The following is a 267,895-nucleotide window of genomic DNA, read 5'->3' as shown; positions in this document are numbered from 1 at the left end:
GAGATCATGGAGGGAAAAAGGACCCACATGTGCAAAAATGTTTGTGGCAGCCCTTTGTGTAGTGGCAAGAAACTGGAGACTGAGTGGATGCCCATCAATTGGAGAATGGCTGAATAAGTCATGGTATATAAATGTTATGGAATATTATTATTCTTAAAGAAACGATCAGAAAGATGATTTCAGAGAGACTTGGAGAGACTTACGTGAACTATGCTAAATGAAATGAGCAGAACCAAGAGATTATTATACATGGCAACAACAAGACTATATGATGATCAATTCTGATAGACGTGGCTCTCTTCAACAATGATATGGCTCAGGCCAGTTCCAATGATCTTGGGAGGAAGAGAGCCATGTGTACCCAGAGAGAGGACCGTGGGAATTGAGTGTAGAACACAACATAGATTCTCACTCTCTCTGTTGTTATTTGCTCCATTTTGTTTTCTTTCTCGGTTTTTCTTTTTCTTCCTTCTCGATCTGATTTTTGTTGTGCAATAATATAACTGTATAAATACGTATACATATATTGTATTTAACATGTATTTCAACATACTTAACATATATTGGACTATCTGCCAGCTAGGGGAAGGAGTCGGGGGAAAGAGGGGAAAATTTGGAACAAAAGGTTTTGCAAGGGTCAATGTTGGGACTTTGTATATGTATATACTTTGTAAATAAAAAGTTTTAATAATAAATATTATATATATATATGCTATGTTATGGAAATGCTTGTTTTATCCCATAAATTAAAAAGAAAATAACTAAAACATTTTTTAGAAAGAGTGGCAAAAATATACAGAATAACTATAGAAGGAAGATCTTAAACATCACCAATAATTGTGATGGTATATTTACTGATTTAGAGCCAGGTGTCCTGGAGAATGAAGTGAAGTGAACCTTAGGAAGCATTATGAACAAGGCTAGTAAATGGGGTGGAATTCCAGCTAAACTATTTAAAACCTAAAAGAAGATACTGTTAACAGTGCTGCACTCAATATGCCAGCAAATTTGGAATACTGGCCCTTAGATTGGAAAAGATCAGTTTATGTTCCAATCCTAAAGAAGTACAATGCCAAATTGACAATGTCAAATTAGCAAACATATTCATTTCACATGAACAAAGTTATCCTTTTTCAGATTCTGCAAGCTAGGCTTCAGCAATACAGGAAATGGAAATTACCAGAAGAGCAAGCTGGTTTTTGAAGAGGCAGAGGAACCAGAAACTAAAGTGTCAATATTCACTGGATTGTGGAAAAAAGATAAGGAAGTTCCAGAATACCTCTACATCTGCTTAATTGACTATTTTTAAGCCTTTAACTGTGTGGATGAAAACAAAATATACAAACTTTGCAGCTTGTTTATCCAACTGAGACTGAGCTCATCATCTTCCTCCCTAAATCTGTTCTTAACTTGCATACTTCTCTTGAGGGTACAACCATCCTTCTAGTCGGTTAGTTTGGAGTGTCAGTAAAACAGCCAGGAAAAAATGTGTACCTGGGTGACACAAGATTGAAACTGAGTTAAGAGATTAGGATTGGCTATAGTGTGTGTGTGTGTGTGTGTGTGTGTGTGTGTGTGTGTGTGTGAGAGAGAGAGAGAGAGAGAGAGAGAGACAGAGAGAGACAGAGACAGAGAGAGACTGAGACAGAGAAAGAGAGAGGGAGTGGGGAGATAGAAGGGGCAAGAAAGGAGAGAGACAAAGACAAAGAGAGGGAGGAAGAAAGGAGAGAAAGAGACAGATGGGGAAGGGAAGGAGGAAGGAGGGAGAAACAGAGATAGAGACAGAGAAAACACACAGAGAGAGAAATAGAAGAAAGAGAGAGAGAGAGAAAGAGAGAGAGAGAGAGAAAGAGAGAGAGAGAGAGAGAGAGAGAGAGAGAGAATAATGCCTAGAATTTCTATACTACTTCAAGACTTACAGAGAATTTTACATATATTATCTCACCATCCTCAAAATAACCCTGGTTATTATTATCCCCATTTTACAGATGAGGAATAAAGCAGAGTGACTTGCATAGAGTCATAAAACTAGTAAGTGTCTGAGGGAGGATTGAGCTCAGATTTTCCTGAACCACAGTCTAGCACTCTCTGCTGTGCACTTGAACTTCTTAGGATCAATTATAGAAGAATGATAATGGAAGTCCTGGGAGCTGAGATCACCAAGTGAAGAGAGAAGAAACATGGATCTGGTACAGAGGCTTTAGGAGACAGACATCTATGCTTACGAGGCAGGAGATGGGTAATGGGAGACTGAACAAATCAATGAAGAATGAGGAGTGTTTATTCAGGTGAGAGGTGAACCAGGAGAGAATATCGTCATGGAAAACCCAGAGAGGAAAGGATATCTAGGGGGTGAAAGAGTAATCGACAGAGTCAAAGGCTTCAAAGAAGCCAAGAAGCATCAGGAGTGAGAAATGGCCATCCACTTTCATAGCTGAGAGATCACTGTGGACAACTAGATGAGGTGATGGAGAGAGCGACCCTGGGTTCAAATCCAGTCTCAGACATTTAACAGTTACTTGGTGTGTGATCATGGGCAAATCACTTCATCTCAATTGACTCACAAAAAAATTTTTTTTTAAAGAGAAAAAGATCATTGGTAGTGATCTTTGGAAAGAACAGTTTCACTGAATGGATGTCCATCAGTTGGAGAATGGCTGAATAAATTGTGGTATATGAAAATTATGGAATATTACTGTTCTGTAAGAAATGACCAACAGGATGATTTCAGAAAGGCCTGGAGAGACTTACACGAACTGATGCTGAGTGAAATGAGCAGGACCAGGAGATCATTATATACTTCAAGAACAATACTAGATGATGACCAGTTCTGATGCATCCTCAGCAACGAGATCAACCAAATCATTTCTAATGGAGCAGTAATGAACTGAACTAGCTATACCCAGAAAAAGAACTCTGGGAGATGACTAAAAACCATTACATTGAATTCCCAATCCCTATATTTATGCACACCTGCATCTTTGATTTCCTTAACAAGCTAATTGTACAATAATTCAGAGTCTGATTCTTTTTGTACAGCAAAATAATGTTTTGGTCATGTATACTTATTGTGTATCTAAGTTATATTTTAATATATTTAACATCTACTGGTCATCCTGCCATTTAGGGGAGGGGGTGGGGGGGGGGTAAGAGGTGAAAAATTGGAACAAGAGGTTTGGCAATTGTTAATGCTGTAAAGTTACCCATGTATATATCCTGTAAATAAAAGGCTATTAAATAAAAATTAAAAAAAAAAAAAAAAAAAGGAAAGAACAGTTTCATTTGGATAATAAAGCTGGAGGCCAGGGGATTTAGAATCAAGTAGGATGAAAGGAAGTAGAAGCAGATAGAGCAGCAGGCATAGAATCAGCATTGCTTGAATTCAAATCCAGCTTCTGACACTTATTAGCTGTGTGATCCTGGGCAAGATATTAAACTCTTTTTGTCTCAGTTTCCTCAGCTGTAAAATGAGCTGGAGAAGGAAAAATCAAACCAGTAACCGTGCCAAGAAAACCCAAATAAAGTCATGAAGAGTTGGACAGGACTGAATAAGAAGAACCAAGGAGAGTACAGATACAAGATAGCAGCTAGTGAGGATAGTAGGAACATTCAGAGTCTTAAGGATTGAGGAAACACAAGCATGTGTGTATGCTACAGGGAAGCAGTCAGTAAAATAGTGATTAAAGATTAAAGAAGGGAGATAATAGAAGAACTTACCTCAGCAAGGAGAAGAATCATCTCTTCATGTGAAACAAAAGTGAAGGAGTAGAGAGTAGAGAAAGACATATGAGTGATATGAGAAGAGAAGAGAGTGTTCTAGATGGATGTCCTTGATTTGTTTAATGAAATAAAAAACAAGGTCTTCAATTGAAAGAATGGGAGGAAGATGCATCATACATCATCTCTGTGTTGCTCAGCACATCAGTCTTGTCCAACCCTTCATGATGCCATTTGGGGTTTTCTTGACAAAGATACTGGTTTGTCATTTCCTTTTCCAGCTCATTTTACAGATGGGGAAACTAAGGCAAATAGCATCATGTGACTTACCCAGGTTTCAGTCCCTCAACAACTATATTGCCTCCAGCATGGATCTCTTCTCCAACAGATTTAATTCAACTCTTTTTTAATGTATTCGGTACTTCCTCTGTAAGTTCTTTAGGGACTGGAATGTGAAGTCTGGTAATTCCATTATACTTGATGGAGAAAACAGTTTGTTTTAATGATTTTTGCAAATCATTTCCATTTTTTTCCGTTTCTAATCTGTTTTTCTGTTTTCATCCTCAAATAGTTTTGGAAGAATTTCATTTAGCTTGCTATCTAACCAAGCTTGATATGTCACTGTCAAGATTTATATGATTCTAAGGTCATGAGACAAGGATCCCATATTTAGAGTACTAACAGTCAAATTAAAGTTTGTTGATGGTCTAAAAGCAATGTGACTTAGCGCCTATTGCCCAGCTTGCTGGCACTGTTACTGTAGAAATAGAGGGAGATTATATAATAATGAGAGATTTAAATTTTCCCTCTGTTTCATGGGTTTCTATGGAGAAAATAATTTGTCACCAAGTGACCAGCCTGCTGGTGATATATCTTTCCTTCATTAGCTATGGTGATCCTTGGAAAACAGATTTAGTCTGTTCCCAGGGCCATCTTCTCTATCATGTGGAAGATAAATTAAATTTGTTCTGCTTTACTCTATACGGCAGGACTAGGAGCAGTGGGTGAGAGTTGCCTAGAGCTATATTTTGGTTCCTTTGTAAGGAAAAATTTCCTAATGATTAGAGCTATCCAAATAGGAGAACTTTTTTAGGGGAGGGGGCAATGTGTTCTCCATTTCCCGAGGTCTTTAAGCAGAGAAGAGAATAGATAATCTCGTACAGAAATTCCTATTTAGTTATACATTAGATGGTCTAGGGGAAAGGATATCTACAATGAAAAGGGCAAGGAATTTGGAATCATAGTCATAGACTTTACCAAACTGCCATAAGGGTTCTTGACCCCCAAAGGCTAAGAATCCCTGAGTTAAAAGGAGATTTCTTTCTCTCCTATCACAAGACAAATACCTACTTCCCTGAACCTTCCTCTTGAACCAGCTTTGCTGTCTCTGTGCCAAAGTGGAGGAGCCCCTGACCTCCCACAGATGTTTGTTCTGTAACTTGTTTGCTGCTGGCCACCTGCCTATATCACGCTCCTTAGCAGCCAGTCCTCCCCAAGGTGGAATCATGAGCCCAAAGGGACTCTCAGGCCAAGGCTGAGCATGGGCAGCAGGGGGCGCCTGAATATTGCTGATGGACAGCTCCCCACTTCCATCTTTCCCTATCCCCTCTCTTCCCAAGAAAACAGTCCTAGGGAGAAAAATAGAGAAGCTAAAAATCATCCTGTTTCCAGCTGTTCCTGCTTAGATAGCTCAGCCAAAACAACTAAATCTAAATTTTTTTATTTATATTTTATTTTTCCCAATTACATGAGAAAACAACATTCATTTAAAAATTTTTTTGACTTGCAAATTTTCTCCTTCCCTCTTCTCATCTCTCCTTGAAAAGGCAAGAAATTTGACATAGATGATACATGTGCAGTCATGAAAAGGATATTTCCATATTAGCCGTTCAACAGCTTCATGTAAAGAAACAGGTTTCCCTTTTATAGGATGCTTTCTGTTGAGGTTTCTGGCTAATACCTCTATGCTGCTGGGCAAATCTTTTCATTTCTTCTCTTCATCTCTTCATTTGTCAAAAGACACTTTAGAAGTATTAAAAATGATTTAAAGAGAGGGTAATAGATATAGATTTGGGGTATGTCAGCTTAGATGGGAAATATCCATTATACATACATACACATACATAATGTATATAGATATTTATATATAAATAATATGTATATAAATGTGTATATATGCATATTTATATATATGTAATGTATATTTCCCAGGTCTATTCCTATTATCCTGTCTTTGAATCTTATTTTATATGTCTGAGGTGAGTTCATAAATAAAGAAACAACACTAATATAAATAAATAAATATAAATGAGTGTGTATGTGTACATATAGAGATATGTGTGTGTTTTATTTTCACTAATCTTGGGTACAATCAATTATTCTCAGAAAGGTTTCAAAGACTTTACTAGAGGCAGGGAGCCAAGATAGCAGAGGAACTAACCAAGTTCTCCCCTAAACACCTCCAAATACCTTTAGACTCTGAACACGTTTTAGAAAGTCAGAACCCACTAAAAGATGGAGTAAAACAATTTTCTAGAGCAAAGAGGCTTGGAAGATTGGCAGAACGGTCTGTTGCATGAGGTAGATCTGGAGCACAATCTCAATGCTCCTTGAGCCAGCAGCACAGCCGGAGCCCCAAGAAACCAGGGGCAGGCAGTGGGGCCTCTGAAACTGCGGAAGTGGCGGCGATCTCCAGCCAACGAGCCAAAGAAAACTCAGCAGAGAAGGTTGGACACACGAGGGTGAGGGGAGCCCCAGCCCAGGACTGGGCTTTGGGAGCCACTGGATCAATAGCAACAGCAATGGACAGTCTCCAGATCTCAGCCCACAGATAGGAGGAGGTGGCCACAGCTGGTCAGAGGGAAATTGCAGGGACCCCGTAAGTGGCACTGAGGCAGGAGTCTATTGCTTTACCCATGCTCAGTTCTGGGTCGCAGTGCAGGTCCCTATAGGGATCTATGGAAATAATTACACAAAACCCGTGAAGCTTGGGACATTGCACCCTGTATAGAAGAATTGTATATTTAATATACATTGAATTACTTTCTGTCTAAGGGAGGGGATGGGGGAAAGGGAGGGCAAAAAATATGGAACACAAGGTTTTGCAAGGGTGAATGTTGAAAATAATCTATGCATGTGTTTTAAAAATAAAAAGCTTTAATAATAATAATAATTTTACATGGATTGGAGGATATTTTTAATGCATATAGATGCATCTATGTCAGGAGTGACAAACATCCAGTTTGCAAGCAGTATAATGCTCACAACATCATGCAGTCTGGCCCTTCCAAGGCAACAGCAGGTGATGGTGTTCTGAAAGTTTGGTACAACAACCTCCCACTGTTTGAGTTCTTCAAGCTCATAATTTTGTATGGTCTGTGAATGATGTAATAAATATCCAAATGGCCCTTGGCAGAAAAAACATTCCCCATCCCTGATCCGTGGTATGTAGCATCTCACCTTGCATAGCCCTCTTAATACATAGTAGAGGCTAAGAAATGTTTGTTAAATTGAATTAAAAATTAAACTGAGTTAGTGGCAATAAACTTTTTGTGTGACCATATATAGTTTTGATTTCTTCCTTGAAAAACTACCACTTACTGTCCTTTGACCATTTATCAGTTGGGGAATGACTCATATTCTTATAAATTTGACAAAGTTCTCTAAGTATTTGAGATATGTGGCCTTTATTTGAAAAAAATTGTCTATAAAATTCCCTCCCCCCCCCCAGTTTCCGCTTTTCTGCTAATAATCTTGGCTATATTATACAAATTTTTAAAATGTAACAAATTATCAAGTGTTTTCTATCTCTTGTTTATTCATAAATTCTTCTCCTATCCAAACTCTGATAGGTAATATGTTCTACTTGTATTATGATATCTCCTTTTATATCTAAGCCATTTCTTGATATATGATGTAAGATTTAGGTTTTTAAATTGCAGGTCATGACCACATGAGGTCTCATAACTGAATGTGGGGTTGTGAAATTATGATTTATTATCAGTAAGTGTTTGATTTATATACCTATTTTATGTACCTTAATTTTTATACCTATATTCCTGGAATCACATAAAAATTTCTTGAGTTAAAAGGTCTCACAAGTGGAAAAAGTTTAAGAAGCCCTGGTATAAGATATTACTCTATACCCAATTTCTTTCTGAATGTTTTCAAGTTTTCCCAACAATTTTTCCCAATTAGTATATTTTTATCCCCGTGATATAAGGGAGAAATGACAAATGTCAGAGGAGATGTGAAAACATTGTGACATTAGGAACTAATTCAGTCATTTTAGAGAGTAATCTGGAATTCTTCCCAAAGAGTTATTAAACTGTGTTTACACTTTAGCCAGCAATACCAACTATTAGTTGGGATTAGTGGAAGAGGAAAAGACCTCCATGTTCTAGCAGCTTTCTTTGTGGTGGCAAAGAACTGGAAATTGAGGTGATATCCTTCAATTTGGAAATGGCTAAACAAGTTCCGATATATAATTGTGATAGGACACTACTGTGTTATAAGAAATGTTGATCTAATTGTTTAAAAAACACATGAAGACTTGCAGAAAATAATGCAAAGTGAAGTAAGCAAAAATGAGAACATTATTTATAGTAATAGCAATATTGTTTGAAGAATAATTGTGAACAGCTAAGTTATTCTCAGTAATATAAATACTCAAATCAACTATAAGGGAATATAAAGGAAAATGATGTTCAACTCCAGAGAAAGAAGTGATAAATAAAAGTATACATAAAGAGAATTGTATAAAGATGTTTACACATATTGTATTTAACATATATTTTAACACATATAACATATATTGGATTGCTTGCCATCTAGGTGAGGAGGTGGGGGGAAGGAGGGGAAAATCTGAAACACAAAGCTATGCAAGGTTTTATAAATTAAAAAATTATCCATGCATATGTTTTGAAAATAAAAAGCTTTTTTAAAAAAGAAAGAAAAGAAAAAAATAAAATTATGCACAGTATGGTTTTACATATATTTTTTATAAATCTGCATCAAATGACGGCTATCTCTAGTGCACAGAAGAAAAGGAGGAAGGGAGACTTGTTTGGAATTTGAAATATAACAAAAATAAATAAATTTGACTTAATTTAAAAATAATTTTAGTACATAATTTAGTTCACTTTCTCAGTTCTAAGCATAAAATTACAGAATTTTAGTATTAAAATATTTTGGACCTTGGAACCGCAAACTTCCCATTTTATAGATAGTAAACTGAGGCTCAAATCTACATCAGATTTCTTTCTGATAAACTACACTGGCTTTCATCTCAACTCACCAAACACTGTGGTAGAGAAAAACAGTTTGTATTTATCTAGGAAGAATTCCCTTCAGTGGATAGAGCACCAGCCCTGAAGTCAGGAGGATCTAAGTTTAAATCTGGTCTCAGACACTTAACACTTCCTAGCTCTGTGACCTTGGGCAAGTCACTTAACCCCAATTGCCTCAGCAAAAAAAAAAAAAAAAAAAAAAAAAAAAAGAATTTCCTATGCTTCCTCAAGATTACTTGAATTTTCTTTTTTTTTTTTTTTCCTTAATAGCATTTTATTTTTCCAAATACATGTAAAGATAATTTTTAATATTCGGTTTTGTAAAACTTTGTGTTCCAAATTGTTCTTCCGCCTTTCCTTATCTTCTTCCTCCCATACATAGCAAGCAGTCTGATTAGATTAAATATGTGCAATCCTTTTAAACATATTTCCACATTTGTCATGTTGTGCAAGAAAAATTAGACCAAAAGAAAAAAAAACACAAGAAACAAGCAAACACAAACAAAAAGGTAAAAATTGTATCCAAATGGATATTTGCATTTGGATATTCTACTGACGTTTCCAGCCCCAGTCTATTGGAATTGCCTTGAATCACCTACTTAGTGAAAAGATCCATCACAGTTGATCATCACATAATCTTGTTGTTATTGTATATAATGTTCCTCTGGTTCTGTTCACTTCACTCAGCATTGATTTAAGTCTCTCCAGTCTTTTCTGAAAACATCCTGCTCATCATTTCTTATAGAACACTTATGTTCTATAACATTCACATCGCATCACTTATTCAGCTATTCTCCAGTTGATGGGCATCCACTCACTTTCCAGTTTCTGGCCACTACAAAAAGGGCTGCTATAAACATTTTTGCACATGTGGGTCCTTTGATCTCTTTGGGATACTGATAGTAATGAGACAGCTGGATAAAAGGGTGTGTACTGTTGATAACCCTTTGATCATAGTTCCAAATTGCTCTCCACAATGGTTGGATCAGTTGAATTTTCTTTAGCATTGCTATAGTTTGGGAAACAGAACCCTCAAAAAGGCATTGTGTATTTAAAGGTGTTGATGTCTGTCATTATATTGATGATGTCATGTTGATTGGGCTAGGTGAGGACATAGTGACATAAACTCTGGATTAAGTGTCCCTTCATATGAGAGTCAATGGGTGGGAGATAAATACTTTAAAATTTTTGGGGTCCAGCCCATTCAGTTAAGTTTGGAGGATGCTACTGAATAGGGAGGATTCAGTTGGTTCTCATTCTAGTACATGATAAGCTACTAACACTCCCCCATTGTCTACAAAGAAAACTCAGATGTTTATTGAATTTTTCAGGTTCTAGAGAATCCACATTCTGCGCTTGGACATTTTGATGGCTTCATTTACCAAGTCACTAGCAATCTGTCTCTTTGGGGTAGAACCAAGAATAGGATATAAAGTGAGTCATCCATCAGTCTTTATTTGTACTTCTCTATGATCCCATGGGGCTTATGGTTTTGGAGATCTTGATCCATAGGACCTGGTTTAGTAGGACCTTTGATGCATGTGAAGAGATGGCCAGATTAAATATTAGGTTTTTGGAGCTATAAATTTCCTAAATCATCCACTCCTATCACATTTGAAAAGAACTTTCTGACCACTTTCTGGGCCTTTGTTGTTAATCAAAGGATGATGTAGGGTCTTAGTATCATTCTTTATCCAGAAATTCCCACTATGACTTGGGTGATGCAAAATGGTTTCCTCTAATAAGATTGATAGATCATAGGAAGCTTCCATTTTAAAATATGTGATATATTCAATAGTGTGCTCCCCTGAGCTCCTTAGAGGCTACTATAATTCATAAATAGATTGTGACTTTTACAGTCCTAATCCCAATTCTTTGCTTTCTCTGCTAGTCCAATGAATTCCCACTTACAGGGACTTATAAGGAAAAGCCAGTTTGCCTGGTTTATTGACATCCCTGACAACTTTGTGTGAATAGACCTTGACAGTCAGACTTGAATCCAATATTAGGGGATGACTTGAGGGATAAAATTCCTAGTAAATCCTTTCTATGAGCCAAGATATGAAGTTTGAGGAATATAGTAGATAAAAATCTTCCTCTGTTCTGATTCATGACTGGAGGGGGAGAGTGACTTGGGGTCTGAAGTTTGGGGATAAAAAAAGTAGACAATCAAAGATTCTTCCTTTCTGAGTCAGAAGCAATGGAGGAATTTTGACATGGTTCCCACTATACACACAGTTATCAGTGGAGTACCTCTCAAAGTCATCAAACCTTTTCCATTGAGTTAAATAATCAGACACCCTAAAGAATGGCAAAGATTGGGGATTGGATTCATTATCACCCTAAAGTGAAGGTTATGAGACTATGTTGGTAGGCACTGGACCATACTCTTAGCTAAGAAGAAAGCAGATAATTTTGTTCAATGATACCTAATTCCAACTCCGGCTTCCTGCCAATTGGCACACAAGTCTTTAAAAGAGTAGTATATCTGTGATTCTTGACTTCTTGCTGGCAAATTAATTATATTGGCTCTCTTCCTTCATCCCTGGACAAGAGATTCATCCTTACTAAAATTGACATTTATTTACAAAATGGGATTTCTGTTCTAGTTAAGTCCATAACCACATCATCCCTCATCAAAGTTCTTACAGAACAAATCCTTCTTCCTAATGGACCCCCAAGCATTAGTTCCTCTTGTCAGGGAACTCACTGAAGCAGGCTCAATCATATTTAGTGAATTTGTTATTTTCTATATTACCCATAGTTAGCTGTTATTGTGGAACACTAGAAAGGACTTTGGAAAGAAGAGGTCTATCTTCATACTCTTGATTTTGGGGATTGACCATCATACCTCTTAAAAGTTGTATCTGTGATGAACTAGCACTATTCTGTGAAGGTGGAGAACTCTCAACTCCAGTGGTTTGTAAGTTTTGGCCTCCAGGAAGACATACCTGATGTAGATGGACTGCTTTTAGAAACTGATTTATCAACAGTTGATTGATCCCTTTAGCCATTCTTTATGAGGATCCCTAAACAGAGTTGCATAGGCCTTAATATTTTTCCCTCAAGAGAAGATTCTGTTCATACTAAGGAACTCTTTTAGGCTTTATTTAATTGGCAAGCTTTCTCCTCTTCCCCAATCCTTCACTCTTTGGTGTTGGTTCAGACAACTTCTTCCTAGAAAACACTTGGTCTACCTGTCAACTCTGCAGAGAAGGGAGGAATTTATGGCCAAAGAACTAGAGAACATTATAAAGTGCAAAACAGATAATTCTGATTATGTTAAATTAAAAACATTTTTCATAAACAAAACCAATGTAGTAGGAAGCAGAAAACTGGGAAACAATTTTTATAGCCAGTGTTTCTGATAAAGAGGCCTCATTTCTAAAATATATTTAAAAAACTGGTTCAAATTTATAAGAATACAAGCTTAATAACAATAATAATGATAGCTAACCTTTACATACCATACATAACATTTATACAGATCTTAGGGGGACCTTACAATGTGTTAGGCACTATGCTGAATGCTTTACAATTATCATCTCAATTGATCCCGTCAATAACTCTTAAGAGATAAGTTCTATTAATATCCCCATTTTATAGATGATGAAACTGAGGCAAACAGAAATTAGATTATTTGCCCAAGGTCACACAGTTAATAAGTATATTGGCTTGAACTGAAGGCTTTCTGACTCTAAGCTAGTCACTGTGTGTATCCACAGCACCAATATTGTCATTTCTACCTGAAGAACACGGGGACTATGGCAATAGCTTCTTAATTGTACTCTTTTCCTCATTTTCCTTCTCCAATCCATTTCTACTCAGCTGTAATTGTATTATTCTAAAGTATAAGTCTTACCTTGCCACTCACCAGCTCAAGAAGCTTCAATGTCTCCCCATCATTCCTAGTATCAAATATAAACACCTCTGTATCCACTTGACATTTAGTAAATGCTTGATAAATGCTTTTTCATTAATTCTACACGGCATTTAAAATCTGTCCCTGACCTAACTTTCCATTCTCATAAGATAGAAATTTTCTTCATGCACCTTTGGGTCCAGCCATATTATTATATATTTTTTTGGTCTTCCAACTAAGAAACTTGGCTGTTCCTCATGTTTGAAAGGTACATGTTCTTCACGTAGGTCTTTAAAAATCTCTTGTTTTCTGCAAAACTCATCTCCCGTGACATCTTCTACATGAAGGGTTCTCTATTTTCCTAGCTGCTAAAAAATTAGGGGGTGGGAGGGGAGAAGCAAAGAAGAGGAGGCATAAAATCTACAATCCAAGGTTCAGGTTTCTCTCGTCATTTTGCTCCCTTCTCCAATTTGTCTGGTGGCTGCTCCCAAGAGTTCTTGTAAATAAGGGATTTCATCATTCCCTGAAGGGTCATGTCAAAGGACTGGTGATCACAAGGACTGAGTGAGCTTAATCAAGCACAAATATCAATCTTAATGGCAAAGTAGAATGCAGACAAATATGAAGAAGGGATTGAGGGAGGTCCTAGCAACTCCAGGATTGGGGAAAGCCTCTTATAGGTGTCTGAACTGAGACTTGAAGGAAATTAGGCACTCCAAGAGGTAGAAGGTGAGGAGGAACATTCCAAGTAAAGGTACTCAGAGAAGAAATGGAATGATGAGGGCTAAGGCCCTTCTTCCTCAAGGTCAGCTCCTAGGGCACTGGGTTCTGGCAAAGGGAAATGAGGCCAAATGAAACTATTGTTGATGAAGAATTAGGAGACACTTAAAATCTGGCCATGAGTCAAGGTTAACAATGACAAAGAATTGTGGTTAGCAACCAATTAAAAAAAAAATCCACCACCCACCCCCTCATCCCAGCACCAACTGAAGGGCTCAGAAACATTCCACTTAATGAAAACAGTCCTTGTGGATTAGCTTTGAAGTTTCCCCCAACGCTTCCTTCCTCACAGCAGTCTCTGGAAAGCTGAAGGAAAACTAGGAACATTAATAGATGAAGTTTCTATTTTCAAAGATTGAGAGAAAATCACACCATGAAAAACAAACAAACAAATAAAAAACATTTTAAGGGTAGGGATGAGAAAAAAAAAGCAAAAGGTGAGACTCCAAAATGTCCCCACTAATAAGGAAGTCTAAGATTTAAAAACCTAGTTATTGCTGCAGGTCATTAATAATTCAATAACACTGATGATTCACAAGAAAGGCCACTTGCAATTAACCTTAAGAATCAGCTCTAGTCTGAGGAAATGTTATTTCATGTCACTGGGTGGAACAGTTCTGGCTGGGAAACATTTAAAAACACAGTCTCCATCAGCTTTGACCTAAACCATGCTGTTTTCAGATTGTAAAATGAGTCAGTAGTGTATACTTCCTAAGCATTCAACCTTTCAGAGCGATAGTTCCTCTGTGAAAATCTCAGTTTCCACATCTGTAAAATGGAGCTGATAACTCGACCTGCTTATATGGTTATTGGAAGGCCTGAATGAAATTATATATATATATATATTTAGCCCTTCATAAAACTTCAAAAGTATTTTAGAAACATTAGCTATTATTAAATCAATGCCTGATCAAAAAATGGAAAGGTTTGGGAATAGTCACCAGTTACTGACTCAAATGTTGGAGATAATGTTGAATTTTCATCTCCACCCTCTACTATGATTGTAAGGGACCCCAGTATTCAGAGGGAGGGTTGAACAGTGTAGGACCAGTGTAGGAAGGGAAATACCAAAGGACCCTGAATCCCAGACCTGAAGCCAACACATAGAACTGAGGTCTAGGTGTGGATAAGATTTACCCTTAGCAAAATTGTGAAATAGATGGAATATATTTTTGACTTTTTCTCAATTTTCTTTCTTGGATTCCCCCACGCCCAGTGCCTGCCATCTGTCATCTTTAGCTCCCACACACCCAATCCCCTCAGATTACCCACTTGGTCACCTCTCTCCTATTTTCCATTCCAGGATTTGTTTTTTCCCAGGTGTCCTTCATTTCATTCTCTTCTTTCTCATCTACTGCAATCCCAGTTACTTCATAGAATATCAGGAGTGAAAAGAATCTCATTCAATATAATTCACACTTAAATAGAAATCCCTTCTTTAAATAGAATGCCTGTAATGAAGAAGAATCCATCATTTCCCAGGGCATCCTTGGTAAAAAAAAAAAAAAAAAAAAAAAAGAAAAAAAAATTAGGGGGTGGGAGGGGAGAAGCAAAGAAGAGGAGGCTAAAATCTACAATCCAAGGTTCAGGTTTCTCTCTGTCATTTTGCTCCCTTCTCCAATTTGTCTGGTGGCTGCTCCCAAGAGTTCTTGTAAATAAGGGATTTCATCATTCCCTGAAGGGTCATGTCAAAGGACTAGTTGGTGATCACAAGAACTGAGTGAGCTTAATCAAGCACAAATATCAATCTTAATGGCAAAGTAGAATGCAGACAAATATGAAGAAGGAAATGGGTTCTTGTGTAAATTGGCTTGAGTCAAGTTTTCCTTTTTTGAAGGCCACTGTTGGGAAGTCACTGGGAGCTGGGACAACAAAGCAAGACTAAACACACATTCTTCAGATAAAGGAGTCAGCTCCAGAATTAAGGGGTCATATGAATGATAAAAATCAGTCTGATATAGTAGCTTGATTTGGATTCAAGTCTTGTCTTAATCACATACTAATATCAACAAATCATTAACTTCTCAATGCCCCAGCACTTTCTCATTCCCTCCTATATCCCTCCATCATCCTGAGACTGTCTTCCATTTAGACTGTCCATCCATCCATCTATCTGTCTGTCTGTCTGTCTATCTATCTATCTAATTTTGTATGTATTTAGTTATTTACATGTTGTTTCCCCTGGTAGAACATTAACTCCTTGAGGACAGAGTTCATGTTTTTGGTTTTCACATAGTAATGGAAAACCTTCATGAATACTGGTTGGTTGACCAACCAACTAGGCAACTTTCTAAGACTATAAACTAGAGATGATTTGTAGTGGAGGAAGTTTAGATACCTTATATTAAATTATAGGTCTGGTATAAAATGAATTATATCTCATACAATTGAATCAGTGGTACAAAGGATATGAGGTCTCCCTTGATTGATAATCTATTAGTTACAAAGAAGAATCTGACTCAGTAAAGTAACTCAGATGTTCCAGAATTTCTCTGAAACATTAATGTTAAAAACCTACAAGATTCTATGATGGGGTATAAAATGGATAATTTTGACAACATTAAGTTAAAAAGGTTTTGTACAAATAAAAATAATCTAGCCAAGATTAGAAGTAAAGGAGAAAATTGGGAGAAAAATTTTATAGACAGTTTCTCAAATAAAGGTCATATCTCAAATACATAAAGAACTTCATCAAATTTATAAAAATATGACTCATTCCCCAGTTGATAATGGTCAAAGGATATGAACAGCTGATTTTTTGATGAAGAAATCAAAACTACATATAGTCATATGAAAAGAATGAATAGAAGAGATGATAGATTTTCTATTCTATTCTTAACATCATTGAAGAAGGTCACAAAGAACCTCTACAAAGGGAGGGAGTCAAACATATGCTTTAGGAAAGGCCCTGTGGTTTCTCTTCCTGTTTCTTCCCCTCTTCTTTGATCAAAGGAAAGAAAGAGAGCCTAAGCCTGAGCTGGGGGAGGTATGGCTCTCATTCATGGCAAGATGGCACGATAGGATGTTTCCAAATTAAACATGAATGTACAGGAGTGGGAGTATTCAAGGTTCTTTCTGTAGTTTTGAGTAAGATCACACTGAAAGCACTTGATGTCACCAAGAAAATTCTGAGCTTCTCAGTAGCCGTAATGAAGTTTGCCATCTTTCCTTCTAAAGATTTCCTTCAGTCACTTTTATTTTTTGCTTTCTTTTCTGACTTCCCTCTGTAGGCGTAGTCTGAACATCAGATAAACTAATTTTTAATCAGTCTCTTGATGTAGCACTTCTATAGATCATAAGATTTGGAATTAAAAGGTGCATTAGAAACAGCTAAGTCCAATGCCCAAATTGCAGACAATTAAGGACACTGTGGCAGAGAGACTTGAAGAGGATTGCCTCACGGACCTATGGATTTATGGAAACTGGGCTTTAAACATAGGTTTTCTGAACTTAAATCCAAGGCTTTCCCCACTGTTCCAACTGCTTCTAGTCTTCTCTTCTAGATAAAAGAGATAAGTCATGATCACCCCTCCAAAAGCTCAGAATTTTTGAGTTGGAAGTGACCTTCGAGGATATCCAGCCCAATTTGCATTTAAATAAAAACATCCTCCAACAAATGACATATCTAGTCTTTCCTTGAAGACCTGTTAAAGGGGACTCACTGCTTCCCAAGATAGTCCATATCATTCACAGATGGCTCCCTTTGTTGAAAATCTTTCCTTACAATGACTTCCTGTCTACTTCTTATATTTCTGAATCTAGATGGTGCTGAACAGTCTCTTCAGAGTACCAGGAGGAAAAGTCTACCCCAAATGAGTAATTCTTTTTTTTTTTTTCAAAGCAAAGGCATTTAATGAAACTGCAGAGTAAGATCTGCAATAGAACATCCCCCATAATATGCATAGAGCACTCTCCCACAAGTAGATTCTCACCAGTGGATATAGTACTTAAGTAAGTATAATGACCTACAGCAATCACACAAGAAGGGCCCACATGAAAGGACAGTTGTGGTGTGGGGACAACTCATAGCTCCAATGATGCTTCTGGTCATGGCATCAAACTTTGCTTATTAGACAGGACAGTTGGCACATGACTCTACTGGACTCGCCACAGTTTCTGCTGTGAAGGGCTCTGACCGTTGCTCTTTGTTTCTATGTTGTCTATATTCATTTCTGTAATGTTCGGGCTGGCTTTCTGGAGGACCTCGGGATCAACCCTTGATCTTAGTGCAGGAGGCAGGAGAGCCACCACGAGGCTGGTCAAGGATGGAATGTCTCATTTCCAGTCCTTCTCAGCCCTTAAATATTCTATTACAATTACATCATTACAGCATCCTGATTATGTGTGAACTAGAGAACCATTACATCACCATGCTAAGTACTAAATATATATAAACTAGAGAACCATTGTCTCATCAATTCCACTGAGTTAACATGTTGTTGTAAGCATCCTTGTTTCAAGTATCCTTCTCCAGAGCTCTGGCCCTCTACACATTTCTTCATAGCCAGCTAAACCACCTCACCTACATTCACTTAAGATATGATGGCTAGAACCTCTCCATGATAAGGGAAAGTGATAGTTCTAGAATCACAGGCTCTACATCTCCCCCTTCCCAGAAGGAATATAGGCAGAGTGTCCCCAGGTAGGATCAGGTGCCTTCAGATTTATACTTTGCTTGGATTCCAGATAAAGCTTTTTTTTTTTTACACTTAATTATCTAATTTAGATTTCAGACAGCCTGATGCTCTTGCAAGTTTCTGAATTAGCTGATAATGAATTTAAGCCTAATCTGAGCAGTGAAGGTCAATGTTCTCTCTCCACCTCACCCCCGATGCTTTCATTATTGGGCATATCTGTCAGCAGAAAAGCTGCTTTGGTACCCTATTTTGCCCACTGAAAACCCCAATTTCCTTACAAATTCTAGTTAGTCTAGGATACTAACTGAATGATTCTTAAACTACAACCTCAATTTATGCAGAGAAACAACTTTTTGAGGTATCAGGCCATTGTCCACAGCTTGGATAGATGACTGAGACCTTGATATTTGTTAGGGACTCATGATAACCTTAGATTGCCAGCCTCCCTCCCTCAGGAGATATAGCACTATTAGAGTCTGGCTCATTCTTCCCTCCCTTGCTGAATGAGCCTGGGTAACCTAACAGGCCTTTGGGATGCACCCAAATGCCTTTTGAAGGTCTTAGATACTGTCACTTTTCAGTTTTCCCATCTGTCCGTTAAAGTAATAAATCTGGTGCTTTCTCCAACTGTTTGAAGTGTTATAAGAAAGGATGAGCTCATGTTTAGACTAAAATCTTCTCCAAAATAGCCTTTATATTAAAATCAATGCCATGAGTGAATAAGATCATCACTCAAACACTGGAGACAACGGTAATGTCTTAGAGGGAAGATGGCCAAGGTGATATCAGATATAAGACAATTAAATTGCTGTATGCAGTTTTAAAGCTAGAGAATTGTATTAGAGGGAGCAGCAGAAACCAGAGAGGAATGTTCTTCCTTTCTGGGTTTATCTCACATATTTGTATGAGGGCTTGTATATCATGGTGACAGGTCTTTCTAAGAGTGCCAATTAATAAAAAGACAGAACAGCCTTATTATATATCATGTCCTAGAGTGACAGTTTTGCCTCCCTCCCCTCCCTCAGGGGCTGTCATGAATTACAATCATAGGGTTTAGAGTTGAAAAGAACCTTGGAGATTATCTAGCCCATAGACTAGAAAACCTAGACCCACAGAGAGGAATGAGAAAAGTATTTAAATATCAGATTTTCTGAAGAAACTGAGATTCATTTCCTTCAAAGATCTCTGGTAGTTTATAGCATCTAAGGCCATATCTTGCTATGATTGTTCAATACCAAATCATCCTGGATGCCAGACCACAAAGATACTGGTACTTCTGTCTTACTTCACTATCATAGCTTCCCACAAAGATCATTTGCAATGGGAAACCAGAGAACAGAACAGCTACTGCACAGATACAAACTAACATAACAAAAAAACAAAAACAAAACAGCAAAAAAAACCCAGTCCTTTGGTTCTTGATTACCTCTAGTATAAAATCCAAACTCCTCTATTTACCATTTAAAATCCTACACCTCCTTCCACCCCCTCCCCCAGATGGCAGGTTGACCAATACATATTATATATGTTATGTATAATCTATGTATACATGTCCATACAGTTATTCTGCTGCACAAAAAGAATCGGACTTTGAAATAGTATACAATTAGCCTGTGAAGGAAATAAAAAATGCAGGCGGACAAAAATAGAGGGATTGGGAATTCTATGTAGTAGTTCATAGTCATTTCCCAGAGTTTTTTTGCTGGGTGTAGCTGGTTTAATTCATTCTATAATTTCTTAATAATGCTCCCTATATAAAATACAAAATGGATTTTTAGATATGATTATGTTCCTGAATAGTAACATTAAAGTGTGCTTTCATCTTTCTTTTTAGGTTCTCAAGCAAACTCTAGCTCTGTAATATTATTCAGTAATATTACCCAAGAAGCCTCCACAACTTGATACCTTCCAGACACAAATTAGAATCCTTTGGCGTCCATGATAGTGGTCACTTAAATTGGTGATTACTTATGAAGTTTCAGTGTAGTATCATTCAACAAGGATTTTCTTTTCTAGGGCAGGGCTTCTTAAACTTTCCCCACTTACAATCCCTTTTTACGCAAGAAATTTTTTTTTAAGCCAAGAAATTCTTACACAACCCTGGATATATAGGTGTATAATATAGGTAAATGAATCCAACATTTACTGATAATTAATCATAGAGAAACTTATTTTAAAACAATTCTTTGAAATACATATAATTTTACCATTTATTAAACATGAAAGAAAATTTGCATACTAATGAAATGGATAGAGTTGTTTGTTTTTAGATTTATTTTTATTCAGTTATGTGACCTCATGTGGAGTTGGCACTCACACTTTAAGAAGCTTTGTTCTACCTGTCAGATTGGCTAAGATGACAGGAAAAAATAATGATGATTGTTGGAGGGGATGCGGGAAAACTGGGACATTGATGCATTGTTGATGGAGTTGTGAACGAATCCAACCATTCTGGAGAGTAGTTTGGAACTATGCTCAAAAAGTTATCAAACTGTGCATACCCTTGATCCAGAAGTGTTACTACTGGGCTTATATCCCAAAGAGATTATAAAGAAGGAAAGGGACCTGTATGTGCACGAATGTTTGTGGCAGCCCTCTTTGTAGTGGCCAGAAACTGGAAACTGAGTGGATGCCCATCAGTTGGAGAATGGCTGAATAAATTGTGGTATATGAATATTATGGAATATTATTGTTCTGTAAGAAATGACCAACAGGAGGATGTCAGAAAGGCCTGGAGAGACTTACACGAACTGATGCTGAGTGAAATGAGCAGGACCAGGAGATCATTATATACTTCAACAACAATACTAGATGATGACCAGTTCTGATGGATCAGGCCATCCTCAGCAACAAGATCAACCAAATCATTTCTAATGGAGCAGTAATGAACTGAACCAGCTATACCCAGAAAAAGAACTCTGGGGATGACTAAAACCATTACATTGAATTCCTCAATCCCTATATTTATGCACACCTGCATTTTTGATTTCCTTCACAAGCTAATTGTACAATAATTCAGAGTCTGATTCTTTTGTACAGCAAAATAATGTTTTGGTCATGTATACTTATTATGTATCTAAGTTATATTTTAATATATTTAACATCTACTGGTCATCCTGCCATTTAGGGAGGGTGGGGGGTAAGAGGTGAAAAATTGGAACAAGAGGTTTGGCAATTGTTAATGCTGTAAAGTTACCCATGTATATATCCTGTAAATAAAAGGCTATTAAATTTAAAAAAAAAAAAAAAAAAAATACTATATGATGACCAGTTCTGATGGACCTGGCCATCCTCAGCAACGAGATCAACCAAATCAGTTCCAATGGAGCAGTAATGAACTGAACCAGCTGTGCCCAGAAAAGAACTCTGGGAGATGACTAAAACTATTACATTGAATTCCTAATCCCTATATTTATGCACACCTGCATTTTGATTTCCTTCACAAGCTAATTGTACAATATTTCAGAGTCTGATTCTTTTTGTACAGCAAAATAACGGTTTGCTCATGTATACTTATTGTGTATCTAATTTATATTTTAATATATTTAACATCTACTGGTCATTCTGCCATCTGGGGAGGGTGGGGGTAAGAGGTGAAAAAATTGGAACAAGAGGTTTGGCAGTTGTTAATGCTGTAAAGTTACCCATACATATAACCTGTAAATAAAAGGCTATTAAATTAAAAAAAAAGAAGAAGAAGCTTTGTTCTAGGGGATACCAAAATAATATACAGATCCTCTCCTCAAGAAACCTCCAGTTTTCAATTTTAAAAAAAGGCATTATACCATGTGAACAGACAACTAACAATACCAAGTAGTTTATGACAAGTGCCAGGTGAGTGCTACTGACTTCAGAAACTATAGATTCAAAAAGGGAAAGATCCTTGTTTTGACTATAGTAGGTGATGGCCTGAGAAAACTGTCATGGAGGAGGTAGAATTTTATAAGGAAAGTAGGATTTGGAAAGGAGATGAGAACTCTTTTCAGGCAGGGAAGAATGCCAAAGAGCCCAGGGGAAGAAGTAGAAAAGGGCATGGTTGAGGAATAGTGAAAAAAACAACAACATAACAATTTGACTGGAGTAGATAGTTCATGTATCAGATCCATTTAGAAAAGTAAAATGGAGATGTCTTGTGGAGGACCTCTAATGCTCTATTTTCAGGTATGAATTTTATCCAAAGGACAGTGGGAAATCATTGAAGATTTTGAAATAAGAAAGCGTCACAATAAAAGTGGTTTTTTAAAAAGATCAGTCCAGAAGGTATGGAGTTCTTAATCTTTTGTGTCAGGGACCCCTAGGTAGTCTAGACCTCCTCTTAGAATAATTTTCTTTTAAAAAATCATAATTGAAGGAAATATTAAAGTTCCATCAGAGGTGGTAAAAAAAAATTAAAATGTGGGGTTTTTTTCCAACTATGTCCATAGATCTTGAAATCTATTACCATTAGGGGTCCAAGAACCTCTGATATAGAAACTGAATAAGCCATAAATGAGTTTCCTAAAAAACAAAACATCCCCAGAGCCAAATAGATTTATAAATGAATACTGCCAAACTTTTAAGGAACAATGAATTTCAATAATGTGTTAACTATTTGGAAAAAACAGACAAAGAAGGAGTCCAATCAAATCTCTCATGACACAAATATGGTTTTGATACCTAAACCAAGGAGAACAAAAACCGAGAAAAAAAGCTATAGTCCAATTTCTCCAATGAGTATTATTGCAAAAATGTTAAATAAAAAAAATAACAAAGAAGGAGCAATATATCACAAAAAGCATGCACTATAACTAGATAGAATTTATGCCAGAAATGCAGGGTTGGATCAATATTTTTAAAATATATAAGCATAATTGATCATATCAATAACATAAACAGCAAAAATCATACACATATCAATAGATTCAGAAAAAACTTTTAACAAAATGAAGAACACTCATTCCCATTAAATACCCATTACTATTTTAAAACTGCACAAAACATATCTCTTAAAAACAGTAAAAGTATATGAATAAATGGAGTCTCTCTTAAAATAATGTCTTTCAAACCAAGAGCATTATCTATAATGGGGATAGACTAGAGATTTTCCCAATAAGATCAGGGGGAAACTCTTGTATCCTAATATGATGTCATATTCATTATTTGTGTTTTTACTGTAATTCTTTCATATGCTCTATGAGTTCAAGAAACCACAGTCTTACCTAAATTTTCTATCTGAGAGTCAGTGATGTTTGTATATACACACTATACATGAGTTAAAGTCTCTGATTCTAGCTGGGTAATCCTAGGCAAAGTCATCTCACTTCTGGGGCTTATTTCCTCATTGAAATAGTACTTATATTACCCATTTAAGAATTTTTGAAAGTGCTTTGTAAATAATAAAGCATTTTATAAAAATTTTAAAAAATCAGGAGAAGCAAAGATGTCCGTTATCATCACTATTATTCATATTGTATTGGGAATGCTAACTAAGCAATAAGAAAAAAAAAAGAAATTGAAGAATAAGCATAAGCAATGAGGAAGCACTCAGTATAGATTGTAAGATGATATACTTTGGGGAACCCTAGAGCATCAATTAAAAAGTAGTTGAAACAATTAACAACTTTAGCAAAGTTGTAGAATATTTATAAAATAAATCCTTATAAATCACCATCATTTGTATATGTTACCAATAAGGAAAAAATAGGATAGAAATCCCACTTAAAATAACAACAGACAATTTAAAATACTTGGGAGTATACTTACCAAGACAAACCAAAAAACTATGTGAAAGCAATTATAAAACATTTTCACACAAATAATGACATCTAAATAATCAAAGAAATATTAATTGCATGTGGTTAGGCTGAGCTAATATAATAAAAATAACAATTCTACCTAAATTAATTTACTTATTCAGTGCCATACTGCTCAAACTACCAAAGAACTGTAGATCGGGGTGGAGGGGGTGGGGGGAATAACAAAAGTCATCTAGAAGAACGAAAGATCAAGAATGTAAAAGGATCAATGAAAAAAAGATATAAAGGAATGTGGCCTAACAGATCCACAATTAAACTATATTATAAAGTGTTAACCCATCAAAACGGTCTGGTGATGGTTAAGAAATAGTGATGGAGGGGCAGCTAGTTGGTGTAATGGATAGAGAGCCAGCCCTGAAGTCAGGAAGACCTCAAATCTAACCTCAGACACTTAACACTTCCTGGCTGTGTGACCCTGGGAAAGTCACTTAATCTCCATTGCTTCAGCAAAAAAAAAAAAAAAAAAGAAAGAAAGAAAGAAAGAAAAAGAAATAGTAATGGATCAGTAGAATACATTAGATACACAATAGTAAATGATCATAATAATTTAGTGTTTGATAAACCCAGCGATCTAAGTTTTGTGGGGCAAAAATTCACCATTTGACAGAAAATTGCAGAGAAAATTGGAAAACAATTCAGCAGAAACTAGAAATAAGCAGTATCTCACACACTCAAGGTAACAGCAAAATTGGTACATGATTTAGACAGAAAGAATATCATAAATAAATTAGGGAAGCATGGAAAAATTTACCTGTCAGATCTATGGATAAGGTAAGAGTTTATAATCAAACAAGAGACAGAGAAAATCATGAGATGTAAAATATTAAATTAAAATTATTTAAAAGTTTTTGCATAAACAAAACCAATGCAGCAAAAATTAGGAGAAAAGGAAGGTGGAGAAAGAATGTACAGCAAGTTTCTCTGATAAAGATCTCATTCTCAAATTTAGAGAGAACAGAGTCAAATTTATAAAAATTAGAGCCAATCCCCAATTCATAAATAGTCAAATGATATGACCAGGCTCTTTTCAGAAGAAAAAGTCTAAGCTACTAATAGTCACATGATAAAATGCTCTAAATTACTAATAAGTAGAGAAATGCAAATTAAAACAACTCTGAAGTACTACCCTATCAAATTGACTAGCATAACAGGAAGGTAAAATGTCAAATGCTAGAAAGATTGTGAAAAAATAGGTACACAGTGCAATAATGGTAATGCATTACTAGTAGAGTATTGAACTGGTCCAATTATTCTGGGGACCAATTTGGAACTATGCCCAAAGGACTATGAAATTGTATATAACCTTGACCCAACAATATTACTACTAGAATTGTATCCCAAAGAAAAAGGAAAAGGTCTTATATGTACAAAAATATTTATAATGCTTCTTCTGTAGTGGCAAATAATTAGAAATTGAGAAAATACCCATTATGTGGAGAATAGCTGAACAAATTGTGGCATATGATTGTAAAAATATATTATTGTGCTATAAGAAATAATGAACAAGATGACTTCAGAAAAAATCTGGGGAGACTTATCTGAGGTAAAGTGAGCAGAATCAGAAGAACATTTTATACAGGAACAGCAATAAAGTGAGGATGATCAACTATGAAAGACTTGGCTACTCTGATCAAGATAATGATTTGAACCCATGATGAAAGATGCTATTTACCTCCAGAGAGACTAATGAACTAACTCTGAGTACAAAGAAAAGCATACTTTCCCCCCTTTTTTTCTTTCTTTTTTCCCCCCAATATAGTTAATATGAGGGAGAAGTTATTAGTAGGGAAACAAGTTATAAGTTAGCAGGCTATTGTGATAGTCCAGGTGTGAAGGTAATATATAGATAAACTTTCTCACTCGAGTCACTGACTTAATCAACCAATTCTACCCCAGAAATCTGTTAGAATAGGATAGTCACTTTTTTGGAGTAGGTATAAATTGAAATCTAAAGCAAGTCTCAGTTTACAAATGGAATGGTTGACTTACAGAACTTATTACCCCCAAGAAGTTGGGTTATACTTACTTATAAGGTTGTAGATACAAATGTAGGAGGGACTATAAAATCTGTCTCTCATTTATAGATTCCTTTCCCTCAATTATCAACTGTTTTCTCTGAGCCTTAATGTCTGAGCTAGGAGGAACTATCTCTACCTTCTTTTCTTGCTTTTGGAGAGCAATAAGTAACAGCCCAGGTAATTGCAAAACCTGGACCATGGCAGTATGGGAGGTTGGAAATATAAGGGGCAAGGGAATAAAGCTATTTGGGGGATGCTGATTTGGGCAGGAGGCAATAGTTGTAGTTCTAGGGGAAAGAGAAAGTCAATGATTAGGGGTTACAAACTCTCTACAAGCCATTATGAAGTGAAAGGCAAAGAGTGAAAGCAAGTTTCTTAGTCATCTGAAGAAATCTTTTGTATTAAAGATGGAGCTGTGAAAACCAGGTGTTCAATCCTAAATTTCAGCCAGTCTGGGAGTATTCTGACCTATGGAAGTGCTTTAACATGATTTATTAGAATTCCATCATAATCTCTTTCTAACTCACTTATCTAAAGGCTGGCACTATCATATGAAGATAAGAGGCTAGGGAAAGAACAATATGGTATAAAAGAGAAATTGAATATTGGAGGGTAAAGAACGAACATAATAGCAGAGCAATGACTCAGGGGAGTGAACCCTAAGTTCTTCCCCCTTTCTGGAGCCCCATCAAGAATAATAATGTGAGTCATGGGAGAGTAATTCCCAAGGGAGAGCACTGGTCTTTTCCAAGGGAGAATTTCTCAATTCCTTTGGGCTTGATTGTATGTTCTATATCCTTTACTATTACTACTACTTCTTTTTCTTCTTCTTTTTCTCCTTCTCCTTCTTCTTGTTGTTGTTCTGCTACTGCTGCTGCTATCTCTTCTTCTTTTAAAGAAAATATTGTATCCTTTACTTCTAAATAAAACTGATACTTTGAAGCTTTGTGAACCCATGTGGTCATAAGAGGAGTAGATGACTGCTTGTGGGTTAGTGAAGATATTGAAGTTCCCAGTTCCATCCAAGTGGGAGCATCACAGTCAGGCAAGTGTCAGGAAGAATTCTCTGACACAAGTTATAGAAATATATACAAGAAATATTTACATAATTTTTAGATGAGATGTCATAATAGGTTATTGAGGAAAACTAAGTAGTTGGAGATGTCCCTGATATTTAGAGATTCATATCAAACCGTTTCCTCCAACATGATGTCCATTAGTACCCTTGTTACCTAGGTGTATTGTACCTCTATTAGTATCCCTAGGATAGGGTTTGGGTCTGGCATTTACTAGATTGGTTAAGGCACTTCCATTTTCATTAAGCCCGCACAATCTTACGGTTACTGTGTACAGTGTGTTGCTGGTCCTGCTTGTTTCCCTTAGCATCAGTTCGTGTGGATTTGTCCACGTCTTTCTAACGTCAGATTGTTCATCGTTTTTTATAGAACAATAACGTTCCATAACTTATTAAACCATTCTCCAGCTGACGGCATTTCTCGTTTCCCAATTCTTTGTCCCACGAACATTTTTGCACGTGCGGGTCCCTCTCCCTCCTTGATCGTTTCCTTGGGATCCGTCTCCACCAGCTCCCCCTGTTTGGTCCCCGCCGGCAGCTCTCGGGACTCGGGCCCTTTTCCAGCAGCATCAGCGGGGAGCCGGTGGCCACCAGACGGCACCTGCCACGGACTCCTTGCGCCCGACGGCCCCCAGCTAGCAGGGAGCAAGGCACGCGGAGGGACGCGGAGGCAGCTGCGCCCTGGCCCGGCTCCCGGGGCGCGGTGCTGGGGGGAGGCAGGAGGGAGGGAAGCAGGGAGCGCGGCCCGCCCCTTCCCCCCTTCCCCAAGGCTCTCCAGCCAGCGCAGCCTTTAAATCCGCTGGCGCTCCCCAAGTCCGCTCCGAGGGGAGGAGACTGAGCGCGGGGCCGGAGCCGGAGCCGGAGCAGGAGCAGGAGCCCGGATCTGGCGCTGGCTCGTCTCACTCAGGTCAGCGCGCGGCCGAAGGTCCGGGACATCCACGTGTGTGGGCAGCCCCCCTGGCGCTTCTGCCCGCGCCGGAGCGGGGGAAGCCGGGGCCGCCCCCCGTGCCCCGCTGAGGTGGGAGCCGCAGTCCTGGGCCCCGGCGCCTCTGGGACCCCGGCTTTCCCCAGACCCATGCCTGGTAAGTGCCCCGGTGGCTTCCCAAAGAGGGAGGCGCGGCCGTGCGGGGATGCTTTCGAGCGAGAGGCGGGCAAGGACCCTCACGGTGTCCCCCCACTTGGCTCGGGCGAGTGAGTGAAGGGCACTTTTCTGGAAGCCACGGCTTTGCCCTCGGGGGTATCTGCAGGGCTCGCTGGGGGGGCGTCCGGGCCCACCCCCTGCCTCCCCTCCCCCAAGGACCCTGCGCCTGCTTGGCCTTGGGGTGCGTGTCCGGGGCCGCCCAAAGTGCCTGTGGGAGTGCAGCAGCTGGGGAGGCGGCCTGGCAGGAAACTGGGAAGGGTCCGGCTGGAAGAAAAGTTGTTCTCTGAGCTCACACATCCCTCTTGTAAGAGGCGACTCGCCAGGATTCAGCAGATTTCTACCGTCCTGCGCCCGGACTAGCGGGTGCGCAAGAGAGGGACTGGGGGAATCTCCTGTTCCTACAGGGACCCCAACTAGATAAAGCGTCTCTACAAGTTGGCCTTCCTCGCTTCTCCAGGTCAGAACCGCTTTGAGGGAGGGTGAAGAAGGAAATAAGCATTTGTTAAGCCCTACTATGTGCTGGGCACTGGGCTGAGAGCTTTACAAATATGACCTCATTTATTGTTGCTGTAGAGGACCATGACATCATGGAAGGGATGCCATGGACTGCAAGTGAATTGGATTTAAGTGAGGGAGGGCTGTGCAAGGTCTCGGGCCTCAGTTATTACAGCTGAAGAAACTGAGGCAGAGGGGTCACCCTGCTAGCAAGTGTCTAAGGGAAGATTCAAATTCAAGTCTTCCTGACTCCAGGCCCAGTCCTCTGTGCACTGTGCCATCTATCCAAGACTTCTTTAGGTACCAAGTATTCTAGATCCTAATTGGAATCGCTGCAGTGACAGTTTGACATTGGTGTTCTCGGCAGGAGGGACAGATGTGATTTGGAGTGTGGGGGGGGGGGGAGTGTTACAGTGCTGTTGTCTAAGAAGTAGAAATCAGCCCCTTCCCAAGAAATGACTCCTTTGGGCTGGTCCTAGGATTAGGAGAACAGTGTGTGTGTGTGTGTGTGTGTGTGTGTGTGTGTGTGTGTGTGTGAGACAGAGAGAGATAGAGAGAGGGAGGAAGTGTGTGTGTGTGTGTGTGACTGGAGGATCCAGAAAGGACAAGTTTTAGTCATATCCAAACAAAGTCTCCAAGACTGCCAGTGTTAGACATTGCCACCCACCCAGGGGGACAGTTTGTGTTAAGGAAATGTTTAAGTGCTTATTTGTCTATAGCTAGAGCTCTTCAACTGTGTGTGGAATAGCTGTCATTTTTATAGGCCTTTACATAAATCAAAAAGTTTCACACTACAGCTCTGTGATGTAAGTAAAACAAATAACCCCTTTTTTGACTGTTGAAACTCTAAAGGAGTCAAGATAATAAGGATGTAATGAAATTCTGACTTGAACCCACCTTTGAGAGTCTAAATTCAGTCTTCCTTCCTTTGCAAATTGTCTTGTATTTCTTTCTTTCTAAGGTGCTTTGAGTCCTTTGGGAGAAGCTTCTGATTTAAGCTCTGGAGAGAAATACTCTAGTCTGAAAGCTAAAGGATAGTTCTGAGTCTGGGAAAGGAAAAGGAAGGGTTATTTTGATTGGTGGGTGTGCCTATAAAAACAAAAAGGCAGACAATTAAGTCCAAGTTCATTTTCATTTTCTGAGCATTTTCTGAGCCAGGAATGAACTACATACAGAGAAGTCATTCTATATCCCATGTATTTTTGTAATGTCAGCACTTAGTAGAATGTTTTGTACTCAGTAGGCACTTAATAACTAGTAATTTGAAAAAGATTTAGGATTTGCAAAATGCTTTACATAGGCTGTCTTCACAAAAATCCTTATTTTTGTTTTATAGATGAGGAAATCAAGGCTGAGAAATTAAGTGACTTGGCCGGGAGTACATAGTTAATAAATGTCTGATGCAGGATTTTAATTTGATTTTTCATAACCTTAAGCACTAAATCCACTCCAACACCTGGATTGATAAATGTTTGCTGTAATTGCTTATGCATAGCTCAATTTTTCCTTCTTATTAGTAAATTCAGGACCACTCCAAATGCTTGGAGATAAGGGCCATTTATTTGTAGCTGGGGCATTAATTTATTTTAACCACTATGTATTAGAAGGAAGACATGAACCCAGGTCTTGGCTCTAAGGTCAGCCTCTCCATCCACTATACCATAGAGCCTCTCAGGAATCATTTAATACCAGAGATTGGCTGAGACCAACTTCCCCATGAAGGGAAAGAGATCCACAAAAGGAAAGGCAAGGACGAGCATCTATATTTTGCCTGGATTGTAATTCCTTTAAAATACAATCATTGACTATTTGAGTGTTTTCTTGCCCCCCTTCTTTTTTCTTTCTTTCTGTCCCCCCAAAAGAAACATAGACACATTTTCTGTTTGCTGTGACTCAAAAGGCAACGTTAAGGGCATTGGGAAGAGAGTTTTTTGAGAATCTTATTTGATTTTTTTCCTTTTCAACTCAAAATCCTGTTCCTTGCTTAGCAATTTGGTGGCCGGGCAAGGCTGGGTGGTAGAGACATGGGAGAAAATGTTAGAGAAGATCCCCTGGGATGAAACGGAGGGAAGGGGCAGTATTTGAGCTTAAGGAAATATTTTGGAACCTTAGAGCTCTTACTTAAAAGTGAGCCCTGCCTGATTCTGTGTGGCCTTAGCACAGGTAACCCTAGTGGCCGGAGGAGTGATCGCAGGGCTGCTGTTTCTGGTTCTGATTGGGATCATGGGCTATTGTCTCTGGAAGAAGCTGTGCGTCGCCCCTGCCTATGAGGAGCTGACTGGAACGCGGTCTCTTGCTGGGGGACAGGAGAAGCAGCCTTCTCAGTCAGCAGTGATCCAGCCCAACAGGTGAATGGTCTTCAGCCCTCCTAATGGCACGGGAATGGAGAGGAAAAACAAGGGAGGAGGGAAGAAAGCCTAAATAAAGCAGACTAAGGGAGTAGGCCGGAGTATCTCTGACCTGCTGTAGTGAGTTTGTTGTCCTGGTCATTTGGTTTGGTTTGCGACTTTGGTATTTTCCCCCTAAAAGATGAGGTCTTGGATATGAGTGAAGAATATAGAGCTTTGCTTCTATTCCTGAAAGAACGAGATAAAGAAAAAAGAAGCATTTATTAAGTATTTACTGTGTGCCAAGCACTAGGAATAAGTAGAAGAAAATGAGTCAGTCCCTTGCTCTCAAGGAATTAACACTCTAATTGGAGGAAATAAAATATTTATAAGAGTTCAGCTTCAGGGAAGGTGGCAAAACTCAGGGATACTTAAGGAGCAGCAAGTCAGATGGTGGTTTGGGTCTGAAGAGTCTGGAGGATGTAGTGATAATAATAATAATAATGATAAGCATCATTTATATAGTGCCAGTCTTGCTAAGGGCTTTGCAAATATCTCATTTGATTATTACAATAATCCTGGAAGGTATTATTTTCCCCCTTTTACCATTAAGGAAACTGAATTAAAGTGACTTGTACAAAGTTAACACAGATATTAAATGTCTGAAGCTGGATTTGAAATCAGGGCTTTCTGACTTCAGTCCCTGTGCTCAGTCCACTGTGCCACCAGCTGTCCCAGTAGGAAGGCAGCTGGTCAAACCTCAGGGTCTTTCTCTTTGATTTTATTTGGACATTCCTGAGGAGTTGCAATAGGAGACCCTGAAGTAGAATCAATACTGCCTATTTACATATTTATTTCTTCCACGGCCTCTTCATCCTCCCCTCTCCTCCATTCTTGTTTTATGAACCTATTGCCTTCTTTTATTCTGGTCATTTAATTTTTTCCATCTTTACTTGATTTTGTAAACAGGACCAAAGGTATCCCATTTGTTGTTCCTCCCTCCTTCCATGGCAGGGATTGGATTACTCTGACCAAAGGAGAAAGAATCCAGGATGAGAGTGATCCATACATTGCCCCAGAATTCCTGCCTCGATCATCTTTTCATTCACTTGGTGAGTAGACTGCACTCAGGCTCTATTCAATCAGTAGACTTTTATGATGTTCTCTCTGAATACTGAATTCTTTGATGGTGGCCAGATAGATTAAGGTTTACATCCACTGTGATCCCGATCCTCATGGATTTAGTCTAATAAAGTGATAAGATATAGACCAAATTAACTGTAATGCAAACATTTTCTTTTTTTATTTCTTTTCTTTTAAGTTTCAGCTTTTTATTTTTAAAACATATGTAGGGATAATTTTTCGACATTGACTCTTGCAAACCTTGTGTTCCAAATTTTTACCTCCCTTACTCTCATCTCCTCCTTTAGATGGCAAGTAATCCAACATATATGTTAAACATATATGTGCTAAATGCAATATATGTATACATATTTATACAATTATCCTGCTACACAAGAAAGGTCAAATCAAAAAGGGAAAAAATGAGAACGAAAACAAAATGCAAGTAATGCAAAAACATCAGAGCATTGCCAAAATACTATTGATTGTCTGGGGGGAAGATTGTAGCTACTCAGAAATCGAAAGGGCTTCATGGAAGAGGCAGCATTTGAGTTGGGCTTTAAAGGATGGGCAGCCAGACACTGAAGGGACTGAGAGCATGCCAGGCATTGCGAACAAAGTAAGACACAGAGGGAACAAGATGTTTTTAAAAGTATTTTATTTTTCCAAATATATGCAAAAGTAGTTTTCAACATTCATCTTTTCAAAATCTGTGTTCGAAATTTTTCTCCTTTCTCCTTCCCCAAGACAGCAAGCAATCCAACGTGGTTAAACATGTGCAATTCTTCTAAATACATTTTCCCATAAAATGCTGTAGAAGAAAAATAAGATTAAAAGGGAAAAAATATATTAGAAAGAAAAATAGGTCAAAGGATATGAACAGACAATTCTCAGATGAAGAAATTGAAACTATTTCTAGTCATATGAAAAGATGCTCCAAGTCATTATTAATCAGAGAAATGCAAATTAAGACAACTCTAAGATACCACTACACACCTGTCAGATTGGCTAAGATGACAGGAAAAAATAATGATGATTGTTGGAGGGGATGCAGGAAAACTGGGACATTGATGCATTGTTGGTGGAGTTGTGAACGAATCCAACCATTTTGGAGAGTAGTTTGGAACTATGCTCAAAAAGTTATCAAACTGTGCATACCCTTTGATCCAGCAGTGTTACTAGTGGGATTATATCCCAAAGAGATTATAAAGAAGGGAAAGGGACCGGTATGTGCACGAATGTTTGTGGCAGCCCTTTTTGTAGTGGCTAGAAACTGGAAACTGAATGGATGTCCATCAGTTGGAGAATGGCTGAATAAATTGTGGTATATGAATATTATGGAATATTACTGTTCTGTAAGAAATGACCAACAGGATAATTTCAGAAAGGCCTGGAGAGACTTACAGGAACTGATGCTGAGTGAAATGAGCAGGACCAGGAGATCATTATATACTTCAACAACAATATTATATGATGACCAGTTCTGATGGACCTGGCCATCCTCAGCAACGAGATCAACCAAATCATTTTCAATGGAGCAGTAATGAACTGAACCAGCTACGCCCAGAGAAAGAACTCTGGGAGATGACTAAGAACCATTACATTGAATTCCCAATCCCTATATCTATGCCCACCTGCATTTTGGATTTCCTTCACAAGCTAATTGTACAATAGTTCAAAGTCTGATTCTTTTTGTACAGCAAAATAACGTTTTGGTCATGTATACTTATTGTGTATCTAATTTATATTTTAATGTATTTAACATCTACTGGTCATCCTGCCATCTGGGGGAGGGGGTGGGGGGTAAGAGGTGAAAAATTGGAACAAGAGATTTGGCAATTGTTAACGCTGTAAAGTTACCCATGCATATATCCTGTAAATAAAAGGCTATTAAATTAAAAAAATATATATATATATAGGAAAAATATGCTGAGGCAAAGGGAAAATGAATCAGCCCGCTGGGGATCCTGTGGATTATCAAGAGAGCATGAATCACAATGGGATGTCTTTGAATGCTTTGAGAACTAAGAAAGAGCAGCTAGGGGAGCACACTGGATAGAGCACCAGCCCCGAAGTCAGGAGGACTTGAGTTCAAATTTGGTCTCAGACACTTAACACTTCCTGGCTGTGTGACCCTGGGCAAGTCACGTATGCCCAATTGCCTCAGCCAAAAAAAGAGAGAACTAAGAATTCTGAAAGCAAATTTTTTTTTTCACTTTTTCAGAAGTAATTGGCAGAACAGAAAAATGTAAATTTATGGTGATTGATTTCACAGAAACAAGAGGGAGTGGCAGATTAGAAATGCAGATATACAGAAATCAGGGACAATCTGGGAGAAGAGAAGCAAAAATCAATAGCATTAAAATAAAACATTTCTATATAAGCAAACATCAAAGACAGGAATGCACAGAAACAACCGAAGGATTTCAGATTTCCCAGAAGCATTCACCAAAACAAAAACTTGAACATAATGCGAGAAATAATACAAGAAATCTTCTCAGAACTTTTGAACCCAGAAAAGGAAATGCCAGTTGAAAGAATCTACAAATCGCCTCCACAAAGAAATCCTATGCTGCAAAATTTCAAGATATATAATGATTAAAATTTAATAATTTTAATGTCAAACAACAAATTCTGCTGGTGATTTGGGAAAAGACCTTTACATATAAATATTTTGCATTCACCTTAGTGGGTTCTTTAAAATATTTACATTTAAATAGAATTTGGAAAACTTTCTATGAGCTCAGATGGCTCAAGGCTTCACTGAGGAAAACGTCATTAAGTAGAAAAGAAAGAACTTCACATATACTTCCAAATATGTTTGCTATCAGTTGCTTTTTATCATAAGAGGAAGGATCACAAATTGAAGGGTATCTCTGGAAATTACAGGGCCATTCTAGGAAAGAGGAATAGTGTGAGTAAATACAGAGTAAAAACAGGAGCTTTGAGTGGAAAAATTTGGTTGAAACATAAGGACCTTTCTTCCTTTTTCTTTTTTAGGCTACACTTGTGATTTTATTATTATTGGGAAATCCCAGTTAGGAAATTCCCTCCTCCAGAGCAAATCAGCAACTGTTCTGCAACTGGTGATCATGGAGAGATGCCAGTAATAATCATGATAAAGTGATTTCTCCAATGTCACATGATTAATATATATTATTAGATGGGACTTGAACCTGGGTTTACAAACCTCCTTGGAGGCCAGGTCTGGGCCTAGACCTGACTACCTGTGTATAATTCTTCTGACTTCTAAATTCTGGAGCTGCCTCCTTTATCCAGTACAGAAATTGGATCCAGAGGCACCTTTCTGTCAGGCTCTGACAATTTACAGGTCTGATGGATGTGGAAGCCTAAAGCTTCTAGTGCCCACTCACCCAGCTCACTTAGACTGGTTTCCTTGTTGAAAAACAAAAGTAATCTCAGGATAGGTTTTCCATCTATGGGTGTTTCCTTCTTTTGAAGTCCATGATGTGTCTGTTTCAGGGGGTGCATATGTGGTCGGGACAATCAATCCAGAGCTTTACAAGTTTCCTGAGGACAAGAGTGAGACTGACTTCCCTGAAGGCTGCCTGGGGAGGCTGTGGTTCACGGTGGAGTATGAGCAGGAGGCCGAGAGGCTCCTGGTGGGCCTGATCAAGGCCCGGAAGTTGCAGACCCCCTCCCCATCAGAAACTTGCAGTCCCTTGGTGAAGCTCTATCTGCTGCCTGACGAGAGGCGCTTTCTGCAGTCCAAAGTGAAGCGGAAAACATCCAACCCACAATTTGATGAAAACTTCATTTTCCAGGTACCGACTTCCCTGGGGAGCAAAATAGAGGAACCTAGAGATCCATCCTGGAAAAGTTTCGGGCTTGTTTGAATAGGAGCTTGCTTCCCTTTTTGTCCATTCCTCCCCCCCCCCGACCCCCCCTCCCCACAGAGTCAGCTTTATCACTTGATTGCAAAGGAATGGACCCTGTGAGGGTTCAATGGAGAAGCTTTAGTTCCCCATGTATGCAGTGGTTCATCTGTTGTCCTCAGTACATCAATAAGCATTTATTAAGAATGTTTGCATTGGGGATGCAATAAAAGGTGGGGGGAGATGGGGGATGAAAAAAATAATTCCTGCCTTCAATAAGCTCATATTCTGATGGAGGAACCAATATGTAAATATAGACAGAGATTACTAAAAGTAATCTCAGGAAAAGGCACAAAGTAGACGAAAGAATAGGGTAGAATGGCCCTGATACACTATTGCTTGATTTAAAAAAAAATTCTAAGTGTCATTTAACATAATTAATAGGCACGTGAGAATTTTTTTCACTTGAATTACAGTATTAGAAATTAAGATTAGTATTATAAAAATGTTGAAGATAGGAAGGCCCTGAGATCCTCTGTTAAACACCATGAAAGTTCATATGCATTAATCAATACTTTGGGTGTAGTTATCAAAAGGAGCCTGAGACTGGACTAGAGATTTCATTGATCCCCGGAACTCTTCTCTACTAATACAAATTGACATCTCTCTGCAATTTATAGGCTTAAAGGATTATTTAGAGAAGGTATCAGACCTACTTTGTATAGCCCAACTCTCCTGAGTATGGCCCAGACAGATTAAAATGTAACAGGAACTATTTAACAAAATAAATAATAATACAATAAAGCATAAATAATATTATGTTTTAAAACTAAGTTAAAATATAGTCCACAGGGATCCTGCTGTATGGATTACTGATCCCCATTTCTGATGAGTTTTGATACTGCTGGATTAAATTTGGTACAACTTGCCCAGAGTTAGTTTTTGAACCTGGCCAATGAGGGGATTTGTTGTTTGTTTATGTGAATTTGTTACAAGATTGTTTCTACTTGCTTCTCTCCACTTTTCCTTCCCCACTTTTAATGGAAAGAAGGTAGGTGAAAGGGAGAAAAAAATGATTAATTGAAAAACCAAAGCAATTTTCCAGACGCCTCTTTGGCACTTGACTTGGTCCTGGGTCTCCATCCCCTAAGGTATCCAGTAGAACAGTCACTCGGAGGGTGCTGAAGTTTTCAGTGTTTCACGTAGACAAGCAAAGGAAGCATCACCTCCTGGGCCAAGTGCTCTTCCCACTGAAAGATGAGATGCTAACAAGCGACAGTCGGTCCATTGTCTGGAGAGACTTGGAAGCAGAGAGCCTGGAGGTAGGTGGCTAATTAAAGGTTAAGTTAATTAAGCAAATATCACCCTGTGTTAGTGCAGCAACTTCTTAGGTTATGGCAGGATTCCAGTAGAACACGGAGGTAGATTTGGTAAAGATCACTGAAGCTTGGGAAAGACACCTTGCAAATCATTTAGTACAACTCCTTCCTTGATGGAGAAGGAAACTGAGGGCCAGAAAGATTTTTTTTCAATGATTTACCCAAACTCAGATTCCTTTGACTCTAAATCCAGTGACATTCCCAGTGCACTATGCTGCCTTGGACTGACGTGTAACTGATTGCTAGAGGGAAGAAGTGGCTGTGTCATAGGAGCTCTCCAGCTAGGTATCCAGGCAGTTAAAAAAGCCCTTCCTTCAATTTGCCTTTTTAGAGTATTAAGAATTAGTTTGGTGTAAATGGAAAGGAACATAATTAGAAAACAATAAAAAAAAATGAGAATTGCAAAATTACAAAGAACAATTTTGGCTCCATAAGAGAGACATGAGAGGACATCTCTCCCCTATGACTTTACAGAGGTGGGGAGAGGGCTTCATGAGAATATACCGCATCTTCTCTTGTCCTGGTTGTCAGGGTAACATAATGAAAAAAAAATCCAACCCCCAAACTACAGATTTTCCCTTAAGGGATAGTCTTGTAAAACAGCATCCACCATGGATGAGCCCAGGAAACCATCTGACCATTGTGCCGTCTATAAAAGAAAATATAAGAAACGGTGAAAAAAGTCAGCAAACATTATCTACAACATCTATTTCTCAGAGAGGCAGAAATTCTGTAAAGAATATAAAGGCTTTAGGAAATCGTCCAGAAAAGGATTGCTCAGATGCAAGTGTTCTGACTTCAAAGTCTGCTTTGTTGGCCTGATTGTGATCAGGACATCATAGATGTAGAGCTAGAAGAGATTGAAAAGATTATCTATCAATCGGCAGTGTCATAATAAAACACCTACTATGCTTCTGACACTGCTCAGTCCTATGAATCTAAGATAAAAGTAAGAACTTTAAGTTTTATTCAGGGAAACAACATTTGCACATATAAGTATATATAAAAACAAAGAAATCATACGCATTATATGTAGCCATATTGGGCTAAAGAGAGACATGAATATGGGGGGAGGGCGCTAGAATGGGCCTCATCTAGAAGGTGGTCCTTGACGTAGGCTAGGAGGGCTCATGGGGGAGGGAGGGAGGGAGGGAGCACTCCGGCCAGGGTGGGCTGCCTCCCTGTCTGGGGTAAGTCACTGGCTGCTGGGGAAGGCCGAGGCCTCGGTCCGGGGGAGCCACTTGCTGCGCCTGCGGGTAAGTCTCTTCCCTGAAGCCGGCTGTTCATTCTGCTCTCCACAGCCCCCTTCCGAGCTCGGGGACATCCAGTTCTCCCTCAGCTACAACGACTACCTGGGCCGCCTGACGGTCGTGGTGCTGAGGGCCAAGGGCTTGAAGTTCCGGGAGGACCGGAGCGTTGCCAGTGAGTTCTGCCGGCCTTTTGCCGAGATGATGCCCCCCCCCCCGGGCTGTTGGGCAGCCTGGCGAGGCCTACGGGCCGTCTCTCAGACTGCTCTTGTCGCCGGCGCTCGTCATGAAAGGAAATGTCCCGGTTCAGTTAGACATCGGCGGGGAGAGGGAGTATCTGTCCCTGTACACGTTCTGGACCCCCAGAAATCTGGAGCCTGTGGGGCAGATAGGCCCAGGTTCAGAATCCCTGCCCTAAGGGACCAGCTCTCGGCCAGAAAAGTTGCCTCTAACAAGGTGGTCCCCCTTCGGAATCTTCTTATTCTTCTCTCTGCCAATTTACACGCTGGGGGTGGGGGTGGGGATCCCTTTCCACACCCCATTTCTTCAGGTCCCACGCAATCGTAAAGCTCCGCAGGCAGAAGAGACCTCAGAGTGGGTCTAGCCCAGGCTTTACCCGAGCAGGACTTTTCTGCGCCCCTCCCGATTCTCGCTGCCAGACGCTGGGGGCAGAGCCCGGCCCCTGCCCCGGCCCCTCCCGTTTCAGGACGGCCCCGGTCCCAGGCTAAGCTCTCCTCACGCCCGACCCGGGCAAACGCCGCGAGGGTTTGGAACCTCCCCCGTCCCAGCCCGGAGGTTTCTCAGGCCCAACATCCCCGGGCCCCCCCCCCCCGGCTCATCCGGAGATGCAGTTTGTTACTCCCCTTACGGAGGACTCCGACGCCCCCTGGTGGCCCCCGGGGGCCCCGGCTCATCTCCCGGGACTCGGTCTCTCAATCTGCGAAGTGAGAGCGCTGAGGGAGGCGGCCGGTCCGGGAGGGCCGGGCCCGGGGTTGGTGGGAGAGCGGCGCAAAGATGGCGGCTCTGAAGGCGCCCCCTGCCGATGGAGGAGACAAGTACGCGGGTGATGGGAAATAACCGGGAAGATGTTAGCTGCAAACCAATACAGTCTCCTCCTTCTTTATCCACCCACACGGGCCGGGAGCGCCCCGCCCCCGGCCCAGACGGACGGTCCCTGGGAACGCGGCGGGAGTCTCCAAGTCTCACATCTCCCGTTTCTTCCGGGCTAGTCCTACCCAGAGACGCATCCCTACACACGCACGCGCACGCGCACGCGCACACACACATACACACGCACGCGCGCACACACACACACACGTCCTGTTCGGGGAGAGCTGGGCCAGGTCCGGCTTCGCGCAGCGGACACCGGGGTGACGGGCCGTTCCTGCCCCGCCCATGTTAGGGACGAGGAGCCCTGGGCATAAGTCCATGAGTGTCCGGCCCACGTGCGACTCTGTCAGACTTGGGGATTCCAGCCTCCCGCGCTCTCCGCTGCGCCCCCTGGTGGCGGAAGTGCGCGTGCGCAGACAGCATCTTACACGTCCCTGATCACGGTGCCTTTCATACGGGTACTTGCCATCATCTTTCTGAGGAAGGGCCCTTAGATTTTTCCAGATGCTCCGCGCCGCAGAAAAGAAGGCGGAACTTCAGCTGCTTTGGGGGGGAGGGGCAGACCCCCAAGCTCCCACAGCGCTGAGTAGGGTCAGAGGGCAGCCTTGACCCCAGATCTCCCCGCCTCCATGTCGATGCTCCATCCGCCCTGCCACGGAGCTTCCCCAGTCTGAACTGCTTCTAAAAGGAAGCGGGGCTTCTCTGAGCTGGGCTACGCCGAATTGGGCGCTCCCTGTGCCCTTCCCGCGCCATTTCCCATCCTCCTTTCACGCCTGTCACTCCTTCCTTTAACCTCCTCCGGGAAGCCTTCCCTGACCTCTGGGTCACTACTTATCTCCGCTCCCCCTCCCCGCAGCCTCCCGAGTCTCCCCGACCCTCCAGGAGCCGCGGGGAAGGGCCCAGGGCGGAGGGATGGCGCGGGGGCTCCGACACTGAGGGCTGTCTCCCTCTTTCTCCCTTCACTTCGGGTTTGGGAGGTTCAGGGAAGCAGGGGGTGCCCCCGGACCAGGAGCGCTGGGGAGCGGGCCGCTGGTGGGGTGGGCGCGGCTGCCGCCGTCCCGAGACTGCTGGCCGCTTGGGCCAATGCGTGCCGGGGCGTGCGATGTTTTCAGATACGCCGAAGCCTTGTCTGGGACGGTGCTGCTCTCGGCAGCCCGGGAGGAAGGGAAGGCCTTTCCCTAAGACTGGCTGGAGGGTCAGGCTGGAAAGCCCCGGGAACAATTACCCCGCTTCCTTTGGCTGATGGCCCCCGGCTGCGCGGTGAGGGGGCCCAGCGTGGGGGAGGGGGGGAACACTGGCTTGGCCAGCTTGGGAGCTCTTGTGGCCTTCCCAGGGAGGAGAGAGGTGGGGTTGGTTCTCTCTGTAGTCTCCCCTCCGCGGTTTGCCAGTGATTCTCCCCCGGGTTTTCTTAGGCGTGTCGGTCAAAGTGTCGCTGATGAACCACAACAAATTCGTCAAGTGCAAGAAGACTTCGGCCGTGCTGGGCTCCCCCAATCCCGTGTATAACGAGACCTTTAGCTTCAAGGCGGATTCCGAGGAGCTGGACACCGCAAGTCTGAGCCTGACGGTGCTGCAGAACACAGATGGGGACAGTAAGGGTTTGTCTTTCTGGCCCAGGCGGAAAAGACCTTCTAGTAGCTGTAGTAGCAGCGGCAGGGATGATGATGATGATAGTGAGGATAAGCATTTTGCAGCCTCTGTAGTAGACGCTAGATGCTTTACAATTATTCTCTCACCTGATCCTCACCACCATCCTGTAGGGCGTTCTCTCCATTTTACCCCTTGAGGGAACTGAGACAGAAGGTAAGTGGCTCTCCCAGCATCACCATCTCCATGCTGTCTCCTGCACCAGCTCTCATCAGGAAGCAAGGCCGGGAGGACGGGGGTCTGAGGAAGGATAGTGCCCACCGTTAGCAAAGAGGGGCCCTCATTGGCTAATTGAATTTTGGAGGACTCTCTACTATGAGTATTCTGTAGAAGACAGGGCTATAGATAGCGGAGTCCAAGTTCAAAGGTTGTAGCTGATGCCTGTTTTCCTCTCTGTGGGGAGAGTGAATTCGCTACTTCCTTAAAGCGAAGGTGAGAAGTAACTCACATGGGTGGCTGCAGTATCCCCAACACTACAGAGAGAATAACTAAGCTGTTCCCCCACCCCCACCCCTCTTTTTCATCCAGAAAGCCACCAGCTGGGCCGTGTGGTAGTAGGACCCTTCATGTACACAAGGGGGAAAGAATTGGAACACTGGAATGAGATGATCAATAAGCCCAAGGAGCTGGTGAAGAGATGGCACGCGCTGTCTGGAAGCACCTAACTACTCCGGCCTACAGGGACAGCGACTTCCCTGCTTAGAAACTGCTCCTCTTCCTCTAGAGATCCGGGACAGGAGGACAAGATTTCCCCGAAAGCTAGCAAAATCTCAGTCTGGTCTCATAGTGGAGCGTGTACCCACGGGAGCCAACTAATGGGATAAGGGAAGACGTCCTCTCTAGTTCTGACAAATAGAATCTCATCTTTCCTTAGTTAGCATAGGGAAAATCCTAATCAAACGCTCTCTTCTCCCTTTTCTGGAACACTCCTACGAGTCCTGTTTGGGACCCTGATCACTCTAAAGCTGGAGTTGTCAGAATTTCAGACACTCAGACTGTCTGCTGAATAGTGTACAAGTCAGTGGGAAAAACAGTGGTTTTCTCCCAAGATTAAGTTTCTAACAGCACGTGTGAACACTTTTTTGTAGTATGCTGGTCTCTCTGTATTCAGCACAAAAAGGACTAGGAAGAAGCTAAGAAAATATAGCCCAGTGTATTTAAGCCATCGTATCAATGACTGCATATGGACTGGAGCAGCTGATCACAGGAAGAGATGTATGATTTATCACTTGTTTACTTGAAACTCCTGAGAACCCTACCTCTGGATGCGGGCCTTAGGGATCTTAGCCTGAGACTCATCCTAGCGACAGAGTGACCCCAAGGTGGAATGAAGTTCCTTGATGACAAGAACGTCTTCTGAACTAGTTGGAAGATAATCTCTTTGGAGCAAAGAAATCTTGTTATAAGCATCAGCGCTAGAGGGGAAATCTAAGCTGGTCATAGTAGATTTGGACATTGTGACACTGAGATAGGGGACGGGACTATTACAGTGTATAACCTTTACTGTGAGGGTTCCCCAGGCAGATGTTGTTCAAAATCTTTGACTTTTTGTGCTTTCCTATACATTAACTATTTTAAACCATTGCATATTCTCATACTCTTCTGGTCATTAAAACACTTGTGAACCAAGACTGGTTGTCATTTTCTTTATTATAGTTAGTAGAAGCCACCCATATTGCATGTTTTTGGAACTTTGTTTGGAGCAGGTTCAAGTCAATGAATATTTATTTAGCTCACACTGCATCTGTGAATCAGGATCCAATGGAATGACCCAGCAAAAATGGCAATTCAGTTAAGATTTTCTAACACTTTGTGTTAATCCAACTAAACAGCAAAAGCATCTTTGATATTTACTTGAAGTGAGGTCTAAGTACAGTTTTATTTGTCACTTTTCTGTGTTGCCAAGGAGGGAAGAAAAACAGGAGATAACAATGGAAAGCTGGGATAGGATATTTTTATTTTTACAATTTTTTATCCATTCCATTGTTTTATACCTAATATTTTCAAACAAATTTTAAGTCACCATCATAGATGAATTTTGTATTAATCATTGTGCTAATTATCTCTAAAGAGTCTTTAAGAACAGAGAAGATGGCACAATACTTGTCATAATATTGGTAAAAATAAGTTATAACCAACCCTTCAGACTCTATTGCTGTTTATTTCTAAGAATTAGCCTGACAGACATAATTGGTTATTTCTTAAGCTAGATAGGGGATGAAATCTGAAATGGAAAATTTGCCTGTTTGAAGGTTCCTATCATACTTATCTCTCCATCTCAGTGACTGGAACAGCGGCTCTGGATTCCGGAAATGGTCCAAAGGAGAGAGATTTTGTAGATTGGTTCAAGGCTTCCTGAAGATGTAGCATATTTCTCTGCATCCAGTTAGAAGGAAGACTAATTTTGTGGCTTTTCCCAAACCAAAACCACACAAGGCTAAGTCTAATTCCTAAGTCTAATTCTAATTCTTGCTCTGCTGCTATTTCCCTCCATCCTATATTTCTATTTTTAAGGCTCAGTTTTTTTAGGAACAAACTTTTCTGCAGGATTACTTTTTGCTTTTAAATACAGTCTTAGTACTGTCTCTTCCTTAAAGCTTGTTATTATATTGCTTTGGTTGAAAGACAAGTCAAAAGTCATTAACTCATGAAAAGTGGGCCAAGAAGCTTCTGGGTCTCCTCCTTCATGTCTTTGGGAGTAGCATTAATAACAGGCAGCTGACATCTGTTCAATACCTATTCAACATATGAAAGAAGAAAGGGTTTCTATCAACATAAAAAGACTGCAAGGTAGTTAGGCTCTAAGCTGGCATGTGTAGCAAACACCCTTTAAATCAACTTTTTAGTTGATCAGTTTAATCAACTTTTAGCAGCAAAAGAGATCCTAGTGATCTATAACTAACTGTATACTTATAACTATATATACATATACATATATAGTTAGAGTTATATATATATATATGTATGTATATATGTATATATATGTAAACTTGTAGTTTTGACACTTTAGGCAAAAGTGTAATTCCACATTTACTGATAAAAAGTCAAATATTTTTTCTTCTCTGTGTGACAATTTGACACTGATTGCTTTGAAGGATTTAACTGATTCCACTTCTACCTGGAAGCGAAGAAGCCATTCTTAGCAAACATGTTTTTTGGTGTGAAGGAATTGTTGTAACTGATGACAAACCAGGTCCAAGACCTTTAGAGAGAGTGAAAGGAAGCTAATATGGGAAATTACATTTCTTGTCACAAGCTTTCTCCCTATAAATCAAAGCAGGGGTCAGTCACTTTTCACCTGACAGGAAGGATGGCTTCTAATCATCCTATGAATCATAGTTTGTGACACAAGAAGCCTACTAAGATACCACTTAAAAAAAAAAAAAAAAGTTGGGGGGGGGCGGGGAGGTGGATAGGGACTGTCAGGGTAAAGAAAAAAGTTTTTATAGGAAGGAGGAGACTGGAGAGTGTTTAGAAACAACAGGGAAGGAGCCAGTTTCCTGATAAGAGAGGGAAACAGAGATTTAAAGGGAGAGAGAGAAAATGATGGATGAGTAGGCCCTTGCTGGAGGAGGGAAGGAAAGAGGGCAGCCTCAACAAGAAGGGCCATCTTTTTCTCAGGGTACAAGGGAGGAGGGGACAGGTGAAGGGGCAGAAAGAGGGCTGAGGGCCAGAGGAAGAGAGCTCAGGAGGGATGGGCTCAGTTCTTTCAGACCTGGTAAGAAGCCTGGCCCTCTTTGCCAGCTGAAAGGTGGTACTGGCTTAGGGGCGAGTCCCCACCGCTGCATCCTTTAAAATCTCCCCAGACTGACTCAATCCTGTTCCCTGGGCCGGCTGGACCGCAGCATCTCTGTGCAAACCACCCTCCTGTTCTTTCCCACCACAGAGATAGAGGGATGGGCCCACTGAGGGTCACTGATCCTGGGGACTCCTGAAGGAGGAAACCCCCTGCACCAGTGCAGGTCAGCACCCTGGCTGCAGCTCATAGTCCGAGAACTGCCCAGGGCGCGGCCGGCTGCAGTGACTTGCCCAGAGCCTCGTAGGGCTCAGGAGTGGCCCCTCTTCCCCAGCCAGCTGGCTTTCTGGCCATTATTCTCAGCTGCCTTCTCAGGAGAGAACCTTCTTCTGAGTGAGCGCTCATGGAAGCCAGTAGAGAAAAACAGACAATCTCTGCAGAAATGCCCGCTCTCCTGATAGGGGATGGGGGTGACGCCAAACAGTTAAGGAGTAAACACAAAGCACACAGAGAGAAGCCGAGTCATGGAGGACAGGCGGGCTCTGACAGCTCTTATCTTGCGGAGAGGCCATCCAAAGCTCCCTCTTCTCCCCAGTTCGGCAGCTCCAATCTTCTCATCATTATTACCCAGCTTGCTCCACCTCTGCTTCGTTTTTCCCTTCCATGTAATTGTCATTCTTTAGAAAATCCCTACCCCCATAGGAAATGGCCATTACCTTGTAGTAATTCTAGCTGTGTGACCTAGACGGGTCACTTAACATCTTTAAAACTCAGGATCTTCATCTGTTAAGCTAGGATAAGACCTGGATCATCATTTACTCCACAAGGTTATCTTGTGGGAAGAAGTGTAAATTATAAAGTGCCACACCGACATGTGACACTGTAATTATCTACATTATATTTCAGCAGGAAAATTGGGAGAGATGATGGGAAAATAATTTATTCTTCAATAACTACAAAGTTTTATTAGAAAAATAAGAATATGCTCAAATTACCATTTCTGGAGCCTGCAAATTCTTTTTGTTACATTTTTGGGTTTTGGGTTTTTTTATTTTTACTATAAACCCAAGCTAAAAAGCCATGTTACTCCATTTCAGAAAACAATAATTTCATTTAATTTCTCCTCCAATTACTGACAGTTTGTTCTTCTGATCACTTATACAATTATATTCATGCTTCAAAGTTGCTGTGAAAATCTAGCAGATAGAAGTCTTGTTGCAAAGGGTAGCTGTTTTCATCTAGAATAAAAAGGCTTTGAATTTTCAGTGTGTAGACTCTTTCTCTGCTTGCTAGCAACGAGTGGCACAGGTCTGCAGCAACCATCCCATATGTGATACCTGAGGAAGGGACTGCCAAAAAAAAGAGACCACAAATATAACTTTTTACAGTGACACAATCATCTTCTACCATTCCTTTTTGCTATGCAGCAAAAGACTTTGATTTCCTTCCCTTCTTTTCAGCCACAACAACAAAGACATGGCATCTGAGAAACCAATTACTTCATTTCTCTCAAAGAAATGGTATCACTTCATTGTACACGGCAACAGCAAGATTATACAAAGATCAATTCTGATGGACGTGGCTCTCTTCAACAATGACATGATTCAGACCAGTTCCAATGGTCTTGTGATGAAGAGAGAGGACTGGGAACTGAGTATGGACCACAACACAGCATTTTCACTTTTTGTTGTTGTTTGCTTGTATTTTCTTTCTTATTTGTTTCCTTTTTGATTTGATTTTTCTTATGCAGCAAGATAATCATATGAATATATTATATTATTATTTGCCATGTTTAACATATATTGTATTACTTGCCATCTATGTGAGGGGGTAGAGGGTGACAGGGGAGAAATTGGAACAAAAGGTTTTGCAAGGGTTAATGTTTGAAAAATTATTCATGCATATATTTCGAAAATAAAGCTTTAATTAAAAAAAAAACAAAAAAGAATAGGTGATTAACATGTATTACTCTGTATCAGGTTGCTTGCTTTCTCAATGAGGGGAAATGGGAAGGGAGGAAGGGAGAGAATTTGAAACTCAAAGCTTTACCTATGATAAAGTATTAAAATTGTTTCTACATATAACCAGGAGAAATTCAAAATTTTTAGTTGTTTAAAAAAGAAAGAATATATGACTCTGAATAATTCCAATTTTAAAACTCAAATTATTAATATGTTGTATTATTGCCTAATTCCCAAGAGTCATCTCTGATGACAAAGAATAAAAAGGAAGAGGGAAAAAACCAGTGTGAGAAAATTAACCAAGCCACCAAGGCAGCCTGGCAGTTTGAGCAATGATTCCCTGTACCTACAACATATCATGTACTCTTGTCTTTATTGAGCACAGAATTGGAGCTTTTTGGTTTAGTTTTTAAAGCCAATTCCAATCTGGTTCTATTCTACCTGTCCAGCCCTCTCCTCATTGTTCAGGTTCCTTATGATTCCTGTGTACTGGTTCTACTTTGCAGCTTCCTGCTCTTAGGTCCATGGCTCAGCAGCTCAGAAAGTTCTCTCTCAGAGTTTCCCATAGGTGACAGCGAGCAGAGTTGGACATACCAAGAGAACAGCCCAGTGTACATGAGGTTGCCTCTCTTTGACCCAATGTCTGCCTTTTCACTTTTTTCCCCCTTTGCTGAGGCTTAGGGTTAAGTAACTTGCCCAGGGTCACACAGCCAGGAAGCGTTAAGTGTCTGAGGCCACATCTGAACTCAGGTCCTCCTGACTTCAGGGCTGGTGCTCTATGCACTGTGCCTCCTACCTGCCCCAATGCTGTTACTTTTAAAAACGGAGAATTTAAGCACTGACCAGAATGGCTATTTCTAAGTTAAAGACTTTGACTGAGTTTACACACTGAGATGAGTTGAGGATTAAATCTCATTAACTTATAACTCCTGTGGTTCGATCAAACCTTCCTTCTTTATGAATGCTGGAACAGAAGCCGAATAGGATGAGACTCTTAATTCATGTTTGCTTGTTCTAAAATAACAGTATCCCTTTTCACCTGTCACTGACACTCACCTCTGATGAGAACTAAGCTTACCAGTGAAGAAGTTAACTGAAATAAACTGAGACTATGGAGGCATACAAAGCTTTCCAGATCAGAGGAGATCTGGTGATTACACATGAACTGGAGCTTTTTACCAATTAAAAAAAATCTTGACTGTACAAAACGTGATCATGTTGCTAGATTATAGTAAACATTTCACTTGTCCAGAAACCTCTATCGAAACATATACATAGATCATTAAGAAATATTTACATTTTAATATTGGATACAATACCTACAACTCTGCTTAACCAATCAGGTGGAATATTGAGAAGAATCTTCTGCATTATCTCTGATCCTGCATGAATTTGAATTTCATTCTTGCCATCAGACACAGTCATTAGTGCTGCTCTGAAAAAGGAGACATAACAGGAGAAGCAAAAGTCAAAAAAGGAAGCTTTGAAATGAAAGCAGTTTCAGCAAATTAATGGCATGAAGCGTCACTTTCTAAGTCAGACTTGATTTTAACATGTTGACAACATCAGAGAGTGCTCCTATGTCACCATCTACCTTTGGTTCTTATGGAAGAGCAGAGGAAAAACCTGTGCCTTTGGGAAAATGATACCCATGTTAATATAATAAGTAAGAGAAAAATGAAACAGTTTCCAAGATCAAGTTCCAGTCTCCTTGGAAAATTATACTGTTGGATTCAGTTATTCATTAGTGGCACTAGCAGGAAATATACAATTGAATAGGTAATTTTCTACAGAGAAATGTTTTCATTAATTAGCATCCTGTTGCTCTGTAAGACTGGGGATAATCCTACCAGTGTGAAAAGAGTAAACCCTTGGATGTTTAGTGACTTTTAAGGGCCAAAGCAGACCAATTTAATATAAATCTGCTATACTCATTTGTCAGTGAATAAGGTGATCCCCACACATTTATTAAGGACTTGCTAGGTGTTGGACACTGTGCTAATTGCAGGCAAAGAAAGACAAAGACACTATCCATGCCCTGAAGGAGCTCACACGAATGGGAAAGATAACACACAAGTAAATGCATACACAGTGCAGCTAATCCCAGAGGGAAGCCACTGCCAAGCAAGAGACCCAGGAAGCCTCCTGCAGGGCACAACATCCTGGGAACTGGGACAGCCAGAAATGGCAGAAATGGGAGATGGCGTGCTGGGTTTGAGGACTGCAAATAGGCCAGTGTGGCTTGATTGTGGAGCACTCATAGAAGGGAATAAAGGGAAAGGAGGCTGGCAAAGTAGGAGGAGGCTGGATTGTGAAGAGGATCATGCGGAGGAAGGGGAGAGTGTCAGGAATTCACTTTGGCAACTGAATGGAGGAAGAACACAAGGAAAGAAGGCCTGGGGAGTGGAGGGACTGTAGAGGTAAAAGCCTGGATGTGGAGTGAGTGGGAGTGAGGAGCTGGCTTTAAAGTTCTGGCTGCAGCCTAGACAAGGAAAGCAACATCGGGGGAAAGTCCCCAAATTCTATTTCTTATTCTCCAGGCTCCACTCCCAGCCTTGGCTGTCTCCTCCATCCTGCAGCCTTCTCTCCCACTGCTGGATTTTGTGCAGAGCCTTCACTCTGAGCTGGGTCCATTCCTGCCACTCATCCTTGTCCGGGGATCATGGCCATGACTCAGCCAGGTAGGTGGGCCTTCTCAGCACCTCTACTTGGGAAAGGGCCTGGGGGTCCAGCAGGCTGAACAAGCCCTGGCAGTGGGACATGGCCCCTGAATGGCCCATGCTCTGCACTTCCAGCAGGGGTGAGACAGAGAGATCTAGTTAACTTTATTTTTTATTTTTTTTTAAATAACTTTTTATTGACAGAACCCATGCCAGGGTAATTTTTTTACAACATTATCCCTTGCACTCACTTCTGTTCCGATTTTTCCCCTCCCTCCCTCCACCCTCTCCCCAAAGATGGCAAGCAGTCCTATACATGTTAAATGAGATCTAGTTAACTTTAAAAAAAAAAAAAAAAAGACTACAAGAGGGAGAGCTTTTGTTTGTTTTTTTGGGTGAAGCAAGAAGAGGGAGAATTCTGGGTCCCATGACAACCACACTGAGAACGAGACATTGGAAAATGGAGGACATCCTCATGATCTCTCAAACCTCTGTAAAACTGGAATGACAAGCATGAGATAAAGATACCAACAATCCAAAGGAGGCAAAAATCCAATTAACTAACAACGAGAAGCCTAATAAGCCCTAACATGGGTTTTACACACCCTCCCTCCCCCACTGCCCAAAGTTGGGGCACCCAAGGCCACACAAGCTGACCCACAAGTCAGTTATATTTCCTCCCTGAAAATACAAATGGCAGAAGCTGGCTCAGGCCAGGGCAGAGTCCAGCCAGAGAAAGGAGAGCAAAGGGAGCTAGGGCAGGAGATGTGTATGGCTGGGTGGCATTCCATTAAACCCAAGGAAAGGAGCCCAGCATCCAGGGATGGTGGGCTCCTTGCATGGGAGAAAGCTCCTGGTCCATAGGGAAATGACTGTCAAAGGGGAAGGAGTCAGAAAGCGGTGGGATGGGGGAAAGAAAAGTGCCCAGCTAAGCCCTTTGCAAACATCTCATGTGACTCTACAACAACTCTGGGGGTGGGGAGGAAGTGCTAATCCTATCTCCATTTTACAAATCAGGAAACTAAGGTAGACAGAAGTGACTTGCTCACAATCACACAAGTGTCTGAGGCTGCATTTCAACTCAGATCTTCCTGACCCCAGGCCCAGGGTTTTATCCAATTTTTCACTTTGTTGTCTAGTGAGCATTTGGGAGAAAAACTGACCAAAGATCTCAGAGGAAAGAAGAAGGCAATTAAATCCCTTGAGCAGAAGCAAATAAACCAAGTATTTTCTAGAATTTAATTAGAAAGAAAAAAGAGACTATAAATTTAGAAATAATTTAACAGGGCAAATTCCTTCAGGCTCCAAAAATCAACCCTGATCCTGAAGCTACCCAAAGTTCCTCTGGTTCAAGGTGGCTCCAAGCTACACCTGGTTCTCTTGCAGTCACAAAAGAAGCCAATATCTTATAGTCCCAACAAAGCCAAGAGAGGGTTGGCCTCCCTCGATAATGAATCCGGACGATCCGTCCAACAACACATAAGGCTTGCTCTGTTAATGAGGAACTCTCCTGATGGCATGCCAGATTTGTCAGAAAGTTCTGGCTATTTGCTGAATCTCTTCTCTAGCCAAGAAGAAGGGACGGCCCCAGTTTTATCACCAATCCCTCCCACCCCACACTCCCTACCCCTGCCAGACACCGTCCTGCACTTCACATAAAACTGACTGGCACTTGCAGATTTGTTGAACTATGTGGGAACTCAAGACTGGGATAGTATTTTTAGCACTTAAAAAATAGAATATAAAACTTCCCCCTAAGTATAAAGAGCAACCCCATCTGTCACATAGTTGCTTGTTTATTGATACTGAATAGAAAAAAGAATTTTACTATCTGGCTCAAGCCTGATTTTTTAAAAAAATCTTGATATATGGCTAGATGCTAAATTCATCAAAAACGGTGATTCTAAAACTGTGCTGTGAATATATAATTTATAATGAAGAAGTTAAATCCATTTCTGTGCTCTTACATTCTTTAGATTTAAATGGATCTCAGTGGCTAGCATACTATTATTAGAAAACAAATTAATGTAATATATTTTTAAGGAGTCTGTTTATTTGAACAGAGCTGAAATTAAATGGCTTTCTTGTAAATTATATATGCATTACTTTAAACTTTAAACTGGGATTACTTTAAATTGTTACTCAATATATTTATGTATCCATCCCAGAATCTTTTGTAAACTTTAGATAAATCTGGCAATTTTAAATGAATTCTTTTTTGTAATGGAATACATCTTACAATATTGGGCTTCTGATTTCTGTTTATAGATAGGTGTTAGACAGGTGATGGATATTGGTGATAGATGAAATTATGAGTTCTCTGTTCTAATAAAAGATTCCATAAGGTTTGAGTTGACTTTCATTATCTTACCTGTTTATTGGCAAAATAAACTGGAAGTTTGTATCTAGATCAATTTTGTAGGAAACTTCTACAAGTGACTTGAGCTGGAGAACAGATCAAAACCACAGGACTGCATCAGAAGTATGTAGAGGAGAGGAGACAACTACTTTTTACTTTGTGTCTTTTATCTGTAAGATCTACTTATCAAAGGGGACTATCCTCTTCAATTTTGTCAATGCTATCAAAGGGGATTGCCCTTTCTGATTTTTGTCAACCATTTTCCCTTTTTTTTCCCTTTCACTTTGTGTCTCCCCTCATAAGTTCTAAGAAATCCTTATAAAGTATTTTTCTTTGGTCTAAAAGAGATGGCCAAAAGACCATTCTTTTTAATAACCTATTGGCCTTGTTAATAAAATGGTTAAATTGCTCCCCCCACCAAAAAAAAAAGAAAAAGAAAACCTCAAATTAACATTATCTATGTTGTGCTGTCTTTTTAATTTATTTTGTTAAACATTTCCTAATGACCTCTGAATCTGGTGTGAGCCATACTGTGAAGGCCTGCCAAGTTTGATATGCCTGGTATTTCTACTATTAAACTATTTCTGGATTCAAGATAGTCAACTTTAGCAGCATATGCAAAAACAGGGCACATTTTTATTAACAAACTGGACATCCTGGATTTTTTACAATCTCACTTTCTGCAGGTGTTTCCTGAATAATTTAAAAATCAAAGAGAAAGAGGGTCATGTGTTCCATAGAGAAATAAAAATTTTAAAAACTGCATGGCATTATAAATTCTAATTTGCAGCTTTTTAAAGTATTCTTTCTTGAATATAATTCCTTAATTTCAGTTCTTTACAAATGATTTTTAGTGTTTTAAAAATGTAAGGAAAAAGGAAGGGAGGAAGTGAAGGAGAAAGGAAGAAAATGTAAAACTCAAATTTTTTTAAAATGTTAAAAATTATCTTTACACATAAATGAGGAAAAATATTTCTTTTAAGAAATGTAAGAAAAAATAGTATATTGTCAATCCTTAACTTCCATAGATGTAATATTCTTATAAAATAGTGCAAAAGCAAAAAAAATGTGAATGTTGATAAATTGAACCTATGAGAAATAGGTTCCCGCAACCATCAAAAAATGTAATCTTTTGCTAGAGAAAGCTGAAAATATACTTTTCTGCATACAAATCTTTATAACAAAACATTAATTCTGATACATGTACTTTTCCTTACACAGTAACCATGAAATAATTCAGAAAATGCAGTATACAAAATAAAAGTGGTAACAGGCAAAACATTTTTTCTTGCTAGATAATTCCTTAGAATTCCATAACTTTTTGTGCTAACATCTCAATTAAAAAAACTGATTTAAGACAATATTAACTTTTTATAAAACATGAAATCTACAGTACCATAAATATCATACGGCAAATAAACTTCTTAAAACTAAAACATTTTTACACCTGAATCTTACCTTTCACTGTGTCAGAAGGCAACGTGAGAGCACTGTACTGTATGCTATACTAATGTCCACCCCTCTATCTTACTCGCTCTCTGAAAATCCAGAGAGAGGTTGCTGAGACTTTAGTTTTTGCTGTCAAAAGATGCCAGTCTGGCAAGATGACGATATCACAACCAACACTAGCGGATGGTGCTGCAGATCATGAAGGACACCATAGGTCAATCAGATCAGCAGAGATATAATTGTAACACAAAACTTGAGTTTTTAGGGCAAACAATAAAAATATGAGATGCACAGAGAGTTCTTTATTTTACAGTGGTAGGGTGGACAAGAAAAGTGAATTCTCGAGGTCATGGACCTCAAGAAGAGCAAAGTGCCTGAGAATTCTTACACACACCTACCAAAAGAACACCCAATAATGTTTAGTAGAAGTGATAGAGAATTTCCACAACTACGATAATATGTTTTCAGTATCATTTCAAACAAAATACATCAAAGCTATCCAGAGTTCCCTTTTTGCAATGATGCCTAACTTAAGAAAGAGAAAATTCACAAAAATGACTCAAGGGTCTGATGTTTTAACATATTAATAAAACACATGAAAGTATCAATCTAGTCAAAAAGTCAGAAAGGGAAAAAGTCTAGTGACTAAATCCCCTTGATATTGATTTTTACCATACCTCTAAAGGCCATTACTATATGGAAAATTCAAATCTACTTTAAAGATTAAACTTATGGTGACCCAAAATTAACTTACAAAAAAGTAACAAATAATAATTTTTGTACTAAGTAACCACTAAGAAAGAGAAGGAACTTTGATTTACTACTTTATTTTCCCCCAGTTACATGTAAAACAATTTCTTACGTTTGTTTTTAAAACTTTGAATTCCGGATTCTCTCCTTTCCTCCCTTTCCCCCCCCCCCCCCCCACTATTGAAAACGCACCTGTAAAATTATGCAAAACATTTCCATAAAAGACATGTTTTGAAAGAAAACAAAGAATTCTGCCCCCCAAAAAAGACCCGCAAGAAAAATAAAAGTTAAAAAAAAAAAAGAATGATTCAATCTGTATTCAGATTCAATCAGTGCTTTCTCTAGATATGGATAGCATGAGAGAAGGAACTTTGAAGAAAGATTATTCAGCATGAGAAGAAGGGAAATAATTAAAGTGAATGAGATGAGATGAATCTAAGAAAAAGAAAACCACAACAGAGTATAAAGGCAAACTTTTCCTAGTGGATTAGAACTTTAGATGAATAAGATTCCTTAGGTTGCATTAACGATTCATGTAGTCGTGTTCCAAAGATACTGGAAAAATCACATATTTGCCAACTGAGTTACATTACCATGAATCACAAATAAAAACTGATAATTGGATAACTATTAATACTCCAATGAGTTAAAGTGGATTTAAGATCTTAAAAGTTCAGAAAAACATCAGTCTAAAATTATCAAAAGTCAAAATCAAACATTGGGAAACAGCTGACCTGATTTTAGATAAACCTCTCTTCTCTGACCTCAGGCCCTGTTGGAGTAGAGGCTCTCATAACTATTTATTGGGTCACTAAAAGTAAAGTCTGAGTTGGTCTTGGTATTCCCAGCACAGAACTTGGAACGAATAATCCATTTAATAAATATTTAACGACTGATAAGTCTTCCCAGTCAACTCTGTTGACCACTTTTTCTTCTGAATATTTTATTACATTGCTGTCGAGATTCTCTTTCTACCTGTCTAACCACACCATGGTAACCTCCTTTGTGTTATCATTTCTCAAGGATATTTTTTTTTCTTTTTGCTCTAGACCTACAACTTCATTCATTGGTGCAGGAAACTTCTTCCTCCAAGGCAGACTGGCAACTCTTCAGCCTCCTAAAAGTCTGAAAGAGTGAGTTCCCTGATCAGGACACTAAGATGTTAGGTGGTCTGTCCAAGGTGACAGAGCTACTCCTCAGAAGTAGGACCTGACCTCAAGCCTTTCTGCCTTCAAGGCTACTCCCGTTCCACTAGGTAATACAACCTTTTCAGAGAAATTTAAATGATGCATAATTGTAAAAATAAAGAGGCTAACAGATCCTAGAAGCAACATTAGCCAGGAAACCAACAAGTAGAAGGAGACAGCTTATAAGAACAACAATCTATTTAGAGCAGAAGTTTATTTGAAAGCACAGAGTATGACTTAATATGACAATCAGTATTGCTTCACAAAACTGTGAGAAGAGGTACAGGAAAAAACAAATTTCCAAAGGATTTGGTTGAAACCCAGTGAAGTCTTATCACTACAAGGGCAGTTGCAAACAAAAGCAGAAGGAAAAAAAGCAAACACATGTGAAATGGTGCAGATCACCAAAACCCTGATGGCAAAATACACTCATCAGCAATAATAATGTAGCTGCCAGACCATGACTCCACTGCCTCAGTATATGACGTATTGTAGCTAGGAACAAATTAATTGACTGATAACAAATAGCACATGAAAAAAAAGGTTTGAAGGCTATTGATTTAGTCTGCATAAAATCTAATAGATCAGTTGTGCCAAGCACTGTGCTAAGCTCTGGGGATATAGAAAGAAGCAAAAGGCAGTCCCTGCCCTCACAGAGTTTATAATCTCATGAGGGAGACATACAGTCACATACAATGCATGTATATATAGAATAAAAAGGGAGTAATTAACATTCCACCTAATATTTATTAGAATATAGCTTTCATTACTGATATACACACAATAAGTTCATCCCATTTAAAATCTGGAATGGGAAATAATTATGACCATGTGAAAGTCAATCAGTTTCATGAGACCGACTACACCACAGGGATCTCTTCTACAGAGGAAGCTAATATAGACTAAAGGCTAAAACTGCATATAATTTTTCTAGCATTCTGGGCCAAATCTCTAGCTCTGTGAATGCACACACATACATAATCACATACAATTAATTTTGGGAAAGATCAGGAAGGGAGATGGCAGAGGGGTGAGCCTTGAAGGGAGAGGTTGAAATTAGGGGGTGAGAGGCTGAGGAGAGTATTCCAACATGAGGGACAAGCCTGTACCAAGAGGCATAAAATGGAACAAGGCACAACAAGCATGACAATTTGCTGGGAGATATATGCAGATGAGTAATATGGGATAAGTTTGGAAAGGTAGGGTGGGGCCATATTATTAAAGGCTTTAAATGCCAAACAGAGGAGTTTGTATTTTATCCAAGAATCAAGAAGGATTCAATCCTCTCTACAAGCCTCTGATCTTTCTTATTTCTTACTTCTGTACTCTATTTTCCAATTCATTCTTCATTATTTTCGCTTTTGCCCATCTATGCAAAGAAGTCATTGTTACACATATTCATTTAATTTGGAGAGAGGCAGCTACTAAATTCTTCATAGAATCCCTTTATTTTCTTGTTCTCTGTAATAAATACCAAAACATTCATTACAATTATCCTTTTTGTAGCTTTGGCTTTTTTTTTTTTTCAAATGCTTATTTCCTGGGCAGTCCAATATGACAGATTTGAGATGGGGGTTTTTTTTTTGCCTTTGGGCTTCTGAGAAAGTCATCTCTGCCAATATCTTTGTTGAAGGAGAACCTGTGAGCTTTCCTTCCATTTCCTCCCCTTTATTCTTTGGCTTTATTCACAGAGACTGTCAAGAGTGATATGATTCTGTTTCTCCAGACACAGACTTACTTGCTCACTGGACAATTTGGTGACTTTCACATGGGTAGTATGAGCAGCTAAGTTACCATTTGTAACTGGTCTAAAAACAATAGGATTGCTGGGCTCCATTTCACCATAGTGACTACAGAAAAGGGAGTAGAATGCACAGATTTGAGAGTGGAGGTAGCCCAAGATTCAGGACCCAATGCTCCATGTTTTTGTGAGCCGTTTCCCAGCGGGCTGGTCCCTGGGAGGCCAACGTGCCCTGCTTCCAGTGTGGCACTCTGCAGACCGTCAGAGCAAGTGCGTGGCTGGCAAAGCTTGGGAACCCAGCCTCACAAGACCAGTCAGGCCAGGACAGGCAGTACAGGAGGAGGAGCTGGGCCAGCTTAGCTTCCCTAACACGGATTTCTGATTAGTGCCTAACCAAGGAGAGGTCAGAAATCTAACAAGCCACAGTGGTGACCTTTCCAGCACAAAATTAAAAATTAAATCCATATGCAAGTGACCTGAGCAAGATCTGTGGGATGGGGGTGGCAGGACCTTGGAGCAGAACAAGGGGATTCATCTTGAATCAGCTCCTCATGCAGGGACCCAGCTCTGTCCTGCTAACCCATGAGAGATAGCCCTGAACATAATCTCTAACAGAGAACAATTTCCAGAAGTCCTATCTAAGCTCCTACTTAGGCACAGAGGGGGTCCTAAGGCGCCATTACTCACGGCCAGGGGGTTCTTCCTTTGCCTGGGAGAGAGGATCTCAGACACAGATCACCAGAACAGGCCATGTCTCTCCCCCAGGGGAGGGGAGGGGACAGCCAGTCCCTGGGAGAAGAACAAGGCTGCAGCAGCAGGTTTCTGACCTCAGTGGCAGGACAGGAAGTAAGAGAGAACAGAATCATACAATACCACCAGAAATGGGGCAGAGTAAGGCTGGAGGAATGAGCAAACAATGAAAGAATAAAGAGCTGATGATGACGCCAGGTATATCCAAGACAAAATTCCCAAGAGGAGAATAGCTCCAGGATATCTACAAGCAAACCCTCAAAGAAACACATGGCTTGTTTACAAGATCAGCTAGAATTCCTAGAGAAAATGATGCAAAAATGAAATATGATATAAATGAGAGTGATAAAAACCTGTACAAAGTACAAAACTGAACCCAGGTAACACTCTCTAAAAATCAGAATGAACCAAACAGAAGTTAATGACTCTTTAAGATGATAAGAAATAATAAAACAAAACCAAAATATTGGGAAAAAAATTGGGGGAAAAGTAGGGTATCTCATAACAAACACAATTGAGCTGAAAAAGAGATCAAAGAGAGATCAGTTGAAAATCATTGGGCTACTGGAAAACTTAGATATCATATTTCAAGAAATCATGAAGGAAATCTTCCCAGACATATTAGAAGAGGGCAAAATGAAAATAGAATCTACAGGTCTCTTTCTGAAAGAAACAGCAAAATGAAAACATCTAGCAATATTCTAAACAAGATCCAGAGCTTTTTGGCTTAAGAGGAAAAAAATACTGTAAGCAGCAAAAAAACCCAAAAAAACAAAAAAAAAAAAAAAAAAAAAAAAAACCACAGTCAAGATTCACACAAGATTTTGCAGCTATCATTACAAGGGAAGGGAAAGAACAGAGCATGATACAGACAGTCCTTATTTTACCTAAGTGCAGACCTCTACATAGAGGGATTTTTACATAATGTGAATTTGCCCACAGATGTGGAGAAAGAAAGGAGAAAGAAGCATAATACTATATGGTAAAGTTTACTTAGGTGTTTTTTTTGGAATTTATATTTTTTTAGAATTCTTTATGTAAAGCTGAATTTGCTTAATACAAATTTGTGTAAAACAAGAACTGTTTGTATTCTAAAAGGTAAAAGAGACAGGCCTACAACCAAGAATAACTTACCCAGCAAAATTGAGTAAAAAAATACAGGGGGAAAATGGATCTTCAATGTAATAGAGGACTTTTAAGCTTTCTTGATAAAAAGAACGGAGCTGAGTAGAAATTTTGAAATGCAAACAGAAGATGAGTTAAGAGAACCATAAAAAAGGTCAATACAAGGAAACATTAGAAAGAATTTTCTTAAGAACTGTTGGGCCCTGAAACCTTCTACCCCACCTGTGTCCATGACCCCTATAACACAATGCCTTGGCTAACAGTACAAACCAGAATTGAGTTGAGGCACCCAGGCGTGTGTTCTGCTGACAGGTGTGCATTAGGGATTCCAGAAAGAGAATTATGACACAGTCATGCATCGAGTACGTGCCAAAAACGGGACAAGCACTCTCCTCCATTGGAAGGACTATTGCCAAGGCATGTGACCTGGGGGAAACGGAGGATGGTTGTGGGGAAGATATAAGGGACAAGGGATGAGGGAGGGGGAGAGACATCATGGGAGACATCATGAGCTGTACCAAATATAAAGTGTGCCTGCTGCAGCCTCCATTGGGTGTGGTAACTGACTATCTCATCTCTTGTATCCTGAGACATAGGAAGAGTCTTTGAGGCGACTGAGTAAGGAAAGGTACTGCCCAATTAGGAGTAGCCTAACAAGAACTCAATGATTGCATTTTAACGGGGAGGAGGGAAGGAGGTAATACCAGATTCTCTCCAGAACTTGGTCATCAGGAGCCAGAAAGGAGGGAAAATAAAACCAAAGACCTGAAATTGGTGTTGTTATATAGTGAGGTTCTTGAAACAAAGGAAAGGGAGGGGTGAAAAGAACACATCAGGAAGAGATGAAGGGGAATTAATCTCACATATCTGTGCAGGCAGAAGTTTATACAAACATGGAAGTGCTGGGAAGAATGGGTGTCACATGAGCCTCACTTTTCTTTGAACTGGTCAAAAGAAGGTATAGATAAAAATAAATATATACAAAGAATTTGATATAGAAAGAAATCCAATTCAATAAGGAAACAGGAAAGATGAGGGAGTGGGGAAATTGAGAAGAGATTAGTCTTAAGCAAAACAAAGCCCAAGATCAGTATGGACATCATGAAGAGAGATTTAAAAGACAAGCAAGAAAGGGCAAAAAATAAGAAAAAGTGTAAAAGAACAGAATGGAGGGAAATAAAATTAGTGATCATAATTATGAGTGAGACAAACTCATAAAATGACAGTCTGTTGCAAAATGCAGAAAACAGAATAAAACAATGTCATTGATAAGAAACTCACATAGAAATTACTCACAAATGAATTAAAACTCACTGTGTCCTCAGCATAATTTTTTGAAATAGGCAGAAATTTTAGACAAAGCAAAAATAGACAAAAAAGGTAAATAAGGAAACTATCTTTGTTGAATGGCACCATAGACAATGAAATAATTTTAATACCAAACATACCAAGCATGTGCCAAATAGCAAAGCATCTAACTGCTTAAAGGAGAAGGTAGGGAAATAGATGGTAACACTATCATAATGAAGAATTTGCTAAATGTATCCCTTTCAAAGGTAGATAAAACTAATAAACAAATAAAGGAGAAAGAAGCTGGGGATCTGAACATAATTTTAGAAAAGTTAATTATGATAGGTCTCTGGGGATTATTGAATGGGAAAAGAAAGGAGTATAATTTCTAAGTTGCACATTCAACTAAGAAAATTAACCATATATCAATATATGTAAAAACCTCACAAACATATGCAGAAAGGAAGTAGTATTAAATATATCTTTTATTGATTACAATGCAATACAATTACATTTGATAAAGGGGTACTAAGAGAAAGGATTAAAGAAAATTTAATACCCAGAAGAAATGGATCAAAGAATAAATCATAGAGACAAATAGGTAATAGGCAGAGAGGTGACACAGTAGGTACAGCAAAAGAAGTCAAGAAGATCTGAGTTCAAGTTTAGCCTCAAATACTCTCTGGGTGACCTTGGGATAGTCCCTTAACCTTGTTTGTCTCAGTTTTCTTAACTATAAAATGGGAGTGATAATAGCACCTACCTTCTAGTATTATTGTAAGGATCAAATGAGAAAATAACTGTAAAACACTTAGCATAGTGCATGGTATATAGTAAATATTATTCACATAAATGTATATTATTATTATTATCTTCATTTAAGGTAATAACAACACTGAGGCTACATACACCAAAATTTTGGGGATAAAGAAAAAGAAGTCCACCAACAAAGGAGAAAACAGATTACTGAATTGGTTATGCAAGCCCCTCAAAAAAGTCCCCCCCCCAACAATCCAGAAAACCAACACATTTCTCCCTCAATTTAAAACCAAAATAGAAATCCTTAAAAAAAAAAAAAAAAAAAAAGAATACAGAAAATTGAAAGCAAAGAAACCAATAAATTAATAATAGGAGCTTTAAAAAAATTAACTCATTTTACTAAAAATAAGTAAGAGGGAGACCAAACCACCAGTATTAAAAATGAAAAAAAAGAATTCATAACAAATGAAAAAGAGATAAGAGATATTATTGGAAATGATTTTATCCATCTATATGACAATCAAGCCTACAATTTTAGTGAATGAATATTTACATAAAAATAAAATACCCATATTAATAGAACAAGAAAAAGACAATTTAACCCAATATAAGGAAAAAAAACTGAATGATCTATAAATAATTCAATCTTTCCCCCATTCTCCCCCCGCCCCGGGAAAAAACAACTTAGAACCCAGACAGATTCACAGCTAAATTCTTTCAAATGTTCAAAGATAAATTAATTACAACTTTAGACAAACCGTCTGAAAAAATGCCAGATCCCTTCTATGACACAAAAATCCAAAAGCAGGGAGAGTCAAAAAAGAGAAAGAAAACTACAAACTAATATTCCTAATTGACAATGAATCAAAAATTTGAAAATACATATATTTATAAAGTGGCTATAACAATGTTTTAAAAGATTATATACCCTATGTAACCCTGGGCAAATCACTTAACCCCAAGTGCTTTAGCAAAAAATAAAAAAAGACCAGATTACATTTATACTATGAATGCAGGGTTGTATTTGTAGTAAGAAGATATGAAAAAAATGATCATAATCGACCATATTTATGAACAATAAAATCATCTAATTATATTAACAGATATAGAAAAAGTTTTTGATAAATTACATTTCTGTGAAAACAATAAAACCCCATCAATCTAACAAAACCAAGCACCAAAATTGTACATAATGGACATAACTAAAATAATTCTCAGTGAGACCAGGGGTAAAGAAAGGATGTCTGTTGTCACTCTTCTATTTGATATAATGCTTATGTGTTATTTATAGTAATGAGGTAAGAAAAATAAATTGAGGGAATAAGCACAGGCAGAGAAGAAACAAACATTGTTTTCTGCAGATGATATAGTAGTTTACTTAAAAGAATCTAGAGAATCAACTAAAAATTAATTGTAACTCCATCAAAATTATAGGATATAAGATAAATTCACATAAATCATCAATATTTCTTTGTTACTATTAAAATTCAGCAGGAAAAGTGAAAAAAGGAAATTCCACTTAAATAACTACAGAATATATAAAATATTGGGGAGCCTATTTACCAACATGCACATAAAAGCTACATGAATATAAATAACTACAAAACACTATTTTACAGAATTAAAAACTGACTTAAATAATTGGAAAAATATTATTCATAGGTAAGCCATGACAATATAATAACTGAAAATACTACCTAAATTAATTTACTTATTTAGTTCCATATCAATAAAACTACCAAAGACTTTTTATAAAGCTAAAAAAATTAATGAAGATTCATCTGGAGGAACAAAAGGTGAAGAATCCCAAGAAAATTCTAAAAAAATAAAATAAAAATAGAATTAAGCAATACCAGTTCTCAAACAGTATAAAACAGTAATTCTTGAAACAATTTGGTACTGGTTAAAACTAGAGTTCTATCAATGGAGCAGATTAAAAACACATATAATGAAGCAAATAATCTTCATAACTTAGTGTTTGATAATCTCAAAGACTCAGCTATAGGGGCAAGGACTTGCCATTTTATAAAAACTGACAGGAAAATTGGACAAAGTAGGATTGGGAGAAAAAATATAAATGCTTATAATAAGTGGCCAAAAAAAAAAAAAAGAAGAAGAAGAAGAACATATAATCATTTTAAAGAGGATGCAGTGCCATTCCCATGCCACAATGAGATGTCTAGAAAAGGGTTTGGAGGAATCTGGCGCTAAATAATTTGCAGATAATCTTCTGGAATGGGATTGGATAAGAAGCAAAACAGCAGCTTCATTGAAAGATACTGAAAGTGTTATAAAATTGGCAAGGCAGTTTCACAAAAGTGAGATGCTGTTTCACCTATATAAAGGTTTAAAAAATTATTTCAGACCTAACAAAGGTTCTGTATCCATTAAACTAACCAATATATTCTGTAATGTAATATCGTTTTATCTATTCTGAAAATAAAATAAATTCAAACTCTTAAGATGTTTTATGTTCCCTACAATACTTTGGCAGTGAGCATAGAAAAAAATTTTCATTTTGACTACCAACCCCCTCTTCTTTCTACATATATGTATTTTAATTATTTTTACACATTCTAACACATTTTACACATTCTATTTTCTTTTTGAAATGGATGGAATGTTTAGTTATAGTTTTTGGTTAGATACAAGAAACTGGAATCAATGACTCCTTAAGATTATTTCTTGTTCTATCATTCTAAATATAGTCTTTTTAGATAACTTGTTTTTTGGCTTTATTTACCTGTAGTACAATTTCACCATAGTAAATGGCAAACAGCTGACACATTGCTTGTATATTTTGTTCTCATCTATTTCTAATTCCAGTCCACATTTTCCACATCCTGAATATATAATGGTGGAGAGACACGTAAGAATATCTTCCAGAGAAGTGCTGGCATCTAGGACAAGCTGCCGGCTCTCATGGGTAGGAACAGGGAACATTAATGCTAAAATCTGGGCTTCTATTTGAACCACTCCTATAGAAGACAAAAAATTATATATTTAGAATTAGAATTGTTGCATTCCCTTAAATTGTCTAAAAATATCATGATGGCTTCCTAATTATTAGCTCTTTGAATTCAACTCTTTAATCCCAGAGCCCATAACACAAAGCTAGAAACTACTTAGAAAGTAGAAAAATGTTGACTTCACCTATCCAGTTCTACACTTTTAAAATGTTGCCCCTGAAAATTTCCATGCAGTGATGTACCAAGTGATCTAAGTTCTAAACTGTTCCTTTGGATGACTGAAAGGGAAAATTGCAAAGATTCAATGAGAACCATAGCATTTAACTTTTTAAGAATGTCAGTTATTTTAATATTCTCCATTTTTTTCAAATAATTCTAATAATCTTTTTTTATCTGCAGAATATATGAAATCTTGAAAAAATCTGAGAATATGAGACACGAATCAGCTAAAAAAATGAGTTATTAAAATGTTATAACTATAAAGTTTTAAAAAATAAAATGCAAAATAATATATAGTACAAATATATATAATTATGTAATAAATATAACCATAATAGTTACAGATATATTACAAATGTAATAGCCATAAAGTTATTTAAATTTCAATCTTAAGACCAAAATAGTCTGATTTAACTTTTAATTACATATTGTGCAAAATCTATGAATACTGAGGACTGTGGGGACTGAATGTGGTTATTACAACACAGTATTTTCACCTTTTTGGTTATTGTTTGCTTACTTTTTGTTTTCTTTCTTGATTTGATTTTTCTTGTGCAGCATGATAAATGTAGATTGTACATATTTAATATATTTTGGATTACATACTGTCTAGGGAAGGCGGGGAGGAAGGGAGGGAGAAAAATTTGGGAGACAAGGTTTTGCAAGGATTAATGTTGGAAAATATCTTTGTATACATTTTGAAAATAAAAAGCTATTATTAAAAAAAGTTATGAATACTTTTGTTAGTATTAAATTTGTTTGTTAGTGTTAAATCATAAAGACACAAGAAGATATTCCCCAATTTTTCACCTTCTATTTCTTCTCTTATTTGGAATAATAAATATAGGAATATTTTTCTTAAAATTTCTGAAAAGTTCAGAATAGTTTCAGTAATATGTAGTTACATTTAAGATGTCTTAACTGCCCATACTGTATCTATGCCAACTAATCCAAAAATATTTTCTAAATAATGTTTATCACATATCATCTAACTTATAAGTAATAAAAACATTTGAATAATATTTAAAAGATAGGTAATGATTGATAGAGAAAAACAAAAAAATGTTTTTCCATGTCATATGGTTCAGTATATATTTCTGTTTGTTGGGGGTAATTCCAAAGAACAATACCATCAATTAAGAGATTCTTAAAATGCTTTTGATGATGAATTATATATTAAAAAAGAGAAGTTCAGGGAGCAGATACTTACAGACATTTTTTATAATAAAGAATTTTCACATATCATAAATGATCAATTCGAATAAAAGCATCTAGATGGTTCAAGTGATTTGAATAAGCTAAAAGATATCTGAAATTTATTATATATAGTATCCAGATGATGGGGTAGTGCCTTGTGTAAATATTTAGCAGAAAGCAGGTTAAATTACTGAAAAGTTCTCCAATGATTAGTGCACCAATTTTTTATTTAGCATTTATAGAAAAATGGGTTACCCATGGTTGAAGCTATACAAAATATGTGTATTGAAATGTAATGTCCCAGGAAAGACAACTTAATCTGAAGTGCCTCTTTATCAGTTAGAGTATTCAAACCTCTTGGGGCCCAGCTAAGACAACTGTAAAGCAGCTTAAATGTACTGTTCCATTCAAATCACAGTCAGCATTAAGAGGTCATTAGTTGTGCACATGTTGTGCACATGTTGTGCACATGCACAGACACTTACCCGAGCGCTTCTCTTCCAGAAGGGCAGATAAATGTGAGATCTTCATAAGGTGACTTTCTCTTTTTTGGAACTTGGCTTTAAAGTCAATTGCCCTCATGTCATCCTCAAAGAGGCACTCACAGGAAGACCATGGGGTTGTATGCAATTCTAGATGTCCTGATGTGGAATTGTACTGAGTAAGGAGATACTTAAATTCCCAAAGATGATCTTAAGGCAAGAAAATAAAAAAGTCAATGTAAGGAAAACATTCAAGAACCAGAACCAATACTAAACTCTTCAATTCTAGGGTTATGCATAACTGCATAAAGTTTTAGAGTTTTCAAAGTTCTACACATATAAAATCTAATTGATCAAACAGACAAGGTTGTAGATTTATCCCTTAAGACTCAGGCGTCCCTTGCTCAAAGCTAAGTGGCCAGGAGGGAGCAGAGACAATTCAGAATCCAAGCTTTCTGTGTTCTAGTTCAATGTTCTTTCCACTACACATACGATCTATTATATAATTAAATGTGTGAGCTTTATTTTGTCATCAAAGTAAAGTGTCTTCACTCTTCAAAAAGTGTTCTTTCAAAGATGACTTGGGCTTCCAGACAAGATGGCTATCTGTGCTCAGCTCTCACACATTTGCTATAGTTCTATCATGGTCAGAAGCCCTGAAGTGGGAGTCTGTAGCACCCTGATCTTACCAAAGGAAGAAAGAGTCGTATAAGGAACTCAGGTGACCCCTTTCACCTGTGTGGAAGGAGGGCAGCCTTGGTGCAAACTCTGCCTTTGGGGAAGGACCAGGAGACTACATGTGGATCCAAAATTCTGGGAAGGCATCTAGTCTCAATTCCCCTAGAATGGACCTTTCTAGGTTCTGTTACAGTCGCACTGCCATCACTGACCTCAGTCCAGCAGAAGCAGCAACTCCTGATTAGTTGAAAGGAACCCTAATTTGTTGACTATCTGAAAGTATTAGTTCAAGGACCAAGGAAGCAAATTTTAAATTTGTTGACTATCTGAAAGGGTTTGACAGACCCCAGGATTCTCTGAACCACACTTTGAGAAACACTGATCTAGGGCAAAGAGAAACCTGAGCTCCATAATGAGAAAGAGGCCACAAAAATAAGTGAGAGGCAGAATTCAACTCTAGGTCCTCTGAGTTCAAATTCAAGCTTTGTCCACTGCACAGGCTGCCTTTAAAAAGAGGAAATTTGATAGGGATAAACAAGCTCTTCAATGGGGTAAAAAGCAATTTCATAAGAATCAGATCTGGATAGGTCTGGCAAGAGAGCAATGTGAAAAGGAGAAGAATAAAAAACTGATCTAGGCAGCCAAAAAAGCTGATATGAACTTGGTCAACAGTAAGAAAGGCGCAGAATCCAGGGCTAAAGTGGCAGGAGTTTTGCTGTCCTTTGCTGCACTTAGACCCACGACAGACTATTCTGTTCAACTCTGAATGCTCCATTTTAGGAAGGACTCTGATAAGCCAAAGGGGATTCAGAGCAGTACAGCCATGAAAATAAGATGGGATTCTAGTAATGGCACAGCAGGACTGGTTAAAGCAATGGGGATGTTCAGCCTAGAAAAGGAAAGACTTATTTCAAATACCTGAAGGATCATCAGATGAAATATGGTCAGGGCTTGCTACCAAAAGCAATGGGGTTAGATTGGTTACGTGGAATTGGGAGCAACAGCCGGCAGTAGGGAGAAATGTGGGCTTGATGGAAGGAAAAGTTTCTTAAAAATGAGAATTTGTTTAGGTACCAGATGGGCTTCATCGATTCTGAGGGCTCTTTCAATGCTGAGTTTATGTGATTCTGAGCTAGGCAAAATTAAATTCTAGCTAATGAATCCTAACAGCATTTTTAATAGCATTTCAATTTATGTAAAGCGCTTTACTATGCTCACACTCCATGGCTAACGTGGATGAGGAAAATGGAGGCTTTGACAGATTTGGTGAATTGTCTAGAATCACAACAATTAAGTCTTAGAGCTGGACTCCAATGGAAGTGTTCCGACTGCAAGGGCAGAGCTACTCCTGCCCCACATGCCACCGTGGTTGTTCTGCGCCATGCGCCGCTGTGGTTGGTTGTTCTGTCCTACGAGCTATTGTGGTTGCTTGTTCTGCCCCACACATCGTGGTGATTCAGTTTGTTCTGCCCCACGTGCCGTCTTGGTGGTTAGAGCTCCACAACTAAACTGATGGCTATTCTGCCCAAGAACTCTTTTATGCTGCTAGTCTACCCAGCACCAGGACTTTTAATCATTAGAGTTATTAATCAATAGAATCATTAATCAATAGGCATTTTAATGAGCAGAATCAAGTTCTGGGTAAAACCAGAGAAAAATAATTAACCTAATTCTGACTCTCCTGATCAACTCTGCCCTAGCGACAATAGTAGTTCTCATTGTCTTTTGATTACCGCAACTCTACTTATACCTAGAAAAATCTAGACCCTGTGAATGCGGGTTTGACCCCCTAGGCTCTGCCCAACTCCCATTCGAAATAAAATTCTTCCTAATTGCCATTACATTTCTCCTATGTGGCCACGCGGTGCATGTACTGCCCAAATATTTGTTCTCAGGCACGTTGAGTTGTTTCTGAAAACTAAATGGCAGCAAGTTTTTTGAAAAGGGCCGTACATTTTAAATCATTTTCCCCTTCTAAACAACCAGCTCTTCTACTTTTTTCTGATCAGCAATGAAACTTGATACTGTATATGCATAGGAATTTGTATTATTGGAGTAAAGCAGAAAAGAGTTTGTAAGAAATTCTGAAAATGAAAACATCTTCACTATGAAGCCTCAGAATATAACATGGCAGACCTGCTTAGGTAGGAAGCTCTCTTGAATATGTTAAAGATTAAAACTTTATGATATGAGCATGATGTCTTGTATAGCAAGTACTTTATAAATGCTTATTAAATGAATATTGGGGCAATATTTGTTTTTCAGCTTTCTGATATTTTACTTTTTAATATTAAACTAAATTGTATGCAAGTATACAAACCCTCTTCTGGAGAAAGGTTTGTGGATAAATAATGCTAATCCTTGTTATCCTTAAAAGAATGTCCATCATGTGGTTATCTGCTTTGTGAACTGATTACATGATGAACCACATTTTGGAAGCATCTATTAAACTCATGGTCTGGACTTTTAAGTTGGGATCAAATATGGCAGATATTTGTCTAATTTCACAACTGGCAAACAACTCTCATGACATACCATGGACATTTGATCTTAACATAAAAAAAATTTAATTTTAATGTCTAACATTCTAGGTATTTCCTATTAATCATTAAAAGATGGATCAGAGGCTTATATTTGTATAACTCAACAAGGTGTAAGTTCAGTTTGTGGGGACAGCCATTAACCCTTTCCAGCAGGGACAGTTGAATGATACAATGATTTACAAACTCTTTTACTCTAGAGATCACTTCAGTGAGTTAAAGGAAAAGACAGATCACCTGTACTGCCATTCCTACTTATTATAAACCAAAAAAATGTCACCAGAATTAAAAAGTAGAAAAGTACTGTTCTATCAATGAAGTATGAATGATTTTTAATATAATTCATTCAAGCCTGAACTGAAAATATAGGTATAGTTCCTATTTTAAACATGACTACATGTCAAAAATCACTGGCTTTGTACATGTAAAAAGTTTTTTACTTTTGTCAGAGAAGTAATACAAAGGGGCATACTGGGTACATGGAACTGTAGAACAAGGTCAGCCATTCTGGAAAACAATTTGGAACTAGGCTCCAAAAGTCTCTAAACTCTATATACCCTTTGACTCAGTGGCACTGTCATTAGGTCTATACCCCAAAAACACCAAAGAGACAGCAAGATGATGTATTTGTACAAAAATATTTATAGAAGCTTTTTCTGTAGTAGCAAAGACCTAGAAACTAATCGTCTATTATCTGGAGAATGGTTGAATAAATTATGGTATATTTCCATATATTCCAGAGGACTGCTGTTGAAGCATGCTACGCTCCATCTGAAAGGTGAGATGATTACTCTCCCAAGGTATACAGCTAAGACACATATACAAAATGTATCTGGCTAACAGATGAATTTATTTTATTTAAATATATTTGTTAAGGATTAGAGGGAAAAAGTTTTAGGGAAGTAGAGGAAGGGAAACTGCTAGTGCTTGAGTTCCTTCCCTTCCCCCCCCCCAAAAAAAAAAGAAAAGGTCATTAAATACATTTAGAAATGCAGAGTTCAGAAGGAAACACAAGCAGAATAGCAGTGCAAGTAACAAGCCAAATACTTTTTTAAAAAGCAAAAGCAATATGTAATAGACTATGTAATATATGCAATAGAAATATATATAACAATTTTACAATTTCATATATAATGCTCTTTCTCTATTCTATTCTGTATGAGGAAGGGTTCATTCTGTAAGTTCAGAATCAAATTTTTTTAAAAAGTTAACACACGTACTTTCAAAGTAGCATATTGTGACAGAATATAAAGACATATAACCAGTTTATATTTTTAGCACATTGCACCTAAAAATTAACTGGCTGATATAAATTTCATAGCAGTATTGTAAGTCCCTATGTAATGCCAGAGAAACTGAGACAAGAGAAAGATTAGTTTTTAATATTTTAATAGTGGAGAATTTGGGTTAGCCAAGACTAGCTGAAGCCAGCCAATTGAATTCAGCACCGAGCAATTAATTCCAGAGACTTTTTATAGGGGTCCAACTATCAGGAAAACAAAGGCAAAAGAGGAGGGAGGTAAGTTATAACTTAATCCTGACAAGTTGGGGATCAAGAAGATTGGGAGCAGGAGACAGAGTCTAGGGCAGGAGATAGTGAGCAATACGCAGGCATTTCAGATAAGCCACCTGGAGTTTTATGATTCACTAGAATATGAGAGTGGCCAGAGCTTAATGGGATAAGAGAGGGAGGTAGGCATAATAATTTTATTCAGGGTATAGCATAATGATTCAGGCAAACTGAGGCATTACACCTATAAATGAGTTTTTTAATTTTATCACATTTCTGAATAATGAGGATTTTTAGGACACATTTTTCTACTTCAAAATTAAAGAAATAGGGCATGTTTATAGAGTATTTGTATTTAATGCATTCTGAACCTTATGTTCCTCTTTAACTTACATCGGATTATTAACCATTCAAATTGTGTTTTAAGTTTTTTAAAAGTCTGATACATTACCCCTTTTCCTTTGAAACTCTGAGTACCAAGCTGCTCCAGGACCCCATAATACAAGTATAAAATGTTGATCTTGGACCTGTTCTACTGTCAAAATAATTTTTCTTTGTTTCTGTCCTCTGTAACCATATACTGCCTCTGAAAAAGCAAAAGATTATTAATTTTATTTGACCTAATTGAAAATTTTCTCATTTTCTTAAGTTTGTAACTTAACTCAAATGCAGATTAGGCAAGGGACAACTAGGTGGCACGATGGATATAGCACCAGCCCTGGAGTCAGGAGAACCTGAGTTTAAAATCAGCTTTAGACACTTATTAAGTGATCCTAAGTCATTTAAACAAAAGAAAAAAATTTTAAACTAGATTATAGATGTACTTTCTCACACTAATGCACTGCGGATGGAGGTGAAATTTAATTAGTACAATCATTTTGTAAAGTAATCTGTAATTATGCATATAAGGTGACTAAAACATTCATATCCTTTGACCTGGAGAATTTATTCCTAGGCATTTACTCCAAGGAAGACAATGACAAAAATAAAGGCTCCATATACACCAAAATATTAACACTAGCACTTTTTTTGTGGCAGCAAAGAACTAGAAGGATGATCCATTTTCCAACTCTGGGCATTTTAAGTGGCTGATCCCTGTGCTGGGACCACACTGTTCCCTCTTCGGTAGCCAGTTTCATTCAAATCTGTGCCAAGAAGCTTTTCCTGGTCCTCCTTACAGTTAGTGCCTTCCCTCTGAGATTCTAATTTATTCTGTATTTATTTTGTATGTATGGAGCTGTTGGAGTATGGTATTTAAATACTTAAAACCATTGGCATTTAAGATTGTGAGTTTCTGGAGAGAAATGATTATATTCTGCTTTTCTTTTTATCTTCAGAACTTAGCATAATATTTGGCATATAATAAGTGCTTAATAAATGTTTGATGATTTGACAACTTAGAAATAAAGTAGATGCAACTGATTAGAGAATGATTTAAAAAACAAACAGAGGGATATAAACGCAATAAGGCTATTACCATATGCTATAGAAAAACACAAATATGATGAATATAGAAAAGCATGAAAAGGCTTACATGAACTGATACAAAGTAAAGCAAAACAGTAAAAGAATACAAATAACATCAATATAAACTGAAAGAACACAAAACACTTGGAAATGAAATGTTGCAAAATTGCAAAAAGTAAATTTGACCCCAAAGAAGAGATATAGAGAAACAGAAAAAGATGTTTCCTTCACTCCTTTGCAAATGTGTTAAAGGGAACATAACCATTGCATACAAGAGATTTTTTTGGATGGATGTTTGTCTACAATTTTTTCCTCTTTTTAGAAAAATCTTTGCTATAAGGAAGAAAGAAGAAGGATACAAAGGATAATCTAGGCAATATAAAAACAAAAGATATCAATAAAAAAATCTATTTTAAAAAGACACATTTCATTTTCAGTTTTTATTTCCATTTTTAAGGACTATTTTCATATTATGAGACCATCATAATCTAGATTTTTATCATATGCTCGAAAATTCTTGATTCTTGAGAAAACACCATTATCAATCTTTTCAATGAAGGGACCACAAGATGACTTACCTGTTAGTACTGTGATACTGACAACTTTTAATATTGAATGGACTAATGTGTTTGGCTGAAGCTGGTCCAGTTCTACATACTGTATACTTTCCAATTTCTGAGGATGTCTAAAAGGGAGATCTACAATGTAGGAATGCTTTGAAGAGATGTACCCCAATAAATCTTGCAGTACTGTAACACTGACTATATAGGAATCTAAAAAAAAAAAAGCACAAATGATGAAAATATCAGTCTACTTAGAGAACTCTATTTTGACTATGAAGATTAGACAAAAAAAAAAAATTGGCATCTAATTCTAACTTACCTAATTCTTCTAATTTACCACCAGATTCAAAACTTCAGCTATTTTTTAATTCTGTTACAGTTTCTTTTAATTCACAATCTGGCTCAAAATTTCGGTTACTTTTTATTGTTTCTTGACAATTTATTATTCGTTTACTCATTAGGCATGTCTCATCTCCAGTGTTACCAACCTAGTTGAAACTCTTTTTATGCTCCCACTAAAACTATAGCAACAACTTAATTGGTCTCTCTGCCATAGTTTTTCTAGTCCCTCAATCTATTCTATGCATCACCACCACATTACTAGCCTTAAAACCATCAGGTCTCTGTTTACATATCTTCAATGGCTATTCCACTGGATAACATTCAAATTACTTTGCCTGCCACTCAAAGGTGTCTATTAATCAATTCACTCTGGAGTAGTCTACTCACGATGTCCGAAATATGTTTTATGCCTACCTGGAATCTAAATCCTTTGCCTGCTTCCTTTGCCCCCAAATCTTATAATACCCAACCAGTTGAAGTCTTTCCCCTCTCATGACACCTTTCAGATCCTTCCAACCCACAATGGGTTTTTTCTTTTCTTTCAACTTATTGTTCTCATCATTAATATCTTTCACTCATCAAGTGATATATATTGCTTTATGATATACTGTTGTCTTGTACTATTTTTATATATCATATGTAACTAGAACTTAAGTTACTTGTGGATAGGAACTATGTACCAATAAACATTTACTGATGATTTAAATAATATTTTTGATATAAATTACTCACTTCATGATGCTCAGCTTTCTAGAATGAACCTCAACCTATTTCAATGGATAGTATATAAATGACTGAGGGAGGGAAATGATATAGAAATACTTATGTTATCTTAAAGGAAAGACAATAACTAAATTTCATTTTTTTCAGATATCCTCATTACAATGTCTGAATACTGAGTACTCTGCGTTTGTAATGCAGAGTTAAAATCATCTGTTTTTGAAATGGAAATATTTAAATATATCTTTAGGTTTATTTTAGTTAGTGATAGCCTCAGATCTAATTTAAAAAGTCAAGCCAGGTGAAGGTGTTCTGTTTTTTCTTTTTTTTTTTTTTAATGGATAATAAAATATAGATATTTGATAAGTGAAGCAAAACATTTATTTGTGGTTTTATAATAAATTCCCAGGTAATCATCATAACAACAATAGCAGCAACAGTATTATCTGTATTGTACATAGCAACAAGATAATACAATGATCAATTCTGATGGACATGGCTCTTTCCAACAATGAGATGATTCAAACCACTTCCAATAATCTTGTGATGAAGAGAGCCATCTACACTCAAGAGAAAGGATTGTGGGAACTGAGTATGGATCACAACATAGCATTTTTACTCTTTTTGTTATTGTTTGCTTGCATTTTGTTTTCTTTCTCATTTTTTTCCTTTTTGATCAGATTTTTCTTGTGCAACAAGATAATTGTATAAATACTCATGCATATATTGGATTTAATATATATTTAACATGTATTAGACTATCTGCTATCTAGGAGAGAGGGTAGGGGGAAGGAAGTGAAAATTTGAAACACAAGGTTTTGCAAGGTCATTGTGGAAAAATTACCCATGCATATATTTTGTAAATAAAAAGCTTTAATAAAAAAAAGAAAGAAAGAAAGAAAAACCAGTATTATCTGGCATTTACTTAGCACATTAAACTCTGGGACATATTTTACAAAGGTTTCTCTGGCTAAGTTATGTATACCTTTCCAAGAATCAAGCCACATAATTTCACAATCAGGTTCAAAATCTCAGTTACTTTTTATTGTCTTTTGACAATAAATCCAGAAATAATGATAAATGCATTATTATTTTTAAAAATGTTTTCAAATAATAATAAGGCAGCAGAACCTCTACTGAACATACCACAATCACTGTCTGCTATTACTAAAGGCACTTTGAATAAATATCAATTATAACTATGTAATAGTGTAGATAATCCTATGAAATGTTCTGGAGATAGCCTTTTTAAAAAAAATCCCTTGGAATAAGCTTGTTTAGTTGCCATTTCTTTCTCATGAAAACAAAATGAAAAAAAAAAAAAAATCCATGACATATTCCAATTAAATGAACATTTACTGTTAGGGATGCTAAGAGAAGGGGATTCCTGAAAGAGCTGTGGATATTGGATTATAAGACCACTAAATTCTCTTCTAATCCTAAAATCCAGTATGGTTGTTTTAAGTAGAGCTGGTTAAAGTGTTTTTGTTCAAAAAAAAAAAAAAAAAAGTTTTTTATGACTAAATTTGTATGAGGTCACTAATTATAAATCATGAATTTCAATAGAAACAAATAAAACAAAACTGACAAAAAGGAGGTGAAATCCAAGATCACAATTAAAGCTGCCTGAAAGTGGGACTACTCTGAGAGGTAATGAATTTCCCACACTGGAGGTCTTTGAACAAATGTCATATAAGCATATGTCACATATGTAACAGATAGAATTCTTTTCCAGAAATGGTATGAATTAGATGGCTTTGAATGTCCCATTATGTTTCTATGTTTCCAAAACTCATGCTTGCAAATTATATTATTATAATTACTTTCACTCTACAACAACAATGCATTTATTTCTAAATAACATTAAGGACAGCCAAAAACAATTCATTCATAGTGCTGCCACCTGTAGGGAAATTTTATAAAATTGGTTTTTCCTGAATAAAGAATAATTCAGAAGGTAAACTTTATTAAAACCTCCCATAATCTTCTAGTATTTCCTTTCTTATTTAAATAAAAAGCCTTAACTATTATATCTTTAACTAAAAAATAGTACAAATTATTCCTTAAAAAAAAATTCTGTAGGCTACATCCCCTCTTCAAATTTTGTTTATTTAAAATAAACAGTGCAACCTACAAACAATGTTACATTTCTTTCTTAATAACTATGTGCTTCAATAAAATCCTACTTCAAAAAAATAAATAAATAAAATCCTATTTTTACATTTAACTGGAGATTAACTTTGGAAATTCTAAGGCTTTTTTTTTTTTTTTTTTGCAAAACAAAACCCCCCTGAAAAACAAACAAACTAGAAAGTCTCAATAGAGACAGACAATATTTGTTACTAAAAATGTACCTTACAATGAGCCTCAAAGAGGTTTTTCCCATGATAGGATATGGAGTAATGAATTTTCAGCAACAATTAATTTTTGAAGAGTGTGTATAAAATTGTAAAAGGGTTCCTATCTCTATTGGTGGAGGGAATACTCACACTGACAAAAATCATGAATCCTTGAAAGTACTGTGCTAATATACTTAAAGGTCTTATTGGGGGTAGATGAGTGGAAGCAGCAGCACTTTATTTAGGGTAGGTTAAATCTGAACTAATTTAGTATACGTAATAAAACTATTACTAGCTCGATCAAGGCTCTGTGAATTTTTGAACTTCTTTCTCATATACACACACACTGTCCCAAATGACCTACTGTAGGTCTTTAGTTTTAATAGCTTAAAAATCTTCCCTCAGAACTTTGGGACATCCTATAAATTTTGAAACCCTCTGATCAACTAATTCTAATTACTTAGCTTTGGAAACCTAACTTTGAAAAGTTTACACAAAATAGAAAAAACAGTCACAAACTAAGATAAGGTGCAGTGATCTGCATCAAAGGTCAATAACTTGCTTTTTAAAAAATTAACACAATTATCATGCTGCACAAAAAAAATCAGGGGGAAAAATGAGAAAGAAAACAAAAAGCAAGCAAATAACAACAAAAGGTGACAATACTAGATTGTGGTCCATCCTCAATTCCCACTCTCTCTGGGTGCAGATGGTTCTCTCCATCACAGGACCATTGGCACTGGCCTGAATCATCTCATTATTGAAAAGAACCACAACCATCAGAATTGATCCTCGTATAATCTTGTTGTTGCCATGTACAATGATTTCCTGGTTCTGCTTATTTCACTTAGCATCAAGTTCATGTAAATCTCTCCAGGCCTCTCTGAAATCTTCCTGCTGATTTCTTACATTCCATAACATTCATATACCACAATTTATTCAGCCATCCTCCTACTGATGGGCATCCACTCAGTTTTCAGTTTCTTGCCACTACAAAAAGGGCTGTCACAAACATTTTTGCACATGTGGGTCCCTTTCCTTCCTTTAAGATCTCTTCAGAATATAAACCCAGTAGTAACACTGCTAGGTCAAAGAGTATGCAGTTTGAGAAGTTTTTGAGCATAGTTCCAAATTGCTCTCCAGAATTTTTGGATCCTTTAAGAGTTCCACCAACAATGCATCAGTGCCCCAGTTTTCCCACATCCTCTCCAATATTCATCATTATCTTTTCCTGTCATTTTAGCCAATCTGAGAGGTGTGTAGTGTATCTCAGAGTTGTCTTAATTTGTATTTCTCTGATCAATCGTGATTTGGAGCACCTTTTTATATGCTACAAATAGTTTCAATTTCTTCATCTGAAAATTGTCTGTTCATATCCTTGACCATTTATCAAATGGTGAATGTCTTCAACTCCTATAAATTTGAATCAATTCTCTATATTTAGAAATGAAGTCTTTATCAGATCCTTCGGATATAAAAATGTTTTTCCAGTTTATTGCTTCCCTTCTAATCCTGTCTGCATTAGTTTTGTTTGTACAAAAAAAATTTTAACCTAATATAATCATAATTATCTATTTTGTGATCAATAATGATCTCTAGTTCTTCTTTGGTCACAAATTCCTTTCTCCAAAGATCTGAGAAGTAAACTATCCTATGTTCTTCTAATTTGTTTATAATATCATTCTTTATGTATAGATCATGAACCCAATTCAACCTGGTTTTGGTATATGGTATTAGGTGTGGATCTATGCCTACTTTCTGCCATACAAGTTTCCAATTTTCTCAGCAGTTTTTGTCAAAAAGTGAATTCTTATCCCAAAAGCTGGGGGCTTTGGGTTTGTCAAATACTAGATTGTTATAGTCATGGGCTATTTTGTTCTGTGAACCTAACCTGTTCCACTGATCAATTTCTCTATTTCTTAGCCAGTACCAAATGGTTTTGATGACCATTACTTTATAATATAATTTTAGATCAGGTACAGCTAGGCCATCTTCATTTGCTTTTCCTCTTTATTAATTCTTTTGAAATTCTTGATCTTTTGTTCTTCCAGATGAATTTTGTTGTTATTTTTTCTAGGTCAGTAAAACAATTTCTTGGGAGTTTGATTGGTATAGCACTAAATAAACAGATTAGTTTAAGGAGTATTGTGATCTCAAGGCAGTTTTTAAGGCAGAGTATATCCAAAAGTGAATAGGCAAAAACAGAATTATATATTTTACATAATCTGCAAATTAAAGAGTTGAAAAAAACAATATAGTTTTTAAAAATAGCATCCCATAAATCCTTAGAACTTATAGGATAAAAATTATTCTAATAACTATGGAAGTATTAAATCACTAAAACGATATAATATATTAAGCCATATTTTTCTTTGTCTTTTTTTAATATTCTTTCTAAAAGAAAACTGATTCCAACAAATTTGCAAAAATATTAATTTCTATCTACATCAACAAAAATAGAGCAAAAAATGATAGTGAAGTAATTTATTAACATAAATTTTGCATTTTTTAAAATTCTGATACACTTCACAAAAAAAAAAAAAAATACCACATCCAAATGAACTCCATATTCCTTGTAAAAGTTAGTTTATCTATTAAGAGTTATATGTGTCTAATGCATGCTGGTGGAGTTGTGAACTGATTCAACTATTCTGGAAGCAAAGTGGAACTATGCCCAAAGGGCTATAAACTCATACAAACCCTTTAATCCATCAATACCACTACTAGATCTAATTCCCAAAGAGATTAAATAAAAGATGGGGAGGGGGGGGAAGGAAGGAAGGCCCTATTTGTAAAAAATGTTTCTAGCACCTCTTTTCATAGTGAAATTGAGCAGTTAATCATGAATTGGGAAATGGCTGAACAAGTTGTGATATATGACTGTAATGGAATATACTGTGCTATATGAAATGATAAACAGGCTGATTTCAGAAAAACCTGGAAAAACTTACATAAACTGATGCAAAGTTTAGCGAGCAGAACTAGGAGAACACTGTATACAATAACAGCAATATTGTATAATGTACTGCAAATGACTTGGCTACGCTTAGCAATGTAAGGCTTGAAGACAATCCCAAAGGACTCATGATAAAAAAAATGCTTTTCACATCTGGAGAAAGAACTGAAGGAAGTCTTAATGCAGATCAAAGCATATTATTTTTAACTTAATTTTTTTTTGGTGGGGGGAGAAGGATGACAGGAGATTTTCTATCTTCTTTCACATTATAATGAATATGGAAAAAAGTTTTGCATGATTACACATGTACAACCTGTATCAAATTGCTCACTTTATAAGGGTAATAGGAGGGGAAGAATTTGGAATTCAAAATTAAAAAAATAAAAATTAATGTCCAAAATTTTCTTTACATGGAATTGGAAAAAAAAATTATGAAAAAAAAAGTTAGGTGTCTTTTAACCCTGACAGTTATGGTACCAACACTGACTAAATCTTGTGACCAAGTCCCTGTAACATTTTTTTAGCCACTTTGTGTTTTAACCACACAAAGAATTTGGCAAACAAACCATTATATTCATAATATGTCTTACATTCTTTTGCTTGGACAGATGAGCAACTTCCCAGATTCAATAACTGAGTGGTAGATGTAGATTGCAGTACTGTTTCCCTGTACCATTGGTCATCATGTATAGTGACATCTGGAAAAAAAAGAAATCAAAATCATTTGAGAGCATTTAGAAATTCTCAACCACTTTTCAACCATGCCTTTCAAGAAATTTGTTCTCAATCAAGTGAGATCACATCAGAATACTATTTCTGGTCACAATCCTTCTACCGTATCTCCCATTCTTTCTTGCCAAGGCTACCTCCTTTTCCTTGGGTCTTTGATTCTATTCCTCCCATCAAATTTAAGTTGCCTCTTTGATCATTTTTCAACTTTAATCTTTAGTTTTTCTTTATCCCTTGGTCCCTTACTATGTCTAAAATAACCTACTCCATAATCCTTAAAAAACAAGTAAAAATCTCTCCATGACCACATCAGATGGCCTTTTCGTAAGCCTCATTTTATTTGACTTTTAAGTGACTTTTGAAACTGTTCAATTCTTCCTTAACCTAATAAAAACTATTTATTCTATGCTGGTTTTTCTCTTACCCAGCCATGAATAGTTCAGTTTCCTTTGCATGATTATAATCTATCTCCCACCTTGAGAGTGCCTCTGTTCTCAAGTCTTCCGTACATTTTCTCTAGGCGATCTTATTTATTCCTATAGTTTCAACAAACATCTCAATGCCAATGACTTCCAAATATTTACCATCCATAATGGTACTTGTAATATCTCATGGTGGTCTTTGTCAGGGTCAAATGAACTAATATACAAGTCTTGGGAAGCCTTAAAGATGCTATATAAATGGAAGCTATTATAATTACTGATTAAAATTCTAATTCCTCTGCCTGGGATTCGAGATCACTTAAGGCTATTTTTATATTCTTATTTGTCTAGGCTGCTCTTTTTCTAGAACATACCCTACACCTTTCCCATCTCCTTGCCTTTTCTTTAAAAAACTAAAACACAAAACATGTTATTGGTATTTTTTGCTTTTATATCATGTTTCTGGAAGAAAATCCCTCCAAAAGGAATCTTTTGTACAAGAAAAGCAATTAAGCAAAAACATCAAATGCAATGATTTCATCTGATAATAAGTACAACATTCTGGCCTGAGAGCCACTAAGTTCTATGCCAGGAGGAAAGAGCTATGTTTCATAATCTGTTCACCAAGACCATCACTGATTTTTCAATTACTTGGAATTTTGCCACTTTGGTGATTTTTTTTTAAAGTCATCATGTATATTCTTTTGGTTTTGCTTCTCTTATTCTATATCACTTCATACAAAGTTTCCCACTAATGCCTCTCCTCAAGCCTTCCAGCATGTCCCAAATGTTTTCTTTTATCCCTTTATGGCAGAATTTCAAACCCTTCTTTATAATTCTTTTCAAATGCCACACCCTACTTCATTTATCCTCTCCTGATCTTCCCAACTAGCAAAATCTTGTCTCCTGATCTTATTATATAAAACCATTTGGTATTAAAATTATAGAACTTGTGTAATATTATGTATTAGTTATTCATGTTTGTGTTTTTTTCTCCTATTCTATGGGCTTTATAGTGGCACAGATCATTAGAATTTTGTCTTTCTACCAAAATTAAGCACTGTTCCATAATGTAGGAACATAAATGGATAGAGAGGAAGTATGTTGGACTCAGAACAGAAAGGTGACGGAAAATGAGTCATCAAGTTCATATGGGCGGAGAAGTTTTTAATGAAATAAATAATTGCTAGTAGCACAAGGTTATTACCTGTTAGTAAAATTATGTCTCCAGGAAATACTGTTAGCATGCGAAAGGCAGCATCACGCCACAGTACAACCTTCTTCTTAATTTCTGATTGGTCAATTACTGTAATAGTTGCCAAAGGAACTTTACAGCCAGAATTTGGTCCTGTTTTTATGTGTATTTCCTTCACATGACATGGATGTAAGGCCATAACCAAACAATTATATCTCTGGCTTTTGCAAACACAATTTTTCAACAGTGATGTTTTGTTTAAGAACTTGCCAAAGCTAGATACACTTTTTTCAGGAGTTGCTCTGGAAGAGATTTGATGGGTTTCTTTAACCTTCTTGGATCCCTGGAGGGCTTCTGATACAGTGCTTGAAGGACCTGACTTATCTTCATTTGTTCGATTTCTTTTCATAGAAACTTTATGGAAAGTATTTTGTTGAGGACAAATTTTTCTTGTGCTAAATGAATCAATACAAAAATCATCTGTGGACTGTTCATTAGGAGTTTTGAAAAGTCCTTGAGATGCTGTATTTTCTTTGATTCCGTTGCTACAGTTTAAGGGAGTGCTGTTGTTTGTTGTCTCAGGACGATTAGGACTAAAAAGTTCAAGGGAGTTTGCCTGATTTGGTGCATTCACAAAATTATTGGAATTTTCTAGTCTCACTTCCCTACAACTTTCCTTTGATTCTGGCTTAATGCTCAAAGTTTCTTTACTTAGAAAACTCTGTTCTTTATCCAGGCTTTGGGCTAGAAAAGCTTTCTTGCTTGATGTCATAATAGTAAGAAATTCAATGTCTGCTGATGTACTGAAGCTCGAGAGCTTCCTTATTATCACTCCTTTATCTTTAGGCTCATCTGTTATTTGGGGAGAAGAGAATCCCAGAGAATGGTTGACTGTCTCATTATTTTTTAATGGCATGTGATCATTTTCTACAACTTCTGGTTCTATATTAATCTGCTTAGTACTGCAGACCAAATCCCACATATCAGAATAATCTTGTTTTATTGGCTGGGAATTTTTTTTAAAAAGATTTTGCAAAGAGAAATTGGATTCAAATTTTTCCTGCTGGTCCATGATTTTATTATCATCATCCACAGGATGATGATATTTTCCTTCATTTAAATGCTGTTGTACTCTGCTCTCAAATCCAGGTATTTGCTCATGATAGTAGGATGTATCAATTATCCTTGAAGGATCACTATTCTGGGACTCTATACACTGTGTTTCTGGAACACATGTTAAATAGTCTTCATCATGGCAAGATCCAGTCTTATCAGAGTTCAGGATATGTTCTTTAAGAGGAACTGGAAGACTTACATGATGGTCTTCAAGATGACCACACTTGCATGTTTCAGCACTAACATTTAAGGAATGGGGATGATAAAAGAACTGAGTAATTTTCCACGGATTGGCACTCGTTGCTGAATAAGTTTGTTCTTGCGATACTGCTATATTTGATGGAATAACTGGTGCTCCAAAGAAAACATGGATTTGAGTGGGTTTTTTACTCATGATTTCTGAGGGAAGAAAATGAAAATTTATGAATGTGTGAATTCATTAATGTTATCATATTAATTTCAGAGTCACAAAAGCAAAAGACAATTAACTATAAATTTAAAACAATAGCTAAGATTAATACATAGAACTTTAAGACTGCAAAGGGTTTTAACAAACATCTCATTTGATCGCAACTGAAATAAGAAATATATAATTAGTCATGTTTATTGCAAGACTTTCAACTTCTTTTCAATGTTTCTCACCATCCAATCAACATATTTAGGCTTAAAAATAAAATAACCACTAATATTAATTTAGAGACTCTTTCAGCAGGTAAATAAAATACTACTTGCTACATTCATCTAATTTGTTCAGCTTTATGATGCACATTTCGATCCCATTTTAATCCTCATTCAACCCTTACTTAACCACCAAATATATAACTTGTTTAATTAGTAGAAAAATACCTATTTATCTGTGTTATTTATGATAACCCAAATGGTTCATATCCTCTCAAAATATGACCCAAACAAAAAATTTAGAACCTTGCATAAATGTAATAATTGATATTTCCAAATCTACATAACTTCATTTTTGAATTATCTGTTATTTTGTGTGCTTCTTCCCTGATTGGAAATCTTTAGTGATTCTTTCTCCATTTCTCAAAGGTTAAGATACGATTACTTGGCTCCTACCTGTCCTTCTAGCCTCTGCTTCTCCCTTCATAAATATCATGTTCCAACCAAGCAGAAATCCTGTTTCCTAAACTTTTCTCTTGATCTCATGTTTCCTATATTTCTCTGATTTACTGGCATGGTATTTATACCCATTATCTTCTGGACCCCTTCATTTCCCTCCCCTGCCCCTAGCAGGTCATAAATTCCTTACTGTCAAGCTTTCCTTTTTTTTTTTTCTTGGCTTGGATTTTAATTTAATTTAAAAAACAAACAAACAAACAAAAACAAAGTTCTCTCCCTTGAATCCAAGAATGAGAAAGGCTGTTGAGTCCTGCAGAAAAGAGCCAGGATTAGGGACCCAGATCAGAGGGGCTTGGTTTTTCCCTGGCTTTCTCCTTCGGTGCGTATTCTTGCTCTCAGTTAAAAGACCCTTCCTAGTCAGCCTAGAGGGACTGATGAAGCAATCTTACCTCTAAGGCTCCTTCTCCCCCAAATGGAAAAAACATAAAGCTAATCAAATGTATGTACAATGGCAGAGCTGGGGCCTTTTATGGAATGCCTCGGCAACCCCAGGAAATTGACAGGATCAAGAAAGCCCAGAGCAAAGCTGGAGACCATTAATGGTCTTTGTAAAGAGTCCTTCTAAGCCAAGTCCTTGCCCGCGCTAATCAGAAGTGCTCCCGTCCCACTTAACCAAGGACAAGGCAGATCCAAGAGCCCGCCATATGCCTGGAGGAAGGACTATTTGGTACAGCTAGTCTGGAGATTATTGGGCCACAAGGACCAGAGGCCCCCAGAAAACACTCCCACCTATCCACAAGAACACAGAAGGGCTTTAAAGACAACAGGTCAGTAGGCCACACTGAGTGAAGTCCTTAGACAAGTCTGGCCTTGGGGCTGAGGGTGGGGTGTCCCTGAGTGCTGGATATCTTGACTCCTTACAGACCAAAGAGGCAGGACCCCCAAAGCTTTATTCAGGGGGAAGCCCTGGAGAAGCTCCAAGAACTCCTCCAAGACCTCCCCAGCAGTCCATCAGGCCCCAGCTTCACATCCCACCCACGGCCCAGACTGTCACCCACCAGAATGTTGAAGACCATGCCTACAAAGGCAGCCGAGATGGCCGAGCCAGAGCGGGCACAGATGTCCCCCGGGCGAGCCCCAGACAGTGTTGCTGACACTGATGGAACCTAAGGAGTGCAGGACGTTCCCCATTCCAGTGGTCGCCACACTGATCCAAAGGGCACTGACAAAAGCTCAGGAAAGCAAAGAGATACCTGGGAGGGCAGTCGCTGGGAGGCAGCAAAGCAGGGAACCCAGGCAAGAAAGGTGCCCCCCAGAATTGCTGGTGGCCACCCCGATGGGAGAGATGCCCTGGATCTCGGAGTCCACAACCTACAGTCGTGACATGGACCCCGGGGCTCCTGAACAGGTGGAGGTCGTCCTTGTCCAGGTCCCTAAGAGGCCCTGGGAACAGCAGCAGAACCCCTCTCCCCCAGCCTCTAGAAGACTTTTAAGCAGAGCTTCAGTCAAAGCTTTATTTCTAAAATGTCATCTCTTCCTTTGGCCATTAGAGGTCACCAAATCATCCAATAAAAGTCTTCAAGTTCAGCCTCTGAATAAAGGCCCAGAGAATCAAGGTGGTAAGAGCATGTCAGGAGGTAGGGAATTAGGTCACTGATCTGCCCAAGTCACATAGACAGTAAGTAGCAGAACAGGATTCGGGACATAGCTTCTGATTTTAAGCCCCGTGCATGTTCCACTCACTGTACTGCGGGGCCTCAAAGATGTCACTTGAAATTGATTATTTTGGGGCAGGGGTATGTACATATAACAAATACAAGCCAGAAAACTTGAGGAGTTTCTGAATTTTTTTTTCCTAATGAAATTCAATCAATTAATTTATGTTTTTAAAAGGTTAATAAAAGTTCCAAGATTTTGATATATAAGGGCAAAAAGTACAGTATTATTTTTACTACAGCATTATCGTAACCATTTAATGACTTTCTACTGGGGGAAAGAGAGAGACAGAGACAGAAACAGAGAGACAGAGACAGAGAGTTTTTAATATGATTTTTATGATTATGTCTCATTATGAAAGGTCCTGCTCAGTTTACATAAGCTGTTAGATTATTACACCTGAAGGATCAACAGGCTTCAAAAGAGTATTATTAATAATGTGTGCAAGATAAGAAACAAAATAAAAATCCCAATAGAAAATACCTTTAAATCAGAAAGGATCAGAAAACTTCATTTTCATTTTGAAAAGGGAATGATGATAAAAGAACTAATCTACTTTATCACATCTATAAAACTAAAATCTTTATTAGAATAACCTACTCAAAAGTATCCTTAATGAAAACATGGGAGAGGAAAAGGTGAGCTTTCACGGACTCTTTTCTTTTCTTTTCTTGAAGCTTTTTATTTTCAAACCATATGCAAAGATTATTGTTCAATACTGACCCTTGCAAAACCTTATGTTCCAATATCCCCCCCTTTTCCCCCACCTTCTCTTTTAGATAGCAAGTAATGCAATATATGTTAAACATGGTAAAAAAATATGTAAATCAAATATAGGCATACATATTTAAACAATTATCTTGCTACACAAGAAAAATCTGATCAGAGGAAGAAAAGTAAGAAAAAAATAAAATTCAAGCAAACAACAAAAGACATACTATTGCTATTTTCTGTGGCAAATGATACTTTCATAACCACACAAATGACCAGAAAGTCTAAAGATGAAAGATCTCACTTTATTTGCTGTTTAACGAACAACCAAAAAAATTTTAACTTAGTAAAGACAAACACAGTCTATATGGATATGAATCACAGAACATCAAGACCTCTGAACAATCAAAAATGATGACTCCTATGCAAGAAATAGCACAAGATATGTCATCAAAGATATTGCATGAGTTGAAAGGAGTATGTAGTAAAAATAAGGGATTAATATATGTATGGTTTAAGAGTTAAACAAGTATTTAAAAAATATTAAAATATGTAAAAAGAATCCCCTGCCTAGATCTACTTGGAAGGATTTAATGGAACAAGATAAGAAGGGATGGATGTGTTATGAACTATTCTAATGGAGTTCCCACATCAATTAGAGCATATTTGTTATTTAAGTATCATATTAGCATCATATCATTTTTTTGGTCTCAGTTTAATAAGTGGATGGCTGGCTCATTTTTATGAATAGCCTCTTTCCTTGAAAATATGTTTAAGTAAAAGAAATATTTTATGGAACATTAGAACCCATAGTGGGCTCAGTGGCACCAGGCCTGGAATCAGGGAGACTCAACTTGAAGAGGTCTCAGATATTTCCTAGCCGTGTGACTGTGGGCACCTCACCCTGTTTGCCTCAGTTTCCTCATCTGTAGAACAAGCTGGAGAAGAAAATAGCCAACCAGTCCATTATCTTTGCCAAGAAAACTCCCAAATGGGGTCACAAAGAGTCTGACAGAATTGAACAACTAAACAACAAAAATCCACCTTCTACAATGACATTTTTTTGTTGTTGTTCACACTTTTTTTTTATTACAGCTTTTTATTTACAAGTTATATGCATGGGTAATTTTTCAGCATTGACAATTGCCAAACCTTTTGTTCCAACTTTTTCCCTCCTTCCTTCCCCCAGATGGCAGGTTGATCAATACATGTTAAATATATTAAAGTATAAGTTAATTACAATATATGTAAACATGTCCATACAGATATTTTGCTGTACAAAAAGAATTGGACTTTGAAATAGTGTACAATAAGCCTGTGAAGGAAATCAAAAATGCAGGTGGACAAAAATATAGGGATTGGGAATTCTATGTAGTGGTTCATAGTCATCTCCCAGAGTTCTTTCACTGGGTGTAGCTCTTCCCTTGTATCTCAGCACTTTCCACTATCTCTGGAAAGCATTTAAGGTAAGTGATGAAAACAGAAGACAGAAGAACTTAAGTTCTTTTTAAGTTCTCCAAGTGAGAAAGAGCCTAGAAAGAATGTGCTTGACAACATGGAGGAAAATAGCAAATGGGAGAAGTTAGGGAGGAAGGGAAAGATGAAGAAAAGGAGGAGTGAGACAAGGGGACAGAGAATGTCTCTGCCAGCCAAAGACTCCTCATAATTCTTCTGGGGGCCTGCACAACCATTCATAAAGTCAGAAAGGTCCAATAATGCTATGGTTTTCACTAAACCCAAGAACAAACACCCCTGATCATGAAAGGAAAGAGTTGGGAATCTCACTCTTATAAAAAGGCACTTTGTCCTCTTCTCCCTCCTTACTTTTAAAGTGAAGAGAAAGTAAAATCAGAGTTCATGGTTACTTAGGAGTCACTAGGTTCAATAGGGTAAACTTTCCCAGGCCTTTGTACCATTAAGTTTTTACTCAGACTCAGTATTTTCTCTCTACTTCTGTGCATTTTTCGGAAAGGAAAGAAAAGTGCTTTTTCATTTCTTGGCATATCCAGGGCAAGCTGTTGCCAATAACCAGCTTTAGCAGACCATTTTTATGTTCTGGATTATTGCTCCATGTATGATTTCAGGTCACTGAACTTCATGTCCTGAAAGGGGAAGTCCAGAGAGTAAAAGAGGTGACCTTCTTTTCCAAGTTGCTTGTTCTCCAGTACCAAAATCTTTTATGAATGATAACAGCCAAAGGGCACCAGATTCACCTGCCACTCAGGAGACACTTTGACAATAGTCTAGTCCCTGTGTCTTCAGCAGCCCAGAGATGGGCTAGGAGAGAGAAGTATTTTGTGGAATTCACAGTGTTATGTCTGAAGAACACTTCCAAACAAAACAGGATGACAGTCTGTTCAGAAGGAACAGATCTGATTCCGCTTCTACATGAAAGGGGCCGTGACACTGTGTGGAGGTACATGCCGGGAAGCCCAGCCACCAGGAAGGTTAGAGTTGGTGGATCCCTCCAGCTCTGGTCTGAGCTGCCTTAGGAGAAGCCAAACACATGTCCACAGTGAGCCTGGCCTCAGGAGTGAGGGCCCGGGAAGGCCAGTGCAGCACCGGTCAGGAGCAGCAGTGGTCAAAGATCCTGTGCTGGTCACAAGCAGCCCACAAGCAGCCTCTGCACTTCTAGCCTGGGGAGGAGAGGGTAGAGATGGGAGACAGGCAGGCAGAAAAGTGGGGCAGGGGAGGGAACGGACAGACTGGCAAAGACAAAATCAGAGAGAGGGCAGTCACATATACATGTTGTCTTGCCACCTCCCTGAGGTTAAGGACTGCCTTGCTTTCTGTATTTTCTCAGGATGGAGCCCAGCACAATAAATGCCCTCATTTATTTACATAGGAGGTAGGATCTGAGTTTTCTCATAAGGATGGGATTTCAAGAGGCTAAAGGGACCCCAAAGGGATCACTGAGACATACTGTCGTGCATAGATAATATCACAGGAAAAATTGAATGGAAAAGAATGTGGGAGCAGAATATATATTAGATAGGGCAGGCTGGCATGCCCTAGAGGAAAAAACCAAGCTCTTCAAATGATCCCCCAAAAGGTCCATCTTTTTGAGCCTTTTATTCCACTGGCGTTGCATGGTTCCAAGGCAGGGGAGTTCAGAAATGCTCATCTTGTAATTCTAACCCTGGGCCATGTCCCAAGGTCAGTGTAATACAGGGCAAGCTCCACCCTCTCTGAACATCAATTTCCTTATAATCTCTCTGCATTTTTACAGTGCTCCTATGTGCCAGGCCCTGTGCTAAGGGCTTTACAGGTGCCATCTCATGTGATCCTCACACCCTAGGAGGCAGGTGCTGCGGCCATCTCCATTTTTCAGAGAAGTCACTAGCTTGCCAAAGGTCACCCAGCTCCTAAGTGTTTGTGGCAGAATCTGAGTTCAGGTCTTCCCACCCCCAGGCTCAGGGTTCTGTCCCCTGGGCCAGCTGGCTGCCTCCTCTGTAAAATGAGGGGCTGAAACAAATGGCCAATAAAATGCTCTCTGGCTCTGGAATGATGACCCTATCAGACATCAATCAGGATCACACAGGAGTCATTGGAGATGCAGGCTCCAGAGAAGAACCAAGGACCGATGGTCAGAGAAAGATCTGATCAAAGAGGATGGGCTGGTCATGGGCAAGAGCAAGATTGTCAGTGGGCAGCCTGTGTGTTTCCTTGGTGTCCTCACATGTCCGCAGCAGGTAGGGGACCACTGAGGGCCATGTGTGAAGATCCAGACAAGTTGGCCCAGAATAGGCAGGAATGGATAGTCCGGGAGCCCTGGGAACATCTGAATATCAGCACTGGACAGTGTTTCATACCTTGATCTTTTCCATCACCAGGAGACCTTGACCAAAGCCCTGGAAGAGCTCTCTCCCACCCGGATCTCCGCCAAGACCTTGCCTGTCCTTTCCTCCCCATTATCTACTCTCCAGACCCCAGGCCAGGTATTCTTCCCATCCCACCCTTCACCAGCTCCCTCTGCCCGGAGTGCCCACCCTCTCCCTCACTGCTGAATCCCCAGCCAACTTTTAAATCCCCTCTGAACTCTGCCGACAGGGCTGCCAAACTGTGCATATCCTTTGACCCAGTAGTGTTTACTGGGCTTATATCCCAAAGAGATCTTAAAGGAGGGAAAAGGACCCACATGTGCAAAAGTGTTTGTAGCAGCTCTTTTTGTGGGAGCAAAGGATTGGAAAAAGAGTGGATGCCGATCAATTGGAGAATGGCTGAATAAGTTATGGTATATAAATGTTATGGAATATTACTGTTCTATAAGAAACCACCAGCAGGATGATCTCAGAGAGGCTAGAGAGACTTACACGAACTGATGCTAAGTGAAACAAGCAGAACCCGGAGATCATTATACACAGCAACAAAAAGACTATATGATGATCAATTCTGATGGACGTGGCTCTCTACGACAATGAGGTGATTTAGGCCAGTTCCAATGGTCTTGTGATGGAAAGAACCATCTACACTCGGAGAGAGGACTGTGGGAACTGAGTGTGGATTACAACATGGCATTTTCAACTTTTTTGTTATTTGATTGCTTTTTGTTTTCTTTCTCTTTTTTTTTTTTCCTTTTTGATGTGATTTTTCTTGTGCAGTATGATAATTGTGGAAATCTGTATAGAAAATTGTACATGTTTAGCAGATATTATATTACTTGCTTTTTAAGGGGGATAGGGTAAAGGGAGGGAAAAAAATTTGGAACACATAGTTTTGCAAGGGTGGATGTTGAAAACTATAATTAGAAAATAAAAAGCTTAAAAAAGAAAATAAAAATCCCCTTTGAAAGGCTGTTCTCCCTTCAAGGTTTTGCTTGGTCCTCCCCAATCTGGAATTACCTTTATGTCCCTAACTTTCTTTTTAAAAATTTAATTTTTTATTTCTTTTCTTTTTTTCATTTTTAAAAATTCCCTTAACTTTCACATGGCACTAGGAATAAAACTTTCTGGTATACTTAGAGATTTAGAACTAGAGTGATCTTTGGATGTGTCAAATCGCTTTATTGTACTGAGGGAGTGGTCATGTCTTATCTCAGATTTGTATCTTGCCTGGCACCTGGGCACTCTATAAACATCTGATCCTCTTGAGTCCTTTGTGAAGTGGGTTGGACAAGCACTCTTGCTATTTTGGAGATGAGGAAGCAGATTCATGGAGGTTACAGGACGCTAATGCAGAGTCAGCTGATGTTGGAATCCATGTTCTTTGTCTGACTCCCAGTCTAAGGCAATTTCCACTTCATTCCTCAGTGCAACTAAGCCAAGCAATCTGCCCAAAACACGAAAAAATTGAATAGCTTGTTTCTTTCTCAGGTTCACTTAGTGGGAAAGTTATATAAAATAGGCAATACAACCAAACCTTCAAACTTCAATATAAACCAAACTTCAAAGGATGGTAAGAGGAAGATCCCAAAATATGATCAGATTGTATCTAGAACATACACAGAGCTGACTGATCTAGATGTGTGAGGTAATATTGTATTTAAAAGTAAAATTTATTAAAGGTAATTTATATTATCAATGAACTCTTAAGTTCTAGTGATAATGTGATTTCCCCTTTCATTTTATTCTATTTAAGGAAACAAGTGAACTTTGTGGAAGAAAAAGTTTATACTGACTAACAATTTTATCATGACGAAAAAATAACATGATTAATATAGTGTGTTTGACTGCTGATAAGCCAGCTATATCTGCAGAATCTCTATGTTTTGGGTATGCTCAAAGAGTTAATGCTCAGTGAGATACTAAGTGAAACTTGTTAGCACAGGGCCATTATCCTTGTTAATTATTACACCATTTCACAATCTGTAAAATGTTGCTTCACACAGAAAGACCAATACAACTAGAACCCTTTATCTTTAGAATGGTCAGAGTCTGATTGAAGGGTCAAAGATCTATTAAAACAAGATGAACTGCATCAGCAAGTTTTACCTTTTCAGAATACAACTGAAAATGCTGTTATCAAATTTGTTCATGCTTTCCTTTCTACCAACCAATCATAAAAATTCACTCTGACTTGATCCCTATTTCCTATTGAAATAATTATGAGATTACAAATATATATGAATATAAATGAAGCCCACTGGACAAAACACCCAATAAGCACAGGGAAAATCCATATCTGCTTTAACTGATGACATGATTATACGTCTGCCCAATGAAGTAAAAAAATATAACTAAGCTCAGATATTGAAACTAATACTTACCTATTAACATTTCTAGTCTGATATCTGATGAGCTGGTTTTTCCCAGCCTTTGTTAATTTGAAATTTTATTTAAATTAATCAGATTTAACAATTTCTGCACATAAAGAAAAAATATACAGAATGTGTATTTCACTGGCCATCACAGTTTTATCACTGCTAACAACATGATTCCAGAATCTAGGGGATTTTGTCCTAATCTCGCGCTTCAGCCCCACATGAACTGCCTAATAAACGTTTCACACTGGATGTCTCATGGACAACCTGACTCAGCATATAAATCAACAAACATTTATTGAGCACCTATTCTATTGCCAGACACTGAGAACATAAAGAAAATGGGCATCCTTGTTTTCACCCCTGATCTTATTGGGAATGCATCCAGTTTCTCTGCACTCTTTATCCCTATGCTCTCCAGTGTTTTTAATAGGAATGAGTGCTGTATTTTGTCAAAAGCTTTCTCTGCATCTATTGAAATTATCTCATGATTTCTGTTAGTTTTGTTATTGATATGGTCAATTATAGTACTAGTTTTCCTGATATTGAACCAGCTCTGCATTCCTGGTATAAACCACTTGGTCATAGTGTATTATCTTTTATGGAAAAACTTTTGCATCAATATTCATTAGAGAGATTGGTCTGTAATTTTCTTTCTCTGTTTTGACTCTTCATGGTTTAGGTATCAATACCACATTTGTGTCAAAAAAGGAATTAGCAAGATTCCTTCTTTACCTATTTTTCAAATAGTTTACATAGTATTAGAATTGTTCTTTAAATATTTGGTAGAATTCATTTGTAAATCTATCTGGCCCTGGAGATTTTTTTCTTAGGGAGTTCATTAATGACTTGTTCAATTTCTTTTTCTAAAATGGGACTGTTTAAGTAATTTATTTCCTCCTCTGTTAATCTGGGCAATTTATATTTATACATTTCAGTTGTTTTTAAGGACAAAAAGAAAAGCAAAAGATAGTCCCTGCTTTCAAAAGGTGCACAATCTAATGGGGGAAGACAATATGCCAACAACAATGTATAAATAAGATATATACAAGATAAATTGAAGATAATAAACAAAGAAAGCATTGGCATTAAGTATGCTGAAAACTCATCTTTTTTTCTAAAACTTAATTCTATCTAATCATATTTTCTTCAGAGAAAGAGCTGAGCACCTTATCTAAGAACATCCTTGATATTTAAAAGCATTTGTTAAGCAATTATTACGTGGCAGGCACTATATTAAAAGTTGAGGATATAATAAGGCCAAAAGAAAAAGGATCCCTGCAATCAGAGAGTTCCCATTGTAATGGGAGAGAAAACTTGCAAACACTTAATGTGCATACAAAGTACTAAGCAGCAGGGAGTGGGGGAAGTGGCAGGCCTGTTGCAAGAGCAGGATTTGAATTGTCTTAAAGATACCAAAAAGTGCTGGTAAGGAGGGAGAACAAATGAGGCAAGGAAAATAGTTAGGGGAAAGGCAGAGTTAGGAGACAGGCCAGTGGGGGTTGGATCGTAAGGTACAGAGAGGGAGGTAAGACAGATGGGAAAGAACCAGAATGTAATGGGCTTTACAAGATCCAGCAAAGAGCTGTATTTTTATAAATATAGGGACTATTTGTAAAGTGATTAGCATAGTGCCTAGCACTGTATAAAAGCTAATTACCTTTTCATTAGGGCACAAGAGAGGTCCTGGGAGAATGGACAGGACTTGGCCACAGACTGGAGATGTGAGGTTGGGACTGACTTTGCCAGAAACTGGGAAGTTTGGAAGAGGGGAAGAGCAGCCCTCATCATTTCCCACCCACCTGCACCCCTTTGACTTCCTCACATCTTTCTTTATCCCCTAGACTTCCAACTTTTTTATGTCTTGTCTTCCCTCATTCAATTGTGAGCACGGGCCATCTTTAGCCTTTCTTTTTTATCCCAATGCTTAGCATAAAGATTGGCACACAGTAATTGCTTAATAAATGCTTACTGTTTTGGAACATCTAGTGAGGGAGTAAATTCATTCCCTTCTCTCCCATCATGTGGCTACCACTCTAGTTCATTCTGCTACCACTTCTTTTAAAAAAAATGTATATACATTTTCCTCTTCCAAACCCTTCTACTCACCAACTAACAAAGCAAGGAAACAAAACCCCAGGTAAAAGCATGTAAATTAAGCTGAACAAATTCCCTGCATTGGCCATGTGTAAAAATGATGTGTCTCAAGCTGTAGTCTGAGTCCATCAGCTTTCAGTCAGGGATGGCTTGTTTCATGTACAATCCTTTGAAATTGTGACTGGTCATTATGCTGATCAGAGCTCTTAAGTTTTTCAAAATTGTTTGGCCTTATATACGGCTATTATTGTAAAAATTATTTGTAATGGGCTGAAGCTCGAGTTGATGCACTGAGGTCCCAAGCATGTGAGGCTAAATAATAACTGGACCATACTCTATTAATATATATGGTTGGAGAAAGAATGGCCCCAGACCACTTTTTGTGCAAGTCCTGATGTGTTGTATAGGAAATGATGATTTTGGTGGGTGGAGGCAGAGGGGCGGAGAGAAGCAGAGAGAGACTGCTGGCTGGCTTCTGGTCTGGTTGGCTTCTTGACTCAGCTGCACACATTGTGATCGTGAACCCCTCCCCCCTTTTACCTCTGATCCCCCTTCACTTCAGATCCTTCTTCACCTCTACTGAGAATGAAGATTGAAGATTTTCCCTTAACCTGAATTCCTGACTCTGGCTGATTTTAAAATACACGGTCATCACAATTATTCTTTTCTCTATATTCTATCAGTTCACATATCTTCCCATATTTTTTTAAAACCATCCTCTTTAATATTTCTTAAAATGCAATAGCATTCTTCCACATTCATATACACCATAACTTGTCAACTGTTCCCCAAATGATGGACATACCCTCAGGTTCCAGTTCTTTGCTACTTCAAGAGTTGCTATAAATATTTATACACATGAGTTTATTTCCTTTTCCTTTCATCTCTTTGGGGTATAGATCTAATACTCCATAGTCAACAGTCAGTCACTTCTAGTTTGAACTACTACAATAATCTCCCAGTGGATATGATGTGGGTAATGTAGACACCAAATGATATCAGGCACCAAAAGCTTAGGTAGAGTCATATGAAGAATTCACAATGACCATTCTCTTTGGCAAAAGGTAGACTCATTTAGGGAAAAGGTTATAGACAAAATGCAGGGATATAATACACACCAGGAATGGTAAACATGTAGTATAGTGGGAAAGCATATGAAAGACAAGTTCCTCAGTGGAACTTGCCATTTACCAGTAGAACCCCATGAGGTTGGAGCAAGCCCTTAGCTGGTGGGCTAAATCTTGAAAGGGACGCAGCACCACCCCAAAAGAGTTAACTGTAAGGAGGAGGAGTGGGGCTGAGAAGCAAGGTGGAGTTAGGGGAGATACCACATGGCATGAAGAGAGGTAAGGAAAAAGACACCTTGAGACAAAGTGCCAGGGAGGACTGACCCAAAGAAGGCAGTAGCCATGATGGCCCATAAGTAGATTTTATAGGGAAATCTCAGCGACATTGCTGAGATTTCTGATGCCATGGCAAAGTGAGACTGCTCAAGAACCCTACAGAGGGTAAAACCAGAGCAAAGCTGATCGCTGTGGGTGCCTTCTCCCTGCCTGCCTCAAGGATTATTAACTCTCTGCTAACCACCCCCAACATTGAAAACCTTATCAGGTCTTCTGCCTCAGTGTCTCCAGGGCTGTATTCACTAGGCCACAGAGTTGGCTCAAAATATCAGCACTTATTAATATACTAAACACATAACTACTTTTCCCAACTGCAGGACACAGGGACAAGTCAGTTCAGGGTGCAGATTGTCTGCATCTGGGTCAAGCCCAGAATTCAAGCTGAGCCAGTGCCAGGGTGCTTCTGCCCAATCCAGGGCCTGAGCAGCCATTCCTGGACCATAAGATCCTCCCAGTGTCTGTAGCCCAACATTGAGGCAGCTCATACCTGAGCCTCAGCAAAAGATAGGGCCAGGGCACTCTCTGGGAAGCAAAGCACCTGGGGTTTTGTGGAAGGAAAACCAAGAGCATTATCATTATTTGCATGAAGCCTTCAGGGTTACAAGCAAGGGGCAAAGCCAACTCTGGGTTTGGGGCTATTCAAGGAGAAGGAGGTCGAGAACAATCCAAGGTCAAAAACTAAGCTGAACTACCAAGAAAAGAGCCAAGACCCGAATATTTGAAGAAAGCAAGACTGAGTCTTTGCTACAATGTCCAGAATAAAGACCTACTCTTATTACCTATGTGGGTGATGACTCAAGCACTACCTCCCAATAGAGAAAAAAGCTCAAAGCAGGGAAATTCTAGAGACAGGGAACAAAGACAAGAGATCAAACCAAAAAGAAGAGGCTAACTCCACAATTCCAAAAGAGGCTGGAAGAAAATGTCCTGGCCTCAAGGAGAACAAGAAATGCAACAGAGATACAAAATATAATGTTAAAGAAAATGATGGGCAGGGGAAAAAAGGATGCCAAGGAGAACACCTTTAGGACAAATTAAAGTAAACCTTATCCCAAAATTGACCTCCCCCCAAATCAGAACTGGCTAAACAAAAAGAATGACTCCCCCTAATGTTATACCACAGTTCTCTAACTGTCCTGACTCAGTTTCCCTGCACTAGTTTCCCTTGTCTCAGTTTCCTTAACTGTTCTGTCTCAATCCCCTAAGCTGTAAAACTCCCTCTCTGGCCCATTAAGACTGAGGACCATTTGCTCTGGGGTTATAAATTATTAATGAAAGCAAGATAAACAAGAGAGTAGACCTCCTGACTCTTTTCTGTCCTCAAGAATTTACAATATCCCTCTAAAATATTCCAAGATACCTCACTGACATCTTTATTTCTGTGTATTCAGACATCCTTTCTCTGGTTTTTAAGATTTATGGCTTCCCCTATCCTGACAGAAGTTTCGAGCCCCTTTCCCTCTTCTTTGTTTCAAAAAGGTATTTAAGGGTTTGAAATTCTCCCATTCATCCCTGGAGGCTGGAGGCTGGATTCTTTGAGATGACAGTCTCCTCCAGCCCTGGGACCAACATGGATCCCTTGTTCCCAGTATATCTTTATCTCTCTCTGACTGGATAATTTGAGACGAGAGTCCTGTCCAGTCAATTATGCTCTCCAATTGATAAAATATTTAAAACTCTCTAATCTCTCTCCTGCCTCAGTTTCTCTGGCATTACACTAAGACCACAAGAAACATACAAACAGGGGGAAGATTCTGGGAAGATGGTGCAGTAGGGTTGGTAAATTTCAAGCTCTCCAGATTTCCCCAAAATAAATACATTTGTGCCTTGGCAGGGAACACAGATTGATGAAAAACCAAGAAGACTTGGAGCAGAACAGGGGACCTCTAGGTACAACCTGAGAAGATCTGAAGAAAGACCCCAGGCCGGATTTACCCATATGCAATGCAAAGCCCTCTAGGCTAGCTCCCCACAAACACCAAGTGGGGAGTCCCGAAACTTCCACCTCCCAGACAGCTAGAGGAAGTGGGGTCTGAGTCTGGAAAGATTGAGGGAACCCTGGTTGACTGGGAACGCCAGGTCCAGCTGGGATGCAGGAATATGGCCCTGGACAAGAAGGAAGCAGCACCCGTGAGTGCAGAGGCAAGGGGACAGGGACTCTGCAGGCACTAGCAGGAGGGTGGAGCTCTTGGTTTGGGGCTCCAGGTCAGAGTGGACAGCTGAAGGGAAGCTTGAGACACCATCCTCCCGCTCCAAGATTAGAGGTGCTTACACTAAAAACCTCTTATTTAAAGAGAAAAAAAAAAATGAACATGCAAAGGAAAAAACCCATCATCAATACTTATTATGGGAACAGAGAAGATTGTTTTCATCTTCAGAGGACCCTTAAGGTTTTTACTCTTTTCAAGTTTCTTCTACTCCAAAGAATAACGTGAAATGGCTCCCTGATCAGTGAGAATTTATAGAAAAACTCAAAGAAGAATTTAAAAATCCTATGAAAGGCATTGAGGAAAAACTAAAAACTAAAAAACACCCAAGAAAAATAATGATGAAAAAAAAATGTTAACTAATTAGAAAAGGAGATACAGAGTCTCTTCTATAAGAAATGACCAGCAGGATGATTTCAGAAAGGCCTGGAGAGACTTACATGAACTGATGCTGAGTGAAATAAGCAGGACCAGATCATTGTACATGGCAACAGCAAGATTATACGAAGATCAATTCTGATGGACATGGCTCTTTCTAACAATGAGATGATTGATGCCAGTTCTAATGATCTTGGGATGGAGAGAGTCCACCCAGAGAGAGGACTGTGGGAACTGAGTGTGAACCACAACATAATATTCTCACCATTTTTGTTGTTCTTTCCTTGCTTTTTCCCCCCCTTTTTGATGTAATTTTTTTGTTCAGCATGATAAATGCAGAAATATGTATAATAGAATTGTACATGTTTAACATACTGGATTACTTGCTGTCTAGGGGAAGAGGTGAGGGAAAAGAAGGGAGAAAAATTTGGAACACAAGGATTTGCAAAGATGAATGCTGAAAACTATCTTTGCATATATTTTGAAAATAAAAAGCTATTATTAAGGGAAAAAAGAAGGAAAAAAATGTTCTTTTTTGACAAGAGAGGAAAGTAGAAATAGAAAAAATCCATCAATCCCACCCTCAACAAAATCCTTTATGGAAAATGTATAGAAATATTATTACCACATTTCAACACCCCCAGATGAAGAGAAAAAATTTCAAGAAACAAGAAAAAAACAATTCAAATACGCTGAATTATGTTAAACATATTGGATTACTTGCTGTCTAGGGGAAGAGGTGAGGGAAAAGAAGGGAGAAAAATTTGGAACACAAAGATTTGCAAAGATGAATGCTGAAAACTATCTTTGCATATATTTTGAAAATAAAAAGCTATTATTAAGGAAAAAAAGAAGGAAAAAACATCCTTTTTTTTGACAACAAGAGGAAAGTAGAAATAGAAAAAATCCATCAATCACCACCCTCAACAAAATCCTTTATGGAAAATGTATAGAAATATTATTACCACATTTCAACACCCCCAGATGAAGAGAAAATTTTTCAAGAAACAAGAAAAAAACAATTCAAATACACTGGAGCTGCAATTAGAATTGTATAGGACTTAGCAGCAGCCACAATAAAAGACTGCAGGTCCTGGAATCATAGCTATTGACAAGTAAAAGAACTAGACCTGCAGCCAAAAATATCACATCCAACAAAATTATCTATAATATTTAGTGAGAAAAAATGGATATTCAATGAACTTGCAGATTTTCAAGACTTTCTATCAACGTAGGGCCAATATCAAAAGATCAGTTTCAAGGAACTCAACATGGACAAATTGTTTGGTATTTTTACATGGGAAATGTATATCATTTAAAAAATTATTATTATAGCTTTTTTTTTACAAAACATATGCACAGGTAATTTTTCAACAATGACCATTGCAAAACTTTCTGTTGCAACTTTTCCCCTTCTTTCCCTGACCTCCTCCCCTAGCTGACAGGTAGTCCAATACATGTTAAATAAGTTAAAGTATATGTTAAATGCAATATACATATACATATTTATACAGTTATCTTGCTGCATAAGAAAAATCTGATCTATGGAAAGAAAAAAAACTAAGAAGGAAAACAAAAATACAAGCAAACAGCAGAAAGAGTGGAAATGGTATGCTGTGGTCCACACTCAGCTCCCACAGTGTAGATGGTATACTATATGTTTAAGACTGACATCAACAATATGGTAGCTCAAAAGAAAGACTGGGGCAGAGTTAATGTAAAAATAATAATGTTGTTATATAAATGAGGTGCAGAGAAAGAATAGATATAGAGGCTTTAGAGGGCGAAGGAGGGACTGTAGTTCTGAAAACCTAGTCACAAAAGGAAGGTTAAATAGGCAAGCAAAACTACATATATACCATGAAGTATATAGTATTCTTCAAAAATCTATAAAGAAATAAAGGAGGAGGGATAGGTGTATGGGGAAGCAAAGAGTGAGGGGAAAAGGAATGGATCCAAGGATGGGAGGAGGTTAAAAAATAGCAAGGCAAGTTAAGGAGCAGAATTAAAACAAAGAATCACAGAGATAGGAAAAATAATGTGTATGGAGGGATAGGGGGCTTATGGGAGGCATGTGTGTGTGTGTGTGTGTGTGTGTGTGTATGTGTATTTATATATGTATATATAAATATAATCTTTCCTAACTATAGCCTTCTTGGAAAGAGTGGGGAGGACTGAAAGGGGGGAAAATAAAGTAAAAAAGGTGCATAGCAGAGAACAAAAGAAACAGTTACAAGGAAGTAAAAAAAAAAGTAGATATTTGTCAATATGATTTATTATACTAATATATACACTTTCTTGATCTGGTAATTTGTTGTCACATATTTTGAATCCTCCCTGATGTTCTCCTGGGCACATGACAATGTTCTCTTTTGTTTTATTTTATTTTGTATTCCTTTTCTATTTTTTCTTTTTTTAATTGTTTTTTTAAATAAAAACAATAGCATACAAGCAAAATCAAAGCTAAAAGTTCCCTGTCATTGATGAGTATGTAAAAAATAAACCCCTGTTAACTTGACTTAATTTGTAACTTTTTAAAAAATATAATTAATTTGGAAAACAGTTCAAAAAAAGATAATATGAAAAATCATAAGAACACCTGAAAATCATATATCCAAAAATGTCTGGATACCATATTTCACAAAATCAAACAAAAATATTCTAGATTTAAAATTGGAGGGCCAAGTAAAAACAGAAAGAATACATTAGTTATCTCCTGAAAGAAACCCCAAAAATCTCAGAGCCCAAACCCAGAACTTCCAGGCCAAGTATTTTAAGTACTCTACCCAAGCCAATTCCCCATTTAAGAACCAAAGGGGCACAACCAATTGGCACCTACTTCTACAAAGGACAGAAGATTTGGGAATATATTTCAGAAACCAAACCTGGCAAAACTGAGCATAATTCTAAAGGGAAAAAGTGGATCTTGAATGAAATAGAAGGCTACCAAGCGTTCCTGGGAATAAAATTTTAAAATGCAAAGACAAGGATCAAGAGGAATACAAAAAAGTAAATACTTTCATCAATTGGAAGGAACCATAGAGTGATGAATGGTTTGCATTCTAACAGAGAAAAGAAATGTGTCCTCTCAGAAGTCTAATGTCTAAGGCAGTCATAGAGGAGGGCAAAAAGCCCGGTGAGGTGGGAAACATTATGTGTCAGTATTCTTAGGCTGAAATGCAGTGGATGTGTAAGGAAGTAAAGAAGGGGAAGGAAAAAGAATTTGCTATTTTATATAAGAGGTAAAGAGTATACAAATACAGAAAAGGAGTTGAAGAGAAGTGACAACTAATGAAAATCTTATCATCTGAAGTAGACAAAGGAAGGCTAAACACAGACACTGACCCAGACACACACACACATACACACACAGACACAGCTAGACACACACCTAGAGAGACAGACGCATTCACAGGCACACACACACACTTAGACACAGACATAAACACCTAAAGACACAGACAGACACAAAGACACAGAGACAGACACATATACATAGATTGACACAGACAGAATATTAATAGATGATGAAGAAATTATGGTGAGCAGTCACAGGTCAATAACTAGCCCAAGATTACCCAGCTAATAGTATTTGAAGGCTATATGTAATTGAACTCATATCTGTCTGATTTCAAGCAACAATACATTTTAAAAAAATTATATCCAACAATTAGGTTGGATTTTAACAGGAATGCAGAGTTCAACAAAGACAAACTATAAACTCTGTTGACCATGTAAATAATAAAAATAATTAAAAATCACATGAATATATATGCTGTTACAGGTTTTGTTATTTTTAAAATAGAATTCAACATTTGTTTCTCTTAAAAACAACAGGAAGTACAACATCAGATGAGGCATGAATACCAAAAGAGATTCAGGGTGGGAGGGGTGGAGGGGAAAAAAAATGACCTATATGTACAAAAAAAATATTCATAGCAGCTCTCTTCCCAAGGCAAAAAAAACTCTGGAAATTGAGGGTTGCCCATTAATTGAAGAAAGGTTCAATAAACTATGGTATGTGTTTGTATTATTGTTCTATGGAAAATAATGAGCAAGATGCTCTCAGAAAACAAAACAAAACAAAACACCTGGAAAGTCCTCCATGAACTCAAGCAAAATGTACTATAAAGAAAGTAATAGCAATGTTTTTGGACTGACCAATTTTAAACAACTTCACTATTCTCAGTAATACAATCAACCAAGACTACTCTGAAGGACTTATGATGAAAAATCTTATTCATACACAGAGAAGGAATTGATTATGTCTGAACATGGATTGAAGCATTCTTTCCCTTTAACTGTTGAATTTTTCTTGAGGGTTTTTATTTTCATTAGGGTGGGAGATCTATGCTTTCTTTCACAACTTGACTTTTATGGAAAGAAATGTTGTGCCTAACTTCACATGTGGTTTCTTAACTGTGGATAGGGATAAGAGAGAGAATCTAAATGCAAAAATTTTAAAAACAAATGTAAAAGAATTTTTTTTGTTTTGAATGTAACTGGGGAAAAATATTTTTTGAAAAATTGGCTTTCACAATCCTGTGTCGTTGTCCTTTTCCAAATTCAGGGGTTCTTATATCATGAAAATGGAAGAGGAATCAAACAAATATAAGATTTCAGCCATAGATTTAGCCATAGGTTTCCTTATAGGCTGACCAAGATTTTGTTGCTCAGGAGGGGGAAAAAAAGGATTAAAAAAAATTACATGTATGCTCAACTTTAATTGTTTGTTTCCTTGAAATATTGAAATAAAAGGTAACTAGTTCTTTACTGTTCACTAATTGTGTATTAAAGAGAAATCTCAATCAGCTAACTGTAAATTTTTGATTTACTATGTTTGCTCTTTTAATGCAAAGTCACAAATACATTTGTTCTCATATAAGGCAAAATGTTTCCATTGTGAAAATATGCTAATGTACTAAGCAATAAAAAATAACTCTGAAAAACAAAAACAGAAAACTTTGGAATAAACGGACACACATAACTACTATTTCTCTAAAATCAAGAGTAAACATATGTAATGGAGAAAACCCAGAGGCCTCTAAAATAGAATCAAGAATAAAGTAATATCCATTATCATCATTATTAGCTTATATAGTTTAATAATGCTAATATAGCAATATAAATAAGACATTAAGAAAAAGTAAAAGAGTAAACAAAATCTTTGAGTTTTTGTACATGAAATAATGTATAAATTAAATAATTTCACCTAAGTATATAACTGCATCTACATAAATCATCAACACTTCCGTATATTATCAACAAATTCTAACAGGGAAAAGAGAAAAATTCTACTCAAAATAACTAGAGTTTATAAAATATTTGAGAGTTATACTGTAATGCCAAAGGTCCCTTTTAATGGGGTGACCAGTTCCTCCATTTGTCCTATTTTGTATTCTGCCTTAAGGTTATGACCATCCCCTCTTAATGGTTGAGATAAAGGTGTTATAGACATTCCTTAATGTCATTACAATATCAGTAACCTCCATCTATGAGGCTATCCCCACCCTAGGTCTCTGCATTATGTTATTGTTCTTGTAATTCCATAAAAGGCTTGCTGTCCCGATACTCTGGGCTAGACTCTTTGAGATGATAGTCTCGTCTAGCCCTGGGATCCAGTGGTCCCAGTATTTCTCTCCATTTAATAAACTATTGAATTGGTCTCTAATCTCTGTCTTGCTCAGTTTCTTTTGACATTACAATATATCTTTTAAAATATAAACAGGAACTATGTGAATCCAATTATAAACCAGTATTGTAGAAATGACAGACCTAAATAGAGAAATGGTCATTGATCATGGATCGGCCATGACAATATAATTAAAATGTCAATACTACCTAATTAAATTTACTTATTCAGTGACATGCTAAGCAGACCACCAATGGATTATAGAGCTAGAAAAATAATATGGGGGAAAAATAGTATCTTGAAAAATCCGAAATATAACAGTAATCACACACAAAAAAGGCTCCCTAATGAGGGGGGAAAAAACAGAAGAGAGAATGTAACAAGTAAATGGGAAGAAATCTTGAATGTGAGAGCCAGAGAAAAAATGTAAACGGGTGGATTTTCAGAGAAGGCATATAAGGGAAAATCAAACAGTGGAAGTCTAGCTGGAGCAACAAAGAAAAGAAGCTGTCACAGATCACAAAGAATGAGTAGGGAGGGGACAGAAAATTCAGGGTATTTACTCAGAAGTCTCAGCTGTTGGTTGTTTTGTTTATTTTTAACTGTATCTTCACTTCTAACTTCTGAGGACCTTCCTGGGACAAAGGTGGTAGAAGCTTCTGCTTATGATTTTAAGTTTTTGAATTGTGATGGCCAAAGTCTCAGAGAAGCTCCAGGGCTTCCATGACTCAGCTCTATCCCAGGATCCTGCCAGAGTTCCTACATCTGGCAGCAATTCTGACTAAAGCTGAAGTTTGAAGGAGGTGATAGTTTACTGATGGATGGTTATAGGGCAGATGACTCTCAAATGGATGTCACAGCCCTCTTTTCAATACTTAATCATCCAGTATTTAGTAAATTCCCACTATGTGCGAAGTGCTAGGAATTCAAATACAAAAAGTAAGATTATATTGTCCATAGATTCCATAGAGCTGATTTTCAGAATTGCAGAAGTCAACAGAACAGTTGAAAAATGTCGATTTAAAGGCTGTTACTGATTTGATCTGAACCCTAGTTATGAATCACATTCTTTTCATTGTTCTTGGGAACAAGGTCTAGTAATTACATTTAGGCTTTATATTTTTGCTTAGTATTGAGGACTTTCACTGAAATATTTTGCAATTCATTTGTGCCAAATTTTGACACTAACTGTAGTAGCACATAGACCAGGGGTCCTCAAACTATGGCCTGCAGGCCAGATGCGGCAGCTGAGGATGATTATCCCCCTCACCCAGGGCTATGAAGTTTCTTTATTTAAAGGCCCACAATATATGAATGTTATGAAATACTATTGATCTGTAAGAAATGACCAGCAGGATGAATACAGAGAGGCCGGGAGAGACTTACATGAACTGATGCTAAGTGAAATGAGCAGAACCAGGAGATATACTTTAACAACGATACTGTATGAGGATGTATTCTGATGGAAGTGGATTTCTTTGACAAAGAGAAGATCTAACTCAGTTTCAATTGATCAATGATGGACAGAAGTAGCTACACCCAAAGAAAGAATACAGGGAAATGAATGTAAACTGCTTGCATTTTTGTTTTTCTTCCCAGATTATTTTTATCTTCTGAATCCAATTCTTCCTGTGCAACAAGAGAACTGTTTGGTTCTGCACACATATATTGTATCTAGGATATACTGTGACATATTTAACATGTATAGGACTGCTTGCCATCTGGGGGAGGGGGTGGAGGGAGGGAGGGAAAAAATCGGAACAGAAGTGAGTGCAAAAGATAATAGGGTAAAAAATTATCCTGGCATGGGTTCTGTCAATAAAAATTATAATTATTAAAAAAATAAAAATAAAGGCCCACAAAACAAAGTTTTTGTTTTTACTATAGTCCGGCCCTCCAACAGTCTGAGGGACAGTGAACTGGCCCCCTATTTAAAAAGTTTGAGGACCCCTGACATAGATTATAAATTATCCAACTAGTTAGTTCTTTTATTCCACAGTACACTTGCATTTTTTTTTTTTAAATAGCACCTCTATTCCATTCATAGTGAATAGAAGAAACTATGGGAAAATATGTCTTTATGGAAGCACTCTTCTATTAACTTAGACATGACTGATACATATAAATACATGTTTGTTCCTCGATTTCAGAATAATCAGAGAGAATTTTATTTAGTTGTTATACTAAATTACTGGTGACTAGGAATAACTAAGTTTTTTTGGGGGGGTGGGGGTGGGGGTGGGGGGAGGTAACTGGGATTAATTGACTTGCCCAGGGTCACACTGCTAGTAAGTGTCAAGTACTTGAGGCCACATTTGGACTAAAATTCTTCTGACTCCAGGACCCATGCTCTATCCACTGCATACCCAATCGCTCCTAAGTTTTTTAGAAACAGGATCTGACAGAATCCCTAACTTTAGCTGGTACTTTATTATCAAATCTGAATTAACTTGTCTATAAAAATAAGGTTTCTTAAAGAGGTTAGATACATTTGAACTAATAATATTAGTATTCATTCATTTATTAAGCAATGAATGGGTCTTAGAGAAAAAGTCCTTTATCCCAATATATAGGAAAGCCTTCAGCGTTGTCTTGTTTTGTTCAGCACAAGAGATTCACACTGTAAAGACACTTTGAATGCAATCAATGTGGGAACACCTTCAGCAGAAGCTCAGATACCTTCTACTCTAAAGAGTTCAGAAATAGAGAAAAACCTTATAATGAATACGGGAAATTTTTATTGAAGGTTATTCATTAATAAATATCAAAGAATTCAATCTAAAAAAGAAACTCTGTGAATTAAAATTTGAGAACATTTCCATAATGTGCCCCTTTCTATCCATCCACTCCATCAGAGTTCCCACCAGGGAGAAGTCCTTTGCATTGAACAATGAGAAAGTGTTCAGAGTTCACAGTGTTTAAACATGAGATTGTAAAACTAAGAGTGACTTTGTCAATATAATGAAGCAGCAGGGCATAAATGATCACTGAACCAAATCCAGGATACCTGGGTACTATAATATAATAACTTAATAACAACTTGCATTGATCCTTTTTGAGCAGGGAACGTCCGGATCTGTGATTTAACTGTTGCCTGGAGTGGCTAAGAGCAACAATTCCCTTAAAGGTACCTGGAACCCAGACACAACTTGCCCAGAGTCACATAGCCAGTATGTGTTTGAGGCAGAATGTGAACTTCTTGAGCCCAAAGTAAGCTCTCTATCCACTCCCCTATGCTGCCTTTCCTAGCATTAAGTGCTGCTAAGTGCTTTCAGAGCCATGACCTTGTCAGTTAGCAAAAAGATAATTATTCACATTTCATAGGTGAGGAAACTCAAGCTCTGAGAAGCTGTCACATAATTTTGCAGCTACTACGTTTATGAAGTGGGTTTACACAAAACGTTGCTGCCTCTTGGCTTCTTCATATGTACTGTTTGCATTAAGATCCTATGATGCTGAGGCAGCTAGGTGGTACAGTGGGATACAGCACCAGCCCTGAAGTCAGGAGGACCTGAGTTCAAATTTGACCTCACTTGATACATCCTGACTGTGTGACCCTGGGAAAGTCACTTAACCCAAACTGCCTCAGGTAAAAAAAGATCCTATGATGCTAAAAATCAGTGAATAAAATCCTACTTTTGCTTTCAAGGAACTGATTCCAGCCCTTTCCATGCTTTCTTACCCTGGGATATCCCTCCACCATGGGGAAGTTGGGGAGAGGCTTCCTCTAGTGCCTCTACTATGAAGGGGGAACCACGTGGGCCAATCTTCAAACCCCTCTTGCTTTTCCTCCTAACTTTCCAGACTTAAAACCATTTACCCACAGGGGGATTCTCTCCCTCTCCTACTTTTCAGCTCCTTTTTGGGTGCTTTTCCCCTTCTAGAATGTAAGCCATTTAAAGGTAAGAAAAGATAAGCCTGCCTTCTGCCTCCCCTGGTATGCCTAATATAGTCAGTGCCTGGCACAAAGTAGGGACTTACTGACTTTTTCATCATCAGGCCCTGAGAGTGCTGCATTTCAAATTACTTGATTTTGCAGTGTTGTTTGTATAAACTGTTTTGTTCTGCGCTCTTTGATTTTGTGTCAGCTAATACGGGGGTCGTCTTCTCAGCCAAGGAAGAATTTATACTATTGTTACTTAGCTATCAGGAAGCAATTTCTGAAATAATGGCATATTATGTGCAATAAAGAGTTTTGTTTTTTATCAATCACAATAGACATCTAGTCATTTAAATTAACTTGATTTTTTTGGAACAAAATCCATTTAGAAAGTTAGAAACATCTATTCTAAAGTGCACAAATGCTTAGTACAGCATTATTAGGCTAATACCTGGTTGGTACAAAGTTTATAGTCTTAATTGCTAACTTTACCCTTAGTCAAAGTGGGTCCTCCAGCATAATTACCCTCTACTGTGATATCTTTAATAAACAACTTTCATGTAATTGATTTTTCTGTTTTCAAGGTGATTAGAATTTTGAAGACTTTATTATTATTATTATTATTGCTTATTAGCAAGATTAAAGCATGCTGAGGAACATCTTCCATTTATCTGAATGGCATGAATTAAATCTATAGATTATTATAATGGAACGTAATTTGGGGATCATGATATATTAATCAGTGTTATCTCAAATATTTGGATCCTTAGAGTACATAAAGCAGGAATTTGCCTACAGCAAGTACTCAATATTTACTGGATGAATTTTACATATAAATAGTTTCTTAAACACTTATGCTTTATTTTTGCCATTTAGGATGAAAATAATAAAAACAGTAATCTGCTAATTGTTCTTTTAAAGTTATATAGAACAATCCAAGAATCTCATGTTAGGGCCTATGTCATCAAGGAGCTATCAAAACATGGAAACATGGTGGACACCAAGCACTTGGGATATGGCTGAAAAAAAGTGTGGCATATGAATTTAGTGCATTATTGTAGCGTAAGAAATTACATATGAGAGGAAACTCTGAGAAATATGGAAAGATATGAATTGATGCAGAAAAAATTAAGCAAAGCTATGTAAATATATACAACTACAAAAACAACATTTATACTGTTCAATCTTGGTCCCGGAAATCCAAAGATGAAATGATGAAATACTGCCTTCTCCCCTTCCCCACCTCTTCTCTTGTTATTTCTGTAGAGAAATGAGGAACTATACATATGGAATGTGGTATAATAAATGGTCAGTGTTTTGTTGGTTTGATTAAATTTTTTTTTTTTATTACAAGGTAGAGTTTCAATGGAAGGAAAGGGTAATAGTATGAACAAATTAGGAGACTAAGAGATAGTTTCTCTATCAGATTTTTGGAGGAAAAAAAGAATTCATACCAAAGAAGAATTAGACAACACTATGAATTACAAAGCTGATAATCTTTATTACATCCCCACCCCTTTCCCTAGACAGCAAGTGATCCAATACATGTTAAATGTATTAAAATATGTTAAATTCAATATATGTATATATATTTATACAGTTATTTTGCTTCATAAGAAAAATCAGATCAAGAAGGAAAATAAAAACTGAGAAGGAAAACAAAATGCAAGCAAACAACAGAAAAAGTAAAAATGCTATGTTATGGTCCACTCTCAGTTCCCACAATCCTCTCTCTGGGTGTAGATGGTTCTCTTCATCACAAAATTTTTGGAAATGATATGAATTATCTCCTCTTTCTAAAGAGCCACGTCCATCAGACTTGTATAATCTTGTTGCCATGTACAATGATCTGGTTCTGCTCATTTCACTTAGCATCAGTTCGTATAAGTCTCTCCAGGCCTCTCTGAACTCATCCTGCTGATTGTTTCTTATAGAACAATAATATTCCATAACATTCATATACAATAATTTATTCAGCTATTTTCCACCTGATGGGCATCCACTCAGTCTCCAGTTTCTTGCTACTACAAAAAGAATAGCCAGTGTTTCTGATACAGGCCTCATTTCTAAAATATATAAAGAATTGTATCAAATATATAATTTTTCTTAGATTTTTGCAACTTACTTTTCTGTACTCTATTTGATTTTAACACTAAACAGCTCCAGGGAATTGTGTATTCTAAAATAGTTCATCTGTTTTTAGCTTGTGGCTGTCAAGGAATCCTTACTGTAGCCACTTTTTAAATTTGCTGCCACTAAAACCCAAGTATCTCATCTTGTTAAATTTGTGTTTAAATATAAATAGTTTCTTAAACAATGGTGTAAGATATTTCCCATGAGTAAAGTGATGAGTTTTGTATAATTACAACATTTCTATTTTGGTTGCTCAGAGGAATTTTTTTCATACCTCTGTAAAACTAGAAGACCAAACAAGATGTACTCTAAGGTTACCTTTTAGACCTAAGGTTCTATAATTTTAGTTGTGTGATCACCTGATAGTGAAGGTCTGAATTAATAAGGTATTGCCATGAAATGCTAGCAAAATATGAACACAAAAACACAATTTTGACTATTCAACATTTCTTGTATACTGAAAGAAGGCATAAACCACATCTCAAATTTTCAGATGACAAAAACTAAGAAGAATGGATGACTAATATATTAAGATAACAGAACCTAGCCTATAGAAATGAGTGGCAAAAATCTAAAATAAAAAAAAAAAAGGATGAATGTCAAGAGCTATTCAAAATTCAACTTTGCAAGTACTGAAGGGAAATGTGTGACTAGATGGCAATTCTTGTGCAGAAACAAAACAATACGAACAAATGTAATTGAACAGGATACCAGGAAGCCAGAAAAGTTACTGGGATTTTAGAAGCAGAAGGTCCAGAAAAAGAGAGCAGATTAAGCTCTAGAATGGTTAGGTCAAATATGGAACACTGAGTTCACTGAAGGTCACCTAATTTTAGGGAGGCCCCTGACAAGTTAATGCATATCCAGAAGAGGGCAATCAGTATGGTAAAAAGAGTGGAAATCACAAAGTAAAATTATTAGCTTAAAAAGGTAGGATAGTTGGGGCCACTAGGTGCCACAGTGGATAGAGCACCAGTCCTGAAGTCAGGAGGAGCTGAGTTCAAATCTAACCTCAGACACTTAACAATTCCTAGCTGTGTGACCCTGGGCAAGTTACTTAACCCCAATTGCCTCAGGAAAAAAAAAAAAAGGTAGGGAAGCTTAACTTGGGGACAAAAGACTTAGTGGGGCCCATTATAATTGGATTCAAGATTTGAAAAGCTGTTCTTTGAGGGGTTAGACTTGTCCAGCTCAGCCCCAGGGGCAAAAAGTAGTAAAAAAATGGGCAAAGTTGAAGAGAGGTTTCAGATCACTGTAAGGAAAGACTTCCTAATAATTAGAACTGTTCAAATTAGAATACACTGTCTCAGGAAAGTAGTGAGGACCCCAGTACCAAGCAGAGGCTGGATGAGCACTTATCAGAGTTATGGGGAAAAGATGTCTGTTCATTTACAGGCTGAACTGTGAATCCTTTTAAACCTGAAATTTTAAGTATTTTATTACAGTTCATGAATAATAATAATAATACCAGCTAACTAACATCTGCATAATGCCACTACCTAGAAAGCTATGCTATGCCTGTGAAGTAGATGTTACTACCCATTTTGCAGATGAGAGAACTGAGGCAGAAAGCTTAAATGCCCAGAGTCCCACAGCTGGTTAAGTACTGGAGGCCACCTTTAAACTCAGGGCTTCCTGAGTGCAGCCCTAGTGTTCCATCTGCAAGGCCAGGAAGTACTCCCACTAGTATTCCTTTTATTATACTTAAATAGTATTTCAATCAATCTACAAACTTAGTTGTGCTTGTGGAAGGTAGAGATGGTGAAAATAAAAACAAAGGAAACAAGTTAATGGTACCTCATTTGTAAAATGAAGAGGTCCTTTTCAGGTTTAAATCTAGGATCTTTGAAAAAATGTTAACAGATCAACAATCTATCCAGTTGGGTTTACAGGAATTCAACTTCTTTGTCATGGATGTCTCAAGCAGAGTAGTGAAGTCTATGAACGCTTCCAGAAAAATATTTTAAAATAATTAAAGAAACTGCTAATTTTTGGTAAAAGATTAGTGAAAATAATTCCCCTCCCTTCCCCCCCCCCCCCCCCCCCCCCCCCCCCCACGGCAAGTCTCTCTGCAATCAACCCACAACTCCCTTGGGAAAGCCTAGGGACCCCAGGGTTAAGAATCCCTGACTTAAGGACAGTAACTCTAAGTCAGAATCTGTCATATGCTTTTGTAGAAAGATCTGCCAATAAAAAAAGGATAACGTGGAAAGGGTAAAAAGAGGCCATGTCAAATTCTGTAAACTACCAAAGATGTACAGGGTGAAAGGACACTGGGTGTGAACCAAAAAGTACAGTAAAGAAAACATATTTACAATCCTGATATTGCAAAATGGATGAAAAGGATAACTGACCTTGCTTTGTTTATTCTGGATAATTTAGGAAAAGATTTCCAGTATGCTTACATGTAATCATCAAATAAAGAGATTCCCCAAACCAGCACAAACCAGTGTTATCTTTTTTTTTTTTTTTTTTTTGCCAGAAGCATTTGGTCTGGAGCTACAGGAAGCCCTGATAGCCCACGACATCTTTTCCACCTAATATTGACTTTCTGCACTTATTTTGGAGATACGGGGAACTAACTAGAGTGGGGTGCTGGAGTCTTCCCTGTTCTCTCACTGAGAGGGATGCAATGCAAGGCTCATTGCTCCCTAATGAGACACATACAGAGCTGTATAAACGTCAATGTCCCAAGGTCTCAAGTTTGGCTCTTTACTGGGCCATCAAGGTCTGTCAGATCTGACCTCTGGCACCAGGCCCTCAAGGCCCTCCCCCAGCCATTACTTTCTTAAGTCTTTCCAATAAAACAGCAAGTCAAGCCCTGATTTGTACACAACACTTGCTCCTTTCAGAGGTATAAATGTTGATACTAAAAATTTAACAGCTGGCTCTGGAAGGTTTCAGCTGGTTCCAATCTACTCTGAGACACCTTCATTGGATTAATTTCCTATGACAGTTCTGATAAAGGTCACTTTCCTCCTCAAAACATTTTCCCACCCAGCATTCAAGAATCACCATCATGTCCTCTGAACTCACTCTCCTCAAGGACTCCAGTCAGTGTATGTAATTAGTGCCATTATCATTATTACCTCCAACAGCTACTGTATTTTGTTGTTTCTATCAAATAATTTAAGTTATTCCTTCCACCTGGAATTTCTCTCATTATCCACTCAACCCAAAGAAATTTTGTCAAAAATGATAATTCCATCTCAGGCAATTTACCATTTAGTGCCATACCAGCCAAAGGATTATTTTTAGAGTTAGCAAAAAGAATGAGATTCAGATAGAAGTCAAAAAAACCAAGTACTTCAAGAGAAATAATGGGGAAAGAAATGGGGATAAAGAGGGTCTAACAGTATAGTTCAAACTAGATTAGAATTAGTAATTATTAAAAGAACTTATTGGTACTAGTTTAAAAAATAGAGAGGCCAATTAGTGAGATTAGTTACACAATATATACTAGTATACCATTTGATAAATCTGAAAAGACCTCAATTACTGTGGCAAGGCATTATTTAGTCATTTCTCAGTTTTCTCTCCCCTCATTCACAGATGAAGCTGACACAAAAAGCTTAAGTGATTTGCCCAGGATCATATGGCTACTGAGTGTCGCTGGATTTGAATTCAAGTCTTCCTGGCTCCAGCCTTGGCGTTTTCTCCACTGGACCATCTAGTTGGCCTATGATAAAGGCTATTCAACAAAAATTATTGGAAAACCTGGAAAGAAGGCTACAGAATATAGATATACACCAACCCTTCATACTATGTACAAAGTGAGTTCCAAATGGATTATATGACTTAGCTAAAAAAGGCAATATTGTAAACAACATATAAGAACAATGAAGGAAATAATTCACAATTTGACTGGGGAAAGAGTTTATGACAGAACAAGGGAAAAGGAAATATTACAATGAAGGTGAAATGGGTAATAATTCTGATTACATAAAAATTTTAAAGTTTTATTTATATAAATTATAGCTAAAACGAAGAGCAAACCATTAATTTTGTTTCTCTGACACAGGTCTCATATCTAAATATACAGGAACCAATTTAAAATTTAAAAGTAACTTCCTCAAAAGATAAATGGTTACAGATATAAAATGGCAATTGTTGAGGGAAGAAATCCACAACATATGATCCTAAGAAAAAGAAATACTCTGAGCCATTCTCCAATTGATAAATAATCCAAAGATATGAACAGGCAATTTTCAGAAGAAATGAGAGCTATCAAAAGTCACATGAAAAAATGCTCTAAATCACTATGGATTAGAGAAATGCAAATGGATTAGAGAATGCAGTATCAGGAGCTAATATATAAATATATATATATATAAAATTTTTTTTGACAGTATTTCTTTGGATTGAGTGGATAATGAGAGAAATTCCAGGTGGAAGGAATAACTTAATATTAATAACTTAAAATTAATATACATATATAAATAAATTAGCTCCTGATAATGCATTCATTGAGAAATGCTAGAATAGTTATTCTTGTGGGCCTTATAACCTTATAGATTATCAGTTGTAAATTTCTTGTGGTGTGTACAATTGATTTATCATTGCATTTACTCCTCCCCTTCTATTCATCCCACAAAACCATGCATTGCACTGATAGAAAATTGGTATTTGTTGGATAAATGGACATGGCTATTCTTGTAATTGTGTCAGCAAAGTAATTTTTAATAACAACTAAGAAGTAAAGCTGACATCAAAACAGTACCATTTACTTAAAAAGAAAAAAACTAAACAACTTAAAATCTAGCATATTCAAATTAATAATATAAAGAAAATGCCATCTTCATATTTTAATTATCTTAATATCTTATTATCTTAGAGGGAGAAAAAGAATTTGGAATTCAAATTTTTGAAAAATCAATGTCAAAAATGAAATTATTTATGCTTTATACTTAAAGTAGTATTTGCTATCTCAACAAATAATTTTTCTAAAGGTGATATTAGTTATAAGTGATTTGTGGCCTTGAGGGGTTCATTTTCTTTGAGATCCCTGTCAAGGACTTCTAGACTTCTATGATTTCTACTTCAATCTTATCATCCACTCTCTTATCATTCTTCAAATCCTTTGTAAGCTGGCTTTGGACCTTATTTCCCAATTACAAGGGCTCCTTTCAAAATGATCAGTGATTTCATCTGTCAAACTCCATGATCTCTTCTTGATTGGCATCCCTGTATTCCCATCTCAGATGACACTCCTGACCGGGTTTTACGCCTTGATGTTCTCTTCTCCAGGTCGCAGGATACTTAGCTCCCTCAGGTTTTCCTTCTCCCTGGCTCTTCTCCTTGGGTCTCTTTTGCCGGTTCATCCTCCACAGCCTGTCTCCTAACTCTAGTGTCTTCAATGTTCTATCTTCCAGAGGTCTCTCAACTGATGACCACGGGCATCCCCCTCCGATTGTTTTGGCAGCTGTCTAGTGAATGGACTCAAGAGCCCAAAGGTTTGAGACAGGAAAACCAAGTAAGAGACGCTCCTCCCTTCTCGGCTGCCCTATTCTAATCCTTTCTGGTTGGTCTGCCCGCTTCCAATCTCCCCATCACAGAGCTGCTACAGAGTTTTCCCAAGGCCAGGTCTGACCTTTACACAATCAACTCCAACGGCTCGGCTTCCTTAAATACAAAATCGATCTCACATTTAAAGCCCTTTACAACCTGGTCCTAATCTACCTTTCCAGATATATTGCACATTGTTTCATGCTCTCCACAGCTCATTCTTCCATCTGTTCATCATACCTGACATCCTATCTTCTACAGCTTTCACTAGCTCACTCCCATATCTGAAGTGAATGAACTCTTTCTTCAGTTCCTCTGATTGAAGAATCTCTGACTTCCCTCAAAACTTGGCTCAAGTACCACCTTTTACACAAAGCTTCTCTAACTATTAGTGCCCTCCTCTTGTCAATGCCTTCTATTGATTCTGTATATATTTACTACACAAATATAAACACATTCCTCCAACTGAATATAAATTCAGAGAGTTTATGGATCTGCTTAATTTTCACTTTTGCATTTGTATTCTGTACTTAGCAGAGTACCTGGCTCAGCTTAATAAATGCTTTCTATAGTAGGCATAGACCCACACCTAACACCATATACCAAAATCACGTTGAAATGGGTTCATGATCTATACTAAAGAATTATATAAACAAGTTGAAGAACACAGAAAGTTTACCTCTCAGATTTGTGGAGGAAGGAATTTGTGACCAAAGAAGAATTAAAGATCACAATTGATCACAAAATAGGGAATTTTGATTATCAATAATATTAAGTTAAAAAAAAGTTTAATAAAAGTTTTTGTACAAATTTGTACAAATAAAACTAAAACTAATGCAGAAGGGAAGCAATAAACTGGGAAAACATTTTTACATCCAAAAAATCTGATAAAAGCCTCATTTCTAAAATATATATAGAGAATTGACTCAAATTTATAATACTTCAAGCCATTCTCCAATTGATAAATGGCCAAAGGATATGAACAATTTTCAGAATAAGAAATTGAAACTATTTCTAGTCAAGTGAAAAGGTGTTCCAAATCATTGCTGGTCAGAGAAATGCAAATTAAGACAACTATGAGATACTACTACACACCTGTCAGGCTGGTCATTATCATCTCCTGTCATTTTGGCCAATGTTGGAGGGGATATGGGAAAACTGGGACACTGATACATTTTTAGTGGAGTTCCAAATGAATCCACCCATTCTGGAGAGCAGTTTAGAACTCTGCTCAAAAAGTTATCAAACTGTGCATGTCCTTTGACCCAACAGTGTTTCTACTAGGATTATATTCCAAAGAGATCTTCAAGGAAGGAAAGGGACTCACATGAGCAAAAATGTTTGTGGCAGCCCTTTTTGTAAGTGGTAAGAAATTGGAAACTGAGTGGATGCCCATCAGTTGGAGAATGGCTGAATAAATTGTGGTATATGAATGTTATGGAATATTATTGTTCTGTAAGTAATGACTAGCAGGATGATTTCAGAGAGGCTTGGAGAGACTGGCTCTCTTCAACAATGAGATGATTCAAACCAGTGATGAAAAGAGCCATCCCAAAGAGAGAACCATGAGGACAGAATGTGAACACAACATAGCATTCTCACTCACTCTGTTATTTGCTTACATTTTGTTTTCTTTATCAGTTTTTCTTTTTCTTCAACCTTGATCTGATTTTTCTTGTGCAACAAGATAACTGTATAGATATGTATACATATATTGGCTCTAACATGTATTTTAACATATATTAACATATAATGGATTACCTGCTAGCTAGGGGAGGAGGTAGAGGGGAAGGAGGGGAAAATTTGGAACAGAAGATTTTACAAGGGTCAATGTTGGAAAACTTACCCATGCGTATGTTTTATAAATAAAAAGTTTTGATAAAACAAATAAGTAAATAATTGTTTTCTGAGTCGTTGAATTCAGTGACTTACCCAATGACACCTAGGTTACTTCCTATTTAGACAACATAAAGGACATACATAATCTTTAATAAAGTTGACCATGGGTTCTCAAAGATATCAAAAAAGGATGGCAAAAAAGTTGGAAAATTTGGTTCAGAAGGAAGGAATCAGAGTGGTCACAGACCTATAAACTGGAGAAAGATCTTATCTTAATATATTCAAGAATATTCTTCTTGGGTAAAAAAAAAATAGGACCAAAAAAAGGAGATAGTAGTGGTAGTGGTGGTGGTGTTTATGCCATGATAAGATGAACTTCATATTACTAAAGGAAAGAGGACAAAATTGGTTTTAGGTTTTATGTCCCACAATTTTTAACATAGATCATAGTAGTATATTTTTATTAAATAAAATTATATTGTCTAATTCAATCCTGACTTCTTGAAGAATATTCCCTGTATGCATCAATGGTATCACTTAAGTTTTCTACAAAAAATCCAAATATGAACCAAAGAATAGGATTTTGCATGACAGGTAACATCTCATAATATGCTTTAAGGAGTTTACTGATAATTTCTTGGTAATCACCTGTATTATGGTTTCTCCAAAATTTTCTAGTTACTCTAAAAATATTTTTTCACATTCAATGATCCTTTCAAATGTTCACTTTTTATCACTTCCCTTATATATGGTACCCACAAAAATCCTCTTTTAAATTTTAAAATTTTAGACTCATGAACTGCTGAAAAATCTATATTTAACATAAAGAAAACTGATACAATTTTTGTATGTCACCTGAACAAAATTTTAATTTAAGCCAAGTTTAATGTACAATTGTAGTAAGAAAACTTTTTCAACTTTTGTACAAACAAACCAATGCAGACAAGATTAGAAAGGAAACAATAAACTGGGAAAAAATTTTTACATCCAAGTGTTCTGATAAAAGCCTCATTTCTAAAATATATAGAGAATTAACTCGAATTTAGAAGAATTCAAGCCATTCTCCAATTAATAAATGGTCAAAGGATGAGGAATTTTCAGCTGAGGAAATTAAAGCCACTTAGAAATATAAGAAAAAAATACTCTAAATCATTATTGATCAGAGAAATGCAAATTAAGACAACTGTGAGATACCTTTATACTCTCTCAGATTGACTAAGATGACAGGAAAAGATAATGATGAATGTTGGACAGGATGTGGGAAAACTGAGACACAAATACATTGTTGGTGGAATTGTGAACTGATCAAATCATTCTGGAAAGCAATTGGAAAACTATGCCCAAATGGGTATCAAAATGTGCAGAGCCTTTGATCCAATAGTGTAAAGGCTGAAACTCTTGAGTCAATGCACTGAGGTCAGACAACCCAGCATTTAAGGCTAATTATCAATTGGACAATACTTTATGACCATGTGCTCGGAAAATGGCCCTTCCCACTATCCTGTGCTGGCTCGATAATTGGTATATACAGAGAATTGTAGGAGGGACTAGGGGTAGAGTAAAACAAGCCAGGGTCACTTCTGGGCAAGAGATGAAGAAGGAAGGTTGCAGAGATTCTGCTTCCATCCAATTCAATCCTACCTCTAAAGACAAAGAATAAAGGACTTTTGCTTTAAAAAAAAAAAAAAAAGCCACAGGTAATCCTAGAGAACTTCTAAATCTAGCTCTTTATACTATTAACTTCTTGATTTTTGATAAAGATGCACTGGCTCCAGCAGACAGTTTTTATAACCACCAGAAGGGCAGTGTCCAGTGCGAGCGGCTCCACTATCTTTAGATAATTGCCAGGTGATGTGGAGAGACCCAGAAAGTGGTGAATGGAAGAGAGCAGATAGATTAACTGCTTGAAGAAGAGGGTTCGCTTGTATCTCTACAGAAGAAGAAGGAATCAGATGGGGGCCAACGAGTTGTATTCACCTTGTCCATCACAGACCCTTGAAATGAAGGAGAAGACCCGAGAAACATTGGGTGGTTCTGTTGCTGACCATGCCCACCAATGAAAGAGCCTGGCAGTTATGGCATTTGACTCATGAACATCAAAAATTGTTGGACTTCAAAACCCTCAGGAATCATTGGATTTTCTGAGAAATGATAAGACTGTTGTAGGACTTCAAAATCTGCTGGAATCATTGGATTCTATAACACATAAAAAGACTGTTGCAGGACTTCTAAAACTTGTGGGGATCATTGGATTCCCTGACACATGAAGCAATGGACAATAGATTGGTTTTGGACTATCTTGGTTGCTGAAGGAGGCGTGTATGTGATTTTTATTTATATATCCTCCTTCTAGGACTTCTGGAAATCTTTTACAACACCATGTTGATTTATATTGGTTGTTATATCACTACTTGCATGTACAATTCATGTTTGTTACACCACATCAAGCCTGCACTAACTGTGAGGAGAGTCACTACTAATAGCCTTTTGCATTATTGCTATGTGCTTGTGTAATACCTCCCATGCTGATGGGTTTGTGCATACCTGTTTCTAATAAGACCCTTCAGCTCAGAAACCCGCTAGTAATCTCCACTTTCCTTTGGTGCTTTTCATCTCCCTTCCTGAAAAGTCAGGGAGGGTGTGATCATCTCCTTTTTAGTGCTTTCACCTCCCTTCCTGAGAAGTCAAGTGGGGATGATCACCTCCTTTTTGGTGTTTTCACCTCCTTTCCTGAGAAGTCAGGGACGGTGGGACCAACTGTATTCCAAAACAAAAGAAAGCAGAAGGTGTAAAAGGGCTGAAACTCTGAGTTGATGCACTAAGGTCAGACAACCCAGCACTTAAGGTTAATTACCAATTGGACAATAATCTATTAGTATATGCTTGGAAAATGGCCCTTCCCACTATCCTGTGCTGGCTCGATAATTGGTGTATACAGAGAGGACTAGGGGGTCACTTCTGTGCAGGAGATGAAGAGGAGAGGTCATGTAGATTCTGCTTCCATCCAATTCACTTCTACCTCTAAAGACAAAGAATAAAGATCAAGGATTTTTGCTTATCCTGACTCCAGCTGATTCTAAGGTATCCAGGGTGCTAACGTGGTCATCACACAATAGTGTCTCTATTGGGCCTGTATGCCAAAGAGAACATTTAAAAAAAAGGGAAAAGGACCCACATGTGCAAAAATGTTTGTGGCAGTCCTTTATATTGTGGCAAGGAGCTGGGAACTGAGTGTATGCCCATCAGTTGGAGAATGGCTGAATAAATTATGGTATATGAATGTTAGGGAATATTGTTCTGTAAAAAATAATCAGCAGGATGATTTCAGAAAGGCCTGGAGACACATGAACTAATGCTGAGTTCTATGAGAAGAACCAAGAGAGCATTGTAGGCAGCAATAGCAAGATTATACAATGATCAATTCTGATGGACCTGACTCTTTCCAACAATGAGATGATTCAGGCCAGTTCCAATGATCTTGTGATGGTGAGAGCCATTTACACCCAGAGAGAGGAGTGTGGGAATTGAGTGTTGGTCACAATATAGTATTTTCACCCTTTTTATTGTTGTTTGCTTGCATTTTGTTTTCTTTCTCATTTTTTTCTTTTTTCATCCAATTTTTCTTTTTTTTTTATTAAAGCTTTTTATTTTCAAAACATATGCATGGATAATTTTTCAACATTAACCCTTGCAAAACCTTGTGTTCCAATTCTTCCCCTTCTTCCCCTTTCCCTTAGATGACAAGTAATCCAATGTTAAACATGGTAGAAATATATGTTAAATCCAATATATGCATACAATACAATTATCTTGCAGCACAAGAAAAATCAAATCAAACAGGAAAAAAATGAAAAAGAAAATAAAATGCAAGCAAAAGACAGAAAGCATGACAATGCTATGTTATAGTGCATACTCAGCCCCCACAGGCCTCTGAGTGCAGATGGCTCTCTCCTTCACAAGTCTAGGGGATGGGGCAGAAGGAAAAGGAAAAAAATTTCAGAACATAAGGTTTTGCAAAGGCGAATGATGAAAATTAATTATGAATATGCTTAGAAAATAAGCAGCTTTAACCGCCCCCCCCAAAAAAAAAGAAAAAATTTTTTTTCAGGATAAATTGATTTAACATATATCTTCTCCTTCTACAAAACTCCTCCCAATTCCCCAATGGAATCAATTAATTCATTTGAAACCAGTGTTTTTTAATATGGTGGCTAACATCTCATTTACATATAAAACAAAAGAAAAATACTGACTTTCTGATTTTAATGCTTAATAGTTCCTATGAAATATTTCATGATGGTGATGATCAACTAAAAGATTTGATTCTTCTCAATGATCCATGTTCCAAAGCTATCCCAAGGCACTTTGGACTGAAAATTCCATCTATGTCCAGAAAAAGAACTATCAAAATTGAATATAAATCAACACATGCTATGGTTACTTCTTTTTTCTGTTTTTTTTTTCCCCTTCTCCTATGAGATTTTTTTCTTTTTATTCTAATTTATCTCTCCCAACATGAAGGAATATGTATTAAAAATAAACAAATAAGGAAAAAAATGAAATATTTTATGTTTTGAATATATTTTAGTATCTTCCTGCAGAACATTCAAGCTTTTAAATCCAGAAGCTTAACTTGAATTCTAGACAAGTTAACTCTGACAAACAAAATCATTGAGGTAAATAAGGATTTAAGGATGAAAAGGTTACATTTGAAATAAACTCTTTTCCCAGAGCTACCGCCTGGATATCTGAGCTCTATGACAACTTGAACCATTCAAGTTTGTCGTTTTCATCAAAATTCCAAGTTTTTGGAAGATTTAGCAGAGGTATTTCTTCACTATGTAAAACAGGTATATCTTATTACTGATAGAAAATTTGGATGGTAATATACTATGTTTAGATTTGCAAGTAATCTTTGATCTATTTAAACAAAAATAGCTATGGAATGCCTCCTGTTCCAGTCCAAATCACATAAATGGCATATAACAAAATTTATACATTCAGCCAGTAATCAATCTAACAGGTAAGCTGTGGGGAGCCGCACTAATCTACAGCACATAAGGCCAACCTTGAATAGGTTGAATCTCCTAATCACATTATACCAAAGACTCCTGAATAGGAATCTCCTAATCACATCCTAACTTTGAATAGGCAGATATCTAGGCATCCCTAATGGCATCATAGAGCTTCCTGCCACCTGAAACATCTGAGCAGCTCATCCTTGGGCGGGATACCAACCCTTTGTCTAGGACCCCAACCCTGTACTGTGTTTGAACAAACCCTGCCTTCTTTTCTACTGCTATACATATCTGTACTATTGCACCCATTAAAATGAGGCTTGATCAGATGGATTTGTCTTGCTTCCATTTTGCGCGTCCCCTCTCTCCTGCCCTTATCTCTTTTCTTCCAGGGTCCACACACTCTGCCTCGCGGGCCGAGGCAGTAAGCATCCCAATCCTTATCCTGATCTTCTACTTTACAACCAAAATGGAATTAATATGGTACTTCACACATCTGAGTAAATTTCATTTTTGAGTAATCTTGCATTCATGATGACTAATAAGAATATATATCAAGAATTTAACACCATACCAAAATCTATAAAATCAAGAGTATTGGAAAAAAAGAGAATTAGAGAAACAGTAATAATGTGAACCAGATGATGCCCAATATTCAACTGATAGAACACTCTACTATTTATTCCAGGTTTCATATTCAAAGTATGAATAAACATGTGCAACCATGTCCCAAAGCACATCACCCAGAATTTCATCTAACATGCAAGGAAAAGCCAACTAATGACTTCTTAATACTTTCCCACTTCTTGCCCCCTAAAATAAACCACATTTTGTACAGTCTGATATTATACAATTTATACCCAATTCACATTGCTTAATGATGATTTTAGAAATTCCCAAATGAATTTCAAAATTTGGCATCAAAATGTAAATCTAATAAAACACCCAAGAAATTTCCAGGGGTAGAACTGTGTTAAAAAGAAGAATCATAAGATATTCAACATGGCAAGCACAAATGAAGTAACAAAAACAATGAACCTTGTGGTGTTTTTCTTCTTTAAAATAATAAAATGGTTCTCTCTTAGAGTAGGTTTCTTGGGGAGGTTTTCTGGAGGCAGCCTTAGTTTCCTAGTTAAAAGTAATAATCACCCAAAAGCAGCCAGATTAAAGTTCAGATCTTTTATTGCAAAATAGCCCGGTTAGTTTTCCTTTTTCTTTTTTAAATTTTTTTTAAAATGGTCTCTTTTATTGATAAATTGAAACCTAAAACATGATCACATTTTAAAAAAAAAAAACTTAATAGGTAACTTTGATCTCCCTTTCTCAGGTTTATTTTGAATCGATTGTCCACTGTGGGCAGGCAATGGCAAAGTTTCATCCAAGAAGACATCTGTTAATTTAAGTCTTTCCTATGGTGTAAGAAAACCTTTCCTCATTTGACATTTTAAAGCCAACACTTCAAACAAAACCAATTTTTAAGCAAAACAATCCCTTGTATCGGCTTATTACAAATTTCTTTTATAAATAACTTTCCCAGGCATGGAAAGATTTTTATTAACTAATGCTAAGTGAAACAAGGAGAACCAATAAAACATTGTACACAGTGGGGAAACATTACTTTCTCCCTCCCCAAACTTTAGAAACTTTATTTAAAAAACAAAGAAATGAAGCTGGAGGAATTAAAAAGTACCCGTCACTTTACTCTCTTTAACAGACTGCTCAAAGTTTTAAGGACCGCTGCAGGGTTTGCTTAGTACAGTCACAAGCTCACCCTATCATCAGCTTTTTGTGGGCATATGGATGAGGTTTTCCTAATCACTTATTCTCTCCTTAGTAATGTCTATATTCTGGCTTCAGTTCCCAGGTATTTCTGTGGGTCCCCTTAACATTGTAAATGCCTATTTCTCTCAAGATTTCCTTCAGGTATATCACAGGCTGTTTGGTGATATCCACTAAATCCTTAATATTGTAATACTGATGTTTTTCAAAAGCTGAAAACAATATGTCCAAAACCTGTTGCTTATCAGCTCTAGCACGCTTTCCATCTTCTTTCTTTTTCTTCTCATATTCAATATTGTATTGATGATTAGCCACAGGTTTAAAATTTGTTGTAACAGCTTTGTCCAGCTGCTGTAATACTCTTACAGGTTTTGAAACTTCTTCTATTTGTAACCTCTTCAATCTCATATAGTTTTCACTGGCAGCAGGTCTGCATTCAGCACGTTGTACCACTATTCCTTCCAATGAAAGTTTATCTGAGGGGCTCTCTGTAAAGACTGTCAATGTCTGTCCTCCCACACTTTGCAAGAGAAACGGATGTTCTCTGGGAGCACGAACAGAAGCAGGTTTTCCACCAATATCATGGATATTTGCAAGTTCCTCATTCAAGGTAAAAGATACCTCAGTCCTTCCTTGATTCTTTGCAATCCTCAGCTTACCTACTTCTCCGCCTGAAGCTTTGGCCCATTGCTGAGACAAATACTTAGGAACCTTCACGAGCCACACTCCGGTGTTTTGTTTGGCGCTGGTCAAGTTGAGCTCCCCGCGCTGGGCCATGGCTCAACGCCGACGCTGTCACCGGTGGAGTAGAAGGGAGCGCAGGTTCGGAGAAGGAGGTCCGGAGTGACGTCACGGGTGTCCCTCCAAAGCCGGGAAGGGACTCCGGTTAGTTTTCTCGGTGGCCTATCTCTCTGCGCGCTTCCAAGAGCTCTTGCAGGTCCTTTGCCTCTGCTCTCCTCACCTTCCAGCCAGCACAAAGATGGAATGAATCTCTCGTCTCCAAGAGAGGGCTTGTGGGCTTCCTCCCAGAGTGTTCCTCTGCCACCTCTGAGAATGTTCCCAAATAACTAACCTGAAGCTCTAAGAGCTTCAATATATATGATCTCCCAAAGGTTGACTCCTCCCGAGGGAGGGATTAACGGAGGTGTGAATTCAGATTATGTCATCCTAAACCCCGAAGTGTGAACTCTAATGAGTACTTAAATATTTATTGCTTCTATGAGCTCTCTAAAGGTGTCAACACAAGCATTATTGTCAATCAGTTCTACTAAGTACTTGTTTGTAACTGAAGAACCAATCACTACTGAATGGGTTATCTATATACAATTAGAACACCAACCCGTCAGATCAAAAAGCAAAATTTATACAAAACAAGAAAAATAAAAATGAGAAAAGGATATAGAATGCAACTTAAAATTCCAAATGGATCTATTTTAGCAAATCATTGATGCAGAAAATGGGAAATAGATGGAAAACATCTACACTAAGTATAATCATGTCATATAAAAGTTTAATCAATGTAAATCATTGCCATAAAGAAAGCTAAAATGGCCTAAAATTTGCTTTGGTCAATAAATACCTGACTCACTTGAATCCATGTAGCCACTTTAAAACACTTATTAGATATTGGCCAATTTTGAGTAATTTGAACTCAGAAGATAGCAAGAAGCAAAAGATAAATAAAACAAAACTAGAAGAAATGTTTGGGACAGAGAAACCCAACGGAATAAAGTCATTCGAAAAGTATTTTAGGATAAAATTAGGAGGGCAACAGGTCAAAGATCGAAATCTCCATAATTATCTGTATAACCAACTCTTTTCACAATAAATAGTCAACCATATTTGGATTCTAACATCACAGTTCTATATGTACTTATAGAGGAGGTATGAATGTTACTGAAAAATAGATAGCTTAGAGCAAAGGTATAAGATGAAGTACATGCTGAAGATGACACATTTTGAGGATATTTTTAAGAAAAATTTGTAAGGTGTCTGGAGAAGGTAGTAAAAAAAAGGCACTAGGGGAAAACCTCTTAGGTCTTATCATTACTCCTCCCTACCTCCCCCCCCCCTTCAAAAAAAGTGAAGAGAGGAAGGACACTAATACCCACCAATCAATCTACCTACTTTCCTATTTATATAAGTACAAGAGCATCTATGATAAAGTTATTAGAAGGGAACAAAGGAAGATTTTATGCAAGTGAGATTTCACAATGAGCCACATCTTTACTATTTTACAATGAAGAGAAAAACAAATACAAGATCCTACTATGATTGTTTATTAACTATAAAAACAACCAACCATTTGATTCCATAGATATTTCAAAATGATTTTTAAAGAGTGTCCTTCAACAAGGGATATCCATGTATCCATCTTGTTCAATGACCTTCTAATTACTAATATCATGCAAGATCTAAAACAGTGAGAAAACTGCTCTCCCAACATATTTGCTATGGTCATAAAAGAGATGTAGGATAAATGAAATGCCTGCTGCCTACAGGAAGCTCTGGGATACTGCTGAGCCTTCTGGATGAGATCTATCATCACTTGGGAATTTAATTTAATTTTATACACACAAAAAAAGTGGATTCATTATATACTTCAACAACAATACTATATGATGACCAGTTCTGATGGACCAGGCCATCCTCAGCAACGAAATCAACCAAATCATTTCCAGTGGAGCAGTAATGAACTGAACCAGCTATGCCCAGAAAAAGAACTCTGGGAGATGACTAAAAACCATTACGTTGAATTCCCAATCCCTATATTTATGCACACATGCATTTTTGATTTCCTTCACAAGCTAATTGTACAATATTTCAGAGTCTGATTCTTTTTGTACAGCAAAATAACGGTTTGGTCGGGTATACTTATTGTGTATCTAATTTATATTTTAATATATTTAACATCTACTGGTCATCCTGCCATCTAGGGCAGCGGGAGAATAAGAGGTGAAAAATTGGAACAAGAGGTTTGGCAATTGTTAATGCTGTAAAGTTACCCATGCATAAATCCCTGTAAATAAAAGGCTATTAAAAAAAAAAAAAAAGTGGATTCATATTGTCCTGATTATGGTATGAAGCTGAATTCCTTCATTTTTCAATTATTAAGCATTCATTAAGCATCTTTTATGTGTCAGTCACAATACTGCCACAGTGCCTACAAAGGCAAAAAAAATCTGTCTCTGCCCTCAAGAAGCTTATACTTCATTGAGTGGGGAAAACCCACAGGAATACAGAAAATTAAGTACATAATGAATAATTTAGAGAGAAATGACATAAGCAAATAGGGAAAGCACAAAAGACTCAGTAGGAGATGGTGCCTGAGATGAACCTTGAAAGGAGTCAGCTATTTTACAAGGCAGAAATGAGGAGGAAATGCATTCCAGGAATACAGCAAATTCATGGATGCAAAAGCACAGAGTAAGAAAAGGAAGATCACATACAGGAAACAGAAAGCACATTAAGACAGGGAAACAAAATATATACCATGGACAGTGTTTTACAACAAGCCTGGAAAACCAGGTTTAGATCTTTAAAAGTCAGATGAGTGGATTTTTTACCAAGAGGAAAATACGGGCTTCTAAGGCAAGCAAGTGACATAGTTCTGCATGAAGCATGAGTTTAAAAAAGAGATAAGTTGATGGGAAATAAATTAGGACACAAGTGCAACAGACCAGAGAACAGGTTTTGGGGTCCAGAATCAGTGTGGCGGCTATATAAGTGAAGGAGAAAAATGTTAGATATATTGTCTAGAGAAAATGTATTAAGCTTGATAACCAATTGAACATGATAAGTAAGAAAAATGAAAGTCAAGATAACTATTAAATTGGGAATCAGGATGACTGATAGGATGGTGGTATTCTTAATGACACAAGAATATTAAAAATAGGGGAGGATCTGGGAGAAAGATGATGGTATTCTTTTTAAGAACAACTACAAATGGGATCTAGTTGAAGACACCCAACTGGCATCTGATAGTCCTGGCCTGGAATTCAGTAATGAGACAAGAACTATTCGAACAAACTACAAAATCTGTCCATTAGTATATAAAAACTTGGACAGATATAGCAAATAAGACAATGAACTGAGTCTAGAACTTAATAGAAGAAAAAAAAGTGAGCTAAATTGTCTTTGGGAAATTACAAAATTGTTTTAATAAAATATCTTTAAAATACCAATACTCTATTGATAGTAGTATTTTAAAAATCATAAAGTCACAGAAAATACAACAAGGAATTAGAAAGAATCAGAATAAAATACGATTAAGAAAGAAAATGGGCTGGTAACATGAAAAGTGGCAAAGTCCATGCACAGTCTATGTGTATGTCACTCTATTCTTGAAGATTTACAATGTAGGATAGCCCTAGAATGATGATGGGTAGTTTTCCTATGACAAATTTATGGGCATTCATAAACAAGAGGGATACAGAATAGGTAGGATTGGATGAGTTGGGCTCTGAATCACTGGAGAGAGTATACAAATACATTAATTACAGATTCATTTGAGTATCTCAATATAAAATATTTCTATAAAATGGTAACAAGAGATCACTATACTATTGTGTATTTTTTTGTAGCTAATACAATTAAAAATTTAATTGAATTCCTCAATTTCTTTTTATGTATCAGACTGATTTTCCTAATATATTCCACTCCCTCTCTCAAAACGTTTTTATGGACAAATTAAGTTCCTTGGCCTTCTTGTTTCCAAAAGTTAAGTTAAAACTTTGACCATCATAACTATATTTTCCTGTGAGAAATGGATGGGCATTATTTTGTTTTACCCAGTTGTGACAATTGAATTGGAGAAATGAAACTCATATTAGAAAACTGAAACCAACAAGGATGTCAAATAATAAAGAGTAGAGGTTATCTCCCCCCCAAAGAGTATAAGAATGGAAGTTCCTTGAGGGCAGGGAATGACTATATAAAGAAGGGTGGTGATTCACGTGGTGTAACTTCTGTTTAACATTAAATTAACAGGGAATCAGAGGAGGGACTTGCCCTTCAAGATAAGAAATAAAATACTATCCTAGGAGTTTCAAAGGTGTGTTTACTAATCTAGGTACCCAATCTTTCTTTGTGTGCCTGTGTGTTTTGGAAAAAAGTTTCATTTTATTTTGTGTGTATTAATGATATGTAGTAGTATAATTGCAAAGATTTTAATTCTAGAATGTCAGAGTTGAAAGGGACATTAATTTATCTTTATTTTACAGATGAGGAAACTAAAATCTAAAGAGGTTTTGACTTAATTACACAAGGTCATAGGTAGAAGCAAAGTTCAGACTGAAATTCATTTCATTTGTAATGAATATGTTAGTTATATCCCATACTTGAGTACATCTAAAACATAGGAAAATCTTATAAATTTGAAAATACTGTCCTTTTTTGAAAAAGTTATTCGGAAGAGTCCTTTCAAACCTACCCTTACCTGCTTTTAAATCCTCTACTTTTCTGAGTTTTATCTCCAGATTTTTTTTTTTTTTTTTTTTTAGAAAATACCTTTCTCAGGGATCTATGCTTTATTCTGTTTTTTTTTTTTTAAAATAAAGCTTTTTTATTTTCAAAACATGGACAATTTGACAATATTGACCCTTGCATAGCCTTGTTTCAGATTTTCTGAAATCTCCTCCCCTAGATGGCAAACAATCCAATATATGTTAAACATGTTAAAATATGTTAAATCCAATATGTATAAACATTTATACAATTATCTTGCTTAGGCATCCATTCTTGCAAGAATTTAAAATAAATCTTTCCTTCATTCATCAGTGAGTCAGTGGAGTTCTTGGTGAGATATTTTGTTTCTTACATTCCTGTGTTTGCTTTTATTTTTTGTTTACTTCTTGATTTTGAAAAGTACACCTACTATTTCCATATATCTTTGAGGAAAAAATAGTGGATAACCTTTGGAAAGATTTAAGAATTAGGTTTTTCACTCTTCAGTTGAAGTAGCTGTCATTTGCATTTGGTTTATTATTCCTATCACTCCAAGAAAGAAACCCATATCACAGCAAATTATTTGCTTTGCAAATACTACAAACCTCCCCCAAAGGTAAAGAAATGAAGCACTCAAGGAAGGCAAAATAAATATAGTAGAAGGAGGGGGAGAAGGGGGAATAGGCCTACAAAGACACCTACCAGGTTAACAGCTACAACAATGGGGCCATTAAGAGAATTCTTACTAAAAGTACATAAAGAAACCAGAGTGAAAACAAAAATCAAATAAAGGCTTAATATAGCTGGACAAAACCTCACTAAACCCCACAAAACCCTGCTTACAGGTAAATCAGTGTGGGACAAAACTAAACTGCAGAATGTTAAAGGTCAGAAAAAGGGAGAGAGGTGGAAGAAACTAAGATGAGAAAGAAATAATTAGATGATGGATGGAGAGATAACAATGAAAGAAAAATAATTTCTGTCTTTCTCAGAAAGAAGGCCTATGGGAGAATGGCTGAAGTGACAAATGGAGGAATTTAAATGGTTAGGAAGGTGAAAATCTCAATTTAGGGGTGGAAGGGGAGTCCAAATTTTCTATAGGGGAAAAAGATACTTTATAAATGGGAAATGGGGATTTTACAATGGATATAATCTGTAGGGCAATGGGGGAATCTCCCTTTCAAGAGTACTGAGACTCCAAGACAACATCCTTCCTCAGAAAAAGGGAAAGCTGAGCTCTTGGGGAACTGTGATACAGAGATAAATGGAAAAGTATGGCTCCCAAAAGAGACTGTATGATAAATAGGGATAAATAGGGTGACATGATCATAGAGAGGGCAAAGGGCAGTAAGGAACTGCTCAGGTAGAGGCAGGTGAAAATTCCTAGTAAGAGAAAATGTCTTTATCCCAAAGAGATCTTAAAGAAGGGAAAGGGACCTGTATGTGCAAGAATGTTTGTGACAAGCCTCTTTGTAGTGGCCAGAAACTGGAAACTGAGTAGATGCCCATCAATTGGAGAATGGCTGAATAAATTGTGGTATAGAAATATTATGGAATATTATTTTCTTAGAAATACCACGATTTTACAGAGAGCTGGAGACTTATCATGAATCTGATCTGTGAATAGAGGAATGGAGTTTGCATATGAACTAACAATATTTTGATGATAATTTATGGACTGCTTAAATGAATAACAAATAGGTTCCAATGGGAGAAATGAGGAAGAGAGGAAGAATCTGAGATAACTAAGAATTCTGCTACATAGATCAATGCTGTAAATTCCCATGCATTTATTTCTCCAATAAGAAATATTAATAGAAGAAAATGGCTTTCGACAGAATACTTAGTTCTACCTCTCTAATTATACTTTACAATTTAACTAAACTTGGTATTGCCATCTTAGAATGAGTAGTAAAGAATTGGATAAAATTTGGAATTTATTCCTAAAACATGCATTAATAAATAGAAAAGGCACTTAATAATTAAAAGATTGAGAAATGCCGAAGGAAGGTATAGTTCTTACCACATAAATATTTATATGAACTTGTCAAGTAGTAAAGATAAAATATTAAAAATAAAAAACAAAGGCACAATTGGGATTTATTAATAATTGAAGCAAAGTGTAGTAATCCTAACAATAAGTGTCATCAATAAGATTCAAGTAAAAAATGAAAAAACAAAAGTGGGATTTATTACTTTTAGATATTGACTTAATTAACATAAGTTATCAATCAGGGAGTAAGACAACAAAATATAGAAGTCGATTTCATCCTGAACAAACGATATTTGTGGAAAAGACAAACTCTTAATTCAGATTTCCTAGAAAATGTATTATAAAGGAATTCTTTATGTGAATTCCAAGTCTATAATGTTTTAAAAATAGTATGTTAGTAAGTTAAATTAAGAGAGGATGGGAAATGAGGAGAAATGTTCATGCAAGACAATCCAAACCTGCAACTTTTCTTTACCTATAGCTCAATCTTGTTTTGTAAAGTCTCAAGGTATTTTTTAGATCTTTACTAGTTTATCATACACCAATAAATAAACTCTAAAAATAACAACAAGAAATATTTTTATAGCAAGCAAATTTTGCAGAGTATTACAAATATTTTATTTTGATCTCATATAATCTAGGAGGTAAATAATATCTCAATTTACAAACAAATTGAAATAGATCAGGTTAAATGACTTTGGCTCTACAGAGAGACCAATTTTTCAGTCTCGATTTGAAATTTGGTCAGCACTCCATTTACCTAGCTGTCATTCTGGCTGCCTCCATGCATAGGCAAAAAGAAGAGATACTAAAATTGGACTCATTTTATAGTCAAACAAAAACCCATATAGAAATGGTTTTTGAAAAGACTAATTGATAAACCTTTTGTCAAAAGATCTAATTGAATAAAAAGCAATGAACAAAGTAAATTCACACTGCTAGAAGAAAGTAAAAGAACTACCAAAATGTATGTTGATATGGTTTATGATGTGGGTAGCACTAAATGACATGGTTTGAAAACCAAAAATATGGCTGATATAAACACCAGATGATGTAGACATTAAAAGTTTAGGGTTTGGTCAGTGAAGAATTCACAATGACATCATTCTTTTTGGCAAAATCTAGATTTATTTAGGGAAGAGGTTAAGACAAAATGAAGGGATACAATGACAATGGGAATGGTGAAATAGGAAGCAGAGTGGGAGAAATAATAATAATGATGGAAAGGGCAAGTTCCTTAGAACCAAAAGAGTTAGTTGGTTACAGGAAGGAGAAATGGGGTAGAATGCATAGTGAAGTTAGTCTGGTTGTTTATGAAGAAAACTAGAGTGTTGGAGGTCTAAGTTCTCATGATTAAGCCACAAATTTAGCAGGAGAAGCTGAAGATTTCTCTTTAATATTTAATGCCATGTATACTTATTTTGTATTGTAATTTATACTCAATATATTTAACATGTATAGGCCATCTAGGGAGGGGTGGGGAAAGAAGGGAAAATTGGAACAAAGGTTTGGCAACTGTCAATGCTGTAAAATTACCCATGCATATAACTTGTAAATAAAAAGCTATTAATATATATAAATAAAACATTAAAAAACAACAACAACAACATTTAATGTCAGGGGAACTCCTGTCAGAAAGCACATATTTAAGATGTTTCAGAGTCTCACTTGGATACCACTTGTTACCAAGAAAATCAATCAATTAGGTATTAGTTACCTGTCTCTTGGAGGTGTGAACTCAAAGGTTGACTCCTCCTCTGAGAGAGTGGGATTGTGGTTTCTGACTTGTGTATCTCATACTGAATACTGCCTAGTGAAATCTCCCAAAAGTGTGAACTCCATTGAGTACTTAAATACATTAGTAAGCTAGAGAATTTGCTAAGTACCATGCTAAATTAGGCAAGTGACTTATCACTTTGTAAGGATTTTAACACTTAGTTATACCTCAGATTCAGTTTCCTTATCTGTAAGGATAATACCATACCTACACCTAGAGTACTTTTGTCACAAGACTGTATTGAAGGTCAATGGAAATAACTGATGTAAAGCACTTCACAAGCTTTTAAAATAATGCTTACTATTCCAATTTCAGACAATGCTGATCAGCTGAACAGTGAACAGTATCATGCCTTATGTCACAGTATCTCAATGTGAGGAAAGAGAATGGATAGTGGAAAGCAGGGTAGAAACCCAGCTGAGGGGCAGACAGAGCCTATGAGTGGTAGCTGAGCCTGAGATGATGCTGAGAAGCTCCAGGAGTGGCCTCTGGTTGGCATTTGAAGCCCTTCATCCAAGCTGATTCTGGCCAATACCAATACTGCCCTGCTAAGCCATTGCATTACACTCAAGGGCACCCTGTTTCTGTAGCAATGTACATTGCCCTCCCATCATAACAACTATCTGAACTCATTCTTCAGATTTTTTATTCCCAACCCTCCTCTCCATATTGAAACATTTTCAACCCAAGACCCAATGACATCCTTTAATGCCATTTCTCACCCAACCCTGTCTACCCTTCCACTGTGTTTTCTAATACCTGTTGTACAGGGAACTAATTTCCACCTTAAACCTCTTCTTTTGCTCCTTCTCTCCCTCAACATTTGCTACTCTTTTCCAGCCCTGACACCTTTCACACACTTAGCCACTGGCTTGCTCACTAGTGCATGTGGGGTGAGAACACTCTTTGCTCTCTTCAGATTCTCCCTCTTCACCACCACTCACAATTTAATCCTCAAACACTGATTCTCCAGCCCCAGTCCAGACTGGGGTAGTCTGCTGCCTCAGGACCCTCTTCCTTAATGAATTCAGAGGGGCTCAGTCTTTCTGCCCACCCCAACTCTCATCCTGGTATTTTCATACTGATATTTCCTCAAATACCCCAAGACCCAAACTATTCTTCTGCCTCCACTTAGTTCCACACTGAGATGGTCATACCCTTCACCTTGGCATCATACTTACAAATGTTCTGCTTCACTTTGATAAACTTTGAAATTAACTTATTTTTACTATTGTTCCTAAATCCCCTTCCTCATCCTTATTGCGACCTCCAATTCCTCCAACCCTCAATTTTTTTGGTCAGGCCATCATCCCTGCATTAGCTTCACTCCCTTCCCTTCCCTCCTTTGACCCTCTGATAAACCAGTCCAACTCTATACTGTTCTCTTCTCAAGTTACCAGTCACCTGCTCCCCTGACTTATGGAAGCTCTTGTCCTGCCAAGCCTCAGCCTTAAATTACTCCCACCATCTGCAGCCTTCACTCCAAAATCACAAAACAGTGTTCACTGATCCTCTACAAGCCATGTCACCTCACGAGGGGAAGTCAATTCGTTTACACCTCCCTGACTATCCCTCTCCTGAGGCAGCCCTCTTCCTGCCCAGCTGAGAACCTGGGCCTCTATTTCACTGGGGACAAGGATACCACTCCGGGGCAAGCAGCCTTCTCCATTCTTCTTCCCTGAGGTCACCTGAGGTGGCAACTCTCCTTCACCAAGGCAAACCTCTCTACACATGGGGGAATCCACTGTGTCCCTTCTATTATCCCCACTCTCTGACTTTCAATCCCCCCAATTTGCAGGCGGCTGCCCAAGGGACTGACTATAAACACACTCCCATCCTCAAAGTAACTTCAATCCATCCCTTTCCCTCTCTCCTCATTTTTGTGCTTGTCTAGACTTGATGCTTCTCCTTTTTTTAATAGTAGCTTTTTATTTTCAAAATCTATGCAAAGACAGTTTTCAACATTCATCCTTGTAAAATCTTGTCTCATTTTTTCTCCTGTTTTTCTCCCTTATATGGACTCTTCCTTGTGGATCCCATTTCTGTACTTTCCCAATTAAAATATGGATTGGAGAATTTTCTAGATTGTTGTAGAGAAGGGATAGCAGCAAGCTAAATTCAATTGCTTCTTCTCACTCTGCCACCTTAACTCTGTCTCCCCCTTCTCAGTTTCCTCTGCTGAATCTTTATCCAGGACATACCCACAAATAGTCTGTGACCTCCAAGGCTTTGTTCTGGGCCCTCTTCTATATTTAACTATTTTGTTTGGTAATCTCATCAACTCCTATAGCATCTCAACATGGTTGATTCTCAGATCTATTTATTCAGCCTTAACTTCTCTTCCTGAACTTTGGTCTTATATTTCCAGCTATCCACTGAACATCTCAAACATCTTAAAATGAAATGGGTAAAACTGAAATATGTATCTTTGTTCTCCTCTTCCCCTCCTAATTTCCCCATGACTGTTTTGGGTACTACTATCCTCCTGCCACCTGTGACAGATGTTTGAGGTCAAGCTCTGTACAGTTTTTTTCCTCTCCTGACACTATCCTGGTACAGGTCCCCTTGCCTCCTCATACATGGACTGGTCTCCCTGCCTCTAGTTTCTCCCCACCTTCAGTCTGTCCTCTACTCAGTTGTCAAACTAAAATGCAGCCCCCCAACTCCATAAATACTTTAGTGGCTCCTTATCTTGCAGGATTTATATATAAAATCCTGTTGATAGTCAGAGCCCTTCATAATCAGGCTTACCTGTCTTTCCATTCTTCTTACACCTTACTTCCCCTCTTCCCCACATTCTCTGTGTTCCCCTGACTTTACTTCTTGTAGCTACTCATACATCAAATTCCAAGTCTTTGCTCCAGGCACTTTGTGTCCTCCAAGCCTGAACTCATTCTTTCCTTGTTTAATGCCTCTTAGCCTCTCTGGTTTTCTTCAAGTTCCACCTAAAATCTTACCTTGTATAAGAAGCCTTTGCTAAGGCAAATTAATGGGTAAAAGTAGAAGAGTTAGCAGAGATAAGAAATAAGAGATATACACAAAATAATAACAATGAACAGGAGTAAAATTTATCAGGAAAAAACATTAGGATTAGTAATCATTGATCTCAAAATTAAATTTTAAAAAGATTCAATCAAGACAGAAATCTATATTATATGCTAAACATTTTAGATATATGTGTGTGTGCCTATATAAACATACATATGTGTATATATGTATATATACATACTTACATAAACATATTTGAGTTTAACTGCAGCCTACCTGAGAGAGCATGGGGAGAAGGAAAAAAGAATAAAGTAAAAAGTGCACAGCAGAGAACAAAAGTGAGCAAAGAAAAGATGGACAGTTATGAATACAATATGTTAAAAATAAAAAATTTTTAAAACCATCAAAAAGAAAAAAAGAAGAAGAAGCCTTTCCTAGTCCTTCTTAACATAAGAGTCTTCCTCTGAGTGCCTTATCCTTGTCAAAAGCGGTGTTTGGGGAGAACATAACTGACTCCATTTGGTGAGATGTTTGCTATTATTATATAAATGGACTGACTGTCTCCTTCAGTACCTCCCTTTCCCCAGTGATTTTACTGTTAAAAAAAAAAGACTGAATAGTTCTCAAGAAAAACTCATCCCATTTCTCTTTCTCTCAGTTGATAAAATCTTAATAGGAGCTAATTTATGAAATGACTGATAAAGAAGATATAGTTTTCTTCAATCTTAAATAAAAGGCTATTTTTTAATGAGACTTCTGTTTTTTAATTTGGTTGAATCTCTAGGTATAGCTAACAGTTTATTTCTTTCAATAAATGCTGGTTGAATGAAATTAAATAAAACAAATCCTTAAAATATTTTTTCAGTTTGGATTAATATGTAGCTTGAAACATTTATAACTAATATTTCTTTTTGTATAGGCTATAGCTATAAAGAAATATTGACTTGGACATAAAACTTTTCTTTTAATGAACTTTCTTTAAAATGTACTTGAAGAGGTCTTCAATATTAGGTGTGGTCAGCAGAGGAATTGATAAAAATTAATCCCTGAGGCAGACAGGGAGAAGGCTCTGATAAGAGATCAGTTTAGCTCCAGCATTCCACCCCCCTGGGGAGGTGGTTCAGTCTGAAATCCAAGTTTTGTCAACTCTGAGACCCACCCTCTGTAGGGGTTTTGGATAGCCTCACCTTGCCATGTCCTGTCAGAAATGCCACAGGCATGTCCCTGAAATTAAATTTTCCTTATGAAATCTTTGGGCCATCCCATGGCTTCTGACTCCTTTGGGTCAGGCCTCTATGGCACTCTGCCTCATGGTATCTTTCTCTTTATTGTCCCCCATGACACATGGTATCTCCCCTAAATCCACCATGCTTCCCTACCCCACTCCTCCTCCTTACAGCTAACTCTTTTGGGGTGCTATGTCCCTTTCAGGATTTAGCCTCCCAGCTAAGGGTACGTCCCAACATCATGGGGTGCTCCCTTTCTATTGGATAATTATGAGTTGCACCAAGGCACTGGGTCTTTCAAATGCTCTCCAACTCTATTTCATATTCACCATTCCCAACATCTATTGTACCCCTTCATTTTGTCTGTAACTTCTTCCCTAAATAAATCTACCTTTTGCCAAAGAGAATGGCCATTGTGAATTCTTCATGACTGAACTCCAAGTTTTAGTTTCTACTATCATCTGGTGTCTACATCAACTACATAATGCTGGTGCTCAAACCACATCAGTCTGATGTTCAAAATCCTTGGCCTTCTTCTCGTCAAAAGGTAAAGCTATGTGTACCCCAATATTTTTTCTGTCCCTCAGTTCCTGCTTTTCAACTAAGGTAGGGAATGACCAGAAGCCCAGCAAACACTTGGTGCTTTGAAATCCACTGGCCTTCTCCTTTACCTAAATTATTTAAAATCTCATTCCTTCAGGTAATGGGAGCTTTTTAGGGGAGACCCAGTGTTTTTTACTCCAAGCCTTGTTGATCACTTAGCAAAACTGGAGGTCACTGCTTGGACTTATACAGGGGATGCCCTGAATCAAGCCTTTTGGCCATTTTTGGCCATTTTTGATGAGGAGCCTACTTTTCTGGAACACTAAATCTGTGGACGATGGTTATGAGGCTAGGATAGGAGTGGGAGAGGATGCTAGAGTATAGGATTATTTGGGGACTTTTAGGGGTTTATGTTCTTAATACTGTGAAGGGAACTAGTGTAATACCTGGCCACTTAAGATTAAAAAGTGTGCTTTCTGTATTGTTCCTGTCTCTGTGGTTCTGTGTCTGCCTGTGTCAGTTGGCCTAGTCTTTGTGTTCAAACTAACCTGTGTTTTTCTTAAGTTAATCTTCTCTCCCTTGAGGAAAAATTCCTTGTTCAAGACTGTCCTGATTAGACCAACCCTGGGTTGGTTAAGATCCCCGCCCTTGTGGTTAAATCCAGCCTCAGTTTCTCTCTACATAGGGACCTTCTGTGTCCCCAACTTCCCAAGTCCTAAAATCCTTCTCTGGGCCCTGTCCTACAGGGTAGGACAACAGGACAGCTGTTAATCCTCTATCCATTTTGTGGAATTTAGCACTAGTCTTTCACCAAGCTATCCATCTGAAAAAAGGGGGCTCTGGCACTTTAAAACTCCTCGTCAGCCTATATTTACAAGATATTTTTATAAGTGAATATTTGTTTTTTATTTTTCAAGTTTGTGTAAACTTTTTTTCAAGTTTTTCATTTTTCAAGTTTAAGAGTAAAATTTTCTGTAACTCTTAGATACAATGCTATATCAAGGTTTGTTAGATTTCTGGTTAACTGCAAATTTTCTGAAAATGGTTATTTCAAAACCCATTCAGCAATTTAGCTGATATTTATTGAATGCATCATCAATCTCATTGTTTACTCATCAAATCAGCCCTGAGATAGTTTTAGGCACAATGATTGCAAGCTTTTTTTTTTTCTTTTTTTTTTTTTTTTTAAGATCTAAAGCCTCTGATATCAGACTGGACTATTTGAGAGAAATTTTTTCTGGTATTATAACTAGTATTTCTTATATTTGAATCCAGGTATGGATATGAACCAATAAATCAGAAAACCTACCATCCTGGAGAAATGCCACAGAACCTCAGAAAGTGAATGTTTTTTCATCTGGATAAAAGGGAGTTTGAAGGATCGTTTTTTTTGAGCTCTACTTGAGGTCAGACCCTTCTAATATGATTCCCAAAATCATGTTCCTTTCCATAGGAATTATTCTCTCCTATTCCTGAGTCTGGCAAGGGGGCGGAATTCATCTGTGATTTTCACACCTGAAGTCAAACAGCTAATGATGCTTTGTTCTGTCCCTTTTTTTCTCTTATAGCAAATCTCTATATTCAGAGCAAGTGGTCAATTTAAAAGCTATGAGCAAAATGCAAGTATAAAATATTCCCGTTTTCCATGTGAACATGTGCAGTCATTAAGTAAATGACTGTTTTCCTGCACTAGGTAGGTGAATATTTGGTACAGTCATTTGTCTGTTACTAGAGATATATCATATTAGAAACATATTTGTATAAGGCCTCTAAACCTTTCAAAATGTAAGAACATTTAGCTACTGGATGCAGTCTTTAGATTGTGAGATGCAGCTGTTATTCTATGCATTGTAACTTAAAGTAGAGAATTTTAGTAGTTTTTTTTTAATGTAACTTAAAGAGTTTTTGTTACATCCATGTAAAAAAGTCAATTCTATTTAAGCTAATAACATCTATGTGTCCTGTGAGTCCATGACACAAACATTTTCTTATAACTTAATTGATATGCACAAACAAAACCATAGGAAATTGATTTGCTGATGCAGCAACAAAAAACCTGCATTAGCCTTCTTACTCCACTTGATCTCCAGGCAAAAGACTTTTGATTAACCCATCCTAAGTGGGGAGATCTGGAAACCCCACCATTACTGTACCCAAACATAAAGTCATGCTATCATGCCAAAACCCCCAAGGTTCTATTTCCCAACTGATGGCTGGGGCAAAGAGACCCCAGAAAAAATGCTACCCCAGAGTCTGAGTGGGCCCCCAGTAAAGTGCAAACTGACTGTACTAATCTCTGTTACTGTGGCTCTGGTAACTAACTTTGTACCCCTATATCACTAAACTTTGACTTGAGTTCATCTCTGTAACACTCCAACCTCAGAGACCACAGTATTTCACTCCCTGTTTCTGGACACTACTTAGCAAGTGTTCCAGGATTTGGCCCCTAAAATTTCAGTTGGTCTGACAAATGCCCTTCTCTTTACAGACCCCTCACCCACTTTTCAAAAGTTTCTGTTTCTGTAACAAATTAAAATAGTAGGTTAAAGATGAGATCTTCAATGTTAGGTGTGGTTAGCAGAGGAATTGATAAAAATTAATCCCTGAGGCAGACAGGGAGAAGACTCTGATAGAGATAACTTTAGCTCCAATGTCCTACCTGTTGGGGACATCTTCCAATGTGAAATCCAAGTTTTGTCAAACCCCTGAGACCCACCCTCTGTAGAGGTCTCCAGCAGTCTCACCTTGACATATCCTGTCAGAAATCCCAATAATGTCCCTGAGGTTAAGTTTTCCCTAAAATCTATGGGCCATCCTATGGCTGCTGCCTTCTTTGGGTCAGTCCTCCACAGCACCCGGCCTTGTGATATCTTTTCCTTCCCCCCCTCCCCCCAAGCCATGTGGTATCTTCCCTAACTCCACCATGCTTCCTGATCCCACTCTTACTCCTTATAGCTCTTTTGGGGTGCTATATCTCTTTCAGGATTTAGCCCACCAGCTAAGGGCTTGCCCCAAGTTCATGGGGTGCTCCCTTTCTCCTGGGTAATTGTGAATTTTACTGAGAAACTGGTCTTTCATATGCTCTGCCACTCGAGTAAATTCATATTTACCATTCCCAGTGTCTATTGAATTTCTTCATTTTTGTCTGTAACCTATTCCCTAAATAAATCTATCTTCTGCCAAGGAGAATGGTCACTTGAATTCTTCACATGACCGAACCCCAACTTATGGTGGGTACCATCATCTGGTGTCTACACCAAGTACATCATGTTGGTGCTCAAATAACATCATACTGACTACCCTATTAAAAAACATTACATTTTAAGTACAAAGCTATTATACATTTCTAGTTTATATCATTCATTTATATGACTTTACCTTTTAAAATAAATTACAAAAATATAAATTGTAAGTCAAATGTACACACACACACACACACATACACACACACAATAATCAAGTGAAAGGAAATTCTTACCTTAACTTTCAGATCATAAGTAGGATTTCTACCCAAGATTTATCAGTTGATATTTAGTATATATTTCACTAAAAATGAAAAGATATTTCTTTTTATTTACTTATTTTTATTAAAGATTTTTATTTACAAAACATAGGCATGTGTAATTTTTCAACATTGACCCTTTGCAAAGCCTTCTGGTTACAAATTATCCCCTCCTTCCCCTAACCCCCTCTCCCCTAGATTGGTCCAATACATATGAAATGTGTTAAAATATATGTTAAATTCAATATACGTATACATATTTGTAGTTATTTTGCTGCACAAGAAAAATCGGATCAATAAGGAAATTTCTTTAACAAATGATGGTAGTTCTTAACCAATATATAATTGCACTTATAAAAAAGTTGTCAATAACACTAGTACATTTGTAAATAAGGCCTTTCTAGATTTCCCCCCAACTTCTGGAGCTTGTGCTTCCTCTTCAGCCACTTTCCATTTAACTATTTTGTATTTATTCTCCTTATATGGATTATGACAATTCAAATGCATATTTCTTTATGTACTTATTCGCTTAATCATGTAAGATTCTTGAGGGTATGGATTGTTTCATTCTTAAACTTGTGTCTCCACTGTGTTTAGAAGAGCTACTTAATAAGTGCTTGATTATGAGATCAGTGGCTAATCTAAATCAGTTAGGCAAAGTACCACTTAGCAACATTTTGAGAATACTGTTAAAATTAAAGAGTTTGTAATGCACATTTTTGCTGGGTAAAATACTAATATAATGCATATAAGTTGATGATTTAGTATTTGTTAGATTAATAATGACATAAATCATTGTACTTCTAAGATGCCTAATTTACAACTAAGGAAGAACTTATCTAGTTCTATGAGAAAATCTTTCTTTTAAGAAGCAAAAATACAAAATTAATGCTATTTTGGTATCAAAGATTGTATAACATTTATAAATATGAGAAGAATGCAAATAAACTGAAGGGAAAGACTTTCTTTCTTTTTTTTTTTTTTTTTTTTTTTAATTTAATAGCCTTTTATTTACAGGATATATACATGGGTAACTTTACAGCATTAACAATTGCAACCTCTTGTTCCAAGTTTTCACCTCTTACACCCCCCACCCCCTCCCCTAAATGGCAGGATGACCAGTAGATGTTAAATATATTAAAATATAAATTAGATACACAATAAGTATACATGACCAAAACGTTATTTTGCTGTACAAAAAGAATCAGACTCTGAAATATTGTACAATTAGCTTGTGAAGGAAATCAAAAATGCAGGTGGGCATAAATATAGGGATTGGGAATTCAATGTAATGGTTTTTAGTCATCTCCCAGAGTTCTTTCTCTGGGCGTAGCTGGTTCAGTTCATTACTGCTCCATTGGAAATGATTTGGTTGATCTCATTGCTGAGGATGGTCAGGTCCATCAGAACTGGTCATCATATAGTATTGTTGTTGAGGTATATAATGATCTCCTGGTCCTGCTCATTTCACTCAGCATCAGTTCATGTAAGTCTCTCCAGGTGAAGGGAAAGACTTTCAAGAGATATTTGATGTGTTTTTAGCCAAATACGTTGCTAATCATACAGCTGAAATTTTACAAATTATCATATAACCAATACAGTATCCCTAAATAAGAATGTAATGGAATTGTTGTACTAAGGATTTCTGAATTCTAACAGGAAAGGACCTCAGCATTCATCTAAAATAAATCTTTAATTGTGTAGATGAAGAAATTGAAATGTTGAGAAACTAGATGGGCTGGCTAAGACCACAAAGTGATTTTCTATAGAAAGGAAAGGTGCAAATCATTTGTATTAAACGTGAATTTCCTGTAGTTAAATTTATGGACTTTATAATGAAAAACTTCAGTGGGAAAAAACAATAGAATTGTCTACAAAGCGTCTGTCTTAAGGTTGGTCCCCTCTTGGATGATCTTAAATAGATTAACACAATGAAATGCATTTTTCCATTTCACTCATAAATATGCCAGTGGCTCCCCTCAGTTTCCATGTCATCTCAAATTATTCATTCTGTCCATCAACGGCATCTAAAATTTACCTTAAATCCAATTTTCTCAACACTAATATTCAACTTCAGAAAAAATTATCTCCTTCCTCTCTCCCCTATGGCTGACATCATTCCTCCATCTGAAACCCACTCACATTTTCAGTCCGCGTTTTGATCATAATCTGTTCATCCAACATTCCCTAACTACACTATGGGATCAAAAAAGGAGCTCGCGTTCCTGTGTATGAACTGTCTCTCTCATCAATCACTAGCTTGCTAATTTAGGCTCTCAACTTTTGCCGCCTTCACTCCTCTGGGTTTCGCTTTAACTTCATTAAAGGCCCAGAAACGACCGTTACTGAATGCGCTCGAGTTCGGCAGACTCCCCTTTTAATTACTTGCCCCGGAAGGGATACCCTGCGCGGGCCCAAATTCCCAGCCAGATTTACTTAGTCTTTTATTTTTTGGTTTAGGTGACACTTTGTCCCCCCCACCCCCCGGCTCCCTGGGCTACATGACTGACTGACGGCCTCCGGTTGAGACTTGGGCTGGCAGCCGGGACCACTCTGCAAATCCCTCTCCGGCCCCCGGACCAAGCTGACTTTGGAAAGCGGCGCCGGTGACCTTGCCCCGCCCCCCCCCCGCCCGCCCTCACATCCGATTCCCTGCCTGGCGGTCGGCCCCCTCCCCCACCTCCCGGTCCCCTGGGAGGATGAAGGACCAACAGCTTTGGACCTGCCCGTACTACTTAGTTGCCTCGGTGCTCTCCTGGATAAAGACATCCGTGAACGGCTGGGGGCCAACCTAGGGGACTGTCTGTGTTTGGGGGAAATGGCATTAAAGAAAAGGGGCGCAAAAGGACCTTTTCGGCTCTAATTGATGTCAATAAAGCCGATTATTAAATGGAAACACCCCCCCCTCCCCCGCCACGGGTTTTCCTTCACTAAAGAAGCGGGCTTTATTTTCCGGTTTAAATCCCTCGCCCGTGTCCGGGCTTGGCAGGCGCCTAAGAAACACTTTGCTTCCGCTCATTTCCTTCAGGTTTGGGGAACGCTTGGGCGGCAAGAAGCAGCCTCAGACGCACAGGTCCCGGCCCGACGCAGGAAGGGCCCTGGGGGGGTTACGCGCCCCTGCGCCCCAGGCCCGGGGGTGTACGGGCCGTCTCTGCCCCGGGGGCTGCGTTAGTTGACTTGCCCAGGGTCACACAGCGCGGCCTTCCGGTGTTCGAGCTCCAAGACGCCCCAGCACGTGGCCTCTGCGCAGGCCAAAGAGCTTCTTCCGCGGTTGGGGGGCGGGGTCTCCACTCGGCCCCTCCGCTCCAAGCCTCCCGCCTCAGGACTCCCCCAGCCCGGGGAGGGGGGGGGGGGGAAAGGGGAGAGCAGGCTCGGGCTTTAGCCCCGCCCGGACGGTTCACTGACCTGGGAAACCCTGGGCCTCGGAGACCGGGAAGCTCCGGGGAGGGGGGGCGCCGTCCGGAGGAGACCAGAGGAGAGCCAGGAGGAGGCGGGGACGGAGGCGGGGCCCGCCCGCACCCGGCAGCGCCCGCCCCGCACCCGGCAGCGCCAGGGGGAGGGGACGCGCTTTGGGCCGCGAAGAGCGCCGCGATCCCCGTAGCCATCCCCGGGCGCGGCCTGAAGACACGCCCCCTCCTGCGGCCTGCTCCCGGCGCGCAGGTCCGAGAGGGGGGCGCGGTCGGGAGCGCCGCCGGGCACGAGCCGCGAGCACGCGCGTGGCTCGTCACAGAGGCGGCGGCGGCGGCCGCCGTGGCGTTGGGGGCCGGGGCTCCCCCAGCACCACCCCACCCCCCCCCGGCCGGCAGTGGCGCTGGGCGCGCGCGCCCCCGCCCTTCCTCCTCGTCTTCGCCCCCGCCCCCCCCGCGCTCCTGCCATTAAAAGGCGTAGCTCTGGCCGGCGTCCCGGAAAGCCCTTCGTTCGCTCCCCGTTAACCTGTGAGCCCCGACCGGGGAGAAGGCGAGCGCGCCAGCGAGGCAACCTCGGCTCCAGTGGCCGCTCCCTCCCGCCGGGCCCCGCCACCTCCTCTCCCCGCCGCCCGCCGCCGCCGCCGCCGTCATGTTCCGGTACCTCGGGGAAGCGCTGCAGCTGTCCCGGGTCGGGGCCTCGGCCGCCGCCGCCGCCGCCGCCAGCGACCCCGCCGCCGCCGCCCTGCTGCTGCGGGCCCGGGGCCAGCCCGCGGCCGCGCCACCGGCCCCTCGACGCCACTACAGCGAGGCGGCCGGCACCAGGGATGACGATCCCAACTTCTTCAACATGGTGGAGGGCTTCTTCGACCGCGGCTCGAAAATCGTGGAGGACAAGCTGGTGGAGGACCTGAAGACGCGAGAGACGGAGGAGCAGAAGCGCAACCGGGTGCGCGGCATCCTGCGCATCATCAAGCCCTGCAACCATGTGCTGAGCGTCACCTTCCCCATCAAGAGGGACAACGGCTCCTGGGAGGTGATCGAGGGCTACCGGGCGCAGCACAGCCAGCATCGCACCCCCTGCAAGGGCGGTGAGTTTGGACCCCGCGACCCCTCCCTCCTCGCCGGTCTCCTCCAGCGGTGGCCCGAGAATCCGGGGGTGGGATGGGACGCCCGCTCAGCCCTTTCCGGGGGTCCGAGAATGGGGGGTGCCCGCTTAACCCTTCCAGGCGTCTGAGGGCGAGATGGGAAGCGCCCTTCCAGCCTTGTCCTCAGATGGGGCCGCGGGCGGGACCGATCCTCCCCCGGAAAGTTTTCCCCCGGGGTGCATCTCTGTGGGGCTGTTTGGAAGTGAAGTGTAGACGGCGACGTGTAGACAGGAGAACCAGAAGGCACCCCCCTGGGATAGGGGAAGGGGAGGCAGGGGTCCGGGGTCACCTTTTCAGAAGAAAACTTCTTTCCCGGCTGTAACTAAAGGACGGTTAGCCAGCATTTCATAGATTGCCAGGGTCCGGTCTGTATGCGTATTGCACCTAGGGGTACCCTTAAAAACGAAAGACACTCGTCCCCGCTGCTTAACCAAGGGAAGTTAGAGCAGTGAGTTGAATTTCGGATGGTTCCCTCTCGTGTCAGTTGCCCGGAAGGTGTCGGAATCGATTTGTTTTTTACCGGGCAACCCCCCCCCCAAAGTCTGACCATGTGACTAGCCCCGGATTCCATCCACCGGGGTCTTGGGGGGGGGGGGGCGGACCTTCCGCCGGGACCCCTTTGTTGGCTGCTGCATTCCTCCTGCCACCCTGTGCCATTGCGCCGATTGTGCTGCCTCGGGCACCCCCAGATGCCCAAGTAGGTGGAACTGGTCCTCCCATAAACAAGTGCTGGGACGTCCAACCTAGAGGCGCCTTGCGGCCCGCGGGCCAGCCAATGGAATGAAAGAGCTCCGGGGGGTGTGGTAAGGGCGGGGCTGGCTCCTCGCGGGAGGCTGAGCACCGGGGGCCGGCAGTTTTTGTTCTTGGAAGCCGAATTCTCCCGGGCTCCCAGGCTCTGGGTGAGCGCACGTCCTCGGCTGCCCGCCTTGCCGGAGTCTTCTCCTTAACGATTTGTCCCATGCCCTGAGCAAGAGAAGGGGGGCGGCCGGTTGGGAAGAGCGTCTTGGGTGAGAAGGCCAAAAAAGTGTTTGTGATGGGGAAATGAAATAGAGCTGGAAGAAACTTTGGGCCCGCCTACCCGGTCCCTCTTCAGACTGACCCTAACGAGGTTTGTTATGTGGGCCGTGAGTAGGAGAGGTGCAGGGTCGGGGCTCGTGTTTATTAAAGTTGGCCGCCATCTGAATGGGCTTCCCAAGCGGACTTAGAAAGTTACCTTTCTCCTGCAAAGAAAACTTGGGCAATTTGCTGCGGTCCTAGCTCAGGAATAGCAGCTGCTTTAGAAGTGCCTTTTAAACAGCAGTTCATTAGCTTAATGATTTCCAGATTTTTACTTAATAAGTCTGTATTGATGCCACGTATGTGTGACCTTGGTAAGTAACTGCCACCCTGGGTCTTAGTTTCTCATCTTGGGGAGGAATGAGCCACTTGGCTTAGACAGCCAGCACCGAAGAGACGCAAACTCCTCTAACTCCAAAAGGGAAACCCAGAGGGTCTGAAGTGGTTTGTCCCCCTCAAGTCACCTAGGTAGTGATGGTGGTCCCCTTGAAACAAAGGGGAACAATTTACAATAGGAAGCAATTGGAACTTAATGCAGGCGTCACATCTTCTTGCTGCGGCAAAGTCCTTTAACACCGAGTGTTTGGCAGCAAAAAACTGATGACTTTATAGTCAAATACTTGTTAAGAAGGAATCTAAAGTAGGTAAAAGTCACTGAAAACTGAAAAGCTTAACAATTCTGGGAAAGCTCAGTCTCCACACTAAGACTTAAATATTTTTACGAGCAAATCACTATGATTTAAGGAATTACCTCTTTTGGGGTGTTTGTGAACCCCTACCACCTTTCCCCCAAAGAACAAGGGATTAGATCTTTCAGATGGGCTCCTATTTTTTGTGGAGTTCATCTGGAGAGGCCATATGTTTCAGTGATTGCTGTCAGTTTAAAAAAAATTGGGGGCTTTCAGAACAAGTTGAATATGCTGTGATACAAGTCACAGGATAGATGGAATATAAAACTTTACTCGGTTTATAAGATATAATTAGTTCTAAATAACTTGATTGTTCATGCAAATTAGATTCACTTTCAAAGTATGACAAGTAGTAACTCACATTTAGGGGCAACTTAAGGTTTGCAAAGTCCTTTTCACAAATAGGTCATAATATTTGCCCAAGGTCACCGCACTAACAAGGGTGAGATCCAGAATTTAAGCTCCAGGCTCTTCTGACTGGAAGGTACATGTTCCGTCCACATTACATTGTCTATTGGAAATTTTAGAAAAACATTCTGCAGAGTAATATTTTGATAAAGCATTTTTTGAGCCTCAAACATTTCTTCCAAGGGTGACTACTTTGACATAACTATCTAAATGTTGGATTTATAGGATTTTGGGCATATAAATCAAAGTTATAAGAAATATTTTATTTTTATTTTATATTTTGACATAATCAAAGACATTAGGTACTTGCTTAAGGCATCTAATTCTAGTTGTTTTAAGAGAAAAGCCACAGATTCTTTACAATTCTGCTAGATAAACACATTATCTTGATTCTTTTGTTATTCATAATTTAGTTTTCTTATCTAATCGGGAAACCCAGATTGAGCCAGAAAAGATCACGAAGGTCATCTAGTTTCTTGGTGTCACATCTGGATAGAAATAAGGTGCCTCAAAATTACACATAAGGTTCCCTTAGTCTTATTGACGTAGAAAATACAGTTCATATGTTTTTATTTTTAAATGAATAGAGCAACACAATGAAATCAAGATAGGAAGTACATTTCAATCTAGTTCTGGCCTCTGCAATATTGACATGTTTAATCTAGTACAATTCCATTCTGCAGTGGAGCAAAGTGAGGAACAGAAGTTGTGACTTTTCCAGTCACAGTTTTAGAGGCAGGGTTTTGAGCCCTGCTCCTGACACCCAAATTTGGTGCCTTTTCTAATAATAGGTCACTATAATAGCTTATAAATTAATTAAATTACTTCTTATATGCCTCTTTAACCAAAGAAATTCTAATTAGTTTTCTTTCAGGGGCCCTTTTTAATATGTACCTTGTTTTCCAATCTCAACATAAACACGAATATGCCTAAATTCTTTGTTCTTGTTAACTAACTTGCAGCCAGAATGCAAAAAAGAGAACAGAAATATGACAAGTAAACAAGTCTTTTAAAAGACTTGGAAAAAAGTGTTAATACCTTTACAAAAGGAGAGATTGATTCACATTGGAGCTAAAACTGTATTCTCTGCTCCCAAAATGTTTCTTTAGAAGTCATTCAACTTGAAATGTTGATGTAACTTAAAATTTCAAGAGAGGAATTCATTTTCCTACCGGATCCAGCTTACCCTTATTAAAGATTGTACTCTGCAAGGTTCTTTGAAAGAACGTTGATCAAGGCAAACTCCCAGATCATGTTTTTTTTTAAGGATCCTCCACCTAATGCCAGGTTATGTGTTCTAATATTGGTAAACTTGGTTATGGGTCGTTGCCTTTGTAAACAAACAAAAAAAACAGCTTTTCCTGTGACTTCTGATGTCGTTTTTAAAGCGTTCATAGGTTTCAGGATCAGAAAACCTGCTCTGTCCCTATGAAAAGCACAGGTTCAAACAAAAATTTTTATAAAAAAAAAAAAATTAAGACCCAACATCTCTATTTTTTTTTTTAATTTTTAATAGCTTTTTATTTACAAGTTATATGTATGGGTAATTTTACAGCATTGACAATTGCCAAACCTTTTGTTCCAATTTTTCCCCGCCTTTCCCCCTCCCCTAGATGGCAGGATGACCAATACATGTTAAATATATTAAAGTATAAATTAAATACAAAATAAGTATACATGACCAAACCATTATTTTACTGTACAAAAAGAATCAGATTCTAAAATATTGTACAATTAGCCTATGAAGGAAATCAAAAATGTAGGCAGGCAAAAATACAGGGATTGGGAATTCAATGTAATCCTAGAGTTCTTTCCCTGGATGTAGCTGGTGCAGTTCATTACTGCTCCATTGGAACTGGTTTGGTGGAACTGATTGCTGAAGATGGCCAGGTCCATCAGAATTGATCATCATATAGTATTCCCAACATCTTTATTTATATCAGAGGGGGTAGACACTAGGTAGATATATGACCCATGAATCATTTTGTATCACTTCTTGCAGTAATTTGCTTTTAAAATTGTGCGTATGTGCATATATTTGTTTGTATGTACATATGATTCCCCTGAAAGGTAAACATTTAATGCACACTCGTCTGTGTAAAGTCAACCTAACAAGTACATGACCATAGCTAATGCTAAAGTGAGGAGCATCATACTTTAAACCTTAGTACCAAAATAGATGTTTTTGTTTAAAAAAAGAAAAAAAAGCTATTAAATGTTTAAGAAGTGGGGTGTATGTATAGGGAGCAGTGTCCAAACTTTATTTTATAAAAGACCAATAGTTAAATTGATTACTTGATTATCACAGAAGTGACAGGTCCTGTGATTCTTTAAGCCAGTATTCTTTCTATTGTTTTAATTATACTGATTTTTGGTTAAATTGTTTTCTTGGTTCTGCTCACTTCAATTCAATATTGCATAGAATTTTCCCTGTAGTTTCTATGAATCAATATTAGGTCTCATGCAATAGAAAAATATTACATTATACTCATATACCATAATATTTCCAATTCTTCCAAAACTTTTATTTCCAATTCTTTAAAAATTAATGGCGCTGTTATAAACATTTTGACTTATGTAGGTTCTTTCTTGACTTCTGGCAGTAAATATATATAATATATAATAATGCTTAATAATCTCGATTTTAGGAGTATGGTTTGAAATTTCCAGAATGATTAAATTAAGTTATAATTCCATTTTCTTACTTGAGATAAATTTGAATCATATCTGATCAATCTCTCATAAATTGCTGGAATGGAATATGGTAATTGGCATATTCCTACTACATTTCCTAGGAGGAAATAGGCAAAATAATGATTTTCTTAAATTTTTTTTCATTCAGTGTTCATCAAAATCTCTAAGCCAGTTTGCAACATTTGCTCCTTCCCTCTCTCCCTACAACCCTCCATCCAGAAGTGAAGAAAGAAACCTCAAAGATCTGTTATTCAGAAAAAGCTGAAGTTTACACTGTCACTTTATTGTCCCCATTGTTAAGAAAAAGAAGTGTAGGTTTAATGGTTTAATTCTGCCTCTAGAATGATAGTGGCACTGTCATAAGTAATACTTCTTCATATTAAAGCTGAAATGACAGTTTTTTAAGAGCTAAGGCAAAGGACACTTTAAAAAGTGTTTATTGCATAATTCTTCCTAGAAGCTATGGTACTTGTGTTGTCTGTTAAAGCAATTGGCAAGTAATTGTATTTATGCAACAGATTTTCTAATTGAAACGGCCACTTTGGTTGTTCAGGTAAAATCTATGGACCCAGAATGTTTTTTATCGATAGAACATAAAATTCAGGATTACAAAGGAAATCTATTGAAATCCAGTTATCAAAAGATACATATTTTTTTTATTATAGCTTTTTATTTACAAGATATATGCATGGGTAATTTTTCAGCATTGACCCTTGCAAAACCTTCCGTTTTTCCCCTTCTTCTCCCCATCCCTTCCCCTAGAATGGTAGGTAGTCTAATACATATCAAAAGATATTTTAAAAGTTAAAATCATAAGTTTCAGGATCAGAATACCTGCTCTGTCCCCATAAAAAACACAGGTTCAAACAAAAAAATTAATGTAACAATATGTTTTAAGACTCATTCAGTAAACATTTATTAAACACCTGCCAATACCAAAGCAATATGTTAGGCATCATCCCCTAGCTAAGAGTAATTTTTAAATAGCTTCCTTTCTCCCTGTCTACCCTCACCCACCTAAACCAAAGCAATGTGTTTTAGTTAGTTGTGAACTTGCTGTTCTTTCTCTGAGAATCACACTATTCTCTCTGGAAGTCTTTGAGAGTTTCCAATTTTTCAGAATTACTTCTTTGCTAGAAGTTGAGTAGATGTGACCCAAATAAGGTTTAGTAATGCCTGTCCAAGCTCATTAGGAACACAGTGCTCTCTTTCTCTCTTTTTGTTTCTTCATGAGCAAAAAGTAGAGAGGAATACAGCTTAAAATGCATTTTATTTTTGAGTTCCAGCCAAATTTTAATGAAGGGACAGGAACAAGTGAATAAATCATGTGACTTTGTGATAATATTTTGCCTTACAAGTAAGTATTAACGTTATTAAGTCTACATATAAACATATGTAGTTTTGATTTCTAAGTTCATGTAGATAATAGACATTTTTTAAATGATTTAGTAATTACTACTTTACCATTCCCCAAGGATCTGTAACTTGATTATAAGTAAGCATTCTACAGGAATAACAATGGCAACACCTCAAAATTTTAGATTTTCTTTGAGGATTGTGGCTTCCAAATTCATCACCTTCATTTGATCTCTTAGATATAGATATGCCAAATACAGCCAGTCTGGGTCTGACAACTATCAGTATCACCAGGTTCTTACTGGTTAACACATGACTGCCATAATGAGGCATTAGACCAGAACTTCAGTGAAGGCTTTATTCATAATAAGTAGAGTCTAAAAAATACTCATTGAATTGGGCACAATTGAATGAGCAGAGCAGGGACCACAACCCTGGGAAGCTAGGCAGAAGAGTTTCTACTGAATAAAATAGGCTAGGGTAATTTTTTTCTAGTTTCTTGTCTTAATGAACTGTAGAATCTGAGGTGAAAGGGACTCGGGAGGTATCTGTTGGTCCTACCTGCTCTCATAAATGGTCATACAGTTGATTCTTGGAGATCTAGTTATTAAAGAACAGGCTAGCCCCTGATGGTCCTTTTGGATAGTTAATCACTGTGGGGAAGTTTTTCTTTATAAAAATAACTTTCTGTGGTTTCCACTTAATTGTTCTTAGTTGGGACTTGGGTTTTGAAAGTAATGTTTTTTACAAAGATTTATCTTGACAGTACCCTGGTTCTCTGAGGTACTAGCAATAAGAGCCATAATAAAATTGTAGAAATAAAAGTTGAACATCCATAGTTCCTCATTTTACAGACAGGAAGCCGAGTCCTAGAGTTAAATTCTTCAAGATAATTCGGCTAGTGGGCAGACAGGACCTTGGAACTTTTTGCACCCACAGTGTAGCAGACTCCATGTTCTCCTTGTGGGGCTGAGCCTCTATAAAGTCCTGGATATGAGGTAAGAGCACCAGGGAAATATTTGAAAGTATTTGAAAGAGTCAAAGAATAGAAGTTGATAGTGAGAGACTGGAAGACTAAAGGGATCCTAACAAGAAGAGCTCATTTGGATGAATGAGGTGAGCTTTGTGCATACAGTGTTGCAGACTGTATGCAGAACATAGCCTAAATAGGGGCTTTGAAAGTAGTTTGAACATCCTTGGCTAGAGATTAGATTTGAGAATCATCTGCTTAAAAGCAAGATTCATACTCTTAAAAGGAGGAGAAGGGCCTTGAAACAACTCTTCCAAGCTTTTTAAACTTTATTATCAAAACATGCATAGTAAGTTTTCAACACCCATGTAAAACCTTGTATTTTTTTTCCTCCCCCTTACCTCTTCCTCTAGAGCTTTTTTGTTTCTTGATTTGGAGACACATGAACAGGCGGCCATTTAGATGATGTGGCCATCCAAACAAAGAATCTGTCCAGATTCTGTTTTGGTGTGGCTACCTTTGACATGCCTTTCCTGGTGGGGTTTCTATCTGAGCACCCCATATCTAGGATCTGATTGCCTTATACTTGGATGACGGGGTCATGTTAACTTATTTGTAAGGAGTCTTGGATCATTTAATCCAGTGGTTCTCAACTATGGTTGAGGGCCCTGAGAACCTTTGAGGTTAAAGCTGTTTTTATAATATTGAGACGGATTTACCATAAATAAGCTCCTTGCGGGGGTGTCCTCAATTGCCAAGAGTATAAAGGTGTCCTGAGATCTAGTCCGTGCCCTCATGTCCTGGGTGAAAAAAGTGAACCAGAGTTTCCTGGACATGGCTCCAAAAGGCAGAGGTCTTGTCCCAAGAACCACTTGGAGCAGTGCAGTGGGCTCTGCTCCTGCCTGCTCTGCCTTCCTAGAGCAGATTGGTCCAACCAGCCCAGGGAATCCCCATGGCCCCATAGTTTATGAGAATAATGTGTGCCCCTTGGGCCATGGTGTTTTACCTGCCATGACCCCAGCCCAAAAAAGACTGGAGTAGATGCTTATTCACATGAATAGAAAACTGTGCCAGGAGGTCAAGGATAAAAATGCCTCCTGTACATACCAAGTAGATGCAGATGCCCAGGGTTGAGGCTGTAACTAAAGAAGCCAGGTACATGCAGTCAAAGGTTGCTTTGCTGAGATATTCCAGGAAGCATGGAAAAGCTTCCTCTATGAACCCATGCAAAGGAATATAAGCAGGATATATAATGTAGTAATGCAAATAAATGTGAATGCTGTGAGATTAAAGAAATAAAACAGACCTTTGGCTTTGTTTATTGCATTCACCAAGTTACTATATGATTCATCATAAAAACAAATGCTAGCTTAGGGTAGGGGTTTTTATGACTCATAACCAGTGAAAGCAAGAAAAATTCAAACGGCCCACGGTTTTTTAGGCACTGATTTTTTTTTTTTTTTTAATGGGCAGTGAGTTGACATTTCCCCTCAATATTACAGACCCCCTCCCCGATATTAACACACTGATTTCCATTTTTTCCTTAAAGTTGTATATATTAATTGTCTTTTGGAACTCATCAGTTATATCATTAGAGGTGTTTTTTGTTTGTTTCATATTTCAATATTTGAAATCTGGAAATATCGCAGAAGTCATATTTAATGTTATCAAGGTATATTGTCTTTGATAAGTGAATTATAGAATTTAAATGACTTTTTGCAAAGGGACATAGGAAGGGATTTCAACCTCAGACCCCAAGTCCTCTGAGTCACCCTTTCTTGTTAATATTTCTTTGTACTTTGCTTTTTGATACAAACTTATTTGGGAATAGTTTTTTAAATGGAAGGCTTTAATTATAACGTTCTAGGGGGGAATGTATGTATGTGTAGTTTTGTTTGTTTGTTTTTTTTTTTTAACCCTCCTTTACTTTAAAATTCCATTTACCTGTGTTTCTGGTGTAAAGTAGACTCTGGATATGGGCTCCAATGCATTGGGTCTAGCCCTGTGGAAGGAGACAGCCTTTTCCTCTATCTCTCTGGCTCATGCCTCTACCCCAAAAACCAACCCCGAGGTGGCACAATGGATATAGCACCAACCCTGAAGTCAGAGGACCCGAGTTCAGATGTGGTCTCCGACACTTAATACTTCCTAGCAGTATGACCCTGGGCAAGTCACTTAACCCCAATGGCCTCAGGAAAAAAGAAAGAAAAAATCTTAAGAGTTTGGCTAAGGACTAAGTTCTTCCTCAAAGTGATTAATAGGGTCACTTAGAAAATAGGTCATTGAGTACATAAAGTAGTAAATACATTTGTTACATACATCAAACATTCCTTCTTTTAAAAAATGCTCTTGAGAAAGATAAAATTTAAATATTCTCCTACCCCACTGGGATGATGGATGTGAAAAATTTAAGGGGGGAAGTGCTTTTTGAAGCTATTAATGCTGTAGTCTTCTCCTGCTCCTTGCATTGCATTTAAGTTCTGACTGGGTGTGGCTGGTAAAACTTTTTTAACTTTGTAAATGAGAGTAGTCTCATCCAGTGGAAACTTGAGTGTTTTCCATGGTGATCCATAGTACAGTCATAGTTGGTTTCTGACTCATAATTTGCAGGCCATGTTCATGGGTATTTTGTTTTTCTGGTTTTGTAGTCTTTATGTCTCTGTTGGTGTGGAGAATACCTATATTATCATTTGGAATAACTTGTTCTTGGTACTTGATTTATGAGCATTGCTAAATAAGTAAATATTTGAATTTCTCCTGTTTATGATTTACTGTGCACACTAGAAATACAAAGCTTACAAATTTTCCAAAGAACATTGGCCTTTGCCTATAGGATAACTTGTGATTATGCTGAATGAAGAGGCCGATATTGTCTAGATAAGAGTTAAATTATGAACTTAAACTTTAGGATTGATGACGCCTTTGTACCGCTTACATCCTGATAATAAAATGTGCACAACACTTCCCAGTAGCCAATAGGTTTATTTACATTGCAGCTGGGATTTGTGAACTGGTCCATCACCTGACAAAAACCCTGAACTGACTTTATAGTATGTCCATCACAGAAATGCCTCTGTTAGGACATAATTTGTTGTTGGCTGTAGGCTATCATTTGTACATCATAGTAGAAGATGATTTCTGCTAGTTTACCCCATTTCCTTTTATACAAAATCTAATCTATACATGAATCTGATCTTCTGTTTTGTTTCAGGGGGGAAAAGACTTTGCAGAAGAATTTGGATGCATTCTTTTTCAGACTTCAAGGCATAGTCAGTGCCTCAGTATTAGTACATTAGGTCTTCCAGTGCCTAGGGGCTAAAATCTAATATACATCTTTAATAGAGAGCTGCATGATTTTTAAAGTTAGCTATACAACTACTTGCCTACTCACCCAATGATCACTGACAACAGGAATGTTTCTGGGTTTGGTTTTTTATTTTTCTTTAAGATGAGACTCTTCTAACTACTAAAGTGTGTTTTTTTTAGCCTTTAAATTTTTTTTTTTTAAGCCCTTGCTTTTCTTCATGTTTTGGGCAAATTCTCTGGCGTTTTAAATTGTTTGGCAAAAACAGAATTGCAAATAAACATAATTTAGGCATCATTTGACATTTGAAATCATAATGCTGCTGTTCCTGATACAGTTCTCTCTTATACATGTATTCAAGATTTTTTTTTTACATAAGCTGAGACGATTTGGTGATCATAAAGACTGACAAAAGAGAAACGTTAACTAGTTATCATGAAGGTGTCGTTAAATAATGTCTGACATAGAATCTAAAAAGAGTGGACCCTCCAGATGGTCCTCATTGTGGATAATATATGAATTGTATGGAGTGCTTATTCTTCAAACTGACTAGAAAGTCCATTTCTGTTAGGCTGATGGGCTAAGCCTATCAATTTATTGGAAATCACATCAACAAAACAAAGATGCTTTCTGGTGTAGATAAAGGGTCTTGGGTCTGTGTAATTAATGAGCTCCAACATTCTCTGACTTGGCGTGCAAATATAATTGAGTGTTGGCCTCCAGCTTAGGCCTACTTTTGAATGCTGTCTCAGACAGACATTACTAGTGCTGCAAGAACAGGCCAGCCTCCATCCCAGACTCTTCTCAAGGGGCTTGCCTTGCAACAGAAACGACTGCTTCAAAGGATTTACAGAGTGACATCTGAGAGTAAATGCAGAATGGTTAGGAAGGGCTGTCATTTTTGAGGGGGGATAGGGCTATTTGAGGCTTAGAAAGATGGTATCCTTCTGAGGTAGAGACCTTGCAGGCATGAGTGACAGCCTCCTGCACAAGCACAGATTCTGGGCTCTGAGGACCCTGGGGGATTTACTACATACCCAGTAGAGAATAACATTCAGGAATGCTCAAAAGAAAGGACTTTAATTTTTGCTTTAGCGTAAACTTAATTTTAGAGGCAATATGGATTAAGGGACTTGCTTGGTCATAAAATTAATGTCTGCTGAATTTGAATTCGGGTCCTCCTGATTATGGGGATTTTGTTCTCCATTGCCACACACGCCTAACTGCCCCCAAATAAGCACTTTTATTCAAAGCCAGAAAAGGTTTTTTTAACTGTTCCCCCAATACCTAGAGCTCTGGCAGGAAGCAAAGAATTGGCAGTAGAGGATAAGTATGATTGCCAGCATACCTTGTACTTGTAGATACAAGTATATAGTATAGATATAGACATTTAAGAAGGGAATTGTATGCTGAGAGGACACTATTTCTATTGGTCTCATTACCATGAAAGGCATTGTGTTTATGATGTGTCTGATTAATATAGTAATCACTAGTGAAAGTACTTTTAAAATATTTTTTAAAGGCTGAAATCAGTAAGGATTATTTATTTTGTTATGTTATGGTCATATATTATAATTATTTATATGATAAGCACTGTGCTAAATGCTAGGGATATAAGAAAAGCCAAAAGGTAACTTGTGTTGTCAAGCCTAACAGACAATAAACAATAAAAACGCACTAGTATTAAGAGGAAGTGATGAGAGACAAGACATGTGAATTTGTTTTACTTGACTATTTTATATTTGGGTTGGGGGGGGTGAAGGGAGAGAAAATATTAGTTGGAAGGAGGTTGTTTCTATGTTTTTGTTTTGTTTTAACTTACCAGTAGATGCTTCTTTAAAACCCATTTTTATCCTTCCCATTCTTATAGGTATCCGTTACAGTACAGATGTTAGTGTGGATGAAGTAAAAGCCTTGGCATCTCTGATGACTTATAAATGTGCTGTGGTTGGTAAGAGAGCTTTCTTGTTTATGGCAGGATGTTCTAAAAGTGCTCTAAGCTCTCAGAGAAAAAAGTGATGTCTGAATGTTATTTTTAATAAGACACTTTAGTAAGGAATTGCTTTTAGAAGCATTATTAATTTTTGAAATTATTAACTGGCTTTTGAGGCAAAATGTTTCCTTCTATTTAAAAAATGATTTTTAAAATATGGGTAATCTACCTTAAATTATACAGAATCTATCTTTTACATAAAAATTTAAACCTCTTGAAAGAATGTACTACTTTTCAGTAGGACTGAATTAACTAATAACAAATTTGAATTCTGATTAAACAAGTAAGCCACATAAAATAAGAGACATTATTGTATTAGAAAGTATAGATTTGACAGGACATAATTATTCATTGATCATTGATCAATTCATAGGTCATTGATATTTAAGAGAAAGATTTGACATTTTGCATTTTTATTCCCAAGTATTCAATTTGTCTTTCTTCCCCATCCCCATTTTGCTTTCAGATGTGCCATTTGGAGGAGCCAAAGCTGGTGTTAAAATCAATCCCAGGCACTATTCAGTAAGTTCCACCTTTATGTGTATGTAAGGATCAGAATAATGTGTTCTCTGTGCCCTTCTGTGTTTGTTTTCCCATCTGATTTCCCCTTTCCCCACAGGTGAGATTAATGAACCCTATTGCTTAAAAGACAAATGGAAAAACAAGTAAATAAGTTACTCATTTGGTAAATTGCCATTTAAAAGGTCACTTTCTTGATAGAGCTATTGACCTTTTCTTCAGTAAAGAGGGAGATCCTCTTTGGATCCCACTGTTTGGATATTGGATATTGGATACCACTATTTTTCTGTTGAAAATATTGTTGCTTACATAGAATTTTCTTAAAATAAATTTTGAGGTGGGTTTTTTTGGGGGGGAGGTCTTTCTCAGATGCTATATAATAAACAGCTTTAAGTTCTTTTGTATTAAATTTTATCAAATTAAATTTTATCTTTCAGTTCTGAGGCAATCAGAACTCATTTCTTTTCATCCCTTTGTAAATTCATACAAAGTTATCCCCAAACCAACATATTAGTTATTTAAAATGTTAAGTCTATGAAGCAGTCTCAGTTAGCCTGGGATAAACTGCTCAGAGATTACAATGTAATTTCTCAATAAAGAGCCCCACAAAGAGACATGGCTTTTTTTAGGGTTCTGACTGCTTTCAATTGACTATGTATATGAAGGTCATACTACTTTTAAGGTCAAATATATAACAGCCAAAAATATGTTTCTTTTTAGGATAATGAGTTGGAAAAGATCACAAGAAGGTTTACCATGGAACTAGCAAAAAAGGGCTTTATTGGTATGTATTATAATTATTTCTTGCATAGTGGCCTAGGCTTTACCCCAAACCACTTTTCCTCACAACAGTCCTTAGAGGTGGATAGGATAAATAACATGATCTCCATTTTACATATTAGGAAATTGAGGTGAATGAGCTCTATTTTGAGGCTCCATTTGTTCCTTCCAGGGTCATGACGCCTGCTTTTTCATTTCTGTCTAAAGTATGCTTCATATTTTAGGTAGTAATCTTAATATGCTTTAAGAATTTAGTCTGTAGAGGCAATTAGATGGTGCAATGGATAGATTACCAGCCCCTGAAGTCAGGAGACCTGAATTCAAATGTGTTCTCAGATACTTAAACATTTCCTGGCCGTGTGACTCTGGGCAAGTCACTTAACCCCAATTGGCTCAGTCAAAAAAAAAAAAAAAGAATTTAGTCTGTACTCTGAAGGACTTGTGATGAAAAATCCTGTCCATTCCCAAAGAAGGAACTGATTGCATCTGAATACAGTTGGAAGCATTTTCTCTTTTTTAAATTTAGTTTTTCTTAAAGGTTTTTGTTTTCATTAAGGTGGGAGATCTTGTTTTTTCACAACTTGTATGGAATGTTTTGCATAACTTCACATGGTTTCTTAATTGTGGGTGGGAATAAGGGAGAGAACCTACAGCTCAAAATTTAAAAACAAATGTAAAAGAATTTGTTTTGAATGTAACTAGGGAAAAATATTAAATAAATTAAAATTTTAAAAAATTAATATGGTTATTTACTTAAATGCTGAGAGTTGTGCCTTTTTCCTGATAGATATTCTAATAATGCTGCTCTCTAATATCCATTATGGACACTAGAGAAATGAAGCACAATTGTTTCTCCCATTCAGACATAAAGACATTCCATTAAAAGCATTTATTCTGTCCTTAAGGAGCAGATATCCTTATGTACAGAGTGTATAAATGAAAGTACTTTTTGTGAGAAGGCTCAGAGTCTTTGGGATGGATCAGGGAAGACCTCATGGAGAAGACAGCACTTAGCAAAGTCTTAGAGAATTTAGGGGACTCCAGGTGGCTGGATTGAGGAGGGAGAGAGCCCCCCAGGCAAGGGAGGTAGCTCATTGGAAGGCATGGCATGACTACATCTCAGACTATGGGGGCAAGATAACAGGATTGCAGATGTTCTGAATTCATAGAAGCCTTTTTGGAATTGGGGAGAATGACCCTGAAGCGACAAACTGATTCCTAGGGAGGCTAGTGCTGCTCTTGACAAGAAATAGGGAAATTTGGAAGAGAATTGGGTTGGAGAAGAAAGTTAGAACACTGTTTTGGACATGTGGACTGGTGTGTGCAGGACATCCTGCTCAGATGGGGTATTGTGAGGAGCCTAGAGCTCAGGAGAGCCTGGGATGAGAAATTGGGAGTACAACACAATATAGACAGTATAGAGAGAAGATTGGTGAATTACAATTAATTACACACTTAATTACTACAGCTGTTGCTTTACCATCTTCAAGGCATATAAAAATAGTTTTGACCCTTTTAGAAATAATAATTCAGTGGAATTTTTTATTTTTAAAAATTGTAACCTTACTGTTTCTAGAAACAAATGAAGAAAACCTGATAAAGATGGTTACTTGGAAGTAGCCTTTGAACCATTATTGACAGACTGGGATTAAATAAGAAGTTGGTCCTTGTACCTGGGGTAAAAAGCGTGGTCTTAGATGGCACCTCTTTGTGCTCATGGCTTTTCAGACTGTCACTCTGTATAGCCTTGGGGCCTTTCTGCATTAGCAGAAGGGAGTTTTTTACTGGGAACTTCCCACACCAAGTTGAAAAGAGGACGGTAAATGAGCACAGGGAATCTTAGGAGATAGTGGCAAATGCCTAAGGGTTGTCTATATGTCTCCCAGTTAATTCTGGGTCTGTCTTGTCTTTTTAATTCTAGGGAAATTTTACTTTAATTGATATAAATGAATTTACAGAGAAGCCCCACCTCTCTGGATTCTACCTCTTCTAAAGGTCCTATCTCTGACATAAAGGTTACTCTGGATTTTTCAACCCTATGCTAGGGGCTCTGAGTTATGGGCTTGGGAATAGACATTGGCATCTGGGGCTCAGCCATGCTGAGTAAGAGAGAAGCTTATCATTAGAGACTTGATTGGCCACCAGTTAAATTTTTCCTGGCCACAGTATTTATTTGTAAAGTGTTTTGAAAAGTTTAAAGCACTATATAAAAGTTGTTGTTTATGGAAAGTCAAGGAGTGACTTCAATCTTCCATCAATGATGGGAGTGTCTACAGTGATGAAGTACTCTTTAAGAAAATAAAATTTTCTTTTCCTAATCATAATGTTCCTTATTTCTATTAGTGGTGGTACTGTCTAGTCACCCACATTTGAAATCTCATCTTTGCGGTGCGGTATAAGTTGCCATTTAGTCTGTTTTTGCTATATATCTAGTATTTGTACCTTTCCACTTAATACTTGAAGCAGCTTCTTAGTTATTGTCACTGGTTTATCCTTTTATTTCCATTTTCACTTGGCTGCTAAAGTGATCTTTTTGATTCACTGATGAGGCCATGTCATAGCTGAGAACTCCTGTGGTTTCCTAACCTGGGATTAAAGGGCTTCCACAACCTGGCTCAAACTTTCAGCCTTGTTTCCTTCAAGACAGTTTTTCCACACAAATCAGAATTTGAACTGGTCCCTGATGTCAGATATCCCTGAGTATTCTCTTAAGATTCTCTGCCATGTCTAGATTGTAGGCTCTATCTGTGGAAGAAATCTCTTGGTCATAGAGTACAGAATTTTGAAAATCATTACTGGATAAACTTTCCTTAGGTTACCAGTTTCCAAAGAATAAGAGCATAATAAAAATGTGCCTAAAACTCTTGACATGCATTTTTCAGTTATTTAAAAAAGTGTTTATATTCTTAAAGACATTTTCTGTCCCTATGGTGAGTTTATTTAATAAAACTACTTAACATGGTCTCATTTTTATACTCATAATAACCTTAGTAGTAGTGTGGATGGGTATTAGTTAAACATGGGTAAGGGGGTCTGCTATGGTACCAGTAAGTTTTAAGTATTTATTGCCTTGTTTGTTTAGCTTTCTGGTAGGAGATCAGGGGCTGGAATACCTTGACTTGTCCCATGTTCTTTCTACTGTATTTACTTGTCAGCCATTGGTTTGTTGTTTGCCTAATTGATCAACACACAACATATTTTTCCAAAAGAAATAGAAATACATTGCTGAATGCATTAAAAAAATTGACTTTCTGAAACAGTAAGTTATGGCATGTCATTATATGGTATGTTCAAACAAATTTTTAGGCTAAATTGGCTTTTGTTACAAAGTCCATTGATTTGGGTTGAAGATTGATTGCATTGTCTTTTGCAAACAGGACCTGGTGTTGATGTTCCTGCTCCTGACATGAGCACAGGTGAAAGAGAGATGTCCTGGATTGCAGATACTTATGCCAGTACCATAGGACATTATGTAAGTACCAAAGAAATTAGTTTAGAAAGGTTTCATTTTATGGCATATAAAATTTTCTTAGAAAGTTGTGTGTTTTGGTAGATGTGCACAAATCCCGAAATAGTCCCTCCTTCCTTAATTTTCCTTAATCTCTTTCTCTTTCTTTCAAGAGGGTAGTCTTACTACGGTACTACATTACATGTAGTAATTTTTGTACTCTCAGTGTAGGGGAAAAGATGTGTTTGTGTGGTAGTGGTACTTACCTAGATTATGGTTATGGTGCAGGTAGGCCTTATCAAAAGAATTATTGTACATTTCCCCCAGAGGCGCCCCTGTAGCTCTCAGTCATTCCCCAGATGCCTTTGCTTGGCTGCCTTTGTATCATCTCTTGCTCTCACCAATATATTTTCCCTTTTCTGAACATGTCTTCATAAATCCCTGTGCAACTTCATGAGGCTGAGTTATCCTTGGTCATGGGTTGCACTTGCAGCCTCCTGATCTCTTGTGCATCTCTTGCTTTCTGCGTCATCCATAATTTTTCAGAACATAGTGTACTCTGATTTATCACCATATGACATTACCAGGAGATTTTTTTTTAACCTCATCTGTGATTTCTTTGATATAGGGAAGTTTCCTTTAAGAATATTGATTAGCACTTTATGGTCTTGGAGTTAACTAGGACACTAAGAAAGTTAAATGACCTGCCTCAGGTTAGTTGGCCAGGAGGATCATAGACAAGACTTGACCTCTTATGTAAAGGAAATGGCCCCTTTCCAGTTTCAATTACAGATGTGCTTATGCCATTTGGCAGAGAGAATGGCAAAGCCACTTTCTTCCATGGAGTTTTTATAAATAATTCGTTTTTGTTTTACCTAATGTGTCTTCTTACTTAGCAAGGAGATATTTATCGACTTTCTGAGTGCTTTTACCCTCCATGTTGTAGTGACTAATTTAAGAAATGATAATCAAAGTTGTCATCTTTATGATCTCCTTTACTTATGTTTTTGAACTTCAGTAGATTTTTAAAATAAGTCAATTGGAAATATTGTAGTTGTGCAGTGTCAGTTTCTCATTTATCTCAGGTTTGTTTTTGATTTTGATTATATGCATTCTGAAATGGCTCCTACATCATTAACTTTTTCTGACAAGTCAAAATCATTTTTTGGTGATGATTTCTTGCAAAGTCCTTAAATAATGCCTTCTGATTCTTTTTAAGAAAGTATTCATGTTGTTCAGCTTTAAATCTTCTCAGTGGTTTGCAGGCTTTTGTCTCATTTCTTTATACTGGATCAATTTTCCAAAAATTTTTCATAGTTTGCTTTCCCCTTCCTCCACCAATTATTTATCTATCTGCATTTTGTCAGAAGGACTTGGAGGATACATTACAGTGGTGGCAGCAAAGGTACTGAGAGGTACTGACTGCCTGCCTGTAGCACCACAGTTCCTTGTTATTAGAAATGGCACAAATCATACTGGAGCTCTGAAGCTTTGTGGGAAACTTCAAATGCCAGGTTGATGGATGCATACATTTGCAAGGGGAGAATTTTAAATCTGAGAAGCCTGTAACATCAGCCTAGGATAGCCTAGGATAGGAATCGATGATAAGGACCAGGCCAGGGCAAGATACAGAAAACATGGGAAAGCAGCTGCTTCTCTGCTCCTCCCAAAAGCTCTTTCCTCTGCCCTTCCTAAGGCACCTCTCTGTTCTCATGCTCCCTCTTCCCAAACAACCTTCCTAGAGATTGTCGCTGCCAGCTTAGACAAGACTTTGGTACTCTCAGCACATACAACAAAGGAAGGCTTGGGCGCAGTCAGCCAAGTTTGGGTACTTGTAAGGTTCTTTTGTTGAAATAACATGAAAAAGAAATTAGGCCCTCAGGCAAGAATGCTATGCTTTTAATGACTAATTGCCACTCATGAAGCCCTAGCAGACTCTTGCAGCACGCATGGAGGCAGATTATGTGGGTTGGACCCTCATGGCATTGGTGGGGGAGGGGTCTGAACCGTCCTGGCCCCCACTCAGCTACTGCACTTGCAAGTTGGCATCACAGGTGGTATGCTGCTCCACACTTTTAAAGAGAGGCTCTTAATTATTCATGAAAGAAAGCTGTGGGAAAACTAATTCCATAAATCTCTGCTTTTATACAGTCATTTTGCCTGTTTGGATTTACTCTAGAAACCACTTTTTAAATCACTTCCTGTGCTTTACCACCCACATTGTAGTTGGAACTTTGCCGTTAGTGAATGAAGGCAGACTGTTAAGTTACCAAAAGGTACTGCATTCTCTGACCCAAAGGACTTAAAAAAAACAGAAAAACAAGTTAGGTTCTTCCCACTGCAGTAGGAATATTAATTTCTTATGTCATGTCTATTTGAACACCAACTTTGCTCATCTTTTGATGTCAGATCTTGAGTGTTTGTGGGTGATTGTTGATCTGAGAGCAGAGCTCTGGCTCCTTGAGGAAAAAAAAGAAATGGGAACTCCAAATACCTGTGTATAAGGGCCAAGAGATGTCGATTCTAGTCTCACCACTAATTCTATGAGCTAGAATTTCTTGGGAATCCCCCAGCATCTTAGTAATGAGAGACCCTCACTGAAGGAGAACCCTCCTAAAGTGGTCTCCTGCTTTGGGATGACTGGCTGATAACTGACATCACCCTCTCACTTCTGCTTAGTATTCTCACTTCTGCCCTTGGCTGTGAACAGAACAAGTTGCCTTCTTTTTCATAGATCAGTCCCCTTGGACATCTCAGACAGGCTGCTCTGCAGGCCATATCAACTGGCTGAAACCAGAGCTAATGACCTCTCCTCCAGAACCTGCCCACCTGCCCCTTATTTCTGTGGAGGCTCCTGCAGGCCTGGGAGCCCCGGGTCATCCTTCTCTTCATTCTCATTCTCCTTCACTCTTTACATCATCTGCACTGTCTTGGGTGTGTCCCTCTTATTCAACTACTCCCTTATTCATCATGACTGTTTGGGCCCCTTCTTCCTCACTCCCTAAGTGCTGGTCTAACCATTTCACTCTCTGCTCTAGCTCTAGAGCTAAATTTTCTATTCCAGAAGGGTCCATCACTTGGGCCTACCTGTCTAGCATTATCATACATACCTTCCCTTCCTCCATTTTATAGCCTTTCTTCCTGTTCCTTGTTTTTCATTTTTCATTGCAAAATGAAGGACATGTCTACTTTTCATTCAAAAGTTTCAGGACACATTGAGCAGTTGGTGGATGATTTTCAAGTTTTCTGGAACAAATGTTTTGAATTATGTCACATATTCTTGTCCTTTATCTCCCATGCCTCCCTCCCTTCTCTGTGAATCATCAAGTTCTGTCAAGTGCCCTGAGACTATTCCTTATTGCTAAAGGCATTAGTGAATATGAAAGTACTCTGACAATTCAGAAATGTTGTACAAGTGTGCATCGCTTTGTTATAGCTTGATGTAATGGAAAATCTTGTGTTTAAAAAAAATGCTCTTCTCCCCCCCCTCCCCTATTTCATTTCTGGAAATCCTGTGATGAGTTCCTAACTCTGCAAACAGTAAAGCAACCCACCAGTTGCTATGGAGGAAAAAATCGTGTCCTCATCAGGGGGTGAAAAGGAAGTCAAACTTTACTTTCAGATGGCTGTGGGTGACTGCCAAGTTTAGTAACAAGCCATGGAGATTAGTAATGGCAAAGATCTCAAACTTGAATGAGCTGCTACAGGAAAATAAAGGTTTTTCTTCAATCTGAGATTTACTGGAAAATGTTAATAGCTTTAATCCAATGTAAATTAGTACTTTGGTGTAATGAATTAGATATTTTGATCACTATGCCCAAAGGGCCATAAAACCGGGCATATCCTTTGACTCAGCAGCGCCACTACTGGGTCTGTATCCCAAGGAAATCATAAAGGAGGGGAAAAGATCCACATGTGCAAAAATGTTTGTAGCCACTCTTTTTGTGGTAGCAAAGTATTAGATTGTGGTATATGAAGGTAATGGAATATTATTCTATTAAAAATGATGAACAAGCTGATTATAGAAAGGCCTGGAAAGATTTACATGAATTGATGCTGAGCGAAACAAGCAGAATCAGGAATATATTGCCATTACACACAGTAAAGGCAAGAATGTTCGATCATCAACTATGAATGACTTGGTTCTTAGCAGTAGCAGTTCAGTGATCCAAAGCAATCCTAATAAATTTTGGATAGAAAAAAACACCTGCATCCAGAAAAACTGAATATAAATCAACACATGCTATTTTCAATTCTTTTTTGTTGTTTTTTTTTCTCCCTTAGTTTTTCCCTTTTGTTCTCATTCATAAAGTATTTTTAAAAAAAATAAAATTAAAAAAACAACAAAACCCTTTTCTTGATCTAACAGCTGGTCAAACCATCTTCATAATTTTTAATATTACTCGTTCAAAAACCTAGAAAAAGCCAATAACCCTGTCTCCGTGAAGGGCATGACCTTCATTTCTTGCTGACTTCCAGCCCCCACCACTGAACTGTTGATTTTTTCCATCATTACCAGCCATCTCTTTGTTGCATTTCAAATATGATCTTTTCTCAAACCCATTCTTCTTGACCTTTGTGTGGCATTTAGCATTGGTGACCACTCTGTCCTTTATCTAAAACATTCCCCGGGTTCCTTCCTGAATCATCATCATATCACACTGTTTAATTGGGTGGACCCACTCTTTTAGTAATCTCATAACTTCCATGGCTTCACTGAATCCTAAGTAGTTGGTTCCTAGATCTCTAGATCTGGATTCTCTCCCAAGCAGTAATCACACATCACTAATTGCCTAGTGGTGATTTTTCATCCTTCATACTCCCAAATATGTCACATGCAAAACCAGAGCTCATTTTGTTATCTGTGCATCTTCCAGAACCCACAGTTCTTCAGGTCACCCAGGTTCCATTAACTTGGGCTCTTTCTAAACTTCACTTGCTCTCATCACATAACACATCACTTGTCAATTTTGATCTTGTCATTTCTCCTCTAACCACCATTGGTGTGTAATTCAGGCTCTCTCATCACCTAATGATTTTAGACTATTTTAATTGCCTCCTAATTTGTCTATTTGCTTAAAAACTGTTTTCTACAGCCCATCCTTGCCAAAATGTTATTCTGAATGCCCTCATCTGACCTATCATTCCTCCACTCCTGTGACTCCCAGCCTACCTTTCTTGATATATTACAGAATGCTCCTCCTTTCCTTAACTCTGGTCTGGTCAAGCTGGCTATCTTGCTGTTTGCTACACATGATGACTTGCATTTCCCAGATATCCTTCCCTCTGAATAAGGGATCCCCTTCACTTAGAAAGTACCCCCTCCTGCTTACCTCCTTTCAATAGTACCTAGTTTCCTTAAAGCTCAGCTCAAATGCATTTTCCTACATGAGGCCTTTTATGATTTTCAGGCTCTTTAAAACATGTCTTTTATTCCTGTATTCATTTTGTCCTCCTCTTAGAATTCCTTAAAAGGCTACTGTTTCTTTTGTCTTTGTATTCCCAGCACTTGTATCTAGGTGCTTAATAATTGCTTGTTGATTGATACTTGTGAAATTAAGCCTTGATTTTCTTATAGGATATTAACGCACATGCGTGTGTCACTGGTAAACCTATCAGTCAAGGTGGTATCCATGGGCGTATCTCTGCCACTGGTCGTGGTGTCTTCCATGGAATTGAAAATTTCATCAATGAAGCTTCTTATATGAGCCTTTTGGGAATGACTCCAGGATTTGGAGATAAAACATTTGTTGTTCAGGTAATTGTTTTTCTTTCCCTTAAAGTTAAATGAAAATTGGAAATTGTTTAAAAATGTTTTCACAAATTTTACTTTTCATGCAAAGTAGAAAGTACCACAAAATTTTGTCATATAAAATAATTCAACTGGGATTAAAGATTTATTTTGTTATACAACACTAGTTTTTATAACGCTAATGATTCTAATTCTAAGTTTTTTCATATTAACTGAGAAACCCAGTTCCTTTGTTGATGACTAGTTTAGATATCTTTGCAACTCTTGAACTGTTCCCATTCTTCTATTCCCTATACTTTAACTCAAAATTTGTATCCAGAAATAATAAGTACTTTTAAACAATATCTAATTACATTATGAAAATAGTGATAGATCTCCAACAGTATTTGTTTTTATTATAGCTTTTTATTGACAGAACATATGCATGGATAATTTTTCAACATTGACCCCTTGTAAATACTTCTGATCCAACTTTTCCCTTCCTTCCCTCCACCCCCTCCCCTAGATGGCAGTCAGTCTCACACATGTTAAAGTGTATCTTAAATACACCATATGTGTACATATTTATACAGTTCTCTTTCCAGCAGTACTTTTATTGGAGCATCAAGGGCATAATCATAACTCTGTTTCCCCTTTATTCAACCAGGGAATAATTGTTCTGTCTGTAATAATGAGGATAATATGGCCTAATAATTACAGTCTTCTTAATTCTTTAATAAGCAGAAAGATGCACCATATCCCATTTCTCATTTAGTGGAATTTAAAGTTATCTGGAATGACTTGCATGGAATTATGTATATGAGTTGATGTGAGTACTCTGGAAGACACCTGTAGCTCTTGCATTCAGATTTCACCCTCAGAAGCGGGGTTTTTAGTCTCTTAAAATGAGATACAGCCTTTGTCCTTAGGGAGGAACAACAATAGACATAAAGTAAGACCTAGGCTAGAAATCTGGCTCTTTCATGTACTTGTCATTTTATCTGTGCTCTCATCTGAATGAGGAGCTGAGGCTGATGATGCAGTTTCTTTGCAGGCCCCAAAGCGAGTACCTCACTCTTCCCTCAGAGTATTCAGGCTTTGTACTTTACAGTTACTTTTTAGGTAGGAGCCAAACCCAATAATGTCATCACTATTGACATTGTCATTTGAGAGGGAAGTACCTCTCGAGTACAAAAGGAGAAATGCACTCTCCAACAAGAAGTGAGTTTTATGGTATTAGATGAAAATACAGCAGATCTCCACTATGATGTGAGCTCTGATTCTGAGGTAAGGGCTGCATAAATGTCTGCATGTGTACATGCTGTTATGTGCTATTCTTTCCTCACAGGGATTTGGTAATGTAGGCCTTCATTCAATGAGATACCTACATCGTTTTGGTGCTAAGTGTGTTGGTGTTGGAGAACTTGATGGCAGCATATGGAATCAAGATGGCATTGACCCGAAGGAGCTGGAAGATTACAAATTGGTACGTCATCCTGGGGAATGATCTGTTGTGTCTCTGAAAGATTTTTCTATCTCCATGTACATTTGCCATGGTAACTTTCACAGGGCTTAATTTTATATATAATGCCCTTCACAGGAGCTTACTACTTATAAAAAAAGGCTCAAACATTTATCATTTTATGTAGATTCTTTTGTTATTGGGGTGAACGGTGGGCCCTTTAAGTTAATTTCTGCGTGGAAGAATTCTAATGCAACCGCTCATTCTATTTTTCAACAGCAACATGGAACAATTGTTGGCTTCCCCAAGGCAAAGCCCTATGAAGGAAGTATTTTGGAAGCAGAGTGTGACATACTTATCCCTGCTGCCAGTGAGAAGCAGTTGACTAAATCCAATGCATCCAAAATCAAAGCAAAGGTGAGACTGTCCATAGAAAGCTTCAGTTGTATCCCATTCCCCACCCCAGCCCGTTTTTTCAGCGCTAGGGGAATAATGCATTCTGCTGCCTGTTGTCAGGTTCACTTGATTTATGATTCATTTGGTTAAGCTGCTTTTTTTCTTCATGTTTTTTGCTATAAAGAAAATAGCTATGGATTAGAGTGGAAAAGGATATTTGTAAATTGATGCTATAAAAACAAGACATGAAAGATAACATTTGGACTTTCTCAAAATAAAGCATTGTATGAATGGCTCTCTTAATACTTTTATTAAGGGTCTTATTAGAACGATAGGAATACTGAAGGGAGCCTTGCAAGAGGCAATCTTGAACACCCTATTATTACTGTTTAATCATTTGAAAGAATTGTACCAGCTAAATAAAGTTCTCACTTTGATAGAATGTTTTTGTATGACAATTGCTCCATGATTCTGTTTCTAGATCATTGCTGAAGGTGCCAATGGACCCACAACCCCAGAGGCTGACAAGATTTTCCTGGAGAGGAATGTCCTGGTTATACCTGTAAGTTGTGGTCATTGTCACCATTCTCCTAATAGATTCCAGCACTTGGTAGTCAGGTAGTAGAATTGTCATGTCTATCAAGAACAGGAGGAGGATTCACAAAGTTAGCAGGATTATGATTGGCACAAACTTTGAACTTATAAAACTCTGGGTTTATTAGAAACAGTCATGGGTTATTAAGGGAGGTTCTCACCATTTCGTCAGCTATAAAACAAAGGAGCTCAAAGACCGACTAGAGGATCCCTGAGGGCCAGACACCCTCAAAGGGAATACCATTACTTCCATGCTCAGAACCAGGATCCTAGAAGAAACTCTAAACTGGTTCTCTGCTGCTGGGGAAAGAAGCTACATGTTATAGCAAAGCCTTCAGCTTTCCACCCAAAGGCTAGAAAACATTCACATCTGCCTTCTGGTGGAGAAAGGCTTGTCAGGGTGCGCGCTGTCAGATTTTGTGGGTGTGAGGTGGAGAACTTGTGCAACCGAAAATTTAAAACCTACTTACAAAGGGTGGTAGATCTGTCCCCATCACAGTGAAGTTCATGTTCATTATGAGTGTGTGTGTGTGTGTGTGTGTGTGTGTGTGTGTGCGCGCGCGTGTACACAGATGAATCGCTGTTGTGTTTTATGCCTAGGATCTCTTCTTGAATGCTGGAGGTGTGACGGTGTCTTACTTTGAATGGCTAAAAAATCTCAACCATGTCAGCTATGGCCGCCTGACGTTCAAATATGAAAGGGATTCTAACTACCACCTGCTCAGTAAGTGCTGAGGAGTCTTGGGGCTAATTATCATTAGAACTCCAGTTGAGTTTCATGCTTTTCATACTTTTCTAAAAGCTGGGGAAGTTTAGTTTGAGAAAAACTTGATGTGACCAGTGAGGGAAAAGACTAGAGAGGTGATATCAAGTACATGATACCAGGCTGTGGAGAGCCCTACCTGAGCAACATATGGCACCCAGCTGTAGTTCAAGGTCACACCCTAAGAATAAAGTGGCACCACCAGTTTGGGGGACAAAACTGGGCTGCTGGCTTTGGCCTTTTCTTTGCTCATTTTTGGGCAACCCCTTCTGCCAAGGGCCTTTGAAGTTTCATAGAAAGTTAAACTTTGGAGTTAGGCTGAAGTGTGAGACTAGCTCTCCATTTGAACTTCATTGAAAAGCAGCTTTGGCCCTGAAGATGGGAGAGAATTTTCAGTCACTTTGTCACAGCTGAAGTTTGGATACAAATTTTTTAACCCATTCCCAGAGACCCTTCCTATTTGGCATTTTCATTTTAACAAATTGCGCTTGCCAAATTAATTATTATATTATACCAATATGTATTATGGAAACAAAATGGTAATGTTAAGTTTACATTTGAATAGAAACTTTAACAAAATGTTAAGTCTCCTTTCTTAGATTCCACAGTATTAATGGGATAGATGGATCATTTAAAAATTCTGTATTTTAGAACTTTGAGTTTCCATATTGATTTTTAATTATGTCATTGTGTCTTTTCTCCTGTTTCTCTTATTCCTTTTTGACTTCTCTTTCCCCCCACCCACAGTGTCTGTTCAAGAAAGTTTAGAAAGAAAGTTTGGCAAGCATGGTGGCGCTATTCCAGTTGTACCCACAGCAGAATTCCAGGACAGGATATCGGTGAGTAACTAATGGGATCCTCTTTTTTGCATTGTTTGTTCTGGATATTCAGGCTCAGTGAACTGTACTTGATATCAAGTTTTAAATTCTAGGTTAATTAAGGTGACAATAGTTTTCAATAGTTCTCTCTGTTCTCAATGTGGAGTGGCCCCTTTAGTTGCATATGAAGACATATGCACAAACAAAATAGATTGCATTGTTAACTTGTCAAAATGAAAACTTGTATCTAACATCTACTTTTTATCAGCTAAATATTTAACAGTCTTTGTACATATGTTAGAATAGGGACTAAATTAAAGTTCCCTTCATCTATGCAGGCTGTCACCTTCTTTGCCCTTTCTAGTATTAGAGTTGCCTAGAGCAAAGCTTCTATGGGGCTGCATAACTAAATGTGGAGGTCACAAAAAACTTTCACAACAGTTAAAAAGGCTCTGAAAGCAATGACAAAAAATCAAATAAATGCCTAATGAATTCCATATATTTCTGGCAGTGCTTGCCTATGCATCATGCAACTTTACTGCAGACTTAGTTCTGAACACACAATTTGTGTACTGTGCAGACAGAAACACTGCCAGAAACAGCTCCCATGAAATTTTCTTAGTTGAAGGGATATCCTGAGTGGGGAAAGTTTAGGTAGCCTGACATAGAGCAGTGAGATGAAGTGGCTTGTGCAGGGGGGCCACACTTGGGTTTGAGAACCAAGACAGACCAACTCATTCAACTTTTCAACTCTGCCTCCGGACACACGGCCATTATTAAAGTCAGAAACAATATTTGCACAATTTATCATCTCAATCTACTTAAATCTTTATGGTAATTGGCACTGGTGTATATTATTAAAACTTGAGAATTAAAAAGGATCTGCTTTCTTTTTAACCTCCACACACTATAAATATAAATCTGTTCTAGAACTTTTTTTTCCTGGATAAAATAATTGGTCATAATTTGACCTTTGGTGATATGAGATCCATGAGCAGAACATTTTGCTTCATTCTCCTAAAATGGTTAGACCATCTGACTATAAAAAAGGAACCTCAAGTCTAATAACAGAGGCCAAGTGGTAGAGTGACTTTGGGGTCATGAGACATTGGGACCAGTCTTCCTTCTTCCCCTCACCAACAGAGTCAGCAAGTCTGCTCGTGAACCTCAGCTTCCTCACCAATGAAATGAGGCTGTTGCCTTCTTTCTATAATTTAGAGGGTCACTGAAGAGCTGAGGATGAATGTGAAAATTCCTTGTAAGCCATTAAGGTTGAATGGCGTATTCCTTCCATGTCCTTTCTTTCCCTTGGTAGACAGGCCTGAGACTAAGAGCAGGCTGGCATGTCCAAGGCTGTGGTTGGGATCTCTCCAGGGCTGCTGTCCTGATCACTTGGCAAAGCATGTCCAGGTCAAGCAGTAAAAGATGCTTTCATTCCACTTGTGCTTCTCTTCAGTGATGGCCCCATCTAAAGGGACATTTGTGACCTAATATGATAGCATATATGTCCCAGCTCCTCTGTAATGTGGTTTTCTTAGGGACCATTTTAGACAGTTGTGGAGATGAAAGCTTTCTTCCAGCAACAGGAAGCATCTTCTAAAAACCATTTTAATGTTTAAAGAAAAATCCCCTCAACTTTTGCAGAAATACTTGTGAGTGCCCAAATTTCAGTCTATGACAATATTTTCCTTACTTTCCCCCCATAAACATATTTATTTTTATCAAAAACTTGTTTTACAATAATAGTTTTTAAATGATAGATACTCATAATCAAGGGCTGGGTTGTACAGTTAATTGTTCTGGTATACTTACAAGTGAACAGTTTGATTCCTAGTTGGTGTAGGGAAGCAAAGGGGGTAGCAAAAAGCATTGTTTTGTTTAACTTTATTCTCTGGCCTTGTAGGGAGCATCTGAGAAGGACATTGTACACTCCGGCTTAGCATATACTATGGAACGTTCTGCCCGGGTATGTATTCAGAAACATACTGCTGTGTTTTCTGCCAGCCATCTCAAGTATAGCTCAGAAGTGTGTTGTCACTTCTCTTGAACTTTCATAATATCACCTTTATTTTCTAAGTGTACTGGTCCTATAGATTTGTCTTTTACTGTGAAGAGTCAGTCTTGGGCATGTGTACACACACACACATACACACACACACACAGTCTTGTTTAAAATTTGTGTGCCTTTAAATCCTATAGTTCCTAGCCCTGAAATATTGGTGTTATTCAGAACATCTCAAAGTCTAGTTTTCATAGAATATATTTACTGGCTTAGGGCAACTCTGTAATGCAATTAGATAGTGCTGGGCCTGGAGTCGGGAAAACTCAGCTTCCTGAATTTAAATCTGAGCTCAGACACTTTGTTGTCTGCCTTAGTTTCCTCTTCTGAAATACATGGTACAGTATCTCTGCCCAAAAACCCCTAGATGGAATCACTAAGAATTAAGACAGGATTGAATAATGACTTAATCACATTATTAGTAGATAAACATGTTAGAAAAGATGTAATGATTTTTTTCTTACCTCAATAAATATAGAGTGGGATTTTGTGAAGATACTGTGTCATTAGACATCCAGGTGTATATCCTATTTACTAATGATGAGTGCTTTTTAAGAGTGAATGTTAATTTTTGACACATTTTCCACTCTACATTTCAGCAAATTATGCGCACTGCCATGAAGTATAACCTGGGGCTGGACTTGAGAACTGCCGCTTATGTCAATGCAATCGAGAAAATCTTCAAAGTGTATAATGAAGCTGGTTTGACCATCACATAAGCGAGCCAGCCTGGCCGGCTCTGTGGCTTTCTCTCTTCACCCATCTCTTGTTCTACACCCTCTTCCAGCCTATCACAAGTTTACATGTAACCACAGGAATACCTTTTCCCTCATGATTTATTGTAGTAGACACTTCCCAACCAGTTTCAGTCCAAATTAGTCTTTAATTTCTTTAAAAAAAAAAAACAAAAAAAAACAAAAAAAAAAAACCTCAGACTAGGTATATGCAGACTCACGGGTCTAACAATAACTAGTTTGCTCAGTTGAGGGCCATCTGGTGTATTTTGCTGCTTAGTAAAATGCCTTCTCCATATGGGCCTCCAGCCTCACTCCTGGGGCTGCCTCCCCACCTCAGGAGTGGCTTCCGACAGCAGGTGAGCGCTTAGCTCCTTTGCTCTACTTGCTCATTGCAGTTTTGGTGAATGCTATAATCTGCTTGAGACTTTCCAGAGGGCCTTATCATGACTAGCATTAAGAGTGGCTGTCCTGCAGGAAGTTTAGATTTGTTACTTTACATCAGCAAAATAATACCTCCATTTGACTTGTTGCAGAATTAGAGGCTGTTTCTCTTTAGTCAACGTTTTCTTCCCTTTTTATGGAAAAAACCATGCTGCTGTAATAGACTTGCCTTTAATCATTTATCAAACTTAACCTTGACTCAAGCAGTGAGATGCCTATAAATGTGGATGAAAGAAGCTAGTATTTTTATAACCTGAAAAGAACAGTATCATTTATAGTTTATCAACTGTGTACAGTTATCCAACAGAAATTAAAATCCAGTTCACAATAGTCAAATTCTCCTCTTTATAACTTGACCAGTGACTGGGGCTTGTTTTTCTTTTAACATTTAAAAATATTCTGAACTTTGCTAAATATAATGCTGACATAGTCCAACGAATTTAGTAACACTCTTAATCATAATAAAAATTGAGTGGGGTTTTTTGGTTTTGCTTTGACATATGATCAGATTATTAGGTATTGTGCTGCTTCATTGAAAAATGAATCAGAATATGAAGTCTAACCAGAAACAGCTCTGGCCCTGTCATTTGGACCCTAGCTGGTGGCTTATAAATTTATTGGTCAACAACTTGGTCTCTGGAAGTCTTTGTATTTTCTCTTTATTTAGAGACCTCACATTCTGAATATAATCAAGCCTAACAAAGTGGCCCTTGACACAAAATTGGATCAAATCTGGTGGTTTTGTTTTATTTTGGACAAGTTTGCTTCTTTGGGGTTATTTGGGGAAGGTCTTTTGTCTAGAGTCCCAATGAAGTGGTGCCAGATATTATTTATATAGTGAAAGAATTCTCTGTCTCCCCCCTTTTTTTAACAAAAAAGAAAAAAATCACAGAAATTTCATGGTTTTTTTTCCTAACTACTTTGTAACTGTATGACTTAACAGGTTGATAAAAGCAATTATTAAAAGTTCATCTTTTTCAAACCTATTCTTTTCCGTGTTGGTTTTTGGTTTTGGGTTTTTTTTTTTGTAATTTTATATCTAATTATATTTCAGTAATTTCAGATAATGTATTTTCACTCTGCCCAACTCAGGGTTGGTGAGGCCCTACTTGGAATCTTGTTGTGAAAAAGGCCCAGGGTCTTGGTCTTCCCTGCCCCCCCACAAGCTATTTCCTTTCCCCAACATGCACATCTCCCCAATCTTATTAATTTCTTTCCTCAATGATTAGCATAGTTGACTCCTTCATGCCTTCCCATCCCAACAATTCTGAAATCCTGGCTGTCATTGGACAAATTCTGTTCCTGGTCCCTACAGCATCCCATTTTCTACCCAACCCTTGCATTCTCTGGAATTCTTATCTTGTCATGCTTCAGCTGCCTCCTCCTGGAGCTTCCATGTCAAAGGGCTCAGACCAGCTATCCTTCCTCCAGATTGCTTCTCCTTCCATATCAACTCTCCTGTATTATGTTGTCTTCCCACATTTGATACTGAGAATAGGGCTTGTCTTTCTGCTGGGTCTGGCACACATGAGGTATAAAATGCTTGGCCATTATTTCCAGTCACTGATAGTGGTGAGGACATTATGTTCCTTACCTTGCTTTCGTTATCTCAGTACCCCCTCTGTTACCTTTCCTCTTAGATTGATTCAATCCGTATATGTCACCCAGCCAAGATTCTAGTGTCATACTAACAGTTACCTTTATCGTGCAATTAATAAATAATATTTCATATTTTCAATAATAGCATTTTAAATACATTGGAACTACAGTTGGAATTGGACACAACTTAAAAGTAACTACATATCTGCCATTTAAAGAAGTAGGCCTGTGACCAAAGATATATCAAATTATTTTGATATATACCAAAATTATATTGAATTTGCAGATTTTCAAGACTTTCATCGAACCTGAACTTAATAGAAAATGTAATACATAAGAGTCAATATCAAAAATTTCTAGAACTCGATATAGGACAAAATTCTTTTTTTACATGAGAAATATGTAACAAAGATTTGACATCAACAGGGTTTGTCAAAAAAGATCGACAGAGTTGAGGTAATTATACAAATGAGTTGCACAAGAAGAATAGACAAGAATTGGAGGGGAGAAGGGTTCGTAGTTTTGAAAACCTTAATTCACTCATCAGCAATGGGTTCAATAAGGAAGTAACACTCTATGAAGGGTATAGCAAAATATGTAATTAAAACTGTATGAAGAAATAAGAGCAAAGGGGGATGGGTAGAGGGGGAAGCAAAGGGTGAGGGAAGACTAGGGAGAAATTCATAGGTGGGGAGAACTTAAGTGATGGCAGGGCAAGTTAGGAACAGAAAGCATTAAAGCAAAGGGTTAAGAATGTGTGTGTATATATATTAACATTAATTTTATAGGAGTGGGAGAGGGAAGAAACTGGAAACAAGAATAAAAAAGGTATGCAGGAGGGAACCAAATAATTTACAAGGAAGTAGAGAAAAGGTGGACACTTGAGAATGATTCCTTTAACTAATACATAAGACTTTATTGAACAGATCATATGCCATATTTTGAATTCCCCTCCCCCCCCACTTGTTGTGTTCCCCCCCCCCAGACAATGTTCTCTCGTTTTAATTTTGTTTAGTATTCCTCTTTTTTTTTAACTTGAAAAGGGGGAGAAACTCACAAAACCGTGATGAGGGGTATACTACAAATTTAATCAATGTAACATATTAACATAACAATGATAATATCAATTAAGTCCTCACTGCAACAAAGCAATCCTTGGCACCCCCTGCCTCCATCCCATCAATCTTCATCTTTCTCAGATGGCTTCATCATCTCCACCCCCACCTCACTTAGTGAGACATCCCTTCTCTGTGGCAAGATAAATCTCTCTAAAAGCCCAAATGATCCCATTCCATGATCCCATCTCAGATTGTTCCTTGTATCATTCTGTTTCCCCACTAATCTCCCATTCCTCTACTGGTTCAGCCCTAACTTCTGTCCTGCCTCCGGCATCTCCACTTGTCCTTTGGACATTTTAAAGTGGATGTCCTACAGAAACTCGACTGTCCAAAACTGAGTTCATCTTTTTTTCAAATCTACCTCCCATATTATTGTAGTGTGATATATATCACCCTTCTTCCACTCATCCTGGGCCACAACTTAATTGTTTTCCTTGACTCCTTTTTCTCAAACCCCACATCTAAGCAATTGCCAAAGCTTGTAGATTTTGCTTTCATGGTCATTGTTTATACTTCATTTTCAAAAGGGGCCAATGACATCATGGGGTGATGACTTAGACATAAATTGGATTTAAGCAAAGTCAGAGTTGCACAAAATTGTCTACTTGACTTCCAGTCCATGGCTGGCAGGACAAAAATCAAGATGACTGATGGTTGCCTGGTTGCAGTTGATGGCCTTGACTTCTTTGATGAATGACTAAGCTCTCAGCAGTCCCAAGCACCTGCTGCAACCATCTTTATGACTTTTGGAGCACATTGTTCTCATCCACACCTCCCCTCCTAAAAGTGCTCACAAGCCCTCATCATATCATACCTGGACCATTGTAATATTATTCTTCCTCTCCCCCTCCCCACTCCAGTCTATCCCCAACTCAACAATCTAAGTGATCTCAATCCCCCCACCTTTCCCACATTCAATAAATTCCAATGGTTCCCTATCATTTCCAGGATAAAATAAAAACTTGGCTTCCAAAGCCCTTCATGCCCTGGGGCCCTTCTACATTTCAGTCTTACATACCACCTGTTCTCCCCATGTAATGCAGTAATGCTTCTTTGCTGTTTTTGCACAAGATGCTTCATCTCCCAACTTGGGGCATTTTTGCTTTCTTCCCTGCCTGGAACTCTCCATCCTTGTCTCTGCTTCCTGGTTCCTTCAAGTCCAGCTAAAATTCCAATTTCTACAAGAAACTCTCCTGATCTCCCTTAAAAGTCTTCCCCATGAGAGTACCTCTAATTTAGCCTTATTTATCTTTGTGATGAGGTTTTCAATGTTGGGTGTGGTTAGCAGAGGAATTGATAAAAAAAATTGATCCCTGAGACAGGCAGGCAGAAGGCACTGGTAGAAATCAGTTTAGTTCCATGGTCCTACATTTGGGGAAGTGGATCAGTCAGAAATCCAAGTTGTCAAACCCACAAGACCCACCCACTGTAGGAGTCTCACCTTGCCATGTCCTGTCAGAAATCCCAGACATGTCCCTAAGAGTAAATTTTCTCTATGAAATATTTGGGCCACCCCACGGTTGTGCCTTCTTTGGGGTCAGTCCTCCACGGCACTCTGCCTCATGGTATCTTTCCCCTTCCCTTTCCCCTTCTCCCATGCCATGTGGCATCTCCCCTAACTCCACCATGCTTCCTAACCCCACTTCTTTCAGCTAACTCTTTTGGGGTGCTATGTCCCTTTCAGGATTTAGTCCACCAGCTAAGGACATGCCCCAGCCTCATGGGTTGCTTCCTTTCTCCTGGGTAATTGTGAGTTCCACTGAAGAACTTGTCTTTCATACACTTTCCCACTCTACTCTATATTTACCGATTCTGATGTTTCTTTTATCCTTTCATAAACTCTTCCCTAAATAAGTCTCCCTTTTGCCAAAGAGAAGGGCCATTGTGAACCCTTCACATGACTGAACCCCAACTTTGGTAACTATCATCATTTGGTGTCTACCTCAGCTGCTCCCTGTAGCCAAAGAATTGTCTTTTTTTCCCTTTTTATATCTTCAGCTCTTAATAAATGCTACTTGATTTTTAATTAAGCCTAAGAACCTTCATTTAGAACCCATATAAACTATTTCACTCTGCTGTTTTTTATTTATTAAAAGGGTCACACTCTTTTAAAAGACTATTAGAAATTCATGGTCTTATTATATTCTTTCTCCCCCCCCCCTTTTTTTTTTGTCAAGTAGTTTACTACCGTCCCATTTAATTTTACTATGCAACACTAATATTTCTTTTTGGAGAATGATAATGTCATGGAGTTTTGGTCATTTTTCCAAAGAGAATTGGAGTCTTTTTCTCCTAGCCATATCAACCACGTAAGAACAAATTTAGTCATGACTGTACAATCATTTTAAAAACTGCTCCAACTTCTCTTACAATGTTTGAGAAAGAAAACACCATAATGGCTTTTGAGGCAACAGTGTATATATACTCTGCAATGGTGCATGTTTATGAATCATGACAATGCAGGTGGACAGAAAGCTTCCGTGCTGGATGAACTAAATTATTGGTGGTCAAAGGGGATAAATGACATGGGATAGAAGTGGGAAGTTGAGAGGGTTAGAGGAATAGATAAGTCTTAGCGAGTAAATAAAAAGCAGTGAATACCGGTAGAAGTTTGGGGTTCCAGTGATACAGGATATTTTCAGAAATTATAGCCCACTTTTTTCTTTGAAATATTACAATTTTGACAATACATTGTCACATCTCCAAGCACATGGGAATGTATGCACTGCACTGTTTTATATAGCCTTTTGACCATAGTTCCAAATTGCTTTCCAGAATGATTGGATCAGGGCACAAGTCCTCCCACAATATATTAGTGTCGCAGTTCTCCCACATCCCCTCCAACATTTTTGATTGGCAGCCTGCCACCTGGTTTCCTGACCCTCCCTCTTCAGTTTGCACCTTTGCAATCCTCAAGACCTCTATGAAAGATTTGCATATGTTGAAAATTTTTGCTAAATTCTCTTCAGGACTAAGTCCATTATGAGGTACTCTTTTTCTCTCCCTCATAATACTCCCTCTAAGCACCATTCTCTTTATTCTAACTAATTTTGGTCAGTCCAACCTGCCAGACAATGGATTTCTCCCACTTATATGGGTTATTTCCTTTCTCTTGGTTAATTGTGAATTCCCCAGGGAGAACTTGTCTTTTTCCTTTTCTAACTATATGCTCTCCAACTCTATTTCATATTTACCATTCCTAATGTCTGTTATATCCCTTCATTTTGTCTGTAGCCCTTTCCCTATATATATCTACCTTTTGTCAAAGTGTGTGGTTCAGAAATGGTGAGGGTTAACCATGTAATAAAAAAGCTGGAGAGATCTCTACAAGCAAAGCAAAGTTTATTATACATTCTCGCAAGAAGGGAGTCCCACCTGTGGAGCAGACAATCAAAGGGAGGAAGCACCTCCTGGAGCAGGGTTAACACTTTTTAATCCCTAACACAAATACCCCTTCCCACCACTGACCTTCATCCTCATTGGCTGAGGATCTTACATTCTAAACGAGGGAACTACCCAAGAAATTGAACTTGACCCATAAGTGCATAGTTGCCCATATTTGACTGAAATAGGGAGGCGTGATGTCTTGGGAGGATAGCAGGAAGGGGACTTAGATATGCCCTTGGATCAATGCTCAAAGTCCTTCAGGCCTACTCAAACTCTGAAGTAGATGAAGCCTTACTCTTTTCACCACTCTCTTGAAAGATCTCACCTCATCTCGTTCAAAAGGGAATGGCCATTGTGAATTCGTCACATGACCGAACCCCAGTGTTTGATATCTAGCATCGTCTGGTATTCTGTATCACCCACATCATAAACTATTGATTTATTTTTTATCATTGACTTGGGTATAGCATGAATTATTTGTTTAGGTACTTTGATATGTTTGATTCACAATAGCCTACTTTGCAATAAAGAGCTGTAACATTTATTTGGTTTTGTAGTATTTAAATCTATGCTTTAAAAGAAAATCTAACAGGTAAAGTTATTTGTTAAACTGATCTTTTTTATTTAAAAAAAAAAAAAACAAATAAGTAGCTAGAATACAGTCAACTCAGCTGGTCTTTACTAATTACTTTGGCTTTAAACTACTTTGAGCAGGGTTTAACAATCTTAACCTTTACTCTTAGAAGCTGCAGCTGATTAAAAAAAAAAACTATTTAAATTTATTAGATTTAGAAATGGGAATGGGGAGGGAATAAACATTTAATTTGAACAGCTGAGTATCCTGAATTACCTTCAGCATTGGTAAGCATTGAGGTGGGTTCAGTATCAAAACAATGTAGACACCAAATGATGGCAGGCACTGAAGCTGGGGTTCGGTCATGTGGACAATTCACAGTGATCATTCTCTTTGGCAAAAGGTAGATTTATTTAGGGAAGAGATTACAGACAAAATGAAGGGATACAATAGACATTGGGAATGGTAAATATGTAATATAATGGGAGTGTATGAAAGACAAGTTCCTCAGTGGAACTTGCCATTTATCAGTAGAAAGGGAGCACCCCATGCTGTTGGGACAAGCCCTTAGCTGGTGGGCTTGTTCCATTTACACCTTAGCTGGTGGGCTAAATCCTGAAAGGGATGTAGCATCCCAGAAGAGTTAGTTAACTGTAAGGAGACATGGATTGGGAAGCATGGTGGAGTTAGGGGAGATATCGCATGGCATAGTTAGGGGAGATATCGCATGGCATGGGGGAAAGCGAAGGGGAAAGACACCACAGGGCAGAGTGCCATAATGACTGACCCAAAGGAGGCAGCAGCCATGGGATGGCCATAAGTAGATTTTATAAGAAAAATTTAACCTCAGGGACATGACTAGAATTTCCTACAGAGAAATTCAGCAAGGATTCAGCAAGGTAACACTGCTGGAGGACTCCTACAGAGGGTGGGTCTCAGGGGTTTGACAAAAGTTGGATTTCAGATTGGACCACTTCTTCATAGAGTGGGACCTTGGAGCTAAACTGATTTTTATCAGAGCCTTCTGCCTGCCTGTTTGCCCAGGGATTAATTTTTATCAATTCCTCTGCTAACTACACCTAAATTTGAAGACCTCACCATTCATGACTATAAACAAGAGCAAGCAACAGATCACAGAACTGACCAACAAAACTCCTGATGAGATTCCATGGCTCTGACTGTGCTCCCAAAGATACCCCAAAAAGATGCCCTACAGGGACACAATGGAGCATATTAGGTTACATTAGAGTTCTAATAGGAAAGCTCCAGGTTAGAAATGTCTAGTCTTCTGCATCCTGCCTCAGCGTATGGAATAAATTAAGGGCTGATTCTTAACTGTATCAGAATCAGAAGGGCTATAACTGATTAGCCATGAGGAAGACAGGCTTATCATTAAAAAAAAAAAAAAAAAAAAAAAAAAAAAAAAAAAAAGACCACAGGAGCAAAAGAGAACACTTAGAATAGCTAGCATTTATAAAGGGCTTTAAGGTTTGCAAAGTTTGAAATTTCATTTAATTCTCACAACATCTCTAAGAGGTAGGTGCTATTATTCCCATTTAATAGATGAGGAAACTGAGGCACAGAACCTTGCCCCAAATCACACAGTTAGTGAATATCTGAAGCAGGATTTGAATGCAGACCTTCATGATTCCTGTGGATGGCATTGCCTAAGAAGAATATTTCCTCTGACAATACAAGGGGTGAGCAGCAAAAAGGCAGTGCAATGTGGCTGTGGCTTTTAAGTCCCGAGACCTTGCTTCAAATTCAAGCTCTGCTGCAATTTTCTCACTTTTACCCCAGGCAAGGCTTAATAAAATCCTTTTTCTTTCAAAGTGACTTTGGGAGGACATGTAAAAATTCCAGAAATGTATTGCTGGAAATTTTTTTCTTGTCTTTAGACATATGAGAAAAGATTTGGGTTTTGGAACCTATCCACTCCCATTTAAGATAGGAGAGATGGGTGCATGGATTTTTGTTTGCTTTTTTGTTAAGGCTGAGGGAGGAGATCCACAGTTCCTTGACTCCTTAAAAAATGCTCTATACCTGTTAGAAAACACGTTATCAACCACCTCCTTGAGATAGCTATTTTGAAAAACAATCGTTTTGGTAAATCAATTGCATTTTATCTGTTTCACCTTGTACGTTGAACAAAAGGCTAATTTGGCAAGGGATTTTTAAATCTGTAAAAACAGGCATTTTTAGAAGGGATCAAGGCAAAAACAGTTGCATATCCCTTAAAAGGCTCCAAAGTTCTTTTCTTTGAGCCCTTGGCAAATAGCTATTGATAGAAAAAAAAACTGAGGATATTGTTCTGGATAAGGAAAGTCCTTCCTCTACAAAGTCATCTTCTGTTTTATCTGAGGCTTTTTAACAGAAATGGTCATTAACTTGCACAGCATCTCAAAAACAGGTATTCCCGCTCAAGCTAATTTAAAACTTTAAGAGATCCTGAAATCTTGGCAAGTCCCTGAACTGATTAATTGCTTAGAACTTGGGAATTTTTTTTGGAGAGGCTTACATAGAAATTAAGTTATAGAGGAGTATATGGAAAATCTGAAGAAATGGGAAATCCTTGAAATATTTGCTCATACTTTGTCATTTCTCATTCACAACCACAGGGACACAAACTTGCCCAGAGTCACATAGCTTCTAAGCAGGAAGCCAGGATTCAAATCTAATTTGGCTAATTACAAATCTAATGCTCTTTCCATTCATTCCATCCCATTGCCTCCCCAATGATGGCCTGGATCCCTTTCCCCAGAGGCATCTTGATTTTTTTGTTAACCTACAAATTGCTTGGGTTAACTTGTCATGGAGTCGCATCCATCTCTTTATGACCCTATTTGGGATATCCTTGGCAAAGATACTGGAGTGGTTTGCCATTTCCTTCCCCAACTTATTTACAGATGGGGAAACCGAGACAATCCAGGTTAAGTGACTGCCCAATATCACATGGGTAGTAAGATGTTTGAGGTCAGATTTGAACTCAAGAAGATGAATGAGCCTTCCTGTCTCCAGGTCCAGCACTGTGCACTATGGCGCCACCTGGCTATCCTAGGGCTGCACAGTCTTTGGCAATGAAAAGTTGCTAATAAATTATCAATTAACTGATCAACTCAACTGATCAAATTAAATGTTTATTCCCTCCCCATTCCCATTTCTAAATCTAATAAATTTAGATAGTTTTTTTTAATCAGCTGCAGCTTCTAAGAATAAAGGTTAAGATTGTTAAACCCTGCTCAAGGTGGTTTAAAGCCAAACAGTTTCCCTTCAGAAGTGTAGGACTCTAGGGAAAAGTTCCATATCGCTTATATTCCAATTCTTCTGGTTTACTTTATTGGTAGCCAAAAAGTTTAAAATCTCTAATAATACCTAACATTTATATAGCACTTTAAGTTTTGGAAAGCACTTTACAAATATGATCACATTTGATCCTTAACAATAACCCTGAGAAGTAGAACCTTTTATTATTCTTATTATCCCCATTTTACAGATGAGGAAACTGAAAAGGAAAGGGTAAGTGACTTGCCTAGCATCATATCTGCTAAGTGTCTGAGGCTAGAGTCTTCCTGATTCCAAATCTACTATCCCACCACTATTCCATCTTGGAATTAAAGTTAGGTTATATAGCAAATTATATTGAAATAATAAGAATGGGTTTTTTTTTTAGCTTAATATATTTTTTTATTCCTGATCATGTGGTCATATAGTCTATGAAAGCAAATTTGAGAGCATATATTCACTGATTTTTTCCCTTTTTATTTACAAAACATATGCATGGGTAATTTTTCAACACTGACCCTTGCAAAAACCTTGTGTTCCAAATTAAGAATGATTTTAAAGACTGTAGACAATATGGGCCAAAATATAATCAATACCTTAGTTCCCCTTCAAATATTGGGGTATAATGATTGCTTGCTTAGTTTGTATGTTGGAGTTGAAAATTTGTTAAAGATGTTTAATATCTAAGCTAGAAATACTTTAGGAGTCATGTGGGAAAAAAAATCTCTCTAGGAGAAAAACATAATTATTTGTTTGGACACCATCAAACTGTTGCCCTACTTTCAATACGTAATGTCAAATGCATAGAATTTCATGGGAGCATAGATTTATAGCTAAATTGGTTCTCGAGCCCTCCCACCCAATTCTCCATGATCACAAATTTAGTGGCAGCATATACATTTTAAGCAGATCCTCTTGAAGCAAATCTAGTGTACTTTCCACTGTCCTACCAGTGGTTACTCAGTTGTTTGGGGAATTTGAATCATTAGGAGAAAAAGACTTTCTCTGAATTTCTTTGCCAGTGGTGAGCAATAAAACCAGTACCCAAAATGGAATTCACATGGCTTTTTATTTTGTCCAAGCTGTGATGGCAACGTTGATCCTAGTTTATTGTTGTCCTAGTTTATTCAGTCCCTCAGTAGCGTGCATTATTGTGTTGGTCACTGTATTAGTCACCTCCTTGATAGCTTTCTCTTCAGTTTCTTTTGCAGCTTTGACGACATTTGCAATGGCTTTCAAGGATAAAGAGAAGAAGAAAAGGGTATGAATACATGAATATTGTTCAGCTTCTTTATTGGTAGTATAGCCTAAAATCTAGTTTGTCCCTCTGAATTATACCATGCATCTAGTCCAAAAAAGGAAAGTTGTTTGACCTAATTCAGAGGGATCAGCTAGGTCATATGCCATACTACAATACCAGGCCACTGGACTCAGATGGTACCAGAGAAGAAAGTGGGCAGGTGACCTTGCCCAGTTCTCCCTCACTTAAATCCAGTTTACTTCCATGTCATGGCATTCCCCTCCTGGTCCTCTTAGAGAATGAAGGACAAGCAATTACAACCATGCAAATTGCCTCTTACTCTGAAATAATACTGTTAACTTTGATGATTTTTTTTTTTTTAACCAAATGGAACCCAGGGAAAAGCAATGAGAAGCCAATACAGTTTCTTTGTCCTATCAAAGTCTTTCTATAATTAAGTTTGTATAGGTTGCCCGTCTCTCCAGGGCATTTTTATTTATTTATTGCTTATTGCTTTTTTTTTTCAAAATAACACGTTCTCTGGGTATTTTAAAAAAAATTTAGACAATCTCATAAATATGAATAATAGGAAAAGAAAAATTATGCCAAAATGAAAGTTGGTACCATTGAGAAGAAAAAAGAATTTATGACCCATTTGAGCCATGCTATTTCATATTTGGCTTTATTTATCTTTAAATTCTCTAATTTAGAATTCCTCATACCTTTCTCACCAGCATCCTTGGCATGTTCCACTACTTCCTTGACCACTTCCTTGACCACTTCTTCAGCCATGTGGACTAGAAAGGAGAGAAAGCACAAAACAAAAATAAGTGCTCCTAAATTCCTCCAACTTTGTATAATTCTAACCTAATAAATTTATATGTTAAGTAATATAAATAAATAACCTCCCAGAGAAGGATTTTTATCAGTCTTTTGTTTCCAACTCTAATTCCATGTTAATTCAATATGATTAGTTCACAAATGAGTCCATTTATTGCAAAAGAAAATGAGTCAACAAGCCTTTATTATATATGTCAGGTATTATACTAAGTAATGGGGATACAAAGAAACACAAAAGATAGTCCCTATTCTCCAGAAGTTCATGATCTAATGAGGGAGATGACATGCAAATAGTTATATACAAACAAGATCTTTACAGTATGATATTTTTGCATATTTATATATGTGTGCATATATATATAGGTAGGATAAATTGATAAAAATACATATTGGATAAATTGAAGATAATTAATGAAAGAAAGGTATGAATATTAAGGAGAATGTGAAAAAGCTCATTGTAGAAGGTAGAATTTTAACTAAGATTTGAAGGAAGCCAGAAAGACTAGGCCATAGAGACATAAAGGAAAAGTTCCAGGCATAGGGGATAAATAGTGAAAATGCTAACAGAGTCAAGAAAAGGGGCAAGGAGGCTGCTGGCTCTGTACTGCAATGGGATTGAAGGGGAATAAAAAGAAGTTTGGAAAGATAGGACAGGTGGGGTGATGAAGATTTTTATCTTTGATCCTGGAGATCATAGGGAACCATTGGAGTTTACTGAAGGGCAGTAGGAATAAAGAAGATGGGATTGCAACATGGTCAGAGCTATACTTTAGGAAGATCCCTTTGGCAGCTGAGTAGAAGATGGATTAGAGAGAGGAGATATGGCTAGAAGGTCCATTGGCCAACCTTTGCAATAGTTCAGGGGTTAAGAGATAAAGGGTCTGCACAGTATGGTAGCAGTGAAAGAGAGAAGGGGACTTACAGTACAGCTATTGCTATATGGGTGAAAGTAAGGTATGAGGCGAGTCTGGGTAACTGGGAGAATGATGATGCCCTAGAAATGCTAGTACATATCAATAACAGTAAAGTTAGGAAGGGAGAGAGGGTCTAGGGAAAGATGAGGAATTTCAGTTTGGAAATGTTGACTTTAATGGGATTATCCCATAGGAAGTTAGAGATAGAAGTCTGAAAATTAGGAAGTTAGAGGTTATAGACAGATAAATGAATCTGAGAAAGCAATAAATTAAAAACAACAATGTTAGTAAGACTTCAAAATATTAGAGATCTAACTCTTTAGCTCTATGAACAGAATAATTTCAACAAAATAATACTCTGTGATCTAAAAATAGTGGTTCCCTCCAAACTGTTTCATGTTTAAATTTCAGAAAGATGATTTTCATCTCAATTTGCCTTTGTCTTTTTTACATTTTTTAATTAAAGTTTTTTATTTTCAAAACATATGCATGGATAAATTTTCAACATTAACCCTTATAAAACCTTGTGTTTTAAATTTTCCCCTCCTTCTCTCCACTCCCTTTTCTAGATAGCAAGTAATCCAATATGTTATGCATGTTAAAATATATGTTAGTTTGCCTTTGTCTTAAACATATTCTCTGAATTCTTGGCAATATTCAGAGCTGCTTCCTTCCTCCTAATAACAAGGTATCTCTGAGATCCATGGATTGTTTGGTAAAAAAAAAATTCCATCCAGGATCCTTGTCAAGTTAGTTAAACTATCAGTCTCCAATGTATTTAAGATACAGAGTTTATATTTCTTTTGTCTACATTGCTTCAGCATGTCACAATAACTATGAAAATATTTCTTTTTTTTTAAATAATAGCTTTTTGTTGTTAAATATATGCAGATAGTTTTCAGCATTCATCCTTGCAAAACCATGTGTTCCAAATTTTCTCCCTTTCTTTCCCCTTCCCCTCCTCTAAACAACAAGCAATCCAAATACATGTTAAATGTATACAATTGTTCTATTTCCACATTTATCATTGGGCACAAGAAAATCAGATCAAAAAAGGAAAAAAAAATGAGAAATAAAGCAAACAACAACAAAAAAGTGAAAATATTATATTGTACTCGACATCACTCCCTACAGTACTCTTTCTGAATGCTAATGTCTCTCTTCATCACAAATCTATTGGAAATGACCTGAATCATCTCACTGATGAAAAGAATCACATCCATCAGAATTGATCATGGCATAATCTTCTTGTTGCCATGTACAATGTTCTCTTGGTTCTACTCACTTCAATTTATGTAAGTCTCTGGGCCTTTCTGAAATCATTTAATTAAAGTCCCATTTTCCCATATCTCTTCCAACATTCATCATTATCTTTTCCTGTCATTTTGGTCAATCTGAGAGGGATAGAGTGGTACCTCAGAGTTGTCTTAATTTGCAATTCTCTGATCAATAGTGATTTAGAGCATATTTACTATGAAAATATTTCACTACCAGTGATGTCAAGGGTTTTTTGGGGGGAGAGGGTTGGGAAAGTGGTTTAAGCCTTATAATAAATATCTCCATGCAAAATAAATTCTTATATTGGCCATGGTCAAAAATGCACGTTTCAAGTCTCAGCTAGAGTTCCATCATCTAAAGATTTTCTTCATATTCCTTAAGCTTTGAGTCTTTCTTCTGAGACTGCCCCAAATTATCATGTCTTCATCTTGTTTATACATAATTATGTGCATGTTGTCTTCCCCATTGGACTATGAGCTCCTTGAGAGTATAGACTGTTTTTTACCTTCCTTTTCATCCCTATTACTCAGCACAGTGCCTGACACAGTCACGGCCATTTAATAAATTTGAATTGACTGCCTGACTCCTGTCATAACCCTTTTGTCAGAAGATGGCTGACATTCTTCATCAATCCTTGGGAATCATGCTTAATCGTTGTGTTGATCAGAGTTCTTAAGTCTTTCAAAACTGCTTCTTTTGACACAGTTGCTGTTATAGGATAAGTTTTTTTTTTCCTGTTATCCAATGCCAGAATTTTAATAATCCTAAAGTTGTCCCTGGTTGAGCAAGACATTTAACATCTGAATTTCAGTTTTCCCCTTCTCTGAAATGAGGATAATACTGGAAATACCTACCTTGGTACCTCAATGTGAAGAAAGTAAGCATTTGAAAATTTGCTAAATTGTTAGATTTGCTGGAGAAAGCTTTGAAAACACTAAAGCACTATGGAACATAAGTATCATTCTGAAATCAGGAGTAGAGATGCTTCTATAATTTCTTTTTAGAAGTATAAGGGGCGGGACTTTGAAGAGCATGAACGGTTAGAGAATGATATATATTCCACTATCAAGTTTGCAGCTATCTGCATTTCTTCATTTATTGTGACGCAGTATCCCAGAATTAACATTTAAGTTAATTTTTTAAAAAAGCAACTGAATTATTGGAACTAGAGCGTGGATTATACTGAGGAGGTCCTCAGTGATGTGTTGAACAGAAAGAAACTAAAGAATTGATTCCTGAGGCAGGCAGGGAGAAGATACTGGTAGAAATCAGTTTAGCTCTATGGTCCCACCCTCTGGGAAGGTTATCCAGTCAGAAATCCAAGTTTTGTCAGACCCCTAAGGCCCATCCTCTGAAGGGATCTCAAACAATCTCACCTTCCCATGCCCTGTCAGAAATTCCAGTCATATCTCTGAGGTTAAATTTTTCTTATAAAATCTACTTATATGCTTGCCATCTAGGGGAGGAGGTGGGGGGAAGGGAAAATCTGAAACACAAGGCTATGTAAGGGGAAGTGTTGAAAAATTATCCATGCATATGTTTTGAAAATAAAAATAAAATAAAAATCTACTTATGGGCCATCTCATGGCTGCTGCCCTTCTTTGGGTCAGTCTGTTTCAAGGTACCTCTCCTAACTCTCTTATGTTTCCCAACCTCACTTTTCTTCCTTACAGCTAACTCTTTTTTTAATTTTTATTTTAATAGCTTTTTATTTACAAGATATATGCACGGGTAATTTTACAGCATTGACAATTGCCAAACCTTTTGTTCCAATTTTTTCCCCTCTTCTCCCCATCCCCTCCCCTAGATAGCAGGATGACCAATACATATTAAATATATTAGAGTATAAATTAAATACAAAATAAGTATACATATCCAAACCATTATTTTACATTTAACTCTTTTGGGGTGCTAAGTCCCTTTCAGGATTTAGCCTACCAGCTAAGGACATGCCCCAACCTCGTGGGTGCTCCCTTTCTACCGGATAATTGTAAGTTCCACTGAGGAACTTGTCTTTCATATGCTCTCCCACTCTACTTCATATTTACCATTCTTGGTGTCTATTGTGTCCCTTCATTTTGTCTGTAATCTATTCCCCTAAAGAAATTTACTTTTTGCCAAGGAGAATGCCATTGTGAATTCTTCACATTTCAACTGAACCCCAACTTTTGGTGACTGCCATTATCTCGTGTCTACATCACCCACATCAGCACTTAAGTAGAGACTTATCCTGCTTGATGTCTCCCATTCCCGTCCCCTCATAAAGCCCCCTCATAAGGGGAAGTTACCTAGAGGCAAATTTAGGCTTCTCCTAAGGAAAAAATCTAACTATGGGAGGTATCCAAAGCACATTGGGCTGTCTTGGGAGGTAATGACTTCTCCTCTTTCTTGAAGTCTTCAAGCAAAGACTGAATGAGCACTGGCATAGAACAGATTATGGTTCAACTACAGCTAAAACTAGATCAAAACTTCTTAAACTGTGGGTCTCAACCCCATATGAGGTCATGTAACTGAATGTGAGGGTAGAGAAATTATGATTTATTTCCTGTAAAATGTTTGATTTGTATACCTATTTTATATACCTATATACCCAGGGTTGCATAAAAGTTTCTTGAGTAAAAAAGGGTCATCCGTGAGTGGAAAAAGTTTAAGAAGCCCCGGACTGGATGGTATCTGAGATTTCTTCCAATTCTAAGAATCTGTGATAAGATGTTCCACAAAGATAAATAGGGTAGAAAGACTGGTTGCTCTTGTACAGATTGCTCTCAGTCACTGTCATACCAACTGGGCCAGGAAGAATCTTGAGAAAATGGCTCCATTACATTTTATATTCATCTCTCTCCAAACTGCTGAAACCCACATGAAAAAAAAAATGGATACGACAAGAGGTTTCATTTCCATGTTCTTGGCCTGTAATTCTGTCTCCTCATCTCTGACTCCTGCATCCCTGGTTTCATTTAAAGCCAGCTAAATCCCACTTTGACAAGAAGCCTTCCCCTATTACTTACTACCCTACTTAATACCAGTCTCTTTTAATACTCTCTCTTTTATCCTGTGTATCTTTTATCTATACATAGTTGTTTGTACATTGTTTATATGTTGTTTCTCCCAATAGATTGTGAGCTTCTTGAACCCAGGAACTGTTCTTTATCCCCCTTTCTGTCTTTAGTGCTTAACACAGTGCTTGCCACATACAGGCTTATTGACTGCCTGACTGTTAGGGGAAGGATATTTGTATCTTTGAGCGCCAAATCCTAATTCCACCCCAATAAAGCACTCTATAGAAAATAATGAAAGAAGAATTGAAGAAAAATAGTGTTGTCTGCTCACTTCAAAGCTCTTCCATCTGAGATCCATTTGTCTGTTTAAAGAATAATAGAAAGGATCCTTGAGCTTTTGAGATTAAAGCCACTATTTAAAATCAAAGCCCATCTGTCAGTAATAGGCTTTCTGAGTCATCATAAGGCCTTTTCTTTACCCTACAGCCCCTTTGAGCTCTAATATAGAGAGTAGCTTTTTATTTACCTTGTCAATCTACTTTTCAATTTGTTCAAATATCCATAGTTAATTAGTTACAGAGGCCAAGTGAAGGGAGGGCAAGATTATCAATCACTTCTTTAAGCACAAATCCTTAAAATTTCCTCCAAGGTAAAGATAAACTCCCTTTGGATATCTGTCTACAAAGTTATCAGAAAGGATTGTTTTTGAACAGAATGTCTGTCAGAGTTTTTGGAGAAGCCCATCTTTTATAGGTATTAAATGATCTGTCAGCTTCCATGAAGATTAATATGAGAACAGCACTTTATAAACAGTATATAACATGTGAGTTATGATTACATTTATCTCATAGATTCCTAGGTTCTAGCAATCACCTCAACCAACACCTTGATTTTACAAAGTAAGAAACATGACCAGGAATATGCCCCAAATCACAGGGCTCTAAAAACCAGATCTCTTAGCTGCCAGTGCTCTTTCCCATGGACCACTGCCCCAGGAACCAAGGAAAAAAAAATTACAGAGGTGCTCTTCTCAACGTATACCTGGCCCATTGCTGCCATCCAGTCATCCTTAGATGGATTCCTTCTTCTTCTAGGCCCCAAGTTCCCAATTAGCCAGAGCTTCCCCAGCAGCCATTGCAGTTGAACAGGTTCCTTTGGTGACTGGAGGCCAATTGGAGCAGGCCCTACAATTAACCTAACAAAAGCTTCCTCCTTTTGGAGTCTTTCAGTGTTTATCTTCAATTCCCCAATATCCATCAGAAGTGAGGAGAGTTGGAGGAGTGGAAGGAATTGATTGGGGGATTCTTTCAGCTGAGGTCCACATAAGTAGTCTTGTCTTTCCTAAAACTACCCATCATCTCCCCAGGAAGAGCAAGATCTCTGCAGAGTAGCCAAAAGGGAAATTTTCACCCAACCCAACCTAGCTCTCTCCTTCCCCTTCCCAATATTAGTCCTACCATGGGAAGCAGACTGGGGCGGAAGGTCTATAATGTTTTTTGCTGTTCTCTTATCATAATTGAGTCAAGTGAGAGAGATGTGGGTAACAATTTTGTTTGCTAGTTCCCTTTTGTTTCTTTTTCCAAAGCAGTGGAATAAAGGAGAGATCTCAAAATGCCAAATCCAAACCTACAAAATCTTCCTCCTGGATCATATTTATGGCATTTTCTGGAAGCACCCCCAGAGCCTCTTAGACTCCCTAACCCACCCACTGGCCTCTCCTTCCCCTCCCCTTTCAGATATGGAGGTACCATCCGGATGTAATGTTACTCACCTGCCCCTTCAGTAGCGTGCTCAGCCCGGTGGGCCAGACCCTCGGCGGCCAGCTTTCCTAAACCTCCCAGCATGATTCTGCCTGGTCTGTTCTTGAGCAGAGAGATGAATACTATACAGCTTCCTCCCAGCCCTGGCTTTTTATAGGCATCTATGGGCTCCTCCAAATGTCCATGGGGCAATGGGTGTCACGTTGAGGTAGTCAGGAGGATTTGGAGGTGATTAATCCATGAGGCATCAAACGGGGTGGAGAAATATATGGAGGGTGATTCTTTAGGGTCTTGAGCAAAGCCCTTTCCCAAGGGAAGTATCTTTCCACTGATGGTACCTGTGTACTCACAATCCACAAGCACCTACTATGTGCTGGGCTGCCTGGAGCTGGCATGGATATGTCCTCTGTGGGAGTGGATGGCAGAGCTGACTTCAGGGCAGCTAGGTAGTGCGTTGGGTAGAGCACTAGCCCTACAGCCAGGAGGACCTGAGTTCAAATGTGACCTCAGACGCTCAGCTGTGTGATCCTGGGCAAGCCACTTTATTCCCGTTGCCTCAAAAGAAACAAACAACAAAATGAATTTAACTTCTCCCTTCTCTTATCTCTGCTCTACATGGCTGCTAAATTGATATTGATAGTTCATAAGGATGACCACATCACATCCAAAATATGGATGTTGGGATTTGAAGCCCCTCATTCTGACTCCAGCCCAGCTGGAGGAGATTGTTCTTTACTCTATATTCTGCCCAACTTGACCTACAAATCATTTATTCTTGCACACACAACATCCCATCTCTCATCTTTGCTCAGGCTGTCTCCTGGAACATTCTTCCTTACCTATGACACTCCTTGGAATCCCGAGTTCCCTTAGGCCAACTTGTATGAGGCCTTTCTGACTCCCCTCATCACCCCCTCTACCACCAATTCCTTTTTTTTATAGTTATTTTATTTAAATTTATTTTTATTTTTAATAGCTTTTTATTTACAGGTTATATGCATGGGTAACTTTACAGCATTGACAATTGCCAAACCTTTTGTTCCAATTTTTCCCCTCCTTCCCCCCACCCTCTCCCCTAGATGGCAGGATGACCAATACATGTTAAATATATTAAAATATAAATTAAATACAAAATAAGTATATATGACCAAACCGTTATTTCACCAATTCCTTTGTATTAATTTTGTACTTTTTTCATTTCTGACTCTCCTCCTCACACCCTCTACCACCAGTTACTTTATATTAATTTTGTATCCTTTTAATTTCTGACTCCCCTCCTCACCCCCTCTACCACCAATTGCTTTTTATTAATTTTGTACCCTTTTCATTTCTGACTCCCCTCAATCACCCACTCTACCACCAAATGCTTTGTATTACTTTTTTACCCCTTTTATTTCTCTCAAATATAAACCCCTTCAGGGCAGGAACTGTTCATTTTTTTGGTGGTCTTATCCCTAGAATCCAACATGGTATCTGTTATATACTAAGTTTTCAGTAATTACTTATAACTGAATTTCTCAACCTCTGGGTTGTTGCATATAATACTCAAATGCTCACCAAGGCCATATGTTAATCACTTATTTCATCATGTATTTTCTCAAACAATTGGTACTGACAGTGCAATTGCTATCATGTGGATAACCTGTGAACTTTTTTAATAAGAAAAAATTGGAAATCACTGCTCTAAAGGTGTCTCAGGACTTCACCAGCAAAAGGAAGGAGAATAAGGGAAAAGTTTCGGACACAGGGACTTTGTACCTTTGAACATCTTCTTACTTAATTTACATTCGCTGCCTTCATGCAAAGGTTATCTTGCGTATAACTCATTACCTATTGATAATCTGAAGGGACTGGGGTAAAGCCAACTGATCTATAATTTACCAGTGTCTCCCTTTGTCCTGTTTTTTCAGAATCAGTGGCACATTGGCTTTGTTCCCACGCATAGGGACTTCTACAGGTCTCCTCCCAGTCGTAGAATGTTAAAGAGCTCTAAGGACCCCTGGATCTGTTGTTCCTGGGATCTCTGAAAAGGTAGCTAGGCTCCCTTCGCTGGTGCTGGTCTCGGCTCTCCTTGTCTGGTGAGCTCCCTTCTTCTTCTGTAATAATTGCTCTATCGTCCTCTGTAAGCTCACCTGAGCTGCCAAAGCTGGCTGATTGATCATTGTCCTTTGTTCTTGAAGAGGGCCAGAATGACATCACTATGTTAGAGTTAAGTTCCAGTGTGTCCGAGTGGCTGATCAGACCAATGTTTGCCCAGAGTGCTCTGCCACAGATCGGACACAATTAGTCCACGTGAACATTTGGGGTGGACTCTCTAACTGGGCACCTCATGTTCCTTCTGAGCTAATTCAGTTCTGCTTTGCCCATAGAGCCCCTTCTCTGATGAGGGCACACTGTACCCTCCTGGGCGGTCCTGTGCCAGTGTCTCCCATGTCATAAATCGATTCTAAAGCATTTGTATACCGAAAGACTTAAGAAAGGGATGCTTTATGTCCAAACAAAATATTATTGATACCCTCTTACTAAGTCCTTAATAATCATCTGGTCAGATTCCCTTATTTCTCACATGAAGACATTAAGATCTAAAGAAATGGTGATTTCTCAAGAGCTCCCAGGGAATAATGAACAAAACCAAAATCATAGGATCACTCAGTTCTTGGGATTCCAATTCTGTTTCTTTCCCCATCGTGTCATGCTCCATGTGTTTAACAGATAAGGAAGCCAACCCAAAGAGGTTACCCAGAATCTCTGAATAGGAAGGGAATCCAGTGGCCCCATACCTAAACAAGAATCCCCTTTGTTACCCAGATTTTGCTTAAAGACCTCCAGATCTAGTCAGGAAGACCCGAGTTCAAATCCCACATCAGAAACTTACCAGCTATATGACTCTGGTCCAAATACTTAATCGCTCTGAACTTCAGTCTTGTGGTTCATGAAATGAAATTTGTAAAGTGTTTTTTTTTTTTAGATCTTAAAACACTGATACATGTAGAATAGGGACAATGTTTGAACCTGTGATTGATAGAGGGAAATTCCTTATCCAGGAATTTCTCTCTATTAATGTAGATGAACACCTTTTCTGCAACTTAAGCACTGCTTAAAACATGGAGAAATCTGATGGCTCGCCCAGGATTGCTCAGACAATTTGTGACAAAATCAGACCTAGATGTTAAGTTCTGTGTGTATATTTCCAATATTGAGTCAGCCAGAAAACATAATATCCTATAACCCAGTGGTTCTCAAATTTTCATTCCCAGTATTTTTATATTATTAAAAATTATTGAGAAGCTATCCAAAGAATTTTTGTTTATGTGGGTTATATTTATAGATAGTTATCATATTAAAAATAAAAACGAATTTTGAATTTGTATAATCTCTGAAAGGGTTTCAGAGATGCACCTTTCCCCCTCCCCCCCCCCCAATTCTTTGGATCATACTTTGAAAACCATGTTATAACCAAAGTTATATTAGCTCATAGGTTTGGAGTTGGACAGGTCTGCAGAGAACATCTACCAACCCATTCATTTACATATGAGGTAACTAAGACTCAGAGAGGCGAGGTCACTTGTTCACAATCTCAGAGTAAGAAACTTTGCCAAGATCTGAACTCAGACCCCTCAATACAAATTTAATTCTTTTTTCACTAAACCTCTCTACCTTCAAAGGGTTAAATAGCCAAAACATCTTAATACACAAAAGAAAAATAGCTCACATTTCTATAGTATTTTATCATTTTCAGAGGTATTGTTCACTGTATACCTTAAAATAGGAATTATTGTTGTTTCTCTTTTGCATAGAGTAAACTGAGTTTCAGAGAGATTATAGGACTTGTCTCCAGTCAAGATGGCACAACATAGGACAGCTAGATGGCACGGTGGATAGAGCACCAACGCTAAAATCAGGAGGACCCGAGTTCAAATCCAACCTCAGCCAGTTAACACTTCCCAGCTGTGGCTCTAGTAAGTCACTTAATCCCAATTACCTCACACACACACACACACAAAGATGGAGCAACATGGCTAGTATGCCATGTCAGAGCTGAGATGCCAACCAAGTAGAGGGCTCTTTTCACTAGAACTACCTAAGATCATAGAAATCATCCCCATTTCCCACAGGATCATAGATTTAAAGCTGGAAGGAGCCTTAGAGATTCCTGAGACCAGTTCTTTAGTTTCTTGATGAGAAAAATGAAATCCAGAAAAGTTATGCTAATTGTTCCCAGCTAGTAAGTGTCTGAGGCAGAATTCTAACCCAGGTTTTCCTGATTCCAGATGTAGCATTCAACTTCCCTACAAGACTGCCTTTCCCTTCAACCCAAATCTATCTCAATGGGACCACAAGGAATAAGATATAAGACAGTGGTATCAAGCCCAAACAGAAATGAAAGCCCCTAACCTGTACATATGAATCCCATCTAGCCATATATTGACTTAGAAAAACACATATTGCCATTTCCTATATTCTATTGCATTTTTATATATTTTGATAAATATTTCCCAATTACATTTTCTTCTCGTTCTGTCCCCACTATTGCCACTGAATACTTGACACCCTTGATGTTAGACCACGGTTGCCTTCTTTGATGTCAATCTCAATGACTGGAGACATTTCCCAAGCATCGTTCTCCAGATAACCCATAAAATGACTGGGAAAGCCATAATGGAAAGAGCAAGGCTAGATGAGCAGTGGGGCACAGACATGAGACTGCTGCTGGGATGCAAGGGGCAGTGAGGCACCCCAAAGCCACTGAATTCTTGGCCAAAGAGTTCCTTCTGCCTACATGAGGCATTACTCCCCTGATCAAGGGTTCTCTGAGACCTGAGAAACTGAACAAAGATGTAAAAACACATATGACTCAAGAAGCACTCCCAAAGAATATGGCCCATGGCTGGATCATGGGATGAGACTTTATTTTAGAAAATTGTGGTTTCCTAAAGTGAAGCTGCTGTCATTATCTGGTTTCTGGGATTGGACTAGAGAGAGATAATTGGCGAGTGCCCCTGACATAGTGCCTGGGGCTTCCAGTCACCAAGTTGGAAAAGAATAGATTTTACTTAGGCCCTTTCCAGATAAGGGAAGAAGGATAAAATTCTCCTTCCATTTGCCCAAGCCCTCTTCACCACAGCATCTCCTTAGGGTCCCAAGTTAGTGGATGTGTGTATATGATGAGGGTGGAAGTGGGGAGCTGGGGGAGAGGGGGAAGGTTAGCCCCTTTTCACTCTGATAGCCATCATCTGACAAAACTAGGAGATTGTAGCGAGAGACACAACCGGGTCCCATGTTGACTGATCAAGCATGTGACCTTAATTTCCTGGACCCAGGTTTCCTCATTCTCCATGATGCCATCCTGCCTCAGCAGGGTGTGGGGCAGGGTAATTAGTATTTATACTAGACCTGGTTATCCAAGGAAGACAGGTGCTATTAAGATGCATTGTCTAATTAATGTCAATGCTATGAAGAAAAAAAATGCCCATGTTTGAAGGCCAGAGGGTTGGGGTTTGAGCACAGTGAGAGGTTAAAGAATGATGGAGGCAGCCTTTGGGAGGGTCGCCCCAGGGGAACCCCACTCAAGGTGACTTTCTGCAGAAAAAGACCTAACTTACTAGCTATGTGACTATGGATAAGTTGTTTAAGTTCTTTCCGCTCCATTTTCCTTATCTATAAGATGGGGGCAATAATTTCACCCATCTCACAGGATGAGTATGAAAATCAGTCAAGTGAATATATGGAAAGCATTTTGCAAGTGTCCTGGGGAGTTAAAGAGAGAGCCGGAGTGGGCTCAGTAGCCATACTCAACTGAGTGAGTTTTTGTTTTCGAAGTCTGGATGTTTAAAAACCTTCTGTTGACCCAGCTGTAAAATTCTAGGAAATGGTCCTTAAAAGGCAATAATCGGCTCGATCGGTGCTGACTCATGCTTTTTAATCAGTCAAAAACCCCTGACTGAGCAGTCCTGCAGGTAAAGTCCATTTTCCTGTCATACAACTCAAGGAGCCTAGTCAATATTTTGTGCAAATAGGATCATGACATAGAATCCTCCTTTTGGTTAGAATTAGTCCAAATGACCATGTAAATCACCAGGTAGCAAATGAAACTTAGACTGTTTGTGACTCAAACCCATGAATGTTGAGATTTATTTGAGGTTTTTTTTTTAGGGGAGCAGAGTATTTTAGCTAAGAAATCTGAATTTTTCAACCTGACAAGCTAAAATCTGATTCCCAGAAGACCTCCCTTTCTTGACCACTATTTCTCATTACTCACCCTCACCCCAGTTAGACTAGTGAGACCAGGTTCTTCACTGTCCCTGCCCCTCTCACAGTGTGTCATTCTCATTTCTGTCTTGTCCTGTTCCTCATGAATTCAATCTTTGGGTCCTTGCTTTCTTTCAGGGGCAGCTGGGTAGCATAGTAGATAGAGTGCCAAGCCTGCCCTCAGGAAGCCCTAAATTCAAATCCGACTTCAGATGATTCTGGGCAAATCACTCACCCCATTTGCCTCAGTTCCCTCATCTGTAAAATGGGAATAATAATAATAATAGTAACTCCTTCTCAGGGTTGTTCTAAGGACCAACTGCCTGACACAAAGTAAGCTCTATAGAAATGTTAGCTATCATAATTATTTCTTCAATTTTTTTTCTTCCAGTCACAGGAAATTCCAATTCTGGAATGCCACCTTGTGACAAGCTGAGAAATATCCACCCCAATCCTACTCTTATTCTTAAACATCTAACTCAATTCTTCCTTCTAGGAAACCTGGCTCTTCTGACCTTCTCAGGCTGTAGTGTCTTCCCTCTCTGAATGCTTCTAGCATTTCATCTAAAAAATTAATCTGACACTAATTGTTCTATCCTTTTATTGCTTAGCTTTTTGTATATTTTTATATTCTAAATTATAAAACCCTCAAGATTGAAGACCAAGATCTATATCCCAAGGAAATCATAAGGGAGGAAAAAGGACCCACATGTGCAAAAATATTTGAAGAAACTCTTTGTGGGAGCAAAAAGTTGGAAAAGGAGTGGATGTCCATCAATTGGGGAATGACTGAACAAGTTGAGATACATGAAGGTAATGGAATATTATTGTTCTATTAAAAATAATGAATAAGCTGATTATAGAAAGGCCAGGAAAGATTTACAAGAACTGATGCCGAGCAAAACAAGCAGAACCAGGAACACACTGTACACAATAACAGCAAAAATGTGCGATGATCAACTATGAGATACTTGGTTCTTCTCAGTAGTTCAGTGATCTAAAGTAATCCCAATAGACTTTGGACAATTAATGCCATCTACAATCAAGAGATTATACTAAGAACTAAGAGAAAGAACTAAGGAAACTGAATGTAAATCAACACATGTTATATTCACTTCTTTTTGTTTGTTTTGTTTTGTTTTTTTTTATTGCTCCCATGATTTTTCCAGTTTATTCTGCTTTTTCTCTCCCAACATAATTCATAAAACAATGTGTATTAAAAAATAAACTAAAAAAAAAACCTCTAAAAAAATAAAAGGCTGAAGGCCAAGAATTATACTCAGTATGGCCCTTTCTTTACCCAGTGCCTAGCACAGGAATGAGCACTTAGAAGGCATTCATTCCATAGATATTTGTTGGTTAATGGATTAATTACACCCATTAGAGGAATTTTACATTTTAATTTCTATTTTTAGACTCTTTGCAGAAGACTATGTATTTCTAGGAGTCATAGTCTTTAAATGTCCAGGGTACTGCTGTTACCCTTTACTTTTCAAAGTCATCACAGGCATGTCCTTTAAATGTGGATATCTCCCAAGTACCTCCTGCAAAATTTAGCATTTTGTCTAATCTGCTCAGCTCTAGTCAGAGCCAACCAGACCCCGGAAGCCACCCAATAAACCCTGATAAGCCCTTTCTGGGATGGTGATAAGAGGAGATTCCTGTTCTGGCCGGGGTTGGATTGGATTAGGTTTGACATTCTTTTCCAACTCCAGGATTCATTCTTCTTTCTAAATCTGCCAGTTCCTCTGATGACCTTTGAATGACCATAAGCAGTTTTTATTTGAATAGCATGGCAGCCCACCTCAAGATGGGTTTAGGGGACTACATTGTGAAGGAAGGCCTCTGGGAAGGGGGGCTGGCTGCTAAAACTGAGTACAAAATTCCACCAAATAATGTCTTCTTTTGCCCTTGCCCACAATCCTCAGTGGGCTTTTAAAAATCTGAACTTTTCCACTTAACTTCCTGGGCCAAGTGTTTATACATTTTTCTCTTAATTCAATGGGAAAAAAACATCTGGATAACACAGTGGAAAGAATGCTGAACTTGGCTGACCGGAAGCCCTAACTAACTAGCTATGTGACTATGGGTAAGTCATTTAAGCTCTTTCAGCCTCATTTTTCTCATCTACAAAATGGAGGTAATAATCTCACCTATTTTACAGGATGAATGTAAGATCACCTGATTGAATATACATAGGAAACATTATTAATTCAATAGAAGTGGCTCAGAGCTACTAGACCAGGGCTTCTTAAATTTTCCCCACTTGTGACCCATTTTTGCCAAGAAATCTTTATATAGGCATATTATATAGGTATATAAATCTAACATTTACTGATAATAAATCATAAAGAAATTTATTTAAAAATAATTCTTCAGTATACATATAATTTGTCATTTATTAAAGATGAAAGCAAATGAGATGGATGTTACTTGTTTATTTTTACATAAATAATTAAATCTTGGTGGAATATTTGATACCTTTTGCCAAAATTTTTACAACCCCTACATTTAGTAATGCGACCCCAAATGGAATTCCACAGTCTTAAGACCTACAGTCCAAGAAGCTTTGTAGTAGAAAATCAAGGTGGGGAAAGAAAAATGAAACAAAATAATGTAGAGAATGTTCAGATCATTGGGTTTGCCAGAGGCATTAACTCCTGCCTATCCCTGTGAGAAGTATTTTACTCTATAGTTCTAGACTTTCTAACCCAACTCTACGATCAGTCAAGAGGGCCAGAATATTTCTTATATTCAAAGCATTTATTTAATGCCTGCTGTGTGTATTGCACAGAGCTAGAAGCTCAGGTTGCAATGACAAAAACAAAAACAATTCCTTGAATTCCACTGGTTAGAGCCACTATTTCCACTTTACAATGAAGAGAAAATGGCCCAGGGAGTGTCTGAGGTAAATCCTGAAGAAAATAAAGAATTCGGGCACCAGAAATGGCCTTTGCACTGGCTTGAGATGGCATTTCATTTTTGAGGAGCAACGTGTGCCAATTCAGCTACAACTGAGAGCGTGGAGGTTGTGGAGTTTATGCTATGGGAGGTAGTCTAAGGTTTGTGGAGCAGGGGAGTGACACGGTCAGACCGGTGCTTTGGGACGATGAACATGAGAGTGGGTTTTCATGAAGGTGAAATTCAGCAATCTCTCTTCTAGAAAACCTTCCACATCATTCAAAATGACAGAACCTAATAAAAGTCTCTGATCTTTGCCCAGAAACCAACTGTCATTCTCTTCCAGCTTCAAAGTTGATGATGCTGAACCCAGGATGTTAAATCTTATATCAAGGTACCATTTCCAGGAAAACCCCAGGCTCCCATCTCATGAACAGAGCTGAAATAACAAAAGCGTCCTGAGGCTAATGAACATTTCATATCCTTCCTGGTTCCTGGCTATTGCCTCTAACTGCATTATTAAGCTTGAGGTTGGTGAGTAATTTAGTGGCCCAGAAGGTAGCTCTTCAAAGCTTTATCTTATCAGTCTCGTGGAATCACAGTTCTTAGAAAACCAACAGACAATTCTTGCTGAATAGAGCTGAAGGGTTACTTTATTTTACAAATAAATAAATACACACACATAAACACACATATAAAATATGTTATGACATGCAAGTGAGTTAGGTTCAAGTGAGGGTGGGCTGTGCCTCACTTTTTCCTCCAGAGCCTTCTGACTCTGGTCCAGTGGCCAGTCAGGATGATGGGACATGGTCCTGGATGCAGTGGGAGATCTTGACCTTTTTAAGTTAAAATATTTAACCAAGTCTCAGTTTGACCAAGGCAAAAACCATTCAATGATTAAGGCTAGGAAAGAAATGAGGCAGGACAGAGATGAGAGAAGAGAACGGAAGAAGTTCCTTATTTTACAAATATCCTTACTGCTAATCTGCTGAAAGTGAAAATGGGTATTAGGGGAACACATGTGTACCCAATTGAGATCCAAAAAGGAACGGACTGGAAAACAATTTCTTTTCTTTTGTCTCCTGTTGGCTCCCATCTGCTTCAAAGGGCTTATCTTGTCTAGTCTAAAGATTTTTTAAAAAATTTGTTTTAGGTTATTAACCGCTCTCTTTTTATATTCTCTTCTGTAAATCAACTTCAAGTTGCTTAATAAACAATGACAGATAACCAAACCCCATCCTCTCGTCCCCAGCCCCGGAAATTTTGCTATGCCCATCCTCTATAAGCTGGTTGTATTTCTCAGACTGACAAGTTCCCCCTACCTTTACATAGGATGCCAGTATTACATAAAGGGGAGGAGACAATGTCATTAAAGAGGAGAGAATTTAAGGATGGAGGGGGTTACAGTTTATTGAATATACAACAATCATCATTGGGTGTTTCTGATTATAAAAATAGCTTTTTTGTTTGGATTCCTTCTTCCATTGTGAGAAAGAGGGAGAGAGAAACCTTGGAAAGATTATTCAACTAGAGAGGTAGTGTCTTTTCCAAACCAGAAGAGCAGGAGAGAAGGGAACATGTGTCTGAGGAGCTCTCAGGTCATCTTACTCATAACTCATTGTTCTTACTGGCACAGCAAACTGGGACCTTAACATGTATAATCCAGCAGCTTATCATCATCTTCCTCAAGGGAAGAACTGAGAGGCTGCAACCCTTGTACCTATCATAGAGTCAAGATAGAGGATGCCAGAAGAAATAAAATCCTAATTCTCCACTTCCTGGTGTCTTTTTGAATGAAAGTTTCATGACCCCCAGTTCCAAAATGGCAATATTGGTAGGGACACATTGACATTTTGACACAGAGTTAACTAAATCCTTCCCAACCATGTTCTGCTTCAACATGGGTGTACAAAGACACACACACACACACACACACACATTTTCATTCATACATACATACATAGAAAGCCAAGATTGCCTTACCCTGTTTCTGGGCTTCAGCATCTGCTCAAGTATTCCTGGGAACTTGAGGACAGTGACCTGGTCTCACATAGTAGCGCAGGTGAAATTTCCAAATTAGCCACTGTGACCAGGGGCAACTCCTTAAAAGGAAATCTAACTCTAAGTGGGCTTTTCAGACTTGAGATGATCCACAGAGTAATATTGTCTCTTGGGAATGAGGTTATCAAAAGATCCAATCTTTAGGGACCTCTGACTGCCTGTATGTCTTCAGTCATGGAACCAAACCATATGTCCAAGAATGTCCATATCCCCATCTTAACCCATCCTCCCCAAAGTCCTATCAGTCTCTCATTCCCTTCTCTTCTGTTTCCCTTTTGTTTCAATCTTCCTTTTCCTCTTTTTTTCTCTCTCTTTTCTTTTTTGCATCTCTCCCATTTTCTTTCTGTCAAAGAAGACAATTTGGGAGATGACATTTGGTTTGGACCTTATAGCATGGCTCACAAGGTCATGGATCCCAAACTAAGTAGGATCTCAGAGGCATCTACTCCCACTGCTTCAGTATACAGATAAGGAAAATACAGGTTAAATGACCTGCCCACAGTCACAAAACTGATGAACATCACAGGCAAATTTTGAAATTAAGTTTTCTGTCTTCAATGTCAGTGTTTTTTTCCACTGTGACTTGCTGCTGGCTAGAGCTTAGTAGGAGTGAAGATGAAGATGAACATTTTAAGCATAGGAAACAGCAAAGAAAGGCAAGGAGGCAGTAGGCTACAAGTACATTTAAAAATCAGGTAGTAATTCAAGTTTTTAAAAAATTATATTGGAGTTTTTAAAATTATATATTTTTAAAATTCTGAACTTAATAACAAATAAAGCAAACATTTCCATATATATAATAGAATAGAAAAAGAGGATTGTATTCAAAAGTGGAAATATCAATTATGTACATTTACTTTTCTTTTTCAATTGACTTTTTTTATTAAAACTGCTTATTTTCAAAACACACAGATAATTTTCTTTTTTTTATTAAAGTTTTTTATTTTTTAATAACAATACTTTTTAATAATTTTACATTTTAATAACAATATCCCTTGATTTCTATATCTCCTCCTGTTTACCTTCCCCTCAACCTGAAAAAGAACAAACCCTTTGTAATAAATATACATAGTCAAGCAAAACAAACTCCCACATTGGTGTGGAGTGGTCCAATTTGGCTGGTAGGTAGAGGTTAGCATAGAAGTGAAGGCCAGAAAGATGAGGAGGAGTCAGATTGTAAGCCAAGGAATGGAATTTGAAACTGACTTTGTGGATAGTAGTTATTGAAGTTAAGTGAATCAAGAAAACAAATCTCAATGCAGACATAAAGAATACTGATCTGGTTGTATATAAAGGAAGGATTGAGTTATCTTGAGAAAGATAAGAGGTGGGAAAATATTAAAGATCATTGCAATTCTCCGAGCAAGTGGACATGGAGACCTGTGCTAAGATAACAGCAATGGGGTTAGAGAAGGAGGAATGAATATAAGAGCTAGAACACTAAAGTCAAAACTTGATAATTCAGTGAATATAAGAAATGAGGGAGAAGAAAAGACAGAGATATTACAGAAACTAAGAATATGGGAGACATGAATGGTAATGTTATAGGCTGAAATAAAAGAGTAAAGTTTTTGTGTTGCTAAGTACCATTTGCATCCAAAGAGAGAATTATGGAAACATGTGGATCAAAGCACAGTATTCTCACTTTTTTGTTATTATTGTTTGCTTTTGTTTCCTTTCTGGTGTTTTTCCCTTTTGATCTGATTTTTTTTTTTTTTTTTTTTTTTGGCACAGCATGATGAATATGGAAATTTTATTTTTTTTTCTTTTTTTTTTTTATTTAATAGCCTTTTATTTACAGGTTATATGCATGGGTAACTTTACAGCATTAACAATTGCCAAACCTCTTGTTCCAATTTTTCACCTCTTACCCCCCACCTCCTCCCCTAGATGGCAGGATGACCAGTAGATGTTAAATACATTAAAATATAAATTAGATACACAATTAGTATACATGACCAAAACGTTGTTTTGCTGTACAAAAAGAATCGGACTCTGAAATATTGTACAATTAGCTCGTGAAGGAAATCAAAAATGCAGGTGTGCATAAATATAGGGATTGGGAATTCAATGTAATGGTTTTTAGTCATCTCCCAGAGTTCTTTCTCTGGGCGTAGCTGGTTCAGTTCATTACTGCTCCACTGGAAATGATTTGGTTGATCTCGTTGCTGAGGATGGCCAGGTCCATCAGAACTGGTCATCATATAGTATTGTTGTTGAAGTATATAATGATCTCCTGGTCCTGCTCATTTCACTCAGCATCAGTTCGTGTAAGTCTCTCCAGGCCTTTCTGAAATCATCCTGTTGGTCATTTCTTACAGAGCAGTAATATTCCATAAGAATATGAAAATTTTAGAAGAATTGCACGTTTAACATATATCGGATTGCTTGCTGTCTTGGGAGAAGGGAGTGGGAGAAAAATTTGGAAGACAAGGTTTTGTAAAGGTGAATGTTGAAAACTATCTTTGCATGTATCTGGAAAAATAAAACTCTACTGAAAAAAAGAAAGAGTAAAATTTTATAAAAGGGACCTGTTGTACTAAATGACTGCTTAGAAACTATCCAACTCTTAGATTCTTTGCAAGGTATTTCAGAAGGTACAATTCCAGGAGAAGAAATTGGACACCTTTCCAGAGGAAGTTTTACCTTATGAATGAATAGAAAGGAAGAAAATAAGCATTTATTAAGTGCCTACTATGTGCCAAGCACTATGCTAAGTACTTTAAAAACATCCCATTTAATCCTCATAATAACCCTGAAAGGTAGGTGCTATTGTTACTCCCTTTTACAGCTGAGGAAACTGAGACAGACAGAGATTAAATGGTTTACAAGGATCACACACTAGTGTCTGGAATTGAATTTGAACTCAAATGTTCTTGACACCAGTCCCAGTGCTCTGGGTGACATCCACTAGGTGACTAAAACATCTATTTTATGGAAGAAGAAGAAGCTGAGATGAGATTGTACTTAGGCAAGCAGTAGCAGACTGCAGTTGGAATCCAGACTTTAGGAGTTTCAGCCTCAGATTTGTCCCTTCTTTGCGGGAGAATCTGTCTCATAATCTCATTTGTAGGCAAACCAGGTTTGATTAGCTGAAGTTTTGGGGAAAGGGCTCTCTAAATATTTATCAACCCCCCCCCCCCATGGCCCATTAGACAATGATAATTGAATGCTAGCTGTGTATAGGCCCTGTCTTTGAAGGCGGAATAAAGAGAAAGAGATAATTTAAAATGCAATGGGCATCATGAGCTAGAAACGAGTTCAGTTGGCTCTTGCTACAGTTGGAAAGCAGTGCAATTGCTTTGCAGGATCTGGATCAGAATTTAGACTCCAAGAATCTATCTTGAAACAGGTACTTGGCCATCTCTGCCTTTCTCTGCTTCATTTTGGCCTTGTCTGAATCTTAAAGCCCCCGAAGGAAGAGTCTAGGATTTGGCACTTGGAGCAAGAGACAACCCTTATGAAGTCCAAGTAGATCCCTCACAATTCAGAGGAGAAAGACTCTGGGAGACTAATCAGTTCTTTACTATCCTCCCAGTTGATGCAAGTAAATACCTTGGTAATTTAGGCAATTAGCCTGAGCTGGAAGGCATGTCCTCATGTGTGTGTCTGAAATTAAAATCTCAGGGTAACAAGTGGCAAGAGAACCCAGCCAAAAAAATCCTGACCTTGGGGCTGCACTAGCTGACAGCCGAGAAGGACCAAGGCAGGTGTGGGCAATGAATTCATTCACCATCTCTGGAAGCCAACGATGAAAACAAGCTGTCATTCCTCAGACAGAACAGTTAATGACAGGAATAATAATGTGTGTGTGTGTGTGTGTGTGTGTGTGTGTGTGTAGAAAAAGTATTCTACTTTAAGTAGAATACAGGGGTGGCAAGAAGGAAAGGAATGATACTGTTTAGGAGTGTGAGGAAGGAGAAAAGGATCTATAAGTCAGAACCTAGCAGTTGTAAAATGTTATGTTCCCAAACACAGAGACATGACCCAGAGACTGAATGAAAGCACCCCATCAGCAGAGGATACCCAGACTCTAGAATTCAGCAGGCTTTCTGTGATGAAGAGGAGTCTAGTGCAGATGAATCCTTCTTTCTAGTCCTTTCCAGGTTCTCTAACTGAGCTCTTTCCTCACCTAGCAAAGCTTGGAAACTCCCTTGCTTGTGGGGACCCATCTTCCCTGCTTGCTGCCATGCCATTTTCCCTGTCTAACACTGAGCAATGCATCCCTGAGGTCTAAGCTATCTCTAATGCATCTCTAAGTGGGGAAGCTGGGCCCAAGTCTACGGGAGAAAAGGGAATTCACAGGGATCCTATTTCAACATTCTGAATGGATCTCTCCAGTCCCATCCCCTTTAAAGGAGGGAAGGAGGAGGCCTTGAAATGAGAGCCTTGTGACGCAGTGATGCAACTTGTTGTTTATCTCAGGAAATTACTATACACGCAAAAGGGATTTTCCAGCAGCACAGCTGGAGGCTTCCAACACAGACTCCCCTGGCTATCCGTCACTATTGCTACTACTGCTGCTGCTTGGGGGAAAACTAGTTCAATTGAAATAATAGACTGTAACAGAGACAGTTACATACATTTTTTTTTTTTTTACTGTAGAGTGCTCCTTTGACTTTTCCAGGATATCAACAATGGTTGTGGTCTTTCTTTGTAGTCTTAGCATAGAAACAACTGTGCTTAGTATTTCATTAAGTAAGAATAATTCATTAAAAGAAGGAATGTCAAATATTTAACTTATATCAGATTGCTTGCTGTTTTAGGGAAGGGGAGGTAATGGAGGGAGGGAGAAAAATTTAGAACAAAAATAAATTCACCCATGGGGGTAGCAAGAAAGACAAGATTCTAGTGCTCATGCAAACTGAGGACAAATACTTTTTTTTTTCTCTTGTATCCTTAACACTTAGCATAGTGCCCTGGCATATACTAGCTATTTAAATGCTTGTTGAATTGTTTTTTTAATTGGGGGGGGGAGGGGAGAGATATAGTCTGCAATTGGATGATGAGTATAATATCTCTGGGCATATACAAATAATAAATGAATGAATAAAAGAGTGTGTTAATCATTTATGTGCCAGGCTTGGTCCTAAGAGCTAACGATACCAATCATTGAAGAAAAAATATTAATACCAAATTCTGTTTAGGAACATTTTATTTATTTAACATTATCTAATATGCAAAACATTTCTAAAGAAAGAGCTATTCTGTTTAAACAGGCTTAGTTTCTAATACTCTCCAACAGGATTCTGTTCTCATTTCAGTTAACATCTATGGGAATCTTGAAGAAGGAACAGATCACTATGTGTAAATGTAGAGTACTGTGCTTGACAACTGCTTAATTTTTAGGGTCTTTACAGTGAGTCAGCCCAGTGCAAACAGGAGGTTGTTGAGCGGCCTGGAAGTAATTTCTGTGTCCAGAGACTGCCCCATGAATGGGACCCTGGTCATATTGACTAGGAAGGAGGGAGATGGCTCCCTCTCTGATTGGCTGTGTGTGTGACTTCACAGACCCTTCTTAAATCCACCGAAGCAGGAGGTCCCTCTCTTTATCCTGGGGTAGCTGAGCCAAGTGGATGGATAGCTAAGAGAGGTAAGGAGCTTGATAGTGAACATGTAGGTGTCTTGCAGACCTGGTGTTCACTTGGGAGTTAATAGGTCAGGACATTATATGAGCAAGTATAATAAAAACTTTAAGTTTGCACATGGCTGTTCTTGAGCACGCTATCGGTTATTAAACTATGATTCAAGAAATCGTAGCCACAGACCTCTGAAGGCCTCAGAGGAAGCGAGTTGAGCTAAAGTTAGTTGACACTGCAAAGGTCAGTGGCGAGAGGATTGTTTGATGCTCTGGGAATTAGGAGAGACTGGCAATGTAAAAGTACAGGATAACACTAGGGCATTCACAAATGAAGTGACTGCCCAGGGTTAAGTATTTACTGTACTTTTCACTTAGTCAATGTTTTTTCTGTTCAGCTCCTTCCCAAAGAGTAGGGAGAGAATCTATTGCTGGGATGCCCATCTATTAGGAATTGATCAAATAAATTATGGCATATGAATCTGTGCAATGTTATGAGTGGTAAGGAATAGTGAATGGGGATAGCAAGATGGTACAACAGATAGAGTGCCAAGCCTTGGAGTCAAGAAGACCTGAGTTCAAATGTGGCCTCAGACACTGATTGGATGATCCCAGACAAGTCACTTAATTTATTTGCTTCATTTTTCTCATCTGTAAAATGAGCTGGAGAAGAAAATGGTAAAGCATTTTTACAAGAAAACCTAAATGAGTTCATAAAGAGTTGGACACAACTGAACATCAATAAAAATTACTAGTGAAAGGAAATCTGGGGAAAAGCACACAATCTGATGCAGAGAGAAGTGAGGAGGAATGGCTATTCCCAGATATAGGACCTCTTGGCTGCTTGTGACTCCCTTTTCTAGGTTTCTCCTTGAAGAGCTACTGCCTCTCCATGAGACAGGTTGATTGATGGCCTTTTTATTGCTATCCATAATTACCCTGTATTGACTGAAGTTGTTCTTCAAGGACTCTTGAAAGTATTTTTCTATTCTCTGGTTAGTCACCCCCATCTTCATCCAGTTCACTATAAACCAATTTTCTAGAAGTCTTGGTTCCATCCATTCTTAGCATCCTAGATTGGAGAGAATGCCATTTTTGGAAAAGAATGCCTGAATTTCAATCTCAGTTCTTCTATTTGTTACCCACGTGACCCTGAGCAAATTATAACACTCTCTGCCACTAATGTTTTCATTTGTAAAATGTGGGGGTTGGATTAGATAGTCTTCAAGGATCCTTCTGGCTTTACATTTATGCTCCTATGTCCCTTCAGCACCTTTGAAGTCTACTCAATCCATGTCTTCCACTCCATCAAAATTCTGTTCATAATTTCAGTCTATCTAATTCCAGGACACTCTATCCCCTTTATCCATGAGTTTAGTTCTTGGCTCCCTATTTTTCTCTCCTCCCCAACTCTTGCCCTCATTCTAAGGAATTTGAACATACATATTGATACTTCCACAATACACTTCCTTCTTTCTTTTAACTTGATCACTTCCCATGACCTATTCTTCTACTCAACCTCAGCTACACACAGAAATACTCATATTCTTGGTCTTGCCATTATTCCCAAATATTTCACTTCTATGTTTATGAACTTTGAACTCTCCTTATCTGAATCACAATCTACTATCATCTCACTTCTTTTCCCTTGAAACCCCAAATTCTTTCATTGTGACTTTCAGTTTCAACACTTGCATTGGCTTTTCCTTGCCTTCTTTCCCATCTTGACTCCTTAATGAACTATTTCAATTCTACATTATCTTCTTCTCCTGAGTCCCTTGTTCCCTTATCCTATTGACAATTTTCCTCTGCCAAGCCTCAGCCTGGGTTATTCCCACCTTTTGCTACCTTCATTTTTATTCAAATTCTACCAAATGAAGCTGGAAGAAATAGCAAAATTGTGTTAACTGGATTCACTGCAAAATTCTATTATACTGGCCGTCACCACAGCAAGGCAATCTTTTTATACCTCATTAATTGACTTACTAGTTCATTCATCAGACTAGGTTTTCTAAACCATTTCATCCTTCCAATTTCCATATCTTTCCTTCTCTCTCACCTGAGAAGTACCTCATATTTCACTGGGAAAAAATGAGGTCATTTGCCAAGAGCTCCCTCTCTTCCCCTCCTTCTCAACTTGTGTCACCTAGATGCCTTCTGTTACTATCTGACTTCTTGTCTCACACAGTGAAGTAAGTAGCTCTTCTCCTTACCAAGGAAAATCCCTCTAGATGCACAAGTGATCTCATTCCATTCTGTCTTTTTCAGTAGATTACCTACTCCTCTATCATTCTTGCTCTCCCCTTATCTTCATTCTCTCCAAGCCTACTGGCTACTTTCCTACTATTTAAAAACATTCCCATGTCTCCTTCATCCCTCAAAAAACCCTCCTGATCCATCCATCCTCACTAGCTATTATTCCATATCTTATCAGATCTGTCTCCCTCAGGTAAAAGGAGAACCCAGTCCAGAACAGGATATGTTCCAGCAAGCCAGTAGCAAAACGCACATTGGCAAACCAGTGGTAGATCATTAGTCCCAGTGTGGCAGAGCAGGCAAACACCAACACCAGGGCCCCCTACGTGTCTCTCCATAGGCAGGGGAATCTGCAGATTCCAGCTTTGAGAATTACCAGGTGACTCAGTATAGTCGTAGGCAAAGATGTAACCTCCAAAGGACAGACTCTGTGTTCTGAATACACAGGTAACTGCCATCCTACAGGTGGCTAAACAACAGGCAACCTCCAGTGCTGGACTTTGCCAGCTTCAGCTTGTCCCTACGCAAACAGGTAGTCTCCAGCAGCCAGACCACTTTCTGCTTGAGTTTAGCTCTGGAAAAACTCAGAAACACCTCACTGGTCTCAGCACATATCAGACACCCCATCAACTCAGCATCAGGTAAGCTGCCAGACTCCTATGGCCTTTAGCATAACCATCCCATCCTCATAGTACAGCACCAGACATAAGGCTCCTAAGTGGGCCTCTAGGCAATATCATATAGCACCAGGTAAAATGTCATATAGGTAAAAAGAATCAATTAAACAAATTCAAAAAGACAAAAAAAAATGGAAAAAAATGTAAAATTCATAATGGGAAAAAAATTGACCTGGAAAATAGATCCAAGAGAGACAATATCAGAATCATTGTACTACTGGAAAGCCATAATAAAAAGGAGGAGTTGGACAGCTTCCCTCAAGAAATTATTAAGGAGAGGTTCCTTGATGTCATGGAACCAGAGGGCAAAATAGGAATTGAAAGAATCCACCATCTACCTCAGGAAAGAGATCCCAAAATAAAAGCTCCAAGGAACATTATAGCCAAATTTCAAAACTATCAGGTCAAGAAAAACTGCAAGTAGCCAGAAGGAAATAATTCAAATATGGGGGAGCCATAATTAATAGGATTACACAGGATCCAACCTTAAAAACCTTAAAAGATTGAAGGTCATGGAACTTGATATTCCAGAAGGCAAAAGAGTTAGGAGTATAACCAAATATCACTTACCCAGCAAAATTAAGCATAATACTTCAACAGAGGGGGGAAAAGGTCGTTCAATGAAACAGAGGGATTTCAAGCTTTCATACAAAAACCAGAGTTAAACCAAAATTTTGATCTCCTATATCAAGGCCCACGAAAATAATAAACAGGTAAAAATGGAAAAGAAAACATAAGGGATTCAATAAAGCTAAAATATTTACATCCCTACATGAGAAGACAATACTTGTAAAGGGAGAAAGGAGAGAGAGGACAAACAGGAGAAAGAACAGGATAGAGGAAAATACACAGATGGTAATCATAACTCTGAATGTTGAATGGGATGAACTCTCCTGTAAAACAGAAGCAGAATGGATCAAAAATCAGAAGTCTACAAGAAACACCCTTGAAACAGAGAGGAACATACAGAATAAAGGTAAGGGGCTCGAGTAGAATTATACTTATTATTATTATGCTTCAGCTGAAGTGAAAAATCAGGGGTAGTAATTCAGATCTCAGACAAAAAGCAAAAATGTACCTAATTTAAAGAGATAAGAAAGGAAACTACATCTTGTTAAAAGGTATTAAGTTGGGAAATAATCTTTACAGCAAGTGTCTCTGATAAAGGCCTTATTTCTCAAATATATAGAAAACAGAGTCAAATTTGTAAGAATACAAGTCATTCCCTAATTAATAAATGGTCACAGGATATGAACAAGTAGGTTTCTGATGAGAAAATGAAAGAGATATAGGCGTATGAAGAAGTGCTCTAAATCACTTTTGATTAGAGAAATGGAAATAAAAACCATTCTGGCTGAACAAGCTATGATATATGATCATAATAGATTATTGCTTTGCAATAAGAAATGAACAGGCAGATTTCAGAAAAACCTTCAAAGACTTGTATGAAATGATACAAAGAGAAATGAGCAGAACCAGGAAAACTTTGTGCACAATAACAACAGGATTATGTGATGATCAACGATGAATGATTCAGCTCTTCTCAGCAACATAATGATCCAAGACAAGTATAAACAATCCATGAAGGAAAATAGTGTCCAAATTCACTTAAAAAATTGATGAGCTCTGAATGCAAAGCAAAACATAATTTTTTTTACTTTATTGTTTCTCATGTTTTTTTTTCTTTTGATCTGTTTCTTCTTTCACAACTGTGACTAAAAAGGAAATATGTTTTACATGATAATATGTGTATAACATATATCAAATTACCTACCATTTTCAGAAGAGGGGAGGGAAGCTAAGGAGGGAAAAAAATTGGAGCACAACAAAATCTTGTAAAACTCAATGCTAAAAATTATCTTGACTTATAATTAGGAATAATATACTTTAAAGTTGCAAATTTAAAAAATAAAATAAAATCTCACCTTCTACAGGAAACCTTTCAAGATCCCCTTTAATTACCAGTGCCTTCCTTCAGTTGGTTATTAATTCATCCTGTGTCATTTGTGTTTACATCATTGTAATTTGTCTCCCTTGAGAGCAGGGACTATCTGTTTTTTACTTTTCTTCATATCTCCAGGGTTTAGTACAGTGCCTGACCCATATTAGGCAGTTAATAAATGTTTATGAGCTAACTGATTGACTGACTATGAGAATGAGTATCTGTTAAAATGATGGGATTACACTACATTTGATTTGTTGCTGGTTACCTGTCTTCAAATTTGGAGATTAGAGGGACTCATAGGCTAATAAGTAAGACAAATTAGAATGTGGAAATATGTTTAGAAGAATTGGATTTGCTATCTTGGATTGCTTGCTTTCTAAGTGAGAGGAGTAGGGGGAAAGGAAGGAGAAAAATTTAGAACACAAGGTTTTAAAAATAAAAATATATTATCAAAAAAGTAAGAGCTTTTAAATATACATAAAATAAATATACATAAATATATAAATATACTATATAATGAATAAATATATAAATAAAACTAATAAAAATGTTTTAAAAAGACAAGTTAGAAAGTCAGGTCAATAGGATGTAAGAGACACCTCTATTTTGTAATTCCTGAGTTTAGTCTAGAGTTTAATGACACATTGTATATGTATTTACATATGTACACAGTCACACCTAAAGTGCAACAGTTGCCAATAAATAAATTTGTGCTATTGTTGCTGGAAATGCTAGGTTTAAATGACAAAGTGTGTGTAAGTAAAATGAGTCACCCTTTTTTGTTCTAAGTGAGTCTGAACTCTGAGATTCAGAGCTAATTTTATTAAGCCAAAATATAGTCTTTGGGCCCAAAGAATTGTACATATAAAAATCTCACAAGGAAAGGAAACTCCACCTAGTGACAGAATGAGTGTATTAGAGGGAAAGGGAGCACCCTGAGAGGCTATTTTATTGAAACCAGTCTTTGTTTTTCTAGAACCCCCAGAAATGTTTTGAAGACAGAATGTTGACTTGATGTATAAGAGCTGCTTAAGTGTTTATGTCCTCTTCAGAATCTCTAGTCCAGTCCGAATAGATTCTCAGCTTAGTCACCAGCTCAGGGTCTCTGGCCAGGGGAGAAAACTCAGTAACAGGTTTAGACTAAAGTTGGGAATGCCAGGGGAGAGATGAAAGTATGAGGAACAAATTCCAGGGAGCCAGTGATTTTGATTCATCCATTAAAAGGACATATCTGGGAGTGTGTGGCGAGGTGCCAAAATCACTGTCTGGGGAGGCAGGACAGCTCGAGATATGATCCTTAGTTCTGATTCTCTGTGTGGGTCGTAAGGAAGGGGCTGCCCCTCTCCGGATCTGTCTGCTTAATTTATGAAATGGATTCAGTCACTCTAGCTCTAGGAAAATTAGCTCGAGAAACTTGGAAGACAAGGAAATCTTCCAGGAAATTCAAGATGATGGGATGTAGGGTACAGAGGGAGGGATTTGGAACAACCTGGGAAGTTCAGCTCCAGGCCGGAATTGGTTTCTCCAGTCAGATTCTAGTAGGATGCAGGGGACTGTACTACATTCTGAACCCGGTCCGGGTTTTGGATCTCATTTGATCTTCAAGGGGCCTGGCCACGTCCCGCCCTACCCTTCCGTGCCGAACCCATGAGTCATCCCCTGTGGCTGCCCCACCTCAGGTTTCCATGACAACCAGCCTACAAAGAAGGCCCAGAATGGGGACAATGAGAAGTGGGACAATTACTCTCCAAGTGTGTTGGAGGAGGGTGTGGACGAAGGGGGAATACAGGGGAGATCCTAGGCTTGGTTTCGAGAGATCAGAAAACACTAACTTGATGTTTAAAGAATCCCCTCTATTTCTTTGTTCCTCACCTCAGCTTCCTCCGGCCCCTTGCATCCCTGAAGCCCTCTTCTCCCATGGTCCCACCTTTGTGTATCAATATTCTACCTTTAGTCCCCTTTTAACTCCATTCTATCCTATCCCTCTAGCCAGAGACTTGATTTAAGCTCCTTCTAACTAGTGAGTTTGAAGTCAGACCTCAATAGTAACTGCTACATTATGGACTGAAAGAGAGGGGAAAGATTAGCCTGGGTTTGAGCCATTTTTTTCTACCAACCTTGTTTGATTCTCTGTGCACACCACCAGCCCCAGGCCACTGAGTCTAGTCTGGCTGTGAGGTAGGAGGAGCAGGGGGTGATTCCAAAAAAAAATTCCAGAAAAAAAAAGGCACACTGCCATTCTCCATTGATGTTTTGATTAGTTTCATCAAATTGCTCTTTTTTATTCTTTCTTATAAATGATAGGTTGTTTTGGAAGGGGAAGAAAGGGGAAGAAGAAAATGTTCAGAGATGAAAATGATGTAATAAAAAAACTGTTGAGAAAAATTAAAAGAAAAAAGTAAAGTATATCTAAGAGAAAAAAGGACTCCAGGAGACCCAAAATAAGACTTCAGGGGAGATGAAGGAGGAGAGAGAGAGAGAGAGAGAGAGAGAGAGAGAGAGAGAGAGAGAGAAAGGTGTGTGTGTGTGGAGAGAGAGAGAGAGAGAGAGAGAGAGAGGAGAGAGAGAGAGAGAGAGAGAAGGAGAGAGAGAGAGAGAGAGAGAGAGAGAGAGAGAGAAGGAGAGAGAGAGAGAGAGAGAGAGAGAGAGAGAGAGAGAGAGAGAAAGTGTGTGTGTGTGTGAGAGAGAGAGAGAGAGAGAGAGAGAGAGAGAGAGAGAGAGAGAGAGAGAGAGAAGGAGAGAGAGAAAGAGAGAGAGAGAGACAGAGAGAGAGAAAGAGGAAAGAGAGAAGGACAGAGAAATAGAAAACAAAGGCAGAGAAAAGAGAGAGACAGGGCAGGGTGGGGGAGGGAGAGAGGGAGGAAGGAAGGGAGGAGAGGGGGGAGAAGGAAGGAAGGAGGGGAAAAAAGAGAAGGGGGAAGGAGGAGGGGAAGCTGTGACTCAGTGCTTTGGTTACATAACTAACTATGTTATCAAACCTTCCACAAGAGGCACAAGACTCCAATAGAGCACAGGACTCAGAGGCTAAACCTATTATAACCCTCAAATTAGGGTAGAAGTATAGAGGTGGGATTATAGGAGCATCTGGGTCAGTCCAAGTCCCTGTGGCCTGGGGAAATCTGAGAAACTACTCAGCATCTTAGAATGCCAGAGCTGGAAGGCATCTAGCCTAACCCAATTCTTTACAGAAAGGTTTAGGTGACCTATCCAGGGTCACATAGTGAGTAAGTATAATAGTCAGGATTCCCACCCAAGTCTCTTAAGCTCAAACTTAATGATCTTTCCACTAGAATCTTCTGTTTGCTCCTCTTGGAACTTCAGCTCTGCACAGGGCACATTTATATAGACCAAAACTTAAATTGTGGATCACAACCCCACATGGGATTGTATAGCTGAATGTGGTCATAAAATTATGATTTATATGAGTAGATGTTTGATTTGTATACCTATTTTATATACTTTTATATATACCATAAAAATTTCTCCAAGGCTCTTTTCACTATGACATAAGCAAGAATTAATCGTGGTTATTCATCCTTCATTCCCAAAAAGGACCAGTGATGTCATGAGGGTTACATATTGACATACAAGTGAATTAGAAGAGTGACAGGAAGAATCCTCCTCTGATCTTGCTTATTATATTTGTGGCTAGTCATCAGAGAACCTTGGAAATTGTTCTTTTAAATGAATTTTGCATGTTTTCCTTATTGGGGGAGATTACTCTCTTAGGTTTGAAAGGCTCCTTTGGAGTCATCAATTGATAACTATTTCCCAAACATTTTATTTCCAATTTGGACACTGCACAATATGCCCCTTCTTAGGATGTCATTAGCGTACTCATTTTATATGTACACAGTTATATTGTATTTGTATTCTTTGAAATATATTTTTGGGCATTAAAAAATCCCTTTAAGCAAAGAAAATAATTTGTTTTCCTAATCCATTCTCCCCCCTCCCCGCCCCCCAGCCAAATTTCTTAGACGCAAAGGAGTCATGAGTGGAAAAAGTTTAAGAAACCCTGTTATAGACCACCTCCCTTCCCATGCCCTCCAAAGGAGGAAATCTGCCTTTTTCTGTCTCCAGACTGGCCTGCAGAGAAGGAAATCAGTCAGTGCTGGGCATGCACAGAGCACACACAGTATATGCTTCTCCGATTGATATCAGACTCTGTGGCACCTACTCTCCTCCTAAAAGGGTCAACTTCTATTCATGACTGCTAAGTTCAAAAGTAGTTAGGATGACAAGATTCCAAAGAGGAGACAGAACATTTGGTTTTCCTCTGCCTCCACATGAGAGGAACTCATTTTAATAAGAGATCAGAGCCCCCTGGGGCATTTCCAAATCAAGGCTATGATGAAAAGATGGAGATTGGGAATTGAGGAGAGAGGGGTTATTCCTGTTCTTCTTCCCAAAGGTGATCATTTTTGGAGCCCATATTTCTTCCCAAAACTTGAAATGGCTTCTGCAGCTTGACCTGTTGTCTTGTCGAGGCCCTCCTGGGTTGACTTGACCAAGTTCTCCACAGCTGGGGAAGAGGGAGAGGTTACAGGTAAATTGCCCAATTCAACCATTCCATCCTCCCTCCTACTCCAGAAAAATCCTTCTCTGCAGATGAAGATGGCCAAAGCACAAAAAAGACAGAGCAAATTCATCATTGTCATTGATGTTTAGTCTCTTGCTCCAGGGGGAAAGGACTAGGATAAAACCAGGGAAAACAGATCTCTAAGGAGATCAAAAGTTCTATGATAATGCAATTATTTCTTCCATAATGTGTGTTTTGAAAACTAACATTTGTTACATGATTGATATTCTAGGGAATAATTAGAAAATGTAAATTTGGGATTTACTAATGATGCTTATATATATATATGAAATATGGGGTTGTCCTTGGCCAAGGAAACCTCAGGAAAAGCAAAACCCAGTTCTCCTAAGTTTTAGCTGGAGAGGGAAGGGCCCTTCTGTGTCTTTTTCCTTAAAGAAAAAGATGGTACCACTTTGTAATAATTCATACCCACTTCCACAAAGTAAATTTAGGTCTTTTTCAATATAAAAATGTCATATTTGTTATATATCTTCTGGTGCATAAAGAACTTTGGTTTGTATCCACACTCTCTCCTCCCTCCTCCTTTATCAATGGTCATGCTCCAGTTGTGCCCCTTCTCTTGTATCCATCAATTTTGTCAACCTCTCCCCAATCTATCCCCCACCTCCATAGGAATTGGGTTACAGGCTAAGTAGTAGCCCACTATTCATTGTAGTACTGATGTATTTCTACTTTTTGTAAAGTTTTTTTTAAATAAAAATGTCACTGATAGTATTATCACCTAACTTCATTTTCTCCATAAATGTTGTAGTTATTAGGTGATCTTACATAAAGATGATTTTTAGGAACACCCATGGCTTGTTATAATCAAACTGACTATATAGGGTGGCTAAATGCATAAAGTACCAACCAAGGGTTCTTTGTCAAATCCAACTGGCCAAGGAAACCTCAGGAAAAGCAAAACCCAGTTCTCCTAAGTTTTAGCTGGAGAGGGAAGGGCCCTTCTGTGTCTTTTTCCTTGGGCCCACTATCATCTCCCCACCCCCAACCCCTATGATTGCCTCCCATATACCATTTGATCCCCTTCCATTGTCTAACCTTTCTGTCCTGCCTCTGCAGCCTGGTCCACAGCCTGCTGGGCAGCTTCGCTTGCTGCATTTGCTGGAATAGATAAATGGGGGAAAAGAAGAGAAAAAAAGAGGGGAAGAGAGAGAGGGAGAGAGAAAGAGAGAGGGAAAAAAGGGGGGAGTGAGAGAGACAAAGACACAAAGAGAATCAGAGAGACAGTGATAGAAACAGACAATTGGGAGGGAAAGAAGGAGGGGGAAAGGGGAGAGAGAAAGGCAGACAAAAATTAATTTTTTTTTCCTTTGGCTTATGCATTCTATTCACTAAAAAATCCAGGAAAAACATTGTTGACCTGATGTGAAAAGAACTGTTACAGAATGGAGAAAGATGATGTTGAATTGCCATGGTCACCTATATCACCTCTAAGAGTAGGAAGTCACTAACTACAGTTCTTCCCAATAAGATGGAGGCCTATTAACTTTTACCATCTAATTTGTTCCACTGAGTCCTCCAGGCATCCTTGGGTATTCCCCTACACCTGGCTGATGCACTCCCAAAGCCCACTGAACTTTTCCATCTGCCTTGAAATTGAACTCTCCTGTATGAGTTATCCCCTCTGAGAAGAATGAGTTCTCTGAGAGCAGAAATTGTCTTTATTTTCTTTTTGTGTTTCCTGTACTTATACATAAGCAGCACACAGGAAGTGCTTAATTAATACTTTTTTTTTCCATTCTGTGTGGACGATGTCCCTTCTCCCTGCCCATGGGGATGAAATTTCCCTTTCTGGACCTACTGTCCCTAATGACTGCAATTCTACCTATGGCTATTCCTTCCTTTGGATTATACATTGTCTTGTACATGCTCTGAGGCAGGTAAGTGGTACGGTAGAGAGAGTTCTGGGCTTGGAATAAGTAAAATTCACTTAACATCTATTTGCCTCAGTTTCTCCAACTATAAAATGGGCATCATAACAGTATCTACTTCCCAGAGTTATTATGAGGATCAAATGAAATATTTGTAAAGTGTTTGGTACATAGTAGATACTTAATAAATGTTTCCCCCCCCTTTTTAAAATGTGTCTTCCTCATAAGTCTTTTTTTTTTTTTTACCTCAGCTGTTGTTCTTTGGTATCCAACTCCTTTGGCCCAGTGGACCATAATGTACCAATACCATCCATCTATAGAGTTTTCTTAGCAAAAATTGTAGAGTGGTTTGCCATTTCCTTCTCTAATGGATTAAGATCACCCAAGTATCTTACTTGCCCAGGGTCACATAGCTAGTAAGAGTTTGAGGCTTGATTTGAACTCAGAGCTTCCAGACTCCAGGACTAGAGTTCCATTCACTGAACTTTAGGAATATATTTTCATAAGCTTCTTCCCCAACAGAAGAGAAGAGGGTACCATGAGGGCCATAGGTGCTTGGGCAATGGATGAGAGGAGGAGAGATAAATAGAGGGCAGGGCTGGGGGTGCTGGAGAAAATTTCAGGATTTCTGTCTAGGCCCTTTTGTTCTGGACCAGTGGCCAGAAATGATAGGCTTTAGCTGAGTCTCTTGGCAGATAGCTGCCCAAGTCATGCAGAGAATCCACGCTTTAGAAATAAACAGGTTTGTCTCCAAATCCCATTCAGATCCATATATAACCCCAGCCACTCCTGAAAAACTCCATGCCATTATCCCTACCCTGATTTAGAGGCTCTCAAAGGGTGCAACAAACATGGACTCTCTCATAAAGAACAGACCTGATCTCAAGGTGCCAAATGAGCTGATTAGATGGTCATCTGAGTGATTTGTCAAAAAAGAAAACCTTATTCTGAGGAAACACTTTCTTTCCAAAGGGCTAAAAATGTTAATTTATTTGTCTTTGGTAAATCAGAGGATGGGGAAAAGGACAGAGCAGACCCATTTTAGAAATGGACAAACTGAGATCTGGAGGGGGGTGGTAGGGAAAAAATCATATAGCTAAGAACATCATCTTATCTTTTTTGTGGAAAATCTGGCCTTTATCAGAGTCTGGGGAATCATAGAAGGTTCCTCCTATGGAAAGTTTCTGGTGGGTCTAAATCATTTTGTATTAGTTTGTGTATTCTTTGTATTTATTGATTAGGAAGTATGTTTTATTCCCCCAGTAGAATGTAAACTCCCTAAAGGAAAACTTTTTTTTTCCCCTGAGGCAATTGGAGTTAAGTGACTTGCCCGGGGTCACACAGCTAGGAAATGTTAAGTGTCTGAGACCAGACCTAGCTGCCCCAGGCAAGAATTTCTTTTTTCCTTTTTATTATCATCCATCTCCAAACCTGACTTGTAATGGTCAGTTAGTTAGTTTGTTAAATTGAAATTTTAAAAAAATTCCTGGCATTTTGATCTTTGTCAGTCAATCAAGAGGCATTTATTAAGAGCTTACTGTTTGCCAGGCACTACCCTAAGATCTGAAGATACAAAAAAAGAAAAGAAAAGAATAATTTCTGCCTTCAAGAAGCATTGAATTCTAAATCTAATGAGTGAGACAAGGTGTATACAAATTGGTACATGCCAGACACATACGGCACAGGTAAGGTAACAATGTGTGTGTGGGGGAGTTGGATAATGTGATGGGGCAGAAAGAAATCCTCTAAACACTGATCCATGGGCACCTGAAGGAGCATGACTGGTCTCCATTGGTCTTAGATCTGCCAGTCCTTCAACCCTAGAAAGTACAATTCTGCTCTTTAAACCAGGGTTAAAGCTATGACTCTTTCGGAAACTGAGGTATTTTATGCCTCTCGTGATGGAGCCTCCCTAAACTGGTTCCTAGATTTTCTTCCTGACCTTGTCAGTGACTCCCTCTTTGAGTTAGCCTAACAGAAAGAGTCAAGAATGAAGTAGAAGTTAGAAAATTGAGATTCTAGGTCTATGTCTTCCACTAAATAAGTGACCTGAGACAATTTACTTTACTTTTTTTGGGGGGGTCTTTGTTCCCTTATCTAAAATGAAAATATTGGACAAAGGATTGCTAAAGTCTCTTCCAATAGATGATATTCTCTGATTCTAGAAATCAGCAGGAGACCCAGTATATTCTATCAGCATACAGGGAGGAGGTATGTAGTTTTTTTTTTTCTCTCCCCTCCCCACTTTCTCTCTCCTTCTCTCTCTCTCTCTCTCTCTCTCTCTCTCATCACTCTTTCTCTCTGTGAATATGATTTTATCTCTACACCTGGTGGCCAAAACCAGCTCAGTTTATTGAAGGGGATGATCAAGTTCCATTTTTTCTTCTTAGAGAGCAGCATTAGGAAAGACATCTATCCCTTTTATTAATGGGGAAATTAATCCTTAAAGGGCAGCAAGTTGACACAGTGGGTAGAGCTGACCCTGGAGTCAGGAAAATCTGAATTCAAATTCAGCCTCAGACATTCACTAGGGCAAGTCACTTAATTTCCATCTGTTTTATGACTATATATATATAATTCTATTATATCTGCATATATCTATTATATCAGATATTCTCTCTGCCTTTCTTAATTGTAAAATTTTAGTGATATTAGTGATAATAACTCTACCCCACAGAGTTGTTATGACTACCAAATGAGGTAATATTTTTAAAATGCTCATCATAGATAGTGCCTGGTGCATAGTAGGGTTAATAAATGCACTTTCCTCTAAAAGAGTTAAAAGATAGTCTTTCCCTGAACTCTTGTCTGTCCTCAGGGATTCCAGTTTGGTCATATCCCTGGTGGCCTATAGTATTCTCAAGAGGGCAGCGCTTACCAGGAAATTAATGAGTTTACTTTATTTTTAAAAATCAGAGAACCTGCTCCAAACAGCACTTTGGGGAGGAGGAATGTTATGTCAGCTTTAAGCCAGCAGTGGCAGGCAGCCTGTCCCCAGGAGACCCTACTTTTCCGAGGAGGGGGGAAGTTTCCTCATTCTCTTTGGGGGTTGGGAATGGAAAGTCCTGGTGAGCTTCTGGAAAGGGACCAATAAGAAACAAAACAGTAAGAATTTAACTTTGGGAAAACCTCCTGAGACTGGCAGATTTCTGCCCCAAGGGAAAATAATCACTAGACTTAGCCAGCTTCTATACAGCATTTTCTAGTTACAAAGGTATCTCAGTTGCTACTTACTAGTGAAGAGGAGGAATGTTCCCCCTGGGTGAGGCTGGGAATGGGCAACTAAACCTCAATTAGATTAATGTACAGGGGCTGAGACTTCAGCAAACGTGGGATTCTGAATGAGTCAAAAAGCTAAAAAAACAAGGTCCCCCAAATGTAGGCTGTCTTGCACACACAAAGCTACTGTGATTCAGGGTTGGCTGTTACAGGTGCTGCCAAAGTGAGGGGCTTGCTTCCTGCTTTGCCTCTGAATCTTTCCTTCCCCATTTCATTGGCAAGGGAGATTCTGTCCTAGCACTGTTGGTGACTCCCTCTTCCCCACCATACACACCACACACATACCATGCTCACTTCTCTAGAACCCTTTTTAGAAAACTTTAGGAAACTAGTTTAGGAATCTAGGAGTAGTCTGGTATTGCAGTACAAAATCCTTATTAGCTGTGTGACCTTGGAGAAATCACTTAACCCTATTTGCTACCATTTTCTCATCAGTAAAAAATGAGCTAAAGAAAGAAATGGCAAATCATTCCTGCATCTTTGCCAAGAAAACCCCAAAAGGGGCCATGAAGAGTCGACGTGACCAAAAAATGACTAGGCAACAATAACAAAGCTTTCTGTTTTTTGTCCACTCATGTTTCCATGCTTCTGCAGCCTCTGGTCTCTGTCTTCCCCTTCCTCCAGACCTCTAATCCTTTCTTGGGGGCTCGTTTCTCCTCTTTTCTTGGCTTTGTGGCTAGCATCAAAGCATAGCCAGAGAGCCATCATCCCATCCTATTCATGCCCAGTGCTCAAGGAATCCTGCTGATGGCCCTTACCTAAGATTTCTTTCAGAATCATATTCATTTGGGGAACTTTGGCTATAGCAAATCCTAGAGCTAAGTCCTAACATTAAAAAAGCCCAGGGATTCCCACATTCTCAGCATCTCAAGAAGTGGCTTCCAGACCCACAGACATCCCTGGGGGTTGGAATTGAATCAGCACCTGGCATGGTCCCTGGCACTCTCTGCCCCAAGTGGTTCCTCAGGCCCCAGGATAAGGCAAGCAAGGTCAAGGTCTCAAGGTATCTCCTCTTTTCAAGTTCTATTTGACTCAGTCCAAGGATCCTGGTCTCACTGACACAGTCACTTTAAAAAAGCAGCTTCTCTAGGAAGGGGATCAGGGAGAACCACCTCTTTTCTCCAAGAAAGTAAGACAGGGCTAGGGAGAGCAGAACAGAAATAAGTCAACTCTCTGGATTCCAAACTTTCAGGCTGATTTTGCCCCTCACTAGCCCTGGAAGTAGCACCTGGACATATTAGCTGAGTTTAGCCTCCCTGCACCTATCCCTGAATAGGAAATAGGAGTTATGTTCTCTCCCTCTCCCCTGCTCCCACTTTGTTCATCATCTCTCACCCGCCTCCTGGGCAGCTCCCTCTGCTTGCTTCTTCAGGTCCTGGAAGCTCTTGCTGGCCATCTTGAAGGGGCTGGTTGATTGGGCTGCAGCGGGCGAGACTGGGTGAGGCTGGGGCCTGGATCCTTGGGAGGAATGTGCCTGTTGAGATGCTTCTCAGATCCCTCTTGATACAGCAGCTGCAGCGGTTGAAGCCTTATGCAGCCAAAGGTCCAGCCCACGCCCACAGGGAGTGGGGAGAGGGCGGGGCAGGTGGCACAGCTTGCCAAGGTTCCCAGCTCCAGCCCTGGAGGAAGGGATTGTCTGTGGGTATTTTTCCAGACTGGTAGTTCTTTTCAGTGTTAATCTGTATTGGCCTGGTCCTAAAAGGCATGTGTGTATGGGTGTGTGTGTGGGGGGGGGGAGGTGTAGGTCATCCCTGCTGATTCATGGCCAACTAGTGATACAGGACGCGTTGGGGTAGAATTGGGCTTAGGTAAGGGGAATATGATCAGGGGCCAAGGTTAATGCTAAATTGAACTCAGAGTCAGAAGTCATTTCTCTGTAAAAGGAGGGATAATGCAGTATGTTAACTTGACAAGATCTAGATTCTGCCATTGACTTGTAATATGACCTTAAATAAGTTATTCCCCCTCTCTTTACTTCAGTTTCCCCATTTGTAAAATGAAAAGTTTGGATTCATTCTCTGAAGTACCTTCCAAGTCTACATTCTATTTCAAGTCAATCTGAAGTCAATGGGTTATCTCATTGCTTTTTGCAGTTCCCAGAATCCTCCCCAAATTTCTACCACCTCCTTTCCTGTTGTTTAGATAATAGCCTGCTACAATTTATAAAACCTGAGATTCTTCCAAAGAGGAATGAAGGGGAAGTTGGCAAGCAAAGATGAATGGAATTCTCTGGGTTAGGATAGAACACCTTGGTGCCTGCCTATATGACAAATACATGGGGCTATGGGGAACCAGTGGTTTGTACTGGGTCTGGAGCAGGCTATTCTGCTAACTTAAAGCTATGTGACCTTATACAAGACATTTAACTTTTCTTGTCTCACTTTCCTTCCTTGTAAAAAAGAAATGACACCATACTAGATGATCAATAAAGTCACTTCTAGTTCTAAATCGTAAAATCCTATGAAATCATAAAACATTTCCAGTGAGTCTTATGTCCAGGTAAGATTTAAATCAAAGCCAATCCCTAGGCAGAGTTGATATCATGATATCATGGGGCTTACAAAGAGAAGTTCTGACATCAGCCTATCTGTTTCCTTTGAACAGAACGTTCCAGGTCTGGGATTTGAAGCCTCTAATTATTTTAATCACAAGGTTAATGGAGAGGAAGTTTTCCAATCTGCGGCTGTAGCCCAATCTCTCACGTTATTCTCAGCATCAGAGTGGATCTCACGAATGTTAAAAACACAGATTTAAACCAGGAAGGAACCTTAGAGGTATCCGGGCCAAATTCCTCATTCTACAAATGAGGAAACTGAGGCTGGGAGAAGTTAAGGTCACACAGACAGTAACAGGTCTAGGATTTGGCCAGAATCTCTCACTCCAAATCCACTTTTTTTTAAAATAAGGAAACTGAGGTAAATTGACTTGCTCAGGGAGTCACAAAGCTAGGAAGTATTAAGTGTCGGAGGCCGCATTTGAACTTGGGGACTCCTGACTCCAGGACCGATGCTCTATCCACTATGACATCTAGTGGCTCCCCCCACTTCTTTATGCTCATTTAAAAATTGAAAGTTAATAAGCTTTGGGAAGGGAGATAAGAGTTGTAGGTCTGTATTCTGGGGAGCCTATAATCTATATGGGAAATAGAACCATCACATGTAAAAACAGAAGAATGTGAAATCACCTTGAATTTGCCTTAATTGAAGTATCAGACCCGGAGAATAGGACCTGCTGCATTGAAGTTGGCTCTTGGTACTTGGGATACCTGGCTAGTGCTTAGCTCCTTCCACCAACACCCCTTTTCCCCCCTCAAAAAAAAGACAATTCAGGAGTCTAATGGGGAAAGAAGATGAGGTGGGAAGGGAAGGAGGGAGGGTTTGTTTTAACTGTGGTTTTGGAGTCCTGCTTAACCAGCCCTCCCAACTCTGCCCCCTTGCCAGCCTGATTATCCAGAATTCCTGGCAGCTCTACCCTCCCTGATCTGTAATGACTACAGTAATGGGTAAAAGGCCCTTGTGGCTGCCTCTCTGGCAGAGCAGGAAGCAGCATCAGGGAATTGATGACCTTTAAACATCTTGGTCTGAGAGAGGGGCATTTTAAACATATGAGTAATCACAGTGAGAAGAACAAAAGCTCCAAGGATAGCATCTGAAAATATTGATGTAGGCTTGTTTCCCAGGCTGGAGATTCACATTAGATTGCATGTGTTTGTTGCTGCCTGGGGAGTAGGGGGAGTGACGAAGAGGGAGACGAGAAAGGAAGGTATGTATGTCCTGCAGAGCTCCGTACCATGCAACAATGTTTGTGTGCTGGCACATGTGTATAAGTCTCTGGGTTGTTATACACGTGTGTGTAGGTGTGGCCCTGGGAAATCATTTAATTTGTCCAAGCCTCGGCTCTCCCTTCTGTAAATAACACTTACTTCTCAGGGTTGTCTTGAACATCAAATGAAATAATGGATATGAAATGCCTTGCAGACTGTGATAATTCACTTCACAGTTTCCAAAGTGATTTCTTCACAACCATCTTTTGCTGTGGAGAGGAAAAATGTCTTTATCTGAAACTCCAATTTGCCAATGGAGTAATGATATACTGATGTAGGGATTGCCTCCAATGATACAGACTCAACCATACTGGGCTATTCTTGTTCATGCCTTTCCATACATTTGCCATCTATTCTACTCAACATGCTCTGTGTGTGTATGTGTGGGTACATGTGCCCATATGCATTTGAACATGGTAGGTCCCTTGAATTCATTATGATACCCATGGGTCACATAGTCTATATCTACTGATCATCTCTTGCTTCTACTAAATACAGGTATCCCTTCCACATTGCAACTTTATCCATCATGGTTTCAACGTGTCACAGGTCAGCATAGAAAATTAAATGGGAATTTTGGGGCACTTTTATGGAAGTCACAAACAACACAGAAAGGCCTATAGACAACACAGAAAAAGTTTAGAAACTCAGAAATGCATAAAATATATGAATAATATTATATAATATCAATCCGAATTTTACAATAAAAGATACTATGAGACCAGCTCAAGGGAGCTTGAATAGCTCAAGAGAATGGCTGAAACTAGACATATAGATCTGCGAGCCATTTGCATAGAGATGATAATTAAACTGGTGAGGTCACCAAATTCTAGAGTTTAAAGGAAGAAGAAAAGAGGGTCAAAGACAGAGGCTCAAAGCCTCTCTCGAGGCTTTGAGAAGAAGGTATGATGCGGGACAGGTGTAGACTTCAATTAATGAATTTCAAAGTTCGTTTATTGATCTGAGAGCCAGAGTTTATATACTTTTTATGCTAGTTTTGCAATAATATTAGTTGTCACTAAGTTACATAATATACATTCTATTATTACATTGTAGCTACACATTAATTTTTTTAAACAGTAACTAGAAATAGCAATCTGTGTACCACAACATAATTATAAATTGTCTGGTTCGTATGCCTTGTTCAGTTCCATGTATTCATCACCAAAGTTATGTTGAATTTATATCAAATATATTTTCCTGATGCTGACATATTCACATAGGTAACTTCCAGATTTATTACATCTTTGTGCTAGCAGTACTTGTTTGATCTAACAGGTCAACACGTCCTATTCTCAACTTTGGTTGTGGAAAAGTGAGCCTGCTGCACATCAATCCACAGCTGCACAGAATGTATATTAACCCCTGCCTAGCTTTTTAGGACATCTGCTTTTTGCTACCCCTTTAATCTCCTCCTTTCTTTTTAACTCAAGATATTGAAGGTCTATGGTTAACACTGAGAAACTTTTAGGGCCAGTTTTAAACAGGGAGCATCCAAATGCACATTAGCATCAGGAGTAAGAAAAACAAGCCAAAATGTAATATCATATTTCCTACATTATTAAAAGGATTTGAGAACATTCAATTTCTCATCAGTTACCCCATTTTCATCAATTGCAGTTTCACCATTTTCAAATATTCAATGTGACATTTTTAAACCAATCCAAATCTCTATTCAATGTAGAGTTAGCTCATATACCAAGTAACTTATTTCTTATAACATTCCAGTTATGTTTTGTATGATTAAAGATCATAGATATCACACAAATATATGTATAGTGATAGTCAAAGCATAATTGAGTTCTTCTTTATTTATTTATTTTTGCTGAGGCAATTGGGGTTAAGTGACTTGCCCAGGCTCACACAGCTAGGAAGTGTCAAGTGTCTGAGACCAGATTTGAATTCAGGTCTTCCTGACTTCAAAACTGGTGCTTTAACCACTGTACTACCTAGCTGCCCCCTGAGTTCTTATTTCTGTTTATTCTAATTCATGCACAATAGCAATTATTGCAGATTGCAGAGCATCTAATTTGTTCATATATCTTGCTATCTGTTCTCTAGGATTTAAAATTATTTCTTAAAACTGATTGGTTTGACAGCTTTTTAGAGCTGTCATCCTTTACATGATTGTAATTAATATTATAATTGTGCATATTGCTCTTTACCTTTTGTTTTCTTCATTCTGCATTACTTCATATATGCCTTTCTATATTTCTCTGAATTTTTTCTATTTCTCATTTTACAACTGAATTATAATCCATCAAATTCATACAACATGATTTGTTCAACCATCTCCCCAACTGATGGACTCTCCTTTGTCCTCAGTTGTTTGTGCTCAGTTGTGTTATGAATATTTTGGTATATGTAAGACCTTTCTTGCTGTCATTTACTCCCTTGGGGCACTGCCAAATACTGGAATTACTGTGTCAAAGAGTATGAATAGGTTAGATATTTTTTTTGCATCATTTCAAATTGTTTTCCAGAATGGTCTGGAAAATTCACAGCTTGTCTAATGGTATAATAGAATGTACATCTTTCTAACCTTCTCCAACATTTCTTTTTATCATCTTTGCCAATTTGATGAGGATGAGGTGAAACTTGAATTGTTTTAATTTACATTTTTCTTATCATTAGTGATGTGGATCAAGTGATTCCAAGTTTAATATTCTATCCACTATGGCATTCTGATTTTCTGACATCTCTGTTGACATCTTTCAAAAGATTTCCTCCAGAATTCTTTGTTTGCAATAAGTTACAGCCTGCACATGCTAATCATGGGTTTCTCCATTGCCCTTTGGGTGAAAAATATAAGACTTTATTCTGAACAAAAAAGAATTGATAACCAAGAATACATCACTGAATTCTGATCTGCATGTCTACTTTCTTATCCCTATAAAATCTTTATGAAAATAATCTGTACTAGATATTCTTGAGGATATTAAGAGGAAAAAGCAAGCTTTCCTAGGCAATATTCCACCATGGACCACATCTTTACCATTATGAATTTAACTAGAAGATGTAGGGAATACAACACTGTAGTCTTCTCACTGACTATTTCTTCTCAGTTTCCCTTGCTAGCTCACCTTCCATATTATAACCCTCTACTACTAGTGTGCTTTGAGCCTCTGTCTTTGACCCTCTTTTCTTCTTCCTTTAAACTCTAGAATTTGGTGACCTCACCAGTTTAATTATCATCTCTATGCAAATGGCTCCCAGATCTATATGTCTAGTTTCAGCCATTCTCTTGAGTTCTGGTCTTACATCAACAACTGCCTACTGGACATCTTAAATTCAATGTGTCTAAAAGAAAAACCATTATCTTTTGACCACCAAATCTATCCTTTTCCCAGATTTCCCTCTTTCTGTCAGAGATGCCATTATCTTTTTAGTTTCTTCAATTTACAATCTCTTCTTCTTCCTCCTTTACCCCATATACCCAGTGAGCTGCCAAATCTTGACATTTCAACTTTTACAACATTTCTTATATCCTTCCTTTTCTGACCATTCACACAATCACTACCTAAATTCAGAATCTCATTACCCCTTTCCTGGACTTTTACTATGGCCTCCTAATTGATATCCTTGCCTCAGATATCTCTTTTTCAACATAGCCAGCAAAATGGTTTTTCTCAAATTCATTCATTCAATAATTAACATTCATTAAGTGTCCCAGGCTCTATGTGATAAGTCTTACCTGGTTACTCCCTCAAAGAACAAACTCCATTAATCCTATATTGCCTCTAAGATAACACTTTTTGTTGTTTCCAGCCATCATTCCCATTTATACTCTAATGTCCAACTAAACTAGCTTTCTGTTTCTCTTACATTTCTTATTCTGCCAAGTGATCTTCAGAATCTTCCTAATGCAATTCAAATGAAAGCAATCCAATGTCCTGATATGGATGGGTAGACTGTTTGGGTTTCATAGGCATACAATTGTGAAATGACAGGATTGGACTCTGTGACCTCTAAGGTCTTCCACCTCTATAATCTGTGCTCTCATGATTTGATATGTTTAGTTAATCATATATGTTCAGTCCTTCATGTCAATATGCTGAGTACACTGCCCTTGCTCTATAAAGGACAACATTTTTGGACTTAGATTTATAGAGAGTAAATCAAATCTAATTGTGAAGAGGGGAAGATTCAGAAAATTTGGGTTGAATCCTGGTCCCACATCCTTCGACCAAGTCCCTTTACCAGATGAGAAAAGAAAGATTAGAGAGTAAACAAGATCCTCAATTACAATTCTTCAGTATTATTCCATGACTCAAAGCTATCCACACCACCAGGAAAATATTGTCATGAAAAAGATGGATCTTTATTTCAGGAAGAAACTTAAGTTCATTAAAAGAGCTTCTAGGAAATTATTCACTTTACTTCTCCCATTCACTTCTGAACTTTCCCACTGATTATCCAATTTCAATGTCTGTAGAAGGTCATTATATGGATATAATTATAAATATGTATACAGAATAATATATGGATAAAGACATAAGTAAGGCTAAGATATAGATATATAATGATTAAGAAGCTTTATATATTGCCCATTCAACTGTATATTGTAGTCTGGACAATAGACATTGTTTATCTACTTGATACCAGACACTGAGATCTTTTCTCAAACCAGATTGTCAAGCATTCCAACTCTACTGCAGAGAACATAACTGTGTTAGACTGGCCGCATTGTTTGTCTCCAAATGTACATTTGCCAAAAAGACTATTTTATGGAGAACTCACACAGGGCAAGTGCTTACAAGGTGGTCAGAAAAAAGTGATACAAGAATACCTTCAAAGTCTCTCTTAAGAACTTTAGAATTGGGGCAGCTAGGTGGCCCAATGGATAGAGCACCAGCCCTGAAGTCAGGAGAACCTGAGTTCAAATCTGGCCTCAGACATTTAACACTTCTTAGCTATGTGACCCTGGGCAAGTCACTTAACCCCAATTGCCTCAGTAAAACAAACAAAAAAAGAACTTTAGAATTGATTGTATGACTTAGCACAGAACAACCCAACATGGCGTGCCCTAATCAGAGAAGGTGCTATGCTCTATGAGTAAAGCACAATTGAATTAGCTCAGAAGAAACTCGAGATGCACAAAATTAGAGAAGCCACCCAAAATGTTCATAGGAATTATTTGTGGCTGACCTTTGGCAAAGCATTCTGGGTTCCTATGGTGTGATTAGTCTCATTCGGACACACAAACTTGACTCTAACAGAGTGATGTCATCTTGACCTTCTTTGAGAATGAAGGACAACTACTTAACCTAACCTGGTCATTTTGAAGTTTATATAACTTGTACAAGGTCACACCAAAGGTCAATGGAACCCTCCACAATAAGAGAACTTAGGTGACCAGAGGCAGCACTGGGTTAGCCAGCTAAGCCAATCAACCTAAAGCCATTTGAACTATTGTTCTAAACTTTGGCGTCAAACGCTGAGACAGATTAACTTTTGAAGAGATGACTCTTCCTCTTCCTCTTTATTCCCAGCCCCTCCCTGTCCCCTGTACAGGAACGAGAAAAAGTCAGATCATACAGAAAAGCTCTTAATGGAAGGACTCATTGATTGGACTTCACTTTGTAGATAGGAATAGATGAGATCATCCTAAAGGGAAAGACAGCAGAGGCTAAGTCAAGGAGGAGCCCAGAGGAACAAGGTGAGGGGAGGCAGTCTATTATGGTAGAACAGATCATTTAATTATCGATCTAGATCTGGAAGGCACTCTGAGGCCATCTAGTCCAACCCCATCGTTTCCTTTTTTTTTTTTAAAACATCTTTTCTTTTTTTATATGAACTTGCCAATAACCAACAAACACAAACATTTCACTGTGCAAAGAATAAACAAGATTTTTTATACATATGAGTTATATGTATTTATATTTGTAATTCGTATGTGTGCCCCCGCCCCATTGCTTTTAGGTTTCTGGAAACATTTGGGGTCTGTTATTTGCTTAAATTCATAATTCATGAAATCTCTATCCATTGAACCATCCCTGATCAAGGTCAAACAACACAATATTTACATCAAATTCAATAAAGGCCATTTCTTAAAAGCAGAATGTTAAGGAAATAATTAGGCATTAAATCAACAGCAAAGATTTTATCTCAGACTACTACTTCCTAAACTTTCAGGACTGAAGGATTTTAGTTTGATTATCTCCATTCCCCGAGTCCAGTCATCTTCCCTGGGCTAACTTCTCAAACCGATACTATAACCTAGGAAATAGTAAAAGGGGTATTGTCTGTCAGAATCACATTGACTTTTCAGTGCTTAGAAGACATTGCATCTGTTTGGTGCAAAGATTCATTGATAGCAGGAGTGCTCTTTATATGCTTTATTACATATGTTTAAAATATAATTTACTGTTAGATTTGAGAAGAGTTCCATTTCTTCCCTGAGAATATATGAATCATCATGTCATGAGCAACAGCAGCGTCACTGGACTGGGAATAGGTTACCTGGTTCTAGGTCCTGACTAACTATATCTTAATTTGCTCATCTGAAAAATGGGAGTATTGAATTAAGATCTCACTTAGGTTTTATGGTACTAAAGAGAAGCTGGAGACTATGTATCAATAGAAGACAGGTACAACCAGTAACCTATTTCATTGTTGTCAGTCAGCTTTGTTGGCTACAAATGAAAGGAGAGCTGGGATCATTCCTTAGATGGGAAATAGGAATTAGTGAGTAAGCCAAAAAGGAATGTGCAATTTGGAACAGAAAGATACAGGGGGTCCAACTAACAAAGGATGGCAGGATGCAGACAGGCTCAAGGCTAAGATGACAGCCCTCTACCTTTATCCGGAGAGACCACACAGGGAAATAAATTTGAGCCTAGAATAATGGCGGAACCAGCTTGTTGTTTGTTCTTCAGTCTCAAAGAGGACCACGACAGCAGGGAGGGGATGCCATGACATGCAAGTGAACTGGATTTAAATGAGGGAGGACTGTGTAAGGTCACCTGCTTCACTTTCTCCTCCAGAGCCATCTGGAGTTCAGTGGCAACATATAGATCAAGACAACTGGAGATGGTCCTGGGGGATGCAGTATAGTGAAAGGAAAAGAATTCTTCACTTGGAATCAGAAGACCTGAATTTACACTGTGGCTGCAAAGCCCATACTGACATGGGTACTCACTAAGGGCTCAGTTTCATTGCCCCTAAATTAGTGATAATACTTTTACTTCTGCTTCTCAGTATTAGAATAAAGAAAGTGTTTTGTAAGTTGTAGTATGACTTTGTTGTTATATTGATTAATATTATAGTCATATTAATAATAATAATTGCAACAGTGATAGTTGAAGATGAGCTTTGATGAAGGGTAAAACCAGTAGTAATAATATTCTGGCTCATAGATTATAGATTTTGAGCTGGAAGGGAAGGACTCTTAGATCACCCAGTCTAATCCTATTATTTCAAGGATGAGGAAACTGAATCAGGATAGGGAGATTAAATGACTTGTCTAGGGTCACATAAGTAGGAAGTTTCAGAGCAGAATTTTTTGTATGTGAGGCATTTGTGTTAAGTGACTTACCCAGGGTCACACAGCTAGTAAGTGTTAAATATCTGAGATCTGATTTAAACTCAGGTTTTCCTGATCCCAGTGCTGGTGCTCTATCCACTGCTCCATCTAGCTGCTCTTCCAAGCAGAATCCAGACATTGACTCCAGACTGAATTCTTTCTTTCAACTTACAGAGTCACATGATAGCACAGAATTCCTAGGAAGACCAGAACCAGAAGTCAAGGTGAGAAATGAAAGCAGAAAAGATAAAGTTAATAGTAGATGACTTGGCAATGGCAATGGCCAGACTGGAGAGAATGGGAAGCTGCTTCTGGGAGAGACTGATAGCAACACTTGGAAGTGGTACCAACTTAACCAGATCCACTGAGATCCAGAAGAAAAGCATTTTGGTTCACTCCTCTGAGACTCATCTTTGTTTGAATTTGACTTTGTTGTGTGAAGATTTTGGGGGCTTTGTTTTGTCTTCCTTAATTCTCAATAAATTTATCCTTTTAAGTCTTTAAGTCTCTTTTCAGATTTTCCATTGACTTAGATACTACTCATAAAGTGGGGATAAGACATCTCTAAATACCAGGTGAGTTTGCCAAACCTTGGGAGGGCCAATAGGGCTGGGAAAAAGGGAGAAGGAAGATCCAGGAGGAGAGATTTAAGGCAACTGTGAATTCTGGAGACCTTTTCCTTGCAGGGCGATCCTGCCTTGAGTTCTGGTGCTTGATCATCAGGCCAAGTGTGCTCCAGGGCTTACAGCATATTGCAAGGGAGAGAGTTCTGAATTCATTAAATTCCAGCTCTAGCACTGTGAGCTTGTTAAATGACTTAACCTCTCTGTAGCTCAGTCTTTTCATCTTCATGTTCAATGGCCTCTCTTCAGAGTCAAAGGCTGTGCAAATATGGGAGAGAATCAAATGGACTTTATATCAACAAAATAATGCCTGGCATTTGACAGATCCTTAATAAATGCTTGTTTCCCTATTGAATCAATAAACCTCAAGCATCAATGTTTTTAATTAGGTTGGAAGAGTAAATAAAATAACAAAGAAAAAGTTCTCATCTGGATCATTATTGTTGCTTTTCAGTCAAGTCCAGCTCTCTTATGATCCCTTTTAGGGGTTTTCTTGGTGAAGATACTGGCATGATTTGTCATTTCCTTCTGTAGCTCATTTAATTCTATTTATTTATTTTTTAAATCTTTTTATTTTCAAAACATATGCATAGATAATTTTCAGCATTCATCCTTGCAAAACATTGTATTCCAAATTTTCTTCTCCTTCCTTCCCTCACCTCCTCCCCTAGATGGCAAGTAATCCAGGATATGTTAAACATGTTCAATTCTTATATATATATATATTTCCACAATTATCTTGCTGCACAAGAAAAATAAAATCAAAAAGGGAAAAAATGAGAAAGAAAACAAAATGCAAACAAACAAGCAAAAAAAAAAAAGAAAGAAAGAAAAGAAAATACTATGTTGTAAACCACACTCAATCCCCACAGTCCTCTCCCTGGGTGCAGATGGCTCTCTCCAACACAAGACCATTGGAACTGGCCTGAATCACCTTGTGTAGCTCATTTTGCAGATGAGAAAACTGAGGCAAGCAGAGTTAAGTGAGTTGCCCAGTGTTACATAGCTAGTATGTGTCAGAGGCCAGATCTTACTGGTCTTACTGACTCCAAGCCTAGTGCTCTATGCACTGTGCTACCTAGCTGCCCTTATAATCTGGATTAGTGAAGGAAATATTCAGTGTTGAAATCATGAATATTATTAAATAATGCAATAAAGTTATTTCTTAATCTTTAGCCTTTCCTAAATTTGCTTTTTCTCTAATCCAACAATGTGTTGACATAATGTGATTAAAAAAAGTGGACTAATGGTGAATATTATGATTTTTTTTTTTTTTTTTTAGATATTTGCTAGGCAGGCTAAGTAGAGGAAAGATTGAGTTTATTCTGTTTGACCTCAGAGGGCAGAGTAGGAGCAGTGGGTGGAAACTAAAGAAGAGTAGATTTGCATTTGATATGGGAAAGAACTATTTGATAGCTCCAAAAGTAGAATAAGCTGCTTCAAGAGGTAGGGAGTAAGGCTGGTTGAATATTTGTTGGGAATAACTTTATTTTTTTTCAATAGTATTTTATTTTCCCAAATACATGTAAAGTTAGTTTTCAAAATTCATTTTTGTAAAACTATGTGTTCCAAATTTTTGTCATTCTCTCCCTCACTTCCCCACCTTGCCCAAGACAGCAAGTAATCTGATATAGGTTAAATATGTGCTATCCTTTTAAATATATATTTGTCATATTGTATAAGAAAAATCAGACCAAAAGGGAAAATACCATGAGAAATTAAAACAAAAAAACAAAAAGGTGAAAATACTATGCTTTGGTCCACATTCAGTCTACCTAGTTTTCTCTCTGGATGTGATTGCTATATTTCCATGAGAATAATTTTAAAGAGAAATCTAATGTAGTCACGGATTGGATTCCAATCAGTATTCTGAGATACTTTCCAATTCTAAGACACTATGATTCTATTTTGAAAAAAATACCAAGGGATTATAATCTTCCATAGATTCCTATAGCATTGAGAGAATATTCCTGGACTGCTCACTAACCTAGGGTTGCATCCCAGCTGGGATACCTTTCACTATGTTTGATCACTCTGTTTCCTGCTCACATCTGCAGCTGCCTTTTTTTTTTTTTTGCCTCCAAATCTATTGCTTACTACTTCCCCACAGAGCTATTTTTATATTTGTTGCTCAGAAACTGCTGGGTTTTTTTCCAACTGAGCTGTTGCTCTCTGTTGAAGCTGTTTTCAGTTTCAAGCCCTTTGTCCTCAAAAGGAGACTGCTCATTCTTAGGATAAATTAAAATATTCCAGCTCTTTTGTTAATCTGCCCATAATGCCTCCCAATCAGCACACACACACACACACACCAAACAACAACCAAAAATAAAAATCTCAGATCAAGATTTTTCTTCTCTAACAACTTGCAAACCTCACTCTCCCACCGTATGAATTACTCTGTCTTTGCTTAATATATAGTTGGAATTACTTAGTTTCTTCAATCTTCAAATAGCTATCTTTAGTCACTTAAACTTCCCTGATACTTTGACAAGTCTCAAGGATATATTTACTATGCCGTAACTGGCAATTTTTGTCTTGGAGACCTACAGCTAAACCCAAGTTACTGTTTTGTAAAATTGGAGAATTAGATATAATGACTTCTAAAGTTTGTTTTTTTGTTTGTTTTTTTTTTCCCTAGAGGCAGTTAGATGGCTTGGTGGATAAAATGCTGGGTGTAGAGTCAGGAAGACGAGTTCAAATGTGGCCTCAGAAACCTATTTGTTAAGCAATCATGGGCAAGTCACAACCTCTGTTTGCCTTAATCTTCTGGAGAAGTAGATGGCAAACCATTCCAGTACCTTTACCAAGAAAACTCCACAAAGAGTATAGTACATATGGTCACGACGAGTCAGACACTGTCTATGATGCTATGAACTTGGCCCAATAGGAAGAAGGGCTAAAAATGGGATAAGGGAGCAGACTAAGACATAAAAGACAGACTTTTACATCTAATTGTGCTTCCTTATGACATAGGGAAACCTCTCCCATCTCAGAAGTGTTGTCAAATTCTTTTAGAGTAACCATCAGAAGGGGTTGAAGGTATTAAAACTGGGTGTAGCTAAAGAAGACTGAACATCAAGAATCCTCTCCCTGAGTCATAGATGGTATTCACCTATCGGTTTGTCTTTAGTTGAAATTCAGCGTAAATAACACAAACTCCAGATGAGCTAGGTTCAAGGGATTTTAATCTTTCCCCTGTCACGTAGGGCTCTCAGAGACTAAGATTGGATTGAATGTAGAGCTGGAGGTAAAATAGGGGAGAAGGTGAACAAGAATTCTGTACTCCATTTATCAGATCAGAACCCTTTCTCTTCAGCTGTGGTTTGGAGCTCCTTCAATATCCTCTTGGTAATTTGGGAAAGCAAAGTAGTATAGTGGATAGAACATTGCCCTGAAGTCAGAAGGACCTGCATTCAAATCTGGTCTCAGACACTTGTTAGCTGTGTGATCTTGAGCAAGTCACTTAACCATGATTTCCTCACCTCTCCCCCTCCCCCCAAAATATTTTTTTAGCTTAGAAGCTTTTGTATTTCTTTACATTTTTCCAATCAAACTTTATTAACTCTTTTTGCTATGAAAACCAGCTCTCTTGAGGACATTGGTGACCATCTGGATCAAAAGTCCAGTGGATGTAAATCAGGTAGAGTTCTAAGAATACAAATTAGAAGCCCATTCTTTGCTTCAGCAATTAAATTGATTTAGCAAGTATTTATTGTCTATTATGTTCAAAATATTGTTCTTAGTAGTACTATGGGCCTTGTCTCAGGAATACCTGAATTCAAATCTGAACTGAAATACTTACTAGCTGTGTGACCCTGGCTTGTTACTTAATAGCTGTCTGCCACAGTTTCCTCATCTGTAAAATGGAGATGTGTGTGTGTGTGTGTGTGTGTAGCACTTACCTCCCAGATTTGTTTGGTTGATACTTATATTTGTAAAGTATTGAGCACAAATACCATTGAACATGGTAGACACTTTAATACTTAATATACTTTAAATACTTCAGTATTTACTTGTTTTCATTCTTTCTTTTCTTGCCACTGGGTCCAACACATTGCTCTGAAGCACCTGACAATCTAATATAAACAAAGAACTATAACCAAAAGAAGAATAAAATAATTGCAAAGGAGACACTGAAGTAAAGTGGAGAGCACATTTATCTATGGTGCCAGATGGTAGAAAGACAGTGAAGACTTCATGAAGGAGGTAAGATCTGAGGAGGACCTTGGAAAAAAAAGGAGGCACTCCAATGGAAAGAGTAGAGTTGGGGCAAGAGTAGAATTCATTTATGTCTAAAGATCTATAAAACTGTGCATGCCCTTTGATCCAAGAGTCTTACTACTGGGTCTGTATCTCAAAGAGATCATAAAAGGGAAAAAGACTCACATGTGCAAAAATATTTGTAGCAATTCTTTATGTAGTAGCGAGGAAATGGAAATCAAGTGGATTGTCCATCAGTTAATTATATAAATTATGGTATATATTTGGCATACATATGGTATATGCAAATTATATAAAGTATGGTATATGAATGTAACAGGACATTATTGTTCTATAAGAAATGATGAGCAGGCTGATTTCAGAAAAGACTGAAAGACTTACATGAATTGATGTTGAGTGAAATGAGCAGAACCAAGAGAACATTAAATTATGTAATGATCAACTGTGATAGACTTGGGACTTTTCTACAATGAAGTGATTCAAGGCAGTTCTAATAGACTTGTGAAAAGTATCATCCACATCAAAAGAGAGAACTACAAAAAGTTATCAAACTGTGCATACCCTTTGATCCAGCAGTGTTTCTACTGGGCTTATACCCCAAAGAGATACTAAAGAAGGGAAAGGGATCTGAATGTGCCAAAATGTTTGTGGCAGCCCTGTTTGTAGTGGCCAGAAACTGGAAAATGAATGGATGTCCATCAATTGGAGAATTGGTTGAGTAAATTGTGGTATATGTATGTTATGGAATATTATTGTTCTGTAAGAAATGACCAGCAGGATGAATACAGAGAGGCTTGGAGAGACTTACATGAACTGATGCTAAGTGAAATGAGCAGAACCAAGAGATCATTATATACCTCAACAACAATACTGTATGAGGATGTATTCTGATGGAAGTGGATTTCTTTGACAAAGAGAAAATCTAACTCAGTTTCAATTGATCAAGGATGGGCAGAAGTGGCTACACTCAAAGAAAGAACACTGGGAAATGAATGTAAACTGCTTGCATTTTTGTTTTTCTTCCTGGGTTATTTATACCTTCTGAATCCAATTCTCCCTGAGCAACAAGAGAACTGTTCAGTTCTGCACACATATATTGTATCTAAGATATACTGTAACCTATTTAACATGTATAGGACTGCTTGCCATCTGGGGGAAGGGGTGGAGGGAGGGAGGGGAAAAATCGGAACAGAAGTGAGTGCAAGGGATAATGTTGTAAAAAATTACCCTGGCATGGGTTCTGTCAATAAAAAGTTATTTTAAAAAAGAGAGAGAGAGAGAACTATTAGACTGAATGTTGTTATTGTTTGCTTGTTGTTGTTTTTTTTTTCCTTTTTGATCAGATTTTTTTGGTGTTTGTGCAACATGATGGAAATATGTTTAGAAGAATTGCACATATTTAACCTATATTGGGATCAGGAAAATTATTACCATAATCGACCATCTCAACAACAAAACCAACAGAAATCATAATCTCAACAGATGGAGAAAAAGCTTTTGACAAAATACAGCATCCATTTCTACTAAAAACATTAGAGAGCATAGGAATAAAGGGAGCTTTCCTTAAATTAATAAGCAGTATCTATCTAAAACCAACAGCAGGCATTATTTGTAATGGAGAGAAGCTGGATGCATTCCTAAGATCAGAGGTGAAACAAGGATGCCCATTATCACCTCTATTATGCAACATTGTACTGGAAATGTTGACTTTAGCAATAAGAAAAGAAAAAAGAAATGAAAGGAATTAGAATAGGCAATGAGGAAATAAAACTATCACTCTTTGCAGATAGTATAATGATATACTTAGCGAGTCCTAAAAAATCATCCAAAAATCTACTGGAAACAATTCACAGATTTAGCAAAGTTGCAGGATATAAAATTAACCCACACAAATCACCAGCATTTCTATATATTACTGACAAAGCCCATCAGCAAGAGATAGAGAAATTCCATTTAAAATTACTGTAGACAAAATAAAATAGTTGAGGGGAGGGGGTCTACCTGCCAAGACAAACCCAAGAACTATATTAATACAATTACAAAAATTGTAAAATATCAATTGAAATATATCAATTGCTCACGAGTAGGCTGAGTTAATATGATAAAAATGATAATTCTGCTTAAGTTGATCTACTTTTTCAGTGCCATATCAATCAAACTGCCAAAAAATTATTTTATAGAACTAGAAAAAATAATAACAAAATTCATCTGTAAGAACAAATGTCAAGAATATCAAAGAAATTAATGAAAAAAAAATACAAAGGATGGTAGCTTAGCAGTACCAAACCTAAAACTATATTATAAAGCAGCAATAATCAAAACCATTTGTAACTGGCTTAGAAATAGAATGGTAGATCAGTGGAATAGATTAGATACATACAATACAATAATCAAGGCCTTTAGCAATCTAGTATTTGATAAATTCCCAAACTCCAGTTTTTAGATTAAGAACTCACAATTTGACAAAAATTGCTGGGAAAACTAGAAAATAATATGTCAGAAACTTGGCATAGATCTACATCTCATATCGCATACCAAGATGAGGTCAAAATGGGTACATGATTTGGGTATAAAGGATCCCATAAACAAATTGGAAGAGCAAAGGATGATTTACCTATCAGATTTTTGTTCTTACTCTTAAATAGCTTACATTATAAATTGTTGTTTGGTCGTTTTTCAGTTGGGTTTGACTTCTCGCGATCTCATTGGGAGTTTTCTTGACAAAGAAATAGTTTGTATTTCTTTCTTTACCTCATTTTAAAGATGTAGAAATGAGGGCAAATAGAGCCAGGTGAATTGCCCAGGATCATATAGGTAGTAAGTGTCTGAGGTCAGATTTGAACTCAAGAAGATGAGCCTTCCAGATTCCAGGCCCCATACTCTCTCTACTTCCAGCTACCTCCATACACATAAATAGGTATTTAGAAGATATATACACAGTAGATAGGAAAAAATCTTTGAAAGACTCTGGCAGCTGAGGAATAGGCCTGAGGACCAGGGAAGGCTTGTAGTAGAAGAAATTAGGGAATCTGAAAGACAGAAGTGAGAAAGGGAGTATTCTGGGCACTGAGGAAAGTCAATGCAAAGATATAGTGATGAGAGACAAGCATTATGTGAGGAATATTAAGGAGGCCAATATGACTGATTTACAGAGGATGTAAATATAAGTATATAAATGTATAATATATAATACATATACAATATATATAATAGTTATTTACAATATATAAATATACAGTATAAATGACTGTATATACATATGTACATACAGAGAGAGAAAGAGAGAGAATAAATTGTTGTTAGGTCATTTTTTTAGTTGTGTCTGACTCTTCCTGGGAATAGAGGAAGGGAAAAGATTATAAAGAGTTTTTAAATGCCTAAGTCATTTAACTTCTCTAATGTAGTTACTCCAATAAAAATTCTAGGAATTGCCAAAGATCAGAATTGGTCAATAAATCTGATTAAAAAGAACTTATCTTGTGCCTTTCTCTTTTCTCCCATACTATTTCTCAACAAATTAAACACTGTTAATTCTGAGGAAGTCACTGTTTCCAGAATGGACTTAAATTCTTTGGGAAAAATGTGGACCTCATTTTGAAACTGATACCTTATTTGCATTAAATGAATGGATTGTGTGGAAGTAAATGACAGCCTGTCATCAAGTGATAACACTGTAATCAGAAAAAAAAAAAAAAACCTGGGTTAATGGTAAATGTAGTTTATTTCCTGTCAAAATACAGTGTTTTAGTAGTTGGCCATAGTATAAAAGATTCTATAGCACAAAGAAGAAACTGACAAATTGACAGTAGAATCTTTGATAATAACTTATGCACTCACTCATCTAAAGTCTAAATTCCATTAAACAAACATAACATATCAAGGAAATTAAATAGCAAAATAGGTATGTTTTCAATAAATAAATATGAGGTCAAAGAACTGATCCCACCATTTGAATGAAATTGCATTTTTCCAGGTTCCCAAATCATCTTTTAATAGATAAATCAAATGGCTTTTTTCTCAGTTTCCATTTTACTCAACCTGCCTATAACTTCTGACAGTGTTAATTATCTCTTTTCCCCCAGGTCTCCTTTCTTCCACTGGTTTCTGTGACATGCTCTTCTTGGCTCTTCTTCTACGGATATGACTGCTCAGTTTCCTTACTAGATCACTCCCCTCCCTTCTTGGAACTATGGCCATCTCTCAAGGCTCTGTCCTGGGTTTTCTCCTTTTCTTTCTCTACATTCTCTATCTTTGTTACCTTATCCACATCCATAGGTTCAATTTGCATCTCCTTACAGATGATTCCCAAATTTATAGATCCAGGTTTTACTGTCTTTTAATTTTAATCTTACATTACCAGTTGCCATCTAGCCATCTCTACTTGGATGTCCTCCAATGTCTAAAAACAGAACTCATATTTCCTCCCAAACTCAAACTTCTTGCCAATTTTTAAATTTCTATTAAAGGTATCACCATTTTCCCTGTCATCCATGACCACAACTTGGAATTATCTTTAATCCTTCCCTCACTCACATATCAGTTCACTCCCTATAGCCAGTCAATTGCCAAATTCTGTCATTTTTACCTCCACAGGTTCTCCTTCTCTACTCTCAGACATTATCAATATATCTATATGTTCCTATATTCCTAAAATGCAGATGTGATCATGTCAAATCCCAATTTAAAAAAAAAAAGTGATTCTATTGACTCAAGGATAAAATACAAACTTCTCGGACTGGCATTTAAATCCAGTAACATTTGACTATATTTCCAATATTATTTCATTTTATTTCCTTCACACACTTTCCATTCCACTCAAATTGAATGATTAGCTATCTCCTCCACATGACATTAAATATTCCTCCTCCTTGTCTTTGCAAAGTGATCCTCTATGCTTGGGATGTCCTCTTTTCTCATCCCTGTCTCAGAATTCTTAGCTTCCTCCAAAGCATAGTCAAGGTACAACTACTTGGCATAGAATATAGAGTATTGGATTTGGGATCAAGAAGAACTGAGATTAGGGTGATTGAGGGATGTCCATCAATTGGGGAATGACTGAATAAATTATGGTATGTGATTATCATGGAATGTTATTGTCCTATAGGAAATGATACTCTCAGAAAAAACCTGGAAAGTCCTCTATGAACTCAAGCAAAATGAAATGTACTATATATAAAGTAATAGCAATGTTCTGAGATGACCAGATGTAAATGACTTTGCTATCATCAGCATACAATGATCCATGACTGCTCTGAAAGATTTGTGATGAAAAATTCTATCCATACTCAGAGAAGAAACTGACTGTGTCTGAATATAGATTGAAGCATTCTCTTTCACTCTTCCTCTTCTCTCTTCTTCTCTCCCTTCTTCCTTCTCTCTCTCTCTGTCTCTCTACCTCTCTTTGTCTCTGTCTTTCTGTCTTTCTCTCTCTGTCTCTTTCTTTCTCTTTTTCCCTCTTCACCCCCTTCTCCTTTTTTTGAGAGTTTTTATTAGGGTGGGAGAGCTATGTTTTCTTTTACAACATGACTTTTATGGAAATGTTTTGCATAGCTTCACATGTGGTTCCTTAATGAGGGCTGGAGGTGGGAATAAGGGAGAGAAATTGGAACTCAAAAGTTTTAAAAAAACCCAATTTTAAAAAAAATTGTAACTAGAGCAGAGGAAATTATATATATATATATATGTATGTATATATATATATGTATGTATATATATATATATATATATATATTTTAAAAGAGATCCATCATTCTCTTCAATGTGTCTCTTAGCTCTGTAGATCATATTGTAAAGGGTCAGATTCATTCTTGAAACACTGAAATATGTAGAATTATTCATTAATAAAGAAGAACTGAGTTTAGATCTGGCCTCTGTGGGATCCTGGCGAGTCATTTAACCTTTCTGTGCTTCAGTTTCCTTATTTGTAAAATAGGGATAATAAAAATAGTACCTGCTTCCAAATTTTATTATGAGAATCAAGTGACATATTTGTAAAGCACTTTAAAAACCTTAAAGCACCATATAAATGCTAAATGGATATTATTATTATCTACTATGCAAAGTCTTTTCTGATCTCTTCATTTCCTTTTTGAAAAAAATTAATATTTCCCTCCAATTACATGTAAAAAACATTTTTAATATTCTTTAAAACCTTTTTTTTAGTTCCAAATTTTTGTCCTCCTCTCCTCCCTTCTCATTGGGAAGGCAAGCAATTTGATCTAGGTTATGCATGTGCAGTCATGCAAACATATTTCCATCTTAGTCATTGCCATTTCCTTTTGAAATTACTTTGCATTATTTTGTATATGCTACATATTTATTTACTTAGATGCATTTTATATTCTCCTGAGATGAAACTTCCTGAGGACTGGTTTATCTTATGTCTTTGCATCTCTAGCATCTCTAAATTACATTGGATTTGTCTATTATTAATTTGCTTCCATGTTGTCTAACCCTTCTCTTCCCTACTCCCCATAAAATGGAAGCTCCATGAGGGAAATACCTATTTCTTTCTTGCTTGCTTTCTTTTTTCTTTTTTTTTTTTTTGTCTTTCCAGTCCCAGGATTTTGATCTATGTCTTGAACCTTATTGATGCTTAATAAATATTTCTTGCTTACAGATGGAAATGAACTGGAAAGGGAATAAATTGTTTGGATCCCAGAAGACCAATTAGATGATTATACAACTATACAACTATACTTCACAGTGTTCCTGTGATGATTAAAAAGTTCAAGAGACATAGTTTATGGGTAATTTAATCATTTTATTAATAAGGTCAGCAGATAATTAATAAAAGATTGGTCATTTGACCATCTCTCTTAGACTAAAGATCCCTAATGGTGGTGGGGTCACAGTTTATATGCCTTTCATATGAATGATGCCTAAATCACCTTTGATTGGTTAATCAAATGGATAAATCACATGGAAGGTGGGCCATCATGTGATTTAGTTCACTCAAATCTTGATCAAGAAGATATCAACTAAGGAGACAGATGATATCACCCTTTGGATAGAAGGGAGAATCAACATGAGCAGGAATATACTCATTAGCCCAAACTTAGAATTTCTTTTGTTATCAGATTAGATTTTGGCCTGGATAAATCTCTAAAGGAGATTTTCCATACTAGCAAAAAGTTTTAAATATAAATCCATTTCTTTTCCTCTTCCCTCCATGTTTCTGCTTAATAGAGGTTATTAATACCTTAGTTTCCTACTTATATTTGGATATTTTAATTGCATTTCTGCGTGACTAAAGTTTTGTATGAGGAAGACCCTTTGGCTGATAAAATCCAGGAAGGATAGCATTGTATAATTAGATGGGAGAGTAAATTGGAAGCATTTTGGGAAAGGCTTCAAATCCCACAAAGGGATCGTATTTTTGATCCTAAAGATAACTGAATTTCTTGAAGAGGATTATGAACTGATCATACCTGTATTTTAGGGAAATCACTTTGGCTAGTATATGGAGATTGAGTTGGAGGAAGGAAAACCTTGAAGCAAGGAAACAAATTAGACTAATTGTAATGATCCAAATGAGAGGTGATATGAGTCCAAACTAGGGTAATGGACTAATGTAAGAGAACTGCAGATAGAATCAAGTCTTGTTAGACTTGGTCACTGATCAGTATGAAAGATGAGACTGAGGAACTTGGAATGACTATAGATGATGCTGTGAACATTCTTGATTAGAAAGAGGTAATATCTTCAATAGAAATAGAGAGTTCAGAAGAGGACTGGTTTTTTGGGGAAATATAATGTAATGAGATTTGTATGGCAGATGAAAATAAAATAGAATGGACAGTCTTAGTCATTTGTTACTGCCCTGGGGTGTAGAGCCTGATCTCTAACTGTAGTCCTTTCAGACATAAAGTGATCCAGGGGTTAGAGGCTTAGTATTGTGGGGCATGGAATTTTCCAGTGGCATCTGAGTGGGGGTTGGTTATAGCTGCCTTTAGAGGCCAACATTTAGTGCAAAAAGAAAGAGGTTGGGAGTCTCAAAGTTCAGGAAGGGGCAGAGTTGAGTAACAATGGTCTGTAATGGGTAAAGGGTAGCAAGAATTGTATTAGAAATAAAACTACATTTGGTAGGGTTGTTTCCCATCTTCCCATCCTGCTCATTGATCTCATAGCCCTCAATCTCCTGACAAGGTCCCCCTTCAGAGAGCACTGATTTAAGGGAAAAAAATTATGGGCTAAATATGTGGTGGCAGAGAGGGTGAATATGAGGGGTTAGACTCCAGAGAGAGAGGAGAAAGAAAAGGAATTGTCAATTGATTTTTTTCATGACTAATTCACTATGTGACCTCACCTTTCATCTAAAATCTCAGGATTGGCCAGACAGGTTTTACCGAAACCAAATAAAACAAAAAGTTCTTCCTCATTACTTTCATCTTTGGGTCTAAGTCAAGGGGAATTAATAAACATCTTTCAAGAAACTGACTGAATAGTAACATGGCTCACATTTGTACACAATTTTACTATTTGCAGAAAGTTTTCCTCCACAGCTATGTGAGGTAAGGAGTACAAGTCAAGTCAGCAAGTATTTATATGCCTTTTCTTGCCAGTCATTGTGCTAAGTGCTGGCGATGCAAATATTATTACCATCTCCATTTTAGGATCATAGATACAAAGTTTGGAAGGACCTTAGAGGTAGATAGAGAAATTGAAACCCAGAGAAAGTAGATAATCCATATTCACATAGTTAGTAAATATTGGTTGTGGGGTTGAAGCTAAGAATGTAAATCCCTTCTGACACTTCTGCCATGTAGAGTTTGTTGAAAAGGTGGATGATATGGTCAGATCTTTGTTTTAAGGAAATCACTTTGGCAGATATGTGGAGACTGACCATCCAGTTAATTCCAATTAACATCCTTGGGCCTCAGTTTCACAACTAAAGAATATGGGGATTGGATTATAAAGCTTCTAAGCTTCCTTCCAACTTCATATTTATAATCCTATATCTACAAAACTGAAGCTCAGAGAAGCAATAAATTACTCAAAGCTATATGGCTATTGAAGAAAACATTAATACTAATCTTGTACTCTTTGTTTTTAGGTTCAGGTCTGCCAGATATAGTTTTATTTAATTTCTCATTAATGTAATATTCAAAGAAAAGAGAGAGAGAGAGAGAGAGAGAGAGAGAGAGAGAGAGAGAGAAAGAGGTTCTAATGGATACAGTACCTTATGCTCTTCAACATGACCCTTCTCCCAAAGACATTTGTTACATTTATTTTTGTTCTTGTTTAGTTTTGTTTTCAATTGTATCTGACATAGGAATCAATGCTATGGTTCTTAGTCAACATTCAGAATATTTTAAATAACCAAGTCACTATCCAATTCTTCCTGTACCATTCCCTTTGAAGAAACAATGAGGTACCTCCCAAAGATTATAGGAATAGGAGTTGGTAAGAACACCTCCATCTCAGTGAAATAGAGTCATTCCTATAGGATAGCCCCTAGTCTAATCACTTCAGGGGACTGGGGAAGGCAAAGATGAAAAGACAAAATTTAGAAGAGTGAATTTATTTATTTCAGAAAAGCTTTTTTATCCTTAAAACCAATCACCAAGACAAGTATTATTTTTTAATATTTCTAGCAAAAGAAAGAAGGGAGTTTTTAATATGCTTTCATGTGCTAAATGACAAAGATGAGATTTGGTCCCAAGGATTTAAACCCAAGTGCAGAGCTCTTTTCACAGCACCAAGCTATTTCTCTGCTGTCCATACCATTATCACAAAGTACCTTCCAAAAGTAGCTGCACTCAACTTCCTGACTGCTTCCTTAGAAGCAAGAAGCTATTTTGATTCTCCAAACTTGATTGAAGCCAGTGAGGAGGACTGGCAAACTGTCACCCATAGTGACAGCCTAGAACAGGTCCTACAAAACCAGCCTATTACCCAACAGGCCAGATGATACAGCAGATAATCTTTTGGATTTGGAGTCAGAAAGACTAGGATTCAAATTCTACCACAAAGATAGACTAGTGGACAAATTTCCTATGGAAGGAAAAGGAAAGGAAATAGGCATTTATGAAGAGTCCACTATGTGCCAGGCCTTGTGTAAGCACTTTATGCATATCTTATCTTATTCTCACAACAACAAACCCTGGGGATTAATATACCCATTTATTTTACAGTTAAGAAAATTGATGCAGACAGGTTAAATAACTTGCTCAGAATGGTAGAGCTAGTAAGTGTCGGAGGTCATATTTGAACTCAGGTCTTCCTGACTCCAGACTTAGCTGAATCCATTGTATCCAGTTGCCCCAAACTGAAGCTGAGATTCAGTTTCTTCCTCTACAAAATGGGCACGATAAGAGCAATTACCTTGCTAGATTTTTGTATATATAAAGCACTTGGCAAACTTCAAAGTGTTTCCTATTTAAATGTCAGCTGTTGTTATCACCTTTTCATTCCAGGCTACAGAGCCATAATTGTGGAGCCCTAATTTAGTGTATTCATGACTTCATCAGTGTGAGCAATCTCCTCCACATGTGCAGATTTATCTCATCTCCTCTCATCTGGTATAATTCTTGACTCTGGGCAAATCAATTAACTTTTTAGCACCTCAGTTTTCTTATCTATAAAAGGAGGTTGTGTACTTGATCTCTGATCCTCTGATTTATGATCCATCTTGCCTTCATAGAGATTCTACCTTATGATTTGGAGGCATTTCTCTTGTTTTTTCATTATCATCAGGTACTGCCAAGGAACTGTTTGAGCTATCCATATGTTAACTCTCACACTCATTACATCTATATCCTTTGGCCAAACATAGTTTCCTGCCTTGGCCAGATGGTCGGTTATCCCAGGGGCAGATGAAAAACATTGAATTAACCTTCGGAAAAAGACTGAGAGGAAAATGGTTCCCGGTGAACTTTTTGGCCAAAAGGAACTAATTTGCCCTCATTATGTGGGTGATGTCCCATCTGTGACTCTTCACCAAGTGTCCAGCTAGGGAAGTCCTCATTGGAGAAAGGCATCAGAGCTGGAAACCTGTGTGATCTGGCTTCAGAGCTCAGGCTAGCACCAGAGGTCCTAAAGTAAGAATTGTTGGCCCAGATTGCATAGAATTAGTATAGAATATCAGAACTGACAGGAATATCATTGGTCATAATATCACAGATTTAGAGTTGGAAGGGATTCCTCAGGAGTCAACTAGTCTAATCCTCTTATTTGACAGGGGAAATGTAACTAAGAGAGTTACATAGCTAGAAAATGGCAGTCAGAATGACAGTGATTGAACTATAACAGCTTTGGGGTTTTTTAATCTTATTTGCCCATTTTCCATTTCTGTTGTTGAGAACTAAATAAAAGACAAATTCTGTATATGAATTTGTAAATACATGCAAAATAGTACAAATATAGTTTCATCTCTTCCCATTCCCCTAATTTCTGGGAGGAAGAGATAAAGATCAGTCCCACTTGGGATATCTAAGTAAGACTTCGGGTGTAGGTAAGTGAATGTGTATATGTGTGTACATGTGTGCATACATATGTGTGTACATGTGAGCATGTATGTGTTATTAGAAAGGGAGAACAGGAACACATCTGATGACAAGGAAAACATAGGTGTTTTTAGAAATGGAGGCTATAAAATACCAGGAACACACTTACCTCCCACAACGATCCAGCTCCTTATCATCTCTTACCTGCACTATTGCAATGGTTTCTTCTCTGTGTCCAGTCCTTCCCGTCTCCACTACATCCTCCACATAACTGCCTATTTGATTTTCCGAAAGCACAGGTCTGACCATGTTACTGTCTCGCTCACAGAAAGTTCCCACAGCTCCCCATTTCTTCTATAACAAAATGAAAGTTCCTAAGTTTGGCATATAAAGTCCTTAACAATGAGGATTTTGACTAATTTTCCAGATTTATTTCCTATTACTCCCCTCATTCTCAATCCCCATCAAACTGAACTAAATGTTGTTTCTTTCATACTATGCTCCATCATGCTGTTTTTGACCATCTGAATTTATTAGTGCTCACTAACAGGACACCTGGAGACACAAAGGCAAAAATGAAACATTTCCTGCCCTCAAGAAACTTACAATCAAATAGGAGAAAATACCATATATAAATAAATGTAGTTGGGGAAGGAAGAAGGAGGTGTGTGGAGTGGGTCAAGTTACCTCTGATCATTTGACCTGATGTGATTGGACCAGGTCTCTATTGTCAATTTTTCTCCAGCCATGACAGTTAATTAATTACATTGTAGCTCTCAAGAGTCTCTCAATTCTTAAAGATACAGTAACATTCTTAAAGATTTTAAAGCTACATCCACATTCTCTATAGGGAACGTTTTGAAGCTAATACTCATAAGGTGAATCATAAAAGACTCCTTAGAGAAGATAATCTGTGAGCTAAGCTTTAAATGCACTGAGTGCTTTGGAGGATTACTGTATATGACTCTCAGGCACTCTACATTTCATTCAAAACAGGCCTAAAAATGTTCTCTAATACTGGAAAGCTTATTTGTTTACCTCTGACTCAAAAGACTCCCTAGCTTTCTTCAAAATTCCTGATTTCCTGGAATCACAAAGATTGACCTCACTTATTAGCTGTGTGATCCTGGCAGAGTCACTTAACCTCGATTTACTTCTTCTTCCTTAACTGTCAAATGGGGATAATAACAGTGCCTGCCTCCCAGGGTTGTTTTAAGGATCAAATGAGATAGTATTTGTAAAGGTGATTAGTAGAGTATTTGGCGCAGAGTAGATGCTTAATCCCTTCCCTTATAGGGAACCTATCTTGATTTTCCCCATTGCTACCACCCCTCCTCCAAATTATTCTGACTATATTTTCATTTGATTTCCTATGCACATGCCCATTTTCCCATTCCTAATAGAATGCAAGTTCCTTGAGAATAGAAATTATTTCTATAGTGTTTCTATATCCCCAGTATTTAGCACAGTGCTCAGTCAGTACATAGTAGTTGCTGAATAAATGTTTGTTAAATTAAATTACTGAATTAATAATCTAGGTCTGGTTATCTGGACCTCCATGATCATCCATCTCCTCCTGGGTTTTGACTAGTGAATGTCATTTTGTTTATGCATTTGCTCTAAGCTTGGACCACCTGGGTCCTCTCTCTCAGGCCCTGTTAATTGCTTGTAATCATTGGCTGCTTTGGTCTCATTCCTGGAGGGGGCGGGACCTGACAGTGCCCTTGATTACAGCATCTGGTCCCTTGGGGGAAGAAGATGGCTGTTGTTTGTCCTTCATTCTCGAAGAGGTCTATGACATTAGGGAGAAGATGTCATGACTTGCAGGTGAATTATGTTTAAGTGAGGGAGGGCTGTGCAAAGTCACCAGCCTTACTCTCTCTTCCAATGCCATCTGGGTCCAGTGGCAAGATACAAATCAGGACTAGTGGCAGTGGTCTTAGAGAGGGGGAAGAAAGGAATCATAATGAAGACAACTTTATGGTTATCATAAGCAGACTATAAGTGGAGGGCCAAGGCTTAACATGGTAGTGAGGGTGACACTCCCAGTTAACCCAGGATTTGTTGTTGATTGTTAATGGATCAACTGGTTAAAGCCAAAGAAGTGGAAAAATTAATATGTGATGAACAAACTAGGAACAACAGATGAAATTTGCAAAGTTGGCAAATGTAGGCTTGACAAATAAGGCAGAACTTGGCATCAAAAGATCACAGATTTACATATCATAGTATTTTCACTTTTTGTTGTTTCTTTGCATTTCATTTTCTTTCTCATTTTTATTCCTTTTTGATCTGATTTTCTTGTGCAGCAAGATAATTGTGGAAATATGTGTAGAAGAATTGCACATGTTTAACATATATTGGATTACTTGCTGTCTAGGGGACAAGGTGGAGGGAAGAGAAGGAGAAAAAAAATTTGGAATACAAGGTTTTGCAAGGGTGAATGTTGAAAATTATCTATGTATATGTTTTGAAAACAAAAGGCTTTAATTAAAAAAAAGAAATTTTTAAAAATAATGTTGAAAATTATCTATGCATATGTTTTGAAAATTAAAAAGCTTTAGTTAAAAAAGATCGTTTACACAACATATTATTTTCACTTTTTTGTTGTTTGCATTTTTTCTTTCTCATTTTTTCCCTTTTGATTTGATTTTTCTTATGCAGCATGAGAATTATGGAAATATGAATAGGAGAATTACACATATTGAATTACTTGTCATCTAGGGGAGAGAGTAGAGGGAAGGGAGGGAAAATAATTTGGAACAAAAGATTTTGTAAGGTAAATGTTGAAAATTATCTATGTATATGTTTTGAAAATAAAAAGCTTTAATAAAAAAAAGAAATTTTAAAAAAGGTTCATATATTTAGAGCTAGAAGGTATCCTAGAAATCAGCTAGACCAATCCCCTTATTCTACAGTTAAGAAAAATGGGGTTTCAAAAGTTTAACTGACTTTCCCAGAATCATACAGGTAACAAATGGAAGAGGATTTGACTACAAATCTATCATTTCTTCCATAGCCTCACATGCTAACAATTAGAGCTGCACTCCCCCCCCCCCCCAAAAAAAAAATTAGGCTGCCTTGGAAGAATTTCTCTCATTGGAGATCTTCAGGTAGATGTAGTGAACCATTTATGAGTAATATTAAAGTGGGATTTGTCTTAAGATGTAGGCCACTAAAGTCTCTTTTAGTTGAAATTTTGTGATTTTTTTGTTAGCATTCAAGATTCTTAAACTCTTTATGTTATTAATAGATTGTTAACCTTTGTAAATGAGGGGAATGAGAGGTGGATGCCAGATGCAAATCACCAAAGGCTGATGGGTATATGGAGATGTAGGACTATTGACCCTGAAAGGGCAGATCCTGGTGTTAAACTCTAGACTAGTTAGAACTTGAAGTAGATAGGTGTTGGGAACAGTTTTGGACACATTTCCTTGGTAGTTCTAAATAAACTAGAGATTTCAGTCAAGTTCCAATCTGTGACCTAACACAGAAGTGAGAATATAGGTGTTTTGGTATGACATGGAGGTCTACCTGGTCTAGGGCTGAATATCTACATAAGTAATTGATTAGGGTAGAAATGAATACCCAAGGTTTGCCTTTTCTTTCTGGAGAAGTAATCTTATGTCCCATCAGCAGAGGTGCTATGTTGAGTGGTACCACACTGTGGCATGGTCCTATCTGTTTGCCAGTTAGGTTGACTAATGGAAAGATGCACTAAGCCCTGCTCCTCTGATCTCCACTTTAGCTCACGTTGCCTAGATCTGATAAGGCTAATAATGTAGTATAACAATAAAAACTGGTGTCTATACCACAGTTTAAGGGAGTTATAGCACTTTATATGCCCTCTAATACACAAGTCTCATAACAACTTTATGAGGAAGCTATTACAGATATTATTATCATCATCCTCATTTTAAATATGAGACAACTGAGATCCAAAGAGTTTAGATGATTTCATCATGCTAACAGAACTAATAAGTGTGAGATATCAAATTTGAATGGATGTTTTTTGGAAAAAATATTTTATTGTTCTTTTTTTCTTTCCTTCTTTCCTGCTTCTCTCTTTCTTCCTGCCTCATTCTCTCCCTCCTTCCTTTCCTTCCTTTCTTTCTTTTTCCCTCCTTCTTTTCCTCCCTTTTCTTTCTTTAACTGAAAGGAAAAAGAAATAACAAAGTCCTTGTAACAAGTATGCATACATAGTTAAACAAATTGTCATACCTGGGTCTAAATTTTTTTTTTACCTTATATTGCATCTTGAGTCCATCATCTCCCTGTCAAGAAGTGTATAGCCATCTCTCAGTTTGGCTAAGATAACAGGAAAGGATAATGAAGAATGTTGGAGGGGATGTGGGAAAACTGGGACACTAATACATTGTTGGTGGAATTGTGAATGGATCCAACCAATCTAGAAAGCAGTTTGGAACTATGCTCAAAAGGTTATCAAACTGTGCCTACCTTTTGATCCAGCAGTGTTACTACTGGGCTTATATTCCAAAGAGATCTTAAAGGAGAGAAAGGGATCCACATGTGCAAAAATGTTAGTGGCAGCCCTTTTGTAATGTCAAGAAACTGAAAACTGAGTGGATGCCCATCAGTTGGAGAAGGTTATACTAGATGATGACCAGTTCTGATGGATCAGGCCATCCTCAGCAACGAGATCAACCAAATCATTTCTAATGGAGCAGTAATGAACTGAACTAGCTATACCCAGAAAAAGAACTCTGGGAGATGACTAAAAACCATTACATTGAATTCTAATCCCTATATTTATGCCCACCTGCATCTTTGATTTCCTTCACAAGCTAATTGTACAATAATTCAGAGTCTGATTCTTTTTGTACAGCAAAATAATGTTTTGGTCATGTATACTTATTGTGTATCTAAGTTATATTTTAATATATTTAACATCTACTGGTCATCCTGCCATTTAGGGAGGGTGGGGGGTAAGAGGTGAAAATTGGAACAAGAGGTTTGGCAATTGTTAATGCTGTAAAGTTACCATGTATATATCCTGTAAATAAAAGGCTATTAAATTAAAAAAAAAAAACAGTTGGAGAAGGTTGAATAAACTGTGGTATATGAATGTTATGGAATATTATTGTTCTATAAGAAACAATCAATAGGATGATTTCAGAGAAACCTGGAGAGACTTACATGAACCGATGCTAAATGAAGTGAGCAGAACCAGGAAATCAGCAACAGCAAGATTATACCATAATCAATTCTCATGGATGTGGCTCTTCTTAATAATGAGACAATTCAGGTCATTTCCAATGATCTTGTAATGATGAGAGCCATATACACCCAGAGAGAAGGGACTGAGTGTGGATCACATAGCATTTTCACTTCTTTTGTTGTTTGCTTGAATTTTATTTTCTTTCTCATTTTTTCTCTTTTGATCTGATTTTTCTTGTTCAACAAGATAACTGTATAAATACATATGCCTATATTGGTTTTACATATATTTTTATCACGTTTAACATATATTGGATTACTTACCATCCAGAGGAGGGATGGGGGAAAGGGGAGGGGAGAATTGGAACACAAGATTTTGCAAGGGTCAGTGGTGAAAAACTATCTTTGCATATGTTTTGAAAATAAAAACCTTCAATAAAAAAAAGTGTTTTGCAACAATCCTTTTATTCAGTGCTCTGGAATCATGGTTAATCATTGAACTGGTCAGAGATCTCAAGTCTTTCAAAGGTAGTTTTCTTCTTTTATAACATTATCTTATAAATTGTTTTCCTTCACTTTCTTTCTCTCTACATCATTTCATGATAGCATCATATCCCCAGTTCCTGGAAAACATTTATTTCTTCATTTCTTATAGCGCAATAGTATTACATTACATTCATCTATTGTAATGTATTTAGCTATTCCTCAACTATTGGGTATCCCCTTAGTTTTCAATCATTTGCCACTACAAAAGGAATTACTGTAAATGTTTTTGTACATGAGTCCTTTTTGTCTTCCTTATTTTTTTAAATTGGAATATAGATCTAGTTAGTGATGTTATTGTTTTTGTTGTTTGTCTTTCCTTCTCAAGAAAACCAATGACATCAAAAAGACGATGTTTGGCTTGCAAGTTAATTGGATTTAAGTGAGGCAGGGGTATTCAAAATAACTCTTCTCCAGTCCCAGACACAAGGGGAGACCTTGGCCTTTTTAAGCTAAGGTCTTTCCCAGGTCTTTTTGGGTCAAACGGCATCTCTATACACTACAGCAACTTGGAAAGCTTAGAGAACTGAGAATTTTGTGACTCCAAGTCCAGCACTCTATCAATCATACTATGCTGCCAGAGACATGCAAAGGTGAAAAATGTTATATTTGTTACTTTTTATGAGCTTACAATATAATAGGAGAATGCCATGAGTGTAAATATGAATGATATAAGGCATCATGTGATGAGACACAAAAAAGGTCCAAACTAAATGTAATGGAAAATTTGGGAATAGGGAGAGCATTTTCATTGAACCATAAAATGTCAAAGATGAAAGGAAATGTCATTTTAATAGAGACACTTCATTTTACAGATAAACAAACTAAGTTTGGAAAGATATTTATTCAGGGTTATACTTCTAGTATGCCTGACTTCATTGCCAGTAGAAGTGGAAGGTAACATATAGAGTCCACCAGCATAAGAAATCTAAATTCTAGTCCCATTTTTAAATTTTGTAATAAAACCAGCAGCAGTGTTCTTACAGTCCAAGTTATTGATGGAGACTTCTTTAGACCAATGGTAGGGCCTCTTCCTATATGGTACCCCTTTCTGTACAACAGAGGCAAGACACAAGACTATCAGGAAGGCCCTTCATAGAGTTACTCTCATACTAAGAGCTAAAGAAAACTAAACACCTTTCTTAATCAGGAGTCCTCCTTGGTAAAAAACAAAAAATAAAAGAATAAAAACAAAAAAAGTGCCACCTAGTGGCTTGTGATGGTTTAATCATTGTCTAATTTCCAGTTTGGACCCATCCATTTGTTTTTTGTTTTCTTGACAATATTTTATTTTCCAAATTGAACGTAAAGATAGTTTCCAGCATTCATTCTTGTAAGATTTTATGTTCCAAAATTTTTTTTCTCCCTCCCTCCTTTATCTCCCTGCTCCCTAAGACATCAAGTGATCTGACAGGTTATAAATATAAATCCTTTTCCATATTTGCCATATTGTGCAAAAAAAAAAAAAAATTTAAACCAAAAAGGGAAAAACCACAAGAGAGAAAAATTAAATAAACAAAAAAGTGAAAATACTATATTTCAATTCACAGTCAATTTCCATAGTTCTCTTTCTAATATAAATGGCATTTTCTAACCCAAGTTTATCAGAAATGTCTTGGATCACTGCATTGCTGAGAAGAGCCAAGTCCACCACAGTTGATCATCACACAATGTAGGTGATACTGTGGACAATTTCCCCCTGCTTCTGTTTATTTCATTCAGCATCAATTCATGTAAGTCTTTCCAGGCTTTTCTGAAATCAGACTGCTCATCATTTCTTATAGAACAATAATGTTCCATCAAATTCATATACCATAATTATTCAGCCATTCCCCCATTCCCCCTCAATTTCCAATTTTTTGCCACTTCAAAAAGAACTGCTACAAACATTTTTGCACACATACAAAGACTTCAGTCTTTGATGATCTCTTTGGGATATAGACCCAGTAGTGACACTGCTGGATCAAAGGGTATGCACAGTTTTATAGCCCTTTAGGCATAGTCATAGAGGCATAAATTGCTCTCCAGAATGGTTGAATCATTTCACAACTCCACCAACAATGAATTAGTTGGATGCTCCCATTTGGATAGGTCACTAGGAATATCTGTGGCCCAGGTCAGATTGTCTGTCATCCCACAGTTAGACTCCCTAAATTTGGAGAGGCTTATCACCAGAGGTTAGTCATTCGGGGAATTTTTTGGTGAGAATAAATTATCAAATGATCTATTTAATACAAGGGTGTGTGTTGTCTGGCAGGGCATGAGATGCATATTTGTAGAGGGAGACATATTTTTGAAATCTCAGATTCTTATAGCAGTGAAATAAGTATCACTTTTTAGTCTTTGAACTCGGAACCAAAACTGTTGTAGGTATTCAGAAGTGTCTGACTTCATGACCCCATTTGAAGTTTTCTTTGCCCATTTGTAGAATGAGAGGTGGACTAAATGTTCACTTAAGTCTCTTCTACCTATGATCTAGGTAACTTTCAGGACTTTAAGTTATAGATGAATCAGTCATCAAGAGTTCCCCATGCCATTAAAATCACAAATCAGCACTCCCCCAAATCTATTTAATTCATTGTTTTTTTTTTTCCTGATTTACAATAATGTTCCTTTCTAATGGTTGTTTATTTTTCCAGATGGAGGAACTCTTTATCAAATCTCATTCATGCAAAGATACATACAATTCACGAGGAAATTGATGAAATGCTTGGACAACTGAATTTCTTTTTCAAGGGACAGAATGAACCTGCCTGTCCTGACCTACATGTACACAGTCTTGTTACAGATTCAGAGACATATTAACCTGATTCTTTATAACATGCCTTACAAAATGACAGGACACCCAGTTTAGACAATACTTTAAAATCAAGATCAGAGGTACTTCAGGTATTAGATGAAAAAAAAAAAAAGCCTAGAACTGTGATGTCATTCATATTTCCTGATAACTTCTCATTCCATTTCTGTTCCATTCTTACCCATACAGGTGCAAAAAAAAGTGATTCCACCACTAGAATGAACATGTAGTATGTGGGAGGAACAAGAAAACAAATTCATAGAACCTGAACAAACTCTTTTAATCTCTTTTAGTTTCAGCCCAGCATTTTATAGAAAAGGTTCATCTTGTGACTCATTCACTATTTGATTGAATAGCTAGGGAAAGCAGTGATTTTAAAATTTTTTAAAGTAGGTTTTAAAGTATAAAACTGTGTATACCCTTTGATCCAGCAATGTCTGTACCGGGTCTATATCCCAAAGAGATCATAAAAGAGGGAAAAGGACTCACATTACAAAAGTGTTTATAGCAGCCCTTTTAACAGTGAATGGGTGCCCATCAGTTGGGGAATGATTGACTAAGTCATAGTGTATGAATGTTATGGAATATTATTGTTCTATAAGAAACAATCAGCAGGATGATTCCAGAAAATCCTGGAAAGACTGGCATGAACTGATTCTGAATGAAGTGAGCAGAACTAGGAGAACATTGTACACACTAACAGCAAGATTGTGTGATGATCAACTATGATGGACTTGTTTTTTTTTTTCAACAGTGAGGTGATTCAAGGCAGTTCTAATAGACTTGTGATGGAAAGTGCCATCCACATCTGGAGAGAGAATTATGGAGGCTGAATGTGGATTAAAGCATAGTCTTTTCACCTTTTGTTATTGTTCTTTTTTTTTTCTTTCTCATCTTTTTTCTCCCCCTTTTTTTAATTTGATTTTTCTTGATCTGATCTGATTTTTCTTGTGCAGCATAACAGATACAGAAATATGTTTAGAAGAATTGCCCATGTTTAACCTATATCAAAATCCTTGCAGTCTTAGGAAGGGGAGTGAGAAAGAGAGAGATTTAGAATGCAAGGTTTTTACAAAAGTGAATGCTGAAAACTATCTTTCCATGTATTTTAAAAAAAAAAATACTATTAATTTTTTTAAATTAAAATTTTGAAAAAAAAATTCCAACTTTACTGTCTTGGACTTTAGGGCATTAGAGAAGTCCCCCCAGGCTGAGAAACAGGCTGGATATGGGTCTAGGTTCCATTAGCATCCACTAAGGACCTGCTGGCACTCCAGCATTGGCACTATACCATTGACTATCTGTCTCTGGCCCCATCCATCCACCACTGGTCTCCCCACAGGACTCTTGATGTGCCCTGGCTATTCTAATTATCCATGTATTAAAGAATAAATAAATGAATGAATGAATAATTAAGTCCCACACAGGCCAAAATTGTTGGACCTAAAAAAATTGGGTTTTCATTAATACATTTTGATTTTGTATCATCTAAAATATAGAAGACATAATTTAGAATTTAGATTTTCCCTTGTATTCCTCTCTTCTCCCCTTTCTCAGAAAGTCATCCCTTATAACAAAAAAAAGACACTTAAATTCTGATGTACTTGCCAGGTGCAACATGTTACAGTGTAACATACCAAATGTGTCTCTGAGGACTCATGTTAATCTTGGCTCTGATTCTTACTACTGATATGACCTTGGACAAGTCACTTAATGTCTTTGTCCCTCAGTTTCCTCAACTGTAAAATAAGGAGATTGGATTAGATGATCTCAAAGGTTTATGTCTTTAAATTTATGATCTTTGATGTATTACTAGCTGTGTGTGACCCTGGCAAATCACTTAATCTCTGTTAGTCTGTTTCCTCAACTGTAAAATGAGGGTAATAATAGCACCCACCTCCCAGGGTTGTTGTGAGAGTCAAATAGATAACATTTGCAAAAGATTTATTATTGTGCTTAGCACATAGTAGGTACAATATAAATGTTACCAATGATGATGATAAAATAAGAGATTAATTTTTGATTTCATAATAGTATTTTACTTTTTCTCAATTATCTGTCGCAACAATTTCTAACATTCATTTAAAAAATTTTTGAGTTCCAAATTTTCTCCCTCCCTCTTTCACTTTCCCCTTCCCTAAGACAATAAGCAATTTACTGTCTATCTATCTATCTATCTATCTATCTATATGTTTGCAATCATGTAAAACATATTTCCATATTAGTCATGTTGTAAAAGAAGACACAAATCAAAAGAAAACACACACACACACACACACACACACAAAGAAAGTGAAAATAGTGTGCTTTGATCTGCATTCAGACTCTACTCAGTTCTTTATTTGGATGTGGATAACAATTTTCATTATGAATCCTTTGGAATTGTCTTGAACCATTATATTGCTGAGAATAGCTAGCTAAGTCATTCATAGTAGATCATCATGCAATGTTGCTCTTATTCTGTACAATGTTCTGCTCACTTCATTTTTCATCAGTTCATGTAAGCCCAGGTTTTTCTGAAATTTGCTTGTTTGTCATTTCTTATAGCACAATAGTATTCCATTACAATCACATACCATAACTTGTTCAGCTATTTCCAACTGATGAGCATCCCTTCAATTTCCAATTCTTTGCCACCATAAAAAGAGCTGCTATTAATATTTTTGTATAAATAAGTTCTTTCCCTTTTTAAAAAATTTCTTTGGGAGAAGAGAATACAACAAATCTAGTAGTAGTATTAGCTGGATCAAAGAGTATGCACAGCTTGATTGCTCTTTGGTCATTTTTCAAATTGCTCTCTAGAATGATGGGATAAGTGCAAAACTCCACCTTAATTTTCTCACATAACCTCCAATATTTATCATTTTCCTTTTCTGTCATATTAGACAATCTGTTAGGTGTGAAGATTTGTGTATATTTATGTGTATATGCATAGATACAAATATTTACAATTTGATAAAGCATCTGAGTTACCTGAATTTCTTTTGAAAATAATTTTGGTATAAAAAATGAGTTTCATCACTAAAAATTATCTTTTTTCTAACCTTCAGTAAGCCTTTGTATCATCTTGTCCATGACAAGATTTTTTTCCCATCGCCACAGTTGGCAGCTGTTTTTTAAAAGAAAAAAACAGCTTGCTATTTTTTCAAATTCAAGAAACCTATGTAATTTAAAGGGATCAGTAACAATCCCCTCTGGCTTCCAAATTCCTTTGAAATTTTTTTCAAATTTCAAAATGTGCCTGACATGAATTTGAAAATTGATTAAGGCAAATTACAGTAATAATTTGTAAGTTCTTAACATTATGTTTAATTTTTGATCACTTTTTTACTTATCCTTTGATAGAACTGATCCTGTTTCATTGTGGTCTTAAATGATCCTTAAATTGCTTGACTTCCACACATCAGCAAAAATTGTAATATCTCATAGTTGTTGAAGTATGTTCTTTAAGAACTATAACTTTTACATGTTTCCTTAGAATATTATATTATTCCTTTAAAATTAAGAATTAAAAACACCCAAAGTGAACAATTAAACAATTGTGTTATGAAATTGAGTGTTCAGTTTGCCAAGAAATAACTAAAAAGTAGGAAAATTTGGGCTTAATCTGGTTGTGGTCAGATATTCTGATTTTGTCTAGTGTCATTAGAAGCAAAATGGCATGACTACTGCCATCACAAAATGAAATCACATCAAAATTATTGATTGTCCTATGTAATTTGCATACCACTATAATTTTTAGCTATTTGCAAATTATTTCTTCCCACCACACCATATAATTTACTTAAAGTAGCATTTTGTCATAAGCAACAAAAATTGACAACATTCTGAGGAAAGGAAGAAGTTAAAGTATAGTCATTTACAGCAGGTTGGCATAATAGATGGAGAACTGGTCTTGGAGTCAGAAAGAACTAGCATAAAAATCCATCTCTGATGTATTCTAATTGAGTGATCTTAAACAAGTTTCTTAATCTGGCTGTGCCTCCTGGAAACTCCCTAAAATTAAACTGTCTTAAAGTTGCAATCACATCACTAATGGGATTAGTGATCACAATCCTAAAAGTTGCAGAGTAGGTACTGATTTGCAGTGATAGGCGTTTTCTCACTGAGGATTCCCTATATCACAAGTCTGGTCTAAAAGAAAAATCCTAGATACTCTCCAAATACAGTTTTCCAAACTGAATTACACTAAAAATTTACACAAGAAAGGGGAATAGAAGGTAGGAAGTGAAGAAGACAGATTAGTAACATGAGTAATAGTCGTTCACTAAAACTATACTCAAACATAGGAAAGTTAATGGAATAGTTTCATATTTTAAAAATTTAAACAGATGTTATTAGTATGATATTTGTTGATATATCCTTTGAATTTTTCTTTCATCATTTCCCTTAATTCAATCAATATTTATTAAGTGCCTACTATGTGTTCCAGGCACAGTGCTAAGTACCTGATAATAATACACTTGATAATGGGATGCAGTTGCCAGTCAGTCATAGACTAGCACTATTTCAGAAGGATTAGGACTTAGGGAAATGAAATTAAGAATTTTCAATGGTAAATGAATTATCTTCATAGGCTCAATCATAGATCTGGAGCTAAACAATGCATTTAATCCACTCTTCATTTTACAGATGAAAAAAAATGAGGTTCAGAGAAGTTAATAATTTCTCTAAGATCACATAGGCAGAACTGTGATTTAAATTCAAATATGGCAAGCACTTTTCTCACTACCCTACATTGCAAAAGAAAATAACTCCTGTGTATGTAGTGAAAGAAGCAGAGCCTGAATGCCAGTCCCAAGAGAAATGTTTAAATATG

General features: G+C 38.0%; 5 protein-coding genes and 1 pseudogene across 16 annotated transcripts; 2 read left to right on the top strand and 4 right to left on the bottom strand.

Moving 5' to 3' along the window:
• The first annotated feature begins 27,802 nt into the window (after nt 1–27,802).
• On the top strand, nt 27,803–43,107 carry SYT15 (synaptotagmin 15). Of its 4 annotated transcripts, none has more exons than XM_031956260.1 (8): nt 27,814–28,254; nt 30,967–31,156; nt 32,105–32,247; nt 35,741–36,042; nt 37,245–37,415; nt 38,774–38,894; nt 41,242–41,427; nt 42,005–43,107. In XM_031956260.1, the coding sequence occupies exons 1-8, from the start codon at nt 28,248–28,250 to the stop codon at nt 42,139–42,141; spliced, it is 1,257 nt and encodes a 418-aa protein (XP_031812120.1). In that variant the 5' UTR covers nt 27,814–28,247; the 3' UTR covers nt 42,142–43,107. The 4 variants fall into 4 exon arrangements, with proteins under 4 accessions (XP_031812121.1, XP_031812119.1, XP_031812120.1 ...); XM_031956262.1 differs by having other exon boundaries at nt 27,820–28,254; nt 41,242–41,421; XM_031956261.1 differs by lacking the exons at nt 41,242–41,427; nt 42,005–43,107 and having other exon boundaries at nt 27,803–28,254; nt 30,972–31,156; nt 38,774–39,429.
• Nucleotides 43,108–43,182: 75 nt separating this feature from the next.
• On the bottom strand, nt 43,183–145,455 carry SHLD2 (shieldin complex subunit 2). Of its 8 annotated transcripts, none has more exons than XM_031956255.1 (11): nt 145,141–145,284; nt 141,712–141,779; nt 91,250–91,459; nt 81,584–83,086; nt 79,816–79,923; nt 72,884–73,078; nt 71,290–71,424; nt 66,114–66,320; nt 63,987–64,221; nt 48,493–48,608; nt 43,183–44,212 (listed from the first exon to the last, which is right to left on the bottom strand). In XM_031956255.1, exons 3-11 carry the CDS (start codon nt 91,266–91,268, stop codon nt 44,181–44,183), a joined length of 2,550 nt encoding a protein of 849 aa, XP_031812115.1. In that variant the 5' UTR covers nt 91,269–91,459; nt 141,712–141,779; nt 145,141–145,284; the 3' UTR covers nt 43,183–44,180. The 8 variants fall into 8 exon arrangements, 7 of the variants coding, with proteins under 7 accessions (XP_031812115.1, XP_031812110.1, XP_031812114.1 ...); XM_031956250.1 differs by lacking the exon at nt 43,183–44,212 and adding an exon at nt 46,304–46,561; XM_031956254.1 differs by lacking the exon at nt 43,183–44,212 and adding an exon at nt 46,304–46,561 and having other exon boundaries at nt 48,497–48,608.
• LOC116421923 lies at nt 124,134–125,228 on the bottom strand (annotated as a pseudogene).
• GLUD1 (glutamate dehydrogenase 1) lies at nt 145,417–177,491 on the top strand. 2 transcript variants are annotated; one of them, XM_012539873.3, is made up of 13 exons: nt 145,417–146,230; nt 158,635–158,715; nt 159,224–159,279; nt 159,997–160,060; nt 163,434–163,528; nt 169,083–169,262; nt 170,584–170,721; nt 170,977–171,114; nt 171,575–171,655; nt 172,288–172,411; nt 173,198–173,289; nt 175,172–175,234; nt 175,927–177,491. In XM_012539873.3, the coding sequence occupies exons 1-13, from the start codon at nt 145,792–145,794 to the stop codon at nt 176,044–176,046; spliced, it is 1,671 nt and encodes a 556-aa protein (XP_012395327.3). In that variant the 5' UTR covers nt 145,417–145,791; the 3' UTR covers nt 176,047–177,491. The 2 variants fall into 2 exon arrangements, with proteins under 2 accessions (XP_012395327.3, XP_031812118.1); XM_031956258.1 differs by lacking the exon at nt 145,417–146,230 and adding an exon at nt 147,300–147,395.
• A 10,024-nt stretch (nt 177,492–187,515) lies between these two features.
• LOC100924255 (protein FAM25A) lies at nt 187,516–195,633 on the bottom strand. The gene is made up of 3 exons (XM_003755208.2): nt 195,508–195,633; nt 188,428–188,502; nt 187,516–187,697 (listed from the first exon to the last, which is right to left on the bottom strand). Exons 1-3 carry the CDS (start codon nt 195,578–195,580, stop codon nt 187,573–187,575), a joined length of 273 nt encoding a protein of 90 aa, XP_003755256.2. The 5' UTR covers nt 195,581–195,633; the 3' UTR covers nt 187,516–187,572.
• A 25,800-nt stretch (nt 195,634–221,433) lies between these two features.
• ADIRF (adipogenesis regulatory factor) lies at nt 221,434–228,550 on the bottom strand. The gene is made up of 3 exons (XM_031956249.1): nt 228,255–228,550; nt 222,808–222,870; nt 221,434–221,691 (listed from the first exon to the last, which is right to left on the bottom strand). Exons 1-3 carry the CDS (start codon nt 228,313–228,315, stop codon nt 221,585–221,587), a joined length of 231 nt encoding a protein of 76 aa, XP_031812109.1. The 5' UTR covers nt 228,316–228,550; the 3' UTR covers nt 221,434–221,584.
• Between the last annotated feature and the right edge of the window lie 39,345 nt (nt 228,551–267,895).

The sequence above is a fragment of the Sarcophilus harrisii genome, chromosome 2 (genome assembly GCF_902635505.1).
Source record: "Sarcophilus harrisii chromosome 2, mSarHar1.11, whole genome shotgun sequence".
Taxonomy (NCBI): domain Eukaryota; kingdom Metazoa; phylum Chordata; class Mammalia; order Dasyuromorphia; family Dasyuridae; genus Sarcophilus; species Sarcophilus harrisii.
Note: the sequence above shows the minus strand (reverse complement) of the source record. Positions and strands in the feature narration are given on the sequence as shown.

Excerpts from the sequence above, each read along its gene's own strand:
- SYT15 (XM_031956259.1), top strand. Across the intron at positions 36,043-37,244 it reads ATGAAAACTTCATTTTCCAG|GTATCCAGTAGAACAGTCAC; the intron begins GTACCGACTTCC and ends CCATCCCCTAAG. Across the intron at positions 37,416-38,773 it reads TGGAAGCAGAGAGCCTGGAG|CCCCCTTCCGAGCTCGGGGA; the intron begins GTAGGTGGCTAA and ends TGCTCTCCACAG.
- SHLD2 (XM_031956250.1), bottom strand. Across the intron at positions 79,924-81,583 it reads AGACATAATTTTACTAACAG|ATGTCACTATACATGATGAC; the intron begins GTAATAACCTTG and ends TTTTTTTTCCAG. Across the intron at positions 48,609-63,986 it reads ATGGTGAAATTGTACTACAG|AGCAGCACTAATGACTGTGT; the intron begins GTAAATAAAGCC and ends CTCCTTTTTCAG.
- GLUD1 (XM_012539873.3), top strand. The coding sequence starts at position 145,792 with ATGTTCCGGTACCTCGGGGAAGCGCTGCAGCTGTCCCGGGTCGGGGCC. Across the intron at positions 146,231-158,634 it reads TCGCACCCCCTGCAAGGGCG|GTATCCGTTACAGTACAGAT; the intron begins GTGAGTTTGGAC and ends CCATTCTTATAG. Across the intron at positions 171,656-172,287 it reads GGAATGTCCTGGTTATACCT|GATCTCTTCTTGAATGCTGG; the intron begins GTAAGTTGTGGT and ends TTTTATGCCTAG.
- LOC100924255 (XM_003755208.2), bottom strand. The coding sequence starts at position 195,580 with ATGCTGGGAGGTTTAGGAAAGCTGGCCGCCGAGGGTCTGGCCCACCGG. Across the intron at positions 188,503-195,507 it reads GCACGCTACTGAAGGGGCAG|TCCACATGGCTGAAGAAGTG; the intron begins GTGAGTAACATT and ends TCTCCTTTCTAG. Across the intron at positions 187,698-188,427 it reads CAAGGATGCTGGTGAGAAAG|CCATTGCAAATGTCGTCAAA; the intron begins GTATGAGGAATT and ends TATCCTTGAAAG.
- ADIRF (XM_031956249.1), bottom strand. The coding sequence starts at position 228,315 with ATGGCCAGCAAGAGCTTCCAGGACCTGAAGAAGCAAGCAGAGGGAGCT. Across the intron at positions 222,871-228,254 it reads GGGAGCTGCCCAGGAGGCGG|CAAATGCAGCAAGCGAAGCT; the intron begins GTGAGAGATGAT and ends TATCTATTCCAG. Across the intron at positions 221,692-222,807 it reads TGCAGAGGCAGGACAGAAAG|CTGTGGAGAACTTGGTCAAG; the intron begins GTTAGACAATGG and ends CCTCTTCCCCAG.